At 42.4% G+C, this 280,873-nt stretch overlaps 23 protein-coding genes and 1 long non-coding RNA gene across 44 annotated transcripts in view; 9 read left to right on the top strand and 15 right to left on the bottom strand.

The window, feature by feature from the left end:
• mettl25b (methyltransferase like 25B) overlaps positions 1-2,089 on the bottom strand; it is a 3,305-nt gene extending 1,216 nt beyond the window's left edge. Inside the window, exons 1-6 of the mRNA XM_047031734.1 lie at positions 1,831-2,089; positions 1,561-1,685; positions 1,236-1,452; positions 1,051-1,113; positions 790-924; positions 1-655 (exon numbers count right to left, since the gene is read on the bottom strand). The exon at positions 1-655 is cut by the window's left edge and continues 274 nt beyond it. Of these exons, the coding sequence (XP_046887690.1) occupies positions 1-655; positions 790-924; positions 1,051-1,113; positions 1,236-1,452; positions 1,561-1,685; positions 1,831-1,932 (1,297 nt within the window). The 5' untranslated portion in view covers positions 1,933-2,089. The remainder of the gene's footprint in view (positions 656-789; positions 925-1,050; positions 1,114-1,235; positions 1,453-1,560; positions 1,686-1,830) is intronic.
• Positions 2,090-2,507: 418 nt separating this feature from the next.
• On the top strand, positions 2,508-5,308 carry isg20l2 (interferon stimulated exonuclease gene 20-like 2). Its single transcript, XM_047034241.1, has 4 exons — positions 2,508-2,595; positions 3,206-4,049; positions 4,336-4,536; positions 4,840-5,308. The coding sequence occupies exons 2-4, from the start codon at positions 3,363-3,365 to the stop codon at positions 4,942-4,944; spliced, it is 993 nt and encodes a 330-aa protein (XP_046890197.1). The 5' UTR covers positions 2,508-2,595; positions 3,206-3,362; the 3' UTR covers positions 4,945-5,308.
• A 5,693-nt stretch (positions 5,309-11,001) lies between these two features.
• On the top strand, positions 11,002-19,822 carry bcan (brevican). Its single transcript, XM_047033794.1, has 14 exons — positions 11,002-11,077; positions 11,489-11,881; positions 12,251-12,425; positions 12,599-12,726; positions 12,882-13,175; positions 13,318-14,229; positions 14,457-15,611; positions 16,145-16,192; positions 16,298-16,405; positions 16,530-16,688; positions 17,454-17,536; positions 17,816-17,960; positions 18,062-18,244; positions 18,415-19,822. Exons 1-14 carry the CDS (start codon positions 11,002-11,004, stop codon positions 18,534-18,536), a joined length of 3,981 nt encoding a protein of 1,326 aa, XP_046889750.1. The 3' UTR covers positions 18,537-19,822.
• Positions 19,823-20,092: 270 nt separating this feature from the next.
• Positions 20,093-27,787, bottom strand: hapln2 (hyaluronan and proteoglycan link protein 2). 4 transcript variants are annotated; one of them, XM_047026964.1, is made up of 8 exons: positions 27,762-27,787; positions 26,800-26,874; positions 26,444-26,496; positions 22,315-22,419; positions 21,739-22,095; positions 21,498-21,614; positions 21,197-21,379; positions 20,093-20,743 (listed from the first exon to the last, which is right to left on the bottom strand). In XM_047026964.1, the coding sequence occupies exons 1-8, from the start codon at positions 27,770-27,772 to the stop codon at positions 20,466-20,468; spliced, it is 1,179 nt and encodes a 392-aa protein (XP_046882920.1). In that variant the 5' UTR covers positions 27,773-27,787; the 3' UTR covers positions 20,093-20,465. The 4 variants fall into 4 exon arrangements, with proteins under 4 accessions (XP_046882920.1, XP_046882929.1, XP_046882946.1 ...); XM_047026973.1 differs by lacking the exon at positions 27,762-27,787 and adding an exon at positions 27,640-27,672; XM_047026990.1 differs by lacking the exons at positions 26,444-26,496; positions 26,800-26,874; positions 27,762-27,787 and adding an exon at positions 22,514-22,852 and having other exon boundaries at positions 20,106-20,743.
• A 307-nt stretch (positions 27,788-28,094) lies between these two features.
• rhbg (Rh family B glycoprotein) lies at positions 28,095-36,072 on the top strand. The gene is made up of 10 exons (XM_047026952.1): positions 28,095-28,462; positions 31,060-31,246; positions 31,470-31,620; positions 31,787-31,934; positions 32,696-32,862; positions 33,642-33,779; positions 34,010-34,143; positions 34,549-34,670; positions 34,789-34,862; positions 35,194-36,072. The coding sequence occupies exons 1-10, from the start codon at positions 28,276-28,278 to the stop codon at positions 35,278-35,280; spliced, it is 1,395 nt and encodes a 464-aa protein (XP_046882908.1). The 5' UTR covers positions 28,095-28,275; the 3' UTR covers positions 35,281-36,072.
• Positions 36,073-83,856: 47,784 nt separating this feature from the next.
• mef2d (myocyte enhancer factor 2d) lies at positions 83,857-131,872 on the top strand. Of its 10 annotated transcripts, XM_047041247.1 has the most exons (14): positions 83,857-84,085; positions 84,734-84,850; positions 104,690-105,086; positions 107,790-107,993; positions 114,251-114,388; positions 117,629-117,839; positions 118,053-118,109; positions 121,396-121,574; positions 121,926-121,946; positions 122,904-123,021; positions 123,309-123,474; positions 123,842-123,910; positions 126,026-126,076; positions 127,598-131,872. In XM_047041247.1, the coding sequence occupies exons 3-14, from the start codon at positions 105,033-105,035 to the stop codon at positions 128,028-128,030; spliced, it is 1,701 nt and encodes a 566-aa protein (XP_046897203.1). In that variant the 5' UTR covers positions 83,857-84,085; positions 84,734-84,850; positions 104,690-105,032; the 3' UTR covers positions 128,031-131,872. The 10 variants fall into 10 exon arrangements, with proteins under 10 accessions (XP_046897203.1, XP_046897188.1, XP_046897251.1 ...); XM_047041232.1 differs by lacking the exon at positions 84,734-84,850 and having other exon boundaries at positions 83,858-84,085; XM_047041256.1 differs by lacking the exons at positions 84,734-84,850; positions 114,251-114,388 and adding an exon at positions 113,996-114,130 and having other exon boundaries at positions 83,859-84,085.
• Positions 131,873-134,161: 2,289 nt separating this feature from the next.
• Positions 134,162-141,554, bottom strand: nes (nestin). The gene is made up of 4 exons (XM_047043861.1): positions 140,602-141,554; positions 139,677-139,801; positions 138,216-138,286; positions 134,162-137,611 (listed from the first exon to the last, which is right to left on the bottom strand). The coding sequence occupies exons 1-4, from the start codon at positions 141,427-141,429 to the stop codon at positions 134,790-134,792; spliced, it is 3,846 nt and encodes a 1,281-aa protein (XP_046899817.1). The 5' UTR covers positions 141,430-141,554; the 3' UTR covers positions 134,162-134,789.
• A 975-nt stretch (positions 141,555-142,529) lies between these two features.
• Positions 142,530-144,808, top strand: LOC124482740 (C-type lectin domain family 12 member B). Of its 3 annotated transcripts, none has more exons than XM_047043237.1 (8): positions 142,530-142,716; positions 142,912-142,989; positions 143,157-143,264; positions 143,362-143,396; positions 143,492-143,675; positions 143,767-143,918; positions 144,159-144,283; positions 144,442-144,808. In XM_047043237.1, exons 1-8 carry the CDS (start codon positions 142,653-142,655, stop codon positions 144,593-144,595), a joined length of 900 nt encoding a protein of 299 aa, XP_046899193.1. In that variant the 5' UTR covers positions 142,530-142,652; the 3' UTR covers positions 144,596-144,808. The 3 variants fall into 3 exon arrangements, with proteins under 3 accessions (XP_046899193.1, XP_046899208.1, XP_046899199.1); XM_047043252.1 differs by lacking the exon at positions 143,767-143,918 and adding an exon at positions 143,984-144,006 and having other exon boundaries at positions 142,547-142,716; XM_047043243.1 differs by lacking the exon at positions 142,912-142,989 and having other exon boundaries at positions 142,547-142,716.
• A 328-nt stretch (positions 144,809-145,136) lies between these two features.
• On the bottom strand, positions 145,137-147,996 carry gpatch4 (G patch domain containing 4). Of its 2 annotated transcripts, none has more exons than XM_047043214.1 (7): positions 147,890-147,996; positions 147,626-147,710; positions 147,308-147,474; positions 147,115-147,228; positions 146,786-146,898; positions 146,579-146,629; positions 145,137-146,285 (listed from the first exon to the last, which is right to left on the bottom strand). In XM_047043214.1, exons 2-7 carry the CDS (start codon positions 147,702-147,704, stop codon positions 145,508-145,510), a joined length of 1,302 nt encoding a protein of 433 aa, XP_046899170.1. In that variant the 5' UTR covers positions 147,705-147,710; positions 147,890-147,996; the 3' UTR covers positions 145,137-145,507. The 2 variants fall into 2 exon arrangements, with proteins under 2 accessions (XP_046899170.1, XP_046899178.1); XM_047043222.1 differs by having other exon boundaries at positions 147,308-147,477; positions 147,630-147,710; positions 147,890-147,963.
• A 1,950-nt stretch (positions 147,997-149,946) lies between these two features.
• On the top strand, positions 149,947-174,323 carry pear1 (platelet endothelial aggregation receptor 1). Its single transcript, XM_047043963.1, has 24 exons — positions 149,947-150,027; positions 150,169-150,221; positions 163,722-163,823; positions 163,980-164,081; positions 164,183-164,283; positions 164,397-164,489; positions 167,323-167,569; positions 168,072-168,177; positions 168,266-168,402; positions 168,714-168,926; positions 169,054-169,228; positions 169,357-169,477; positions 169,675-169,838; positions 170,254-170,356; positions 170,527-170,673; positions 170,785-170,916; positions 171,105-171,233; positions 171,450-171,575; positions 171,775-171,984; positions 172,073-172,182; positions 172,353-172,479; positions 172,642-172,704; positions 172,946-173,140; positions 173,604-174,323. The coding sequence occupies exons 3-24, from the start codon at positions 163,726-163,728 to the stop codon at positions 173,744-173,746; spliced, it is 3,042 nt and encodes a 1,013-aa protein (XP_046899919.1). The 5' UTR covers positions 149,947-150,027; positions 150,169-150,221; positions 163,722-163,725; the 3' UTR covers positions 173,747-174,323.
• Positions 174,324-174,401: 78 nt separating this feature from the next.
• Positions 174,402-193,035, bottom strand: lmna (lamin A). 2 transcript variants are annotated; one of them, XM_047043976.1, is made up of 13 exons: positions 192,747-193,035; positions 191,047-191,439; positions 180,129-180,285; positions 179,467-179,592; positions 179,078-179,248; positions 178,810-178,935; positions 178,447-178,667; positions 177,948-178,245; positions 177,697-177,804; positions 177,451-177,570; positions 177,222-177,278; positions 176,923-177,120; positions 174,402-176,550 (listed from the first exon to the last, which is right to left on the bottom strand). In XM_047043976.1, exons 2-13 carry the CDS (start codon positions 191,382-191,384, stop codon positions 176,515-176,517), a joined length of 1,956 nt encoding a protein of 651 aa, XP_046899932.1. In that variant the 5' UTR covers positions 191,385-191,439; positions 192,747-193,035; the 3' UTR covers positions 174,402-176,514. The 2 variants fall into 2 exon arrangements, with proteins under 2 accessions (XP_046899932.1, XP_046899940.1); XM_047043984.1 differs by lacking the exons at positions 191,047-191,439; positions 192,747-193,035 and adding an exon at positions 189,157-189,587.
• An 884-nt stretch (positions 193,036-193,919) lies between these two features.
• Positions 193,920-214,077, top strand: mex3a (mex-3 RNA binding family member A). Its single transcript, XM_047043602.1, has 3 exons — positions 193,920-194,387; positions 199,383-200,671; positions 203,879-214,077. Exons 2-3 carry the CDS (start codon positions 200,254-200,256, stop codon positions 205,015-205,017), a joined length of 1,557 nt encoding a protein of 518 aa, XP_046899558.1. The 5' UTR covers positions 193,920-194,387; positions 199,383-200,253; the 3' UTR covers positions 205,018-214,077.
• Positions 212,557-220,750, bottom strand: rab11al (RAB11a, member RAS oncogene family, like). The gene is made up of 5 exons (XM_047043612.1): positions 220,373-220,750; positions 217,608-217,803; positions 217,011-217,204; positions 215,740-215,820; positions 212,557-214,518 (listed from the first exon to the last, which is right to left on the bottom strand). The coding sequence occupies exons 1-5, from the start codon at positions 220,410-220,412 to the stop codon at positions 214,379-214,381; spliced, it is 651 nt and encodes a 216-aa protein (XP_046899568.1). The 5' UTR covers positions 220,413-220,750; the 3' UTR covers positions 212,557-214,378.
• A 434-nt stretch (positions 220,751-221,184) lies between these two features.
• LOC124475376 (ras-related protein Rab-25-like) lies at positions 221,185-225,315 on the bottom strand. 3 transcript variants are annotated; one of them, XR_006956922.1, is made up of 6 exons: positions 224,984-225,315; positions 222,905-223,100; positions 222,453-222,646; positions 222,163-222,243; positions 221,986-222,071; positions 221,548-221,675 (listed from the first exon to the last, which is right to left on the bottom strand). XR_006956922.1 is itself a non-coding variant. In XM_047031944.1 (6 exons), exons 1-5 carry the CDS (start codon positions 225,030-225,032, stop codon positions 222,040-222,042), a joined length of 552 nt encoding a protein of 183 aa, XP_046887900.1. In that variant the 5' UTR covers positions 225,033-225,315; the 3' UTR covers positions 221,548-221,675; positions 221,994-222,039. The 3 variants fall into 3 exon arrangements, 2 of the variants coding, with proteins under 2 accessions (XP_046887886.1, XP_046887900.1); XM_047031944.1 differs by having other exon boundaries at positions 221,994-222,071; XM_047031930.1 differs by lacking the exon at positions 221,986-222,071 and having other exon boundaries at positions 221,185-221,675; positions 224,984-225,312.
• A 94-nt stretch (positions 225,316-225,409) lies between these two features.
• lamtor2 (late endosomal/lysosomal adaptor, MAPK and MTOR activator 2) lies at positions 225,410-227,259 on the bottom strand. The gene is made up of 4 exons (XM_047031958.1): positions 226,976-227,259; positions 226,527-226,689; positions 226,202-226,291; positions 225,410-225,984 (listed from the first exon to the last, which is right to left on the bottom strand). Exons 1-4 carry the CDS (start codon positions 227,041-227,043, stop codon positions 225,928-225,930), a joined length of 378 nt encoding a protein of 125 aa, XP_046887914.1. The 5' UTR covers positions 227,044-227,259; the 3' UTR covers positions 225,410-225,927.
• Positions 227,260-227,442: 183 nt separating this feature from the next.
• LOC124475369 (ubiquilin-4-like) lies at positions 227,443-232,768 on the bottom strand. Its single transcript, XM_047031916.1, has 11 exons — positions 232,577-232,768; positions 231,663-231,814; positions 231,393-231,556; positions 230,930-231,192; positions 230,634-230,792; positions 230,299-230,518; positions 230,064-230,203; positions 229,801-229,884; positions 229,573-229,688; positions 229,271-229,466; positions 227,443-229,074 (listed from the first exon to the last, which is right to left on the bottom strand). The coding sequence occupies exons 1-11, from the start codon at positions 232,721-232,723 to the stop codon at positions 228,922-228,924; spliced, it is 1,794 nt and encodes a 597-aa protein (XP_046887872.1). The 5' UTR covers positions 232,724-232,768; the 3' UTR covers positions 227,443-228,921.
• Positions 232,769-233,389: 621 nt separating this feature from the next.
• On the top strand, positions 233,390-238,102 carry LOC124482806 (1-phosphatidylinositol phosphodiesterase-like). Of its 2 annotated transcripts, none has more exons than XM_047043347.1 (10): positions 233,390-233,569; positions 233,711-233,787; positions 234,076-235,234; positions 235,340-235,460; positions 236,014-236,202; positions 236,472-236,582; positions 236,757-236,812; positions 236,898-237,110; positions 237,548-237,670; positions 237,755-238,102. In XM_047043347.1, exons 2-3 carry the CDS (start codon positions 233,732-233,734, stop codon positions 234,914-234,916), a joined length of 897 nt encoding a protein of 298 aa, XP_046899303.1. In that variant the 5' UTR covers positions 233,390-233,569; positions 233,711-233,731; the 3' UTR covers positions 234,917-235,234; positions 235,340-235,460; positions 236,014-236,202; positions 236,472-236,582; positions 236,757-236,812; positions 236,898-237,110; positions 237,548-237,670; positions 237,755-238,102. The 2 variants fall into 2 exon arrangements, with proteins under 2 accessions (XP_046899303.1, XP_046899294.1); XM_047043338.1 differs by having other exon boundaries at positions 233,525-233,569; positions 235,396-235,460.
• Positions 238,103-243,758: 5,656 nt separating this feature from the next.
• On the bottom strand, positions 243,759-248,014 carry rpz4 (rapunzel 4). Its single transcript, XM_047034348.1, has 3 exons — positions 247,909-248,014; positions 246,139-246,212; positions 243,759-245,986 (listed from the first exon to the last, which is right to left on the bottom strand). Exon 3 carries the CDS (start codon positions 245,947-245,949, stop codon positions 244,774-244,776), a length of 1,176 nt encoding a protein of 391 aa, XP_046890304.1. The 5' UTR covers positions 245,950-245,986; positions 246,139-246,212; positions 247,909-248,014; the 3' UTR covers positions 243,759-244,773.
• Positions 248,015-248,247: 233 nt separating this feature from the next.
• Positions 248,248-251,978, bottom strand: rpz5 (rapunzel 5). The gene is made up of 2 exons (XM_047034336.1): positions 251,830-251,978; positions 248,248-250,122 (listed from the first exon to the last, which is right to left on the bottom strand). The coding sequence occupies exon 2, from the start codon at positions 250,050-250,052 to the stop codon at positions 248,868-248,870; it is 1,185 nt and encodes a 394-aa protein (XP_046890292.1). The 5' UTR covers positions 250,053-250,122; positions 251,830-251,978; the 3' UTR covers positions 248,248-248,867.
• Positions 251,979-261,010: 9,032 nt separating this feature from the next.
• LOC124478522 lies at positions 261,011-264,140 on the bottom strand. Its single transcript, XM_047036781.1, has 4 exons — positions 263,929-264,140; positions 262,773-263,269; positions 261,840-262,526; positions 261,011-261,364 (listed from the first exon to the last, which is right to left on the bottom strand). The coding sequence occupies exons 2-4, from the start codon at positions 263,264-263,266 to the stop codon at positions 261,307-261,309; spliced, it is 1,239 nt and encodes a 412-aa protein (XP_046892737.1). The 5' UTR covers positions 263,267-263,269; positions 263,929-264,140; the 3' UTR covers positions 261,011-261,306.
• Positions 264,141-265,931: 1,791 nt separating this feature from the next.
• rpz2 (rapunzel 2) lies at positions 265,932-267,329 on the bottom strand. The gene is given in 3 exon segments (XM_047033783.1): positions 265,932-266,646; positions 266,649-266,756; positions 267,314-267,329. Coding segments are annotated over 3 exon segments (711 nt in total). The 3' UTR covers positions 265,932-266,059.
• Positions 267,330-268,218: 889 nt separating this feature from the next.
• Positions 268,219-275,262, bottom strand: LOC124475517 (protein rapunzel-like). Its single transcript, XM_047032209.1, has 4 exons — positions 275,150-275,262; positions 273,674-273,754; positions 271,143-271,224; positions 268,219-270,544 (listed from the first exon to the last, which is right to left on the bottom strand). The coding sequence occupies exon 4, from the start codon at positions 270,498-270,500 to the stop codon at positions 269,820-269,822; it is 681 nt and encodes a 226-aa protein (XP_046888165.1). The 5' UTR covers positions 270,501-270,544; positions 271,143-271,224; positions 273,674-273,754; positions 275,150-275,262; the 3' UTR covers positions 268,219-269,819.
• Positions 273,764-275,510, top strand: LOC124475527. Of its 2 annotated transcripts, none has more exons than XR_006956943.1 (3): positions 273,764-274,207; positions 274,359-274,435; positions 274,957-275,510. It is a non-coding gene; the product is annotated as an uncharacterized LOC124475527 (long non-coding RNA). The 2 variants fall into 2 exon arrangements; XR_006956942.1 differs by having other exon boundaries at positions 274,875-274,962.
• On the bottom strand, positions 275,205-278,706 carry LOC124475512. The gene is made up of 5 exons (XM_047032196.1): positions 278,604-278,706; positions 278,020-278,487; positions 277,430-277,822; positions 277,138-277,234; positions 275,205-277,004 (listed from the first exon to the last, which is right to left on the bottom strand). Exons 2-5 carry the CDS (start codon positions 278,387-278,389, stop codon positions 276,737-276,739), a joined length of 1,128 nt encoding a protein of 375 aa, XP_046888152.1. The 5' UTR covers positions 278,390-278,487; positions 278,604-278,706; the 3' UTR covers positions 275,205-276,736.
• Between the last annotated feature and the right edge of the window lie 2,167 nt (positions 278,707-280,873).

Genomic DNA, 280,873 nt, shown 5'->3' with positions numbered 1-280,873 from the left:
AAGAAAGGGGAGGGGCTAGGAGTCCAGGTGGGGTGGGCTTCTCTTTGGTGGTGATTTTCATGTAGCAGCATGCCACTGAGGTAATGCCACGTACGTGAGGGCAGTTGGCAAAGTGTCGCAGAAGGGTGGCACTAAGATCTCCACAGGAATGGAGACCGGTTAGGACCAAGTCTGGGTGTCTGGGCTCATTTTCTCTGGGGCAGACCACTGTTCCAGCAGGTAATTCCTCTTCATACATGGGGTGGGCATATGGGTAACCATCTGCACATAGTTCCTTTCCAGCTTCCATCTTGCAAAAACGTTTAGGAGAAAATGACGACACTGACTGGCATTCTGATTCTTGAGCATTTTTTGACATGATATTGTGGATTGCATTGCTAGTATTTAACATATCGTTGTTCTCCAGTGACAAAGCTGTCTGGTCTGAGTCTGAATAGGCTGCAGACACAGGTTGGTCTCCATGTAAATGTTTCTGTTCAGGAACAAACATGGACTCCCATTGACTTTTCTTCAAGGCTGCAGCTATGCGATCCTCAGCAACACAATCACCAAATCCAAGCTGCTTGATGAAAACCTCCCATGATTTCTTGGGGTTGATCCAGCCTGTCACATGGCGAGGTGAGGGGCCAGGAACAGAATACTGGAGAGAGCAGTTCTGGAATAGATTACGCATTTGAAAACAGGAGCAAACCACAATACATGCACTGCATCCCTGCATTAGTCAAGCAAAACAATTACATTTTCAATTAACTAAACCTATTTGGGAAACATGGCATTCAGCAAAACAACCTTTTTTTTCTCTTTTTCCAACGTGCACAGTAGCTGTCCATCAAATTTGGAAGCCATGGCAACCAGTGTAGCATCAGCCTCAATCCCAGTCACAGAAATGCCAAGGCCAAACGACAGAAAACGAGACAGATGACCCTAAAAAGAACAGAGGGAAGGGACACCTTCATTGTACAGACTACTGTATAACGATTTAGGAGAGGTGTGCTAATGTGTCATATCTTATGGATTTTCAACCCAATTGACTAATGCAGATTACATTACCTGCCCAGAACCAACATCCACAACACGCATGCATCCTGTCACGTCACAGATTTGCTTCACCAACTGCAAAGAGATCAGATAAATAATTTAACATCAAAAAGACTTGTCAAACAGATATAATGGAATTGCTAATACAGAAAGAAAGAATATGGAAAGAATAAACAATAATATCTGAAATGTCTTACCGTGCCCAGTCTGCGTATCTCATGCTGCTTCTTTGGTTTCACATGTTTCCTAAATATGTGTCCCAACAATGAGCTTTGACTCTGGTTCTCTTGAAATTCCTCTGGCTTCAAGGTGCCAACTTCTTTTGTGGTTTTCGACCGGGGCATCCTAGGAAATGCCAGAGTGTGCGCTGTGGCGCGGAACGCCATGAGCGAAAGAGGCCATACTGAAGGATAGCTAAAATAAAGCAAGAACATTTTTAACCTACCATTGCTAGCAACCAAAAACGCAATCTTTATACAGTAGACTATGAATGCTAACAGGTTTACACATCCAGCAGCCTACCTTCTATGTACATTAACGCTACTTCTGTCAAGTAAGAGGTCTGATATTTGTGGTGGTGATAAGTCGCAGAGGGCCTGCTGCCAGTTTGTAGGCAACGTTTCCCACAGCTCCTCACTGAAGAACTCCTGCAGGAAAAAAATCAGTGGTCTCTGTTATGTTGTAGCACTAACGTTTGCACAACGAAGTTCTGAAGACACACCACAAAACCTCGTTTGATAATACAGTGTGTCCACAACATTTCTTAATTTGTGTAAATCAGAGTTAACGTACGATTATGTAGGAGTCTGATATGTGCTTGTATAGCGATAGAAAAGTAATGAGGTTCCTCGACAGTTCTCTTGACTGGATTGTTGAAAGTGTCGGTGAGTTCATCCCGGCCTCGGACGTATTTTTGTCATCAACTGTGTAGCCACGGAACCTGACACTTGTTATCACAACTCATGAGTTTATTTAATCGTTTGACAAATAATTTCAAACACTCTTCCTCCACTTGTACAACCGTTTCTTCGTCTTTGGGATGTTTAACGGCGGTTGGCATCCAACGTTGTTGGTGCATTAGCGCCACCTTTTGGGTTGGAGTGTGTTGTTGCAGAGACAGAAGTGTATCTTCCACATTATATTTGAGCTCCACATTGTGTCAAGTGTGTATTCCTCCAAAGGGAACTGTTGTGGGGATTGGTTGTGTAGGATTGGTCGTGTTTATACCAGTCCAGCGACGCCCACTGATATTATTAAGTGGTATTATTAAGATTTCATTTTACTGTTAACCCTTTAGATTTGTTGTTTGCTATCAGGATGTTAAGTTTATTTAAGACATATGACAAACGGTGCTTCTCAACAACAACATTACCTTTCGTGCCTGTAAGGACACTTGGTTGTGGAGAGCTTGTAGACCGTGATTGGCCTCACACTCCAGTACAATAGGTGGCGATGTGCATTACAGTCGGATGCGTTCCGCCAACCAGAACCCAAAGAAGAAGAAGAAGGCTCACAGCGGAAAAAGATACATTTACTCGTGGTTCTCTCTGTTCACAGGCAAGTACGGTCTTAAGCGTATCTAAATAAACTTTTAACATATTTATCAAATGTAGCACTAAGATAATCAGTGTAATTATAATTTACCTCATGATGAGCTATGTGAAGCAACATGGATTGTTTCAAGCAGGGATGTGATAATATCACTGATACAGAGATGTGACATTCATTAACCGTGCCTTTTCTCAGTGAATACATACTGTCCTGGAATAAGCCAAGTTAGTCAGCTACTGTACTGTACTGTACTGTACAGTAGCATTTTTCGTTGCTCTGATAAATCATATCCACCTAACGTGGCAGCTAGCTATATTTCTAACTACAGTCAGCTGCTTTTGGTGCTTTTGTTTTTCGGTGTCGTGCCGAAATCGGTGACCCATCGAAAACTGTGATCAGGGGGTGGTTTTAACGGATTGGCATACTGTTCAGCAAATGTTAGGGTTATGGTTAGGGTTGATGTTCGGAATCGAACATTTCCAATGACAAGCCGTTAGAACAGCGCCCCCTGGTCACAGTTTTTGATAGGTCACTGATTTCGGAACGTTTGTTAACCATGGCTTAGCTAATAGAATTGTAACATTGTGCTTTATCATGTTTGTAACCTTTCCTTCAGGTTTTTTATTACTTCCATACAAACGGATGACGATATGGACTGGAGATGAGTTTACTCCTTTTTATGACCTCCACTCATCTTGTTTGTTGATTTATTTAGCATATGCTGATCTTACCTAGCCTAAATACTACATGCCTTTGTATATATACCCTCCAACATGTCAGATATAAAAGTAAACATAAACTTTGAAAGCAATGGTGGGAGCAGGGCATTAGCAGGGAAAAACAAAAACCTCAAAAGAAAGCAATACATAAAACGAAAGGATTACTTTCAGAACAAGCAAAACCAGCACCTTTATGAAAAGGGGCATAACCATCTAGGAAAGCAACCTTGTCACAATGGGGCGAAGTCTACACACAAATCTCTACCCAGTGCCAAACACAACAACAGTTCATCTCACAGGACCAGTGCGGTTCCCGCTGTCAATCCTACCCTGAAACCTGCCGCGTCCACAAGTAGCTCAGCACCTTTGACCATCACTGTGAAGAACACTACCAAACAAAAGCAATCAAGCAAATCGGTTGTCTTCACTAAAACCATCACCCCAGGCCTCTCGCCATCAGCATTGAGGAGCCATACGCACTCTGCCCATGTCTCTGGTGGCTCAGCACCGTTCGGAAACCCCCTGAAGTACGTTGCCATGGACTGTGAGATGGTGGGCACGGGACTTAAGGGTCGCAACAGTGAGCTGGCACGCTGCAGTATTGTGTCCTACGACGGAGACACGATATATGACAAGTACATCAAGCCCGGCAATCCGGTCACTGACTATCGCACCCGATGGAGTGGCATCACCTGGTCACACATGGCTAAAGCCATAACCTTCAAAGAAGCCAAGAAGGAGGTAAGTGACTGAATTTCAAATGCAGACATTTGAAATTTGGTGACACATTCATGACAAACCAACACCTGATGTATTTACTTCTTCATAATTGTTTAAGCAGATTGGAACTGTATGAAAAGGCTTCAATGTCTAGGATGTTGCCTCTAGTCAAAAATAGTGTCAGTATATCACTTGCATTGTAGAAATGGTAGGTACTATTAAGTTTGTAGCAAACAGCAACATAATAGTTATGGCAACTTACAATACCTCCTATGACAGCTTTTGCTTCTGTTTGATAACCCTGTAGATACTGAAGATCCTTGCAGGTAAGGTGGTGATAGGACATGCTATCCACAATGATTTTAAGGCGCTGAGTTATGGTCATCCAGCCCGCATGACGAGGGACACTTCCCGCATCCCCCTTCTCAACAAGAAGGCTGGTTTTCCAGAGAAAGGGTGTGCCTCTCTGAAAAGACTTACCAAGGCATTGTTCAACCGGGACATTCAGGTAAGGAAATGTTAACCGATTAAATGGGATTGTGAGAAATTAGCCTATACTCTACACAGCATGCATTCTACTGTTTAAATTTGAGTTTTCTCAACTATAGTGCATTATAAGGCCACCAATATATATTTTTTACATAAGAGTTTATATCCTGTCTCTTCAAATTAAAGATGCTGCTATAGATGTGTACCTTGCTCTTTAAACGTGCTTAGCTGAATAGGAACAGGACAGAACATGTGTTTGATTTACGTGCTGACTGTGTGCTGTGCTGTTGAATGTAAGTAGGAATGGCTCTTATTTCCTCAGACTGGGAGAAGAGGTCATTCTTCGGTGGAGGACGCCAAAGCCACGATGGAGCTGTACAAAGTTGTGGAGGTGGAGTGGGAGAGGACCTTAGCGTCCAAACCTTAGAAGATGGGAGCGTGTTTTGGCATTTTAAACTGGCTAAATATAAACAAGAAGAACGTTTCAAGTTTTCAGGAACAGTGTGTGATTGATCAGGTCTTCCATGGGTCTATCGGGCATATGTATCACATTTTCCATTGAAATACCGCTGCCTTGATTCTCAGGGATGGCAGCTGTTCTTCATGCAGTACATGTAGTCTGACTATTCCTCACAAGGTGGCAGTCATGGTGGTAGGATTGTGACTTGATGTGATGTCAGCATGTTTAAATGTTGGAACTGTTTGGAGATAATGGTTAACAATGTTTCATTATTCTACTTCTTGTTCAGTTGAACATCCATTTACAAGAGTAAAGAGTTTTTTAAACAAAAGTAAAGTGTTTTTTCTCTAAAGTAAGAGTAAACAATATATTTTCCATAGTTTAGCACCTAAGTAAGACACATATTTACTTTCCATCAATAAAATAAGACTCACTACAATACATTTTGGTGTTCTGATGTTAGTCACCAATGTGACTTATTGAGACTCCAAGAGAGGTCTTGAGTGCCTCAATGTTACCAATATAATAGTGCAGTTTTTAGGTTTTGCAAACTACTGCTATGAGAAAATAGACTAAAGTAGAAATATTTACAGAGTTTCTGTTGTTCAAGTAGTCTTGAAATTGTTCAGAGACTTTGGAACTGCACTTTTTTGTTGCTGGAGGAGATGACTGTCACAGCTTAGCCTTCACAGAGGTTCTCTCTGTTGCTGTCTGGGTTGGATACCTTTCTATTGACCAAACAGGAAACCAAAACCACTGTTTCACCAGTGATGTTGCTGAAATACCTGATGGCTAAATCCAGAAAATAACATCTACTTGCCAGAGCGCACTTGTGGTTCTGAGATGGCAGATCCTTTCTGGTTCCAACAATTATCAGGTAACATTACACAGCCTGCCACACAAACATTTCGTAAATGTCATCTGTTGGATTTACAATTTTTGTACATAATCCAATCTAGTCCGTCACATGAAAACAAAAGCATAGTAAAAAAAACTAACTTGGCTTAAATGAGTAAAAAGTGCTGTAGTAAAACCACTAGTCTTGAAGATGGGCTCATTGTCACCCCTACAGGTGGGTGGCAGCCTGCAATCATGAACAGTCTGCTCAGCACCCATGTTGACTGTCCCACCCATGCCTATATGTTAAATTCCTCCCCAGCCCGCCACTCGGCCACGGCTGTCAACTAAGCAAGGCTACGTACAAAGCCGTATTCACCCGAGGCCTCTTGCGCCGCACTCCTCCACTACACCCTGTTCTCTGTCCATTCGTTCCTGACATCAAGCCACTAAAACAGTTACAGGTGGCCAATGTCCACCCTCTGTCCACAAGCGGTCAGCATTGCAAGCATGAATCATGGCTGACGTCTTGTCACGGCCTCAAGATTTCCATATTACTGCTGTGTCATCGAGTCTCTTTTATCTCTTTCATCTCAGACCTTCAGTGGGCCCAATAGCTGACCTTTTCTTGGGTCCTATGGGACGGTTTTCCATTGTGTTTCTTTAACTCTGATGAGTCCTGGGTGTTTGCAACAAGGTTGACAAAAAAGATTCCAAGGAACCCAAGCATGTGATAAACTCCATGTGTTGAAACTACCAGATTATGTATGCCCAAGTAATCTCTTTGTTCACCACCAGTAAGTAATGAGGATAATTATATAAATCATCATGTTTGACCACGATTTTACAGCAGCCTATGTTTTAAATAGATACAAAGTGATCTATTCAGTGGCCATTTCATGTTAGACGGGAGGTTTAAATTAATCACGTGTCTGATAAACAGTTTTATTCCTTACACAAAAAAAGCTTGAAACTGCTCATTAGGCTACAGGGATTTAGGTATCTTGTTTAGTCATTTTAAGCACTTCTGCATGATTGCATCATTTAAATCCAATTATTGGAATAGGCTGGTCAATCAAAACTGGTTTCAACAACTGGAAATATGATCCAGTTAGTGACATCAAGGATTTCATCCCATTCACATAGATTACTGTAAGCCAAATACTACAAAACGATAAAAATGTACGAAACTAAGCTAGAACTGATTAATGAGTGAAATTTATGTTTCGTGGTTTCATTTAATTAAATTGTAAATCTCAATTTAACGTGTGGACTGTAACACCGTGTATAGGTTCGTTGTCGGTGTCTTAGTTCCTCTCCTCAGCAACATCTTTGTGTTACTCTCCACTGGGGATGCTGTCCAAAGTCAGTGGTAATGACTCCACCTGAATAACGTCATTTGTAGATTTTAGGTCTATGTATTGTTGTTTGTAAATATTTTTAAAGAAGTATAATTATATACTAGTTGCATTTATTTCGTGCCTTAAATTTCTTAGGTGGCTATTGATTTGCCAATGGGCTATGGCCAAGATTAAATTATCACCCAACCCACTTTCCTTCCATCATCGAAAACTGCACGTTGAAAGTGCGGGAACAAACAAGAAAGTGGGCTGTGCACTTTTTCCCCAGCGTTGCTTAATTTCTTTCCCCCCCTCCTTATTCCAATTCTTTTTTTACCTTGTCCTGTGCACTTACACTTGTGGACGGAGCTTAATTCCATCTTTCACATTCAGGACGCAGGGTATACCCACCTGACAACTCGTTTTGTCATTTGGCTCTTCTTTTCTATGAAATATTATTAAAAGAGACTGCACCTGTCAAGCGTGGACCTCTAACAAGGCAAAACAAATTGGGAACGTTTTAGGAATAAGGTGAGTGAACTGGATTAATATTATTTTGGCGCATTGCCCTTGATCACTACAGCTGTCACGTTGGTTAGCTAATTAATGCTGTACAAAAAGTTATGCTGGTTAGATCAGAATAATATATCAAGCCAAATATTTATTGTTTCCTTAGTTGCTTATTTTAAAAATATATTTTTTATAGCTTTTGAGTAGAGCAGCTATTCTTAAATTCCTGACTAGTTATAGGCTAATACAATATGCACACAATTACGATTCCATACATAAATATACAGCCTACTTTGGATACATTTGGAACATGTATCTTTTATTTGTAATAGGTGTTTATTCAAAAACAGACTTAGATACACTTATATATTAAACATTTTCCCTGAAATATCAGCAAGTATCTTAAATTAAATGAATGAAATTCAAATTATTGTATGCATCTTCTTGCTGAGTGTGCAGATAGCATCGTACATTTTAACAGTTGTCTCAGTCGGAGTGGAAGACAGATTGCACCTGCTACATATTGTGTAATGTTTCTCCCCAAACTGATTTTCTGATGTGTACTTGTGAAGACCAAGTATAACATATGGGTCATGGAATGTACAGTACTGTTCTCTTCGCTGGCTAAATGGACATCCTGTGACATGACCCACAGTATATTTCTTTAAGCAGGTATGAGGGGTAGGCTTTTCTTCAATCGTTCTCTGAAAAGAAATGCAGATCACTGAACTGAGCATTGCAACCTTAATTTCTTCTTTAAGTAGAACATACTGTCAATGGGATGACTGTTGGCAACTAACTGTGAAAATGCACATTCATGGTGCTGTAATGTGCGGGGGGAAACTATAAGACGCTCACATTAAACATATTTTAGAATTATGGTCATTAAGAAGTTGCAATGAAGTTATGCATAGATTAAACCTATATGTGGACTCATCATCATGCATTGAGAAACATGCTATGAATAGTCTTCTTGAATTTGTGAATGAACATTGTGCCACAGTAAAGTGCTTAATAAATACTAGTCGTGACTGAGCACACTGCAAGCTGACCTACCGTATCAGAGCTCCATCCATCAATCTCAGCTTGATACTTGGTCAACAAGTTGTGCACTTGTACAGGAAAAAGTGGACCTTAATTTATTCTTGGCTCAGACATTTGTATTTGCGTGTGAAAGAATCCTCCCTCTAACCTTTACACCCCCATGCTCAGTAAGGCCCCTCTAGATGTACCCATCGCTTCACCTTCAGTAGGCAAGGTGTCAGCTACAGTATGAGGATTATTTGGGGTGGGGTGACATAATGTGACATGTATAACCCCTTAAAAGAGATGCTTGCCTGGTGAGGAGGAAAAAATAGCAACATGATAAAAGTATGAATGTATAGGTGGATTATTTCACTGTAAGAGATCACTTTTATTAGCATGTTCATAGCACGTACACATATGTATGTTCACACATACATATGTGTACAACATGTAACACCAATTTTATAATATTAATTGAGTCAATTAATATGTTTACACTCTAATGTGATTTGAAAATGACAGCACATATGTTTCTGAGATATTTATGAGGTTGACTGATGCAATTAGCTTCATTGAACTGAAAAAGTGGGACTACCAGCTAGTGGCTAACTCCCGATGCTTGAGTTAGCTCCCCTCTTTCTCACACAAGTCAGACTCTGTCTAAGAACCAGCCTAGCAGTTAATGACTTAGCCATGTTCCTCACGTTCTGCTGCATCCTACCGACCGGAGGTGAACTGCTGAATCATACCAAAGCATCCCTCTGACTGACTTCTTCTCAATGCACTCTCGGTGCACTCTGAACAGTTCACGTCTCTATTCTTTCCGAATGTTCTCCTTTCCTCCTCTTTCTAGTCCCTTGCTTCCTGTCAGCTTGTGTCTGTAAGAAGGGAATGGGTTGCCCCTGGAAATGGGCAGACAGAGTCATTTGAGGTGATGCAAAGCAGGATTGGAGGGTAGATGTGGCATTGGGGGTGGTACGAGCACAAGGCAGGGGACTCGAGGACTTACTGGTAGCTTTGTTGCCAAAGCGGAAAAGGGAGACGAAAGGGGGTCAAACATTTTCTTTCAGTTTTCAGAGAGCAAATATACTTGTTTGATACACAGATACTCAGTGATGGAAAGATACTCAAGCCTGTCAAGTAATCCAATAATTTATCTCTTGAATTGCAAACACCAGTAGCCTCGAATTAACCATTTATGAAATGAAATCAGGTACATGTATTCCAAAAATGAATATTTGTTCCGACAGTCATATCACTATATCAATGGCTGTAGTTCCACCAGCCTGAAATGACTTTTCTTGGCAGGCAAACAGCCATACTTTTCCTTCCACAGCTCTGCTGCCTTTATCCTCTTTCTGCCTCTCCACATAAAAAACAAGACTTTTACTTGAAATGAATTGTATGAAATGAAGTAATCAATTGTGAGAACTCTGACTCACAGTGCATTGGGTTTGCTGCATGACGTTCCGGTTTATTCTCCGTTAACCAATAGACCTAGTGGAGGGCTCTGTTTACTGGAATACAATGGTCTGTTCACTGCTCAGCAGTAGAAATCTAGGATCCTGTCAGATCAGGCCAAAACGTGTGTCAGTATGACTGTGTTTTTTTTGTTGAAAGAACTGGTTCTGTTGTTTGATTTAAAGGATTGGAATTCACATTCAGGTAATTTAAAAGCGTGTTTTAATGGTCTATCAGTTGAGTTGCCGGATCATGCTTTTGCAGTGCCCTACATGGGGACTTTGGGGGCAATCAGAATTCTGCTCACACTTGAGAACTCCCGGCACAGCCTGACTTATGCCAGCTGGAGCAGACCAAGGACACACAAACAGTCCTTCTCAGCCACTGTAGCTGTCTGATAGATGGCCCTGTATGATGATATATGTACAGTAACTGTACTTACTTTAAGACTAAACTAAAACTTTTATCTAGTATTGGGTCTAAATATGGGAGGGGACTTCCGATGTACCTTTGTCTTTCGAAGAACTCAATTGACAAGTCTAGCTGGCCACTTTATGCTGAAAAACGATATACTGAATGTAATGAATAGCTCAGCAAGCATGAATCAATTTGAGGGATCTCATCTCCTTTGTTTAGAGAACTGCAGAACCTCGAAATGAAAACCGTGGTATGAAGCCACTACAATGTTATATCTCACCTTTTGAATGCTTCTATCCAATCTGTTTAATTTATCGGATTTGTATTTGGCAATGTTTTGCCCTTTTAAACCTAAATAGCGTGTAGTGTTCTTTTTCAATCCCTCCCCCCTTCTTTCCATTCTCGGTCGCTGTCTCTCTGCAATAGACTGGAAATGCTCCTATCTCTGCTGCTGTGCACCATCTGTCTCCTTGTCCTACCATCCTCCTCTACCCCCAGCCATGGCTCAGGTATGCACACTCACCCCTATGACCCTCCCACTGTCAGTTCTTGCTACTGACATCCATTATATTATCTATGACCTCTGACTGCGGAGGGGGCCCTTTAATCACTTTCCGTCATTCACTGATTTTGCTGACGTGCACAAATGGGGTTTAGAAGGTGTGACATTGAGAACAGAAATCAAGGTTAACTTGATGTGCTCCAAGGGTGGCCTGTGTGTCTCAACTGGAACTGTCAACAACACTTTGATGAGGGCTGATAATGCTTGTGGGTTTAGGATAATCTGCACTCACTACCATAAAACCAAACACTGTATTTTTCACATGGATGTTAATACATTAAACATCACAAAGGCAGGTCTTAGTCAAGTAAAAACTCACGTATTTATGTTAGCCTAAACCTTCTACCCTAATCTCCAGATGACTCAAGACTCCTACAGGTGACCATCCCTATCAAACCACCCATCGCCGCCATCTTGGGTGGCTCTCTCACACTGCCTTGTTTGGTGTCCCTGTCCCATCCACCCCCGTCCCCCTCAACGGTGGGTCGACACGCCGTCCTCACCTTGCCCCGGGTCAAGTGGAGCATCCTGTCACAAGGCCGAGAGACTGAGATCCTGGTGGCCCGCGGGGACAGGGTAAAGGTTAGTGAGGCCTACAAGGACCGGGCCTTCCTGTTAAATTACGCATCCTCCCCTGCCGACTTAACCATGAAGCTGGAAGGTCTGCGGTACAATGACACGGGCTTCTACAGATGTGAGGTGCAGCAAGGCCTGGAGGATGCAGATGATGTGGCTTACATCAAGGTCAAAGGTGAGGGCAGGCTAACCTTACAAGGCAGTGTTCTTATGAAAATGTGTGTATGTTGACAGTATGTGTCACATTGTGATTTCACAAGGTGAAAACCAGTCATAAGGAATTGTATACCGTATATCATTGAAGGGTTCAAGGATAAAACAACCAACAGACTACATAAAACATATTGTTCCACTCATGTGTCTGTATATTCATCATGCCATATACATTCTGTGAAAATATATGAGGTTTCCCTATGAATGCACAACCTTAATTAAATAAATATGGATCTCTTTACCAGGAACATTTGTCAGCCCTGATAAATTTGCCTTTCACACCAAATAAGCCGCCCAGATAACACCTGGAGTCCTGTGCTGTGTCAAACAGGGGTGGTGTTCCACTATAGAGAGGCTGCTAGTCGGTATGCCTTCACCTTCGAGCAGGCCAGGAAAGCCTGCAAGGAGATTGGTGCTCACATCGCCTCTCCAGAACAGCTTTTTGCAGCGTATTATAGTGGCTACGAACAGTGTGATGCAGGATGGCTTTCCGACCACTCAGTAAGGTGAGGAATATATTGTTTTTTACTTGTATCGAGAGGGTTCAAATAGGGTTAATTTGTTCAGTTAACACTGAACAAAAACTGTATTGAAATGATATCCTGAGTCTGATTATGGGATGTGAGAACTTGAAATGGTGTTTGAGATTTGCTACACTGTTCACCTCTTTTCTAAACAGGTATCCTATCCAGATGCCAAGGGAGGGCTGTTTTGGAGATATGGATGGATGGCCTGGAGTCAGGAGCTATGGACTGCTGGAGCCTGATGAGCTCTATGATGTGTATTGTTATGTGGAGGATATCGAAGGTAATAACACTGTACTGTGGATACCCTTGGGTGTTTTTACATTATCAACTGCATCCCTGAAATGGTACCGAAACTTAGATTACAGTTTCCTCTATAGAAAGGTAAAACATATTTTCCGTTGACATCATCGTGCCGTGTTTTCTCCGTATTCACAGGCAAGGTGTTCCATGGCTCCTCTCCTCACCGGTTCACCTTATGGGAAGCAAAGGCTCACTGCAGGGATCATGGGGCTGAGTTGGCAACCACAGGTCAGTTGTATGCAGCCTGGAATGATGGCCTGAACCACTGCAGCCCTGGTTGGTTGGCAGACGGAAGCGTACGCTACCCTATCGTAATTCCCAGAGAGCGCTGCGGCGGGGGCGAGCCTGGAGTCAAGACTGTCTATCGTCATAGCAACCAGACGGGCTTCCCTGAGCCACACGCTCGCCACGATGTCTACTGCTTCCAAAGTAAGACTGTAAAATTGTTGTTGAGTTTAAGGAACAAACACATGATATATAGTCTCATGCTAACACACACACTTCCGTGTTAATATCATATATTTTATTAAATATTTGGTTTACCTCAATTTCGTCCACGTTCATTTCACAGGCTACAACCACGCACACACAGACTCCCCCTATGAATACCTGGCCACCGAGCCGGAGGACATTGTGACCCTGGCCGACCCTCTGGACGAGTTCAGCCTGGTCCACATGACAGAACAAGAGGGTAGTGAAGCTCAAGGTGCTCTGACAGCCATCCCTGTCTCAGAGGAGCAATACCCTGAAGAGCACAAGGAGAAACAGGGGGCTGTGGAGGGTCAAACCCCCACTGTGGCCTATGACGAGCTCCCCTTTCCCATGGAACCCCAGAGCCCAGTCACCTCTTCATCCATACCTCGAGAGTCCAAGGCCACAAAAGACACGTTGGAGCCCGTGCACAAGGCCAGTTACCCAGAGTCACATCAGCCTGCTCCAGGTGAACACCAAGACCCAATCTACCCGGTTCCATCTCACGATTCTCACGAAGACAGCATCAGTAACACAGAGTCTTCTTTGGAAGTTGACAGGCACACCGGAAGTGTTCCACAAATTGCTTTGGAGGCATCTGTATCCAGCTCAGAGTATGAGGTAACAAGCCCAGTGAATGGGTTCACCACACCTCCAGAAGACCATTCTGAGGATGGTCACGTGGAGCAGTGGATCCACTCAGGCAACTCTCACAAAGTTTCAGGAGATCCTGAGGAAGCCCTTGCCAGGGGTGTCGTAGAGCCATCTGTAGCTGCCACTTCATCTCATGCGCATCCAGAGCTCTTCCCTATCTTCTCCACCAACCCATCCTCATCTTTTGAAAACACTACGCCTGAATATCCCCTAAACAAAGTGAATTCTGTAGAGGAGAGTTCCAATTTAATTCTTTCTGGCGAAGAGCATCCCTTGTCCTCTCATACGACGGCTACCCTTAGCCAAGTGGACATTGACCCCTATGACACCCATGAAGTGATACCTACCTCTGAGTACAGTGAGTCTACAAAAAGCCTTTTCCGTTTAATATATCTCTGAAATTCTTTTTCTTAGTACTATTTTTCATCGGAAGCTTATGTGGCTTGTGTTTTTTTATACAAACTTCAGTTGGTTTAAGTAAAAGACACAAAAGCACTTTTTACACAGCCCGAACCAACTATTAAATTTTCCACATATTCTATATGAACTACCGTTGATTGATATGTTTTCCTATTTTATCAACAGGTTATACTCCCACACAGCAACCGTCTGGCTTAACAATACCAAATTCCTCCACCCCAGTAGACCGTAAGGAGCAGGAGGCCGGTGGAACCTCTGTGGAGTCATTACCAGAAGCTTCCACTCACTCAGCAGACCTAACTTTGGTCACCACAGACAATATCATCTCAGTCACTAGTGAGCCAGGTTCCAGTGAAGAAGGCATCCACAGAGATAACTACCCTGTGACTCTTTTGACCTCACCTATACGCATGACTCTGTCTCCTCCTGTCGTGGAGGTGGAGGCCAGCTCTATAGGAGAGGTGATCACCTTCATTCCTGAAGTAAGTGTCCCCTCTGGGTTTGACCCCTTGGAAGGAAATCTGGACAAGGTGGAGCAGGAGGGAGTGGGTGAAAGCCCAGAAATGCTCATTACTAAAACTCCAGACATTGCAGACACAGCCTCAGGCCTGGGGGTTAGTGGCCTGGATGGCAGTGGCTTGGAGGCCAGTGGCTTGGAGGCCAGTGGCTTGGAGGCCAGTGGCTTGGAGGGCAGTGGCTTGGAGGCCAGTGGCTTGGAGGCCAGTGGCTTGGAGGGCAGTGGCTTGGAGGCCAGTGGCTTGGAGGGCAGTGGCTTGGAGGCCAGTGGCCTGGAGGGCAGTGGAGAGGATGCTGGGTCGGGATCAGCAGATGAGATTTCTGGATCTGCCGATACATCAGGAGAAACCTCTGGAGAAAGCTCAGGGGTCTTTGCCACAGAATTCCCCTTGACAAATGAAACTCTCAACTCCGTCAATGACACCGACAGTAGCGAAATTGAGTCCGGAACAGATACACCCTCCTCCGAGATAGAAATCACATTGCTCCCTAACCTGTCACTAACCCCCAGCTCGGAGACAGAACCAGCCCCCACCGTCCCCCAGGAGTCTCGGTCGGACCTGGAGTACAGTGGGGAGGCAACTGACACTGAAGTCGATGCTCCCGAGTCCTCTAACCTGCCACCCACTGAGGAACCAGAGGAGGAGACTCCCAGCCACTCTCCGACCACAGAGGACTATGATGAACTCACAACAATGACAGCCACTCCGTACCCTGAGGACTTTGATGAGGAGGAGTTGACTACAACCCCTGCAGCACCACCTTCTGGCAGATCATCTGTTGGAAGATTTTGGAGGATTTCAGGTAGCACAAACGTGTTCCACGTAACTTATCAGCCACCTTGCGCATAACAATTCATTGTGAAAACAATTTGTTTCTTTTACGACCTCAAACATTTTCCAAATGATTAACAATATATTTCAATATTTTTTTATAAATCACATTCATTTAGCAGCTAACTAAACATCAAAACTTAAACTCCTGTGGTTAATACTTATGACTAGTTAAACTGATCAATCCTGCTCATTATTCAGAAAATCTCATATCATATTATTTGGTGGTAAATTGACTCTAGTGGTTAAAACATGAATGCACAGTAGAGGGCGCTCAGTCTCTTTTCAGACTCCAGTAATGCTTAAAAAAATAAATATATATATAATATATATATATTAAGTGTAGGATGTCCTGTACACTCCTATTACTTATACATCTACAACAGAGATGACCAGCTCTAACCCTAGAAAGCAGCTGTTTATAGAATACAGTATGTTTGCAAGGGAGTGTGTAAACTGTAAGTTAGGTAATGGCTCTCTCTAGTGGCCAACATCTATCTTCAGAGGAGGAGCCATACTGCAATCACACCAAGATGTACACAGTGACTAATGGTGTTTTGTAGCACTTAACTCATATATTGAATCAAATGTGTTCATATAGTTTACTAGACTTTCTGCTTTTGCACATTGAATGAACCCCTTATGTCTCTTTCTCAGATGCCTGTGTGGATAACCCTTGTTTGAATGGGGGCACCTGTGTTGACGGTGGAGGATCAACACAATGTCTTTGCCTACCCTCATATGGTGGAGATATGTGCCAGACAGGTACAACAGCAAAACATTTAAAATTGTTCCAATACTGATCCACAATGTCACGTAAAAATAAAAAGTATTTTGATGAAATAAATGTTTTCATGCATCTCACGCGTTATTTTCACCCTTCCTTCAGATTTGGAGTCGTGTGAACCTGGATGGGAGAAGTTCATGGGATTCTGTTATCGTCACTTTGACAAGCAGCAAGGCTGGGAGGTAGCCGAGCAGCACTGTCGTATGTGTGGAGGGCACCTAGTGTCCATCATGACCCCCGAGGAGCAGGACTACATCAATGGTATAGTAAATCAAAGTCAGATGGCTGAGCGGTGAGGGAGTCGGGCTAGTAATCAGAAGGTTAGCGGATCGATTCCCCGCCGTGTCAAATGATGCTGTGTCCTTGGGCAAGGCACTTCACCCTACTTGTCTCGGGGGGAATGTCCCTGTACTTACTGTAAGTCGCTCCAGAGCGTCTGCTAAATGACTAAATGTAAATCTGAAAACATCCCCAAAACCCCTTGTGAAAAACCGCTCCCAATGCAAATTAGCCTCAGTAGCTACGGTAGGTGTAACATACAAATGTAAAAGAAAACTTTTGCTATTGTAGGGCGAACAATCTACTTTTTAAGTATCAAAGGTCTGAATTTACTGCGATTTAAGGATGACTTCTAAATAAACCCCACGAGGTCTGTGAGGCTTATTTTATAAAAGATTTAACTTCTCTAGCTTGTTGAAAATGAAAATAACTTGGTGTGGTCCAGAAAAGACACAACACTGGATTTCGTGTCTTGTCTGCCATATAGCCAGTTTACAAGAACAAAGAACAAAGGAAGGTTTTGAAATCTGTGTTGGTATTATGTCTGGGAATATAGAAAGGAGATGGTTATCTCGTAGAATTCCTTATGTTCTTTCAATGGTTAGTAGCCTGACACCAGCCTGACAAGTGTTTGAGGGGGCAAAGAAAGTCCACATCCTCCACACTGATAAGATACTCAATCATCTACCATGTGAGCACTTCAAATAGGCTAATGTACAATAAGTTACGCTCTGTCTCTTTCACTAGATAAGTATAGAGAGTACCAGTGGATTGGACTGAACGATAGGACCATCGAAGGAGACTTCCGTTGGTCTGATGGGAACCCTCTTGTGAGTGTCACATTGTCCTTTTTTTAAATCACATGTACATTGGGTGTTTCATTATCAGCCCAATATATGAATGTTTATAAAGCTTTGTTTTAGGTGTCTCTGGGGTCAAATAATGTTTGCACTGGGTATGGACCTCTTTCTTGTTCCTCACGATGCAACGCAAAATATCCCTTATTCTCCTCCCTACAATATCTGTTACCATTCCCAGCGTTCAGTCTTTTTCACCACATCTACCGTACTCACATTTTCTATTGTACCTTCCCCTTCTCATTCTGCAAGCTGTATGATAACTGGTACCGGGGCCAGCCTGACAGCTACTTCCTGTCGGGGGAGGACTGTGTGGTGATGGTGTGGCATGACGAAGGGCGCTGGAGTGACGTGCCCTGTAACTACCACCTTTCTTACACCTGCAAAAAAGGCACATGTGAGTGCAAAAGCCATACAGCATGGACAGGTTCCACAAGCACCTCACAGAGTTTTCCCTTAATGAGCTTTTACTTAACCTGACATTGTGTCACTTGCTAGCTTCCTGTGGCCAACCTCCTGAAGTCCCCGGTGCTAAGTTATTTGGTAAGAGGCGTCTGCATTATGAAACTAACTCCAAAGTGCGCTACTACTGTGGTGAAGAATTCCTCCAGAGGAAGAATCCTGTCATCAAATGTCTGTCAAATGGGCAATGGGAGGCACCTCAAATAACCTGTACACCAAGTAAGCATTCATAATTTACATACATTTTCTTACACATTTGTTTTTATGTAATAGGCCATGCCATTGTAGGACTATGCAGATTATGCAGTTGTATGTGGTGAACACTTGGTACAGGATGTGACAGAAACATGTTGTCCATGCCTTGTTTTCATGTGTTTGCATTTATATAGACCAGTCAGCAGAATATGAGCAGATAACTACACCGCCATACCAGAATGAGGAGGTGTTGGTTGTGGACACAGCTACAGAGAAAGCCACTCCACAGTTTTGGGACATTAAGTGGAACTTTTAAACTCTTGAATCCAAGTGTTGTGTACCCTGTTTAATCCCGTGTCACTGATGTATTTCACTCTAAGGCTGCCCAACCTTGTTCTCCAACAAGGTCGAACCTCACTTAAGAAATGTTGTCTTTGAAGCCAAGTTGTTGATGTATTCCCATCACCTAATTCTTCCAGAATAAACCCATTAGCAAAATTATAAGACTTTGATAGGACTCTAATACAGTTATGAGCTCACTTGAAGTATATCAAACATGTCAAGAAAAGGAAGCTTAGCAAAAAACGAGTGCATACTGTAGTATGTTAATGGGAAACGCCTATTACTATACGTGGTCTATCAACTAATAATGACACTGTTGGAATACTGTATTTGACTGCAATGTCTAGTTATGAAGCTCTTAGATGGGGAGGATGGATAAGCACAAATTAATTCTCAACCTCAGCTGGTCTGACATTAACTGAAGCCACTTAAATAGATAGATAAATGGGTACTTTATTAATCCCCTAGGGAAAATTGCTTTCATTCTCTCTTCCTCAGCAACAGTTGCAATTTTTCTTTGAGTCCAGTTTGTATCTGTTTTTCCTACATATTTCAGAGCTCAGATATACCTTCCCACAGGTATTACCATTAATTCAACATGTTCGCATTCCTTGGGCTTTGTTTTTCAGTTTGCTCACAGTTCCATTCATAGTATCTGCAGAACACATAATCACTAAGATACTTGCAAAAACCTCAAACATTTTGTCCCATTTATCTTTGTAATTTCTAGATATTGTATCAATGACATCCATCTATAGTTAGTCAAACTCGGTAGGCTATAACAAGAAATGTGTATGAATACATATTGGATTTAACCTTTCAGCTGATTACATCTACTAACTGTAGTGATATGTTTACTTACTGTACTTATAAATAAAGTATGTCTGTAAGGCACCGTAGTTATTGGTTTTACAATTATATTTGGACTCAATGTTAGGTTTTTTGTACTGTTAATTTCATTAATTCCAACTGAGATCTGCTGTCAGTGGTCTAAACAAAAATCACAATCAGGATACACAAAGATGCATAGATCTGATTAATACAGTTTCATTTATGATTTCATAAAATATACAGTTGATATTAAAATACATGATTATATTTAAATATATTATGATATATTTATCAAGGGGTCTTGGAATATATAGGCACTGAAAATGAAAATATGGACATTGGGTGTCTTGTTAAATGAACTGCTAGATTTTTACTACTCCCTATATTGTAGACGGTAGTTTTTTACTAACACCATTGTGTTTGATATAAGATGTATCGATTGATGTGTAGTAGGCTGAATGTTGTCACTGATTGACATTTGTGACATTGAATTGAGTGAGTTAAAACAGCATGAAGTTAGATTGATGCAATAAAAGTGCAGGTACCCAAAGTTGTGTAAACAGCTTCTGTTGGTGGTGGTATTTTTCTTAGGAGCCATTTTAAACAGTCATACAATTCTGTACACTCACACAAAGACACAATGAACACTTTATTAATCATTATGTTTTGTGATCAGACAGAAAATATCATAACAATAAATATGGTTAAAGACAAGATCATATTTACATGTATTATTGTCATTATGAAAGATAAATGGTTTTGGTGTGCTAACACCTAATATGAGTCTTGAATATTGAGTGTATTGTCTTGATGTTGTTTCTTGTTTCTCAAATTTTCCTTCAAAGAATGCTGTTCTTAAGAGTTCCAATTTGGGGTCTTGATATAGCTTTTAGCAACACTTAGATAAGAGGTATGGCAGGTTTCTTGAAAAGGTTTTTCCGTTACTAATGTAACATGGATTTGTATTTGCAAGTTTTGAGGTCATGAACCTCTTCTACTTATAGTCTACGCAGAAATTCTCCATCTTTGGATCAAGATTTTTTTTGGAAACGGGTAGCATGCATACCACAGGCTACCTGTAGCAGTAGGCTCCATAGAGTTTTAGTATCTTGTTGGGGAACCCAAAGCTTCGCACCCCAGGGTCTGGAAGGCCTCCGCAGCGCTCCCTAGGGGCGGAGATAGGGAAGCGCACACTGCCGTCCTGCAGCCAGCCACCATCGCAGCGGTCGTACTTCAGGAAACGCCAAGCAGAGTACATCTGACCAACCAGAGCTAAGTCTGCTCCTTCACCCTGACATGCCTGCCCTGCTTCCCCAAAGGTGAACGGCCCTTCAATGAAAAAGACTGAACCTGGGGAAAAGACAAACACGGGAGTGTCAGTGGCGCCGTCAAGGAAGAGCCGGGGGGGGCCGCCACATCCTGGTACAATCGCTGTCCCCACTGGTCCACCCTGCCAATTCACATATCGCCTAGATTTTATCTTTATACTTATTATAATATATATATTGTTTTTTACTCTACAAGTATTTGTCTATACACATCTGATCATTAGTGACATTAATTGTAAAATAAGAAATCAAAGTATCAGTAAGCCATTCCTCTCAGAGTCTCATATTGACATAGTTGTTTTCAACTTGCCTACTACAACAGCATACTGGAATTCCTGAAATTCAGTAATGGCTTTGAATTTTGGTGTGCCATCCCAACATTTTCATTAAAATGACAGGAATCTGTAAATGTTGATCTGTCTGAACTGAAACCACAATAACAATCAACATGAGCAATGACTGCCAGTCTGCTTACCAGCTGTAACAGATGTGAAGCAGAAGGCGTCAAAGTGATCTCGGATCCTATCTTTGGGACCGTAGCTCCGAATACCTGGCAGCAGTTCCCCTCCACAAGTGTCTCGTGGATGCAGAATTGGGTAGTGGACTGTTCCGTCCTTCAGCCATCCTGCATTACACCAATCCAGACCCTCTGTCCAAGCTTAAGAAGTAAAAATGATCAAGAGCAATTAGTGAAGGCATAATTCAGGTATACAATTACTAAAACCCTCAATAGCCTATGAATGAAATGTTTTCTCATTGAAAGGATTATTTGATACCTCTGTACAGCTGCTTGAATGTAGCCAGTATACCATCCTGTTCAGCACAAGCCTCCTTGGCATCATGATAAGAGTATTTGTAGCGACCATTCCTACTCTGGTATGGAAACACCACTCCTGAAACAATGAACATCGACCCATTTTACGGTTTTGAGTATTTGTACACACCGAATTAAATATTCTTACCCTATCTGGAAACTCAGTGAGCAGTACCACTTTACTGTCTGACCATGTACTCAACCTTCGATTCTCAGTGTGATGATGACACTCTCGTCCTCGATACCATTGACCAGCTCACAGCGGTACTTTCCGTCGTCCTCCAGTTCCAGATGACTGAGTTGCAGTGAGGCATCCATAACATGTGCCTTGCGAAGAGAGGCTCGCTGACCTAACAGGCCGTAAAGCTTGTATGCATAACCGTTTGTCATCAAGACGATGTTCTCGGTTCCACGGCGATGAGGCTCAAGTTTGGTCCATTTAACTTTAAAATGTGGCGGTTTGACCCTGAGGATGCATGGCAAAGTGATGTTTCCCCCTCGACGAGAAATGACTTCAGCGTAAACAGGTGGCTCAATAAGATATTTCAGTTTATTTTGGGCTGTGGAAATATAAATACTATTATGTTAAGCAGCTTGTGAAAGACAAACCCACAAGAGAAACTAATTTTAAAAAAAACTTTTCAGAAATACTTTTAAAAGTATTCATTTAGAGTCATGATTCAGTACTGCCATGGTCTACAATAACCCGTTTACAATGTCTTAGATTTGTTGATGTATCAAATACAAATAGTCTAACAATAGGATGTATGTCAACATACCATGATTGTTTGGGATGTACACAGCTGACATCCAGGTAACACAGCTTGCAATTATTAGAATAACAGTTGCACAGATCATAATGGATTTAGTCACCCTCGTGACCCCTGCAGTGAAAGAATAACATTGGTAAATTGTTTCAATGGAGCTTTGTGTTCTCTATCTGAGCAAATCATCAGATCAATGACACTTAACTCTTACCGCAGTGTAAAGAATAAAGATGCAGTAACTCAAACCTTATTTAGTGAATGCTTTTTTCTTGTCTTTTCAGGAAAGGGTTACCCATTAACAGTCCTTACTCCAAACATGACCTGTCAATGACCTCTCGTCCTTTGGTAAGTGGACGCTCCTCAATATTGTTTCAATGACAACCCATGATCTAAACACTGGCTCAGCTTACGAATCAAGTGGCAGTATTTAGACCATCTCCTATCTCTCCCAGCTCTAAAGCTTTAATCGGCTGTACCCTCCCTCTGTCCCTCATGATTCATTTGCTCATCCTCTTTCTTTTCTGCTTTTCTGTCTCTCTCTCTCTCTCTCTCTCTCTCTCTCTCTCTCTCTCTCTCCCTCTCCCTCTCCCTCTCCCTCTCCCTCTCCCTCTCTCTCTCCTTGTCACTCCTTTTCTCTGCTCCCCTCTCTGTCGCTCTCCCTCCCTCTCTTTCTCAATGCTCATATGTTTCGTGCAGCATGCAGTGGTGGACAGGATTGTTGATTTCGTTGCTACAGATGTTGATGAGGCTGTAACAGTCTGCCATTGTATCTGTCTGTGCCTCCCTCCTCAGCTTGTCAATATGGGAACAAACATGAATAGAAATAAAGGAAGGAAATACAGGCAAATACTGTAAGTTGTGACAGTGTGCTTGGCTTTTTACAACTAAACTAAGGACAAGGAAGAATATCTATATTAGGTATTGGGAATATTTATTGGTGTATGAGGTTAGGTACTTGACCCTCTGGCTGGTGAGAACCAGTAATAGTGGTTATTACTTTAAAAAGTATTATCCTAATGGCCTCCTAATTGAAAGTGGGACTGCATTGAGGGATTTTGTTTCCATGTTTCAGACTATGACCATATTACAACCATCTTATACAACCGTCTTTGTTTTGCCCACACAGCATTGGGGTAGGGTGGGAGGGATCTACGGAAGTCCTGGTTTTCCTCTGGTCCCAAGGCCCCATACACAAGGACTGCATTGTGAAGGCCAATGGTCTCCTTTTGCACCAAAGACTACAGACGGCGGTCGCACAAACACGAGGAGAGGGAGGGAGAAAATTAAATAATGGGATTCTTCTGCTTCCCCTGTGTCCGCTCACCATTGTGCTCTCCATCAATGGGACTCTTTCTGGTCGTACGGTACACAGCAATTAGTATTCATCTGGGCACGCTTAGGTGGCAACTGCCTCCTCAAGCCTGTCTAACACACTCCCACCCGCCCTCTCCCTATCTCACTCTTTCTCTCTCTTTCTGTCTTTCTCTCTCTCTCAGTTTCTCACCTTTGCGACTGCTCATACACTGTCCTCTAGTGGACAATAAGTCAGTGAAGGGTGTGTGTGACCTCAAGCAAACATTTGCAGAGGCTTTCTTTGAGCTTTCATCCATGTAATTTATTGTAATTCAACTACATCTGCTTCAATTCAGTATGTCCGGCTAAATGTTACAGTTATGTATGTGTTATTTTGACAAAACGTTCAGAAAATGAATCCACATGATCTTTTGTGTTTATTTCACCCTAACACATTTCCTTGACATTATCTATTCTGACATTATAGCAGCTGAAACAAGGACTTCAGGTGTTACAGTATTTGTACCAACATGTTAGCTCCAACATGCATTGGGACACTAGATTTTTTTCTTCACATTTTTGTGGCAAACCATTCGAGTACCAACATTGTAAAGACACGAAAATCATCAATATTATAGAAGTGCTCCATACAGCTCTGTAAGGTGAAATACCTATTTTCCCTTAGGGGTTTATCAACAAATCCCAGCATTTGACTGACAAACAGCTAAATAATCATTATAAGCCAGTTTTAAACTAAAGTTGTAATCTCAAATGTGAACTGAGGACTCTAGTCTTCACGCTTAAAATGAGAAGGCATAATATTACAACAGGTTTGGCATACCAGCTCTGCCGCCCTAAGGCAGTATCAGTTTGCGGGAATCAGTGGTGCATAACTGTGTTGACAAAAACTGTAAAACACACAGGGTTGTGAACGCTTTCAGATCCAAAGATATGCATCGTGTATAATATGTCAGTTTCTGTTATACATATATACACAAATAAATGCAAAATATTGCACAAAGTTTTGCAAAGGGTCAAACCCTTACTTTTAGTATGAGGTTTACTGGCATGTTTTAATGGTTGTCGGGTTGTGAATCAGGTAAATACTGACCAGTAGCCTACAGTATATAATTTTTGCATGTGCAGAGTTCATACACATTTATAGATTCCATAACTTGTTCACTGATATTCACAGGATAACTTATTTTACTGACATACTTAAATACATTAACTTAATAACAGACAACAACTAAATGTACTACTTGCTGATAGTTATACTGTATAGATTTTCAAAGTGAACCCCAACGCTCTGCTAACCAAACAGTTCCATGTTGAACAACTGCACTATTTTCTCTGTTTGACTCGTACTTTTAGAAAATCTTTCCAAATACTATTGTGAAGGAACTGATAATGGATCTACACACATTCTTAAGTGAATGGTGTTTTCCATTAGACTTTGCTGAGCCATCTTTTCAAGGTCTGCTGATGAATGTCAAGATGTGTCATGTGATTTTGTCACATGAGGCAGTGAAATGTATCTCCAAATTGAACAATGATTGTTAGTAAAAGGTTGTGTACTCTGCAGAACCAGTTTGGGTAAAACAGTTTCAACCTTATTAAAAATTACTGTCCACAAAGTATTACACAAGGGGCTGAGTTTTCCTACATTACCCCTGAACCCCTTCAAGTCCAAGTTCAAGTCCATAGATTTATTTTCCAAGTTCAAGTCCATAGATTTATTGACTCTATATCTAAAGTTTGTTTTGGGGGCCTCTGTGTTGCCTTTGTGACAGTCTAAGCGAAGGTACAGATAGAGATCTGAGGCATGGGAATGTGAACTTATCTCATGTGTGTTTTTCCCTCCAGCAACTTCCAGTTTTCAGTGATCTGGTGAAACAGATGAGTTAATGCCATAGATCTTCACAAAAAATGCATGACTAGTTATGCTAGTGCTCCGTCTGTCTTTGCAAAGCCCTCACTTTACATGGCTGAAATGCCATACCACTGCACATATTCACAAATCTCACATACCAAGAGAACCGACAGAGAACACAAGTCTTTTCACAAGTGGTCCCATGTCTACACACTCAAGAACGATGCTGTTATGACCCTATTCACTTTAAAACTCTATTCATGACATGGTTTCTGCCCCAGTATCACTTTTTCATGCATAAAAGCCTTTGTTTTACACAACAACCCACTTTACACACAGCAACGTTTGTACTTATTGTACTTATTTTGTAAAACATACTACCTGTATGTTGAGCTTTATAGTGTTACTGCTGGTTGCATAACACAGACAGGTCTTGTCTTGTGACTGCAGCGTGTGATCTGGTGCCAGAGGCCATGAACGCTCTTTTCTACTACGTCTGTCCCTCATCTGAACCTACTTCTCAACCATCTTCCCAGCCCCCCTTGCCTGCTCCTTCCCCATGTCTCACCAACCCTGATGGCCAGATTATGTTATCTATAGCGCCCAGGAGCCAGCCGACAGATATTTTGACAAGGGCACACACTCTACAATGAACTCTTGCACGCACATTTGTGGAGAAGGAATTCCACGGTTACTGGGAGGACAGAATGAGCGGGAGGGGGTGAGGGTGAGGGTGATGGTGAGGGAAGAATGGTGCTAAGGTATGTGTTCTGTAGTATTTCGAAGACTTACTTATACAGGACAATCGTTGATTTTGTATAAGTTGAGTTACATTTCAGAGTCCCAAGCACACTTGAGGTGTCATTAACTAATCCTTCGGTTACTTGTGAGATTTCTAAGATGCACAGTCGGGACATGGACTTTTGGTCAGGCCATGGATAGATATAAGAAGTTCTCCTCATCTGCAGTACTCACATTTGGTGTTGGTAGATGTATTAAACTGTGTTTCCAGATCTTTTTTGTTAACTCTGAAATATACAAAGATTTTAACATACTTAATTACTTTGTCACATTGTTTTAAGGTTGATCAATGTATCATTCTCCTCATTATTTCCATCTTCCTCCTCTAGTTCCCTTCTTGGTTATTATCTTGATCCTATTTCCCAGTCCAATCCAAACATGCAATTTATTAATCCAAGTAGTTCCTATCAGATCAAGAAATCTACACTGTAGAACTTGTGGAGACCAGGAAGTGATTTACGAAGATATTGGGGTGAACGTTAAGTGAAATGCAACCGTTAAAGCATGACTGTTTTAGCCCTGCAGCTTACCTTTCTGGAGTGTGGTGGGGTGGTATATACGTTACACAGGATTCAACATGTTCCTGAAAGTGAGCGGGAGAATACCTGGACACAAAGAGTTTTGGTTTTCCTAAATTGATAGTTTACTTTAACTTTGCAGTAATGATAATCTAACTATGACAGGGCAATGCTCTTCAAACACATTGCCTTGAGACAGAAGTGCTCACTCTCCCCTTATCCTTATTAAGTACTTCCTTTTGAAATAGCAGTTGGAAAAACAAACTACTCTGTGTTGTTGTACATTCATCTTTTAACGTTTTATTAATTGAGTGGACACTTCTCACATTGAAGCTGAACAATTCATGCAATTTTTCATAATTAGAGGTTCTATTTTCTGTTGTCAAAAATCAAATTTATTAGCCATTTGGCCATCCCCCACAGTTTACCATCCGCACTTTCAAAGACACCAAACATACAGGAAGTTGAAAAGATGGCGATGCCTCAAACTCAAAGACAGGGTTTGACGCCTGTGGTCTGAAGTGACAATAGTTAAGATTCTTTAAATCATAATAGCATTCCTGTGAGGTAGACAAGGCAATCACTGATGTAGGAGATGGGGCTTTGCTCTACCGCATCTCTCTCTGAGCAGTGAGCACACAACACTTCATCTTCAGTTTGGGGAGATGTGCAGGTCTGGATCTTTTGTTGTTTTGGAGTTAGGGTTAACTAACTCAAAGTTTTAAATAGCAAACTGCTTGTGTAGATAAACATTTGGTGAGTTTGAAAAGTGTTACTTGTCCCAGTGATCTGTAAACAAGCATACATTTACATTTAGTCATTTAGCAGACGCTCTTACCCAGAGTGACTTACAGTAAGTACAGGGACATTCCCCCCGAGGCAAGTAGGGTGAAATGCCTTGCCCACAACAACGTCATTTGGCACGGCGGGGAATCGATCCGGCAACCTTCTGATTACTAGCCCGACTCCCTCACCGCTCAGCCATCTGAACTTCTCCACAGCTTCTACATAGCCACGCAGGGTCCCGTTCTCCTGCTCTTCTCCCCCTTCGGTGGAGGGTTATGGTTTCAAACTGTCCAAACTGCAATTGCAGATGAAATGTATAATACATGTAAAACATCTTTAAAGAAAAAATTATATATTTCTTTACTGGGATCTCTACTAAAGGTTGATCAGTTTAAGGTGTCCCAGAAAACCCACACCCCCTTAACAAAGGGGAGGAGCCAAAGTTCACCCTGCAACCTCATTGGTGATAAGGTGCAAAGTAGTGGGCGTGTACCTGCAAAACCAACACATGAAAAAAACAAGACTGGTGCATCCACATGCCTCCTCGCACAGTTTTCTGCCCGTGCAGTGAAGCAACTCCTGTGTGTCCTGTGCGAGTGGGTGTGTGTGTATGTGCGTTTCACTCTCTGGAGTCTAGTTGTCCTTTTAACCCCTTAATCTATCCTCCAAGGCCAGAGAGCAGGTCCAGGACAAGCCTCAACTATGGCAGACGCAGCGACCAACTTGCGGCTGAAGTTACCACTGGTGTGCATCATCCTGGAGATCATCCTCATCATCCTGTTTGGCGTCCTGGTGGAGTACAACGTTGACACGGATGCGAAGCACTGGCATGAGGAACTCAACAATGGCTCAAGCAACTATGACAACGACTTCTACTTTCGCTACCCTAGTAAGTGACCTTTTTTTGAGAAGAAGGTTGAAGGAAATAGATGCAGAGTAGAGACCGTGCATGCAGACGGGCAGGTAAATGATGGGTCTAAAAACTCTGATTTTCTTCTGCCAAAATTGAAAATGGGGTGATTGTGAAGTTAAGTATAACCCTAACCCTGTATTTGAGAATCTTTGTGGAGTATTGCATTCTTGTTTTTTTTCTAGGGTTGCATAGGGATTGAATTATTCAATTTTTGCCTTTTCACAAGAATACGTTCTTAGTCATCAGTGATGATCAGCCTGTTGTTTTAATCGACAGGTGATCACACAGTTCCTTTTTGTGAGGTGCAAGGCATGCACAGCAAGGTGTGGCTGCTCACCGAATGATGAATTTTGGTCCACCTGCTCATGTCCTGAGAAGCATGTGTCAAGTTACAAAAGTAACAGGGTATTAAACAGTTAAATAGATTTTCTAATAGGACAAGTGTTTTATTGACAAAGGCTGCTTTCAGGCTGATAATTTTCTACTCCACTGATGCTCCAAATAGTTACCAAAACATAATCCTCATGATTGGTTTAATTATTTCAAAGGGATTGATGGTGCAGAAAATCCTTTTGGGTTATTATTTTAGTTTGACATGTGAGTTCACAAATAATGTATTATCCTGCTTTATTGGAAGATTGTACTGTCTGGGGACATAATTGTGTTTTCTCATTTCAGGCCTCACGTACAGTATCAGTCTTCAGTAATCAAATCTATTAAGATATTCACAATTATGCTTTTGCTCCTTGCTAAATTCTATTTACATACATCAGATATGTAATTACAGAAAAAGTCTCTAATGCTGTCTTATAAACTAATACAGGTTGGTCAATAAAACGATAGTAATACTATTTTTTATATTGATAATAAGAACTAAATAAATATAATCTCTAAACTTGAATACTTCAAGGTATCCATAACTGCTTGTACAAAATTGTGGTTGTGTAGTTGACAGCCCAAAAGTTATGACTGTATGAATGTTATTCACCAGAACACTCTGTCCAGCTTAAGAGATCAATCATTCTCTCTAAAAATGGAGATGGGGATGATGGTAGCAGAGTGTGTCCGGTAGCAGATGTGTCCTGATACACAGCACTGTAGAACCTGTGGATATGGGGCTGGGAGGGTGGGGCTGGGAAAGGTGGGGCGAAGGGCTCTGTACCTCTCACTACACCAACTCAGAGCTGCTGCATAACAGTGTCTCTGCGCGGCTATGCAGGTGGCTGTTGAAGCCTCAGGCAGAACAGATAGGGGAATTTGGTTTAGGAACACTCAGTTTTCACATTCAATCAATCATTGTCTGATGAGGGACAGCATGAGAAGTGGAATGAATTTTGGAATAGACAGAACGGTTGCTGAAAGAAGGGAACAGTGTCAACCTAATTTATGTGTTGTGAGTCATAGCCTGCAAAGCCAGATATGATCATTTTGTTTGATTAGAGATTTGGCTATATGACGAAACTTACTTTACTGTAAAAAAAAAAATACAGCTAACTATCTGCAGTACTTACATGCAGTTGCACTACGACCTTCATTAGCTTGTTGTGTGTCATTCCCACTAATTCAGGGTAATGTAAATAAAGGAATGGACCTTTTTATGGTTCTGGTCCGGAGTAAAGTTCAATTAAAGTTAATGGCTTTGAACAATCTTTAACATAACACTCTCACAAACATTTTTTTGTGACACATGTTCATGACTCCACCTGCAAACAAAATCATCCAAATGAACATTGATTGCGCGCATGCACACCAGGTGTAGGTGTAAGGATTTCACCAGGTTTGCATTCACACCTGGGACGCTTTTCAACTTGTGCAATAAAATGTTAACGTGCTAGGATACAGAAAAATCTTTAGAGTTTTGAGACATTGTCATGAGATAAGAAAATGTTATGTCAGCAAGTCATGAGCGTATGTTCAACACCTTGCACACATTCCACGTGCCACTCAGGTGTTTGTCGGACGAGGGTGGGGGGAATAGGGGGTGGGGTGATTGTCGGAATGACTGACATAGACAGCAAGGGGTACTCTTGAGTCTTTTCACAGCCTGTTCAGTGGGTGTACAACTGCAGGGGATGGCACAGGGCTATCTGGGCCACAGCGCCAACCGGGACCTCTGTCTTGCAACAGCGTTCCATGCCAATGACCTGTCGCCATGGTGACTGCACAGAACAATATTGTCTGTGGTTCGGTCAGGGCAGGGGAGAGGATGAATGCTTGGCAAAGGGGAAGCATTTGGGCGTAGGAGGGCTGAATTAGCGAGGCCCAACGGGAGGCTGAGAGGAGCCACAGGTTGTCCAACTGTATCTAGGCCCATTGAAGCTCATTGAGGTCCCCTGAGTGCCCTCTCATGGACAGAACTGTGCTTGTTTATACTTGGGAGCGCATCAAGTCATTTGAATGACAAAATACTCAGGCACTTTTTTCTGGCAATTGGTGGATAGGGGAGGGAGGTTGGTCTTTATTGCAACAGATTCTTGGTTTGAAATCACGTCTGGACTCTCTTGTTATTTTTTTTAATATTTTTTTTTTTTACCAAAAATAAAAATGATTTCATGGTCTCTGTCTGTGCCCAGGTTTCCAGGATGTGCATGTGATGATCTTCATTGGCTTCGGTTTTCTCATGACCTTCCTGCAACGTTATGGCTTCAGCAGTGTGGGCTTCAACTTCCTCATTGCGGCCTTCGCCCTGCAGTGGGCCACTCTCATGCAGGGCTTCTTCCATGGCATGCACGGGAGCAAGATCCACATTGGAGTGGAGAGGTGGCTGCTTCAGTACACACCCTCACACACACTCACTGCCAGCCCTCCCTCCACTGAAACAAGTCTACCGCGCAAACAGATGAATGGATTCATCAGATTGCAGGCAGTCATAAACCACCATGTGTTCACCGCACCACTCCACATATGGCGTTACATGGCGGATTAGTCTTTGTCAGTGGTTGAAATCCTGACAGTTGTTGCCTGTAACCTCTTCTCTCTCCAGTATGATCAATGCTGACTTCTGTACCGGATCGGTGCTCATCTCGTTCGGGGCGGTGCTGGGCAAGACCAGCCCAGTCCAGCTGCTGGTCATGGCTATGTTTGAAGTCACCCTGTTTTCTGTCAATGAGTTCATCCTGCTCTCTGTCCTTGGAGTAAGTGTGTGTTTTATACTATGCCAAACTTTCTTGACTACTTGATCTTCACCCTAATTGACATTCCGTGTATTCTGAATATGCTGATTTTGTAAAACAATGTATTTAGGTAGCACCCCCAGTACAGAGCCCTAAGTAGTAGTGTTCCTGTTTGTTTCCGTCATAGGCCAAGGATGCCGGTGGCTCAATGACCATCCATACTTTTGGAGCGTACTTCGGCCTGGTGGTAGCTCGTGTCCTTTACCGTCCCAACCTGTCAAAGAGCCAGCACAAGAATGGCTCTGTCTACCACTCTGACCTCTTTGCCATGATCGGTGAGAACCTCTATAACCGTTAATACTGCAAACAACAAACAGTACCTGGAAATCAGTTTGCGAGCTCTTGACCTGGGAATCTGCTACTTTCTTTAACCCGGGAAACCATTGACTCGTGTTCGACCTTGAATTACAAGCTAAAGCCCCACCTGTGTTTAGACTGTACATACATAATCAAGGGGAATATGTGTTGCCCGACACCATTTCAGTTGCCATGCGTGACACTGTGATACCTTTCTCTCATTGCACTTTTCTCCTCTTCATTTCTCCACTTTTTTTTCAAGTCAGTTTCAAGTCAAAAAAAGAAGGGACAGTATAGGGAATGGGTGTCACCAAAACAAATCTGTTAGCATTAATTTATTCCTGGAAAGCCTTCCCCATAACAGGTTTCACTTGTTTAATAACTTGTACTGCTAAGCCATAATGAAGTATGACTACATAGTAGTTTCCACACAACTAAAATGTTTTACTATTGCTATGTAGTTACATGCTAATAAATGCAAACTTACTGTAAAGCAGGGTTCTCCAATCCTGGTCCTCGAGGGCCGCTGTCCTGCATGTTGTAGATGTTTCCCTGCTCCAGCACACCTGATTCAAATGAACGGGTCGTTATCCAGCTCTGTGGAAGCCTGGTAATGACCATTCACTTGAATCAGGTTCACATTCCTCATAGTATCAACTTGATGGTACCTTTAAATGGTAGAGCTTTTTCCTCTGGCTTAGTTGACCTTGCCAATGCTTTACCCTGTATTCCTACCCAGGCACCATCTATCTGTGGATGTTCTGGCCCAGTTTCAATTCTGCCGTCACGGCCCATGGTGATGACCAGCACCGCACAGCCATGAACACCTACTACTCCCTGGCGTCCTGCACCCTGGCCACCTATGGCTTCTCTGCACTGGTCAGCCACGAGGGCAAGCTCGACATGGTGAGGCAATAGGACAGCTTCACTAGGACTCTGGAAGGAAAATGTAGGATCCATATGATGACACTAAAGGGTATTTAATTAAATGAATTCATTCAAATATAGACATTCAATATTTCTAGCCCAACTAATACTACAACTTTCATGCCTATACTTGCATGTTCAGCATTGTTTTCAACCTGAAAAAGATATTGTTACAGTAAAATAAATCTTAATTGGAAATATTTCTGAACGTGTGAACGCATGTCTCTTGAAGTCACACCCTCTTCTACGGTATCTGTTTCCAGAGAAATTACACGTTTCGGTGGACTTGCCAGTTGCTTTATCACATGGGGAACTCAGAGTCTGTGATAAAATCAAAGAGATGCATTCCTGTTGTGGGGAATCAAGTTGAAGTTGACTTTTTCAGTGAATGAAGCAGAGGAAAATAGTTGCATGACCTGGCAGCAGTTTCTAACCACCATTGGCTATCTGATGCTATCCAATGGCAGATGCTATCCAATGGCAGCATGTCACTGTGTCACAGTATCTGTGAATCTGATACAGGCTCACTTAGTCATCATGCTCTGTTCATAGACGAAAGAAGAGACCATTGTTTTACAAAGGCGTACATGAATGTTTTGACAGAATGGCAGTTTAGATGTTCTCACATTTACCAAATAGCTGCCCACTGACTGTGTGCACTTTATAAAAAGCCTTGATTCCAAATACATGACAGATCCACCCGTGTCTAAACTGACAGTTGGCCATTTCGTTAGTTAATGCTGCTTCTGCTGCTTTAGGTGCACATCCAAAATGCTGCTCTGGCTGGAGGAGTTGCTGTGGGAACGGCCGGTGAGATGATGCTCACTCCATTCGGCTCCATGATCGTTGGCTTCCTGGCAGGAACCATCTCTGTCCTGGGTTTCAAGTACCTCTCGGTAAGGGCAAACTGCCATTGTTTATATGGGGTTGTGTACGGTAATCATAACAAGTGTATCTGAATGGTGCCAACAAATACTTTGACTTATTTGACACTTGGTGGAGTGTGCACTAGGTCAGAAGCCTGCTTAAGGGGGTATACACAAACACGCACAGATACACCCCAGAAACAGTGCTGTCAATGTCTGCAAAGATGTGTACATCCTCTCGCCATTCCTCTCCCGTTCAGCCCCTCCTGGAGTCGAAGCTGAAGATTCAGGACACTTGTGGCGTCCACAACCTGCATGGGATGCCTGGTGTCCTGGGGGCCATCGTTGGAGCCATCACTGCCGCTGTCGCCACCAAGGACGTCTACGGAGACGGGTGAGTGATTCTTGTTGATGGAGGAAACTACTCTTATGTGGCTGAATCGTTCCACCTAGCTTTGAAAACCTTGTTGTGCAACTCTTTTCTATTTACCTGGAAATGAAATGAGCAGGATACTAGGAAAATGGGATTAGACTCACTGTATTTGTGCTGGCACACCACTTTTTTTATACTGTGGGTTTTGAAAGCTACACACCTGCTGTGCTTGGATACATGACATACATAGAAACACATTTATGCTGAGTAAGACACTGCAACAGGAAGTTGAGGAAGTCAGGCCTTAGGATTGCAGCATTAGAGCATTCGTCCATCATACAAACATGGTTTCAGTGCTTAATCCCTACAGTTTCGCCAACCCAACATACACATTTGGCTGACTACATTCCCTTAACTATGTTGCAGTATGGAGGACGTGTTCCCTGACATCCACTCTGGTGAAGTGACGGCTGCATTCCAGGGCATAAAGCAGGCCATCTCTCTGGCCGTCACACTGGGAATGGCCCTCATTGGTGGACTTGTTGTCGGTAAGTAGAGTAATAGGACTTGCTGTTCTTTCTGATATCCTTTAAATAATGTGATAGTTTTGCTGTAGCAAGGTATACATTCAAACTAAACTTTGACACTTTCCTCTCTGCTACTAAGGTTTCATTCTGAAGCTCCCCATCTACGGAGCTCCTCCAGACACTATATGCTTCGAGGATGGCATCTACTGGGAGGTGAGATTAAAGATAACTACTTCAACTTTCTTATGTCTGGATTTGTTTCCCTTTAGAGTTAGTTGTAGCTAGCTTTGGCAAGTCATGACAAGTGATATGCCTGGCCTCAACAGTCTACTGTGTGGCGTACCATGTTGTGACCACAAGGTGGCACACTTGCATAGGTAACTAAACCCTTCTGACTGTGTATTCATCAGTCAGTGCAGTCATGGTACACCAACAGGTGGTGCACGTTCCACACTGGTAATGATTTTGAAATAGCGGGGCATTTCTTGAAATGAGCCGCTCATTCTTTTAAAGTAAGTACACTGTTTTGTTTTTTTCGTCTTAGCTTCCTGGAGAGGAAGGTGCTCACGAGGAGATGACCGACGTGCGAACGGAAGCAGCGGATCCAGAAACGCACAAACTCAACAATTAAATACACACACATACAAACCTCAGTGTCAATATTCCGTCACTTGAACTCAAAACGCCATACATGATACAATCAGGGAAATGGGAAACACAGGATGCCTGTAAATGTTTTTCCTATTGATGTCAACAATACTCTTGAGTCAGCTTGTTGTGAGTCACTGAAGCTTGTAGAGTTTATTTGTAAGTAAAAGTAACCAGACTAAGATTTTCACCGTTTCTGTTAAGCAGCATGTTTAATGCGTCATCTAGACTGCTCTAGAATGCTCTTTCTTACTACTGAGGGTTCCTTGCAACCTCTTCTAAGTTGCCATGATGCTGGGAAGCTATAATGCTATGCTGTGGCTTTTTGGAATTGAGTGTGGATTTTTATTTTCTTATTCCTATCCCTTTCCCCAAATTGCCTTCGGGCCATGTTACTTTATAACCAAAGAATTGTCCTTAGTAGCCATCAACTTGTAGGCCTTTGTGATAAGTAAACATAAATAAAACTTCCAATAATAGTTGACATTTTTTGACGTAGAGGTATAATATTTTATGATTAAGTGAACCATGAGACATATACATTTGATGTTTGAGTATTACCTCTTCATGCTGGGTTTGGGAATGGGATTCAAAAGTGTTTTCCTTGTAGGTCTTTGTATTTCTGTAGAGTATATGCTACCTATTTTGATGTACCTCACTTATGTACAGTTATGTGAATTGTACAGAAATGCTTAGGCATGACATGGGATTCCATAGAGAAATAAAAAACACGTCATTTATTACTTTAAATAATAAAAGTCACGCTTGAAAACGGCATGCGTATTCATATTGGTTTACTTAGTGGTGCATGTATCTCCAATGCTCATTTCGGGCAGAATTAAAGTGTGTAGCCTATTTGAATGTGTGAGCCAATAGAATAGCTTTTAGGCTGTAGCCTATTTGAAGAGGGAGTGTCTCCGTTGACTGGATGAATCTCATGCCTACGTTTACGATTCAAGTCTGTATCCTTCTCCACAAGACACTGCTTAATGAAATACTGTTGGGCCTACAGGCTGCTCTTAACAACGTCTCAGTTTATTGAATAGTGTAAAGCATTGCAATCACTTTTGAAGTCAAAAGTAGATTATTCCTCCTAACACAGTTTCACTTTATGGTATCCTTCAGCTTAAGGAGCGTGTCCTCATTAGATATTAGACTTTAGATGCGCTTGAGCCATCTCTTGTTTGTGTCCGTGGGATGCCTTAATTCTCTTAGTGTCTTCCAAGTAATGCGACGATACCTCAAAGGGAACAAGCACCATGGTACGTTCCCAGGAGCGAGAAACAGGTGTACAGCAGTGTGCTGAATAGACGCTCACACTGAAGAACTTAATTGAGCTTCAAACGACCAATTCGGCACGAAATATTTTCTGTGATTACGATAATTAAAATTGTCTTAGGTGTTAAATAAAGTGTGAGCAAACCTGATATGTCAAATTGTTTAGGTCAGGATAAAACTAAACGTAAAAATGTACTTGAGCCCAGTAATTTATATTGACTTTAACCCAATTTTTCATGCTAAATATGAACAAGTTATGTTATTATTAAAATATATAGATTAGATTACATTAGCGTGTGAGGGTATACTGGCTTATAAACGGGACAAAGGTTGACATGGGAAAGATGTTAGAGTCTTGAACCATTTCAGGGTAGGAGTCCTAACCAGCTGTGGCCTCCCATGGTTGTCCCTCTACTCATGTCTGATAACTACTCATGTCTGATAACTACTCATGTCTGATAACTACTCATGTCTGATAACTACTCATGTCTGATAACTACTCTTGAGCTGAACATAATGGGTTAATGGATTCCCGTAGGACACCATTTCCCTGTGGGACCCAGATTACACGTTAACGTGAAGTAGGTCTTACTTTAGTTCTGAGAGTGAGGCTTTGTGTACATATTATTATTAATATTATGAAGTAGGAAATTTGTGATCCACATGCATCGATTTGTTACAATTTCAAATGCAAGGACTCCTTCAGAAACACATTTTTGAAATGAACATAGCTTGATAATCATGTTTTAAACCATTGCAATACTTTCATAACCCACAAGTTCTGACATAAGTGTAACATAGAAAGAGACACATGGTTGGAGCTGATGGTTTTGGTGGTGGTGGTATTGGTGCTGCTGCTGTTAATGATGGTGGGGGTTTGCTAAACGCAGGAAGTTGTTGAGATAGAGAGGAATGGCCACTTGACTGGGAGGGAAATTGCCTTGGTGCTCCACAAGGACTTTGAGTGTTTCACTTGAATTTCCTCCTGGAAAAAGCCTATAGGAGTGTGGATAAGGAAACAACAAAAGGAGCAGTTTTCTTTTCTGTCCTACAAGTCGGCCCCAGTAATCTGCTGCCTGTCGCCGGAGAGTCTGTATGAATGTGTTAAAATCAAGTGCTCTGAAACACCTGCTTCCTCCAACCTATAGTATTTTAGCATGTATGGAGAGGATGAGAGGGTGTACCGTGCCATCTATCTATCCATCTATCTATCTATCTATCTATCTATCTATCTATCTATCTATCTATCTATCTATCTATCTATCTATCGGTCAACCAAGATTCTTAACCACCCTTTGCTTTGATCACAGCTTTGCAGGCTATTAGCATTCTCTCAAATCAGCTTTATGTGGTAATTACCTCGATTTATTTTGAAATAGTCTTGAAGGAGATCCTACATGTACCGAGCACTTGTTGGCTGCTTGTTCTTCACTCAGGGGTTCAACTCATCCCGATCAATCTCAATAAGGTTGAGGTGGGGTGATTGTGGAGGCCAGGACATCTGGTGCAGCCCTCCATCACTCTCCCATATATATATATAACTCATTAATAAATTCAAATTCTATTCCATGTCTTTCCCAAATGAGTTGTCATTCAACATTTTACTCTGGATGTGTAAGTTTAGGTGGCATGGTAATGCAGATTTCTAGAACTAGCAAGTCATCTTTGATATAGATGAAAGAAAGAGAAGTCTTTCAAAATAAGAGAATCTGAAGACAAAACACATTCAGGCAGCAGCCCATATTCACCAAGGGGATCACGTTTAGCAGAAATAGCTTCCCAATCCAAAACGTCCTAAGAGGTCTTTTGGCTTAGCACCCCATGCACTAACAAGGCCTCCCACTGCTACCATCACAAGTGGAAAAACCAACAAAGCCATTTATTACACTCCGCTTGTGAAAGGGCGGGGAGTGAGCTGGACATGACAGGAACAAAAGCGCTGACCACTCCCTTCCCCTCCTTTGCCGTATACTTGTGCACGCCGTGGAGCTGGCTGCATTGTGGAGGTGTGTGACCCCGGGTGTCATCGGAGGTCAAGAGAAGTTGGGGCTTCGTGGCCTGTTAATTGAGAGGCTCCATTCAGAAAGCATAAGGCTCAGCAGGCCCCTGTCAGGGGAGGGGAGGTCCTGCTGATGTAGGCCAAGTGATTAGAAAGTCACGTTAGGAGCGTCCACTCTGTCAAGTCAGCCTTGTCCAGCTACGTTTGCTTCCCACACACACAGGAAGGAATGTTTTCATTGAGACATACATGCAGTTATGCACACACCCACACACACGGACACATTCTGTGTTGTTTTTGATGTTGGGAGAAAGCTTGTGATCATGCAAAGTCTACAAATGTCCGATGCAAAACATGAAACAGAGTTTGTGCTTGTTGAAAATGTTAGGTGAGAGCCTATATATTTGAGGGAACTTCTCAAGTGCGATAGCAGGAAATTGAACACTTCTGTTGATTCAGTAGTTCATCTAATATTTGCTGTATCCCACTACATGTATGATGATTATTCAGTCACATTCGAGGGTTGTGAATTGCAATAGAGAATCAATGTAACTCTAAAGAATGTTATTCAAAAAGGCATTGCTCTATGTCGAACAATAGCACACAGATTGGAGGAGTAAGTTTGTCTTGTGTTTTTTTTATACAAATGATTTATAAGGTGTGCATAATTCATTATGTGAAAGCACTATTGGTGTGGAATCATGTGGAGACATGTTGTTTAGAATTTACCACTGTTCTAAGATGGAGTGCACTCCACACAGTGTTATGTGGGGTAGACAGGATAAGTAAATTGCCAATCATTCCATTAGTACACTCATATTCAAGCATTCCTAATCTTTTAGCAAAATATCCTGTGGGAGAAACCAGAAGATGATGATCCCTTTTTGCCTGTTTCATAGACCCCATTACCTCATCCTCATCCGCAGAAAAAATAAAAAGGATCAAAGAAGGAAAAAGACCCAGAAGCTGATACAATCGAGAGAAGAAAACGAGGGGGAACGAGAGGAAAGATGGGGAGGCATGCCTTAATTAACGAGGGACTAATCTCAACCAAATTAATAACCGGGTCATGGGTTTGAGGAAGAGGGGGATAAAATGTGTGTGAGAAAAAAAAGCTGAAAAAGGCTTGAATGCAGCGCGATGGCACCATGTTCCCCCGATGGGAATTTTGTTAATGTCTTTTCCCCATAACCCCTCCCAACCTCTCCCATTCTCCTTGGTACTCCGATCACAAACACTCTTTGTGACTCCCAAAACCTTTATCGAGTGCCAATTTGCATGAAGGCAACAAGCAACAACACTTTTTTTTCATGCAGAAGGACAGCAGCTGCTCCCTCCTCACCAGCAAAACTGCAATTCTTGTTGTCCAACCCCTGGAATAGAGACCAAAAAACCACACCAACAGTACAAAACACTAACACCGTACATACACAGATAGTAAATCATCTTTTCTCATCGTTTTCTAAAATCCACCTACATAGTTGTACATGTGCAGATGCAGGGATATCACACACCTCTACGCCACCACTTACACATGACCATCTCTCATTTATTCACAAATGGCGTTGGAACACACACAGCTACACACACAGCCACACACACAACCACACATTCTCTTTCTCTCTCCCCTCTCTCATTTTTGAGCATAATTAAAACAGGAGGCACCAACACAATACTCTTTTGTCTTAGGGGGAAGCAGAAGGAGGCGGGGCCAGGACCACTGCATATTAATTAGAACACAGTAGTGTGAAAACGAACCAGGCGTATTAAACAGATGACATACTGGGAAAAATATGGCTCTACTTTCTCTCTGCTCTCCCACCATGGCGCAAGGATACAACATGCGCAGTGCGACTTCCGACCATGGCAGGCTGCCAGGAGTTGGAAATTAGCAGCAGGCGCTGTGAGAATGAATTAGTGATAGAACAATGCATGGATGGTGCTGTGTTCAAGCATCTCTGCAGGCAGAAAACAGCACAGTGTTTACCCAACACGCAACCACTAGGTGGCATTATTGAGTCAAACGAGGTTAGAATCTGTGTCCATCTTGAATATCTATCACCAATGTTGGTAGTGTAATTGTACTGTAATTCATATAGCAATATACAATTAAATTAAAGACTTGCATTCGTTTAATGGAGTTTTTTAGTATATTTTCAGTCAGTACAATTGCTAGTCATTCAATGTATCAATGTTTTTTCGTTTCCAGGTATCTTAGAGAGCACTAAGAGCTCACCAAAATCCGTTGACTGCAAACAACACCATGAACCAATCTCCACCATGTACATTGATGAATTACATAACCACCGACTTGCTTAAATGTTGCCTATATGTTTCCTTGACAGCGAAAACCGTTACTTTGAAAACAGATTTTCATGCCAGAATGGTCACATCTGTCTGGCTAACTGTAGCACAGAGACTATTCTAAGTCACTGTCCTCCTCTATTCATACCCCTTTGAAATCACAACAATTCAGGTGTTATAAATCACTGGAGGACTGGCCAGTAAGTGGTTGACAGGCTGTACACTGGAGGGGGAGACCTTCACTGTCCTGGACTTTTATCCCCAAGGGCCACCCAACTTAAATGATGTGTTTTGGGGAGGGCGATAGTTTCCACTACTTTCTCTTGGCACTCTCGTTTGTTCTGCCTATCTGTTAACTTACATTGTGTTTGTCTGCGGCACACCATTCTTTCCCCCTGTCCTTTTTCATTGTCATCAGTTTTGACTCGTTGGATCTTTCTGTTTCAATTTGACAATGTCTCCTTTTTTTTCCTCAGTCTTTCCATCTCACCTCCTTTCCTCCACTGTAATCCCCATTTCCATTTTCTTGTTGCCATTTCCCCTACTATTCAAATGTGTTATTTTCCCTCCCTTTCCCTCGCTCCAGCTCTCATTCTCACCATCCCTCTCTGCCATTTCCCTGGCAGGGGCATTTTGCTGCCACTGTCTTTCGATCTCCGCTTCTGGCACCCAGTTCTGAGGGGCCCGGCCCTGCGTGTGTGGAGGGAAACTGTGTGTGAGCAAACGGGTGCCCACTCTTGCCCCCAGCGCCACAAAGGAGTCTTTCTTTGCCCCTCAATGGGTTCCATTAACGCCGGGCCCTTTGCCTCTGGAAGGGATGTCAGGCTTCCCGAGATGGCACACAGAGACGGCCATTAGAGGCAGGAAGCCGGGGCAGGGGCATGGGAGAGGTGCCAGGGCGATGGGGGCAAAGTAGGCATTTGTTTTTTCGGTACACACACACACAGCCGAAAAAGACACATTTATCCAGTCACACAAGAGGACCACGCACACACACACACACACACATATCTTCTGTATATAGAAGAGGAAAAAGGGGGAAAACGCAGATGGACACACTAACACATAGATAAATTCGTACCTATACATTACAATAACATGCACATACACATATCCTTACGCACTTGCACACTCACACATGCACACAGAACCCTATATTACTGCAAGCCTCTTTGAGGCACTCTCTGTTTTGCATGCCCATCATGCATATTGTCCGTTCGATGGACATCAGATGCCAGGAATCAGGCACAAAGAAGCAGTAACACACAGAGGGGGTATTAGTGATGGGATGGTGTTGCCCCTGAATAACGGTCGGTTCTGTATTCTTCCTTGTGATAATCAAAGGTAGGATTGGAATATGACATGTCGATACCAGCTCCATGCAAACCGCATACTGGCGGTTTGACCCTCAAGCCAGATCTCAGTACTGATGAGGCCTGGGTGTGAAAGGAATCAGGTCAGGCTTCTCAAGACATTCTGAGGAGACGCCACAGGAGCGAGGGGAGGTTCCACACCGCAGGGGTGTGTCTTGAGAGCAGGTGGGGTGTGTGTGTGTGTGTGCATGTGTGTGCACAAGGCTTGCATCGGTCAATTGTGTGTATAGATCAGAGGCGTGTGGGGATGGTCAGTATCCAGTGATCTAATGAAGGCCCAACTTCTAAGCAATGTCGAACAGAGCGGCTTCCTTTGCATAGAGCCAATTAACTCCAAGGGTGGGTACAGTTGATGGACAAGTCTATTATTAGCATCTCGGGAGCACTGCGGTGACTCAAAGAAAAGCGAAAAAGAAAAGTCTTGAAGGAAATGGCAACTGGAAACTGAATACGTGTGATATGGTTCATTGGTCCAATTGTGCTTGAGTTGCATGCTTCTCCTTTCCCCCAACGTGCAAAGAAATACAACACAACTCCACAAATTATGTCATTAGTGGCTACACTAAGTGACTAGGGTCCTCTGGCATGGTCAATTACGGGTCTCTAGAAAAAAACAGTCCTTCATTCAGAGAAATAAATCAAAGCATTTTCATCAATTACCTCAAATGGTTCAAATGAGCGTAATAGTTCTTAGTTCTCTGCCAACCCCCGTTAGTCCCACCTTTCTTTGTCTTCCAGAAAGACTGCTAACACACTGATTGGGCTCTATTTCAAACACATTCGAGTCTTAAGGACATCAAGGAAGTATACATCATTATGAAGACTTGGCATTCTGGCATCCAGTTTCACTGTTGCTGAATACAATTCATTACCATTTTCTTGTGGTGTCTTGGACTTTAAGAAAACTGATTTCCATACAAACAAAAGCTTCATTGATATGATTTGAGCAAAGGCTTTTTTTCCTTTTATGACAGCTGTATATTCAGATATTGGAATACGTTAAAAATGGTAGCAACAGGTAAAGACATAAATATAACTTATAATAATTAACACATTTCCAACTTACAGATTTCTATCAGATATAAGAGTTAAATAACTCAAGACGCAAAAGACAACCAATAATCTTAACTCTACGAAGAGGTTTTATGAAATTATTGTAAAGTTAATACGTTTTTAAATTATGGCTCAAATAAAATTTAAAACCCAAACTTTATTCTGTATCTGAATGAGCCAGTCCATGGATCAGTAACTTCAAAAGAATGCATTGCTGTCAGCCGAGCACCCTGAGGATCTGTGATATTACATAGGCCTATCAGAGGCCAATGCAAGGATTTTGAAAAACAGAAAAACTCTGTTGAATATGTTGAATGGTGTGATAGATTCAAAACCAAAAGCCTTTCAAAACTTTGACACAATACAAATTCCGAAGACCAACATTAGCTCAGTTAGAAATTGAGTTTTATTTTTTATATTTTGGCTAATTGATATATATATTATTATGAAAGGTACATGAAGGGAAGGTTGCTAAATTAAACTTATAAGGCAGTTTTGTCATAAAGTCAGGTAAAGTAGCAAAACTATTTAATTATTAAAAGTATCCATAAGATATGTAAAAAAAAACAAATGAAATGTGGTTTATCTTAAAACTTCAGTTTTTAGCACTATCCATCCCTTGGCACAATGTAAACTGTTCATTAAGGCAATCACTAACTATTTAACTCTTAATTACATTTGCACAATATAAAACAATACTACAGTTTGCTGACTTCAATTAAACCCGAAACAGTCTTCTTCAGTTAACAACAGACAATTTTAAAGTCTTCCAGCATCTGTAATAAAAGTTAACATTAAAAAATATTGGTAGGCCATAGAGTAATATATGGGCCATACGTACTGCTGTGCAAGGTTTATGGAATCAAATCTCCTTCTCTGGTGAGGCCAGCCAACTTCTTGTGGGGGACATTTCATATTCATAATTTAGGTCTGCGTCTGATATCAACCTGGTTCTGGACAGTATAAAGGCCAATTTGAACATAATTGACTAAATAACTGTTGAAGTTAATTTGATGATCTAGGTTTCAATGTTTTTAGATAGCAACGTCATTAGCAAGAGTTAGCTTTCCCTACTATTTTAAAGATTTTGAAATGTGGGATTTTTAAAAATGTTTTGAGACAAGCTTTAGGAATATTCTTTGCAGCATCACATAAAAAAATTGGTACAGGGAGGGGAATTAAACTCAGTCAACCTTGACATGCAGATACAGCAAGATGTACTAAGACTATCTCCAAAATGTGTCACATATGCCTGATTTAAGATGCATATTTCGTTGTCTATGTCAATGGAGGAAGCATTAAATGAACTAATCTCTCTGCGTGTTACAATTCAGGCTACCTTCCCTTCTTCCCGCTCTAAGCTGGCAGTGTGATGTTCCACCCATACGGCTATTCACGAGGATAGGATGAGAAACAACAAAATGAAAAAGGCAGCTGTTTGTTTACGCGTTCCCACGACTCTATGCCAATTAGCCATCGTCATTCCATCAGCCGCTTGTCTTCCCTGATTAGACACCCCTCAACAGACAAGTGGGGCCCTGATAAAAGGCGGACCCACGCATAGGCCTACTCGGCCGTGTAACTGTCTTGAAGCCACTGCCTCAATTTCTGAGCTGGATAGGTAGGCTACGACATTGATAGCTTCCAGGACCGTTTCAGTTTTAGAAGAGAGACTTTATGCTTGTTATTTTACTTATGAGTAATATACACATCTGATAAATAGTAGGCCAGTAAGGCACCACTAGTGCCTTAAAATCACGTTGTCCTCTAAAGACTAATGAATGAGCCTATGTTTCTGAAACTGAGCGCTCTTTGGTTTTGAAGATTGATTGAATGTCATTTGAAATAGAAAGTTTCAGGTTACATTTGCATAATAATGAATGAGGCCTACGAGATAAACCTATGATAACGACGACAACGACAACTGGGCCTATACGTTACCACTACCTACGCAACTACTGGCTCATAGGCTGCTATAACAATTACCCACAACTGCCAATAAGCCCCTTAGCACACAAAAAAGCGCACAAAAGTTTTTTCGTACCCACAAGTCTTTGTCATCAGCAATTCAATGACCTGGTAGGACCCACGAACGGATGCGTTAGTATATTCTGAGACTGTCACTACTTTACACGCATCCATGCAGTTCAATTGATTCAGCGGTAATGACGGTGCCATCCTAGACCTACGAATGCATGAATTATCGCGGTTGGCACATGACACGGCATTCTTGTAGCATACAGTTCCTCATTTTAATTGGTTACAAATGCAATACTGCTACGTGACGAACAAAGACGGGTCACACGCAAAAAATGCCCACGTAACATAAAAAACGACTTTCAAAGCAGCAATGAAGGGATGCATGCGGTGAGCATTGGACGTTGGCTTTACCGCCTCAGGAGGGTGACAGTGACAGCGTGGAGGGGTGGCAACATGTTTGCTTTCAAATAATGAATATATAAATGTTACCGAACTAAACCACCAATGTCGTTGCCTTCATAATTGTCAACCCATTCATACAATTATAAATCAACAATGTATTGAACCTGCAAATGGTGGTAGGCTACTTGAGATTAGAAGCCCGTTAAGACAAGGGCCAACTTGCAATAAATTCACAGATGTGCACTAAAGTCGAACCTGTTACTGTAAGAGAAACGCTTAATGTATTTCAGCTGTGGGTGTCAGTTGACCCCCCAAAGCTATCAAAGCTTACAATTCAAAACAACATAAATACATCAAGATAAAGTAAGAATTCCCACCCCCAAACATTCATTAAAACATATAATCGAAATGTAAAGCTCCTCAAATAAGATGCCAGCTGCAGTAGCAAAAGTTATTTTGTGCATACAATCATCCTTCGGTTCAGATTTAGGCTCAGCAGATGTTCCCAAGCCCAGGGCTATGTCTTGGTAAGAACACCACTAGTGGCTTATTTTGTAATTGCTCCCAAATAGGTATGTTCTGTAGGAGCTACCTATTTGATATTGCAGCCATGTTCCACTGCTCCAATTCTTAATGCTTCAAATCAGACCATGTCAGACCATGGACGACATGCAGCTGTGTGCACGGTCTGGTTTATAAGAGACCACTATGGATACAATGTTGTAAACATAGTCGATGGTTTGCTCACACACATTCAACGCTTTGTCTCTCCCAAGAATCTGAGACTGCCTTAATGGGCATTCCAGTGCCAAAGCATTATTTGTCACCTCCCTGCTGTCTGAAAAGCCTCAGAAAATGGCCCGGCGCACATCAGGCAGGCTAGACTTCCTACGCCTCATACAGCTTTCCATGTCTGAGTGTGGGGAGGGCCTCTGACATGGGCCCCATCATTGAGAGCTGAGAGTGAGGGGGTCCTGGAGGCTTGCTCCCAGGCAGGCTCCACGGCCTACTCCCACAGTCCCCTCCTGAGGGGAGGCAGGCACTCTGAGAGGTGGGCAGGCACACAGGAGGTGCGTGTGTGTTTGAGAGTGAGAGAGACAGAGAGAGAGAGAGAGAGAGAGAGAGAGAGAGAGAGAGAGAGAGAGAGAGAGAGAGAGAGAGAGAGAGAGAGAGAGAGAGAATGGACGGAGAGAGGGAAATTGTGTTTGAGAGGTTGTGTGTGGAAAAAAAGGGAGGAAGAAGGGAGTGGATGATGACTCTGTACCCCTGTCTAGTGTTGCTGTGGGATAAAGCAGGTGGGATGTAGGAGGCAGTGCTACAAAAGCAGCTGACTAGACCAGCAGGGATTTGCATGTGTCGCCCCCATGTCTGTTTCTAATCTGCACCAGTCAGACCTGGGTGGGCCTTCTTGTTGAGAATGTAGTGCCAGTGTCAATTGGAATTGCTGGGAACAGATTGAATGGAAAGTAAAAAGGCATTTAATATATTTTTTTCTGTGAACTACACTGCTAATTGTTTTTGGCTTGCAGTGCTTAAAGGCAGCCGTTTGATAGACAGTATTTGATGGCATTTATAGAGGATTGCAGGTGTACTTTGTCTTATGATTTGCTTAAGAGAGTGCATAATATTTTTTTTATTCCGTCCTCCCAACAGTATCCTGTATATTTGAACTTTGAGCGACAGCAGTTTGTAAATGGAGGTAAAGGACCATACAGTGCAATGCTGGGAAGTGTCTTCGGTGTGCCTAATAGCTGCACTCCCTAACTAGCATCTCAGGGCTTTAGGGATGAGGTGGAGCTGTTGGCAAAAACATTAGCATGAAAGAACACTGGGGCTCTCAGAACACTTATTTGACCTTTAAACCTCCTTTTGTGTCTCCCAGACAGAAAATTGCCGTGGCGGTAGTGCAGAGTCCTCAGCCCCCCTTTACTACTCCTGTTCCCTGTGCACTCTCCCACCCTTTGCTTGCCACGGTCCCACAGACCCGTGGGGTAGTTGAACCTAATACCAAAGTCAATTCCCATACACCAGCCACTCCACCCACTGAGCACACAGAAACCCACACTCACACCCTCTTCACCAGACAGGCTGGAGGACTCTGTCTCGATAGCCTTTATGTGGCTGCAACCTTCTGTCTACACCCTCTTTCGCTGTCTGTGTTTTAAGGAAGAGCCCGCTACCATTCAAACAACTTTCCTGGGACCTTGTTTACCGTCAAGCAGCAGATGTGACGTGTGTGTTTGTCTTCTTCTATGAGGGTTTTAGGGGTTATCCTCTGAAACAAACACATGCATCGTGTTACTTGAGATGATTTGAGCATTGTTTCCCCCCCGCTTCTGTTCCCCAGGAATCCAGTGTTTGAAATTTCATCAAAGCCCACAATTGTTTTTGTTTCCCGGTGTTACCATATGGCAATCAATGCCTCTGCTTTCAAGATGAAGGGAGTATTGGTAACAGACAGTACAGCATTGTTCATCGTATCATGCTATAGATACAAACCATCAATGACTCATTTTAAAGCAATACCCTAATTACCAAACAGGCATTGAGTTGCATTTATTTATTTATTGCCAAAGACTGATATTTGATCATCTATGAGGCTTTCATTTTTCAGTCTGTGAAAAATGTTTTTCTTCTGTGTCTTGATAGGTTAGTCACTCGTTATATAGTTGCACATTCAACCTCATTTCAATATTGTACTGAATGTAGCCAATGTTCTACAAAATATTGACTCAAAGTGATTTTCCTTTATGTTTTTGGATCATTGTGCATGCTTTGTACTGCATACAGTAAATGTCAACTTTTGTACTATGTTTGTCGATCTGATGATATTTAAATGAACAACTTCATTGAAAGAGTCTTGCTTACAGCAAGGGCTGCAAGGGACTGCACTCAATGTGTACAGTATTGTTTGTCCAGTGTCCTATAATATATATAATTTTCATTAACAATAATTGGAATTAGTACTGGTCCCACAATGCACTGCATTGACACAGCCATATCTGGCCTAAGTAAAAATGTTGCTGTCAACATGTTGCTGTCCTGCACTTAAGGAAAAAGCAGTCTCTAGCAATCTCTTGTCCACCCACTCATTAGTCACGCTTTCTTCATTGGGCCTTTTGAGGCTTTGACCTGTCATGTCAGCAATGTTTTAGTAGAGGAACGAAGCTCACTTGATATTCCATGACTTGGCAGGATGATAAAAGATCAGTTTGTTTATTGTCTTTTCCTAAACAACGTGTAATAGTTTGGCGATTTTCAAGAAAATTATTGATATGTAATCTTCAATGAGCTACTGTTCCCTTACCTTTTTAAAGCTTTACATAGCAGAGACACCGTTTGGATCTGCTTAATTCTTGGTTCACACCAGAGGTGACTTCACTGCATGAGGTGCCACATTGTTCCTGTCAATGTGAACCTGTGAGCTGGTACCTTAGATAGGTGTGTCATCTGCAGCATCTTCTTATATCACACACACGGTGCATTCTTCCTAAAGATTTTGAGTTATATCATACAACTTTCAAGATATTAAAATAATGTTCTTAGCCTCTCTATGATCCCATACGTAGTGAAACTAAAATAGCAGAAAATGCTGACCTCAGTGAGAGAGCAGCTATTGCTTTTAAACAGGTAAGGAAAAATGAGATGGAGAAAGGGAGGAATATTTGGAGGTGTATGCAGGTAGACCCCCTCCCCCCCAGTACTTCATGACCTCTCACCTCGAGTGGCACACATCCACACATTCTCCTCTCTCGTTATTTCTATCTCCCTCTGGGGTGGTCGTGAACGGACTCAGCAGGGTGTCGTCCCGTCACCCCCCCATCACTGGAGCGAGAGCCCGTATGGAGGGACCCGAATGGGCAAGGTAGGGCCAAGGGTGTGTTTGCATTAAAACCCAAAATACAAGTTACCTAAGGGGATCAAAACTACTCAACTACCCCCACCCATACGCACACACACACACAGTGCTTATAGAGTGGTGGAGAGTGCACACTTATGTAATGCCATACACACTGTGGTTTTGCATGCACACATAGCATGTATCATGTACACACACACCCACACACACTGGCAGTTGCTTGTAGGACTGGTGCCATGCTCCACCTCTCCTAACAGCTTTCATGCTAGCTCCTGGTTGCCTTGGCAACTGGCTCGGTGCACATGTGTGCGAGATGGTACAGCATCGGGCAGGACACACAGAGAGAGAGGTTGCAGTACAATGCGGATACACACACAAATATGTGCACATGCACACATTCACTAAATTAATTTGCGGGGAGATGTGAGAACTGCCGGATTACTGTTATGGGTGAAGCAGCAATACACATCCACTCCATCGGCTTGCAGAACAGACCACAAGCTACTCTATCAAAAGGCACACAAGAGGCATAGGAAGATGTAATTGCGGCCAAAGACCTTAACTGCATACACTGTGTGACAGATTTGTGTTCATGCGCATGTAAATAAAATAGATCCAATGTTCACTGACTGACAGGGAATTAGTGTCTTCAGAGGAAAAAATAAAGCGTAACGGACTGTGTCTGTCAGTCATTCCTTCATGCACACAGTGGATTCCTCTCTGTCCTTTGCATGTGTATGTGTTTGTTTGTGTAAATGTGTGTGTGTTTTCTGACATCCATGGAGGCCAAAATAAAAATGTGTGAAAATGTGCGGGTGTGTGTAAGAGTATGTGTGTGCGTGTGTGTTTACCCACTTTCAGCTTTTTTTATTAAATGTTTCACTGGCAACCTATAATAAGAGTGGGGTCATAAATACGCTGTGTCCACTAACCACTCATGTGTAGTATGACACATTACACATGATTTTAGAAAAAACATTTTTGTGGCAACACTTTACATTAAGATTGTGTTAACTACCACGTACAGTAACTACTTCACAATACCAACATTGTACATTGCAATACACAAGATTGTAGCTACAAAGGAACTGCTATGTAGTCACACTTTATAACGGTTTAGTTATCACACAAGTGAAACTTGGTATGAGGGAGGTATGGTTTACCAGGGGTAAGTGAATGTTAACATGGCTATTGTTTTGGTAACACCGCATTCAACTGGCCCTTTACAAAATCCACGCAACATTAACACCACCCCTCAATACCGTGTCTTCTTACACTTTTGTTATGATCTATATGGCAAGCACATAACACCATTTAAATACATAGCACCTACAACGTTACATGTCTGAGCATTGTGTGTTGTTGGCAGCTCATATTGTCACATTATCTCCAAATTCACCCCAGTTATTTTGTTTCCTTGAGACCGATCAGAACTCATCAATGATGCAGGGGCAACTGGGTCATATCCAGCAAGCAGTGATTGGTTACTATGTGGCCAGTGAGTCAGGGCGTTAGCTTGCGGACACCTTGCGGCTTGAATAGGCCGTTTAGGGCGCACAAAGAAGAGGGCAAGAAGAGTTCCACTCCTTTGACCTTCCTTTGTGGTGTGGTTGGAGAGGTGGCGAGAGGGACAGTGATGATGTTCTGTTTTTATGAAGTAGTGAAGGGGTAACAAGCCCCCTAACCTCTGTCTGGTCACCAGCAAACAAACATATGCCCTTCTTCAATGGAAGTGACCCTGTATGAAAGCACTTGTAGGGTCACGGTCCATTCAATGGACTTGAACCTCCACACGGTGGTCAACAGTCAGTCAGTATTGATATAACGTCAAACCGCGTTCATTTATCCTCCTCGAGGGCCATTAGAAATACTCCTGTCTCTTGAGGTACAACGAAGCTTATATAGATGTTGCAGGAGCCAAATGTCACAGATGGTTATTTTTGTTTAGAAAAAATAAAAAACTAAAGTCTGTAAATATCAGTAAATATGCTCTCTAGTGATAAACTTACAAATATTTAGTTTCCTGGTTCTACCTGAGTTGGTGTTTCGATTTTTACATCAGCCTCATACAGTTGTACTGTGTATATATTGACAATTCAATTTTATGAACTCATAAAAAGTAGCATACAATGTGTTGATTGAGTCACTGATACTTGTTTCCATAACCTTTTCAAAAGTACATTTTCTGGCTAAAATTATATTGTTTGCCAGCAAGACCAGGTTATGCATCATACCATAAGGTATGACAGAATTGTATTCAAAAATGTGTATATTGCATTACATTGACATTCTAGCCAATTGATAACCCATCACAATTACTCGAGTCATATTATAACCAAAGTTCCATTTTCCCAGGGAAGAGACAACAAATTCCAAATCTCACCCATTTTTTTCTAAGTATCAGCCACATGAATCTCAAACCACTCAATTATTTCACCTTTGGGTTTATTTTGCCAATGGAGCAGAAGTAACACAACGGAAAGTTTGTTTTTTCACAGACTTAATGTTGGGAACAGTAAGAATGGAGTGGGGGGTTTGCATATGGAAATACAGGCTCTGAAAGGGTGTGGTGCGGTTGTTAAAATAGAGACAGTGACTGTCGCCTTGAACTTGAACCCCCTAAGGTCCCCTTGACCTTAGCTCTTTTCCCGTGCTCCTCCGTGCCCCGATGAGGGTGGCAGCCTTTGTTGAGCTGTCGGCATTAACTCTTCGCGCCCCTCTCTCACACACCCCCACCTCTTCACCAAGCCTCTCGCTCCTCCGTCCTTGTCTCCCCATGAGTGAGACCGGCTTTAGCCGTTCCCCTCCTCTTCTGATTTCAGGGTGCACCCGTCTGGTCCCAGACGAAACACCCCTGTAGGGAATTTTGTTTTCCCAGAATGCTAATCTGACCTAGCGGTTCCATTCCCACACACTGGACCCCAGATTTATTTCTTTGTTACGTTATAGAAGAGACTCCAATAGCTTTCTGCCTTCTCTAGATAAGCGACACCAGACACACTTCTCAAAGGTCCAGAGTCTATCTAAAGGTTCTAATATGCTTCCGGCATTGTGATCTATTTGGATTTATATAAAGTAAAAATCCGAATGCATTTGTGTGGAATGCATGCAGAATTTTACTTGCATTCTTGTTTTTGATTTTTGATGGGGGATCAAATGGGGGTGACTGTTAACTAAATAGTATGGGGAAACGACACACAATGAGAGGTAATGATATATCACTATCAATCATTAAGGCAAAAGAAACCTGGATCTCACCAGCAGTAATCTCTTTTATTAGGCAAACCTTGTTTGACACTTGAATCTTGCGTCAACTGCATCATTAAATTGGGTTCTTTAAACATGCCTGGAAGGCTTCTCTTTTACAAGGTGGTTCAATCACATTTAACATCACCACGGTCATGTTGTTTGTTTGTCTAATGTGTTTTGCCCCATAACGCATCTCACACTGTGTCAGCTGTCTGTCCTGAGAAGAAGTGAACTGATGTGGGAGTTGATGTGATAACATTTTGTCAATGTTTAAGCTTTCGTCTTTGTTATTGAATCACATCTGTTAATGCTGAAAGGATGTGACCAAGCAAGTTGTTGTTTTGCCACAGAAGTTAATGGAGAAGAAGCAGGGACGTTGAGTCAGGAGTTTAGAAAAAGGATAGGCAGTGGATGATTTAACCGGGTAAGTCTTTTGGATGGTGACAGGCAAGTGTAATGGTCCTTTAAGTGATGGAATCAACCACTTGAGTAACATATGCATGCGCACATATACTCACCCACGCGTACACACACGCCCACACACACAAACACAGACATACTCACTCATTCACCAAATGAAAGCATGCCTCGTTTGCATATTAATGACATCACCATAAAGTTTGTGGGGACGTTTTGGCGGTTGAGGAGGATGCAGGGGTGGGGTATGAAAAGGAAGACGTTACTCACATTGCTTAGTACTTCAGTCAATTGCCAAGGCCAGACTGCTTAACATTCCATGATAGTATGCAGGAAGATACAGAAAAAGCATTATTGATTAATTATTCCAGCGCAGAGTACTTCTAAAATTGGGTTACTTTAGCCTCTATTACATTTCAAGAACTACAATGTGTTACAGAAACTCTAAGGATCAGGTACCAGCACGGATGTATCACAACAATATTACACATTCAAGAGCTGAAAAAGTTTCTGTTGAAGACATTTTATTTTATCTACCATTTTATGGTTTTAGCAAAGTTAAAGTGGTATTTGTTGTTGAAGTGGTATACTTCACCTTTAAGATTTTATAAGCATTTCTTGATGCTATCTGTGGCAGAGATGTGGTGAAGTGTAAAGTCTCAAAACATCTTAACTTTCACTTACCTTCCGCTTAGGGCAGCATAGCTTACCGTAGCATGTTTTTCTGTCCCTCCATTTAGGAATTTTATATTCCTCCACATTACTTGGTTTAAGTCTTTGTTTTACAAAAACGAAAGGGTATGTCAAAGCATATGCAGCCATTTTCTATGCAGCCATTTTCTTTTTGCCTTGTGCATGGCATAGCAACGTTGTGAGCGATTGCAACTGACACAAGAATAGTAAACAAAGGTGTGTGATTTGAACAAAAAGCTTGTTATTCTTGGCGTTGGTCACAGTTAGAACTAAAGACACACATCCTCTGTCCTAGCAACTGGCCGAGAACGTGTTTCGCTCCAAAATCATACATAATGGACTCCTAGGGGCACATTCCTGCATGCTAATGATGATGCCGAGGAACCTGTGAAAGGAGCAGCAACTGAGTTCTTGGCCCTTGGACAACCACCAAAACCCGCCATTTTCCATTGGACCCAGACCTCCCGGCCACTAACACATGTGCCCTTGTCTATCGAACGCCTCAAAATGTGTACCGTCGATTGTAAGCACTGCATGTTGTTCGAATTGTGGTGCCATCTTGTTTGATATAAATTTATATTGTTCAACCTCACACTTATTAGATCGATTACTGTGTGCTTATTTCAAAGATGTCCCCTGCCTATAAATGTCTGAGAACAACCCCTTATCCGAAATGGCATCACGGAAGTAGTCACGTATGCATTTTGCGTCATTCCTCTCCCAAGTTCAAAGACAAAGCAATCTTTAGGGCTGCCAGGAAAGTGGCTTATTCCTGAAGAATCTTATTTTAGAATGAAAGGACACCTCAAACACCAACAATCCCTTGACTCCATGCTACAACCTCAAACTGTAGCCCAAAATGTCTTTGACAAGAGAAGCCCTGTAGAGCATGGCTCCAATGTGCCTCACATCAACGCTCAGTCCATTATGCCGTGGCGCTAAGCTAATACCACTTGTCTCCTGGCAGCATGACAAAAACTGTGAATCAGATTATGAGGACCATAATGTGGCCAAGAAACTGGGAGAACGAGGGGCAATGTCACAAAAGACTAGCAAGTGCACTCTGAATGTTAACACTCTGAACATAATGTCATTACAACCTGGCTCAGTTAATAAGGCCACCATAATATTAGCATGAAGCGGGTGTTTATTTGAACCACAGCAATTTTGCGCGGGCCTCAGCTATAAACAACAATCGAGCAGCTTGTAAATCGCTAACACTATGCAGCCTGGTGATCAAAAGCCTCGTATTTGTGCTCTTGAAGCACGTTACTTCTACGTTGATGTGACCAATCCATACTATAAGGGTTACATTTAATTTGCTTTACAGTGGGGTTTTCCTTTTTTACATGACAATGCAAGTGAATTGTGAAGGCCCATATGGTGCTGGTGTTGGCACGTTTGTCATATGTGGTCTCAGACATCACATCACACAGAGGAACTGTCCTCCACAACACTCTGAACATTGAATATTTTACAGAGATAATATTAATCCATTATGGAAATGCTTTTGTGCACTTTGTTGTGAGTTTTAATACAGTACTAATGTGTATGTTCTGCATGTGTGGCAAGTGGGTGGGGAGGTCATCTTCTTTGGTTCCTGGGTGTGCGATCAACTAATTTGGTAAAATGTCCCCCAAGAAACAATAGGTCGCAAAGAAAGTGCTCATGGATATGAAAAACTGGGCTTTTGTCCTTTATACTATTTGAATAGACTGTTTGCTATGTGGATAAAAGGTATTGCCCTATGCTTTCCAGTCTCTGTTGTTCAACCACACAGTTGACTGTTTTCTATCATATGTTATCTGAGTAATTGAACAGAAATGGATAAAACTATGTTTCTCATTGTTTTCAATGTAAACCTTTATTAATAATCCATGGCAGGAAGCAGTTTTTTATACGAAGGCACAAGTGGTGAACATTTATACAGTGCAATCTACCATTATATAAACATATGATTGTATAACACAAGACAACACAAGTTGATTAAACAAAAACAAACAACAAACAGAGCAAACTCAATAAAACAATTATTACAATACAATTAGTGCAACCATTCTTAAGAGTCCCATTTTTAGGAGACCACAAGTTGTGATTTTAATGCCACTTGACTAATTTCTACTTCCTCAGAAAATTGACTTTTTATTAGAGATTAAAACACACAATTTCAAGTTTATCCAGGCAAATAGGTAATTCAGTAGAACACAAGGATGTGCATGATTATCAAAAGAATACATTTTCAAAATTGGTTGAGATCTCATTTCAATCAATTGCACAAGCTCTATATAAGACTATTCAAAATAATATGTAAGAGATTTGCATAGATTATCAATTGTAATAAAAAATTGCTACTTCCCAAAATTAATATAGAATGAATTAGGCTCTGATAGTGTTTGCGTTATTACATTTACGTGTGTGTGTGTGTGTGTGTGTGTGGGATGGGAAATTAAAGAGTCTGAATTTCCTGTATTTATCATGTCTTACTCTTAAGTATCTGGTATTATGTTGGCTAGTGAGCCCAGGCTTCTCTGTTCAAAGCCTTCATGGGAGGTTTTACTGGTACAGGGTGCTTTATCTATGAAGTCCTGGACTAAGCTTAGTCCCAACCCTCAGCCAATTAGGCACATTTCTAACATACAAAATACTGGATGTTAAATTCCTACCACCATGATTGGACTGGTTTTCAAGCAAAAATACTAAACTGAGTAAAATCTAAGTGCAATTCAAGCAGAAGTCTCTCTCTCTCACACACACACACGCACACACACACACACACATGCGCACACACATCCTATACAGTAGTTTCAGAGGTGAGTTTGGCAAACATATGTCAAGTCATCATACCCATAAAAGTAATGTGTTGACCAAAAACAGATGGGGGGAGCCAAACTGAGTAAACAAACCATCATTATAAAAATGAAACAGTAGCCTAAAACATCAACCAAGGAAGGGTTAAACCAAAACAATCATTCTGCAGGCCAAAAAGAGTTGCATAGAGTATAAAGACGACAGCTCACTCCTTCACCAGTGTGTCAGCGGACACACAGAGCCATCCAATCACAGTGCAGTATTCTTCACTGCTGCCGTGGGTCTCACATTCAAAGTCTATTGGTCCTAGCAACTACGAAGGTATCAAAAAAAGGTAAACAAGCAAAACACAAATCTGAGATGCACAGCTTACAGTAGCTCATTATTGCATGTCTATGTTGACCTATGTTATTTGAGATACTTTAATAGCTGTTTGGACAACTGGATTCTAATAAAAATATGTATGAACTGTACATTTGACATATTTACAATAATGATTTTGTTAACGAAGTAGTGCTTCTTATAAGAATCGTTCAAGACAGAGCAATATAAAATTGGTCCACAAGACTGATGGTTGATTGGCACAGAGCACATACTTCTTGTTATTTCTTTCTCTTTTTGAAGATATTTCTGCTGTTTCAATGCTGGAAATCTTCATTCCAATATCAGAAAGCCCCACCAAGATGGGTCCAGACTGGCCCTCGGCGAAATGCCATGACCCGGGTCAAAGATCATACCACACACCAGAGGTTAAGGATTAAACATGAACAGTCTGATGCTCAGTTGCGGTTCTTCTCCATGGTAACAGTACACAAGTTTGTGGTGTGAGGACCTCTCCGCTCTCAGAGCATCAGTGTCCTCTCCCTTGTTGTAAGTTCTTCTTCTGATGTTTAGCACTATCACTTGCCTGAAGGGGAAACAAGGAAGAAACATTCTTTTAGAATACACTTGCAAATGTTCAGATATTTTTGCCATAGAAGGTCCGGTTGCAGTATAGTATATATATAAAAAATATAGTGCTGTCAAACGATTAAAATATTTAATCGCGATTAATCGCATTAATGTCATAGTTAACTCGCGATTAATCACAATTAATCGCACATTTCTATTTCTATCTATTCTAAATGTCCCTTGATTTCTTTTTGTCCCATTCTTTTTTCAAATTTTAATGCTCTTATCAACATGGAAAAGTGGTTCGGATTGCTTCGTGCAAATATTTTTTGTTATTGAAAACAACATCGCAATCGCCTGGCTTTGACGAGGGGGCGGAGAATTTGCATCATCTGTGTGCTTGGCCATCAAGTGGTATTTCAGACTGGACGTGCTGCAATGATAGCTCATTTTACAACGACAAAACACACAGATCACTTGGTCTTGTCAATGGAACCATTTGGCAACTTTTTAAAAGTAAACTTTCCATTCAGAATCTTATTGGCATCCATTTCGGCGTCTCGCGCTCGCCATCCACTCAAAACGTAAAGTTAACCTACTACCAGAGAATGTCTCATATCCGTAAACGGGCTCTGCTACTACACTTTAGCCGGATCGCAAGCCAAACAAGTGTGTGGCGTGCCTGTTGTTTTGTTTCCGGTCTAGCTAGATCCGGTGTGGTGTTGTAGTTTTTCTAACTTCGGTAGTTGTTGCAACAGCATGTGAAAAAAAACTACAAAGTTTGCTAGGCCAAAAAGAGCGTTAATCGCGCGATAAAAAAATTGACGCCGTTAATTTGGGTTTGCGTTAACGCCGTTAATAACGCGTTAAACTGACATCACAAAAAAAATACAATACAAATGTAGTAGCCAAGACAAATAAACTGTTCAGCCTTAAAGGCCTAGGCTTCAGGTGCGTCTGATCAGGGTATAGCAGAGGTGAGCCTAGGCCCGATGTGGTGGGCTCAAGGTGCCAGCCAAGGGGATTGGGGGGCTTAGTTGAAAGGCCCAACCAAGAGCCTGGTACGCCACAGCTCCTAATGCAAAGAGGAAGCATGTGACACGCCCTAAGCTGGGGGAGCTGAGAGCCACATCAGAGAGCTAGGGAAGCTTTTTTCTTTTCCATCAGCTCAGACAAGCAACTTAAAATATTACCTCGGGTCATGGAGTACACAGTGAACCAAGCCCTGATGTTGTACCGCTGTCTGGGTTTCTAACTTCACGCTAACCTGCCTGGCTAAAATAATGTGATGTGCTCGCATCAATGGCAAAATGGCTAACAATAACAGTGCCGCAAGACTGTGGGTGGTGGTTAACTAAAGTATAATGAGACGGAAGTTGTGGCACAAAAGTGGTTGACAGCGTTTATGTTGATTTGAGTTATTGGGCATCACAGCCTTGTTTTTTGTTAAGTGGCTAACAGTGAATGAGCTTGTAAATGGTGAATTTACAGCCTCAGCATGTGGCGTAATAAAACTAGGATCCAAAGCATGATGAGAGTGATTGTGAGGTGTGTGTGCGCGTGGTGTGTGTGCGTGCAGTGTGTGTGTAGTGTGGATGAGGGTGAAAGAGGAAGAGAAGATTGAGAGAGAGGAGTGGAGCATGCTGGTAATTAAGAGTCTAAGAGTGTGAGAGGGGGCACACTGCTCAGAGCAAACTTTGTCCCTGGATTACTCAACTTTTATTTATGCACCCCTCTTCACCCCCACCACCACAGACACACACACCTACACACACACCTCTTTAGCATTGCCTCATTCTGTCTCTCTCTGTCCCTCCCTCTCTTCACTTGTCTCTTGCTCTGAATGAATAGTCATCCCAGTGCTATGGTGTCCTGAACCAACACCCCCTCCTCTCTAAAACTCCCCCTCTCCAGCTCTGCTCTGAATAGGGAGCCGAACTGAGCAAACAGTCAGCCTGTCAGCTCAATAGGCGGTCTGGCCGTGAACTTGAAGTTCTTCCCAGGCCCTCAGCATCACATTGGGGAGGGAGGGGGTGGAGCTGGTGTGTGTGGAGAGACAGAAGGGAGGGGTGGGATGTTGAAGGGGGTAGCCACAGACACAGTCAGACTTTAAGGGGGGCCCTACGTGCCAGTGTTTGTGGGGACCCCTGCCATAGAGGTTCCCAAGACTGGTCCTCTCACCAGAGCTATGGGGGAGGGGGCCCCAGCTGCCTCCCCATCCCACCCAGTCTAGGCAGGGGGGGGGGGGGGGGGGGGCAGGGCTGTACAGACGGGACAGTGTCTGCCCCCTCCCTTCTCCTGCCCAAGCCCTAGACCCCCACACACAGACACACACATGCACACACACCCAGACACAAGCTGTTGGCTGTGCCCTACCTCCCACCCCCTTGCCTGGGCTGGAGCCTCGACTGGCTCCCAGGCCTCCTAGGCACCTCATCATCTCATTACCCAACGCCAGCCACTCCACTGTCTACTGTTTGTATTGTTTTGGGCTCTGCATAATTAACACAGTAAATTGAGAACGGCCCCTGCCTCAGTCTACCACCTGTTTACAGAGGCTGGCCGTGATTAGTGGGTTTCGCGTTTGACACTGTTGCCACGGTAATTCTAATGAGAGGAAATTATCCTTTTTGAATGTGAAGGCTGTGTCTTAAGATTGCAACTCTGCAAATGTGATCCATTTAACTTAACTTAAAAATGGTTAGATCCATAGGTGTTAACACTTAATTGTTACAATACTATCAATAAATGATGATGGTTGTGGCCCAACTGGTAGTTTTGTCTCATTTAGTCGCCACAGTTTATTTTTACTTCCCATTTTATGGTCATGTGACCTTGTGACCTCATGTGGCAATGTACCTTGCTTTTCTTGGTAGTAAGACTGACGCACTCCAGTCTTCTTCTGGCTTAATTGAGGGGGGGGGAACTCACTAGCCTACCCATTAGCCACGCACTGGCACCCTGCAGTTAGTTAGCAGAAGCATTGTCTTCGACCCCCAGTATGTAGACACAAACAAAGGGAGGGCTCTCCGTGTGGAGAGGACAATAGCACGCATTGTTTACCGGCTGCCTAAGTTAATCGGGCCCAGCCGATACTAATTGGTGTTTTGGTTAAGCGCTTTTCAAACTTGGAGCTCCCTGGTTGGAATAATGGAGCACTACAACAAGCTTGCTTAGAGAGAACAATCCTCGACCTGTCCCGGCACCGGCTCTCTCAAAAACTCACCCACAAGAAAAAACTAAACAAAGAGTCCTCTCTCACTATTGAAACCTTGCTAAGATCATACTCTTCATTGGTTTCTCTGTTTCTCCCTTGCCACCTCTCTCTCTCTCTCTCTCTCTCTCTCGCTCTCCCCAGTCCATACCCCTTGAAGCATTTTGAGTTGTGTTCAACATGTCAGGGAGTACAGTAAAGTATAGTAAACAAATACAGTAAAACAAAATTTGAATAAATCAATTTAAAAGGTGTACTAACATATTGATAGTGATATGATTGCTATTCTAAAAGGATTTAACATCATTTAACAATGTGTCTGGCTTTAATGAAATGTACTGTCCGATACAATATTTCCCTAAACGTGGAAATATGGAGTGTGTAGCTTCCCCAAAATGGCCGCCGCCGCCATGTCAGGCCATGTGTGTGAGGATGGCACAGGAATTCCCAAAGGGGAAGGAGCTTCGGAGCGCAGATGCCCACTGAATGCCTCCTGAGAGCGGCATTGAGAACGGGGAGTGATTTAATGCAAGCACATACACACACACACACACTCAAACAAAACACCTCCCCCATCCCCCCGCCTCCCTATCAGTGTGTCTCGTGATTTCCGCAATTAACAAACACATCTGAGGTGATTAAATGTGGGGCTAGGCTAGCAGAGAGTGTGTGTGGGGGGGCTAGTGAGGGGGGATGGAGGATGAGTTGGTGTTGGTGGTGTTATTGAGGCACAACGTGGCAGTGTTTTTGTTACCTGCTTTTGGTCTCTACTTCCATTTCATGCCAGCATAGTTTTCTAAGATGGTGGCGCGGGCTGCATCCCACAATACAGGAGTAGGGGGCAGGCAGCTGAGGATGGAGCAGGGGGAGGAAAGGAAGGGAGGAGGAGGGGAGAGGCGATGCAGAGGAGGGCGAAGAGAGGGAGGGCAGAATCAACAGCCACCCCTCCTCCTCTCTGTTTTTCAGTCCCGTTTTGCGCTGTCTTTCTTAGTTGTGTGTTGGTGGTAGGCTTTGTAGAAAATAAGAGTGGGGGGAAATAAAGGACGCATTTTAGTTAATGTTTTAACCAGTTTATGCACACAGTTCATACAAGGATGTGTGCACTGATATACAAAAGCTCAGCCCCCCCCCCACCACACACACACAAACACACACATTTTCATGTCTGTTCTCATGGTACAGTCTGCCCCTGAGCATGCAAATGACTTTCATTATGCAAATGCATGCAAATCAGATCCAACCATCTGAGAATCAAGGCTGGGAAAAAAAACTCGACACAGAGATTGAATGAAGAATGAAAGAGAAAAAGGACGAGGGAGAAATCCTTTTGAGTGGCAGGAGGCAGTAAGTAAGGTAAACGTTGTGTGGAGCAACAACCATGGCCCTGATTGAACAAACACGATAACCTTTTTATTATTTTGTAATCTTATTTTTTGACCATTTTTGCAGCATCCTTAATTTTTGTCGTTTCAAATGGATCTGACGTACAGTCAATGTATCATAAACAACCATATACAGTTAAGTGTGTGTTTAGAGTATTCAAATATTTTTCACTGGGAGGAACTATGCTATCGGCATAGCATTATGCTATTTTCATGTTTTCCTCTTTTTGCTATCCGTTGAAAGGAAAAGTTGGAATTGCTTATGACCAGAAGGAAAAATAATCTTGACCAAAAAAGGCCAATCTTAATGTTAAATGTCTCTCACACTTCTCAGCACAGACAAACAGCCTAACGGGGAGCTTTAAAGTTGAAGGAGCTGCTAAATGTAGCTAGTCTTGATGCTAACTACAGGGTGAACTACCAGATGTCCTTAGCCTGTATCTCTTAGACATATTCAGTAGAACAATTACTGAACACTGCTATTCAAAGAACCAAACCAACAAAGAAAGCTGACCAAAGGGGGAATGAGGCCATGCAGTCTGATTTCGCTAATACTCTGACCAGAAGAACAGATCCACCATTAGGCGGCAGAAGAGCGAGACAGCTTTTGTCTCAGGGTGCCAGAAGTGGAAGGCCTATTTTGGAGTCTGGAATATGGGAGAAAGAACAGGGGTGAAGGCAAGAGGTCTTGGAGTGTGAGAGAGTTGGGTATGAGGAAGGCAGGGGCAGGACTAGGCGGAATGGGGTGCCTCTGTTGAATAGTGGGCTTGCCTCTCCTACCTCTCCTAATTGGCACTTGACATTTTTTTGGCCATTGGCACTAAACTGGGAAGGCTTTCAAGCCCTCTCTAGGTCCTTGTTGGAAAAGTGCCTTATGCAAATATAGTGAAAGGGGTACATCGTAAAGCCTCTGATATTAACAGTACAGCCAACAATGAAATTGTGTGCTTACTGTGGACTAGTAGGTGTGTGCGAGAGAGGAACATCAGGACTGACGGACCAGTTTCAGTCTGGACAACCCTCACTTGATCCTCTGCCAAGTCATTTCACCCAAATGGGCTTTTCTTTGGTGTTTAAAAGTTTACCACAAGAACAAGAGTGCTAAATACTTCCGCAACATTTGCAAATGTTTCCGTTTTTATTTTGCCGCTTGACTGATTTCCTAACCATTGAGGGTATTAAAGCATGTTGGCAAGACTTCACTTCAAGCAATGGGCCAACAAATGTTTAAATAACATTCTAATGCTGCAATGATTTTTATGTGGCATTATTTTATGTCTGTATGGTTTATAGTTCCCTTGGGTGAGTATAGAAGGACATCTCTACAGACACCCTTTGGAGTTAACATACAGATGCCATAAAAGTGCGTTAAAAGTGTGTTAAAAATAATAATCTGGAAATCTAGTAGAAACTATTAGTCCAATCTAGTCCCCCACTCCAAACTCCTGGAAGAATACCTAAAGTTTTCTCTACTTGCAAACAGATTCCTTCTTTATTACAACATAACCCTTAAACTGCCAGTGAAGGAGGCATGGTAGTGCATCCAGTACCAGCGACCAGGGACGTGGTCTGAACAAAATCAAAGTACGCCTGTTACTGCAAAGTCACCCAACTTAATTTATTCCTTTCTGGGTGTGGGCCCATTGACTTCTGCATCTGACTGAATTCTACATTCATGGCTTTGAGAGGTAAGGGAACACAGGACATGTTCCTCTGTCTCAGCCTAACAGGGACTGAGCTCTTTTGGTGTGTTCCATCAAGAGAAAGGGGGGGGAAAGAATCACTGTGCCTTTTTTTTCAAAAAGCCGTCTGGCTGCGGTGGTATTGAAAGGGTGGTAAAGGAACCCATTGTCCCTTTCTGACAAGTGGACTAGCTCTATTGACTGTAAAGTCTACTGGTTTGGGAGGGGTCTGCTTTTCTACTTGACACTTGGATTCTAAATCGGTTTGCCTAATGCATGAAAGTCAAGAAAAACCCACCCCTTCATCCCTTCCTTCCTTTCCAGTGGCATCCTTAAACTCTTCTCTTTTCTCCATCGCCCTCCTGCCTTCCAGCTGTCTCTCTCAATTCAAGATGAAACTAAGGGTGAAGGGAGAGAGGCAGAGGTGGTGTGGAACTACACTTTCTGTGCCATTTTCAGTCTTTTTCCCAGGGTTGCCAGTGTGGGTTGTTAGTGATATAACTACGCCACACACAGACACACACAGAGTGTCAGAAAAAAAACTGTTGCATCATCATCATTGGCTCCCTGGGTGCTGCTCAGAATATAAGCACCATCTGTCCTGGCCTTCATTTAGACTTTACTTTACTCATTAAAGCTAATTTCTCACCTTTACATTTCAAATGTGAAAAAAAGATGACACCCTGTTTAACATTCATTGTCCTCCTCTAAAAGTGTCCATCTCCTTTCCATAGTTCTTTCTTTCTGTACTAGTACAGGCCACCCCAGACAAAATCACCTTAACAGTGGCAATTGCCGCAGGACAAGCAATGAACACAGACAAAAGAGTGCCAGTGTGCCACAGGAGGAGGTGACATCTTCACTTGCCTCTTCCTTTCAAGGCCCTCACTTCTCTCAGTCGCTTGCGAGCCCCCAAGCACAAATGTCACATTCAGCACCTGCAATGCAGCACATAGGGGCAAGAGCAGGACTCACTGGGGCTGCCACTGTGAGCAGAGGCTGGCTAACACACATTTTGGTTCAGTCCTGTAGCCATGACGTGTCCAGAGTAATATTTTCCACATCAAAGTCAGATTGACATTTTTAAGAAGTTTGATCAGGTATGGCCTTGGAATTGAAGCCTCAATCCTATGCCCACTGTTTTAAATTCAGCAGTGTAGTGGTAGCTTCTGGTCTTATATTTCCACTTCACATGGTGAAGCAGAGCCCATGTGTTTTTCCTAAGACAGAAATATCCACAGAAGCCTTACTCCACACGATTCTCCTCCTTGCATTCACAGAAGGAGAAAAGAAATCACCATCATGACCACTGATGACTGATTGGAGGTGTGAAGATATGATTGACCAATTATTCCACACTATGGGCTCAGGGCCTTTACCCCCAGAGATTGTTCCCTTACTCTCTCTCATGCCTCTTGTCAACGGGGGCAGTTTTTGGTTGATTGCCCTCAGACCACTCCCCCACAGAGTCGCACACAGTGGCATTGAGCGAGATCCCATCAGGACTTTCCACATGGTAGCACCTCAAGCAATGGAGGCTTCACCATGGCCCATTCACCGCCAAACCCAAACTGTCAAGTCAAATCAAACACTGCCCTCCAAAAAACTGAATCAAAGACCTCCCCAAGCAACAGAGCGAGGGGCAATAAATCAAACACGGCTAACTTAACAAAACTGGCCTTAAACAAATCTTGTCCCTTCGCTTAGGTGCCAGCAGGGAAGTTGAGGCCTGGGATTATCTTGGAAAGTGCATTGTTAATTTCCCAATCCCATCCAAGTCTGAACATATGTATAATTCATTGCGCCATATGTAGCTTTGATGATGGAACGGTCATACATTCCGTTTGTGGTGCATACTTCCCTAGATTCCTAGGACGCTTAGCCTAAGCTTGAATTAAGCTGAACACTATTGTGGGATGTGTACAACACCCGCTAACTTGTTAGCGACCGACAAGCTAACTTTCGGAACAACTTGCAGGCCTTCTTTAGGTACGCCCACAGCTCCGGGTCATATGAGGCTAAGCCCCTGCATGCAGCCCCTCACAGTAGGATCAGTGGCTTAGTAGATTAGAAGTGATGCTGTTGGACCAACCCAACTGCTATGGACCAACACCACTGGCGATGCAGGTATGAGGAATGTAACTCTTATTTTTTCTGTGTATTTAAACCATGCACAATCCTTTGGAGAGAAAAAAAACTATGGTGTTGCAATACAGAGTGACTGTGCAGAGACATTCCAGGCCGATGAAAAGTATGGTGTCTTTGGAGCGTACACACAGACACACACACAGACACACACAATCAGATGAGGTTGTAATGACTTACCTTACTCTATCCTTCTCATGTCCTATTGGTGATTCTGCCATTCTCTGGCGTGGCTGTGAATTGTAGGATATAGTGGGGGTGGGGGTGAGGTGTGTCTGGGGGTCTTCATGCCTTTCAGGAGTGTAATGGGATTCTTGTTACTTTCGGTTATCTAGCTTTATGAAGAATGTACATCACTCATACAGCTAGATAACCAAAGATAACAACCAACCCCTAAGGCTACCCGTCCTCTCAAGTTGCAGGTGACACATTCTGGTGAGATTATGACCTAATAATCAAAGAGAACTTTGTTTAAACGTAGGAAAACACCATTTTGCTTTCTTCATCTGTTGTTATGGTTCCTAGAGTGCTTTTATGGTGTTTAACATGCATAGGAGTTCACATTTAACAGTTACTGTGAAGATCAGGTTTTATCAATGCCATGAATTGTTTGTCTAATACTGAACGTGCTAATCAATAACATACTGTGTTTCGTCCACTTTATGTGTTGCTCAAATAAAATTTAGTTTTAGTCTAGAAACAGTACTGTTAGCAATTATCTCCCGACTTATCATTTCACAAGCAATCTTTTGTTGCTGTCCATCTATAAAGAGCTTTGATTAGGCACCTAGCCAGTAATGTGTTAAACCAAAGCCTTGATTCCTCAAAGTCAAATAATCAGCATGAGGCTTGATCAAAACACAGAAGCTGGTTCCAAACTGGTTACAACAAGAATGACCTTCCCAGACCACCCCTCTTTGGCTCTGCTCCTGCCCCTATGGTGAGCCCGTCTCCTGTGAGGACTTGCCCCATAGGAGGGTGATGGCTTCAAACACCGACCCCCTGCTATGGCCAAAATGTATTTTCAAATTAAAGACCCTGACTGTTCTACTATGTCACTACAAAATGGGAATTTGTCTTCGATTATGTTTTCCTATCTTATGTCAGACCAGAGGTTCTAAGGTAAAGTAATATGGTCCATGTTGTGGGCAGAGTACGGCACAGTTTTGCACACACACACACACACACGCACACACACACACTATAGACTAACAAATACTGTATATGTACAGACAAAGACACTCACGTATATGCATTCACACACTTACAGCACAAAATGTTACATGGCACATGGAATAACTAAAAGCCTTTTTGTGTGCCCAGCATGAAAATGCTCAGACCCTAGTGTTTTATTTCCCCTCTAGGATATTGAGAGAGAAGGGGGGAGAACATCCCCACCCTTCACCACGTGCCCTCTCATTTTTAGTGTGGTCTTACACAAATGCTTGAATTAGCAAGAACGGCTGCATCTGTTAGAATACACAAAATCCCAATAAAAAGGCATTGTTATAACTCCTGATGTGTCAGAATGGATATGTACATTTTGACTAGCTTTGGCTCTCAGTAAATGTATTTGTATAGACCTGATAATTATCTTTCTTTTCACGTTCTTACTGACCACTTTATTTCTTACCACTGTACAAAGACAAAGGCCAGGGCCCTTCAGAGGCATGCCCAAACACTCACTCACTCCTTTACTCACTCACACACCATAAGAATGACAGAATGCCATAGAAGCAATTAGCTTATATTTTGAGAAAAACACTAAAATATGTGAAAAAGGAATATAAATATGCCCGGATATGTATACATGTTTCGATTTTGTACCATTTATTTCTATTGATACTGCTTTCAGTACTATTTCAGAGAATCCAGCAATTAATTGCATGCTTAATCACTTGTGGGATTTTATCATTTGAATTATTCTCATTTAAGATTCCCTCTTTTTTATTTTATAGAAATGGTGTGATTAAATACAGTTTGCAGTTTGCAGACACCATTACTTTGATTTCAATACTTCAGCTTCAATTTATTACACATTTGAATCAAACTGCATTTAATAATATTCTATTATATATTTGTGAATGTATGAAATGTTAATTCATGTATTATTTGTGTGTCTGAGACACACATAAATATTTTAAACGTATCGGATCATTATTTGTATTATTTCTATGGAAACTGATTTGTGGCTATAATTTTGATATACAACACCCAGCTTTTGATTATTTAAAAACAAGAATAGAAAACAAAAGTCCATGTTCAATTGGTAAGCCTTATTGTAAGAAATATAATACAGTAAACCACATGTATTCACTTTTGATTTCATATTTAGCTTATTAAAACAAAAAACAAAACTGATTGTTTAGTTTAAAAATAAATCTGAATCATGCATGTTAGCTGTCAACAAATAACTATCAACTTTTAAGTTATCAGCTGCTTGAGGAATACCTTAAATGGTTGCAACATTACGTACAACGTAAAGGTTCCCATACCAGGCTAAATGCAGACGCAGCAACAAAGTGTTGCAGCAACAATGACAGACCTCATTCAATTACGATCTTTTCTGCATCCTGCCGGCCAAGTAATCATAGGGTATACCTAAAAAAGGCCTTCCTGCACTCAAACAAGGCTAATCATGGTTTTGGATGAGACATAGATGACGTCCTTAAAATTGGCGCCTCTGATTGGTAATAATTGCGGAACAAGGGAAATAAAATATCGGCCGATTGATAGAGCCTATTTGGCCAATATGTTACGTTTATAGTTTTTGAGTCGTTGTGAGGAGATTGGATGAGAGTTTGCATCCACTCGTCTGTTGGTGCCTTTGGAATATAAGGTAGAACCCCTTTGTCAGGCTTGCACGGATTAACGCACCAGAAACGATATGAACAAATTATCTCTTATATTGTACTTCTATATTGACCAAATGTAATTGGCGAAGCTGCTGTTAATATTGTATGTGACTGGTCGTAATGGGTTCACTGCATTACTCATTATAGGCTACACACTGGTAAACGGGCACCTGCAATAACCATTAGGCTAGACCACTGTGGAGATTAGCCCTATGGATCGATTGATATTGAAGTATTTAATCGATAACATAACTAATCTTTAAATGTTCCACTCTGAATAACAAAACAGATTTCCAAACGTCCATTGACATATCTTAGGCTATCAAAGTGTATGAACTGTTGTACAGCTATTCCCAAACTGACCAAAAGAATATTCTGTCCAAAGCTGACATGTTTTCTAATTCGTTTATGACTTTCAGTTTGTATCACTCGAAATATTTTAAATAGCCTAGGGATAGCATTGAAATTCACATTACCTATGCCAAGTCTGATTCTTCTGAATGTCTCTGGGGAATGCTGAAAAAGACAACAACATTTGTTTTTCAAACATGGATCATTTGCTGCACATTGGCAAACAGTCAGTCTTTGTTAAGTGGACAGTTTTTGTTATCTAAACTCTATAGTTTTGTCTGTATACCTATGTAGAATATTGCATGAGCAGTAGTGCACGCTAAAAAACCTGCACCTGCCCTTCCATGATGACATGCCACACAACATGATTCAATACCATTTAGCCAGTGCCTCATTCTCTCTAAAACTGGACAGTTTAAAGTCCAGTCCTCTGTAGAATGCAATTATAGGTTACAATATTACATTATTTCATTGGAGTATACCTCAATAATTACTAGAGACCCCCTAGAAAAATAATGGCAAAGCAGTTTACTGTGGCACAGAGGCAGAGCCTAACTTGTCATTACTTGAATGGCATAGATTCTCTAATATTCTACATATTTATGATAATACCCATCAATAAATTGTGGCAATACTGTGTTTTCCTTTCCAGGAATGTGTGTATGTGTGTGTCTGTGTGTGTAGCAATTATTTTCCACCAAAAACCGACTTTAAATGGCTTTGTACAAAATATCGTTAATCTACATGATTGTCATTAACAAAGCAACATCCTGACCATATTTCAGTTTCAGACGTCAAAATACAAAACAATGTTACATTTCATAATGGTAAATATTCGGGTAGTATAAAACACATGTTATAAAGACTTCTAACCCCTTTTGTTTGTCGCAACATCTTTCAAGCTTTCGGTGAAATTCAAACAGATACGTTACTCGTCTTTATGAAAGATGCTGCATTGACATTGTAACGTTACTTACATTTTTTGTAAGTAAATTGTCAACATTAATGTTTGAATCATCTATGCCACAAGGAGACGTAAGTTTAAAACAGTGTATATAAAATGCGCGCACGTGTGCTTGAAGGCCTCTGTTATGTGCACGTGCAGAGCGGGTATTTGGCCTTCTTTATTTCATAACACAATGTATATTTTTCAACTGTTGCAGTCTACTTACGTTATTACGTGTGCGTTTAACTCATATCTCATGTGGATCTTGGCTATGTAGGCTACAATAGGCCCTACGTGGCTACTTTTGGCCTCAATTGTGCTTTAGTAGCCTAATAGGCCATGTATCTGAAATACAGTGAAACTGTCTCTTAGGTTACTGTAAACATACTCTGCTAGTTTGTAATTCATTTAAAGATGAATATTCGTATGAACCTATGTTTGACAGGTATAGACTACAACTGTGGGTATCTGTGAGTGACGCATAAGTGCAACATTCCCAGGTGACGGACATGGTACTAATCTTAGTCCACTTCACGATGCACCATGGAGGTTAAACAACCATAATTCAGATTAAATTAAATCTCAATCTCAGTTTATGTTTACACAACATCAAGTTTAAGTCGATTAGGCCATAAGAGCACAATTTTGTGAAAGAAAGCAAGATGGAATATGGTCCTTGATTTAATGTCTGACCTTCCAGTAATGTTATTGCCTCTTGTACGTATTATAGTCTGTGAAATGTGAAAAAATAGTTCATTGACATATACGCTACTCAAGAATGGTAGGCTAATGATTTGACAGTGAGTCCTTGGTTCTACTTTGGACACCACGAATACTCAGTTAACCAGCATGCCTGTTAGTTATCGTGCCTGGCTTTACATGAGGCATACTCATTGCCAAACCTAGGGTAACATTCGCAAGCGTATTCTATTGTATTCTATTTTGTAAGAAATTGCCTCGGCATCCATCACAAATACGGTTATACATCACATCATTACGCAACAAGCCAATACATTTTCATATGTTTGCATACTCACCCCGTTGACTGCAAGCCACGGTGGTGTACGCTCTCCACAAGAATCAACCGAAGGAATCAAGAGACGTAAAACAACTGAGCGCTTGTAGCTTGGCTCGCGCTTAGTCTTGAGCTTCATGGCTGCGGCTCATCGTGACGTCGGACTGGCCACATCCATTCAGATTTTCGCGGCCGGGTTCCCCTGTTGTTTGTCATTGCGATTATTTCCCATAGAGTTGGCGTTCGCCTCCCCCCGCGGAGAGCAAAGTGAGCTGCTCGCCGCCCCCTGCACTTGCTGTTCCCTGTAGCTACAAGATGCGTATGGATTTAAACGTGCCTGCCAAAAACATATAGGCTCCCATCACTAAGACCCTCCCCTTATGACATAATGCAGTTTTACTTTGTCCCCACCCTCTGAAATTAGGAAAAGGGACATCGATAAATTATCCCAAACCTTTACCATGTTCTGTTTGTTCAAGCATGACATCCGTGTTCATTTACTTTCTTATATTGATTATCAAAATGACTTGAACAAATAAGGCATCACCGTTCCCTTTGGCATACATCCTACATGTATTTGTATTCATTTTATATAATACATCAAAAATATAATATTCCACAGTCTAACACAGGAAGCTGTTGTTTGCAAATGTAACTGCCTGTTCCAAACTGGAACTCGTACCTGTGGTATTATACGAATTTTGTGTAATCTCGTCAAATGACCAGTATTTGTTTGACATGAAGGCCTCTTTATATGTGGGCTAACTGTACGACTGAATCAAGGGCTTGCATTCACTTTTTCTTTTGTCTGGTCCTTTTCTACACAGGAGTCGTGGAATGTGACCACTAGATCGCAGGGTGAGACCGTGCAAATCAGCTTTTACTGTCACCACCGAGTCCAGACCCCTAGACAAGAGCTAAGAAAGGGGTCTAGGTCGCTTGATTATCATAATAATCAGATCGTGGGGATAAAATTCTCCTTTGAATAAATTACGCGTTCAATAGGAGGCACGACAGCCAGAGAGACAACTTTGTCAGCCCTAGAAGTTGTTGGTTTCTCTCTGGCAATGTTCAGGGGTCCCCCTTTCTTTCTCTACAAATTGTGTACGCTTTCCAAGAGATCAAACTAAAGTATAAATACAGCAACTGTTTCTTTCCCGGGCTTAACTTGGTATGCTCTATCTCTCTCTCCAGGGCACAACTATGCCTGGTTACCAAGGGCAGGCCTCAAACCGTTCTTTGGAAGCAGACGTGGTCGCGCCTAATGGGCTAAGGGCTCGACACAATGAGTTCGCCCCCCTTCCAATATCGTCCGCATGGGAATCCGGACACCGAGGTGGACATGGGACTGTTTAGTATTGTGATGGTATGTTTAAGTTCACTACCATGGATTAGGCAACTATAGCATGTCTCCCAGCCTCATGTGGCAGGAATCTTAAACCACCACGTCACCATTAAACCATTTAAAATCAGAGTTGTGTAGTTGCAGATCTTTAGCGCCTCGCCAAATTTCTTAGATATTATCTTGTCCAAATCGTTGACCCCCCCCCCCCCCCCCCCCCACGTCCTCACTTACAACCGTATTTTAAAACGAATCATATCATTTTAAAAACGTTATACAGATTTAACGCTAAACCCCAAACCAACGACATTTTGCATTTTCTAACAAGTCTGGCTATATGTGACCGTGTTGGTACGTGTGTGTGTGTGTGTGTGTGTGTGTGTGTGTGTGTGTGTGTGTGTGTGCGTGTGTCTGGTTGTGTGTGTGTGTGTGGGAGAGAGACAGATAGAGAGAGCATGCGTGCGTGCGTGCGTGCGTGCGTGCGTGCGCACCACATCCCTTGTCGGACAACAGGTACCTTGTAAAGTGCGCTTTACAGGTAACATTTCTCGATTTTACATTTACATATTATTATTGGATTATTAGGCATACTATTTTATGTATACAGGGAAACGTTCCACGTACAATGTTTAACGTAAAATACATAGGGAAGGGAGAGTAATTGTAAGTTATTGTCTAAATGTGCATCAGGTCAAACATTGTTTTATGTTCCCTGACAGCTTTATAGTAAGTAATGTTACGTACTGTTACACGTTACAGTAATGTCGAAATATGTATGAGCCCTTTTTTAAATGTACGTAAGCAAGTATGTCGGCAGGAGATGACACACACAGGTCCATCTGAAGTATTGCCAAAATCTTAGTGAAACAAGTTTTAAAACAAGTTGGTTAAAATAATTAGCCTTGATGTAGATGAGATAGATAGTGTGTGTGTGTGTGTGTGTGTGTGTTTGTGTGTGTGTGTGTGTGTGTGTGTGTGTGTGTGTGTGTGTGTGTGTGTGTGCGTCCGTGATGATCTTGATTTTCTGACTAGCTGCCTGGAAATAAAAATCCCATTTATGATGTACTTTCGAACATTACTCTATGCTGTATAATCATAATTTGTCTGTACTGTAAGCTCTTACCAAAACATTAACGTTGTTCTAACCGTTTACAGCTCTCTCTCCAAACCGCCTTCAATAAATTGCCACCCTTGCCTTGGCAGCATAGTGTGCGACGTGATCTGCAACTCAAAGCTCACGATCTTTTGTCTCCCTAAATCTACCCATATTTTCAAGACTCTATGGGAGCGCGTTGCTGGCACACACCCTTCTCGAGCAACACAAGGCAATCCCTTCCCCCTATCCTCTATCAACCAAGAAGAAGTTCTAAGGACCAGGGTAGAGTAAGAATAAGTAGCCTATAGTAAGAATCCCCTTTCGACAAAACAGAATACAAAATATGGAAAACACATTTTTCATCCTCAATAAAAAAAAAAACCTTATTTGGAGAATAACTGTTGAGATAGACATGCAGTCAAAGGACAGCTTGAAAAGTAATTGTATATTTTACTTACCTTAGCACCTCAACACATCATCTTAACCTTACAATGATGTAAAATTTGAAAAAGTGGGCAATGGCGTACAAGTTAAATTGTGTGTCTATAATATTTTGTAACGAAACTTGCGTTGGTCTATTAGTTCACTTAATGTTCCTTTAGCTAACAATATTTTTTGTGTGAGGTGTCGGAATATCTTACTGATTAAAATGATCCAAGGTTGTTTATTCAGAATGTATCCTATACACCAGAAAAAAATGGCGCGTGCAGAAATCTCCTTCGCATGGAGTCATTACGCTTGCAATTAAAAGCGCATTTGCATATATGCTAATTAGATAAAATTGTCACGTTGGAGAGATGCAGACGTTGTGGACTAAAAGCAAAACAGCAGTCTGTCAAGATGAGCTTAAAAAATCATCAAGTACATGCAGTGATATTTAAGTTAATATTTAACAGTTAACCATAGTGTTGTTCATAAAGTTGTGTTCCTGCGAGGAGCAAATACATTTGAGAATTTTCAGAGTACTGCAGGGTTTGGAAAGGGTACGATAATTAATTTCAGTCCCAACATGCAGGCACACACACCTCTCATGTGCTCAATCTGAAACCAAAAACCGGCACATCAGTTTATCAACCTGGGGGAGACCATTATTTGTTATTTTAATCCATACCAAAAGTGAAAGCACATGTCGGCCTACCAGCGCGTCAGGTATATACTGACACTAACTTTTGTATAACCCAGTGCTTCACTATAAGACTCGGTGTAAAGTTAGTTGGTCAACTGATGATGACATGCAGTGTTTGTTGCCACCGGTGGTGGAAGCTACGATGGCCTGTAGATCAGGGAATGTGGGACTGTTGGGTTTTCTCTCATCAAAGTACAAGTGGAAATGATGAAGTGATGCGTAATGCCAAATTAATTGCGTAATGAATGCATTCATAAATGTGAACGCAAAGAGGCCAAATTGGCGACATGTGTGTACTGGCTTTACGTAACATGGTTCCATAATGGTAACATTCAATCAGTACAGTAAAGAAAGTTTCGTTATGAATTGGAAACGTCTGCATGCCATGGCAGGCGGATGATATTGATGATGAGAAAGGATGTGTGTGTGTGTGTGTGTTTGCATGAGAGAGAGAGAGAGAGAGAGAGAGAGAGAGAGAGAGAGAGAGAGAGAGAGAGACAGAGAGAGAGAGAGAGAGAGAGAGAGAGAGAGAGAGAGAGAGAGAGAGAGAGAGAGAGAGAGAGAGAGAGTGGGCTGTGTGTGAGTATATGTGTGAGTGAGAGTGGCCTGGTGTTGTATATTGTCATAATTAAATTGTAATTCGTTTTAGAACAGTTCCTCAACCTGCATGTCCTAGTGTTTCATCAAGCCTCCAACACACTGTATGGAATTTGTTGAAAACACTGACCTTTTCAAATTAAAATATTCGATAAAATATTTCTCTTATAGTTATAGGTCGATTACAAATAATTGTATTACATCGAAACGAATAATCAACAAATTTGTAGCTTCAGGAACACTGGTACCTGGTTCAAGGTTCACCGAATTGTGATGTCCCCCCTTGTGATTGGTCATAGCTTAGGAATGGATTTCTAATGTTTATGTTCAAGCAACAATTAAAGCTTTATCTCTTTCATATTACTTAATCATATTCTATATTCGGTCTACTAAAAGTATTGCAAGAAACCAAATTGTTTAACTTGACTGTCTGTCCAATGAAGTAAACTACATTTAATGTAGAAAATGAATTGTTTGTGAATGAATTTTTCATTGAAAAATTATTTTCTGGTTCTGGATCGATTGAATATAGGCTTATTATGTAAATATTTGCGGAGAAACAGCTTTAACATGCACTGTGCCACTGTTAATGCATGTATTTTATTCAACTCTGCATGCAGAAAGACTAGTGATGATTATCCATATTTCCAATCGTTTGGTCTTTGAATCATGATGGACCTACACTCGACAAAAGCATTATTTTCCTTCCTTGGTCAAATTATTTCTAGTATTACAAATACTAGGACTATACATGCTAGTTTGGATTGTTTTCTGGTTCATTGCTAAGACCACGTGCTGGAGATGTTTCAAGTACAGAATTAAGCCTGTCTCCATGCAACATAGGTGAAAGGATAAGTGACTTACTGTAGGCTAAGCAAACTATTGTTCATTTAGAGTAACATGTTAAAGTCCACCGCCAATTCATGGTTAAATCCAAGAGACTGAAGATGAGTGGGCATGTGAAATGAAAGTATTTGATTAATGTATACCTTTCCGATATGAACAATTGTTTTTGTATGTATAGCTGTGTATTGTCTTTCACATTAAATGGCTTCACCATCTTTTTGTTTGCAACCTGAGTGGCATACTTTTATTTACCAATCATGCTAAGGTTGAATCACTCATACCCGTTTTTAGCTTATATCCTTATTGTTTATCTGCCCCAAATTCTCCAGGTGTTTGTGCAGTAATATGAACACATTCTTGGTGATATTCAAATAATACGACTCAATAAAATGAATCTAGGCTGCGAGATATGGGCAGAGAGGTAAGAAGTGGCACAATGGTCAGCCGGTCTACTAAACACATGGTTTAGGTACCAAAAGCAGGAGGCCAATGTGATTCATAAATAAAATAAAAACTGGGTCAAGAAAGTGAGCTCCTTCAGGTGGATGTGATTTACGTTATTTAATGAAAATTAGTTCTTGGGATCCTCTGTTGAATAAATAATGTCCAACTCAGGCTATGCATCCCTTATATCTAGGATTTTGGATAGAGTTTCTGCCAACCTTTCACAAATTATTTATTTAACTCCTAAAATTATGTGATGAATGGTCTAGCTGGCATCACATTTAGAATATAACCGTTTCTATAGGCTGCTTGTTGATTAGGCTAGTGTCATTTTAATTTAATGTGAGTGCTTTACGAAAGCCATTGTCGACATTCTTAATAACCACAATGAGCCAATATAGGCCTAAATGAATTATCTAACTCATGAGAACTTACGGCTATAGTGTTGCAAACACAGTAACCAAAAATAAATTACATGTTGAGTAGGCATATGAATTGTTTCTTGAAGGTTTGCAACTCGTGTGCCGTTTTTTACTAAATGGATCGATCCTAAGTAAAGAGCATATGCTTACAATAAGCCCATCCTGTCAACATACAGTTTTTATATTCTTCATGCCTGAATACCTTGTATTGTGTCATGTATACATCTGCCGCCTATCCCAGAAGGCGCTGTCCACTCTTACAGGTGCTGAAGTGGATCTCGATCTTCAGCTCTAAATTTTGAGTTGGCCGGTAGTTCTCCTATTTTCATATCTGAGGGTATGGTATGACGATGTAGATAAATAGTTGGATGATCAACATATTCGTTTGAACAACAAACTGTTCAAATGATAGGCCTATTATAATAATGTGTTGGGACTTGGCAAACTGGCCGTGGCAATTTTCTGTGAAAAACATGTAAAAGAGCAAAGTTACATTGAGTTTTCTACAACTACAAAACGGCTTGCGGGAACCTGTTTTTGCTATACATTGCTACGATAAGTTATACCTTGTAAAAAAAATACGAATAAAATAAAAATAAAAAACACTGTTTTCCCACACTCGACCCCAGACAGATGCAAATTAGGGGTTAGCTGACAAAATTGATATGACCGTATTGTTTTAGAAAAAACATCAATCAGACCTGCAAACATTGTATATGGCTATTGTATCCTCATGTGAAAGACGTTCCACATAACGTTCTCAAGTAGCTATACAAACAGTTTGCACACATGAATCAGGCAAACACGAATGCTTTGATTTGAGAAATTTAGTTTAGATCATCTGATTAATATGGTGTGCATCTATCATCTGCCACCCCTCTAATCAAAGGTGAATTGATCTGGTCCCTCCTATGGGAATCAAACTTCACATGTATCTTCGAAATATCACTCTCAGGTTTTAATCAAATCTGCTGAAAAGTGTATTATGGCCCAAGCGGTACATGCATATTTATATGAACTTTAGGGTTATGCAGTTTTATAAATAATGTTATCCTTGATTTTCATTTAGGTTTAGCCCATGGCCATTTGTGATAAAACATTACAAATGTCAGAAATGTAAACAACGTTAAGGATGATAAAAAGTTCACATTTCAACAAGGGTTAAAGAATACATGGGCAGATTCATACACTTCTGGGTCCTGCTTTGTGTTTCATCCAAGGCATGTATAAACTATTCATCTCTGTCGTTTCTAATTTTGAGTCTGACAGTCAATATAGGCTTATCTAACCAACAAACTTAGAAAGGAAATGAAGAATATTCTAACATCACGTCTTCAAAGACAGGACTACCTATTTTTTTTACAGTGATGATCTGAAAATAATTTAGCTAAAATATACTGATGCCGTTTATGTTAATCGACAGCGAACGTGGGTTTGGTCATATGTTTCATCGTAATGTGCATGTGGGTTTTCATTTTCATTTTTTTTGGCGTCTGTGCTGGATAAGGCCTAAGAGGGGAAAAATCGTACATAAATACATACTGTGTATTTGCATGTTGTATCCCACGGTGGAAATTACAATGGCGTGCAATTAATATGCACATAAATTGAAAGTGATGGTTTTAAATTCCAAGCACAAGCGGGCATCCATAGAGTAGGAGAAAGGCCTCCGTTGGCGGAGTAACACGCTGACTGTTCACACACTAAATGCGAGGGTTGCAGAGAGTTATCACTACCCCCACATCCCAATTTACCCTTTAGAATGAATTAATATGACCACACCTGTCACCCAAAATGATAAATATTTTACGACTAAAATGTTACCTGGTCATCTAAGCATTGAAATGTGAAGTCAAGCTTATTGAACGCCATAATTGGTTGGGTATGGGATGCAGAATTCGTTGGGCTTGAATCACTTTCTGTTTGCCATCTTTTGGCAAGTCTCGAGTCCCAGCCATTCATTTGTACATATCTGCATTCTCAGGGTTTGTACACTATAGCCCAGCTTTTTAATCTTGTAAATTGTATCAATGACTAATGTTGACCTATTGTTTGTACACTATAATTTGATTGAATTAGTTAATGCAGTAGCCTAGAGTAAATTTTGAGGCCTAATTGAGTCTGAAGTAGGTCGTCAATAGGACCTTTGTAAACCCAGGCCACCAATAATGAACCATTAAGCATAAGCATACTGCTTGAAGGCCACGAACGATCAAAAAGTGTCTAACAGCGCCCCCTGTTGATAATATTCTAAAGACGCGGTCTTGTCCACTTCTTTGGTGTTGTCGCCATCATGTGTCAAAAATTCAAAATACACATAAGGTGTTGCCTCCACATCGTCCTGTAGGCTAATACAGATTGAATAGGGCCAGTATGTATACTATATTTGTTCATGATATTTTCCCAGAAAATACGAAAAAAAAGCTATCATCCTGCATAATGAATAGGAAATGCCATGCCTAAATGCCAAATAAAACCTGCAAGATAAATGCTTGTAATAATTAAATCACAAAAAAAGACTAGAAACTATAACTACATAGTAATACATAAAAACAAACCCTGTGCACTTTCATTGCTAACTATAAGTAAAATGTAGCCTATTTCGTAACTTGCATGCAATTTCACCTTAATCCATCCCTTTAAATACCCATAATTCTCAGATTAAAACTATTTGTGCTTCACTCTCACCTTTTTGTTTTACATTTAACATTTTTAGATGGGACATATTTTTTCAGCACTCAATACTTGTTGAGCTTATTGTTGAAGTTCAAGCCCTTGTGAAGTCACCATGGCATGATTCCTTGAGATAGACTCCATTCAAACTTTAATGAATGGCAAGTCTCATCTGTATGTTCATCTTTATCTTGTCATTTTCATTATGAAGATCGATGTCTGACTTTTTTCTTCAACAATGTACACCATGCAGACATGATACAATTATTATGTATACTACAATGGAATGGAATATCATGTATTTTCATGAACACATTTCCGGTTTCAGGCTAGGCTAATCCTTCTTACTGTAGGTATGCTGTATATCCACTAGAGGGCGCCCAAACCCATCTCTAATCTCGTGTTTAACTTCAGCATGAAAAAGCTTGATTAAAAGACTATTTGCATACACCTGAATCCCCATTACACTGTCAGTCAATTTACTTTCTAATAAGACATCTGACTATCTCCATAATCATGAATTCACTCACCCAATACTTTTCTCATGTCTCTATAGACCAGCCATCCATAACCTATTTACTTTGTTACTCTGTAGGTTTAGAATTTACAGAGACTGCAATCTGATTTAATACTGAGAAGTGTATAATCACCCTTAGTCTCACCTGTATATTTTCATGAAAAATCATAAAGATGGTCAAAAAATATTTAGAATCGTTTACTGTGAAGTGCTACTGTTTTTACAAGCAAATATAGTCTAGTCATCATTTTTATGCAATGTTTTGCTATGTGCCCTACATTTTATGCTTCTCGCTATAGAAAGTATGAAACCAGAACCAGTATGAAACACTTTTTTAGCCGTAAGCAATTAAATGGTCTTGGTTCCAAATGGGTACGCGCTAATCTTGACCACCAGCATTGACTGATGCTGATTACTTTAATATTGGGCTCCACCTGCTCAGTACCCCGGGATACCCTGTGCTCCTGATTGCCACACACTTAAGCCCTGATTGTGGGGGTACGGACTGACAGAAGTGGAAGCATTTTGTTGGCTCGGTTGCCATGGACACTGAGTGTTGCTAAGCAGCAGACAGGATGCTTTGGAAGCTGAGTGCGACGGAACAGCGGGTCATTGCGGAGAGAGTAGCTGCACCCACACACCTTTCACGTGGACTGACACGCTCTCAAGCTGAAAGAGAGATGAAGAGTGACGGAGAGAAGAACAGAAAAAAAATGAATAAACTAACACACAGACTGAGAGAGTAGGAGAAAGTGATAAATGGAAAGGAACAAAGATGGACACATTCAGAGTTATGGAAAATTCTAAAGGGAAGAACAGACAAAAGCAAAAGGCCGATAATGAGGATTAGTCAGTTCTCTAAAACTGTATGACATGGATATAAACAGATACAAAAAACAATCTCATTGTTTGTTTATATGGCATGAAATGGAAGGTAAAGGGTGGAAGAAAAAGTGGTCAGTTAAAAGAGTCCTGGGACACATTTCAAACCACAGTGCACTAAAAACATAACACTAGACGACAAGCATATGTACACACAAGCTTTATCAACCAAATGACAACAGAAAAGTCATGAAACAGTGAGTGCTCATCAGAGGCAGACATGTTCGCGGAAGCCTGGTGACGAGTGTGTTTTGAAGTGCACAAACACACACACACACACAAACATTTACATATGTGCATGAACATGCAGACCCGAGTGGATACACACACTAAGCTTTACAGTGGTCTTCTTCACACAAAGGCCCTGGCAAAGAGCAATCTGGTTACATCATAAACAGCCAGCCTCATTCTCTATAGAGACCACTTGTTAGTGTGAGAGTCTGATGCTTGTGGGCTGCAGAGACAAGAAAGACAGGTCAACAGGGTTAACGGATTTACGGCAGCTTGAGTACCAAACCTGCTGAGACGACAAATTGCTAGATCTGTAGACAACATCCATGCGTTTACATATGAAGGATGATCTAATTCAGATATTTATGGTGAAAACATACTATACAGCGTAGACACCGACAGCTACAGCTAAAAGATGCACAAAACATCTGATGCACAATTTACTTTAATTATTCAGTTCTAGTTAAGTCATGCCAGTCTTTGAAACAGAATCTGCAATTATGCAAAGTTAATATGACCTACCAGACTGCTAATCAAAAAAACACCTGAAACGGAACATTTGGCCAATAATTTAGAAAACCGAGTTTGATTGCACAATGCTCCCTCGATGGTACTGAATTCCATACCCTTATCAGTCAAGTACAATGAAAGGGACACTTTTCTCAGTCCAAATTGATGAATATGTGTCTTAGGGGACATATTCGGAATCAGACACGTATTGCTTGTTTGTTTCCCATCATTTCCCGTGGCGTTTCCCTGGCTCTGGGGCAGCAGGCTGACCGCTGTTCTGTCCAACTCAAGAAGAAAGAAGTGAGGGAAGGGCAACAGGGTGCCCATCTGTTTGCATTAACTCTCCCTCCACAAAACCCCACAACATAAGCTCCTTACATAAAGCATAAAACACTGTGCCATTTCTCTTTTGCTATCCTTCTCTCCTCTCTCTTCAGCTCTCATTTCCTCCGTTACAACTGTGGTTAGGCCACTTAATTGCCCCCAATTCCCTCACTCGTTATCAGTCCTTTTAATTGAAGGATCATAATTACTCCAGTGTATAATTATTTAGGGGGACAAAGATTAAGACAAGTTTCCTTCACTGTACCTTGGTTTTCATATGCTGTGCTGCATCAAATGTGACACAGTAAGATGATCTGTGTGTGTGCATGTTTGAAAGAATAAGATAAAGAGGGATACGAAGAGAAAGTTCAAAAGAATATCAACTAGACTTTAGGGTTGAAAGTATTAACAGCTATCACCGAGTTTTCATGAGTTTACAGCAGTTGAAAAAGAGAAGTACCCTATAAATACTAAGATTTATTGACGTTTTCAGATGGAAATGTCTGAAATACCCCATCGTTAATTCCTCTATAAAGTATATGAATTCAGTAACTGTAGATTAAAGCCCCACTACTCCATCCACCTACCAGCCTACCAGACAACGTCGATTACTCGTACTGTTACTTTAAATTTACCAGGGCTTATTCTGCAATGACAACATGTGACGCATGTGCTACTGCCACATTTGGAATATAGTTTTAAAACACAAAATGCGTAGATGGTTATGAAGTGTATTTTGCCGAATAAAGGGTAAACTCTGGATGTGCAAAAACGCAAATAGATAGACGTTGCGTTGCCATACGCTCTACTATATTTTTCTTACTTATGATCACCTCTTTCCTTGCTGTAAACATCATATTCTTCCGCAGGTACAAGACAAAATAGATCGCAAGAATGCTCTCTCAGCATTACGCCCTACTATTGTGCAATCTTTCTATGGATGGTTTCCCAAGTATTAATTATCACAAGTAGCTTAATAATTATTAGTCTTCCATTTGCTAATGGAGATGACCCGTAAATAAAGAATTCAACGTCTAATGTACTGTATCAAATCAGAATAACCTTCTGTATAATTATCTCTAATATCTAGGCTATAGCCTACGCCGTATTCATAGAATGGATTTCACAAACGGTACAATTTATCCGAATAAAATGCATATTTGTTGGGCCAAAATACTAAAGGCTAAAACAATCCAACGACACACAGCAGTATACCCTGCTTTTGGGACTAATACATGAGAGCAGATGAATGAGGAGGGCAGGAGGCTACAATTGCATTATGTCTGAGAAATGTCCAGGTCAGGCCTACATCACGAATAAGTAAGCCCATACAGCAAACACAACATAGCCAACTGCCTGTATCCTTGCTTTAATAGCCTAAGCAAATTCATTAATATTGGGAAAACTATGGGCTTACATAATTTACATAGCTAATGATCGAGGAAGTGAAAAGGCTACATTTTGTTGTCAGTATACTATTACTTTCGAAACATTAGAGGCGGAGGGATACAACCACACATGATCTCGCGATTAGTCCTTCCTATTTCTCCGTTCACGTTCTACCAGCTCCGCTTTGACGAGACAAAATCCTCTGATATATCCAATGATTGGTTGACGGAAAGTAATACCTCTTATCTATTGGTCCGATTTCTGTCAATCATAACCCAGTTCCAATCAAGATAGATTGGGCACCATTTACATTTTATCATTAGACATAACTAAATAGTTACCTTGTACATCTACAGGAAAGATTTGTCAATTGATACCAACGTTGGTAGACAGCAAGTCTAAACCATTTTTCCTCATCTTTATTTTATATACATAGACGAATCTTTTTCTAACCTCCAGTTCAACCAAACAGATGTGGATACTATACTACAAGGTAAGACTCTTCCTTCGCTTGCGATGTTCACAGTAGTGAGCTACCTAATAGGTTATGAACATGTTTGATCAATTAGGCAACGTTCGGCAGTTCAGTCTAACATAATATCCTAAAAACGTTTGCTGTTAAATGCCATCTAATTGCTTTAAATAGTTGACATAATGTCGTGGTAGACTACAGTAAGTGCAGCTCGAAGCTCCTTGGTTGTTTTAGTCTGTATTGTGTACAAAATGTAATGAGTGTTAGATTCTTTTTGACATTTAACAACTAACGGAAGGATAATATTTTATGCCAATTGTAAGTTTTGTTAACTACAGTTACCAGATGCAGGAATTGCGCGCTGCCGCGTCCTTTCATGTGCGCAACAGTCGTGACAGTTCATTAGGAGCTGTCACAACGATTTATGTTGTCTTACTGAGGTGTTCGTGCGATTTCTCTCTATTTAGCAAAATGGTTTTCAAATGAATTCATCCAATGACCGTGTTGTTGCAAACTTGACGCAAGCAACTAGCTAGGGTAGACTTAAAATGTGACATCTCTCCAACCGGTAAAGAAGCAGCGTGCACGGTAATCAAGTTAGCATTTCAGAGAGAGCATCTTGTACTGCTATTTTGTCATTTTTTAATTTATCCATGCACATTATTTCAGATTGCCTGACGTGCAACTACTTTTCCGATCTACATTTTGGCAATTTCAAGATCATGTATTCCATTCTCCATGTCAACACGGGACATGAACTGATGTCTCACTCAACCATGCACGCAGGTAGTGCAAGTCTTTATTCCCAGCAGGGTGTCGTGTCACATGGCAGACACAGGGTCTTCGGGGATGCATTCCAGATAACGTCGCTTACCAGCCCTGGGAAGCCTCAGTAGAGGAGGTTACGGGATGTAAGGACAATACACTGATGTTTATGAGAGTGCTGATAGGAGTGCGTAGTCAAACTGAAACTATCCTATTACAAAATACAATGTTGCATCTTAGAGCAAAGATTATGAATGAGATCTTTTAGAAACAGGTTTGTCACAGTAAGAGATGGTCAAGACCTGTTTCCGAATAAGAATAATGAACAGCCAGGACTGTCAGTGAGAAGGAATTCTCTGCTGTCTGTCTGTCTCTGACATTGTCAAGATGTCAAAGCTAATGGGAGCTTTACACTCCTCCCCCTCAGAACTCCTTCCACCTTATCTAATCTCGTCTCTGAGACACTGGCCCTCCTGAGTCTCTGATTCTGGCCTCGATTTTGACATCATTAGAGCCCACATCATCATCGTCACCATCAGCTTCACTGGTGTGAGAACAGAGGAGGCACCTGGGGGAAAAAAGTTTAAAGTGCAATTTCAAGAATTGCTGTGGAGAATTGGATGAGAATGTTTCCCACTTCTCCGTCCCTGTATCTCTCTCCCTCTTTCTCACTTACAAACATGTACTATAAATTAACTTATCGAATATAACTTGTGTACAGTAAAAAGGTTTTAGTTCCAGATAAGTTTTAGGCGCTTCAAAGTATAGTTTTTGTCAGCCCGATATGACAACAAGCAAAGAGAAGCTTGCTTCTAGTTAGTAATTGAAAACATTTTTCAGTTGTAAGTGTAATTTTTGTGTGGAATTATTGTAATTGTACATTGTTACATTTAAGAGAAGTTCATTTATGCTCAGGGTGCAGAGCACAGTTATATTGGCCATCTGAAGACAAGGTTTGGATTTGGAATGCACCACCTTTGCTACAGTCAAAACAAGACATAGATTCCCCTTGTTAACATTAGTCAGGAAGAACAATCATCCTGTCTTGCTGCAGTTTCCTTTGTAATCGCAAACACAGATCCTTGACTATTGTGTGTCCCACACAACCTATTGTGTGTAAGTTTGTATGGAATGTATGAATGTATTTTCTTTTCAAATGGCCCAAAGATTTGATCCCCATCTTATGGGTGTTGGGTATAGTACATGGTGGTCACATGTGGGGAGGGAAAGCTTAAGGACATATATAGAAGACCTAGCAAGCTATGGGTTTGTTAGACAAACGAGCCAGAGGAAGCAGCATAAGTTCTGAGATGTATCAGCAGGCCTTGCCTCCTCTAAACTGGAAAATCAAAGCCTTTAGTTTCCTCTTGAGTTTTATTTCATTTATTTTATCTTATTTTCATCAGCCTTTAATCTACAACATTGAATTGTAATCTGTAACCTTGTTGGCCTGGTCAAGACTGGCCAAAATGTAATCACTCCCTAACCTTAAAGTTGTGTGATGTTCAATGCCTAAGTTGCTTATTCACTTGCTTACTGCCCCCATCGTATTATCTTGAACTCCATCCAAATGAAAAAAACAGGGTTTTACAAACTCGCTCACATTAAACTGCAGACGAGTTGAAATCGATCGTACCAAAACACCGGGGTCAGTCAACATGGATGACATCAGTGTAGCTTTGTTCTACTTCCAAACAGACCAAAGACGCGTCTAAGTGGTGAAGGGTATAGCCCGTGCACTGCTCGTGGTTTGGTTCGTGGCTTCTTTTGTGTGCTTGTTCCAGGGCAGATTTTACCTACTGCTTTTCCCATGCTGAGAGGGGAGAACAGGAACAACTCAGCCACACAGCAGGGTCCTGCCTTCTGCTATTATGGCCATGATTCAATCATCACAGTGCCTCACTTTTGCCCAAGCGCATGGGAAAGAAATGTCACCCTCTCTGCTCGTCTAATGGAGCCTCTAGCTAAAGGTGCTTTTACTCAGGGGCAAAGACCAACACAGGCTTAATGTGGGAAGTACCATTGGCAAGCTTTGGCTCCTGATCCCCCGCTCCTTCGTCCATATGCTCCAACGTGATGCTGGAGCGAGTGATTCTCTGCCCTGGGAACGCTAAGGAGTTATCCTGCAAGGGTAGAAAAGTAGATCCGGCAAGCTCAGTGTCTTTACCTTTGTTGCCGTCCTCTAATATGGTGTCCCAAGGCTTTCTCAGCCTCAGTGGAGGATTAGGGTCCAAGTGAAGCTCGTGGCCACAGAGCAGGAAACCCTCCTCACACACTCAGGACTTATCTCTTCCCCCAGCAAGATTTTAATTGAGCCATCATCAGCAGCTGATCCAGGGGTTAAACATCAATTAAGGTAATGAGCAGAGTCACTAGAAAGGCTTTGGTCCAGAAGGCATGGGAGCTTCAAGAGGTAAGCTACGCTACAGGAGGGAGGGACCTGTTGTAGAGCATTAATAATGAGGTTAGGGTAGTTTGTGTCAAGGTTGGTTGTTATGAAGGACTAGCTTAGGTTTGAATTTACACCTTTATCAATTGTGAACAAAAAAACTAACAGGGAAAGGTATTGTATGGTTTTAAGTGACTTTTACTACTTTAGGTGTGACCCCTGGTATCATCTTATAGCAAAATTGCAGATGCTTGTCTCTTAAAATAAAATGTTTGCTTTTTTTCCCCACAAATAATGTAATAATCTAAAAGAATGACAAAACAGTCTTAGATGTCGTTCACAGCAGTACTTCTGGGTAAAGTCATTAACTTAATCCATAAATTTACAAGAGGAAAAAAAAATGAATGAGAAACATTTACACCCAGTTGTTGTAATTTTTTGTCCGCTAAGAATATTCTGCTCGGCGCACTAAATTTATCCAATCCACCGCTAAAGAAATAGCTTGAAAAACCCAGCTTTGGCGCAGAAAATGAAAGCTGTGTTGACCTAATTTTGGCTAGTAGGTAGAAACAGATAGATAAATGAAAACAGTGAAAGCACGTAACATTTATTTTGATCTGGGATTACAGAATTTGTAGGAGTATATTAAAACTCCCCTCGTATTGCGTTTCATGCTTGACGGCTGTGGCCTACACTCTTTTTTATGCTCCTCCGTTTGTTTGGCCATGTGCTTTATCCAGATTAGGTTTTGTCTTCATTTTACTTAGGACACCCTTTACGAATAGAAAGAAAGAATAGTGTGGTAAACCTAGAAAAATGACTGTTCAGCAGGTACAGAATGGGACTAGGAGTAGTCAATACAGACATTGCAACCTGGTTACATTAAAGGCAACTTATTCAAAGCTGTCCACATTTTAATTAACCCATGCAAAGGAGATAGAGCTGAGTAGCGAGTCACACATTCATGTTTTATTATACCACCAGCTATGGTTGGCTTGAGAGGACAAAATCCTGTTAAATTCACTTTGAATCCGTTTAGTTAAGCCCTTGCTACCCTTGGCTATTACACACTTTCCAGCCCGAATCTTTTCTTGAAAGACTCAAAGCCCTGAAGAAGTACCGAATGAAGTACTGCTGGGATGTTTGTTATGAGGACCAGGAAGCAGTGATGATCCTCCCTGGTGATGGTCTTATTACCTCTACAGTTGACTCTAACGCAGTTAATAATGGAACTGTTTTCATGTTCTGTGCCTAAAAGGTATGGGAAAATGACACCTTTAGGAACATAAACTGTAACTAGAGTCATATTCTCAGAAAATTGTGAGATAGACATTGAACTGTAAACTGTACCTTTGGTAGCATTGAGAAATCTGGTGTGCGAAGGTTGAAAAAGTCGAGGTTTAGAAGTATGGAGGATAAAAAAATCTGGAAATGGGGCAAATGGATTATGAGACTGGAAGAAGATAAAGAGTTTTTAGTCCCAAATCTTGCCACCATAGTCAGTGTAACCATGGCGTGAGATCAGGGTTCTGGCCATGAGTTCAGCACAGCTGAAACAGCAAGCGCCAGGGCCAGAAGCTGAAACATTACACCCTGGACTCTCACACTAACCCCCCCCCCCCTCTCTCTCTCTCCCCTTCCTTTGATCTAAGAGCCTGCCATTTCTCACTCCCCCTCATCGAACCCTTCTCTCCTAACCCCACCTCAGTCTTCTAACTCCCACACCTTGGTGCTCCCAAGGTCGGCCAGTGTTGCGGCACGGCGTAGTGTACCTTACCGTGGGCTAACAGTTGGGCTACGGCATGGCCCTCGTTTGAATGAATCGTACGTCAACTTTTTTTTTTTTTTTTCTCTCACCGGGGCGTGGTATAGCTTTATGGTTGTACAGCTGTGGTTCAGTAATGGGCCCATCTGCACAGGGCTCATTGAGTTATCCGCGCGCGCTCTCTGAGCTGTGTATTCACGTTGAGAGGGAAGATGGCTGGCTTATTCCTCTTCTTTTGTGAAGCAGCCATTACCCAGAGCTGGGAATGGTTCCAGTGAGCAAAGGGGGAAGGGAGGGTGGGAGGGAAAAATCCCCTCTCCACCCTTCCAAAGTGACACACTTCCCCGAGTGTGTACGTGAGCGCGTGCAAGCGCATGTACATCTGTGTGTGTGTGTGTGACCTCAGGCATGTGTACATGCATTTATGCTTGAGCGTGTATGTGTGTGTGAGTGAGTGACAGAGCGAGAAAGAGAGGGAGAGAGAGTGTGTGCCAACACAGGTTTTTCTCTCTGTGTGTGTGTGTGTGTGTGTGTGTGTGTGTGTGTGTGTGTAGGCCCAGGTCTGGTACTGATCCCCAGGAGGAATGTGAGTAGCGTGGACAACAACTAGGAAGGGCAGTCAGATGTCACCACAGAACAAGTGTTGAAATGGTAGACCCCTGCGCGTTCTAATGCAGCTTTTTGAACTTTGCATCCCACAGGAACACAGTCTACGTGACTACGTCAAAACCTTCACTTCAATATAAATTCACCTGAACACAGTCTTTTCTCTCCTTATTATGGTCAAGAATTTCAAAGCAACAGCATCACAGGGGGTCCATGGAGGCTTGTACAATACTTTTGAAACACATACAAGAAGTACAAAAGGCAAAAACCAAAACAAAAAAAAACGAAACAAGGACTTTTCCACCGATTCTCTCCATGTCTCATATTAGATAACATTTATTTGATGGAGCTGGCTGACTGACTTGTCCTCACCTCTCTCCCCGGCCTCTCATCCTCTTCATCCCCCACACACTCATACTGTATGTGAGAACAAATGTGTGTAGACATCCACCCACTGGTATACTCACACACACTACACACTACACATTGCACATTACACACATACTTGTGCTCACACTGCGTTACAAGTTAGTTTCCATGTGTGCTTTGGCCTCGGCAGCCTGGGTGAATCTCAACCACTCCTTCCTTCCTCGAGAGGATTCCAACTGCTGTTTATGTTATTGAAACGGCTATCACATTACAGCCCGAAACACAACAGTCTCCGTGAGCACTTCTCCCAAAACAATTGGGAACAGAGGAGGGAGAGATTTTAAAGAGAAAAGGTGGATAAAAGAGAACCGTGTATTCGTGGAGCAGGGCAAAGAAAGGGGATGAAACGTTTGAGTGTAAAATGTGTGACAAGATTGAGGAAAAGTTTTCTGCTCCGTTTCGCACATGCAGCAAGAATACCTAAATCCAAGTCTCTTTATTTTTACTCGACGGTTTTCCCCACCGATCCAAAGAAATGCTGTGTGTTCAAATCCCTTCTCTATCTGAGCTTCACCTCCTTTACAAATAGTTACTTGTCCTAAATATTAAGACAGTGCGCCTTCACAATTCGACTCAAACAATCTTCTCCTCCTGGTGACAGTTTTTGATATGGGTGCTGTTGTTTAGATGCTCGGGGGAAGCCTCTTAATCCTTGTGTAGATTTGCTTACACAGTTCATTTCAACTCCATACCAATTCGGGATTATTCCATGATCCATCATTATTGAGAGAGTAAAATATATTTATTTTTGCAGCTGTATTTGTGGAGAAGACATTAAAATGCCGAGGCATGCTAGTGGATTGTTTCGATCGCATGCTTCCATTGTGTTTTTTTCTTTTTCTTTTTCTCAATCAAATAATATTGCAGATGACACCAGCAAGGGGAGCGATTATGTTATACAGCAACGATAGCCACTCTCTAGTAGCGTCTGTTGTCGCTCGTCCTACACCATACAGGAGCCACAAGGTCTACAGACACAGCTGCTGGGTCATAAAGCCTTCGTGTAAAGGACAGGATGAGTTGAGGTTGGGCAAAGAGGGGAGATGTCCCCCGGTGTTGGATGTGGAATTACTGCTGCATTTTCCGAAGAGAACAATTCCTGCCGAGTCACAGCGAGTGCGGCCTTAGGTATGTGTCGAGGTGAATTCGAAGATGGCGACCGAGGGTGGAGGCAGGAGGGGTTATGGAGGGTCCCCTCCGCCCCACCTGTAGCCTGTCAGCTGTTGGAAGCCTGTTAAAACGTCAGCTGTTTCTGAGGAGTGAGTGTGTGTGTGTGTGTGTGTGTGTGTGTGTCAGAAGGATGAGGGGGGAGGTAAGGATGGGAGGGGGTGCCTGGGTTTGCAACTGTGGGAGCCTTGCCGCCCCACTGAACATCAAACGGCTTGTCGCCTGTAGGGATTTGTTTGTGCACAGCCCAGTGCCCTGTCTGCATTGTGCGCCATGACAGTTGGGCACGCCACACCTCCCATGCCGAACAGCTCATAAACCCCCCAGGTTTGCGTCCCACTTAGGGTCAGCTGCCTCCATCTTAAATACCAAAGTCCACGTAAACCACGGTCCTCTCCCATTTAACACAGATTCATGCCTTTTTTCGGAACTTCTTCCAGCCTGACGCCTCCAAATAACTTGCAAACGTCGCGGCCTCACCTACATTTCAAATAGGAAATGGGCCACAACGTGCTTGACAGTCTCGTCACCTTCCTGCATACACATAAATGTTGGCAACCTCCCGGGTGGTTTGCTGCTTGTATGACGACACCTGAGGCCCCATGGCCGTAGAACAGCCACGTGTGAAGATGGGGTGGGGGCTGGGGTAAGGGCTGGGGTAAAGGCTGGGGTGGGGGCTGGGGTAAAGGCTGGGGTGGGGGCTGGGGTGGGGGTCTGGGGTGGGGGGCCTTTGTGGTGGCAGCTGAGCGAGGCGCGGCTGAAGGGAACAGGTTGTGTCGTCTGTTAGAGCTTGTCTCGCTTCTCTTGACCCTTGCCCTTTATCAGTGACAGCTCCCTCGAGCAGGGAGATGCCAAATTTCTCTGGATTAGAAAGAGCAAGACTGGGGATAGCTGCAACGCAAAGAAACAAAGATGTGTGTTGTTGAGATCGTGTTTTTGAAGGGAATAGGAAATTGGGGTCATAGACTTTTTTTCCTCTGGCAGTGTAGAGATGCTCTCTATTAATCTGTTCAATCTCATTGAACCTGGTTATCATCCCTTAATGATATGATACGATATGGTCGTATTTCAATGTCTACAATATATATATATTTTTTTTTTTCCATAATGCTACTACTTTTAGTGGGTATGTTCAGGTAATGGCAGACAATATCCCATGGGTCACATTAGGGGTTACAGCGGGAGAAAATGGAGGTGTGTCTTACTTTTGAAAAGCCATGACGATATTTTTTTGCAGCTGTTGTCACCAAGGATTTCAACATTCGCTGAATGGGCAAACTGTGAATGAGCTTCTGTTGAGACTTATGTCAGAGCCAAGGTTAGAGTTTCAGGTTCTCCACATGTAGGAAGGACTGGTTGTGTAAGATGGCTGATTAGTATGACAGAGTAGATTGACTGTTGATCCACCATGACTAGCATTCGATGGCATTCTTTGGAACAGCTCGGTTTTTAGCAGTAATACTTGAACAAAGCACAATTAAGTGGTAGAGCCTTAATAATTGGTCAGGTATTAAAGCAATTGTTCTTCCAAATTGGTTAATCATGTACACAACTGCAGACAACATATCCATGATGTAGGTTGTATGCTGAAGAGAAATGTAAATGTGTTTCTTTACTCCTTGAGAGAGGAGCTGATTAGCATATATGCTGTGCTACCCTGTATATAAACGGGGTATTCATTGCCATTCAACAGTCGAAAACATATCATGTTTGTTCACTAATAGTGACATACACAGAGAGGGCATTTAATGGGGGGGTTCTTTTGAACAAACAGCATGTGAATTCTGATGTTTTGTCTGTTGGCCACCATGGAGTAGACTTCCCAATAACTCCAGAGCATCCACAGTTTTGTGCACTTTTGTATACTTGGAAAACTAGGACTCCCAGTGCCCACTGACTTGGGTATACGTGTATGTTTGTTTGCTTGAAATCCTTTTTACAGTCACCTAAACCTCCAATAAAGGGCACTTTCATCCTCTTTAATCTCTCTCACAACAAATGTGACGATAATCCCCCTCGATCTCCTATAGTCTTAATACTGCCGCATACACCCCACATCCCTTCTCCTTTTACATTTACATTTACATTTACATTTATTCATTTAGCAGACGCTTTTGTCCAAAGCGACTTCCAAGAGAGAGCTTCACAAAGTGCATAGGTCACTGATAATAACAACAAGATAGCCCCACAGCATTGCGGGTAGTCAAAAACAAGAAGTACATATTGTGGACAACCAAAAAAAAATAGTGCTAAAGGGAAGAAACCATAAGAGCATGTAGTTAAACAAGTTAAAATTACACAACATTGATCTCTAAGTGCAGGTGTACCTGTAGGAAAGCAATAAAAATAGGATTAACTAAAAAAAGAAGAATACAACAGTTTAAATCAGCTACCACTAACCAACAAGAGCAACAGTCTAAGCAAGAGTCATTGTGAACCTTGAGGAAACTAGCGTTGGATTCAGCAAACCATTCCTAAGTACCATTGTACTCCCGGAACAAGTGCGTCTTGAGCCTTCTCTTGAAGGTGGAGAGACAGTCCGTGTCTCTGATGGAGGTGGGGAGTTGATTCCACCACTGGGGTGCCAGGCAGGAGAAGAGCTTGTGCTGGGACCGGGCGGTCTTGAGAGGTGGGACCACCAGGCGGTTGTCTGAAGAAGACCGTAGGTGGCGGGTGGGGGTGTAAGGCTGCAGGAGAGACTTGATGTAGTCGGGCGCAGTTCCATTCACTGCTCGGAAGGTCAGTACCAGGGTCTTGAATCTGATGCGGGCCGTTATGGGTAGCCAGTGGAGGGAGATGAGGAGCGGGGTAACGTGGGAGCGTCTGGGTAGATTGTAGACCAGACGGGCCGCTGCGTTCTGAATTCTCTGAAGAGGGCGGGTTGCGCATGATGGGAGACCGGCGAGCAGCGAGTTGCAGTAGTCCAACTTGGAGAGGACAAGTGCTTGGACAAGCAGCTGGGTGGAGTGCTCAGACAGGTATCTCCTGATCTTCCGGATGTTGTAGAGGGTGAATCTACACGACCGGGAGACCGCAGCAATGTGGGCCGTGAGGGAGAGCTCGTTGTCCATGGTCACCCCAAGGTTCCTGGCAGAGGATGAGGGGGTCACCGTCGCAGATCCCAGGGTGATTGAGAAGTCATGGGAGATGGAGGGTTTGGCCGGGATGATGAGAAGTTCTGTTTTGGCAAGGTTCAGCTGGAGATGGTGCTCAGTCATCCAGGCGGAGATGTCTGCGAGGCAGGCCTCAATCCTAGCTGAGATCCCCGGATCGGTCGGAGGGAATGACAGGTACAGCTGCGTGTCGTCAGCGTAGCAGTGGTAGGAGAAGCCATGGGAGGTGATGATTGGTCCAAGTGAGGTGGTGTACAGAGAGAAGAGGAGGGGACCAAGGACGGAGCCCTGTGGGACACCAGTGGAGAGCTGGCGTGGGCCTGACAGTTTGCCTCCCCAGGAGACCTGGTAGGATCTTCCCGACAGGTAGGATGAGATCCACTGGAGTGCAGTGCCAGTGATGCCCATCTCAGAAAGTCTGGAGAGCAGGATCTGGTGGTTAACCGTATCAAACGCCGCAGAAAGGTCCAGCAGAATGATGACGGATGACCTGGAAGCCGCTCTGGCAGACTGGAGGGCAGTGGTGACTGAAAGGAGGGCAGTCTCTGTGGAGTGGCCGGTCTTGAAGCCCGATTGGTTGGGGTCGAGCAGTTTGTTCTGAGAAAGGAAGTTAGACAGTTGGTTAGATACAGCACGTTCAATTGTTTTAGAAAAGAAGGGCAACAATGATACCGGTCTGTAGTTCTGGAGGACGGCAGGGTTAAGGGAGGGTTTTTTGAGTAAAGGGGTAACTCTGGCCTGTTTGAAGGCAGAGGGGAAGGTGCCAGAGGTAAGAGAGGAGTTTAGAACATGGAGCAGAAAAGTTATGATAGAGGGGGAGATGGTTTGAAAGAGAGGGGAGGGGACAGGATCAAGGGGACAGGAGGTGGGGCGATGAGAGAGAATGAGGTCAGAGAGCTCTGCCTCGGACAGGGGAGAGAAGGAGTTTAGACATTTAGTTGGGTCAGAAATGGAGGGTGAGGGGGTAGGAAGGGTGGGTTTAGGGAACCGACTGCTAATGTCGGCGACTTTTTTCTCAAAGAAAGAGGAGAAGTCGTCTGCTGTCAGGGTGGAGGGAGGGGGTGGGGGAGGTGGGTTAAGAAGGGTGGAGAAGGTAGAAAAAAGTTTGTGGGGGTTTGAAGCGGAGTTAATTTTGTTAAGAAAGTAGAGGGTTTTGGCACCAGATATGTGAGAAGAGAAGGATTTGAGGAGGGAGTGATACTTATCAAGGTCCAGACCGTCTTTGGACTTGCGCCATCTCCTCTCAGCTGCTCGAAGGGTGGACCGTTCTTCACGAATAACATCCGTAAGCCACGGGCAGGGGGGAGAAGATCGTGCAGGCCTGGTAGACAGGGGACAGAGAGAGTCAAGTGCTGCAGTTAAAGTGGTTAGCAAGGTGTCGGTGGCAGTGTTAGTGGGGTGGGACGAGAACCCGTCAATAGGAGGGAGGGAGGATGTTACAATAGAGGAGAAGTGGGAGGGGGATAGCGAGCGGAGGTTGCGCCGGAAAGTTACAAGGGGAGGGGAGGTAGGAGGGGTTGGAGGGAGAGAGACAGTGAATTGGATAAAGTAGTGATCAGAGATGTGCAGTGGGGCTACAGAGGTTAAGTCGGTGATACAGTTGCGTGTCAGGACGAGGTCTAGCTGTTTGCCTGCCTTGTGGGTCGCCGGTGTGCTCAGCAGCGTCAGGTCGAAGGAGGTCAGGAGAGACAAGAAGTCGACAGCCTGCGTTCCTTGGAGGTGGATGTTGAAGTCCCCAAGGACTATCAGGGGGGTTCCATCATCCGGAAGGACGCTGAGGAGCATGTCCAGCTCCTCCACAAAGTCGGCAAGCGGTCCTGGTGGGCGATAAAGAACAATTAAGCATGCTTTAATAGGATTAGTTAGCATCACATAATGGTGTTCAAATGATTTGGCAGTAACAGAGAGTGGTGTGGATGTGTATTTAATATGAGGGGATAGAAGCAACCCTGTCCCACCACCCCGCCCGGTTGAGCGGGGTGAGTGAGTGAAGGAGTGTTTGACGGAGAGAGCAGCTGGAGTTGCAGTGTTCTCTGGGCGGATCCATGTCTCAGTCAGCGCAAGGGCATGAAGAGAAGCATGGGATGCAAACGCCGGGATGAAGTCTGCCTTGTTCACAGCAGACTGGCAGTTCCAGAGCCCTAAGGAAAGAGACAGGGCAGGTGGAGAAGAACTGGATATGAAGTGAAGGTTAGAAGTTGACCGAATATACTTTGTGACATATCTACGTCTACGGGTAGTGTAATGAACAGGAATGCTAAGGAAACACATGCTAGCTATGAATAAATTCTAGGTAGAATATAATCTAAATATGAATATAAATAGGTTGATGCTTATCAGAAGAGGTGATCCGCCTCGTTGGCCTTCCTCGGTGGACTCCGCAGGTAGACTCCTTGTCTTTGTTCGACTGAGTCTTCGTGCGACGAGGCTGGCAGACGAGGCTGCCTCTGTAATGCTAACCGCCTTAAATATGCTAATGCGCAGATACAACGCCCCCAATTACTGCCAAACAAAAGAATATCCTGAGTACCCCGAAACCGAAAATGACTCACTGGCTAGCTACTCCTTGACCAGTTTCAACTGGTTATCTAACTGCTGGCCCTTCTGCTCTGCCCAAGAGACTAACTTTTAGCTAAACTCAATAATATACTAGTCTTGATCACTCGCAGTCAATGCAGCGCTCTCGAAGTTCTCTTCAGTATGACGCTATACGCTCTTTTTCCCCGATAGCCATGCTTCGACCACATGTCACCAGCACCACACGGTCTTGGCCCTCACATTTGTTGCAGGAAGAGAAGAGGGAGCCACATAGATCCCCTTATTAGGCATTAAGCCAACACAATGTGTTGTACATGGAGACCTCCAGGCTGCCTAGCACACAGTCGACGAGTTAGGTGGTGGTGGTGGGGGAGGGGTTGGTCAGTGAGATATGGTCAAATCAGTTGTGTTTATTATGGAAGTAATTGTGTCCTTCAAATCCTGGCAACCTTCTTGTTGTGTTTAGAGGCATTTGAATATTTTTCCCATCCATGGGCAGATATCCCCTCCAATACTCAGCGCCAGACTCCTTTCCTTTTCTTTTTTTCTTCCAAACCACTCCCTTCACATTTGTCCCTATAAGTTACTGCTCCAAGGCAAGATTGCTCTTGTGTTAACCCCTGTTTTCTCTGGGAAGTACTGTGCCTTTCACCCATACAGATATTTGATGCATTTAGTGAAAATTCAGTGACATAACCGTGGAGTTGACTCCTGGCCTCTCCTTTCCCACACCCTCCCAACCCCCCTTAGAGATTTCCAAGGTCAGGAAAGGGCACAGCCTGAGGTTCCCTTCTTGGGAAGCAGCGTAGAAAAAGGGACCTAAATGACAAACACTTACAGTCAGCCCGAGCACTGTGTTTTATTTTCTCACGTTTGGATTTCTGATGTTTTCCCGATTTAGCCTTGTTGGAAGCCGGCTATGAGAACGTCAGTCTGTGTGGGTTTGACCTTGACACTTCTCCATCCAGCATTATACTTAATGTTGTTCTACGATTGAATGGGAAAAATGAAAGATTGATAGCAAAAGAGGAAGAGTTTAAGACGATAAAGAACCTGAGTTGGGACAGACCCTATAGCAGCTGATTCAGTGTGTGTGTGTGTGAGAGGGGGGGGGGGGGGAGGTAGAGAGGGGGTGAGAGAGAGAGAGGGCGAGTAGGATGCAAGGGGGCTGTATTCGTGCAAATTGTGTGTGGGTTGGCAGCTGCCACCTCCTCAACAGCTATAGCTAGCAAATCCAAAGGGAGAATGTATGGACATATGTGTACAGGGGGATAGCCCACTGGGGGTGATGAAGATCTGACTTACAGCACAAATGTGCCTAACTGACCCCCCCGCTTTACCCAACCAACAACCATCTCAGTTGCCTCTACAGACACTGATGAATAGGAACCAGTTGCTGAAGGCATAATAGGGCAAAGGGTGATCTGGGAGGGGAATGAACGGGAGGGATTGACAAGGTGGGGTGACGAGGGGTAGCAGGGGTAGGAGGGGAGGGAGGGGGGGGGTGCTGTATAGTGAAGGGTTGTCTGGGATGAGGGGCGCAATCCACAGTCGTCATTTTCCCCAGGCGGTAAACAGGCGGTACACGCTGCGCTGTTGTGACTTCTCTCTTTGGAACTACATACCTTATCTTTGACTGGAATACTCTATTCTGCGAGAGAAAGTCATTCGAGATCAGTTCATGGTTCACAGACGCTTTTTTTGCATCTTGATTCTGAAGTTGTGCCTCTGAACGTTTTCTTTTTTTTTCGTCAGCCAACCAGCAAAAGGTAAGGGAAACTGATGGGTAGTTGAAGTTTCACAACTTTCATGTTACTTTCCCGAATTCTTAGTTCCTTTTGACAGGGCTTTTGTATTGACTGAAGTGTGGCGTAGCAATGCCTTATGAAGACGAGTCAGACAACCCCTCGAGACCACCCTGAGAGGGTGCCTCTTCCACTGGCATGTCGGGGCACCTCTATAGGAACACGTCATGTTTTTATTAAGTAACGTTGCTCTTCCAGTGCATTCTCTCACAGCATGAAAAGGCAGGGTTTGATTCTTTGTGGTTGTCTAATTGGTATAGGACGTTTTCGATGGGTGGAGTAAGAGTGTGTGTGTGCGTGTGTGCGTGTTGGGAGGGTGGAGGGGGTACTTATGGCGCCTCTGAGGGCTTTACGAGGTAGATAGCAGCGAGTGTGAGGTGACTCACTGTGTGGCCTGTGCCCCACAGAGAATCCCAGTCAGATAACCCTCAACTAGAATAGAATGGAATTTGTTTGTTGTAGCCTGTAATACGTGTTGCTCTGTCGACTGCGTTTGGATGTGTTTTCATTGATTTTCCATGTTAACGTATAACTCTAAATTTAGCCCAATTCTACATGCTGTTGAAAGCCCAGATGGACCCAAACAGGTTGGTTAGTGCGGTGAAAATGTGGACATTTGCTTACAGTACCCTGGAGGCATTCCTCGATGAAGACCTCTCTTACATGTTAGCATTTTGCTTTGATGATGTAAAAGGGGCTTGTCTTCTCCCATCACCTTCACTGGCAGCCCCATGTCTTAGAACATCCTCAACTTCAGGAGTCAGGTGGCTGCGCGGTTAGGGAATCGGGCTAGTAATCTGAAGATCGCCAGTTCGATGCCAAATGACGTTGTGTCCTTGGGCAAGGTACTTCACCCTACTTGCCTCGGGGGAATGTCCCTGTACTCACTGTAAGTCGCTCTGGATAAGAGCGTCTGCCAAATGACAAAATGTAATGTAAATGTAACTTCTGGCAGCCATTTGTGAAATGAGGTATGAATATGATCCGAGTTTCAGCACAGACACATTCTTTGTACTTCAACTTTCAAATAAACAGCACACAATTCTTCCAACTGATTGATCATTGTTGCTTGGGACCCACCTGCTTTTTCGGGCCTCTGTGGCCAAACATGTTTGACTGGTGACGAGTGAGCGCAAGCCTCCAGAGCCAGGCTTCACTGTACACGCCCTGTCCCTGCAGGTCACCCCGATGCCAGCCAGGGGTTTTTCGTTGTCGTTTTTCTCTCTTTTTTTCCTCTTCCAAGGGCATTTTGCTCTCACAGATTTTGTTGTCCCTCTTCAGATCTGAGCGGATCGCCACTGTTAGGGTGAAACTAGGTATGGACAATGTCACAACTTCTGACATTAACCTTATCATTAGTAGCCTAATAAACCCCTAGGTTAACCCCCCCACTATTCGTGTTCCACCCTAGGATGTACCATTGAACCGGAACACCAGTTACTGTGATATTACTATGTGCTATTAAGTTACAGAGTCATTAATGCACTCTCACAGTATAGTGTTACCGGTCTCTATACTCAGTGTCTGTACAAAAAGGGTAAAAGTGATAAATTGAGTCTTCCAGTTACACGTGAGAACATTCGATAGGATCTGCCATAGAATACCCTCTGCCATGTTCCTTTTGTCATCCATCCAACGGCCCCAGGAAGGTTCCATGCCATTTGTATCTTCAGCCAATCATCTAGGGATGTGTGGGCAAGCCTGGGCTTATTATTGTTAGTGATGTCACCAGACAGGTTCAACCACATTGCATCATTGATGATCCATTGACTGAACAACAAACCGAAGCATTGTGGGAACTGCAGAGACATCTTGAAGGCACCTCCTCACGCTTCAGGCTTTTGAAGTGTGGTGTGGACGACTACAACATGCACGGATTAGTGTTCTATGGCGTAGTGTAGTCCTCCTGTGAGTTTCTGTTTGTGTTTCTGTGTTTGTTTGACTATATACACCTTGGGGTCGGGGCGCCCTGTGTTTGTGTGTTTGTGTGTGTGTGTGTGTGTGTGTGTGTGTGCTCGAGGCCGCCACCCAGTGCGCTCGGGTTGACTCAGACTGCAGTATTGACAGGGGCTGGCAGCGGGGGCGGGATTCACAAGCTGGGCAGCTCAGATCTTTTCTACCTCCCCGCCCCAACCCCTCTCTGCCAGCCATCTCCCACACCCCCCCACCCCACCCCACCCCCCTGCTTAGAAGTGCTGCTCTTGCACTGCATCAGCCCACACCCCCACAACACCCCCCCTCCTCCTCCCCCAAAGACCCACCCATTGGTGACGGGATGGAGAGGAGGGGATCGTATTCCTCTGCCAGAGTTGGCATCAGAGAACCAGGCACCGTCACACAGTCACAAGCCAAACAGCAGACAAAGATCTATCCCCCTACCCCCCCCCCTCCCCCCTCCCCCATCCCAGAAGAAATCCAATCGTGCAATACACTGGCCCCTGCACCTGTCACTCACACAGATTCAATCTAGCCTTGGATATTAATCGATAATAAGCCACAATTACAGTCCCTCTATTTCCCCTCGACCCTGTCTGGCTGAAGAAACAGCCGGTCAGCAGGCAGGGCAAACCTAGCGGTGAAAGGGCTGTCTGGGAACACGCAGCAACAGGCTGTAAATATCCAACAGCTGGTGCCGACACTGCCAAGGTTCGGACTGAGAAACCCGTCCCATTGCGTCGGATGAGAGAGATCAGTGTCCCACTTAGTGCCCTTGTTTGTGGGTCGGGCTTCCTTAACAAAAGGCTAACTAATCAGACCATGCCTCTCATCTCTGCTCCAGAGTCTAGACTCTAATCCTTTCTCCTTCTCTGCTGGTTGGAAGCCCCAGGTGGCGATTGTTATGTATGCAATATCCCTGGCGGGGGCACTGATTTGATTAGATTTTCGGGTGGCAATTTCGTTTGTGTGGAGCGTTTCACGCTATCGTCTGTCACCCACCATCCTACTGGCCATTTGAGGCTGCAGAGCAACCCTCCTTTATGATGCCGACGGTGACCGTGGAGACGGCGAACAGCATCGAAGTATTGATTGGCCAAGACTGCCAACCACGAGACAGATTGGTCTCTTTGATAGGCCGCTCTGTGGGTCACTCACCGGGGGGGCTGCAGTGTCGGCTTCCAGTTGCTCCCCATGAAACCTGAGGACACAGCAAAGCTCTGGGTGACTCCTAGAATATTGGCAATGTCTGCCAGGAAGGTCTGCCTTGCCAGCTCAAGAAATACAACCAACGGCTCTCAGCAAGAGATCCAAGTATAGGTACAGACATAAACAACACCTAGGCTAACACCGCAGGATTTGTTAATTAGTTAATAAATAAAGAGTGCCGAAATTCGGTGCGGTTAGTTTAGTCGATGCCTGTGCGTGTGGAGGGGTTGTGGAGTGGTTGTTGTGAGGACAGGGTTCTGGCAGACAGTGTTGCTGAATGGGAAAGGTGATGGATTTCTCAGCAGTGCTCTGGCTGAACTCCAGCTCCCAACAGCCCCCACCTCCACCCCCGCCGACTGTTATCTCTCTGCCCCAGGCTTCTCTGTCTGCTGTCACTTACACACAGGGACAACGGAGATGGACAAAGATGTATACGCACACATGCACACACACACACAGACATACTGGATGCACGCATATCCACTCAAACGTCAACTCATTTTAACAAACAACAAATAACATACACTTAGTTACATGTACCTTTAACTGATAAGATTAGATTTCCAGACACCCTCACATGCTCAAATCCCCTCTAGCATAAACACACACACACACATCGCTGTCCATATGCCCTGCAACTTCCGAATGTGAGTGTTTGAAGCACTATATGTCATGACTCAGTCATGACCTTTATGGCCCTTCACTGTAGGTTATGACACATGCCAGGTTGTGGACACGTCAATGGCAGCTCTTGCGGGTCAGTGCCCATGCACCACCTTCAACCATCCTGCCGAAGAGAAACATGGCTGTCTCAAAGGTTTGAAAGGCTAGAAATGGATGTTCAGCCTAATGGTACATCATACCTTTTTCTGTTTGGTATTTCATGGACTAACGTGTTTTGGTTTAAGCTGCTTGTTCAGGTTAATGTTTTATTTTTTTTAAATCTTGTCTTTCTTGTTTTTTGTTATATTTCTTGGAAGGGGGGCTTAAGGCTCAACACTCCCACACATGGCCCATAATGGCTCACTCTTTGGTGATTTAGACAACAATAGCTGTTATCAGCATTAATCTGCTCTCTCGTTCAACCTTCCTCTCTGTTCAGCTGGGCTGTAGACACACTCCAGGCACCTCCGACGTCCATGCCAGACAAGAGATTCTGCCTGACATCAGACATGGGAAGCATGCTCCCACAGCATGAAGGGTAAAAGGTCGCGGCTTGACCACCCCGGGCAGATAAAGCGGCCTTTTCATGTGCAGCGGGCCCACAGCCCAAAACAAATCCCACTGAGAGCAGCCTTTCAACTCCAGACCCATGCCTCCATGGCAAGACTCCTCATGCGCCAAGCTAACGAGCCCTCGTGCGATTGGATATGTGGTGGAAACCGCCAGAGTGTCCTCTCCCTTTTTAGTTCTCACCTCTCCGTATCTCTTCCGTAGTTAAGGCTAGTCTGTGTACAATTCTTTCCATGGTCAGCCCCGACTTTCCATGTAAGATGAGAGCTGGGGCTGCCTCCAGTTAGTAGCTTTTCCTTTTCTCTTTTTTTTACCAATCAATTATGGCACACATAACACCCTTTCTACACAGACCTTTCCCTTTGTGCTACCTCCGAGCTAAATACGTAAGTCACGGAGATCTCATTGCCAAAGCTAAAGCAGTTGCACCCACAGAAAGGCACGCTGTGCGGTCCTTTGCAGGCAACAGCAACAGTGGCACAGCCCAGAATCCCTGCTATTGACTTTGTGCTTTCAATAGAATGAATGTAAACAACTGGGGAGGAGTGGCGTCTTACTAGTCTCCCAGGTAGGGAGAATGCAAACAATGTGGGTGAGCGAGTGCAAAGACTGCTCTCACGGCGCTCCTGATGCACAAACGCAACGACTTGGCTCCCGCTGTTGTGTGTGTGTGTGTGTACGCAGTCTGGATGTATATATATAGCGGGCTATTTTTAAGGGCCGAACTGCAAATAGTCTTAGCGGAGCTTAAAATGGTCCTGGCCTCTGTTGCCATTGCCAGGTCATGGCCTGATCTTTCATTCATGAATTCATCTGCACGTGGGCCATTCCCCCGCCTGCTTTTTGAAATTCTCATCGTTAATAATCTGTCTCAATCTTCATCACGGTGTATTAAAACCACTGCCGAGGGGTCATTTGAATGATAAAAGCTCTCTTTTTCGCTACCTAGGCTTTGTCTTTAATCGCACCACGTGGAGCGATGCCAGCATAGCATGGTTTAGATAACCACGCGTAATGACAAGGATATTACGGGGCTGGTGACAGAGGATCCGAGAGCTTTCCAGCAGCTCCAGGGGGTTGGTGAGCGCGAGGGCCCCGCCCGCCCGCCCCCCTCGCCGCCCGGCCGCACCGGGGCCAAGCGAGGAGCCTCGACAGGGGCGGGCTCTGCCTTCGATTTGGGACTCGCATGCGGTGCGTCAGGTCGGGGCGGGCAAGCGCGTTGCCGCTGGCAACCGGCGGATCAGTGATGTGGCGGTGATGCCTCTAATGAAGCTGACACAGCACAGGCTCCCTCCTCACCGCCCCCAGGGGGAGAAGGCGGGGGGTGGGAGGGGGGGAAGGGAGAATGGGGGGGGGGGGGGGGAGGAGGGGGGGGCACTCCTGCTCGACAGTGTGCGCTGCTCTCCCTCGTACCCCCACGGGAAACGCTAACCCCATGAGAAGTGTTCCCCATCCCCGACTCCCCCTGCCACGGCTGTTCTTTGGAAGTGCATCTCTAATTTGACCGAAAGGAACCGTACATTAATTAACTCTCTTTATTTCCCCCTTGTAGTGCTGTGTAGGGACGAAGGCTACAGACTGTTGTTGATACCAACAAATGTGGGTCACAGTACAAACAATGCCTAATCTTCGAATCGCAGACTGATGAAATCCCTTTCCCCTGTTTTCCAGGAGTAACACGCCAGAAGAGGGGGGGAAAAAAAGCAGTTTCAGCAGACGAGTGGATGAGACCATGGCACAGACCATGATCTGAGGACGACAGCCACGAGAATCCTCTCTTTCTTCTTCCTCCTTTTTCTTGCGCGGGGGGTTCGAGCTCCGAGTCCAGCTGCCTTGGACAGGTGGAGAAACAAAAGAGAAGAGAGAAAGACTGTAACACAGAGAGAGAGAGAAAGGGAGAAAGTGACGACCCGACTCCTTGTCGCGAACAGCCACCTTCCCCCCTCGGGACTGCCGTGACCTCCGCCCCCTGCCCCACCACGCTCCCTGCCCCCCCCAACACCACTCCAGAACCATGGGGAGGAAAAAGATCCAGATCCAAAGGATCACGGATGAACGGAACCGACAGGTGAGACCTGTGTGTGTGTGTGTGTGTGTTGACATGTCATCAGGATGCCTCCATGTGACTCTGTGCTTGTGTCGTGCCCAGTTTTATGGGTAGACCAGTGAGCTGTAGTAGTAAGCCACCTAATCTAAACACAGATGTCACATTAGTCACCATCATTGTGGATATTCAGTATCAATACAATCGTGAACACTCTGCAGAGACACCGGTGAGTATTTCTGGGAGGACGAAAGGCTAAATGATCCATCCAAAATGAGTCAACTGGTAAATGGGCTTCACTCCATTAAGCATGTTGAGTAATGCATTTGATGCGCCTGCCATTTCTAATACAGCAAGTCACTGCTTGAGTTAGACCTGAGTGAGTTAGGCACCAGGTGACCAGAGGCTATAAAAATCATCTTGAGTGTATACTCATGAATCATGAAGGCTACCATTTACATTGAAGGGGGAAATCTGCCTTGAAGCATTCTGGGTAACTGTGTTTTCAAGACTGCGCAACCAGACATGCAATTTCTAAGATTAAACAAAACAGCTTGTGTCAGGTTGCTGCCCTATCAGGTGTGCAGTACAGCGGAAAGAACAACCTCAGTAAGTTTGGTAGATTAAGAATCCATACACTGTGCTTTATGCACTGTCTTTAATATGAATTAAACAAACATGTTGACATTCTGTGCTCATTTATCCAGTTGATAACTAGGTGTTGCCATGAAATGTTGAGGATAAAATGACTTGTTGACAGATAAATTGAGTGTTAGTTAAGTTAATATCAAGTGTCTTGGCTACGACCATGGTATTGCATGAGATTTGGAGTAAACACACATACTTTGAATCTCGATACATGTAGCTTTTGCTGTAAATACTCCAAGAAATGTCAAAGTTATACAAAAAATGAAGAGAAGTACAGGAAGTAGAAACTAAGTGCAAACTGCAGAGAGGGTTGTCAGCTGTAGAAAGCCCCAGAGAGACAACTGGGGAGTGTCGGGGTGTTGGGGGTGGGGTGTTGGGGGTTGGGGGTGGGGGGTTGGGGGTGGGGTGTTGGGGGTTGGGGGTGGGGTGTTGGGGGTTGGGGGTGGGGGGTTGGGGTGTGGGGGGTTGGGGGTGGGGGGTGGGGGGTTGGCGGTGGGGGGTTGGGGGTGGGGTGTTGGGGGTTGGGGGTGGGGTGGGGGTTGGGGGGGGGGGGGGGTGGGGGGTTGGGGGTGGGGGGTGGGGGGTGGGGGGTTGGGGGTGGGGGGTTGGGGGTGGGGGGTTGGAACTGTGGCTTGCTGCTTTCATGGTCGCTGTGCCACATCCATGCCAGGGCTACACCAGATGAAACCGCTCATCCCTCTAAACCAGGTTGTCTCGTTATGCAGCGTTGCCATTGGTAACTCGCGCTTTCTATTCTTAATGTTGGATGTGTTCTGCTTATTTATCCTGGCATTGGTGTCGAAAGGAGGATCTTGGCTTGTTAGACTCAGAAGACTTGCGGTTCACCTTGTGCATTCGGAAACAATCGTGCGCGCGAGTGCGTTGTATCATCTCTCTTCATGGTATTAAACTGTTATAATTGTTGACGAGAATGATAGGACGTTAGCATTGCATGCTAACATTTTTACAAAAAATGTTTTTCTATATAACATGTTAGCATTGCATGCTAACTTCTCACTATTCTTTCCTTGGCTCAGCTGTCTCATGTCTCCCCATAATTGGTCGTGCGCTGCTCTTCCACGTCACACTTTAGCTTTGGTCTCTGTGAGCGCGTGTGTATGTGCACGTGGGTTTGATTGTGTGAGATTGAGAGAGGTGGGGGGAGGGAAAAGGGGAGGGGGGGTGGGGGTGGGGGGGCAGGAGGAGATGAGGCTGCGAGGGTGTGATGAGGTGAGGCGGGGAAAGATAGGGGAAGGAATAAGGGTGGGTAGGCAGTTGCCCATGGATACGACCCCAATATAATTTGATTTGTGGCAGCGGGAAGCTTAGAGTGAAGGGAAAAGAGGGAGGGAGGATAGAGAGAAAGAGAGGATGGAGGCAGAGAGAAAGCGAGTGGAAAAGAAAACGAGGGCGAGAAAACGAGAGTTGGAGGAGAGATGGGAGGAGGGGGGGGGGGGGGGGGTGGAGGAGGAGGAGGAGAAGGAGAGAACGCAAGCTGGCTCGTGCCCCACTGAGAGACTTCAGTGTTACATGGCGGGCGCTCAAGTAATTAGAGAGGGAGGAAGAAACAGACAGAGAGGGGGGGGAGAGAGAGAGAGGTTTAAGAATGGCAGCGGTGCAGTTGGCCTCCGTGGTTCTATCTCCCTCCTTGTGCTTCCTCTCTGATTCCGTCTGTGCAAAAAAACAAACAAGATAAAACCCCTCAGTTCTGTAAATGCCACACTGTACCCAGGGACTTCCAATAAAAACAACCTAATACACACCCGGGAATCATTTCTGTTGACACCTTTAATTAAATGAAGCTTTCCCACAAAGCCAACAGTGTTTTGTTTGTTTGTTCGCACACGTGGATTTCGAAAAGATGTAAAAGTGTGGTCGTTTGTTTCGGGCTTTTCATTACTTCTCATGTGTCATCCTCCCTTTTCGTGCTGTTCTTCCGATTCAGTTTGCCAAAAGGTCAGAGCTTATTCAAAATGCTTTTGGTCCTCGTGTCAAACCTTGTTTTAAACCTCTTCATTCCTTATTATCTAATTTTCCTCTGGCTCACACTCTCCCCCTCCCCCCTTTCCTCCTTCCCAGGTGACGTTCACCAAAAGGAAGTTTGGCCTGATGAAGAAGGCGTACGAGCTGAGCGTGCTGTGCGACTGCGAGATCGCCCTCATCATCTTCAACCACTCCAACAAGCTGTTCCAGTACGCCAGCACCGACATGGACAAGGTGCTGCTCAAGTACACCGAGTACAACGAGCCCCACGAGAGCAGGACCAACGCTGATATCATCGAGGTATGGGGGAGGGGCTGAGGGAGGGGGGAGGTGGGGAACAAGGGATGGACGGGTAGAAGAGGGTGGGCGGGGGGGGGGGGGGGGGGAGAAAGGGGAAGCTGGCGAAAAAAGGAGGGTGAGGAAGGAGGGGGGGTGGGATCACAGTATGTCTCCCCAAAGGATAAAGTGAGAGTGGGAGGTGATTATCTGTTTTTTCCACCAGAGGGTAGTGAATAATATTGGTCTGCTTGGGGGGGATGGGGGGTGGCGGTGGATGAGACTGAGGTTGGGACACAATACCGGTGGATCAACAGTTTCTGCACTCTGCTACACTGTCTCAGAAGAAAGACGCCAAGATGGCCGCCTATGGAATAGGCAAGGCACTACAGTATTTCACTGTGGTGGGATGGCTGTGCCACTGGCTCTCATAAAGCTGATCCAGTCCTGTTTTGGTCTTTGGCTTGGCCTGGTCTGGCCTGGTGCCTGTTACCATGGAGAGAGGGCAGAGGTAGGGACAGCTGGCCCTGCTGTCACTTCCCCTCTGGCCCTAGCCTTAGCCCTGGTCCTAGCCTTAGCCTTCCATAAACCCAAAATGCCTCTACTCACAGAGCAAGGAGCCCTGTGCAGTACTGAGCTTAAAGAGTTTTGTTTGTCTTTACTTCAACATGCATGCAGCATAAATCGGAAACTTCTTTGTTGAAACAATACACTTATAGACTAGAAATCTGTCAGTCAGCAGAGGATTAACTGACATGGTAGGTGTGGTTATACTATCTCTCTCTCTCTCTCTCTCTCTCTCTGTCTTTCTCTCTCTTGCTCTTTCCATCTCTCTATCTGTCTCTCCTTCCTCATTCTCACTCAAATGTCTGTCACTTCTCTGTGTCACCCTCTTATCTCACACCAACCATTTATCACACTCTCTTCTTCCTCTTTGGTCTTTCTCTCTCTCCTCCTCCACCCGTTTTGTTTCAGCCTTTCTTTCTCTCTCACTCTGTCTTCTTTCCATCTAGCGCCGTCTCTCTCAGTCTGTGTGTGCGTGTGTGTGTGTGTGGGGGGGGGGGGGTTCAGGGGCAAGGGCAGTCTCTGGGCTGCAGCTCCAGCTGCAGATGGCTCTTAAGTGTGTATGCTAGTGTGCCGTTGCGGGGCGTTGGGCTGCTCAGGGCCACATCAGTGCAAGCTCCAGTGGCCGTGTTTCTGTGGCAGTGTGTGTGACGTGTGTATGCTTGTCTTCTGTGTGAATACGATGTGTGTGTGTCTCACTGCCCGCGTGTGCCATCCTCTCCGCTCCGCAGTGGCCCGTGAGAATGCCTCATACAATATTCAAAGCTGGGTGAGAGCCTCTGCTCTGCGGATGTGTTCCAGTCCCTTCGTACGACTCCGGGAGTATTTCCCCATCTCTTCCACAAGGCATCCAGGCCCAGATACGGCCAATAAGAGATGGTGGGATTCTCTTCAGGAAGGATGCCTCCGCAGAAGACACATTGGCCACTGGGCTTGCTGTTGTTGTCCGCCTTCTATGACAAAAACAGAGGCAGCGTTGCAGTGTTTTGTTTGGCACTAGTGGGCAAAAAAAACTCGCGCGTGAGAGAGAGAAATCGAGAGAGAGAGAGAGAGAGAGAGAGAGAGAGGGGGGGATAATCGGATAGGCACAAAATGTGTCCATTTGCCGCTCTGCCTCCCTGCGTTTCTTCAAGCAAGGGCTTTTGTGTATGAATTATGGAGTGAAGATGCAAGCATGAACGCACGCACGCACTCTCTCTGCTTTACGTTACAAATGGGTCGCACACTATTTGGTACCCGACACGTTCCAACACATACATTTTTGATCCGTATATTTAAAAACTCTTTAATCCACACCAAATTAAGGTTTGTGTTTGTGTGTGTGTGTATCTTAACATGATATTCCGTACACAGACAGACATTCCTTCACTCCAGTGTTTCGGCTGTGTGGCGATGCATATGCACACACACACAGCCTCTCTTTGAGCTGCACGTGCTGTGTGTGTGTGGGCAGCTTGCCTCTCCTGCCAGAACGTGTTAATCCGCTTGACTGCAGATCCCAATCAGGGGAGAGGAGGAAAGGGAAAGAGAGGGAGAGGGAGAGAGGGAGCGCTGAAGGAGGGAGATGAAGAGGCCGAGCGAGGAAGTGAAGAGGGGTGAGAAAGGAAGATGAAGAAGAGGGGGGATGCCCTTTTCTTAAGCGGCTCAAGGAATATCTCCCCATGCAGTTCCTCTGTAGGGGCTTAAATACTTTGTCACTGCCCCGGTTCCAGGTCCAAGCTTGGGGAGCTCTTCATGTCACGCATGACAAAACAGCACTTGACAAGATTCGCCTTGAGTAATTGATTCCAATTAAAGCCCCTAATTGGTCCAAACACTCTCAAATATGGCGGCCCTTTCGCCACCACAAACACGACCAAAGGGAGTTGTTGGAAGGGAATTGAACTGGCCTATCACAATGCAGATACTGCACTCCAGGGGGAGGAGCCCCCCCTGTTGCCCTGACGATGCTCCCTCAGGGCTAATCCTGCTTTACCACATCCAAACAAAATTCCTCTGGCGTCCTCTAAGGCCTGTCATAGCCCAATGTCCTAATCCCTACCGATCAGGATCACTGTTGGGGGACCACCCTTGAAGTCACTTTATTGGTCCCTCAAGAGTCACATGACCACTGACCACTCCCTTGGTTACCATGGAGACAGTTGGTCCAGGTACTGCGAAAGGCCGGCTGTCTTATTTGGTCAACAAGTGTCTTCAGGACGGTTTTTTGCCTTTCATTTTTATTTGACAAAATACATTACTATACTAATAATGAAGCATGAAGAACACATCATGATTTTATGCCTGATAGAAAACAGGGTTTCAAATATTACGCAACATTTGACACACTTTGTTTGTGCTATTGCCGAGACGGCATGAACGAACGGGATCGCTCTGTCTCCAGAAAGCTTAGCGAGCCTTAATGCGAGATTCATTGTGCCGCAAAGCTGAGCGTGAAACAAGCTATTATCTGACACCTCAACAGGTTCCAGGCCAACCAGAGCCAAGGAGGCTAGCGGGGGCTAGCTCTGAAACCACCCATGCTATCCCACCCTCCTGAGACCCCATTACAGGGAGGCCCCATTAACCTCATGCATAAATAACACCACCACCCCTGGTCCGGTAACAGCAGGAGACCTTCTAACGGGTGATGTATTATAGAGATGAGGAGGAACTGAGGTTCTCCTAGAGCCCTCCACCCAGGGAGACCTTTTGAATGTGGCAGCCTAGAAACGTCATTGGTCGGCTGCACAGTTGTGGAGGGGGGGGGGCCGGGGCGGTGCGATAGCTAATCTGACCATGACATGTCCCGTGCTGGGGCGATCGCTGCTACGTCGGGAGATTCTGGGATGTGCCAGCCAGTAGGCTGGTGAGCGGAGGCTGGAATCAGGGAGGGAGGGAGGCAGGGAGGGGAGAGGAGGAGGGGGGGTAGGGGGGTCTCTCAGGATGGCCCCGGGGCTTCCATGGTCCTGGATGCGGGGAGCTGCAAATGAGACGTGACAATACATTCTGCCTCTGCGGACAAGAGGGCCAGAGAGGCAGCGACAGGAGAGAGAGGGTGAGGGAGGGATGGATTGAGAGAGGGAGAGAGATGGATGGCGCATGGGGGGGGAAGCTTTGGGAATAGGTTAAGAAGATGGAACGGGGGGAAAGGAGCCTGTGGTGTGTGCAGGGGGGAGATAAAAGTGAGCGATGGAGGGCTTGGAGGCTAAGGGAAGGGCGAAGAGAGGAGAGGGGAAGGGCAGAGGTGAGCTCGCACCAGGGGGATACCGAGGGGACGCCGTGTCGCCGAGAAATGTGCGGGGGGGCGGCGGCGAGTCTTGACGAGGGAGATTTCAACTGATGAAATGATTGAATGAGGAGAAGCATGGAGAAAGGTAGAAGGGGGGGGGGGGGGGCAAGCGCTGAGGAGGAAGGAAAGGGGCGGACGAACGACGGAGAGCGATGAGGAATGTGCGAGAGAAAGGAGTGAGAGAAAGGAGCGAGAGAAAGGAGCGAGAGCGGCGGGTTGGGCGGGAGAGCCCGAGGGGGAGGGGCCGGAGAGGGAGCAGAGGCAGCCCAGCCAGTCACAGCCCAGCGTGGTCCTCTGCGGGGGAATCTTACCCTGGCAACACAATAGAGGGCCGCACTTGAAAGACTGTGTGCCAGCAGGGGAAGGGGTGCGGAGGGACAGGTGAACAGATGGAGCTGACTGAGAGACAAGCTCATCAGCTGACGTGTGTGTGTGTGTGTGTCTGCTTGTGTGTGTATCTATCTGTGTGTGTGTCTGTATGTGTGTGTCTGCGTGTGAAAGGCTTTTGCACGTTGGTGTGTTTTATAGTTGTTGGGGTTTTTTTTCCCCACCATGCAATTAGCATTTCTGTGCATGGGGGTGTTGGAGTGTGACAGAAAGTGTGAATATCACTGCCAGGTCTTTTTGTGAGGGCAATGTTTTTAGTCTGGGATTTTCTTTTTGGTGTCGACAGTTAGGGGTGTCCATGCCTCAAACACATCCCCGGCCCAGACCTCTGTCACATGTTGTCTGTGTCACTTAGGAGGTTTTTAGCTTTTTAGGTCAACACTCACTTGGAACTTGATTTCCATGAACTGTGGGAAATAAATACATCTTCCTGTGCATAACACAAGCAGCAGTGCAGATTAGTATAACATTGGATATGCCTACCATGTTGCTATGAATTGAAGCATGGCTTAACTTTTATTATCTTAAAATGCTCATGCTCAACTAATAGTTATTGTATTGAGGCAAATATGACCTTCCCTGTAAAGTCTTGATACAAATCCAATCAGAGTTAATGACATTGATCAATAACATTAGTATTTTTTTACCATACCTTATCCTCTTTTTAGGAAATAATTGGTTAGCAATTACAGCGTTTTGCCCGTATTTCTTACAACTGATTCTGAACGTGGTGTTGGATTGCACAGTATTGAGTCATCATGTCTTACCAGTGAAGGATCCCAATGGGTGTCCTAGAACATGTACTTATCTATTAATCAAACCTCCATTAGACTGAAGCAACTGGAAAGATTGCTGCACAGTTACTTTTCATCCAATTAATACAGTAGACTGGTTCATTTATTAAGAACTCAAATTATTTTTCTAACGTATTCACAATGGGCTTTTCATGTTTGCTTCTTGTGCAGTAAATGTGCATTTCCTAAACGTTATCTTTTGACTGCTAACTAATAAGAGCACAATTTATTCAGGTTAAACAGATCCTTTCTTAGTCTGCCATCAGTGCGTTTTGTTCGCGTAATGACGCCGTTCTCAAGGTTAAGATCCATTTTGCCACGGCGATCCGGTTTGCTGTTTGGTCGAGCTTCCACCAGTAAAGCTACTTAGCGTTAAATCTCGTTTGCCAGAATCCTCTCAAAATAAGAGCCTGTCTTACAGCTACCTAAAGCCTGAACTGGCCTGAGCGAAGCGCCCGGGCTGCGACTCCTCCGCGTGGCTTCTATTTCACCATTTACCCTTTACCTCGCGCAACAGTTCCTGGTGGTGTGAAGCTTTGCACCAATTTCCGGGGCTGTTGATTAGCGAATGGCAAGATGGAATGCCCGAGTGTGTTGTAACCGCGCACGGTACACGGTTTCTTCAAGCGTTTATTTATAGATTTAGTTTTCGTTTTTGTGTTAGTCAATACGTTTCTTCTCCCTACCGACACCTTTCTACTGAGAGTGCCTTTACTGAGAGTGTTAGAGTGCAGGTGCACATACTGTGTTTGAAGTAGCCAGAGATGTAGTGAATAGAACCTTTCTCTTTCTGGTAGCAGAAATCGATCAGATATAAGTGGCTCAGAATTCAGGTTACCTGGTTTGGTCACCGAGTTTGTGATGCTGTATCGTTGTACAAAAGTGAATTGTGATTTTTTCTGCTAAACGGTGAAGGTGTCATTGATTATGACAGATGTGCCTGAAAGGAAAAAAAAAAAAAAGTAAATGAAAATGTCCCTCTTCCTCCCCCCTCCTCTTAACCGCTGTAGACATTGCGAAAGAAAGGCTTTAACGGCTGCAACAGCCCCGAGCCGGACGGGGACGATTCCATCGACCAAAGCCCGCTAAACGAAGACAAATACAGGAAGAACGAGGACCTGGACATCCTCTTCAAGCGCTATGGCGTGAGTACCGTCCCCCTTTTTCATTTGATCTAACTTCCCTCTCTCTCTCTCTCTCTCTCTCTCTCTCTCTCTTTCTCTCTGTCTCTCTCTCTCCTTTTCGTCCTCCCTTGTGGAATGAAGGCTCTGAACAAGAAAGAGCACCGGGACTCTGAGAGCCCAGACCCTGAGGAGCCCTTCTCCCTCACCCCCCGCACAGAGGAGAAATACAAAAAAATTGACGAGGAGTTTGATAAAATGATGCAGAACTATAGGCTGTCAGTGAGTACCGTAACCTGTGCTATACTGCTGTACACCAGGCACCCGGACTGGACACGGGGGCCGGATGCCGGTTGCTGACAGTGACCTAAATACTCACAGAGCACCTTCCCTTTCACCCACAATCCCCCTCTCCATCTCTCACCTCACCGCTGTACCCACAATCCCCTCTGATGTTGTGTGCGTAGGCAAGGAGGGCTGGAGCGGGGAGTCAAGTCTTTTGATTGGAGGGTGGTTACGATTGAAAAAAAGACACGGATTAGTCAAACCACTTAGAATCCAATGAACATGGCTGCATTTAGGTTCACCAGTCATGTTAGCTATTCTTCATAAATGATGATAATGCTGCAAAATACCAATGAACTAACAACACGTGTTTGTATATTGTAGCTCATTAAAGCGTATTTGTACTTGTAATCCTCCACAGTGTAGAAAATTGGCCAACGTTCAGAATTTCAGTCTGAATTCAACATTGAGACAATTCTACTCCCTCTTCTCTGCCAATAAACACAAAATCGATGTATTTCCCGCTACCCAGTAACACCATTAATGTCAATTTAACAACCAGTACTCAATTGACAACCAGGCCCTCCCGTCTAATGCTGTCTGATTGCTCATTGGGGAGAAGGCATAGTTGATTCAGTTGATATTGGGCCAGTGTTTGAATGCACTAGTAGAGAGATAGAACGACCACAGGAACCTCCAGATTTGTTGCTCTGCTCAATATCAGCAGTATAAAAGAATCACTGTGCCAAAGACCTGTCAGTCTTTCTGTCAGTGTTATTGGCACACAATGCCAGTGGACTGCATCTTTTATGTAGGAAATAATTCAAAGAAAAAGGCTTAATGTCGCAATCAATTCCACTTACTGAAAATCGCTTAGCCGGTATATACTGTAAACTGTTTTATAGGTTCAGCCTTCAGTGTTATCTGTTGAGCTGAAGTGGCTTTTAAAAGCCTTTTTCGGAGGAAAAGCTAAGGTAGAAGAAGAATAACATTCAATCTACCACCCCTGGAGAGCTAGCCCTAGTCGATTGGAAGCTAGCCCCGCTGTTAGCTCTTGTTCCCCGCCTCCCAGCCAGTCTTGCTCAGCACACCTTTCACAGGGCGCTAGCAAACAGGAGCATACAGCACCAATCTCCCCCCACAGCCTCATAATCCCTGACATTACAGCTAGGGGCTGGGATAGACAAGCTTAATCCGACTCGTACTCCAATCCCCTGAGGTAGGGAGAGTGGCAAGAGAGCATGGGGAGACGGGCTAGTGGATCTGTTTATTTTCCTTTCTTTTTTATCGCATTTGGGATGTTTTGATTTGAGAGGTTTCCTGTGTCCTTTTTCACACCAAAAAAAGTTTGATAGATTTAGGATTTATGTAAACTATTCATTTATACTATCTGATTGGTCAGACAATAGCCTCCCTGTCTGAAGTTTAATTTTACATCAGCAAACACTTTATGTAGCCATGCCAACAATGCAAATGTGTTTAGCTGGATACTTTTTTTTTACACTGTACACAACAGTAAGGGCAATGTCAAGGCTTTTAAAGGTCAAATGAATTTTGCAAAAATGTTGTTGGCGATGTGTTTTGATTAACCGTTGCTAACAAATAGGATGAGACATTATGAAAGTTGAAAGGGAAACTTTCCAAGGCTTCTAGGACAAGAGGGAGGGAAGAAAGTAGGGCATGAGTTTAATTCATTCTGATACCCTCGCATCTAGGAAATACACCAATGTAAAGCTTCCCCGCAGAAAAATAGTATTTTTTCTTTCTTTGTTGTACTTTTTACAACTTCTTACTGCTGTACTTTTTTTGGAAGGGGGGGGGGGGGGGTCTGCTGTTTGAGAAAGACCTTGTCTTGAATTACCCTGCTTAGCCTGAGAAAGAGATAAAATACAATGTATCCAGCATCAATCCCTTTAAGAACCTCAACAGAGGCATGCTATTGGACACAGTAGAACAGTTTATCTTCCCACTCTTCTCAGTCAGTACGCGAGTAAGAGGGGCTGTCCCAGTGCTGTATGCTCTACAGTTTCCACACCTCCGCTCACACTAACCCCCACCCCCCGTCCCTCCATCTGTCCATCCCTCCCACCATCCTCTCTGCCTGGCCAGTGTGCAGTGCTGCTGTGCTGTAACCTGTATCTCCACATAACTGGCTACCAGTCTCTCTCTCTCCCTCTCTCTCTCTCTCTCTCTCTCTCTCTCTCTCTCTCTGTCATTCTGTTCTTTCTCTCTCCTTCTTGCTCTCTCTCTCTCATTCTGTTCTTTCTCTCTCCTTCTTGCTCTCTCTCCTTCTTGCTTTCTCTCTCTCTGCCATTCTGTTCTGCCAATCTCTCTCTCTCTCTCTCCCACTATGTATTTTCTGTCTCTCTTTCCTTCTCCTTCAATCTCTTTATTCCTTACTTTCCTCCTGGGCTCCAATTCGGAAACAAAGTTACGACATAAAATAAAGAAGAGAGGACGACCCGGTGAAGGACAGAATGGAGTGTCTTCTCCTCTCCCTAAAAGTGGGTCTCAGTCAGCACACGCAGTACCAGGTCGCGTTGCCTGGCCCATATTCTATATTTAGAGGCCCTGCTTTCTGATGGGAGAACAGGGTGAAATGGGTTACAGGCAGAATGCTGGACAACCACGGGGTCCTTCCTCTCAGCTCATTACACCTGTGTCGTGTTGCCAGTCACTGCAAAGCATTTTCAGCTGATTCAGGTCCGATTAGAAGTTCCTTTCTTTTATAGAGGATGTTTGAAAATGGACATCATTGGACAGTTCAAACGTTTCCTGTTAAAACTGGTTAAGTGAACGGAGCACTTTGGATGGAAACGTTCATGTTATTCAGATGTCAGATGATTTTTTCTCTTTTTGTTCAACTGTAAAGATGATTCAAACTATGGGGTGGGATGTAGATCAATATAAATAAAATGTACCGTTTTTAATGTCATCAATAACCAATACAATAACCATCTATGTAAATCTGCTGCAGAAATAACCAGGCATGAGATCTTGAAGCAAACACCCAGCCCCCTGTTGAGTTTCCACTATTCACTTTGCATGCTAACAAACGTTTGAGCTTGTGTGTGCAGAATCGTGTCAGATTATGTGTGCGGTGGTTGATTCATAAAAGTTGGATGTGTATGTTGGGAGTGCTTGTGCGTGTGTCGCATCTGAATGGTTCTGTGCATTTTTTGGTGCCATTGCAACCCCCCCTAAGCCCCGCCCCTCTTCCTATCCTCTTTTCTCCAGTCGGCTGTCCCACAGCCCACCTTCTCCATGCCAGTCACAGTGCCCGTGTCCAATCAGAACACACTGCAGTTCAGCAACAACCCCGGCGCCCTGGTTACCACCTCCTTCGTCACCTCCACTCTCACAGACCCACGCCTCCTGTCACCACAGCAACCAGCCCTCCAAAGGAACACTGTGTCTCCAGGGTTACCGCAGCGACCCGCAAGCGCCGGTGAGACAAACTGAATTGTGTAGTGAAGAACTTGGTGAAAGCTGCAGCCAACCTGTAATGTACTCAGCATTGCAGTGCTTCCAGAGGGGCTGACGGCAGTGCCACGACATGGTGCAGCCTAACTACCAGACAGACATGAAGGCATTATGACCTCTGTCATAAACATAGAAATAGATAGGGAATGAAAACATGTACTTTGTCTGTGTTCGACAGGTGCACTCCTGGGAGGAGACTTGGGCAACTCAAATGGAGGATGCCCAAGCCCTGTAGGTGAGTAGCGTGGCTCATTTTGACTTCTATCCACAAACGGTAAGCGTTATGTGAGCAGCTAACACGCACTGTTCAGACCGTCCAAACTGGGACACGTTAAGGGCTTGGATGCCCAAGCTTTGGCCTTTATGACTTTAATCGCTTGTGGTGGGACTAGACTGGACAAACGTTTTTGTTTTGGACCAGTAGAAGACGACAGAATACCTTCTAAATGGCAAGAGAAACAGATACTAAAACATACGCACACACACACACACCTGTTGGTTAGTAACAGCCGAGGGTCACAAGACAGCTGCTTGTAAACAATCCTGGTGGGTGGGGAGGGCGGGGGGGGGGGGGGGGGGGGGGGGCTGTTGTTGAGCAGGGGAGAGAGGCAACAAAGTACAGAGAAATAAAGATTTAAAAAGAGATTGGGAATACATGAATGTCTTGACCTCACGCCGCCATATTGTGTCCTCTAGTCTTTGTGCCTCTCGCTTTCAGTTTCTCTCTCTCTGTCTCTCTCTCTCTGTCTCTCTCTCTCTCTGTCCATCCCTCCACCTGTCCATCTCAGCTGTTCCCCCATGTCCCAATTGCCCTCCCCATTCCCCACCCCCAACTTCCCCACTCCAATTCCTCTCCAGCTTCCAACTGTCCCTTGTCTTGGCACAGGCCACTTCTCCGAGGTGACTTTGGCACTTCTCTGAAGCTGTGGCCTTTCTAATGTTTTCAGTCTTAGAAAGCCATGAATCTATGATGGGGTCTGGCATTGTATTTAATTCTATCTAAACTCTTTCAAGAGTTTCTGTTTGTGTAATTTGGGAAATAGTTGAGTACTGTCTACTGTGGTGATAGAGTACCTTTTAAAGAAAAGCATGCATCATTGAAACGGCACATTCTTGCCTCCTCAGAACAGGAGATGTTTTTTTTTTTTTTAACAGTATTTTCCACTTCTTTTCGAGATCCTTTCCTCTGACTGAAGTGGGGCTGCTGCTTCTCCAATCCCTGAAACACGAGCCCACAGCAAGCATCTGTCCCAAGATGCAGCTCAAGTGACTGCACTTGCTTGCCCTCCCTCACCTTCCACTTCTCCCTCCCTCCCTCCCTCCCTCCCTCCCTCCCTCCCTCCCTCCCTCCCTCCCTCCCTCCCTCCCTCCCTCCCTCCCTCCCTCCCTCCCTCCCTCTGTCGTTCTCAGCTGTTGTGTTCCGGACTGGGCTCCAGGCTCAGGGAATGTCACCATTGACGTCACACGGCATTCCTGACATTCCCACGCCCGGCACTGGGTAATAGGAGCCACCGCTCCGCCCAGGACAGGAGCAGAGTAATACATGTGTATAGACACACACTCCCGCATACACACATACGCATTTACACAAATAAGCACACTTTTTCTAACTGACAGAAACAAGCACGGACAGTCTTTGGTGTACACGTTGACCAGCACACAAAGAAAATATTGTCAAAGAGCAATTGTGTGAATGTACACACAAGCACAAACAGCAGACAGCAGCTAATTCCTGTACACTTAAGACCAGCTACGCATCATGGAATTGGATTTGGAGCAGGGCCAACAGCAGAAGAACACATGTGTTCTTCACTCCTTCCCTCACTCCCCCTCCTCTTACTCCTCCTCTTTCACTTATTTCTCCTCCTCCTCCTCTTTCTGTTGCTAAGGGAGATGAAGGACTATCGTGTTTTTCTTTCAGCCTGAGAGAAGGATATAGAAAACAAATTTGTGCTTGCATTTTTTTGTGCCTGGTAAGGCCCAAGTTGTGATCAAAAGCCATCCTCCTACTCTGTGTTGCCTGTTACACACACATACACACACAAAGAGCCATTCACAGAAACGAACACACACAAGCGCCGACCACCATCCAAAACCTTTGACGAATTTGCTCAATGCGCATGACACACATACACCACAACCTCTCAGTACAAAGTCGTGTAGCCTTTAGTGTTTGCCCAGCGCTCTGGATGCGTTTGTAAATGTTATGAGAGAAGTTATGAGAAGGTTTGGTTGAAATGAGACAAAGGCAATGTTATTAGTACTCAAGACACAAATTGGTCTGGGACAAACTCCAAAGGCTGTCAGACACGTTTAGGGCCTGCTGTATGTATGCATTTTGTTTTCTTTGTGTCCTTTTTCGTGTGTGGAAGTGTGTCCTTTCTGTGTGAAAAGAAGGGTGTTCGAGAGCAGATGAAACAGCGTCACATGCTTGTACTGTCTGGGCAACGTCATGGAGCACTTTTATCTGTTGCCACAGAACAGTCCCTCTCTCTGCCCAGCCCTAGGGAGCCATATGTGTGTCTGTGTGTGTCTGTGTGTGTCTGTGTGTGTCTGTGTGTGTCTGTGTGTGTCTGTGTTTTCTGTGCGCTGTCAATGCTGGGAAAGTCCCTGTTCTTTGAGCCACACAGTGGGTCTTGTCTTTGAGTCAACTGCTACATTTAACAGCAGGCAAGGCAGTTAGACCATCCCCTGACTAGGAATGTATGTACGCAGTCTCAGACAGGAGATAGTGTCACAGATAGCGAAGCTGTCAATGGAAAGAAAGCAAAAGATCGTCTGACTGAGATTAACAGTTGGGAGTCAAAACCAAACAAAAACAAAACGCTTTTTGTTTGATGTATGAAAAGTATTTGAGGTATTGTTGTGCTGTTTCTGATGTCTGATGAAACTCATGCTTTTACGTGGGAGGTTGGTATGCAATGGGTGACAGTGTTTGTTGTTTTAAGAGGTGTGAATGCATGTTTACCGTAGGGGACCTGGTGTGGTCTGTTGGTGTGTTTTTGGATCAAACTGTCCTTTAGAAACACTTGCGGTCCAAAAAGATTGAGTGTACATTGTTTCTTGCACATTGTGGTTAACGGGTAGAAAGTGAGCCAGTCTGCACCCTTGTGTACCATCAATTTATGATTAGCTATAATAAAGTTTAGATTGTAATTTTAGATCATTTTACATTGTGAGGTTTCATTGAATTGGTCCCTTCTTCAGCCGACAGTTCTCAGACTGAATGTCATCGTCTGAGCTGTATTAATTGTCTTCTATGGTGGATCAGAGAAGTGTACAGATAAACACACATGAAATAAACGTCACACACACACAAATGGAACAGGCACATCCTCATTCCCTATTACTGTAACACATCCTTCTCTCTCTCTCGCTCTCTCTCTCTCTCTCTCTCTCTCTCTCTCTCTCTCTCTCTCTCTCTCTCTCTCTCTCTCTCTCTCTCTCTCTGTCTCTCTGTCTCTCTGTCTCTCTGTCTCTCTGTCTCTCTGTCTCTCTGTCTGTCTCTCTGTCACTCTCAGGCAACGGCTACATCAGCGCCAGGGCCTCCCCCGGCCTCCTCTCCATCTCCAACGGCAACAGCCTGGGGAAAGTAGTCCCGGCCAAGTCTCCCCCTCCGCCCAGCCCTCAGATGGTGAACAGCCGCAAGCCCGACCTTCGGGTCATCACCTCCCAGGGCGGCAAGAGTCTGATGCAGCTGGTGAGCATGGGTAGAACTACCAGAGCCCCATCGGGCCCAAATTGGTCTTGCATACCTGCGGCCCTGCATAGTTCAGGCCCTGGTCATGGATATCCCTTCATATGATATTATTACGTACACTAAGTCCCCGTGTGCAGCTCAGCGCTATCCTACATTTTCCACATTTTGGTGTCGGGGACTCAGCATGTATCGTTATCTTGTAAAAAAAAAGCTGATGATCAAAGCCCATCATGAAGCTTGAGAAAAGGAACCCACCATCCCAGGTCATGCTAAGCATTGTGGGTAGGTATATACAGTGTAGAGATAATAACCCCTCCTGTTCTTTGTCCTGGTGCCCTCCCCCCCATGCAGACAGAGGAGGAGCTGGATTTGGTGAGTGAGGGGAATGGAAGCTCCTAGACTTGCCTCTAGAAGTGTGGTCTACAAGGCATGAGTGTGGTCCCCCCCCCCCCAAAGATTAATTTGCATCACAAGAACAGACAGATGCCCCACCGTGTGCTGCATACTATGCAGACGTATGGTGCAGTTTAGTGTGTGTACTTTCCCAGTACAGTATGCTACCCTTGTTTAGCATATAGATGCTGATCACGATGCAAATGAAAAGCGGGGGCATCTTGGCATGTGCATGGTTCGATCCTATGAGTCGATGATTGTTTTTGTGGTGATCGTTTCATCGTTTGTTAAAGACTAGTGTGAGGAGAGTGTATCTATAGTCAGGACGTAGGGGGGGGGGCAACACAACAGGAAGTGACACTGCCACCATGGCACGTGCACCTGCAGCCCTTGAAGTCACTATGCACCAAGTTCTTTTTTTGTTTCATCTGTAAACACATAGGCATATGCTTACACATAGACCTAGACACACACACACGTGCGCACACACACACACACACACACACATGCGCACACACACACTCACACTTTCCTCTCGGACTGTGAACTTGGTTGATGCATGCCCCTCTGTCAGCATGATTCTCCAGTGAGCTGTGCACTGCATAACACTTCCCCTGACTGGTCTTACACAAGCATGCGGCCTGGCAATAGTGTTGCCTTGCCAACGCTACCTTGAGATGAAAAATCTGTTTGTTCGTCTATGTGTCATAGAAAGCCATGAACTTCACAGACCAGTAGAATTCCCCTGTTTATTTAATCTCAAATGAACTGAGGTAACTGCTTACCATTCAGCTGTATTTTATACTGAGTGTATATAACTATTTACATAGGTATATACACTTTTTTTCAGAGTCAAGTTTCTCATGCTGAATGATAACAAGTTGTCTCGCTAAGTTTGTTTTGTTGACCATTCCTTCTCGCATCTCGTCTTTGCAGAATGCTCAACGATTAGGTGTCTCTCAAGTGTCCCAGTCTCTCACCACACCAGTGGTTTCCGTGGCAACGCCCAGTCTCCTAGCGCCCTTCTCTGCCATGCAGACAGCCTACAACACTGGTGAGCCAACAGGGCAGCAGTGCCCAAGGGCCAGGCTGGCATATTACAGGCACACGCCTTTCTACCCAATACCATCTTTGCTCTTTGGCTTTTTTCTTCTTTCCATGGAGGTCAGTGCAACTTAGATAAACATTTCTCGTAATATTTTACCAGGGGAAAGAAAACGTTACTGTTATGTGTTCAAATTGTTTGACAGTTAACCATCTTAAGTTACTTACTCACTAAACTTTAAACCCTCCCACCTCTTCCCTCTCTTCCATCTCTCACTTGATCTGCCTCCATCTCAGAGTACCAGCTGACCGCAGATCTCACAGCTCTCCAGAACTTCACACCGTCAGGGCTGCTGCCTGGCAACATGACCACCTGGCAACAGCAACCAGCAGTATCCCAGCAACAGCAGCAGCAGCAACAACAGTCGCAACAGCTCAGTTTGGCGTCCCTTAGTAACTTGGTGTAAGTACACTTCATTTGGTCTGTCGAACCTGCCCCAACATACGCAGTTCTCACTTTGAACCCGTGTTGGTGTTAAGATCTCAATGGAGGAGTTTGGACGTGCGTAGGGTCGTGTCACGTGTCATCATGTCCCAGAAAAAGAATGTATCCTATCCCTTTGCCTTGTGCCCATATACTCTGAGCTTTAAGGTCGATTGACAACACCTAGCTTCAACATTTCGAACGCACACATTGTTAGCGGAGTAAAGGCTCCTCGTACTAGCAAGCTCCGAATTGAAGTATTCTGTAATTGTTGCGGGGAGCTAGGCTAACCGTGCAGGAGCTGTGATATGTGACCGCCTGTTTGTTCTCCCCCTCTTGTCTACAGCATGTGGGGCGCAGAGAAACAGAACGGGGAGATGGCTAACTGCATCTCCAATTTTGCTGCTAACCTGAGGTGAATTCATTAGCACATAGCACTGTGTGGTTCCTCTGCTCATGTCTGTCAAGCATAGTCTATGTGACTCTCAAGTTGAGTCCATTATGAGTCCTTAACCAAAAAAAGGAGAGCATATTACTGTATGTTAGGTTGAATTTGATATGATTCAAACATTATAGACTTTTTTTGTGCTTGTCTTCTTCAATGTTTTAGAAGCTCCTGGTTGTTTTTGGTTGTTGAAGTTGTTTGATGATGTTTCTTTAGGCCCTTCACACAGATTTACGGATTGAGGAAACCCGTCTTGTTGTCGAGGTCTTGTCAAAAGGTTCTTCAAAGCTTGTGTCTGCCGCGGTCTCTGAATGCAGTGAACAAAGTGGAACATGTACAGGAATATGACAGCAGCCCCCCCTGCTGTGTGGTTTTATGTCTCAGTCTCGCAGCGCAGCCCTGAGTCATAATCACCATGCAGATACACATGCGCACAGCCTGTGTGATCGTTGCACACAGGGCTGTACACGGCGCTGCTCATGAAGCAACTGCCAACACGGAATGAGATCTTTTTATATGACTGGATGGGTTGAACAGTCAGAGGGAATAAATAACCAAAACCCAGCTTTTAATTGGTTGATTGCCGAGATTTAACTAGCACCCACCAGTTACACTAGCTATACGACAGTTAATACAGGTTTATGGGTGGGCAGTTGGGACATGTTCCTACCAATGTCAAGAGACCGTTGAGACTTCACTATCAATAGTTAGTGGTGGAGCAAGGGTAGTGTTTACATTTATGCATTTAGCAGACGCTTTTATCCAACGCGACTTCCAAGAGAAAGCTTTACAAAAGAGCATAGGTCACTGATCATAACAAAGAGGTAGCCCCAAACATTGCAAGCAGCCAAAACACGAAGCATACATTGTGAAAAAAACAAATAAGTGCCGAAGGGAAGAACCATAAGACCATGTTTAAAGTGTTGGTCCCCACCAATAATCAAACGAACCTACGGCCTTGGTTGGTGTAGCCTGTGTTCTGCTCAGCTCAAGTTACCCTCAGTCCCCACCGCCCTTGACTCCCGCCGACTGCGGCACAGCCCCACCATTCATCTTCATATCGCCGGATGACCCGGCGTCAATAGTGAGATGACACATGCATGCATCACACAGATCAGTAAACCCGCCTTCTGAAAACAAAGACCCTTGGAGGCGCTCCTCCCTCTATTTGTTCTCTTGCGCTCTCGCGTTTGATTACACAGGCTGCGTGCAGCCCACTGTTTTGTTTTTGATTTCATTGCACGGTAGCCACAGTGAGCAGACACTTCCAATCAGAGGTGATTGACGGCTTCGCTGCGAGCCTCGCGTTCACTGTCAGCCGCGGTTACCACGCTGTGGGACGCAAAGAGAAAATGATTTCTGTCTGTGTTTTTATTTATATATTTTTCGGCCTTGCTTCCTCCCTCTCTTGTGCTGCGGCCAATCATCTCCAGCTTCCTGTTAAGACTGGTTTTGACTCTCATGCACCTGTTGAGTCGAGCTCCCCCAATCTAAATGTTAATGTGGCCTGGGCTCCCCCCACAATCACCTCACAGCTTTGACTTGTTTACTTGTTTATTGAATAGCTATCCCCGGATGCCAATTGGTGCTTGCATGGAGCTTTGAAGGATGTTAGGTCTCGGCCTGATTTGGTACCCAGCTGATGTTTTTAGCGGAGAGGGCTTGAACTGAAGGGCTCGCACAGGAAATAGTGGATGACGCTTTAGAGATGCTGTCTGTCTTTGCTGTCAGTGTGTCCTTGTTTACATTTAATATGTTAAGGTCGTTTTTCTTCAAGATCAATTATCCTCACTACTTGAGGGTGTACTGTAGATTGTGTGCTATGTTGTTTATCTTTCTCTGTTTACAGTACGTTTGGTTTTCTCTTTCTTATTGACTCTTATTGTAAGAGTCTAGCATACAATACACTGTATGCATTTCTAAATTCCCTGTATTTAACTTTTTGTTTTTGTTCATAGCTATTTCACTTTCAACCTCTTTGATTGGTTGTCTGTAATGTACACTAATGGCTAGAAGTTGTCTGTATTGCCACTCCCCCCCGATTGTGGTTCTCAAACTTGCTTGTTTTTTCCCCTCCCTCTACAGCATGGCCTCTCAGTCAAACTTGCTCTTTGGCAGAGAAGAGGGCCTCTGCTGGTACTGTATATCTCCTCAGTGTATAGCTGTAGCCATACTGATCTGTGTCGCACTGTTTCTCAAACCTGATTTATCGAGACACCCACGCATGCCTGCCTGGTTCATTTTAAACCAGGTTAGACGCTCCATTCACGGAGTCCTGGGACCAGAACAGTTCAGTTGTAAGTTGTCCATTTTGAGACAGGATGGATATGAAAACTAGAATGTTCTTTCTAGACCAGGTTTGGTGAAACGCTGCTGTACTGTTCTGTAACTGTCTGCTTCTGGCTGTGCTAGCTGTGTTAGTGCTCGGGACTCGCCTGCCGAGCATGCCTTCATCACTGTCACCAGGGCGCTGAGTAGGCCCTTTTTATTCGCCATAGCAACGAGACCCTGTGACACCATAATCCATCTACCTGTACCAGTCTATAACGTGGAGGCTCAGGTTTGATAAAGTGGCATCCAGGGAGGCAGGAATTTCACTGTCGAGGGATTTTGGGGCGCGCATAGGTGTGTTGAGAGATAAAAAGAAAGATGAGAAATAAGGAAGGAAAGAAATATATGGAATAGCATATGGAACCATTTTTTTTCTCCTGAGGAAATGTAGAAGAATATGAATTGGTCATAACCCCCACATAAACTACCCTCAGAATGGACGCCAGGAAGTGGGAAAATCCGAATTCAAAACGAGTTCCCTTCTCTCATGTCGACCTGCCAAGGGTTGAGGAACGTATATGTGCATTCCAATTCAGCCTATGCAAAGTGTAGGGTGTCCTTTCAGGAAACTTTGCAGGTGTTAACAGGTTGTCTGAAGAGTAGGCTACATGACTTTGATAGCGATGGTGATGCGGGATTCAAATGTTGGCTGCATGGCTTGTCGGGCGGTGCGTTCTCCTGGTGGCCTCTCATCTGACGTGTGTCTTTGTATGTCCAACATTCACATGTTTAACTGACCTAAGATCATTTCTGTACCAGTCCATTGCTCTGTTTTTACAGTGGCTGTAAATTACATGTGGGCTGCATTGCTACTATTTTCACAAATTTACTTCAGCAAACTTACTTAGAAGTTTAATTTCTGTCGCTTAGGCTAAACTGTTAATCAAATGTTTGATTTCATATTTTTGCTGTGAGACAAGCTTAGTATGTCTAAATGTCTATGACTAAATGTAAATTCTAAGTGCCACAAAGACACATTTGATAGACAGAATGGAGAGGCTGCAAACTTAACAGAAAACATTTTTTAAAGCAGCAATCATCCCCTTAATCCACTTTACATTTGTCCTTTTCATTTCCTTATTCTCCGACCCCCCAGGTCTTGACTATGTATGTCTCACCGGCGCTTACCGTTCACCCTGTACGCTGTTGATTAGTTGAAATGTACATTGTGGTGATGTTAACAGTAATGTTGCTACCATTCACAGGGTGCATTGTAGTTTGACCCAATACCAGTAGTCACCCGCCCTATTTTTCTCTTCTTTCTGTCCCTCCCTCCCTCCCTGTCTCTTTCCCTCCCTCCTTCTCTCCCTTTCTTCCTTCCTCTAGGCCGGTGGGCCACATACCTCAGGGCGCCACACTGACCGTCAACACCAACCCTAACATCAGCATCAAGTCGGAACCCGTCTCACCCAACCGCGACCGGAGCACTCCGTCCTCCACGGCGGGCGGGGCGGGCGGAGGAGGAGGGCAGGGCCTGGCGTCCTATCCAGGCTCCCTCCGCCTGGAGCCCGGAACCCAGGGCCGCTCCCCAGTCGACAGCCTGAGCAGCAACGGGAGCTCGTACGAAGGGAGTGACCGGGACGACGGGACCCAGCAGGGGCAGGCTCAGAACCAGGCCAGGGGCCCACCACAGGACTTCCACCACCAGGCAGGTGCAGCCGCCGCTATGGGGCTCCTGAGGCCCTCGTCAACAGAGCAGCAGCAGGAGCAGGAGGGGGCCAACGTCAAGAGGATGAGGCTGGACGCCTGGGTCACATAAAGAGGCTCCGGGCGTCGCAAGTGGAGGACAGAGTCATGCTCATGGCTTGTGTACATGCCCCCCTCCTCCCTACTGTCTAGCTCTAAACACACACACACACGTCTGTCATCTACCTAGTTACCGTCCATTTAATTGAGTTAATGCTGACCTCACTCCACCTCATGCACAGACACACATACACACAAGCATGCTCACAAACACACTAGTTCTCTCACGTGTATACGTTGACACCAATTTGCACTATAAAAGAAAATGTGCATATAATTGTGCTCTATCGTACACACAACAACACCAGGAAACCTAAGGGGCGAGCCACCAAACCAGGGATTATATTAAATAGTTTGCTGGAAGGGACAATAATGGACTCGAAGTGGGATATCTGGTTATTTTTTAGTTGAATCTCATTGTACTCTACATTTTTAGAGAGTGAGTCTTGATATCTGACAGTGGTTTTTGCTGTGTCCTTCTCTCTTCACACTCCAAAACATATTAACTCACTCCTGACTGTTTTGTCAGACACTTGTTTGGCGTCTACCATAGGTCTCTTCCTAGTACAGCTGCACTGCTCTATTGTGAAACAGTATGACAACCAAAATGAATCCACTTCTTTGTACCTGCCCGACGATGGCTGTATTGTATAGATAGATCCAGCTTTTTTATGTTTTTGTAAGAGTACAAGACTTGGGTGATTTTTTTTTTCTCTCTCTCTTTGAAACTATTTTTCTCAATTTATTTTTTGTCCTTTCTGACTGTTGTTCATTAGTCATTACCTTTGGAAATTTGGATTTTTTATGTCCATTTCAAATTTAAAACATTCTTTCATGCTAGGTGAACAAGAGTCAGTTTAAAAAGACAGGGGTGGTGTAAGGTATTCTTGTTTTGTTTTTATACCAGCAATTCAATCGGAACCATGCATAAAGCAGTACATTATACAACATCCTATAGTACCTTACTGAGGTAAAAATTTATAGACATTATAAAACTTTGATCAGGGAAGGGCTGTAAGAGCTCGATAGCATATACTACAACCTATCTGCCATGTCAACTTGACAACACAGATGCTGAGTGTATTTGGTGTGTGGAGTGTTTTAAATATTTATTCGGAATGTTTGTGTGTGTTTCTACCCTCTCGACTTTGCTATTTCAGATCACATTCTATCACTAACTCATACATTGAACCCCACCTACAGACAAACAGACTGAAATTGTATTTTTGTTAAACAATGCCTCTGTTTTGGAAGGCTAACATTGGGGTGATGTAAAGAAGGGGACAGGGGGGAACCATGTATATAAGAAGTTTGTTTTCAGTTTGTAAACCCTTCTATATGGCTTTTGTATAGCCGGGACAGCATTATTGAAAGGCAAACACGTAAAACATATACAGATATATATATATTTAAACAGCTTCAGACAGTAGCGAGTAAACGTAAACCTGCATCAGACGCAGAGAAAAAGATAGACAGGGATTGTACATAGAAATATATGTTCACATATATTCGGCAGGATGTCCCTGCAGCTATTGATGTGGTGATTCTCAGTGGATCTGTCTTTCTATTTATGTGTATATAAGTGTAATATGTTACAAAGCCAAGAGAGGGTGTTGGAGAGGCAGAAAGGGAAGTCATGTTGAGTCTAACGGTTGTGTGAGTATGACTAGTACTCTGAAGGAGCGCACTTTAATCCCCCAGAAACACCTCCTTTACCCCCTTTAAAAGCCAGGGAGTCCTCGAGAAGGGGACAGTAATGTCCAGATGTCACACACAAATACACACACACTCATTTAAAGGAGCCAGCCAATAATTCCTCTGTGAGTCCCTACTCAAATGACATTTCTTTCATAGAGGAGCCTCTGTAGAACTCAAGCCATGTATTTGTATTGAATAGACTAGACTTAATAGCTCACATTTATCAAAAGTTTTATATAATCATAAGGGTATAATATGAAATGGTTTGTTGTGTGTAATGTGCATATTGTGATTGAAGATGGATGAGTAATTCTCAGAAATGGTCTGAATGTTTTGTAGTCCATAATGTAGGAATGATGTGAATTTGGAATAGCGGTAAAGTCCGTTGTAGAAGTCTCAATAAATATACACAATCCATCAGTTTCAAGTATTATGAAAATTCAATTTCACAACGGTTTGAGGTACTGACAACATATCTAGGCTTTGGTCTGTAAGTTTAAAGCCAGTCTTACATAACTTTGGCCCTCATGACCCCATACATCATCCGTCCATACTGAAAGTCTACGTTGCTACACAACATATTCTCATAAATTTCACAACGTGAAGAGGTCATTTTCTGTCGGATATCTTATTCAGTCTCCCCCTTGATCGTACTATATTTTCTATTTCAGTGCCACACAAATATACAGTACACACAAACATAATCTGTGTATTATTTTGAATGTTCTTTTTTTATTAGTGTGATTGGGCTTGCTCAGCCCAACTCTTCTACTCATGGGAATCTAGGTAGTTTGACAGAGGGACAAAGTGCATAAAAAGGTATTTCAGTGTGTATACTCACACAGGTTCAGACTATAAGACTGTTGTGTCCTGAGCTTTGAACAAAATTGTTTGAACAAAAAAAAAATGTTATAGCTAAGGTCTTGAATAGGGCTACACAAGCCACGACATTGTGTTACATTAAGTTAAATAATATGGTGGAAGAAAACTGATAGGAAATGGGGTTTGTTAGGTAGGGAGTTAGAACGTTGGCTGTTTAGTCAAGCGAGGTGTAAAAAACCCTAACGTGTCTCAGATCAGCACTAGGGGTAGCTGTAATCAAAACGGAAAGACAATCTTTATGATAATAGTAAACCTGCGCCCACATATTTCCCATGTATAACAATGTTTAGAAAGTTTCTCTCACTTTCCAGTGTTAATTTGTGCTGGTGACAGTTCTATTGTCTGTTTTTATTATAACTGTTCTGTAAAGATTGCTATTATTACTATAATTTGTATTATCATCACTATCTTGGCCATTATCAATGGTCTTTTTAATGATGATATAGAAATGGCAATTTTACTTTATGCGGTTTTTGTGTAGGTTAGACATCTGGTTTTATTTGAATTTTATTTTATTATATATAAATATTATATCAATATATTTATATTTGATTAAAAGTTTTGTTTTCTTTTTTCTTCAAAGGGTTTTACTAATATTGCACGATTTTGTGACATAAAACAAAACAACCATTGTAATGTTAGGGTGACAGAAGGAGACAGAAACAAGTTGAGTATAACAACCAGTTCAATGCTGCAATTTTTAGTTATATGTACAAACATTTGCGTACACGTGGTAAAGTGACATTTAAGTCACATTTAATTTATTTCTGACCAGACACATAGATGTCAATGCATGGGCGTAAAACAAGCAAAGAATGAATCATGTAGGAAATACATATGAAGTGTAATATCAATAAGAATATACATCACACAGACATAAAATAGAAATTGAGGAAAAATGTTTAAAATAAATTATAGCTAATATATTGTGTTCGGCTAGTCTGCTTTTTGTTGTAAAAAGTTTTTTTTGTTTTGTTTTTTTGAGAATGATATACAATTTGTGTATATTTTCATAAATAAAGTATGCACTGATATGTTATTACAAATTCTATACTGCTTTTACAAAAAAGTGTTTGTTATTGTACCAAAGTATCCATTTGTCCCTTCTTACCCAACCCCTTTTGCGTATGTTTTACCGTATTTTATATATTAAATAGACAAGTTGACCTACAAAGAGGTTTGAGTATTTGTGTGCCTATTATCAATTTCTCATCAGCTATATATGTTTTACAGCTATAAATATGTACAATGAATTGATTAAACATTGAAGTGAAATGCAGTGTTATGTTTTCACCATAAGATGTCACCATAACGGTTAAATAATGGATTGGGCTATATATCGCTAATGCCCAAATTTGTTGGATATTATTCCAATATCCTATAATATATATCCTTATCTTATTCGGACATCATCCAATATTTTTTTTTACAAAATGTTTTAACAGAGTCCTGTCAGTTTATTCGTGACAAAACCAATTTGGATGATTTTTCTAAAAGGGCATGGACTTAAGGCACTACAATATTAGTAGGCAAGCAGAAAAGAGGAGCAATTTGGCAAAAGGGAGAAAAAGATGGTGAGTTATAAATGATGTTTGTCTATTAATTGCCGAGCATATTCGTACAACGTGAACCTGGTCTTTACATTTTAGTCAGGAGATTTCCAGTGAATCCCTCTGTCAGGCTATGTTCTATATGTAGAGAAATAGAAAAAAATTTGAGTAGGGGCAACATGATTCAAGTTGGAGAAATGTGGTGTTACTCATTCTCCTCCAGGCCATTTGACCGCAGAGTCAGCTGGGTGGGTCAGCTGTTTTGTTCCTGTGCAGCCTTTGAGCTTATGTCTCAGACAGGCCCACACACTTCTGTCTCAAGTGACAAAGGCCACCTGATCAAAACTGACCAGTCTCTGACAACTGTGTCTGTCACAGGAAACTTCCTATAAAGACAAAACTGTACATACTGGCAACAGGGTGGGTGATTACTGATACTGGGTCAAACTACAACGCACCCTGAATGTCTTCATCGTTGGAAATTGATCAATCACAGTTTGAGAATTACACCAAACCACTACATATATTTATGTAGTGTGTGGAAATGTGTTCGGTATGGTGGGTGTGGGTCTCAGATGAATGGACAAAGGTGCTGCATATTTTCCCTGGCAGCATTGCTGGTGACTACTGACTACAGTTATCTCTGTTCAACTTGTGGCCATGAAACAATCTTAACAATCGTGTATGGGAGAATGAGTCATACATTCTCTCGGACAGCTGATGTGGTGGAACCACAGTCTGCTAGATCGCCTTTATACATATTTGCCTACTCTATAGCAACAGTGTTTTATTTTTATCTCAAATAATACACCAATCCTTAAATATACACTTGTCTTTGCGCTACATGGAATCATCCCTTCTTCAGTTGAGTTCTCCAGGTCCCCCATCACATATATGACAGGTGGAGTAAATCAATGAAGAAGAGATAATGGATGGCAGATGGCCGAGGAGAGCAAACCCACTAGTGCAGAGTACCGGGACAGTTGTGAATCCTCCCCATTACTTAACACAGACAAACAGAGTGCAGGGAGTGCCCCAGCTGGAACACAGCTACTTGGCAATGCCGAACAATTAAGCCTCTTGCTTCAGATTGGCCTTTTTATCATGAGACTGTGTTGGACATACAATAAGGAGTAGGTGTTCCCTGGTTTAACCTTCTGTCATGTTCTCAAGTCCATTCACTGTCTTGTGTAATACTTATACATTACTGTATATTGTTTGCATTATTTGTTAAAGTGAAACACTTAACAAAATGTTCATTTTGAAAATGTATGGAAACAAATCATTTGTGTATTACCCTTCATGCTAACACTAAAACTGCTCTATGCTACTAGTTATTGGTGGAGTTGTTTATAACATCTCTTGGCACCTCCCTACTGTCCACCCCCAAACCTATATCGATGCAATTCAATAGGTGGTTCACACCGTCAGTACCACTGAACAATCTGAAATCGTAGTCAGAGAAGGTAGAGAACAAGAGGAGACAGAAGTCGTCTTGACATTCCAGCACCCTGCTCTCCTCTAGAAGAATGGAACTGTGGTTTTACTTATTCAGTCTCTTACTGGGTGGATTTGAGGAGTGAGCGGGCAGAGGGAGCTAAAATAGCCGTCATTGTTCTGAAAACTGACTAATGAACGATAAAATGAATGGGGAGAGAGGTCCGTGAAGCGGGAAGAGAAGCAGGGGTAGATGAGGTCATCCATTGTGCCTTGTTTGGGTATTTTTCCTCTAGCCTTCCCATGGGATACTTATTTGTTGGTCAGGATGTGCTTTGTTAGCTAGCGTGCTCTGATGGCAGGGAAGCTTTGGCGAACCTGAATCCCCCTCACAGCCACAAAGCCTTCCTCACTTTATAATTTTCCTCACTTATTTGATCACTTATATATTTACTCCCTAGTAGAGATCAAACAACCACCCATAGGAAATATAGATAAATGTTATCGGGCGTATTTGATTTGAGTTATTTCAAACAAAGTTAAATAAAACCGGAATACAGATTTTCACAATGTCTTTATTAATGCAAAAACATTTTATCATAAATAACAGCCCTACATTGAAACACTCAACAAAAGAGTATGTAGTATGTAGTCCTGCTGAAATTGATTCAAAAATGTTGCTACATCAATTAAAGTCCTGGCAGATGTTCTGTTCTTGAGCTTTGACTGATTTGCACCATTTGTATAATCATGCAAAAATTGGACAACAGATTATTTAGATCATTTTACTTTTTAGCGGCCTTATACGTTCCTTCATTTGGGATCGACCAAAGAAATCTTACCCCAAGCATGCATTGAATTATTCTGAATTTCATCTTTGATCAATGCAATACAGTGGGAAAGGGAAAGGGTACACAAAGTGGTGAAAACTGAGAGCAGGCTACATTGAAACATTACCTACATTAAAATCTCACAGTTTTTTTTTTAATTGAGTAATAGGCACTCTGGGTGTGCACCAAGGCATTGTTTTGGTTTTTGAAAACAGCTGAATGACATGGCACATTTGATCCCCATCGGAAATTGACGGTCCAATACTAACATGTAACATTGTTTATTTTATTTTCAGTTCTAAATCATTCTTCTAACTACACAAATAACTAAGTGTTCCTTCTTTGCATTACCAAAGTTCCCAATTGTTTCAATTCTTATTCTTCTCCAGATGACCAAGAGTCCCCCCCCTCCTCCTCAGAGTCCTCCCCTTCAACCACATCTCTACACAGCTGCTGCTTTGCCAGGGGAAGCCTTTGTTCGTCTTCTTTATAAAAAACAGGAGCTTTTGGTTCATTGGGTTCCATGTCCGTGTTACCATTTGCTACCTTGAGGTTTTCCAGAGTTTCCCAGGCTTCGCTGTCACCAAAGGTTAGGTTCTGATTAGATTGCTCCGCTTCTCTGTCATTTAAGATATCCGGTTGATGGGTGGCCCCTGTATCCTGGGAGGAACTCCAGAGCTCATTTTGCACACTCGAACAAAAAATGCTGCGAGTACCTTCATGCTTAGTTGTAGGCTGTTCCTCCGATATCTGAACTTGGAAGATGTCACATTCATCTGTCATTTTATCAGGTGATTCAGACTGAACAACACAAATGTCCTTCACCTCTCCTCCTGCCTCACACTCTGGAATAATGTTTTTTGTATCTCGTGTATGGCTTTGAGATTGTTCTGCAAATCGATCCCTATATTGTGGATGTTTGTTTGGACTCTCGAGGAATTCCCATGCTTCTGTTTGAGGATGTCCTTGATCTGTGGTCCAGTCAGAACCTTCCATTAGATGGTCTTGCAGACCACTGAAAAGTTCCTCTGTAGGAGGCTCCAGGTGTTGGAGAGGTACTGCCACATCTACCAAGTTTTCTGGATGTGGATATTTGACCCTTACATCCGGCTGAGAGCATTGGCTAGCGTTGGATGACTCTTCATCACCATCTGAACTATTTGAGTTGTTTAGGTTGTCCTGTCTTTCAGGCAAGCTATTGAGTTTGCTGGTGATTGAATCCTCTTCAATGAGGTCCACAGAGGTTTGAATAGATAGGTTTTGTTCATCTCCATCCATTTTCCATTGCTCATTAAACACATTGCCTTGATCCGGAACTTGTGTCCCATCAGCAGAACTTTCTTGGACAGAATCGTATTCATATGACTCATTTAGATGCATGGAGTGAGTCGAAGGTGCAGTGTCTGGATCGATTTGCTCTAAACCCTCACTTTTTAACATGTCAGCAGTATGCTGTTGAAATCTGGCACTGTAAGTGGATATGGATAGGACCTCCAGTTCCTTCTCAACGATTTTGTCAATGCTTTCTTCATCAAAGTGCTCCGAAGAACGTGATGTAGACTCGCCACGTTCTGTGAGTTCCTCTGTTTCATCGTCCGATTGGTCTTCGGCATCTCTCAAGATCGGATCTGCATGCTCACCGATCCCTGGTGTGACATACTCCCCAGCTTGGCCAGAGAACATACACTCTGTCTGAGCGTTCTCCCTGTTATACTCTTCATCCAAGGTTTCCCCTACGGCCTCTTCACACAAGTCCTCCATGGTTCCAAATCGTTTGGATTGACTTTCGCCCCAGGCATCAGTCCCTGCCTCCCCGATCTTCCGGCCTTCATCATAGTCACTGGACTCGCTCTCTTCAATGTGTGAGGCCTGAGTGTTGGCATCTGTCTCGTCACTCTTGTAGCGAATCAGAGGCCGCGTGTCGGCCAGTGTGTTATCCTGTGCATAGCTGTCACATTCCAGCTCAGTCCTCCATGAACTAGAGGCATTTGGAGAGTCGTCGTCATTTGCTTTCTCAGAGTCTTTTTCCTCATCTTGATCGGTGTCCGTGAGTTTCAGGGTCATATGAGAGTCGTCGTGTATTAATGAGTCAACCACATTCTTCATTTCTCGTTCCTCCTGCTCTGCAGACACGTACGCTCCCGGAGTGATATGTTGCGTTTCCCTTTCATCATTTTCAACATCCATGTTTTCTTTCTTCCCAGGGACGTTTCTTTCCATTACTTGATCCCATGTATCCATTTCATCCCCATCCGAATAAACTTTGTCTTCCAAATGTTCCTCGTGTTTCCAAGACCCTTTACATTCTTTACTGGCCTCTGTTAGGCCCATAGGTCCTGTCTCCTCATAATGGAACTCCTCATGCAGTTCTGTTGGCTGGTTGAACATGGTTTCCTCTGTCTGACTCACAGAGGCTGGACTGCTTGTGCTGGTCTCAAGTGTTGGTTCCATCACTGCTTCAGTTTCAGATCCTGAGCTTTCATCATTCATCCATGCTGCTTCTTCGCTCTCTGTTCCAGGACCTTCGTGCCATGCATGTATGGAAGAAACTGGAAGGTCAAGTTGAGGTCCTTCTTTTTCACCAGGCACCTTGGGAGTTACCTCATTCAAAATGTCCTCTGGAAAGGAAAAAGGCCCCTTTGGCTTTGTAACAGGACACTCTGTTTCAAGGATTTCTCTGGGCTTAGTACGTTCTTCAGCATCATCACTAAAGATTGGTTTCTCAGTTAGTTGAACCAGGTGACTGATAGACTGTTTTACTGGGGACAGCCCATCACTGTTCCAGTTTTCCCCCTCCTTTCTGTCCTGTGTAAGGGGTTTGTTCCGGTCAGATCGGGCCGATTTGACATCAACCTCTATCTCTTGCTCATTGGGCGAAGACAGCGGTTCATTGTAGCTGACTTCTTTACTGACTGTTTGGGGCCTGAATTGGACAGAACCTTCTAAGACTTTTGGGTAAGCTGACCTCCCATAGGCTGGTTTGCTAACATCAACCTGCTCTTCCTTTGCCTTCAGAGAACTCTTGTGTGTTTTACTGCACGTCACACTTTTTGGATTAGAGATAGATGTTATAGAAATGATATTAGTCTTGGATCTATGGGGTGCTGCCGGAATTGATGATAAAGCCCCGTTTCTGTGACTAGATAATGTCTGAATCTGTGAGCTTTGCTTAACCCCTCGAGGACTGGGTCTAGGATCTGCAAATAATAAATACAAAACGAGTTAGTATATATGTCTTAGTAGGCTTGAATGGCAATTACACAATGTAAAAAGGTATACTTTAAAAACAAACATTGACAGTCTTTTTTACGGTGCCAGCAGACATACAACAATACATTAATTTCAGTTTACGCTGTAAATCTCATACCCAATTCAAAAAACTGTGTCTCCAAGGCAGTATTAGGACATGAGTAATGGAGAGATATTGATCATGACTTATATCTCCTGCAGTCTGGGTTACCGGAAAGCATTGCCATATGGCTCAATGACCTTTGGGGACCCTCTTAGTTGGCTTTCATTACATAGCCGGCCAAAGTGCCTAGCTCAGCCCACTACTCAGACCATCCCCCCTAGTCTTTGTGGTCTAATGTGATTCTGTCTAGTACAGTAGAAGAATGAGTGTCCTCTATTATGATAATGACTCCTTTAAGGATATACTACATATGATGAAGCAGCAAATGGGAGTACTGTCTAAAGGGGTTGTACAGTAAATCACACTTCAATACTACGGCTAGGAAGAGGATAAGAGCATTAATATGGATGTGTCTCTCTGATTTACAGCATGCAATGAATATTATTTACCCATGTTGCAAACACTCCTAGGTTGATGTTTCACAACTTCCACTTTAAGGCTTTCACTGTCCAGTAAAGCTCTGATGAGAATAGAGGGGAGACACACATAAAAAACAGGCAATACTGCCGACATTATTATCATGAAAAGATTAATACCTTGGAACACCTGCAGGTTTATGGTGACACTAAATGATCTAATTTAGCAGGAGCTATTCTGCAATGATGTAGAGCTGACTTGGTGCGAGGGGAGTGAAGAATGGCTTTTGTTGTAATTGAACAACAGAAAGCTGTAAGCTCAAATCTCTTGTTATGGAAATGAGTGACATTGTCATTGTCATACCATCTGCAGCACATGATCCTATACCATCAATACCCTCCACACACACACATACACACAGACAAACACACACACTGTCCGCACACACAACCTCTGACAACCCCAAACATTGGGGCAGGTCAAGCAGCTCAAACAGCACTATTGTAATTCATTGATGTGGACTGTGCCCATTCCAACACACATTTGAATTAGTACCTCTTATGAAACAACTCCCATCAGAAAATGCATACACAATTGTTTAATCCAAAGATGTCCTTTGTTGGTAGTTGACTTGCGTCATAGCTTCCCTTTTTGACATGTTGTCACATCCAATATTATCAATATGCAAAGAAAAAGTTTGTAAAATTGTGTGCTAAAATATGAACTTGATGAATATAGCGAAACTAATATTTTGTTTCTCATACTCATTCCTTCCCCCATTCCTGTTACTCTAGAGTCCCATAGCTCCTAAATTATTTCTTCTTGTGTGTCTTGGAGTCAATACTGTGAGGAGAGGATGAAGGGGGAGGAAGAAGGAGAGAGATTGAAATAGAGACAGTGTTTGTGTGTCTGTGTGCGTGTGTGCGTGTGTGCAGAGAGAGGGAGAGAGAGAAAAAGAAAGACAGACAGAAAGAGAGAGACAGAAAGGAGGCGCCACGATAGACATCCATATAAAGTTACCCTGCTTAAGACAGCAGCTGAGATTACCCTTTTCAAAGGGCTGACCTTTCATCCAGACTACTGCGACCACTTGGACAAGAGACCATGGACATCCCATGTTCTCACTGGGGGAGGGGCACCATGTAACGTTTGGTTTGCAAGTTAAAAGGTATGTCTGAATGGGGTCAGTTGGACATTTTAATGTGTTTTGAAATGTCAGGAATGAAAGGTTCAAAAGAATTTGCTAAAAAGTGACTCTGGACAATTTAGTTAGTCTCACTGGAAACAAAATGAAAATGTGAGCATGGACAGACATCCAAAAGATTCTTAAAGGATTAAAACCTCAAAACCTGAGAACGTAAAAAAAAACCTTGGGTATTGATGCATATATATTTTTATATGAACCTAAACCCATAGTGGCTATGGGAGGAAATCACATCTACTTGATTAAGTGATGTTGACTAGGTGACGTTAAATGACTTGATTTACTATACCTGTACGTGACCACCTCCAGCCCTAGTGACATCTTCATCTGCAGCAGGCTTCTGCTGTTCATCAGCAACTCATCGATCTGTTGTCCCAGCTCCACCTTCTCCACTTCCAACACTTCCAGATGAGCCTGCAGAACAGAAACGTAAGGAGGAAGTGAGGCAACAAAAGGAAGCTGTGCTGTTTAGTAGCACACACAACATAGGAAGTGACATATTTGAAATGGAAGCATTCGATTTTGTATTGGTGTTGACCTCTTGGACAGGAGATGTCTTCCAAACCAGGCTATAGTTTAGAAGGGTTTTTTATCTTTCTGATATCCCTGTGATCCAAAAGTAATTCCCATAGCCCTGACCTATGAATATAGAGTCCTGTATGCCTTTCCAGACTTAGGCTTTTTATTCTATTAACATTTGAAATAAGAATACCATTCACCCTGGTAAAACATCTACACGAGTACTCTTTGGTCCAGATCATTTCCACAGGGTTTTAAAACCATTTTAAAAGACAAGGCCACACATGTACACAACAGACATGTTGTGACATTTCCACCACATAAACACAAGCCTCACTCAGACAGGACATCATTGAAAGTCCTGACAGAATAGGGCTAAACATAAGGTCATGTTCATTTGAGTCATGCCCATTTACCCAAGTTACCTTTGGCTATGAGGTATTCTTTTTGGTTGGTTGTTCCCCCCCCCCTGACTCTTAAGATTAAAGCACCAGTGGCTAAATCAGTATTCTTGTTTGAGATCCTGTCATTCAAGCTGCAACCAGAAATCTTTCCCTAAGGTAAATTAAGTTACAACTTGAACAGAAGTCAGTCAGGAAGTAGCCAGAAATCCTACCTCTGACCAATGAGTTGACAAAAACAATGACACTTCAACTTTGTAACTTCAAGTAACCTGTGAGTTTTACTGTTCATACCTGGAGTTGTTGGAACTCTTGGTTCTGCTGGTGTCTTTGTTGGACCACTCTCTTCTCCAGGTATTGCTTTAAATCCTGGGATGAGGCTAGTTCTATTTCCAGGGCCTGAAGCTTCATCTGGCTGTCATTCTTCTCTTGGCCCACCTGTGCCAATCGGGTCGAAGCTTGACTCAGTGACTCCTCCAGACGTGCCACCTGAGCCTCATACGCCTCGGTCGCTTCCTCCCACGCTCTGGCAGCCGTCTGGGAGTAGCCATCCCCCAGGTCCAGGAGCCCCAGCAGCTGGGATTCCACTTGGGCTGGCATGGGCGACGGTGTGGGTCTGTCATGGGCTAGCGTCGCGTGCAAGTACGCTACGTCCTCTTCGTGGATTTGTGTCTGGGAATTGAGCTCCATCTCAAATTGTCTGACCTTCTCCTTCAGCCAAATCTGAGCCCTTCTCTCTTCCTCCATCTCTTTTTCGCTGTCCACCAGCCTCTTCCTAGCCTCCCCGTGGGCATCTGCGACCTTCTGCCTCTGCAGGCTCAGGCCTCGGAGCTCCTCGCCCAGGCTCGCTATCTCCATCTCCACTTGGACCTTCTTCCTCCAAGCCACCTCCACCTCCAGTCTCGCTCCATGCAGCTCGTCCTCCAATTCCTCCCTGCGCGAGGCGTCCCCCTTCCCGTTGTGCCTCAGGCGCTGGACCTCCTGGCGGAGGACCTCGTTCTCCTCCTCCAGCAACCGGACTCGGCCCAGGTAGGTCCCCAGGCGGCTGTTGAGGTTGAGCATCTGGTGCCTCTCCTCATCCAGTGGGGTGCGGTAGAAACAGCGGGCGGTATGACGCTCCATGTCCTAAAACAACAATACAGGTACAATAAAAGAGGAAGAGGAAGGTGCTAAGGGGTTAATTCTTCCCTCTCTCCAAGCTTGAGTCTTTGTAGATGTGTGTGTGTGCTGCTACCGTGAGAGGCTCTGTCTCCTGAGCACTAGTGAAAGGCACTCCTCATACACTGGATGTAATGCAGGGGGGGGGGGCGATAAAGGGGAGGGAAGGGGGAGGATAGGGGGAGGAGACCAAGGGAAGGCTGTGATGTCGTTTCAGGTTTAACCCTCGCACTTCTATAACGTCTTCTTCTTCTGTATATTTTGTCTGCCTTTGCGGTGTGGATTCAACACGAAATATACAATTTGTTAAAATATAGACTTTACTAATGTCCAATATCTAATAAAGGATCACAACGAACTGACTTGCTTGTACTAAGTATTTCTGTTTCAAACCTCTTGCTTTACACTGATATCAAAGATTTATATGTACAGAGAAGTTTATGTATAAATGTAAGTGGTTGGACATAATTGCAAAAAAGCAGGTACCATTCTACGGGCTTCTATGTGCTTTGATAGTGGTGCTTCACATTATAGCAACGGTTCCATTTTGAACTCACTACCTCTCTCCAGTGGCCATCTTGCATACTTGCAACAAGAGAACTTCCAGCCAAGATGTGTCTTAGAAATTAAGCCATAATAGGATTGCAAGATGTTTGGAATCCTTAGATTTTGGCATTTTCTGCAATAGTAGTGGTCAGATTGTTCATCAATCTGGGGAAAGACAACATGAAGCAAATGTTGACGCAATATGTTTCCTGTGGCAACATCATTCATGACAGATTAGACTGATTCACAAATCTATGGTGATCACAAGAGTGTGTACTGTACCTATCACACAAATCCGGGAGTAAAAGGTCAAATGAAAGTATGAAACAAGTGCCAATTTTGTTGTCAAATATACATGAATTACCGGCAACCAATACATATTAGACAAACTAACCATATTTATCTATCCTACTGTTGCATCAACTCTGAGGAGCACTTTGAACAACTGTGGTTGGTCACATGCAACTAAAAAGCAGAAGTGGAGCAGAGGTACAAATATGGGGCAAAAAACAACAGCTGGAATTATCACTTAACCATCAGCAGAGTAGGTGTGATTTTCAATCGCCTACAAGAATTTGAAAAACTTAAATTAAACTTAAGGCAAAGCCTGCTGGTATATAGGAGACAGGACTGTTTCTACAATGGACGAAGAGTTGAATTATGCCACCCTACATTTCAAATCTCCAAATATTTATATAAGAAAACGTAAGTCTTGCCTATATTTCTTGTATTCATAGCTAATTGTTTTGTTTATGAGAAATATTGGATACATTCAATAGACTAAAAACATCTACATATTTGACAAGATTTAACTATCAATTTCGCACCAATCCTACCTTACAAACTGAAGCAAGACACTGAAATACTGCTTACATTACGGTTTTGTTTGCTGTACTTTAGATGACAAAGAAAAGGAAACAATATATTCAGATATAAAGATTAAAGAAAGTGTTCTTGATCAGACAGCTACTCCAGAAGGTACGTTTTCATAGGATAACTTAGTGATAGATATCTGAGATAACCATCTAATCTATAATCATAAGTAGTTTATCAACTAAAACCATAAGTGTAGTCACAAAAAACAACAGTACTGTTCGTTGAACATGAACAGTCTGAAATCCTGTAATCATTTATATCTCCCTCAGGGAATGAGAAACCCAATTCCCGTTGTCAACTGGTCAGAATGATGGGATTGTGTCTAGGCATTCTTTGTTTTTTGTTGGTAATAGCCAATATTGCCCTCAGTGTCTACTGTAAGTATAACTCAATATGTATATATTTGATCACAATTCCACGCCCCATCCCCCCGACACCATATATAATGACATACATTATTTAATTTCTCAATAGTCAGAGCTGTCATTGCTGAGATCAACACAAAATTGGTGAGTGAACTAAAATGGCTAAAATAAGTAATACCTGTTTGTGGCCAACCAGGTCGTTTTAACCAATAACTAATTAAACTAGTTGTGTTTTGCAGAGTGATTACAGCAACATCACGTCAGAAAATTATCTTTTAAATGTAGAGATGATCAACTTAGAAAGGCAGAAACAAGAGTTGTCAAAAGACAGGGATAGGCTCAACTGGACTCTTGAGGTCATACTTCAGTTTGACAATTTTCCAGTTCATGACTACTGTCCAGAGAAACAAGGAAATGCCAAAGGTAAGTCGGCCATCTTTCAAATAATCAAGAAACAGCCTTAAACATCTATGGTTTACTTCATGAAGTCCTTTTTATGCTTTGTGTCGCACAGAGAGAGAATGCAAACCCTGTCGCGATAACTGGATTGTATTTCAGTCTAGTTGTTATCAGTTCATGAATGGGTGGAGGTCATGGTCTTGGAGTCAAGATGACTGCAAATCTAAGAATGCTGATTTGATTGTCATAGAAAGTCAGGATGAACAGGTGGGATATATACATATACCCGTGTTTGTTTTGTATCAAACTTGTTATACATTGTCATTTAACAGACACCTATCCAGAGCAACTTACAGTAAGTACAGGGACATTCCCCCCAAGGAAAGTAGGGTGAAGTGCCTTGCCCAGGGACACATCATTTTAACCTGCAACCTTCTGAGTAATAGCCAGATTCCCTAGCCGCTCAGCCATCTGACTTTATACTCAATGATTACTTCTTGACTTTAGGAATTCATCAGTAACTACACCAAATTCTATTATGATGTATACCATGGCTACTGGATTGGTTTGAGTAAAACAGAGATGCCAAATCAGAGATGGATGTGGGTTGATGGCAGCAAGCTGACAACAAGGTATGGACCTACTTTCTGACACTTGTAAAAATTAATGTACATTTGTGATTGAATATACTGCTGCATTAATACAGACCTAACCTGTCTTCATTTACCAACTTAATAAAATACACCTACTTTGCAGTAGCTTAGAAGAAGTCTGATTTATTTTTGCACAGGTACTGGACACCAAGACCCATTGGTTCTGGAGGTGACTGTGTGTTGGCTATGCCACGAAGCCTTGGGTTTCCCAATATTATGACTAACTGGAATACAGCATCTTGCCAAATGCAGAACAGATGGATCTGCAAGACTAAGGCATTAATAAAATAAGCTTTTTACTTTTTGTATTGCATCTATATTACTGAACAGTAACAGAAAAAGGCACACAGAACCACAAACCTGCACTATTGGAAAATGTTACATTTGTATGGAAATTTGTGGAGACTTACACCTATATGTACACAAGTCAATTTAACACAAGTTACAAGTTAACTGTTTGATACGTGTGTAAACCCTTCTCTTTCAATTAAAGTATCTAAAACCATCATTGGGGTGTTGTATCACTGTCGGATATTTATAGGAGTGGAATGGTCAAACATAATAAACTACTTTAGTGATCCATATCTATAACAAGTCTCGGGTGAAGGCGTATGCTGGTTTGCCATCTAATACCTTTACTGACCTGCAGCTCATTGAGACACATTTAAAATGGGAAAAATAAGTATCAACTTGGGGGACAGAGCTTCAAGTAAACTGATAATTGTCATGAATTGCAATACATTAATACTTAAATAAAAAAGAAGTCAAACAGTTTATAATGCAATGGACATTTATGATATTACTGTATAATGCATTAGAAGCTGTAAAAGTACATACACCAAACACAAAGATGTGACTAGTTCACTTGTCTCTTACAAGCTCATGTTTAAAATGTTAAAAATGTTTACAAACCTTTGCCCATCTTTGTCTGCTAACAAATACATTACAATAAATATGATGGTAAATTTATCTGTAAAAAATTAATTACATTTACAGGATACGTAATGGTATTTATTCTGCTAGTTCTTTCTTTGCTGTGACCCAATGAGTCTGCACACAAGAGGGAACCAAGTCTTTCTATGTGGTTTCAGGTCATTTCCAGGGCAAGCATGTTCATCGATAACTTCATCAATTTAGTTCCATTTTCTTTTTGTTTCTCTTTTTCTTCTTTCCTTTAAGAGGTGTTTGCGCAAACTCTGTGTCCTAAATGATTTTCTCTTCCTTGCATTTTTTCTTTTTCCTCTTAATCTCATCCTCCGTTGGTTCAGGGTTATTAGAACGATCCACTTCTATAACAGGGTCCCTCTTCCTTTTCTTTTTTGGTAAAACCTCCTCAACAGTTCTGGTTTGGGAAGCTTCCCGGTCATTACTCTCCTCAACCACTGCGATCTCCCCTGTGCCCTTGGAGGACTTTTTCTTCTTCTTCTTCTTCTTCTGTTTGGTGTTAGTCTCTGCATCCGTCTGGTGCTGGGAGAGACTGTCTTCTATTTTCTGAATAGAAGCCTCTTCTGCAGTATTGGTCACTTGAGGGGTGACAGAGGTGTCATTTCCTAATTCGTTCAAAGTGCCACTATTCCACTCCATAACCTTTCTTTTCTTTGAACGTTTCTTCTTAGTTGTCTGAGCTTCAATTTCATTTTCTACTTGAGTAGGCTTTTTTTGTCTTGATGTGCTAATGTCCATCAACCCTTCACCATCACTGTTCAAACTTTTCTTTTTGTTCTTATTCGACTTCATTTCCAGATTAGTACTTTTAGTGACAATATCATCAGTCGTTATATCTTCTTTGTCCTTCCCCTCTTTTCTTTTAGCCTTCTTACGATGGGGCTCCTTAGCTGGTTCCTCCACCACATCTGGGGTTACAGGTTCTGTAGCGGTGGGTGTCGGTTGGTTCTTCTTGCCGTATTTTAACATGAACTCTTGCTCCTGCTGTTCCAGTCTTGCTAGCTTGGCACTCATGGTTAGGCCATGTCTGGCTCCCCTGGTGGGAAACAGAGGGAGGACCAAGTTTAAAACACAGTCTTACTAGTAACCAGTAGGTGGTTCAAACACAGTCTTACTACTAACCAGTAGGTGGTTCAAACGCAGTCTTACTACTAACCAGTAGGTGGTTCAAACGCAGTCTTACTACTCACCAGTAGGTGGTTCAAACGCAGTCTTACTACTCACCAGTAGGTGGTTCGTGAAATGTAAAATAAATCAATACAAAATTCAAGTCTTTAAGTTCACCAGAAAGGAACACCAAATAGCATAGACTGCTAACAATCAACTTACTTGTGAGCGGTGAGCCCACCACAAGCCTTCAAGAGATCAGCGTCCGATAACCTTCGCAAAGAAAATACATGGGGATTAGAACATGATCACGGCACTACAATGTAGACTAAATCCAATCTTTCCATAAATGACTCATATATTGGCACACTTTGATCCAAAGTGATGTCCAGACTAATATACAGATTCAATCAGTGATGGGGGTCTTACTTGGTGGTGCTGGAGAGGTCTAGTCTCTGGTCTTCATCGTCAGAGCTGCTGCTGTCATCTGAACTGGAGGACTTTTTCTCTGAGTGTTCCTGTCCTGATAGCAGAGTGGCTGACTAACAGGGGGACACGGATAGTAAAATGGTCAATATGATAGGCCTACATTGTTAGCTTTTGGACAATGTTTGTTATTTCCTGGGCCAAAGTAAGAAGTCATGTTACATTTTCCAATTCAACTCAAATTGAGTCGTCTGCACTATGAACTGTATAAGGCTGTAGTCAAACTTTTTTTAATTACCCATTGCTATTAAAAGGGAAGTTAAGTATTGTACCTTGACAAAGCGTCCATATAATTTGGCTTTGGCCAGCGATGCTTTTCTTGGCTTTTTGTTGGAGATCAAACCTTCCTCATCTTCCTCCACAAGCTTTTTCATCTTCACGCCATTCTAAAACAGTGTTAACCATGTCTTAGTTGTGAACGCACTTAATTGGACAGATACACATTCCTGAAGAGCAGCTTCGTACCTGGTCAGACTCCACCTCCAGACTGGACGAGGCTTTGTTGAATACATGGTCCCACCAGTGGAAGGTGAACTGCTCGCTGTGGCAATGTCCCACCCCACTCTTATCACATTTCACTTTGACTTTGATTGCCTCTGAAATACCATTCTCCTCTCGCCCTAAACCTTTACCTGGAGACAGTTTTTGACATGGTTAGACTAGTACAAACATGGATAAACAACTGGCCAGGCTGGCGATACGCACGCTAACTAGCTAAGGGGCTGAATGAACACTATTCTCTGCAATAGACTGTTTTCTAACTTTAACAGCTGACAACGTTACCTTGTTCCCAGCCATGACGCAGTAGCTGTTGTTCAGCGAATTTCATTCCACGGCTTTTCTCCTGCACAGTTTCAGCCATGTTTATCTGTGAATTACAAATTCAGAATCATTTTAGATCAAAAACATTTGATGACTGACCGTAGCCTATCTACTTTGTTTTAAAGAGCTGGTTCGTTGCTTTGATTCGTTTAGTTAGAGAACATGCAAAAACGGTATATGGTGGTAGTTTTTAGGATAGTAGAATATAGTTCATTGTGATTTTACCTCGCAAAAACTAGTTGTAGAAAAGCCATGCGGTACAACTAGAAAGTTGACATGACACCGGAAGTACAACGTCGATGTCAAGATACATTCAAAGCAAGTCCGGACATCACGTGATTGGCCTTCAATTGGATATCTTAGAATCGCAATAGAAATCTAGCAATCTTAATACATTCAATATAGGCGTGTTGTACACTTACACTTCGAGGGGTGTTTGCTTGTGGCTACAATCTAGCGCAGAAAACAGAGCATTCAAACACAACACTAAACGTTGCCGCGTTGAATGTACCCCATAAGACCCTAAATTAACTCATGATTGGATTTTATTTAGCCTACTTTGGTCCATTTTACTACTAGTTATAATATCCCGTAATAAGTTTATTATTGGCAGGTTGTATACAATGCTTAGTGTTACCACAATTAGGAATGTTCTTCTTGAGGGCTACTAGAGAAGGGAATTAATTCAAATATTTCCTTTTTTTCTTTTCTTTTTTTTACACTGTCAGAGCGTTTTCGTTATCCAGCAGGGGTCATCGAGTGCACAAGAGGTCCTGTATAAAGCAATCATGGCCACTTATGAAGGGGTGTAGGTTTTGCTTAAAAGATAGGGGGCGTAAATGAGACGCTGTGTCATGGTAAGGACTGGCCCATTAGTTTGTTTGCTTTCAGACATTTTCACATTCCACGCAGCTGTTATTTGCTACCACATTATTAGCACTCAGCGTACTGTCTTAAAATGTGTCTTGTTGCTTGACTTGACTCACTAGTTAGTGAGTCACTTCAACACATAGTCTGCAAAGTGGCCTATTGGACAAAATCACACCTGAGTTAAGTGTAATTTACACTAATGGGCTTTGTGTCATGCCACCCTTCGGCCAACAGGAAACCATTTTATTTTGTCTTAAGGTTCTCGGTTTCCTTGCAGCAAGGATGTGTGCTCCATTAACTCACCATGCATAGGCTGTTTATCAGTGTGAAAACACTGTGGCAGGAAAAACAAACGTCCTGAAGCCCCAAGTTATCATGGCTAGCCAACTGTTGACCAGGAAGTCCTTCTCTTGCTACATAAAGCCCCTACAAACTAGACACCAACAGTTATCTCAGCAGTGTTGAGGTTATTACACCATTGTGAGACAGAAATACCCAGCGTCAATAAAAGTTTTTTTGTTCAGTGTCTGGTCAAATGTTAAACTTCTTATTCTCTTCTTGACCTTTTAAAGACCGGAAAATCCCAAAGGAGCAGATTGAACATGTTCTACAGAGAGAGGCAGAAGGGTGAAGTGCTTCAGACCTGGATTATAATTAAACTTGCCATATTGCAACAAGAAGATTTTCCTAATTTCTTTTATTAATCCCCATTCTTAGTTGTAGAGAATCCGAATTCTTTTTAATGGCCAGGTTTATTTACATATACAGGAAATTGTCTTGGTGATTGGTGCATGGGACATAAAACATATAACATGACAACAAAATAGCAAAAACAAGAATAAAAGACAAATGATTTACAAGATATTAAATAATAATAAATAATGTGGGCATGCGCAGAGGGCTAAGATGCAGTGAATTGGAAATGGCAAACCCAGTGTCAGTGGGATGCAGGGGGCTTGTTTGTGAGCACCACTGCCGTGGGGAAAAAACTGTTCAGGTGGCACGAGGTTTTGGTCTTTATAGCCCGGAACTTTCTGCCAGATGGGAGTCTCTGAAATAGGTGGTGACTGCGATGGGAAAGATCAGCGATGATCTTGCATGCTCTCGTGATCAGTAGTGAAGTGAAGTGAAGTCCTCTTTATTCTTTTTTTTCGAATATTGTTTGTATTTGAATTTGTCCTCTTTGTGGCCCTTTTAGTTATTTAATTGCCCACCAACCTTCTTAATTTTACTGTACACCCCACATATTCTTGACCTCATTATCTTTTCTTATCTGAATTCAAAAGGTTGTGTTCTCCTCATAAATTGTAATAGATAAAAGGTAATTTGCCTGTGAGTTAATAACAGAGTTTAAGGTATCTGGTGGTCAAACCTTTTCGACAGTCTACCACATTATTCTGTTTTATACACAGTGAGATTCTCTCTTTTGTGTGCGCGCGCGCGCCCCCAAGACATCCTCTCACTGTGACCAAAGGACCCTCCCCCGAAGGATGGTAAGATGCGACACAAACTTCAGCACGAAAGGCAAAGTGCTCCTTAAGTTACGTTGTCATTGTTTTGTTCCGTTTGAGTTTGAGAATCGTCACATTTTGGGAGAAAGATTTGTTTTTTTTATTATATATATTTGCGTTAAGGGTCGGACAATATTGGGACGAAGAGTCGACAACTGTGGATTCCGTTAAGTGAGGTGAGTGAGTCTCCAGATAAATCACACCAGCATACCTTTGGCAATTGTTATGTGTCTGAATATAAACTCTGGAGAACCTTGAGGAAATACTGTGGCAGATTTTTTAACATTTTTGCTGCATTGTCGTGACCAACTTCTTGCAAGAAAATAATTAGGTATAGGCCGAGATACAATAGGCTCTCCATATGACTTTTCCCTAAGTACAATGAACATGATGTGCTCCAGTGTGCTGCAAATAGGTTTGTTTTTCGCAGAATGTTTTGTGTACATATACACTTAGTTATTTAGCAGGCGCTCTTATCCAGAGCGTAAGTACAGGGACATTCTCCCCGAGACAAGTAGGGTGAAGCGTCTTGCCAACGTCATTTTGGCCGGGAATTGAACCGGCAACCTTCCGATTATTAGCCCGATTCCCAAACCGCTCAGCCACCTGACTCCCATTGTGTGTAGATGTCCTTAACTATCAATATGTTCCTGTGCATTGATCAAGTGGTGTTTTACACTGTCTGAACTGAACTATTGTTTAAATGGTTCATCTAGGTTTGGTTGTAGCCTCCTTGTCATCAGAAACTATCTACAAAATGAACCATGTTGAACAGAAAAGTCATTACAATAGATATTAACTAGTCAAACACCTTTTGTCCAATGTTATGTTCCACTATGTGTGACTCTGTGGTTTCAATGATCCTTTGGCTACTTTCCATATTAGACACTGGAGGAAGTATGGGAGTAGGTCCCTTGTTGTTTCCTTGCTTACATTAGGAGCCAGGATGGTTTTCCAAGAATTTAATTGTCTTTGTTGTGGCTGTGCCAGACTGACTCATACCAGTGACACATTGTGACATGTTCCTAGTCAACTTAACCTTAACCCAACATGATAATCCAGCATCCATCAGTTGTATCTCTGTATCTCGAAGGACAATACATAACTTGTCTTTCATGTCTGACGCATGGTATGATGTAAACAGCATAGCCTACTGTTTATAGTGGGGGGGGGGGGGGAGTAGTTTGTGCGATAGCCTAATGAAGGGAAACTGGCGTTTTGAAATGGAAGGGAGAAAACAGGACAGAGTAACACAGCGGATATCACTATATCACTATACTATATAAAAAAATACATATAAATAGTAGTTATAACATAGTTAAGGCGGCAGGCGTGTGTTGCTTAGGCGGCCTGATTTTATGTATACTCAGAGTGTTTCTTTAGAACAAAGATAACTGCATAATGTATGATATTGTATAAAAAAGAAATCCAGATTCCAGAAGTTGTTGTGAAGGCTTCTACTATGGATTCAAGTGAGCCTGGAACTGTTACACATTACTCAACACCTGAAGGGAGCCTAAAGGGAGAAGTCATGATTAATATCCAGTAAATCCCTCCTGCCTGATTCAGCCAGCTCCAAACCTCTTTCCTACACTATCCAGATGCTTTAGGAAAACACATTTGATGTTTCTGTAGTTTGTGGATCCCCCTATTTCAAGAAAATACCTCAAATAATGGCAGAATTTTGTATTTTGGCTGATTCAGTCTGATAATCTGCATAAGAGGACATTGACATATTCCACCTTCAAAATAGTGTCTGTCCTCCTACAGACTGTTACAGCTATCAGTGATCTATTGTGATCTATTTTCTGTCTGGTGTCACAACAAGCTCCTCTTTTATATCAAATATCTGGGGATTCTAAGTTCCTTCCTTATATGTCTGGCCTACTCACTATGTTTTTGTCCAGAAAGATATTGGGTTTGAGTTCTGACAAGCCATTGGATATGTTTATGTTGGGATGACACTGGCCAGAGACACCAGAGTAGAGGTACAAATAGACTGAAGCGATGAGGTAAGTGTAGTTATATAAAACAATGTAGATTTAATGCCAGAACTTTTCTTTTGCAGATGTTAATAGTGACGCCGCAGACAGAGCACAGTTCCTGCAGGTTTTCACTTGAAAAGCCGTTTTCATGAGATTTATGCTCCAAGGCCACACACAATTTGGGTCTTTTGGAGTTGAGATCACGATTCCTTATTGAATCAGGTATAACTGTATAGACTAATTACTTTATGCAGAGTTCTATACAGTATATCACATAGTAAGTATGTACATTATAGTGTATTGTAACTGACTTGATACATCTTTGACAGTCTGTATTCTATATATGTTTCTGTTTCTGAATTTTGAAAGCTCACTTTTATGAGCTTACATTTTTCAAGTAAATGAGAAATCCATACCATTCAATTGACCAGTGTCCAATTTTCAGAGCATTTAAAACCAATGAATCATTGACAAAAAAGCACAGCACACTCTAAACTAGGTGACAGAGACTAAATATCCCTTCCACATGCTTATATAAGCCTTTCAAGCCCATGTTTTCTGCAGCCGTGTAGATAATTTGGAGCAGATATGAGTGCAGCCATGCCACTCGTGGTTTTGGGTCGGTTTCGCCTCGGTTTCTTCTCTCCTGCTGTGGAATACGGACAGTTGCTATAGGGGTTTGGCTCCAGTAAGCCTTCATATAAAGAACAGAGGTTGGGGGGGTTTTGGAAAAAGAAACGAAGCAGAGGCTGGGAGGGGTGACGGAGCCACCACAGAGTACTTGTACTGTGGTGAGGGTCGTTTCTGGAGTTGCTTGTGTTGTTGGATGGTTTGGGTTGGTTGGTGTTTCAGAGGGGAGGGTGGGGGAGTGCTGGAGACATACTTAATTAAGTAAACGGGGGCCTGCTCTGGTGTCTCCAGTTGTGTGCGCTGTCTGAAGAAAACTGAAACCTGAGATCTGATTTGAGGAAATGTAGTATAATTATTGTGCCCTTGCTGCTGGCTATGTGAAATGATTGCCCAAGTGTCTTTTAGCAACTTATGTGAGGTCATGTATACAAAGGAAAGCTTGAGATGGAAATTCATTTGATCAACTGTTGGGCGAAATGTCCTATATGCACAGCGCATAATATGAAATCTGCATGTGCAAATGAAGTGAAACAATGTCATGCTTGGCACAATTGGCTCTCTCTGTTAAACCATTGGATGCTTTTCTTGATTTCAAACCCAGAGGTACTCTTCCAGCTGCGAAGAGCTATGACTCCATGCCCCTTCATCATGTATTTTATGAGTCCTTCCTTTAGGTTCAAGTGTTTCCATCACTCAGGTCAAGTAGTAAAAAAGATCTTTAGTCACAGAGTGTGGGGACATACAGATTGATAGACCACCCTCTCATTATTCACTGCAATGTATATTGTCAGAAAAATAATTGAAAGTAAAAATAATAGGTAGCAAATCCACAGGGTTTGCTCTCGGAAAATATTGATGCCAGAAGGGTAAAGATAGTGTTGCTCATGAGAGTTTCCTTTTGCATGATAGTATTCCCACCTCAGTCGCGTGTGCTTGTCATAGGAAGAGGGATTTGGGATGCAGACCTAGGTTTACATGCAAGATGTTTCCGCTCAGCTTCCTATTGTTTTTCCTAGCTCTGTCCCTATGGCTTTTCGTTATGACGGATGAGGCAAAGGAGAGAGCGTGGACTTGTGGGACTGTCGAGGTTTGGGAGACTGGGCTGTTTTCCTCAGAGTCAAATGCAGAAGTTGTTTTTTTCTTGCTGCACCATGGCGGACAAAGTATTTAGGTCAGCAGACAGCTCATCCCTCTGCATTTTTGGAGTTTAGCTCGAGTTAAGAGTCAGGACCAAGGGTTACTAAGCCGAGTTCCGGAATCAAAAGATAATTGTCACTTCTCCAGATGTATATGATTTGAGAGTTCTTAACTGTAGATAGTACTACTGTATGCGCTAATGATGACAAAATAATTGGTAGATGAAGCGCTTATTAGTACCTTAACCATTTAAAAATACTATATTGCATTGATATTTTACTTATCACTTGTGCTTCCTTTAAATGAAAGAGACCATACCTATACAAAACTGGATGCCCCCAACCTCCTCTCCTTCCTGTCATTCCTCCCTGTCTCCCCTGTCCCCCTTGTTTGCCCAGGATGTCCTGTTAGGTGACATACGACCTGTCTCTTTCTGACTTCCTGTTGTGTGTGGTAGGCCTGCAGGTGTCATAGCAAAAAGAAAAAGTGACAAATTGTGTTTGGCTTGGCCATTCTAATCATATACAATTCATCATTTACTGTACTTCTTATTAAGCTAATATGGCATAAAAATGCATGCTGCCACTGCAGTACCTATAGGTTTTAATCTAGGTCAGTGCAGTGCCACTGCAGTACCTATAGGTTTTAATCTAGGTCAGTGCAGTGCCACTGCAGTACCTATAGGTTTTAATCTAGGTCAGTGCAGTGCCACTGCTCTGAAAAGCATAATCAAGCTGCCAAAGTATAGGAACGTTTTCAAGGGTTCACCTACGGGGTAGAACACGTGGCCTGAAGTTTTTTCTTTAAAAAGTTCTTTAACTTCCAGATGTGGAAGATGAGGTCCATCTGGAGAGAGAGAGAGAGAGAGAGAGAGAGTAAGGGTGAGAGAGAGAGAGAGAGTAAGGGTGAGAGAGAATAACAGAGAGAGAGATTTGGGTTGTATGAAGAAAAGCTGCGATAAAATGATCACATTAATGAGGAGCAGGTTTCCTCCTGGCACTCCAGAAAGGCATCATACTGTGGGACAGAGGCAAGCCAGTAAATCAATGGGGTTTAACTGGGAGGAATTTACTGGCCCCAACTGGACTTCCTGGAAATAGAGATAGCGAGCGAGCAGGTACCTACCTCTACTTCAGCTTCCACTTGTGTTTTCTACCTCACCGAGTCCTTATTAGTCAGTGTGGTTGTCAGCAGCTGTACTTTACTTATAGCTAGACGCTAGGTCACATGGATAGCTTACTGTCTCCTGGTGCTGTATTTTGCACGATCAAGCACAAACCCTAAAGGCTTTTTTTACTTTCACATTTAGGGTCCCATGAGGTAAGTGCCCAGGTGGGGGGGGGACCATTATTACAACCCAAACAGGAACTGATGTCTGCAGAGTCATCCACAACAACAACAACAACTGTAAAATAAGACATCAACACCAACACCAAAATGGGTTGAAGATATTATCCATCTCAGTTGTTTCAAATAAACTTGCCAGCCAGTCACATTAGAAGTGTTGTCTTAATCATAACCAGATGTGGTGTGGTTGTAGTCTGTAATCATAAATTTCTCTCAGTTTCATGGAACCGTGAAGTTCAAAATCCAATGAAAGCCAGTGCATATGTGCACTGTCAATAGCATGGAATGAATCTTGTTCACTGGTTCAGTGTAAACGACAGAGCTGACTCCATGGGAGATGGATGCCCTACCACATACAGTCAGGCAAAACTGGATCTGAGTGGTCATGTTGTTAAATGGAAAGATCCGCCGAAATGAGAAAAGATCCAACTGTTTAAGTTATGGATTACCATGGCTGTATTTGATATGGAAACCATGTAAATCCATCGACGTACTGTGATATGTGTTGACACATTAAGGCCTAGCCGAGCCTGTTGGTCTGTGTTACAGTAATGTTGGTACTAGTGTTAGCCGAGAGCCCAATGGGGTCATCGTATTCCACGCCCGACCACTTGAGAGGGGATTGAGCTCCGACCAGGACCAATACTTTCAGCATGAGCCGGAGCCAAAGGAAAGATAATAGTGGCTAGGGATGGAGAAATTGGCAGTGCATGTGTGTGTGTGTGTGTGTGTGTGTGTGTTTGTACACGTGTCAAGGAAAGCGCACGCCAGATCCCCCTCAAATGAGGTCTGCATGTGCACATCTGTGTTTATTGTGATGTGTTATTTTTGATGACAAGGCAAGTTTTGCAGTCCACATCATTTCAGCATTTCTTTTTAGCATTTCCTTTTGTTAAACTACTTTTTGCTTGCCTGTTTCCCCTCAATAAGAAATAACAGGGGAAACAAATGAAGTACTGTCACTGTACATGGGACGACCAGTGATTGATAGCACGGTGATGGATAGTGTACATGGGACGACCAGTGATTGATAGCACGGTGATGGATAGTCTCCCACATTAAGGGTGAGGGTTAAACTGTAAAAACAGTACTGATATTTGTGACCTCCGCTGCAGTTACACCAGACATGCACACGGGTCTTGCAGCCATTCAATCAAGACAGGATTCATCAAAAGTGGTTGATTGCTGCAGTGAAAATGTTAGTTGAAGCAAAGGTGATGAATGTGAACACAATCTGAAGAGGTTATGTCTCCTACTGTTTGTTAGGTTGAAGACAGTTCCACATGATTTATTTTTTGTTTTCGGACTTTGAAGACCTGTGACCTCTTAGCCTGTCTTGTGTATGCTGGAAGATCCCCATGTACAAGCAAACAGGAATAAATGTTTTCTCTGGCAATGTCATGAGGGTTTCATTTGAAGACGCTATATAGCATCATATCACCATATTGAATCAAAGGTTTCTTAACCTCTTTTTTCCATTAAAAACAGGACAGTGAAGCTGAATTTAAAAGACAGAATAGCATTAAAAATTAACAAACAAAGCATTTAAAAGTGAATAAAATAGTAATGTCTAGATTAAGAAAGAACAATGAGGACTCTTGTCAGAGTTAAGAAGGTTTCAAACATTCCATCTTCCATATTGACTTGTTTTTGACTGAATATGTTAAGACTGCTTAGTCAGGCTGTTCAGTTTAATTCATTTCTCAATTTTACCGTTGAAGTGTTTTGGAATTCTGATAAATTCTCTTTATAAAGCACTTCATTTGTGTGAAAGCAGAGCATGCTTTCATATCAAACAGAAAACTGAGCTTTAGTCCCAAGATAATTGGCCAAGGAGTTGTCACGCACTGTCCTTGTTCTTTACTGTCGCTGGTACAGAAAAGGCTACGTTAGGGTTTAAGTTACATGGAAGACATTTAGCACTGGCATTACATTTTTTAAGAAAAGTATACAGTTTAATTAATTTGAATAGTTTTCAGCTTCAACTGTGCATACAACTTTACTTATAATAATAACTCACATATAATAATGTAAGGAATTGTTGGAAATATGGCACAACAAACATTTAGCTCGAAACACAAACTTCTCGCATCACGATGTGAGGGAAGAGAAAAACGAGTAATTTAACACTCAGGTTACGAAGTTCAAGGACACAATGTGATGAGTCTTCATATTCATATTCAAACTATGAAGCCTTATGAGTGTTTCTCAAACACAAAACCACTTGATTATAGGATAATTACACGTCCGGTAAATACTGTAATGTGATTGGAGACGCCTAAGCATGGGTTTGTAATAATGTTAACCATGTGGTTTTTTCAATCGTGTTCTTGCTGTGTACGTTTACAATGAAAGATTGTGTTCTGGTCATGGTTTGTGGAAAGTTTCTTTTACAACAATCCCATGTGTCTGTGCACACATTATCATCCACATAACATTACAGTACATATAATTACTGCACTTGTACGGTCATGTTCCTCCAAAACCTCAGCCAAGGCCTCCATTTTGGGTTTCATTTTGCGTAAGATTGTAAAAACAACTATACAGCGGATTAAAAGCGCCTTTGAACCTACGGAGTGGGTGTTCTGGTATACCTATGCACAGATGTATCTGCATGTACATGTCTGTCTCGTGGCCGCTGCTTGAGTGCTTCTGAGTGTCTCTGTTTGCTTGTCAGGACCGCTACACTTTCCCTGACCGATGAAGCCACAGTCATTCGGCATGTGGTTCTGGTCTGAGTGTGGAGGCAGCGTGTGCTGTGGGCCTTGCTGCGTGGTGCGACTCAAACTGGCCACAAGCCCAATTCAACAAAGGGAGAATATGTTTCCAGAGCATCAGCGCTAGACACGTTTGACCAGACTAGGACCTCAAATGTACCTTCTCAATCATATTTATGTGGTTGTAGGTACCATGTGTGATATAGATTCAGCTGAAACCACTCAGCTCATATTCCCTGTTAGTATCCTCACATGTTGGCGTCCTCACATCGCCCAAAACAACAGCATTGTCATGGTAACCTTATCACTCCTTACCTCCATTATCCACAATAGTCTCTGTTTTCTGTCACTGTAGTGACACTGGCCATGACATAAGCTCTCTACACCCGTGCCACATGACTGACATCACAGCTAGAGACTCCAATACAAACACCCCAGCTCCAGTTTATCAGGCTGTTGGCTCTGGAGGTCAACAGAGGAAAAAGTTTGACCATCCCAAAAGTGGGAAACCTTCTTGTTATGCTGCTTCTCTCTCCTATTCACTTTGATGTTCAAAGCAAACGTGACCATGAATCTGTGACCTGTAGTGTCTAGTTAGTGAGAGTCTTGGTTCCCACTGGAACCCAAACTTGGATGGCTGTAGAGTCGTGGGGAGTGGAAGGGGGGTGGGTGGGTTGAGGTATCCTGTTATTTTGAATTCTAGAGCCACAAAAGCTGACATTGGCTTGACATAGTGACTTGGATTTGACTAAGGCCCTACTGCAGGGCAGATTTGTTTTGTTCTTCGCAGCTAGAGTCTTGATTAATGGAGCAGAACAGTGATGTTCTGTGTCTCAAACCTCAGGATGGATTAGAAGACGCCAGTGAGCACATGTCGTTATATTTAAACAGACTTTGCAGCAAAGTTATCGTGAAGTGCAGAGTTGCAAAATCCCAAGGATATTCAATGGAGGGTTGGTTTTATTACAATTTGCATGAATTTATCTGTAACTTTCCATCCTTTTGCTCCTGTACCCTAATGAGGACAATCCAAAAGATCTGCGTCGAATCTACACTTAGCACAATTCAGCAAAATATCAGACAGATTTGATGATACAAAAACGTTTGAAATGTATTGGTGTTAAAGTTCAAAGAACTCAAAGTTCACTCACATTAATCTTCCAGCAGAGAGCCCAGCCTGCAGTCTCTAAGCTCACTCAGCAAAATACAGACCTCTAACACCTTCCCAGAAGAACCCGCCTCCACCTTCCCTCCTAGATCATCCTTTTGTCATGCAACTCCCACGAGAACAGTCAACAGCACATGAGCTGCCAAGAGTTTCCACTCCCAATATTCCAGAAAGGGGAATGAAGCTTGTGGTTCGGTACCAACCATACTGTTTGTCTGCCTTACTGTAAACACTCTAATAGATAAACTTGAGAAATCATCTGAATCGACAGGAGACATAATTTTTCATTGTTTTTGCAAAACTATTTGTTTTAATAGTTTTAGACTGAAGGGATTGGATTTGGCATTCTGTGATTCTGCACCCATTCTACCAGAGAGTTGTTTGAGACTGTCTGCTCCTTCCACCCTCTAACCCTTCCACCCACTCACCCACCCACCTACCCACCCACCCGCCATGTGGCATTACAGGGACCAGGGAGTGTGTGCCAGCCTAGCTGTGGTAGAGGAACCGTGGCCATTGTGTGCGCCAAGACGAAATGCCAGATGCAAAGGATTATGGGTTTTATAACCAGTTTACAGTAACTCTGTTTTAATGGGGGAGGGGGAGGGCAGGGTGGGGGGGGGTTGGTTGGTGTGTCATATGGAGCTCTCCATCTAATTCTATCCAACTGGCTGTCGCTCACAGCTTTGGAGAGGTGTTAGAGATTTGTTATTCTTACAGTTGAACTGAAAATTGATGATACAAACCTATGCCTGATGTATTGAGAACAGTAACTGCTATCAACCTGAGTCAGTCGATGTTGCATATAGCTGAATCTTCACATCCGTCCCACGAGAAAAAATGCTTGTGGATTACATATTTGCAGATGAATGGCTTGCTGTCACAGAACAAAAACGGTTCTGATGTAATCACCAAGCACTGATACAGAGCCATCCTACGACTTTGTTGAGCGATGCCGTACAATTCAGTAGGACTGGCATCATTTGCTTCTTTTTTTCAATTTTGGTTTCAGTAACATATATTTAAACCAGTTTCCCCATTGGGGATCAATAAAGTAAATCATCATCATATGTGGATTCTGGGGATTTAAAACAGTTTGAGCAAAGCATTCATACAGGAAATTCATTTGAGTTATTCTGTACGGGTATGCTGCCATTCTGCAATTCGTGGTACAATGGTAGCTTTGAGAAGTGCAGTAACAATTTTAAGACTTTCATTGTGTAGTTTGTGTCTGGCTTAGCTATTGGAGCCCCTCGAAGTAAAAAGTAGTTGTGCTTGGCATGGCACACAGCCTCTCTCACTCTCTGCCTGTCACCAGTCTACATTCAATGTGTTTTTTTGTCTTTATTTTATTTTCCTATCCTCTGTGACGCTCCTTTCCAAATGGTGACTAATATTTTCTCCCTCAATTAACATCGTAATCCTAGAGAGAGGGAGCGAGAGGGAGAGGGAGAGAGAGGGAGGGATAGAGGGGTGGTATGGGTGTGTGTGTTTGTGGGGGGAGAAAGTTACATTTTGATCAGTCCCATGTGCTGCATCTAGAATTGCACTATTTTCTGACAATATGAAAACTTGCTTGTTATCCAATATAGACAAAAAAGACTGCGCCCCTCTCTGAAATTGATGGTCTTTTTTTCCAAGGGGAAAACATTATGGATGTTTACAAATTTAATTGTTGAATGTAAGTTGTGATTTTGTTAAATCATAACAGTTGTTACATATAAATGAATGTGCAATAGCTTTTATTATTATTTATTAATTTACGTTTTTCAAATGAAGGCTTCCTGTTTAGGGTACAGATTTGTAACGTGATTAGAATGTGTCAATATAAAGACAGTCCTGTCAGAGGCAGAATTCATGTGTGAAATGAAATCATAATTACTATTGTGTTGCCATTTCATGTTACATGTTATTTCCAATCATACAACTAGGATTGGAATCAAATAGTAATGACACGTGTACAAGTGTCTTCAGAGATTAAGATGAAATCAGTGCATCTGTTTATATTTGATTCTTGTTTCCATTGAAGTCCTCATGTGGTTCTGGCAAGAGTATTGTGAGGCCCTTTAAAGCAGCAGAACAGTCTTCATTTAACACAATACACACACACACACGTGGGCCACAGTTTGGCTCCTGACACTGGACTCCAGGAAGAGCCCAATGAATTAGCAAATATCTTCACATACTATAAATAGTCTCTCTGTACTTGTTTCAAAATATGGGACTCATTTTGCATGTGGAATGGATCAAGAACATGAAAACAAACCTGTAAGTGTGTGTTTGCTTGTGCATGTGTGTGTGTGTGTGAGAAAGAGAGACAGAGAGAGAGAGAGAGAGAGAGAGAGAGAGAGAGAGAGAGAGAGAGAGAGAGAGAGAGAGAGAGAGAGAGACATGAAAAATAGCCTGCGCGTGTGTTGCTATTTCTCTATTGTTTTATTGGGCCACTTTAGAGTTCAATGAGATTGGCTGCTTTGCTCATTGAAATCAACTTAATAGCACAGCAGAGTACAGAAAGACAAAGCTCTTGCTTAAGGACCTTCACTTGGCCAGACTGGTTACTTGAATCATCTTGTGTTGTTGAGGTGTGTAAACTATTAAATATGTTGTATTTGTATTTCTGTCATTCTTGACACATGCGTACAGAATGTGAATTCTCCCACTGTTCAGTCCAAAATTGCATTAGTACCCATAATACCAACCTGGAGAAAATACAAGTAAAAAACAAAGGGTTAAAATAAGGATTGAGCATTAAGTGCAATAAGAATCTATTGGAGACACAGATGCCATAACAACAGGAATCAATAATCAGCCCACATCATGGGTGAAGCCAATGATTAAACCCAGCTCCAGACCACTACTTTACTGAATATTCTGACTCCTGAATTTGATCCATACCCCCTACAAGACGTTTACCTACCGTTTTAATTGAAGGTAATCCAGACATGAAATGTGAAAGTCTGCTTAGCTGAACTTCAAAACAAGTCTGTTTCTTTGCACTCCTAAACTCATTAAACACACACACACTATTTCTCAGCACTTAAGAATTCCCATGTGGTTTGAAGACTTCTAATGAAGCACAATTAAAATGAAAAAAAAAGGTAATGAAAAATATTTACCCCAATCCAATGAAGTGGATGGTAAAATTGATAGCTACTCTTAACAAAACCCATATGCCAGTTCTTTTAAAACTCTGTTTTTGTGGTTAAGGGTTTTGTGTCAGTGTGTTGCCAGAAAAAGGAATTAACTCCTGACAGAGACTAAAATGATCAGGAATGGTTATCTCAAGAGTAGCAGAGGAATGATTTGTGTTAATGCCACCATTTCAAAGTATGACCTTAGTACTGTAATGTAGCTGCTGTTCTGGCTAAAGTGAAACTGCTGAATTCAGTTCATGCACTGTTACCGACAGTTCTTTGTTACTGAATGGTTTGGATGGTGTCTGGAGTGTTTTTTCCAAGGGAGATCATGGTGACACTGGCAGGGAAAGTAAACCTTTCATTTTGAGGAGACAAGTGAGGAATCAAGTAGTTTGAAATGTCGTAAGTCTTCCGTTTTTGTCTTATTTTTGTCTTGTCTCATTATTTCGTCCATTCTAACATTTCTCTCCATGAGTTTTAAAAACTAGTTGACACATTTTGCTGTTTATCTTATACCGAGTTAGGACCACCACTCAAATCTATTCAAAGTACACATAAATCGGACTGCATTTGCCAAATCTACATTTATTACATATGCTTCAATATGTAGGGTACTTCAAGGTACCACTTCAAGGAGTCGAAACAAGCAATGGCATCTTTTAAACCCCTGTTGTTTCCAGTCAGTTAACTGTTAACTGTTAGTGGACCAATCCTTCCTTACTTTATGTGGAGAACTGAAAAAGCTGTGGTACACTAACTCTCAGTGGGGAAGTGTTAGGAAAACACAAGGGAATTAGGCTTGAATCTTATGTCAACATGCTGTCCCCTTGCTCCAAATACTGTCATGTTCCCACGATGCAGAGAATGGCCCCTTCAGACGACCCATGCCACTGTGTTCTCGCAGCTTCGGACGTTTCAGTAAGAGTTCTTCAGAAAAAAGGCCACTTTCTTTGGGAACGGACTCCCTGCTGCTCCCTGAGAGCCTGCGGCGGTCCCCATCCCAAGGCGTTCCCCCGGGCCTGGGATCTGATTAGATCCAGATGCTCTGTGGAAGGACTCTGCGAAGGGTTGGGGGGGGGGAGGTATGGAGTGTTCTGTTCGCTCAAGCTCTGATTGATAATAGCGTAGGATTGGAGGAGACTCGCGTTTCTAAACCCAGACCCCTCACTGTATGTCTCTCTCATTTACACACACTCACATGGGCTCTGTCTCTCCTCCCTTCTCTCCGTCGGTGTAGAGTTCCTTTGTTTTGAGTCCCACATGCAGGGCGACGGGGTGCCTTACCTCTCCCCAGTGTTTAATGAACTCACTATTCAGGGGTAATACTTACCCCTACTTCATTGGTACTACAAATACTCGGAAGTCCTGTTTCAATCACTTGACTGCTACTAAATTCATGCTCTGATAAAGGCTGTCTCGGCCAAAACATTTGCATGTTTAGTTTAATGTAAAATGTGGGAAATTGAGTCTGTGTTCTTTTTCTCGAATTCTTGCTTGATGTTAAAACAACATGAAAATTATAGGCTCTGAGTAATTCCTCCTCTTTCCTCTTTAGGACAATGCAGTCCCTGCAGAGCTGTATCATCCTCATGGTCCTCGTTGACTTGTCGAGGTCTCTGAGCCCGAGGGATCCCAATGTCTGCAGCCTATGGGAGAGGTCAGTCCCGATGAAGCTGAAACAAGTATCACCAAAGCACAAGTTGCCTTACATACATTACCGGACATGTACTGTATGTTGGTTCTCAGTGGGAAGCCCCTTGTCTTACCATATTGACAATGCCTCTCTTCTTCTGCTCACGGTTTTCCAATTCAGTTTCACAACTTCTGTGAAGGAGTCGTTCTCACACCCTTATGACCAGGTAACTGCGGAGCCCTGCTCTGACCCCCGAAGCTCCTACAGATGCACCCGCCACAGGTAGCGTTATTTTGCACTCACTTCCTGGTTTGGCTTATTTCCAGTTCCTGTTTGTTTAGAAGGATTGAGGGTAACGTGAAATTGCATTGTTTGTTGTCAAGGATTACCTATAAAACAGCATACCGGCAGGCCGTGAAGATGGACTATCGTAAGAGGTATCAATGCTGTCCTGGTTACTACGAAAGCAGTGAAAAATGTGTCCGTAAGTAATACCAAAGCTGAATACATACCGGTATTGGTAGTCTATGAAACCACATTTTAAATTGGTTTAGCCCTCTTCTCCAAGGTAAACTAAATTCAGTTTTGGTTTTCTAGCTCGTTGTACCAGAGAGTGTGTCCATGGACGTTGTGTTGCTCCAGACCGCTGCCACTGTGAGGGAGGTTGGCGAGGCAATGACTGCTCAAGTTGTGAGTTTGAAAATCGACATCTCGCAAGTCAGCACGTGCACAAACAAAGGACAAGTGACCATTCTCACACTACTCTTTCAAAGGAAACAGCCTTTGCAATGGAACTGGACCATTACCAAACACACAGCAATACGTGATTAATGAGAACCACATCCCTGGATGATTGCCTTAACATTCACTTAATCCACTCCTTCTGGCCAACTGTTTCTAAATCTGAATCTTATCTCTGAAACCACTATAACAACACTGGAGCTCAACATGCAGAATCCTATTTGGCTTGCATGGCGGCACGAGTTCAACCACATATCTTTAAAAACTGTAAAATGTTTGTTTAGCACTAAACACATCTTTACTCTTATTCAAATCCTTTAGAAGGAAATCTGTGTTGCCAAATTCAACCAACCTGTCTATCTGAACTCAACCAATTACAGTGCTTGGACTTTCACATGAACAGGCTTCACTGAAATTGGTGGTGGTTTGTTCTTGAAGAGGGAATGATGGGAAGGGGAAATGGAAAATGTTACCGAGCTCTCTCTGCTTCTCTCCTCCCCCTTCCCCTCTCTTTTCTACCTCTTTCTCTTTCTGGGCAGAAGAGCCCTAGCCTTGGCCCCAACTGTACAGACCTAGAATAGAGCCCACTGGCAGAATGAGAGTTGACACTTCCTGGATGCCTGAGTGTTGAGCTAGCTTGCTGAGGGAAATGAGAAATACATTGATGTTTCCGTGTTGAATATGCTCAACAGAGTCAGAGTAAGAGAAGGGGGAGAAAGAGGTTGAAAGAGAATGATAAAATCGAGAAAGAGAGAGTCGGGATCATAAGGTTGGTGACTATGATCATGTTCACTGTGAAAGCTAAAAGGGATGTCAATGGACATTGGCGGATACGAGATAAATGTCTTAGATTATTATTATATGTATAACATAAGCTTTGATTATGGAAAAGTAGCCAGAAGGAAAGATTAGGTAGGGTTCAGTAACTTTTCTGGGAGATGTAGGGTTTGGATACAGGCTAGGCCTCTACTACCAGTTGGACAATACACTTGGGAAAAGGCAGGAATTTTCCCACCATATCTTAATACATTCCCACTTACTGCACAATGGGGATCTGACATTTTAAAGTGCATCCCAGTGCACATCAACAAGACTTTCAGAGAAAATGCGAGATACTAAAACAACAAATAAATAAACAAACTTAAGTGTCTGTGAGAAAAAGTCTGTGACCAGTTAGGAATTCGATAGAGTGCTCTGCTCACAGATCACCCTTTTACGTACTGCAGCACTTTAATTCAAAGTCAACCATCCACACATGTACTTATCAACCCACTCACACACCCACCCACCCAGCCATCCACCCAGCCAGCCAACCACCCAGCCATCCACCCAATTACTGATCCACCAAATCCCTCCCACCCTCCCTTCCTTCCACTCCCTCCCTCACTCCCTCACCCCCTCACTCCCTCACTCACCCCCTCACTCCCTCACTCACCCCCTCACTTGCTCACTCACCTCACATGTACATGGCTGACGTCAGCTCTGGACACGTGAAATTGAGGACCTTGTGGGTCCCTCAGTAAATCTACATAGCGGTCCTGTAGAACGCCTGTGTAAACATTATTGCTGCTCCAGCTAAACTGCCCATAACTCACTCTGACACACAGTCAGGCTGAAAACCCTCAGCTCGCTCACATGCCCACACTGGAGAAACTAGTGACCACTTGATTCACTCAAACAAAATAGAAAAGTTACTGTAATAAACAAAGTGCCCCATGTTTTAGCCTCAAACCAAATTTGGCCATCACACCTGCACTTAATGTCTGTATAAGGCAAAGAAGGTTAGGAGATTATGTGCAGAACATATTCTAAGACATTATAAATTGGTGCTAAGTAAACACGGGTGCGTTCTTAAGTCTGTCACAGCCTAAAACCGAAAAGGTTTACACGGTAGGCATGCTTGAAATGATTGTGACGATAGCTTATGGCGTCAAGAGTGTGTCTAATCGTCCTGTATTGGATGTCTATTTTTCACTTAGAGAAAGCCCAGGCCCAGGCCAGTTAGTTATTGATGACAAATAAAGGAGGGGTGAGTGCATGACTGGTCCTGGTTTTCATGTCTGTAACCATCTCCCTCATGTCCTCTGGGGTGATTGAAATCCAAACTCTGCGAATCACTGTTGCTTGACAACCCCCTGAAACGTCCCACAGGACAGCTGAAAGACTCTGGATTTGAACGTCGTTCGTCTTCTTGGATCCATGCAAATTACCCTGTCAATTGCGTATCACATGCCTGTAATTTGATACTCTGGAGCTAAAGGCAGACTTGGATATAGATGGGCATGCCTGTCGGTTTGGGGGCTGTGGCTATACATGGAGAAGACACATTTTCTTGGGAGAACGATCACTAGGGTTGCCCTCTACACACATTCCTGTTTCGTTGTTGTTGGGTTGATATTAGAGTCCCATCGGTGTGAATATTACAGTCAGTTTTTTTTTTAATATGCATTTGTCATACTCTCATAAAGTACCATCACCATGTGCCATGTTGAAAGTAAACTAGTCTATGAATTAGTGTACGCTATTGTTTCTTTGTATCTTTGTTGTGGTATAATATGTATAGATATGAAATGACTGCCTGTTTAGAAATGTTTCCTCGGTGGCATCATCAGAACATTGTGTGTGTGTGTGTGTGTGTGTGTGCATGTATGTGTGTGTGTGTGTGTGGTTGTGTGTGTGTGTATGTGTGTATGTCTGGCATTCAGTTCATTGTTTCTCACACTGGGATGAAACGTTTTCTTTTTGCCTGTGTTTGATGCTTATCCTTGCCCTTGTCTTGTAGCCTGTGACAGTAATCAATGGGGTTCAGACTGCGGTCAGCTGTGCAAGTGTGAGAACGGCGGACTGTGTGATCCTGTCAGCGGTACCTGCCAGTGTCCCGCTGGATTCATAGGGCGCAGCTGCAAAGACCCCTGCCCCACAGGCACGTTCGGCAAGGGCTGTCTACAGAAGTGCCAGTGCGGAACTGGGGGGTCCTGTGATAAAATGGCCGGAGAATGCATCTGTCGCAGTGGCTTCACAGGGACACTGTGAGTAGATGCCCCAGATATATTGGGTTTTCTCATTTACTTTACGTGGATGGAGGTCTAAAGTGTGCTGTTATACTGTAACAGATAAGTACTCGACATATCATATTCACTCTCAACATGGTCTGTGGCCTTATTTCATTCTTCCAGTACACGTATATAGTGGAAAAAGACCCCATTCAAACACACTAGCTATGTGCATGCGTCATTAGTTACACCCAGTGTTTTAGATGCCCCAAAGGATGAGTAGAGAAAGAATGGACCTCACTACAAGGTAATAGTGGGAAAGTCTTTTATAGGAGGTAACTGCCAATTTAAAAATACAGAGCAGCACTCCAAGTACTAATAAAATATGTTCGGCAAATGTAACTCACAAATAAAGGCTTTTTTTTTGGTCTCTACTTTTGTGTCTAGTACTTTGTGTATTTCACATGGAGTCCTGTTAAATCCTTAGCTTCGGTTGTTGTGTGTTGTTCTTCTAAGATTTTTTCTCTCTGTTGCCTAGTTGTGAGGAGGCGTGCCCAAGGAGCAGATGCCCACTCCGATGCCCATGTCAGAATGGGGGCATCTGCCAGGGAAAGGGGGTCTGTGCCTGTCCTCATGGCTGGACGGTAAGATCCCCTCTTCAGCTTCACCTCTGGTGTCAGACATCATCCGTATATCATCCTCTGATTTTTTTCGTTCTTTCACCCTCTTTAGGGTGCGGTGTGCACTGAGCGTTGTGCAGAGGGAAGGTTTGGGCCAAACTGCGTCCATGAGTGTGTGTGTCACAACGGGGGCCACTGTGATCCTGAGACTGGCCAGTGCCAGTGTGCTGACGGCTTTACCGGAACAAGGTGTGAATGTATTTGTGTGACTGTATTAGTAAAACGTTTTTTTAAGACTTTAAGAAAAGTAGACCCAAGTTATGTAAATGTGGGAGTCATGTGGCTTAGCGGTTAGGGAATTGGGCTTGTAATCAGAAGGTTGCCGGTTCGATTCCAGGCCGTGTGTAATGACGTTGTGTCCTTGGGCAAGGCACTTCACCCCACTTGCCTCGGGGGGAATGTCCCTGTACTTACTGTAAGTCGCTCTGGATAAGAGCGTCTGCTAAATGACTAAATGTAAATGTCCGGTACATTTTCTCTGGGCATTTGTTCCACTCCAGGTGCAGTGAGGAGTGTTCGGTCGGCAGCTATGGGCAGGACTGTAAAGGCGTGTGTGACTGCGCCAACGGAGCGCGCTGCTACAACATCGACGGAGGCTGTCTGTGCGAGCCGGGCTTCAGTGGACCACACTGCAGGGAGAGGATGTGTCCTCACGGCACCTACGGCCTTTCCTGTGAACACAGCTGCCTCTGCAATGACAAGAACACGCTCAGGTATGGACCGCTCCCCACGTTCAAACGGATGGGAGTCAATGCCATACGTTCAGGCACAAATGTCCTTTTTTTTATACTTACATTTCTTGTGATGATTCTGCATTTGTTTTCTTTCTCCACTGGCCAGCTGTCACCCTATGAAAGGCGAGTGCACGTGCCAGCCAGGCTGGGCAGGACTCCACTGCAACGAAACGTGTGCTCGTGGTTTCTATGGCCACGGTTGCCTTGGGCCCTGCCTGTGTGTGAACGGAGGCATGTGTGACACCGTGAGCGGACACTGTCAGTGTGTCGCTGGGTACACGGTAAGGGGTCATGCTGTAGCGTAGAGAGACAAAGGTCGAGCGTTGCATACTGGCTTCCTCCCTACACTTGAGTCTTGCGTCTGTTTGCAGTTCAGACTGTTCTTACCTGCTTGTGGCCATTTCCCCAGGGGGATCACTGCGAGAGTCCCTGTAAGAGTGAAACGTATGGGAAGAACTGCTCACTGGAGTGCTCCTGTACCAACGCAGTGGACTGTTCGCCTATTGACGGGACGTGCTTCTGTAAAGAGGGTGAGCAAAAAGACAGACAAAAAGACAGACAGGGCAGGCCGGCAGGCAGGCAGGTGAAAAACAAAGACAAAAAAATAAAATAAGACAAAAGTGAATGCTTCATGGCCCAAGACAGGCAAAATATTCTGTATGAACACGTCACACCCACCTGTCACATTCTGTCTCTACAAAACAGCTTCTGTCTCGTGTGTCAACAGGGTGGAGAGGGCGAGACTGCTCCGTCCCCTGCTCAGAGAGCACCTGGGGCCCGGGCTGTAATGCCACCTGCCAGTGCGCCAACGGGGCGTCGTGTAACCCTGCAGATGGATCCTGCGCCTGCATGGCAGGCTGGCAGGGGGCCCTGTGTGACCAGTCATGCCCGGTTAGTGTCAGTGTGACGAAAGAACACTAACATCAGATTTCATAACGTACTGTATATCATTCAGCCTTTAAGGGTGCCAAAGTATAGCGTGATTCAATCACTTTTATCCATTGCGATATACTCATATGTCGTCTCTTCCTGGCTTCATAAAAAAAAATGCTTTGTTTTGTCTGCCCGTAACAAATAAGCGTACTTTGTACAATATGGATTGGCAGTGGTTAAACCAACCTCATTCTGTGTTGTTGAATGCAGCATGTTGGTTCCGTATCTTCATTGAGGAGTATATGCCAGCCATGTATTCACATTCACTGTGGCTCTTGCCAAAAAAGTGTTTGCTTGACTGATTATGTTGGCCAAAGGGTCCAGGGAATCCCCTGACGATGCCTTCTCCATTGGCATGTGTTTGGGTGCACAGATGGGCACGTTTGGGCCAGGCTGCCTGAAGAGGTGTGACTGTCGCCATGCCGATGGGTGCCAAGGTGCCAGCGGGCAGTGCCAGTGTCTGCCAGGGTGGACGGGTAAGTGCCGACTCTCTCCTTGTGACCGTGCCAGCTTGGATCTGGACCAAGATAATCGTTTGATTCAATTTGAGCTACAGGTTTTTCGAATCCCTCATACCATCTGACTCTCAGTATACTGTACCTGTTCAGTACCTTTTTAAACATTTTGTTCAACATATTTTTACCAGGTTCCCGCTGTACCCTTCCATGCCCAGAGGGTATGTGGGGCCGCAACTGTGAACAAACGTGTTCCTGTCAGAATAGCGCCACCTGTCTGCCTCATAGTGGCGCGTGCGTTTGCCGGCCAGGCTACTGGGGCCCTCTCTGTCAACAGAGTGAGTTGGCCGGAATCTATTCATCAATTTGAACCATCGCAATGACGACACCGTATGTACATTTCCCTCGACCTTGCTTTCTGACCCATGTTCCCCATGTCTCTCTATCAGTCTGCAGTGCGGGCAGGTATGGTGACCAGTGTGGTAACACGTGCCCGTCCTGTGTCCACTCCTCCTCATGCCACCATGTGACGGGCCAGTGTGTGTGTGCGCCCGGCTACACCGGAGTTCTCTGTGAACATGGTCAGTGGAGTTCGTGGATTAGATCTCCACCTGTATTTAGAAAATTATTCAGTCAAAATGTTAAAAATCCTGTACATATTTAAAGCCTTCCCTTAAAAAAACAAAACATAAAATGCAATCAAAAGGATGTTTTGAATTGAAGCAATTTAGGAGTTCAGAAAATTTTGTGTATTTTGTGTGATTCCCAGAATGTCCAGTGGGTCTCTATGGCAAGCAATGTACAGGAACGTGTAGATGCGCCCATAACTCAACATGTCACCACCAAGACGGTTCCTGCCACTGTCCATCTGGTTGGACCAGCCCCGACTGCTCCTCACGTGAGTCTAGTTCTACCAAATGAAAATGACGTATCAATCCCTTTAAAATAGTGGGTAGAGAAATAATATCATGATTATAATAAAATAAGAATTGGGGGAGCGATCAATGTGTACTATAACTTTTATGGTGATTTATCGTGTTTAAGAAAGGTGCATCATTTGGCAAAATTCACAATTCCATTTATCATATCGTTTTTTCTGGTTCTTTCCTTGTAGAGTGCCAACCCGGGAAGTTTGGTGCAAACTGTGCCCAGACGTGCTCTTGCCCTCCCAACTTCTTCTGTGACCCACAGACCGGAGAATGTGTCTGTGAAACAGGACCAGGCGTCGACTGCAAACAAGGTATACTGGTCAATGTAAATGGTCTCAGTCAGATTATGTTATACAAATTATAGTCAAGATTATATTGCTGTTGACCAAACAATGTTATACCAGTGTTAAAACCGCCCCTATCTGGTCTGTCCAATATAACCACACAATGCAATAAAGCTGTTAAATGACGTGAACAAACGTAAAATTCTTCTTCTCATTCCCCCTTCAGAGCGCTTTGTCAGCGTGATGGTGCCCATGTCCCCGGGTGAACGAGACTCATGGGGGGCCATTGCTGGGATCGTGGTGCTGGTCATCCTGGTGGTGCTGCTCCTGGTGCTTCTGCTGCTCTACCGCCGCAGGCAGAAGGAGAAGCAGACCAACACTCCCACCGTGTCCTTCTCCACCACACGCACCTCAAACTCTGAATACGCCGTGCCAGGTCAGAGAAGAATCCATAGTTTGATATTTAGGGATGCTACTGCTCCTTGTCAGTTTGGAAATATGATGTGTTTTTTTCTTCATTTCAGATGTTCCTCACAGTTACCACCACTATTACTCCAACCCCAGCTACCACACGCTGTCCCAGAGCAGACCTCCTCTACCACACTTCCCTAACAACCATGGCCGTGCCATCAAGGCGAGTGCAAACCCTCCAAAGCCCTTCATCTCAGATCTTCTGTGGTTATGAGTCATCAATGTCACAGACTTCCATTAACTTCCTCATATATATTTTCAATGTTTCCATTTTTGGAGAGGAGCAACTTACAGGCCAAGTCTGATTGGTCGATATTTGTGTCCTTTAAACAGAACACAAACAACCAACTGTTCTGCAGCGTGAAGAACATGGAGAGGGAAAGGCGGGGCTTGTTTGGGGCAGAGAGCAATGCAACTCTGCCTGCTGACTGGAAGCACCATGAGACCCGTAAAGACCCAGGTCTGCCCGTCTAATTGCCCCTCTCAAACTCTGCGTGCTCATTGCCAACCTTTGTTTACTGCCCTAGCTTCACCTGGTATTGATTCAGTATGTCTCCGGGACAGGCCTTTCGCTTTTATTAGTTTGTTATAAACTGTAAAAATCTGTGTTTGATATTTACAGGAGCTTTTGGAATTGATCGAAGTTACAGCTACAGCGCCAGCCTTGGGAAATATTACAACAAAGGTCTGCATGGTTTAAACCATTGTGCAATTCTTTCAGCATTTTATGCTTATATTTCCCCATCTCCCTTAAACAACCATATTTTGACTGATTATGGTCACATTTCTGGTACGTTGTTATAAACCATCCACTGCTCCTAATCCTACTGAGTGGCCACATATTACAAGCTCATGTCAAGTCAAACGTGTCTTACAATACAAAAGCCAATGTCTAGCCTTCACAAACGTTGTTCCGCTGGTCACAGAGCTGAAGGACACGGTGGCGGCGAGCAGCAGCTCTCTGAACAGTGAGAACCCGTACGCCACCATCAAAGACCTGCCGGGGCCGCCCTTCTGCTCGCATGAAAGCAGCTACATGGAGATGAAGTCAGCCATGCCTCGTGAGCGGTCCTACACTGAGATCAGTCCTCCGCCGTTCCACACGGCCACCCTGCGCAGAGGTGAGGAGGGGTCTTCTTGTTTCGGAAGTTTCTAGTAGCTGTGTAATACATACTCAAATGGCTGAGGTCAGGTCAGCCTGCAGTTTTTTTTCTTTCCCCTTGAGGATAAATAAAGCAGCTATCTATTGGTCCGTCTATCACGAGAGACACCGTTCACCAGAGAACGGTGTCTCTTTAGACCTATATCATAAGACTGCTTGGAAAAATCTGATTCAGTGTGATTAAAGATTACAAGTATGTCCTATGATGGCTATTTGTTAATGTATCTCCAAAGTCAGTACATTTTAATATTTATTTTATAATATGATATAGTCATATCATATGATACTCGAACAAAGCGCTAGCTGTTGATGAAATGAAGAGCTCTGATTTAGTATTGACCTCATTTAAGCAGAATCTGATGCATTGCCATTTTGGCAGTTATGTTTTAAGTCAAGTTGTGTGGTTAACTTTTGTTTTTCAGAACGCAGTTCCCTTGGCAACGTCCCAGAGGTGGAGCCTCAGAATCACTACGACCTGCCGGTTAACAGCCACATCCCAGGACATTACGACCTGCCACCTGTACGCAGACCACCATCGCCCACACGCAGGAGACCCCCTCAATGACACATCTTTCTCCTCGCAGCACTCACTGGACATGCAGGACAGGGAGGGGCTCCTCAGAAGCAGGACATATGGGGAGGTTTCTTGTACTAGCAAGAACATTGTGACATTGTAACACTGCCCTCCTGTGGATCAATGGTCAAACTTCAGGTTGATGACAAACTTGGGATCCAGACTGCAGAGCCAGGAAAAGTTTAAACGGATTGCCAAGATGCTGATGTGGCAGTTTGAAGAAACTCAAAACATTTGAGTTCTTACGTCAGTTTCTTTCTAATGTCATTGTCTCGTACTGCTCAAAGAATTCTAAAAACTTGAGATTTGGCACATTTCTAGGCATTGTCAGCAATTGTGTAACCTTGACGTTTTTTATATTCAAATCAGCTTCAGTCAATTCAAATGCCTTTTTAGTTCCTACTTCATAGTCCGTATTATATGTAAAAAATGTAAACAAATTGTCAATGCAGAAAAGATAAAAGCACATTTTGTACAGACGTACATAAAGTTAATCATCGTAAGAATGTTCATTATTGTAGAAAAAAACGTGTGTATATATTGTAAATAAAATATGAACTGATTTGAATTGGCATGTGTCATTTACAAAATAACGCACACAAAGTAGGATATCACCAAGTACATACACAATCATGTACAACTGTCATTGGGAGAATACATTTACTTAGCATGACCGTAAACAGAAATGACAAAATGGCACATTTGATTGATTGCAAAGCAATTCCATGTCAAACATCATTTCAAATACAATTTCTTGACCAAATCCTACTTCAAACTAATTAATTATTAATGAATTATTATTATTAATGATCTGACATAAGGCCTGCATACTGTTTATACTCAAATGTACAAACTGGCAATGTATTAAGGCAGTTACACAGGCATTGACCATCTTTACAATATTTGATGTTTTAAAATATCTGATATTGAAAAGAGGCATATTGCCATCCTTTATAAGGCACAACATTTGCATAAATCATCTTCTGCAGACAATGTGCATAACTCTTAACATGTTTTGGCAGACATAAGTACAAATATGCAAATAATCTATAAAAGTATAAATCTCATGCCTCAGAAGACAAATACAAAATGTGTTTTTTGGCATCGCGAATAATACCAGAAAAATTGCATTTCCAATATTCACTTGCATCCAAGTACATTAGAATTTTGGCCCTGCAATCAGTTAAATATAGTGATGTAGACAGGCTATTTGGTTTTAACTTGTATGAATTACAAAACAAATACAAAATAAAGTCACTGGTCTGTCAAGTATTCTCAGAAAATATTCTCAGTTTCAATATGCGTCACTTTGGAGTACAAACAATGTCAAGCTGCTAAATTGTTACCTACAGTAGTGAGCATTACAGGTAAATCTGGGGAAAATTGCAGCACTTACACAAAGTCCAAAGAAATATGTATCCCTCATAGCCCACCACCAAAACCCCCCAAAAAGTGTCAGCTAAATCAAGCAAAGCAAGTTAAAACCAAAATAAACAATTGCAATACTACAGCATGGTCCAGGATTCTTCTGTAAAATGAATAAGAATTGTACTACACAGTTCCCACCATCATTTATTTTTTTACTACTAACTACTTTGACACTGACGTGGTCTGATAGAAGATCCATACACTTTACCTAAATCTATAAAGTGAATAGAGTAAATTTGCTATAAAATAAAGCACCATCTTTTGTCAATTACAAATTAATTTCGGACTAGCCAAATACATCTTTTGGACATTTGACCAAGTACAATTTTCTTGAAAGAAAAAGCACCTATGTCATTTTTTATCATCCATAAAACTGGTGCATAAACAACGTGTCCATTCTAATTTCACCCAAATCAACAGATGTTCTATCCTTCCAGACGCTGCACAACACAGAGATGGAATCAATATATCAAGCAGCCATACTCATAAAAAAAAAACGACTGACTTGGTTTGACAGGTTTCACGTCATTGATAATGTTAGTAATATTAATCTTTAGAAATGACACTGTATAGAAACTATCATCAACTACATATGTATTTTTTGGCAAAAGCAAAAGTAAACTTGAAAGCAAGCATAACCTACAGAAAATGTAATATTGGTATCGATGTTGCAATGCAAATATGGCTTAATAATTCTTACCACAGCCCCAAAAAAGCCATTCAGGTCCATCTTTAAAAAATATATCGATTTTTTTTAAATGGCTCCATTGGCTAAAGTTGTAGAATGACCAGACGCGTCTCCCTCCCCAGCTGCATACATTATTCCCTCCCTCCCTCCCTCCCTCCCTCCCTAATTCTTCCGACACCAGGGATATGACCCCAGGTTTCAACTGGTTTGATCTTAAATCTCAACGTACGTCATGGCAGGGTTTATGTGCGTGTCATGTGTTGACAGCTTGGCCTTCAAGACTTAAAACCTTGACACGTATCCAAGTCTACCAGAGGAAGAAGAGCTGTCGATGCCTCTTTTCCTGAGCATAGACTAGGCTCCTATACACAACAAGCAACTGCCTGGCCCTCATGCAAAACAAAGCTAGAATATATATATATATATATATAAAAGTCTTATTGGATACATGCAACTCCACAAAACAAGTACGAAAGCTAAACTAACTGCAAATTGTCGCATATGATATATAGTTGATCATAGTATATATAACACAAATGCAAATTGAAAGGAAAACAAAGGTAAGAATTACAAAACAATGCTGTCTCTTCTATAAGTGGACCGAGAGGTTCTTCTTCAGGTGAGGTGCTGCTGCTGTTTGGTTCTACATTATGGAGCAGTTCTCCGGTTGGCGACCTCCCTACAGAAGACAGGAAGAGAAAAAACATGTCAGAGGAAGTGACAAGTGAGTGGACAGGAAGGGGATACAGTTGTAAGAGCTCAGGAATTAGGACAGTGTAGTGGGACACGAAAAAATGCTTTCTTAAATGAGAAAATATGTTTGTGTAATTTGAGAGTAAATAGAATGCAATGGTTATAGTAGGTAATGTAATAAAAAGCCAATAAATCCATCACGTATTAATTATGAAATTATAAATGTATAGCCTGAAGAAGCATGTTTTTATAATGACATATTTTACCAAATGTCTCAAGCAAATAGTTATTTCCAGCTTATTGGTGGTTCAGTTCATGCTGATGAGATGGCAGATTCACACATTTTCTTTCCCTGTACCTTTCTGCGTTGGTTGTTGCCAACAATAAAAGATTGTCCAATGAGGCCCTCTGGCAGACCTCCTCCACTACTGCAGATGGAGCCACTGGACACGCCCGACGAGGTACCACGATCCGACGTTTGGCCGCACGAGTCGCAGATCACCGTGCGGCTCCGCAGGTTGTACTCGCTATCCACACCGCACGTGCTGTGGGCCGCCTGCAGAGAAAGAGACAGAAGGCCATCAATTTCCGACCATCAGGACTGTCGGGAACAGGCTCTATGGAGTATACTTTTGGGGCATGTGATGTGAGACTTACCATGTCATCGTCTTCTTCCTGGAATAGGGTGCGGGTGACTTTTCTCATGGCCATCTCCTAGAAAACGCAGAAAAAAAAACTTTTGAGTGATTCAGGATCACGTCATTAAACAAAGCTCAAAAGCAGTCAGTTGTGCCTTGGTTATGGAGCTTGGCAACTCATGAGCTGAAGCTGTGGAAGTAGTATGTGTGTGTGTGTGTGTGTGTGTGTGTGTGTGTGCGCGTGTCACCTCTCCATTGGCGCTGATCAGTGTGGTCTGGAACAGGTCTCCACTGCCCCAGGTGTTCTGGGTCTTCCACACCAGGTCTGAGGGGGGGTTATGGGTCCCGCCACCTGTAGCTGACCAGATCTATACGGGAGGGGGAAAGGAGGGAGGGAGACGAAGGTGAGACGAAGGATACACAACTTTCTAAAAAAACATGTTGTTCATGCGGTTTGAGTTCGCATCGATGGCGCGGATCGCTTTGAGACTCACAGTGACGGTTTGGCCGGCCTTGAGGGTGAACTTGGGAGGGAACTTGTAGACAATGGGGCTGCTGGTGCCCACCTGTCTCTTCACCTGCCAGTGACCCAGAAGCTGGTCCTGTGTAATAGAATGTTGGGGTTCAGATTAACCAGCTACCAATGGCCTTATGAGTTTGAGTATGAACCTCCAAACTGCAAATCAAGGGGACCTCCTTCCCTCTGAAAAACAACAGTTTAGTGTGTTTTTTTTGTTTTTTTTACCTCGTCGGCCTTGTTGCTGAGGCGGATGAATTTCCCCTCCAGGTCCACCTCGTCCACTGTGACGCGGCCGCTGGCGGAGGCCTGCTGGGCGATGCGCGTGCGTGTCACGGCCCCTGCCAGGCTGGACGTTTCGCTGTCGTTGTCGTTGAGGCGGCGCTTCTTGGCACTGACGCTCCCGGAGGAGTTGCGGCTGCTGCTGGCCGCGGTGGCGGCCTTGAGCACGCGGGTGTGCGTGCCCGAGCCCGAGGTGCGGGTGACCGTGACCCGGGTGGGAGGAGGGCTGGGGGAGAGGCGCAGCCTGGAGCAGGCGGAGAACGAACGGGGGGGGGGGGGAAGAGTGGGCATGACGACAGACTACATCACAGTCGATCATCTCGAAACCTTACTTCCTACCGTCGAGAGCCTGGGTTTATCCGTCTCCCTCTCAATTGCATGCAAATATGAGTGTGTGTGCGTGTGTGTGTGAGTTTCGGATGTTAGGTCCTTGTTCCTTCCTCACCTCTCCTCCTCTCCTTCCAGCAGCTTCCTGTAGGCGCTGATCTCCATGTCCAGAGCCAGCTTGATGTCCAGCAGCTCCTGGTACTCGTCCAGCTGCTGCTGCATCCTCATGCGCATGTCGGCCATCTCCCGGTCTTTGTCCTCCAGGCGCCGGCGCATGCTGTCCCGCTCCCGCATCAGCGACTCCTCCAGCTCGCGTACCTTGGCCTCCCGTGCCGCCAGCTGGTGAACGTGGAGAAGGCACGTGAGCAAGCGGAAAGGGCAAAAACTATTCAAGAGAAGCGCAAGACCGTGACAAGGCGGTCCAGAACGAAATTGAACGAACGTAGGAAAATCTAGTTTTGCTTTTGTGCGTTTTTCGTACCTGCTTCTGCAACTGGCTGAGCTGGGACGACATGCCCTCCATTCGCACACGGAACTGTTGCATCTCCTCGTGGGCGGCGCCCACCATGCTGCTGTTCCGGTCCGCAGACTGGCGAGCATTCTCCAGCTGGCAGAAACAGGGGAGGGGAGAGACACAGACCCTTACCAATAAAACCACGATTTATTCATTGGGCAACACGTGAACTTCCCCCATGTGGTGGGCCGTCTTACAGGTGTAAGTGTGTGTGTTTGTGGGGCTGCTCCCGTACCTTGGAGTTGTAGGTCTTCTCGATCTCTTGCTTGTAGATGCTGACCTGCTCCTCGTGCTGTGCTCTCAGTTCAGTCAGGGCCTCAGACAGCTTCATGTCAAACTCTTGTTGGCGCCCGCTGTCTATTTCCATCAGGCGAGACTCGTGCCTACGCCGCATCTCACGCTGACCCTTAAATGGAGAGAGGGGGAGGAGACGGGCGGTGAGGACATGGTGAGCCATTTTGGGCGAAGATAGAGAAGCGTGCGATGACCGGGATGAGTGAGAGGTACGTAGAGGGGTGGGGAGAGACGACACGAAGGTAGACGAGACACAAGAGAGAAGCAAAGACGAACGGAGCCAAACGTGCATTAAAAAAAAGGGGGGGGGAAAGCCGACGTTTGTCTCACCTCGTTGGAAATGTTCTTCTGGAACTCCAGTTCCTCCTTGAGGGTCTGCATGCGGTTCTCCGCGTCCACCCTCCTGAGCATCTCATCCTGCAGCTGCTTCTTGGCATCGGTCAGGCTGCTTTCCAACTTCACAGCGAGAGTGGGTGAGAAAGAGAGAGAAGTTAAAAAAGCAGAGAAATTGCAAGGGGGGTTAGATGGCTGAGCGGTTAGGGAATCAGTCTATTAATCAGAAGGTTGCCAGTTTGAATTCCTGGCTGTGCCAAATGACGTTGTGTCCTTGGGCAAGGCAATTCACCCTACTTGCCTCTGGGGGGGGGAAACATCCCTGTACTTACTGTAAGTCGCTCTGGATAAGAGTGTCTGCTAAATGACTAAACGGATTAAATGAAATTGTGAGGTCATAGAATAATTGGCTGCAAAGATGTACTTCCCTCCTGTGAACAGTAGGTGGCACAGGAAAGCCATTCAGTCAACATTCACCACATGGCAAGTTTCATTGAGAAAACGAGGCCTACAACTGTGGCTTGGGCTAGGACAATAGCCTATTGTGGCAGTGAACCATTGTGTGCAGATATAAAGCCCTCGTAGGAAACTATGTGAAAATGTGTGTGTATGTACTGCGTGTGTATGTGCGTGTGTATAAAAGTCTGACGGTATGTTACCTTGGCCAGCTGGGCCTTCAGGTCCCTCACTTCGACTTCTAGAGAGCGCTTTTCCCCCAGGGCAGTAGACAGAGAAGCGTCTTTGGAGTTCAGCAGAGCCTCCAGGTCCCTCAGTCGGGCCAGAGCTGCTTCCAGCTCAGACTCCTTCTTACCATTCCTGAGGAGAACGATGAAGTAGATATACATGGAGTTAAAGTGGTAAAATACCGTAACAAAGAACATCTGTTTGTTTCCATTATCGAGCAATAACTTGGAGGCTTAATAATGTCAGGTAGCATATTAACCCAAGTTGGTTACATAACCTGAGCCTATTTATTCTTCCCCGCCAGGTTGAGTGATTGTGAAAAATGAGTCCCTTTCACAATCCTATAATGAGCATATGATAACAATCCTTCCTAGGACAACAATAACTACTCATCACAAATTAATTTGAGGACCTCTGTTTGACTCATCTCTATCAGCAGCAGTACTGTGGTGATGCAGATATTTGAAAGGGCCATTAAGGAATGAAATGCCCCGTCCTAAAAAGGACAAAAACCCATTTGCTTGTGGGCTTCCAACAGAAGTGAAACATGCAATGCTCTCCGGGAAATCTTCGTTAAATTAAAAACACTCAGGCTTGTCTGCATGTGCGTGCGTTCTGTTAAACATCCCGTAAATGCTCCCAAGGAATAAAATCAGCATTGTGGGTACAGAGAGGAAAAAAACAACCAAACTACTTGGAAGAGTACAAGGAAAAACCGCTGTACGGCCAAGCACAGAAGATAAAGAAAAAGTTTGGTGGTCCAGGAAGGAAACCAAGCCCCCCCCCCCCCCCCCCCCCACCCGTTATTACATTTGGAGTGTTCATTGTCACTAATGATGGCCATCTGCTAGGGAGATGACTTCCAGACCACTCACCCAGGCGGGCCTCATGGTTCCACTCACCCAGGCGGGCCTCATGGTTCCACTCACCCAGGCGGGCCTCATGGTTCCACTCACCCAGGCGGGCCTCATGGTTCCCCGTACGCTGCCAACCAAGAGTGGATCCCATTTCAAATGAAAAGGCCCATACTTCCAATAAGACTCAACTACGTTTAACATGTGTGCGTGCGTGGTGACATACTCTACATGAACATGAATACAATGTGTTGTCATACATTTGCTCTCGCTTATCGTCCTGAAGATCAGTCTGTTCTTCTGTCATTTCAGAAGAGGCTGTGTAGGCCCTGGTGTACAACAGGGGTTGTGGGTTTTACAAATCTGGAGGTAGCATCCAGCACTATTAACTGGAGCATTTCTAATCACCCACACATCCATTCATGTGACTCTTGAAAACGTCCCTTTTTTTTCTTTTTTTTTATCATTGCAGATTGAGAAAACTGTCCGCCCATAGACAGGCTTCCCTTGCTTATCCATAAAATGCAGATCCTTGTGGACACCTACACACCCCGTAAAGTATCCAGCAAAGCAACTCACCCTCTTGATGCTACAATAGTGTCAGTACATGGACCAGCATTCAGAGATGCTCATGCTTGCTTAGAGTACACACACACACACAGAACATACATGGCAGCTTTAACTGCCTATCAACTCACAAAACCCTACTGCAAATTACAGCACAACTACCTAGATGGTGAACTAGGGGGAATTGAAACAGCCCGCTTAAATAGAAATTGGACTAATTGTAAAGTTCAACCATATTGCCCAGAGTACATTGGGCTCGGATGGGTTCCCTCTGGTTAACAACTTGGGTCCCAATAAATTGTTTACTCTTGCAGACGCTAGATATTTTTTTGTTATGGTGGAAATTTTTTATTGTTGCCATAAAATGGGTAATTAACATTATAGCGCTTAGGGAACATGGAGGAAACCTAAGAGAAGGTTGTTACTTATTGGTTGTTATGAGGTGTGAATGTGTTGTTTGTGTGCATTCCTAAACATAAAGAAATGAGTATGTGCACTCAATTGTAGGCCTATTGTCCCAAACTGGCTGAAGGTGCATGGGTGTGTGACCTTATGTCATAAAAATGACAAATTATTGTAAAAAAAATATATATATATGTAATTAAACATAAAAATGTATTTAGCATTGTATTTAAATGCATTCATCTCCAGGATTGTTCCAGAATAACCTCACAACTACAACAATAGGGGAAGGGTGTGAGAAAATCAACAAATGTACTATGCACTTATGTGTTTGAATGCTGTGTGTATGAATACATGTGTGTGTGCGTGCGCAAGTATGTGTTTGTTGTTTCATGAGTGACTGTGTTTGTCCATTTGAATTATCCCATTCGACTTTTGCATGAATTGACCGCACTGACTTCTATTTTAAATAAAGCTCAACCTTGTTTCCATTAAATCTTGGAACAGTCAGATGTTCATGCATTTATGTTTAATTTTGTTCATCAAACAGTTGCCAGTTATGAATGATCTGTAGTTTATACTATACTGTACCACAGGAATTCAAGCCAGTCTAAACACCGCTTATTTACAGAATTAGAATCATCTGTATACATATGTGCTGCTTTACTAATGGCATTAAGACCACCTTTCCATCTTTAAATCAAATATTTACAGAACATGTTGAAAGTGTATACTGAGAGTGCATGTATAGTACGCCGTTTCATCTTGATGAAATAATTCTGCTCTCTGACACAAAGGACATACATTTTGGCCCAGTTTATGGTGTGTTGGTTAAGCCTTTACACAAATACTCACAAACACCATTCCTCTATAATATGCTGTTCTTTGTTTTATATTAGGTCAAAAGAATTTGTGTTTTTAAACAGGAATGGCAAAAAACATTTGACCGGAATATAGAGTATAGCAAAGGAGACACTGGAACGAAGAAGAAATTGAGAAAACGTTTGTATTAGGGAAAGAAACGAGCTAGTAAAAGGGAAACATGGCTAAAGATGAGAGTGTGGATGCTTGTGTTTGTGAGAGAGAGAGTAAGAGAGGAGAAATAATAAAAGGAGGAATGTGTCGGCTCAGCCCCCAGCCTTTGGGTGACTCACTGCTATCTTTGTCCACCTCAATGACGAGCATAGAGAGCGCCTTACACGCCCCGCACCAAAAAAATAAAAAAAGAAGAAACCCACAGTCCTCCCTGTTTTGCTGTGTCGTTACTATGACAACCAGGGCCTAGTTGTCAGGCCTTCAGTATGGCATTTCCCCTCCACGTTTTGGGGGATTGGAAAGAAAGGAAAAAGGAGGTGGACCTTTCATTGTGAATGTTTATTTTCAGGATATTCCAGACCTGAACAGTGTGGAAAAGCCTTGTAAGCCTACATTGGAAAGTCTAGCCTATAATTTCTATGACACGGCCAATGCATCATTATAAAAAGGGTACAGTAATTCAAAAGTAATACCTAAATACAGGGTAGGAATGCACTGAACAGTGCCTAAATGTCTACATTTGAGGATGGAAACTTCTCCTGTCATTGAGATGAAACAGATAATGTTGCTCTAAATCATTGAAATAGCAAAGAGGTTTTGAGAAAATATGAATTGCTAATTAGATACTTTGCAGTTTCAGCCACATTCAAAATGACTAAATGGCACCACATACTTTATGATTACAAATGTATACATTTTCAGCAACACCTTTTGCATTCACCAAATTGTTTGTCGTGTTTGGCAGAACATTTACTGTGGATGTGTTTAAGTATGCAATTTAGGGTCATTTAAGATTGCAAACCTTGGACTCTTACTGGGTTAAAGGTCGGAGTAACCAACTCCATCATGTTTCTCTCTACCTGGAAACCACAACCCTTACCCATCAGCAGCGTAGCACCAATGTTACATTTCTGTAGAGTTGCCCACAGTCAGAGGGTGCAAAAAGCTTCATGTCCCCTCAGTGAGGCCACGGGGGCTGAGAAGCACTTCACCGCCTTGTTCGCTTCCTGTGCTACTACAAACGGAATTCCTCTGTGGGGAGTTGGAAGTGCTGATTGATCTGCACGGTGTGCTACTATGGCACTGTGTTTATTCACGGGCCGTCTGGTCGACATGTGTAAACTGGAAAGGGGTGGGGTCGCACGATGAGTCATTCTTTCAACATTTAGGGAATACACCAGGGTTCCCCTACTTTTTCCCGCCAGAAATCTTACAAAAGGTTCCCACCTCCAATTTTTTTTTTCTGCCAGGACGTTAAACGGTACCTACACATGCAGTGGAGCGATTCTAGGAAAGATTGAGGCTATATGAACAAGAAGTGAGTAAGGAAGCCAAAAGCAGATGAATAACACTATTTAAGTAAAGAGTCCAGAAATAGCAATAGTACTTTCCACAAACAACAGCCCTATACAATGTGTCACTGGAGATACAAATGCATGTTTTACGTGCAACTATAGCAACCATAACATTTGAGATTGGCGCAAAGGACCTCAAGGCCTATGACATGGCATGAGGTGGAGGTGGGTTGTGCAACAAGCGAGCAAGATATACAAAATATCGACATCCAATAACACCACCAAAGAGCAGTTACTGTTGCTCAAACATTATACACTCACAGTCAGCAAACACAATGTAAACACTGACATCCACAGAAAGCAGGACAAAAGGAGTCATGACAACTGAATGTACCTTCATAAATCCATCCCACTCTGTCCCCCATATCAAACACATAGTTGTCCACATGGAAAGGAAAGTCTGTCAATCACTGATAAAGCCTTTTATGCAGGTCTGACTGCGTGTGGGCTATTCATAATTATTTTACGGCTAGTCAAACACCTGGTGCCTGTCTTGACACGGTGTCCGGTGGGTGTAAAAGGCTAGCCATCACCTTTGTTTAATCAGAGTATCTTTCCAAGATAAGGAAATGTTTCCAGTGTATAGGTAACCTTTCTCTGTCGTCCTTCAATAGTGCCCTTTCAACACAGAAAATACTCTAGACTATTAACATTGAAAAAAAAAAAATCTTTGCATCTGACATTCTGAGAGCATTTAATCCACCATAGTTACTATACTGGAGATAAAATAACATGGGCTGAAACTAATTGTTCCCATGCAGCCAACTATGGTAAACCCTGAACAGTATACATTAACAACAAACTGTGGTGTGGCTAGCTCTGCCGTTGAATAAACAGTCAGATATGTCTTCAACTCAGTGCTCTCCAGAGAGACCTTGGTTGCTGCTCCACCCAGCTGCATTTGGTTACTGCAAAGTCTTTCTGAGCTGGGGCCATGTAGGTGGAGTAGAGGGTGTGGCGCTGACATTAGCATGGAGCTAACAGCAACAAAAAGTGTGCCGTGTGTAGTTAGTTTAGCATCGGTGTTAGCACTGGGAAAGCTAACAAACTGTAACAGCTAAACTAACAGCTGTGAGGTAACGTGGGACACAATCAAACACAGTATCCGGAGAGAGAGAAACACATCAAATGAAGTTGACATTTAGTGGACATAGTCGTCACAAATAGTAAGAAAGAAGAACTGGGTTACTAACAGAGTATTGGGCCTGGATACAATTTTTACATGCTGTATCCTAACATGGAGGACAGTTAACATTTTCCCAGCTAAATAATTTTCAAAAGGACGCAAAATAATGTTGAAGAAAAATCCATTTAGAAGGTTGATGATAAACCATTTAAAATCAAGTTAAGATTTCATAAGCTGAACCAAACAAAGGAAGTTCTGAGTGACACTAAATGCAAAGCATCTGGAGGCATCGCCCCATATTCAAACATCATGCCTAGTCAAATTATATGGAAAAGTTGGTCACAAATGTACATTAGAGTAAAGAATCACTGACAGGACTTGTAAGGAATTGAAGTTAAGCAAGTTAGTGTTGGCACACCCAACTCACCTACTAGCAAACGGGAACTCCCCAATCAGTAGAATGTATGTGTGTGTGGTCCTGTGCGAGTGTGTTTGTGTGTTTCAGCATCTTAAAGTGATTTAGCCCGTCAGCCATCAAGTGACTCATGCAGCTTGGCAGGATCCTGCGGAGAACAGAGTACCATGGAAACTCTTATCCATAAACTCCACTCTCTCCACACTCACACAGTCTTTCCAAACCACCATTGCCCTTCTCAGAACCCAGTCCTGGGTCCAGTGAAGCATAAACTCTACTCTTTCATTATCTAAACAGAACTCAACTCAACGCCATCCAACACATATACAGAGTTTTTTTTTCGCGAGTTTTCCGCTGCAGTGTACTGTGCAAGTAGGGCAAGAAGCCACGAGACTGTACTGTAAAATACTTTCTCTTACACAGACTGACAGTTCCATAGGGATACTGCATTTCTAATAGCTACCACTTAGCATCAAAAAGTCCTACTGAAGTCCTGGCACCATCATTAAAAAACTGAAGAAAAAAAGAAAAAGGGTTCCCCCATTTGGCCCACATCCAAACCCAGAGAGCCTTGAGTCTAGATGGCCCTTTGCACCACACAACACGGGAAGGGTAGGTCTCACGTCACATGATACAGGCTGAGATCATTGTGGAAGAGCATGGGGCTGCCCTGGGGGAAGACATTACAGGGAGCAGAGACGGGCGTCTCATGAGTGTCACTGAATTCTATGCCTCCTGGGAGAAGACATAGAACAATCAGTTGTCATAGTAGACATTTAATTTTCCTGAGGATGCAAAACATATCGCTTTCTTGACTGTTCATTCTGTTGTATGAAGAGCTGACAGTTGGCTAAAGTAAACCCTGAATCCCCTTTGCTGAACACGTTTCACTCAAAACGTAATTTTCAATGCAAAGGTGCTGATGAAAAGCTTTGTTTTCCATCTTCTCTAAATCCACAAGAATGCAGACAAGGGTGTGACGCCAACATATCTCCTCACATTCTTGACCTTTTGCAAGACGTTCATACCCTGCAGTATTGAGGGCCTACAGCATGCATTCAATGGAGGGTTTGGGTGTAAAAAACACATAGCATTTAAACAGCTTTCACAGCTGCATCATCATTGACTGAGTGCATGTGTGCTCTTCTCCATTAAAGGACAAAGCAGCTTAAAATGTCCAGCTCAAAAATATCTTGTGATAACAGATCGACAAAGAGATTGAATGGATTCCTCCTGTCGTACAGTGAAATGTAAGCCTGGCTTGCTGTGTGATCAAAGGAAGGTAGGGGAGCATTACATCAGTGACTGCAATAGAATGACATCAGAACTTCCTTGGGCTATAAATAATTGTTCACTCATTAAAACGATGGTTTTCACAAATATTAGGACTAACAATAGACTAGCCTCCCTCTGTGACAGGAACCTTAACCTCTGAAAGTCTGTCTTTATTCCCTCCTCTTTTAACATATGATCCAGGATAAGAATGTGAGTCTTGAGGCATCTTTATGGATGATCAGAGGGAGGGAAGGAGTTTGCCCATTCCAAGAAGTCAAACAAAGTCAGAAACTGGCTAAACGATCTACTTTCCCTCTGTCAACTCTGAGTAAGTGGACTGTATAATATTTTTGGTGACATGTGTACGCTACAGAGTTCATATGACTATTGCTGTGTGGGCTCGATAGGACTGGGAGAAGTACTGAGAGGAAACTGAAATGAAATAAATTCACACTCAAGGAAATGGGTTTACGCTGTTTGATACATACATTTCCTGGTGTGCTCTCTGATAGGCCCTGACACTAGATGCTTGAGAGACATTCACACTTCTTCTATACCAAAAATATATACAGCTCCAAAGCATGAACATTTTAAAAGTAACATTGACTTGATCACCTAGGAACCACATGTGATTGTTAGTGTCTACATATCCAGGTGTGCACAAAAGGCAGGGTTGGATCAATGCTTTGGGGGGAAATCCACATTAATTGGATTCATACATTACTGTGCAATTACTCAGCAGCAATTGCCTGCATTAAGATGTTTCAATGTCGTACTTGATATATGATAATGTTGCTTATGTTGTTAGCACTGGCCCATCTGTGTAATTATGCAATATTGTAAATTGTAATAGAGGTATGCTCTTATTTCACGGTCTTGTAAAATACAGCTAACCACTGGAATACTTCTACAACTGTGCCCTTCCAGTCCTTGGTTTTCTGCTGCACTTACTATATGCAGTTTTTGTATGTTTTTCAGATATACGTCTGCTGATCAAATACATTTAAAAAACGAAATGTCAATGGATACAGACAGGAAAGTGTTACAGGAACCATTTCTACACAAAGGCTAATGTGTTTTAGGAGCGCGGTTTCAGGGGGGCTTCCCCACACATGTTCATATTTCACAGTCATTGGCACAGCTCAGGTGCTTGGCGGGCACGAGACCCAAACTTGCAGCCTCTTCTACAGTGCACAAGATGAGTATGCTGACTGGATGACTAAACTAAACAAATGTGGCCACATAGGGCTATGGTCTGTAGCTCTTTGTTTTAGCTTAACGTCATGTAGCGCCTTGTGTCTGAACCTTTCATTATCAGCTTTCTGCTTCCATCAAAAGACATCTGCTTTTGCCCATCAGGCTCTCGGTTAGTGTCTTGCATTCCACAAGCACCTGTTATTTGTAAAATATTACTTTATAATTGTGAATCGTTTACAGGGCAATGCATGTTTTAGTACAAAGTAGTTAGCATTCTAGGCCAGTACCCTGAAGGGGAAATGTGTGACACAAACACAAAAACGCCTGTAGAGGGCCCACAAAAATGTCTGAACAGGTGTGACCAAATACTAGCCATGATAAGTGACACCTTTGACTGTTGCACTACACAGTGTAGAGTCAATCTAAAGGCCAAGGGAATGAGCAGCAGTTTGGTACAGTTAGAGTTTCACATTTGAATAACACTAAGAAACAGCTGAAAGGAAGACAAAACAACTCTTTGTATTTCCATCAGCCGTGCAGCAAAACAGTTGCATTTCAAAATGAGAATAGATGTTCCGTTTGTTTGTCGAGTTCGCCATGTCTTTCTAACCCAATAGGGGAGCCAGTATCAATCTGTTAGTATTAATAAACATATGACTCACTACTCTAGTGTGGAAGTCTACATATAACCCGCTTCCTGGACTGAGGGTTCCAGTCAGCCCATTCCCAGAGTCTCTGGGGCCCTGAGAAGAAGAGAGAAAAAAAAGGAAAAAATACCTCTGAGTCACCACCCTGTCGCACGCCCATGCCAGGACTCCCGGGGCCCATGGCAACCAAACACTGGCAAACAGGTTGGCTTCTGCGTAGAGCATGAGTCAGAACGACTGAGACATTTCCACCGCCTATGCATCAAAAGAACCTAATGATATGACAATGTGAATAGTTTGATTGTGAGGCTGAATGGGTCCTTTACCACCAACCCACCTCACTTTTATGTTTCAATGCCCCAATAGACCCTTGCTCATCTACCTTACCACACACATCACTAACAATGATTTCCAAATGCTCCAATTCACTTATGTCAACAGTAGGAATCCACACCCTCATAAAGGCCGACGCCCCAAAAATACAAGTAAAGACAAAGGCTTTTCCTGGTCAGGCCCCACCCAAACCTGGGTACATTTGCAGCACTATACAAGGATTCACTACATTCTTTAAAAAGCTACAGTGCTCAGTAGCTCTTGCCCACCATGCATTTTCATGTTCAGACAACATCATTTCTACATTTCTAATGAACATTAACAACAAGTAAAGGAATGTTCAGTTGAGTAAGCTTCCACTGGTTTGGCAATATTTTCCCTGTTCGGTTTCCCGAGAGAAAAACCTGCTGCATAAAAGATAAAGCCTTTTGTATGGGTAGGATCCACGCAAAGGCCAGGTCTTATTTATTGGTCGATTTCATTCTCTCAGACACACTAACCCCAGTTTGACTTCACCAAGACTGCAACACATTCTTGGGAAGTTATTAGCAGGAATCAGCATGTTACAGGGAGAGAGTGCAGGGGCATTTTACTGTGGTGAGAATGAGCCTGGAGTTACCCAAACCCAAACTCGACATCAAATAGTGTCGCTTGGAATGGGATGCATGGTGAACATTAGAATAATGATTTGGATACCTCAGTGGATTTGCCTAGAATATCAGAGAGGTTGAAGGTATAAACTGGTAAACCTGGTCTCTGGGATTGATTGAATAGCATCTTTGGGGATGGATAATGATCCTCTCGAGCATGCCTGGGATGCTTGGGTTGTTGAATGACTCAGACTTGTTATTCAAAGGAAACGGAGCAATGTGTTTGTCAGAGGTGCGGGCCTGGCTGTGCCCACAAGGTTCAGGTCCTAATGGGCCTGAAGCCAGAAAGCTGTATTTCACAACTAGCTTGAGGGCCTATTCAATCACCTGGAATGTGGTCTCCAGGTCCTTAAGTTTTGTTGGTCTTCATACCCCTTTCTTAACCAATACCCCTGTATGTATAGCCTTGAGTTATGGGATTTATGAAATATGGTAAAAGTGGAGGTGTAGCATTATCCAGGTTGTTTTTACTCACTGTGACATATAGGAAACATTAATAGATGTAATTTTGATCTGTCACTCATATCAATATGCTCTGCAGAAAATGGCCAGCTAACTGTTGAGTCAGCGCCATGTTGAAATGGAAGGGGAGTGGAACATTTTGCAACATTGGAATACCTGAACGTGTACTTCGAATAGCAGGTTACTGTACGAGGCCAGCCCTCCTCAGTTTACAGAAGTGCCACGCTTCACCACATATGTTCCTTGTTTTCACCATTATCTCTTTGTTCCCCACAGCTTCACATCAATGATATGCGGCTGTAAACAAGCATTACGATAAATAGACGTAAATCTAAGGAATCATACTGAAAAGTTATTTTCTATTGACCAATAAACATGCGGTAGAGTAACTAGTAGTGGCTGGTAGACATGATCTTTGGACAGGAACAAATCGTGCCACATCTCACCACCTACTCCCGTTCAGCATACTCCATCTAAATAATGTGATCTTGGTAAGTTACAATGAAATCAATAGCATGGATTCTTGAGGTAAAGAGACCTTAAGTACAGCCCCTGGTATCCATGTGTGGTCCTACCTGGCTTTGAGCTCCTTGTACTCCTCTCTGACTTTGCTCAACTCCAGCTGCAGGCGCGCCCGCTCCTTGGCCACCGAGTCCAGGGTCTTGCGGGCGTCAGCCAGTTCGGTCTCATAGACCGTCTTGACGCCCGTGAGCTCACGGCTGATCTCTGTCTCAGACTCGGTGATGCGTAGCCGCAGCCCGGCGTTCTCCGTCTCCAGCGAGCGCACCTTGTCGATGTAGATGGCCAGCCGGTCGTTGAGGTTGCACAGGTCCTCCTTCTCCTGCAGCCGTGAGATGCGGGCAGGGGAGGCGGCCCCGGGACGGCCGCTACGCTTCTGACCTGGGGTTTCCATGGTAGCTCTGGAGGCTCAAAGAGAGGCTTAGGAAGAGGGGGGGGGGGGGGGCTAGCTGAAGAGGGTCAAGAGGGGGAAAGAGGAAAAGAGCTGGCGGTCAGATGTTGGATAAGGAATGATGCTTCCCATCTCCTAATGCTTTGTCTTAATTGTCTGTCGCAGACATGGGTAACTTCTGATAGCGTGTATAATGTGTTCTCTGCAAGTGGAGGGTCATATGAGTTGTAAGCGTCATGTGCAAGTTTGCTCACAATATCCCGTCACAATTGTGTTGGAGTAGGGGCGGATCTAGAGATTTTCATTCGCGGTGGCAATGGGATGGCAGACGGAAGTTGTTGGGTGGCCTCCTGGAGGCGAATCAAACCCAAAGTAGGGGGAGTACAGTACTCCCTATGGTAAATGATTAGGCTAGAACATTGTAGTTTAAATTAAACAGTTACATTAATATTATTTATTGAAATGTTCTGTAATGTATAAATAATATTTTTCCATGGGAAGATTGGGGTTGCGGTATTTTTTATTGGGGTGGCAGCTGCCACTCCTTACCACCCCATAGATCCGCCACTGTGTTGGAGACACTTATTTCTCCTATCAGACAGTTTAACACCACACCTTGGACTCACTTAAGTAGGATTCAATAGTATTACAATCTTCATAACTGGACCCAGGAAACTACAAAAGCACAATGCTGTTAACTTAAGGCCCTAAAGGCACATTTGAACATAGTCCCCTTCAGCCATAAACTACTTGCTGGAGAAGTATAAAGGTCATAAACGTGGATATATTTGGTCTTTGGTTGCCTCCACCCCCACACGCTTGTTCAAAGCCTCTTCATGACACCACAGTCTTGACTAGACTTTGCCATTAAAACAAACCCAGCCGCATGACCAGATTAGGACATCCACTTTCCCTTTCGTCTAGATAAGAGAATTACCACATGGGAGTATATGGCAGGACCGTTCTGCAATAAAGTCTCGAAAAGAGGTCATCCTTACCCATCTCAAAATGAAACGGAGTGCTTATCTTATTCATTCATGTCATATCACAATGAAGATACACACTGTACTCCAAGGTCATGACTGAAAACTGAACAGACATGCTTTAAAGTAGGGCTAACTAGCTTTACTTGCCCACTCCAAACCTGTTTCCAAACCAGCCTTCTTTGCATATTCAAGAGTCAAGTATTGCAATATCATAGCACTCCACTTTTCTTCAAAAGTGACACGAGTCACTGCAAGTCACTGCAAGTCAAATAAAGTACAAATATCTTTCTGTTAAGTATGTCTGAAAGAGCTCTACCACCACACAGCACACACCTTCTTTAGCACTTATGACAACATTCAGTGCAAATACAGGCCTTACCTCAGCGTGGAGAGGGAAGTTGTTAGTTAAATCCTTCTGGAAAAGTGGGTGTGTGCGATTGAGTCTGAGAGTGAAACAAACACAGCTATCTAGAAGTTTCTGGTGGTGTACGTGAGAGCTGTAGGTAGGGTATATGGTCCTCTCTAGCGGTGAGCGTGGTGAAGGAGATCGGTTTAGCGCTGCCTGGCTGCTCAGTCGTCTGTGTGTGCCTTTGGATCGTGCCTGAGACTGGTTGCCTTGCTGTCTCTCCCCGCACATGTACTGCTGAAGGGGGCGGGGGAGAATGAGGGACAGAGCAGGGAGGGGTAACAGGGTGTGCGAACGGGAAGAGGTGGGGCTGGGAGAAGCTGGGGCTGGACATGTTCACAGGCGCAGCAGTTGTTGGATCTCCCTCTGCACCATTTGTCTCCCCTTTCCTTAGCTCTTTTCTTCTGACAGTTGCTTTGCTGAGTTTCCAGCAGCTTGCACATTGGTGTATCAGTGAAAGCTTCCACATTAAGTGCAAGGTCGTAACAACAAGAAGCAAAGTAAAAGTCTGCCTTGATTCACACTTTTACTGAACGGCCGTGATTAGGAGAGATGTGACAGTCTAGAGTTAAGATTATAAACATCTATAATCACCAAAAACATGTCAATGTCAGGGAAATAATTCCCAAAGAAACAAAATTGTATCTGAAGAACAACAGTCTGAGTCAGTATAGGGACAGTTCCACAAAAACTGTAAATCCAATAGCATGGCAGGACACAGCCAGTCCCGTGGGCCATCCTCAAAAATCTCAAGCAGCATGAAGATGGATCTGCATGTATTTATCGCCTCGGGGTGGAGTTAATGAAGTCCAAAGTTGGTTAAAGACAGTTCTTGTGTGTGTGTGTGGTGGTGGTGGGGGGGGGGGGGGGGGGGGGGGGGGGGGCGTGGTTGCACACATTTGGGCATTGTTGCCCTAAAGCCCAGAGGAAGTAGTTATGGGAGTACTCTGGCGAGGACCAAGAAGTGGAAAGGAACATTCAATCTGTGGCTTTTTCTCTTTATGATTCATACGTCCCAGTACTAAAAGCTCTCTTGTTGTAGCTTTCCTCTCTCCCTCAGTCTCCCTTCCTCTCTGTTTCTATAAACTCTAGCTAACAAAAAATATGTTTTGCCCTGGCAACCAAAATATAAAGTATATGTGCAACAAACTATTGTCCAAGTATTCCAAACTAACCATTTATCGCTACCTCCGCATGCCTTAACCATTACTCGAGACAGAGACATGTACAAGAAAGAACCCCCAGTGAGGGTTATTGAAATGTCCCACATGACAGGTGCATGACTGCTTGTGAAGCAACAAACAAGACAGATATCAGGTTAGTCGGGCAGATTATTTACTGCCTGACACTACTGTAACATTCCACAAAGGCAGCAAAAAAAGTTGAGCGGACTACATGCTTTCTTTTTAGTACTGACAGTCAAAGTGTCAGGTAAGAATTTAGTCGAACCTTGACCTGAGACTCTTCAAGGACTTTGTCACACACGTCACAGAAGAAATTCTGGAAATACATCAAAACATTGTTCAAACATCTTCTAGGATATAACAAAACCCTTGTTCCGGCTTTCGTAATGTTTCACTAATGTTAACAAAAAACACCAGCTCACAACTGGCCGTAAGTGTTAAATTCTTATCAAATATCTGTAACTGCATACTCGATGTTCCTGGTTTCTTTGCATCGTCTTCTCTGTATTTCATAATCACATTTCATGATCTATATCCTAGGTGTTTCCAACTTGACTAAAGTACAGACACAAACAGAAGTTGACAGACAGTTGAGCAGGTTTCTTTTGAGAGGTATTTGCTTTGGTCTCACACCTCATACCATTGTGAGTAAATGGGTGCTCAGTAACAGGTATTCCTGCACAGGAAAGGCAAATGAAGCATATCAAGCTTTAGAACAGAATCACAACCATTCCTCACAATCTTCAACACGGGGTGAAAACATCAAATACCAATTAACCAATAACACTATTAATACAAGTAATGCTGTAACTATAACAACTATGTAGCTGCAACATTAAGCATTATTTGAACTCTACACTACTCATCTTAAATAGTTTAGGACTCATTATTCAGGATGTGTAACAAAAGTAGGCTTTTTATGGTCTAACATTTCCTGATACTCACTTACAGAACAGTACGGCTGTAGTGATGAGAACTGTGTGTCAGTATATACAAACTTTGTTTAGTATACATTCTCCCTTTGGGTGGGTCCAAACTGTTTAGAACCACAAGGGATAAAAGATCAGGGATTTCCTACATAAAACAATTAGGGACACTGTGAGATTACTAATTATCAGAGGAAAAAAGCCAAATGTTTCTACTAGTACTAAACACTGTATATTTTTGTATTTTGAAAGGTTGATAAGGCTTCATTTGTACGATTAAATATCAATAAACATATCAATGTTTTCTCAAATCCTTCCATATTCTAAAAAGCTCAGCTACAAATTAATTTTATGTCACTCTTGCTGCCACTGCGATGTTGGAGGACGGCTAGACTCCTTCCAAGCCCCTCTCTGCTCCTTCAGTAAATGAGAAGCTGAAACAAAGGTAGAGGCCTATACGCCACCCCCTGGCCAATAACGGCGTAGATCTTCACCGAATATTTTAAAGAATGTAAGCGAAATCATTATAGTTTGAAACGATCAAAGTAAATAAAGTATACCTAGTGAATGCACATAATATCTAACCTAATTAAACTTTAAACAATCATTTTAATGAAATAAACAACTCATGACAGTGCCAGAATTTTAACTGTTGGTTTGCTTATTGTTAAACTTACCGGAATTGGCTTCGATTTTAGAAATCGCAAGTGAACAACAGTTAGAGCTATCAAACCTCACGCATGCCTCATCCTCATTTCGTAATGTTTTTTGTTTATGACTTGCGAAAGTAACTTGTCGTTTTTGTTAGTTGCAACCACCTGAAATTAACATGCCTGATTACACTGTGGCGGACGCCACCTGTCGATCATAATATAAAACGCTTGGCTGCTTAGATCAGATGTAGGCCATTTTTTCTGTCCAAAACAAGCAATCACCAGTACGAATTATTTTCAGTCATCAAAAAGGATATTACTTATCCTACATTAACTTCGTTGATGACGAGTGTTATTGCTTTTCATAAACCTCTGACTTTCACGGTCATGTTGTAAGTGGAGATCTAAGAAAATGGCGTTGTGCAGAATTGGATTGTCAATTGTCAGTGTGGTATCCTGAATATTTGTCAAATGTGATGCCCATTAAATATTTTATAATATATTTGACAGAATGAGCTAATACAATACTAGCATATTGTAGCCATAATCCATCAGACATTTTTGGGAGGTATAATGTAGCCAAATATGAAAACACCTTAAAATTAATCAGGGATGATCAATCTTATTCTGAAGCTTTTTCAACAGTAGGTGTGAGATCATTGTAGACTGGGGAAACATGAGGTGAGGATAACCTTACTCATCACTAGGTGTGTCCCTACTCACTAAGCATCAACGTAAAAGGTGGATCACAGTGGGATAGAGACAAAAGAGATAGAGAAACAGAGAGAGAAAGAGAAAGAGAGAGAGATGACCTAATACCCGAGAAAAGCGATGAAGTCATAACCACCTGACTCATATTCCCAGTTGAGATCAGATCCCCCAATCACAATACCCCTGTGTGTGTGTCTGTGTGTGTGTGAATGAGAGTGAGAAAAAAGAGAAAGGACAGGGGGTAAGAGGAAGTGTGTTTGCTAAGGAAATTGTACGTCGTATTTTTCCTTGACAATGGAGAAGAATGTTAAATCAAGAGGTGGACAATTCTCAGCCACACACGAATTTACATAATACGCCAAAATTAAGTAATGCATTAAATATCCATTACTGGTTTAACTCAATGAGGAATGTTATGTGTCTGTATTTGTAGATTGCTTTTCTTTCAGAAAATCATAGCATCCCATTGACAATTTGTTGAGTTAAACAAGCATTGACACAGAGCAAACCTAATACACAAAGTAATACAAAACTTGTTTACTGGTCAAATTTCCCTTGTGAAATATGTTGATAATTGTCATTGCTGTGCGAGTCAAATGATCTGATTATGGGTTATCTGAAATAATCTGCAATTACTGATCCTCTTACTGAGGGATTGTGTTGTCCTCTTGCCTATGCTACTGCAACCTACATCATTAGAGTAAGGTATTAGTGTAGGATTTAACATCATACGCATGACATCATACACATGAATTCTTACATCATCCACAAGTCCAGGTTGACGGTGACACCAGAATCTGGCACTCAGCCAACATGTGCTCATATCTGCCTTCACTTGACAGCAAGGCCCCCAAAATGTCATGAAAAGGACATCTGGCCATGCACGTCAAAGGGATGCTCTTTCAGGGTTGTTTTATTTTTTTTACAGGCTATTACGTCCTTTTTCTTAGACAGACAGTCCTTTTTCTGAGTCAGATACTGTCTATATAGGTGCATGTGGTGTTTGCATGGCTTGCTGGACAAAGAGATGGGTTTTGTCTAAGTGGCACAGTAAACCAAAGCATGTCACTAGAGATCCAGCCACCCATTCAGAATGTGCAGGAGGCAGACGGAACGAGCAGTCAAGCAACCAGATGGTGAAGATCACTGAGTTTTTTCTGATGTGCAAGTAACATGACCTCAGCACTCTACATTTTACAAGTGTCCTGAAGTGTGTCTCTTTCTCTGTCACACAACCCTCCCCCCACCTTTACACACACACACACACATACACCCTTCTATCTCTCTGGAATATACACAAAGAGCTTACTTTTTTTTAAGGTAAAAGCTAGCGTACAGTATGGCATCACAATCAGTGAGTCAGATGGACTGGAAGCAGGGGCGTAGCCAAAATAATCTTATTGGGTAGGCCTAGAAAAATAGGGATAGGCATCTTTTCAGTTTTTTTAACTTATGTACTTTGCAATTTTCACAAATGTTTGCATTTATATTAGATATTTTCGTTGTTGGGTAGGCCTTGAACAAATTGGGTAGGCCTGTCCTACCCAGGCCTACCCGGGCTACGCCTCTGACTGGGAGTGAAACTTGTACCAAAGTAGATTTAGAGGTTATAAAGGTTATGTTCAGGAGAGAGAAAAAAGTTACTAATACGGTATCATCACAAACAAGCCTACAACAACCCAACTCACCCAGACAGACTAGGGTGTGTGGGAGAAACATAATCCCTGATCCATCCTCTTTATTGATTGGGGCCTTGGGCTCCAAGCATACACCCCATTAATGGAAGCAGATGACCTCTTGGACACACTGCCTCTGTGTGTCAATGAGAAGCTGGCCCCTCTCCAGCATCTCCCCCGGAGCCCCACAGTCTCCCCAGTCCCCAGTCCCGTCCGCTGACTAGCAAGGAACGGATAGACTCCAGCCCGCCCCGCCCCACCCCCAACTGGGAGCAGATCCCCCCCCACCCCCCATAAACACACACAACCCCGCCCCCCACAACAACCATTAGATTGTTGTTGATGCCTTTATGTTTGGATGAAACAACAACTTTTTCAATCATGGTCTCCTTCTGGCCACCATAAATTTGCCCTTTGTGGGATTTAAGGGCATACAACACACCAACTATAACCATGTACCAAGCACCTGTACCAAAAGCACATTACAGCACCTATGATAGTGTACATCCCCATGGTTTCTCAAATGCAATTCTGTTAACTGACACACATACTTTATCTGTTGTAGTTATTGTTGCTATTATGAGTACAACCCAATTATGCTGCCTGATATGGACACATGTACAACTAATCAGAATTTGCTCAGCAACGCTCAAGTCCTCTAATCTGCCTAAACAGCAAGCTCAAACATATCTTTTGAAAACATGCAAAATAGGTTACTTACAAATGATCTGAGGAAAATAATAACAAAGATGAAACTGTATCCAGTGCAAAGTCCGCCAATAGATGATATAACTACATATTAATTCATTTGAAGAATTATCGATCATGTCTGAAATAAATATAAAGTAAGAAAGGATGTGGCATCCGGAAACATGTAGAAGTGGCTGTTACAAACAGTTACCGCTTAAATGAGGTGTTTCATCTATGAGCAGGGTGATATTCACATGCTTGACAGACCAATGCGCCTCATGCCACCCACATAGGTTACAGTAGGGATAAGAAACTGTACTGTTGTGGCATAAAAATTTGTCTAGATGCTGACATACAAAAATAATGATATCACAATTATTTTCGCGATTATTAATAAATAAGAATGTTCTATAGTATTGAGAACTTTTGTTTTGTTTACGATGCTTGATTATTATTATTATTCTACATATTTTGTGTATAGTCGTTATATTTGCATTGTCATTATTATCATCGTTAATGTTTTCATTATTATTATTTTTACCATGCACATGTCTTTGTGTTATTATACAACCATGCCGCCAGGCGTGGCTTCTCTCGAGGACATTTTGACAAGTCTGTTGTACAGAACACATGGCGCGGTTCTTTGTTCACGGTTAGGAGCAGCAGCCTTGCTCACGGGAAATAAAATGTGAGGGATTTTATGAAGATCCCCGCTGCATAGTGTCTGCAACGCCTGTCTGACAACTCCCTTTCTCTTCTCCTCTTATAGACCCCCTCCTACATAACAACCCCTGCGCAACGACGCCCGAGACAACAACGCGATGACCTGCCGCAACCCACGGCAAGAGGGGTGGGCGGACCCCCAAAATATGTCGCTATTAACTCCTTCGTCCTCAGATGAGAGAATTAACCCAAATGTGCACTTATTAGTATTTGCGCAGAGACTACCTCATATATATATATATATATATAACAAACTACGATTCTATTCCAGAGTCGATTTGTTTTTACTTTTCTTTATATAATCCTTCCATTGGATATTTGAAGTTGGCAAGTGGCCAGCACTGTTAACCAAATTCACTTTGCTAACAAGGTCTGATTTTGAGTTTTGAAAATGTGCTCCTGCTGTCTGTAAAAATCGATTGATGATTATAATCTTCCCAGAATGGTATGTAAGTAGCCTATTTAAGAATGCTGCGGTCTTTTGAAAAACAGAATGAGTCGTATTGATCAAAACGCATGGGGGATAGAGACAAAGGAAAAGGTGGAGGAAATGTTTCCCTTCTTTCCAAAGGTGAAAGAAATCGCTTGGGTAAGATTCTGAGATGCCACAGGCTTGGGAATGTGAGATGGAATGGTAAACGGGAAGGCAGTTCGTTCAGCCAAGGAGGGGACTGCAAGACCAGACGGGGTGGAGCATATAGTCTCTCCGTGCAGACGGCCTTGTGTCCCGTTTGCCTTGAGCTGGGAGAGGACTGTATTGAAAGTATAGGCTAGCGGACAGGAGAGAGGGGGCTGGTCTATGGGAGGGACTAGCGCAAAGGGGGAATTGGAAGGAGGAGGAGGGGGCGGGGAGGCGGCACGGGTGCTGTTTCTCCAGTCTCTTTCCCCAGTCTTTGTCTCACACTCTTTTGTTAGCCATGCCTAGCCTGCTGGTTCTAGCAGGGATCATGGAGAAAAATGGGGGCTACGGCGGGGATCTAGCCGGCTCCGGATTCGGAAGCGAAGGTCTCCTTGTGCCACCCGATGAGGAAGAAGACGACTCCCGTGCCCTCAGGGTCGCGTTGGGCCAGTTGTCTCTGTTGGGGCTCGGGGAAGGCGAGGACGGCAGCGGGGCTCCTACAACGGGAGTACAGGACAGGAGTAACAATAACAATAACCATCATAACCACACTAATAACGTTGGAGGGGGAGACTCGGTACTTTTGCAAGGAAAAAGCAAGTTATGTGCCCTGTATGAAGGCTCTTCAGCTGAGACGAAGGGACGAGGCTGCAACATAACAGAATGCGTCCCCGTGCCCAGTTCTGAACATGTGGCCGAAATAGTCGGGAGACAAGGTAAAGACTACGACCAAAATGTTTCAGTCAGAAGTTATGAATTTGATACTAAATTTGTCTCACTGTGGCTCCCATGTTGTTTTTGTAATGTCCTATAACTGTTACCTGGTGTTATTGTCAAAGAAAAGGGAGTGGTGTTCTTTTTTTGTTGTATTCCACCGAGACACCATGCAGACTCCCTCACTGGCCTTTGTAACAAATGTTAAGTTTCCATACTGTAACAAGAACTCTAACAATGTTGCCATCGGGTTCTCTCTTATTGTCTATTAAGCGAATTTTGAACATGGGGAGACACAAAGCCTGAGAGTAACCGTTACCTCATGGGCGCATTATTATACATCCACGCCATCAATGTCAGCTCACAGACGCACACTTCAGGCAGGGATAGCACTTGCTTCCTTTGTCGTCTGAAACGCGCGAGACAGTTCAAAAACGCAACGTGCTAGTCTACGAGTAAGGGAATGTTGTTCTTCCCGAAATGTTTTGAAATATGCTATTGCAAAATGTGTATAGCATAGATATAATGTAAAAAAAAAAGCATTTTCTATTTTCTTTCTTTGCATGCCGTATTTGTTCATTTTTATTGCGAACTGACCCAGTTAATTGGACAATGCCAATATGGCCTAAATTATTCTCATTTAATTCTCAAATTCAAAAGTTGTATCAAAAATTCCTGTCAGTTGTTGCTGTGTAATTTGAGTGACTTTTGTAGACCTGGACTTGAATGACAGCAGTTATCAAACAAAGGTGTGAAAGTGGTGGGGTAGGTGGGTATGGGGTACCTTATTGGGCAGTGTTACCAGTTGCCATACGGGATGATCCAAGGAATTGAGGCGTGACTCAGCGAGAAGTTGGACCAACATATCCAGTTCTTTGTTGGTTTTTCTTTTGTTCTTTGTTTCAAGGTGTAAGTGCTTCTCCTCAGCCATGCACTTTAATACTCTTACAGTTATGATCAACTAATCAATTTTCTTCACACAGTCAATTTAAGTGACCATCCCACAACGGGGAAAATACGTTTACAGCTTCTCAAAAGAACATTAGCATACTCTGTATCTGAATAGTGGTTGGACTGCACCCATTGTTGACAGGCTGTTGTGATGAGTCTGAAAAGAAGAGGGGGCAATGAGCAGGGATGGATAGAAGCACAGGCAAGGAATTGTAGTCACAACAAGGGCTCCCCCTGAAACCCATTGCACTTCTACTACATTACATTGTTGTCCAAATTGTGAAAGGTGAATTATGTAGATGAGCAGGAGACCTTACTGCTGCCCATCCACACCCTTCAGTCCACAGTAAACCTTTTTTATTGTTTGTGGGTAATCACAGATGAACATGCCCCCACTGTCTCAAGTTGGTCAAAAGCAATCAACCTCCCAGATGTGGATTTTGTTATGCCACTAAGTGCCCCTCCCCTCCCTGTGTGGCTCATGTTTGTCACTCGGAATTTAAGCTTTGAATTGTAATAGGGTAACTGAATGCAGCCGCAGGGTGGACTCAGTGAGCACAAGTGCAGCAAAGGGCTTTTGCCATGACTGAGAATAAATGCGGATTTGGATGGATTTGAGATGATCTTCTTTTGATTCAGGGCCTCGTTAGTTAGCTCATGTTGAACACCTCCCATTCATAGGGTTGACTTCTGCCTACCTGGTAAATCTGGCTAATGGAGCATCCCATTGTGGAGTGGCAAAATGAGCGTTTTTCTCCTCTATCAAAGTCATTGTAATTGATTACGGATGTAGTGCTTGTGTCCGGAGATACAACGTTACTACTCCAGTGTATGTCCTTTTTTACAGTTCAAGACATGCACCACTGCATGCTCTTCAAACGACAGACATGGTATAACATTGAGGAAGAATCTAGAAGTGTTTTAGATTTTTTGTATATAGTGGCAGTAGATGTGGGTTCAAGTGAATTTCTTTGAACAATTCTCCTCAACCACTTGTCTCACTTAATTAATAAATCAAGACTTTCATCTTTATTTTTATTATATTTGTTTAAGTTGAAAGAATGTGCGATAAATTATTGTATGCAATGCTCTTAAATATCCTGAAAGATTATATTCACATATTTGCAGCAAATAATCAAATCTAGCTTTACAGGGGATATCTTACATTTGAACAGATTCTGCTTTAGAGCGTTCTGTTCCCTGGTCAGTGCTATCCATGTTTGTGAAGTTGGTAGTAAGTGTGGCTTTTTAGGAGCATTAGGACACATGATATAGGTCACATGATATTCAGTTAAAGGCTAGCTGACTGGTGTTTTATCCATTACTCCACACTGCTCACATATTTTATTTTTCTTATGTAATGATGCTTTGTGACCGGTTGTAGTATAGCGGTGTTGTTAAGTGAGATCATCATATTGAATTAATGGTTGGTGATTGCTAAGAGGCCAGATATAGAGCCTGTCCATGTGGTAAAGGCAGGATCTGCTTTCTAACAAAGGTGTTTGTTTTGTGAGGTAATATAAACATGAAATTCTGAATTAAAAGGCTCCACACTCCAGATCTGTTGATGACACAAGCTCTTTAGTGGAGTGTGTTGTATGTTTTAACTATTGGGTGTAATGTACACACAGCATGCCTGGATCCTTACCTCCTGGATAGTCCTCTCCAAAATGACTCACTTATGTTGTCTTCTATGATTTATACTTATGCCAACCTCAGTGTTTCTGCTTAAGGTAATTTGACATGAAATATAATTATCCTGCACTCTTTCCCACAATGCTCTCCCACAAAGAAGAACTGACTTATAGTATGCCTTTACACCATCATCAATAGGCACAAACGGATGTAAACAGTAATTGTATATTGATAGATCAGTGCTGGATATTAGACTTGTAAATCCTAAAAGCGTTAATTTATAGTTGATTTATGTATAATCTAAGCTATAGAAAGAATTCAATCTTGCGCCAAACAATTATCTCTCAGATGACCATTGCAAACCGGTCCAAAACTACATGTATTTATGAAAATATGGTTTGTTCTTTGACTTGCTTGTAAACTAGTGCATTGGTGTCGATTGCACTCCCTAAATGCTTGCTCTGTATTTATTGCCATAAAAAATGTTTTAACACAAACATATGTATGTGTTACGTATGTATGTGTGAGTAGTCTTCCTCTTACTTGGTATGCTGTTATAAGAAATATAACAAAATATATATTTTTATTAGACTTCATTCAAACTAACGCCGCTGTGTTTTCAGGTTGCAAGATCAAAGCTTTGCGGGCCAAAACCAATACCTACATCAAAACTCCTGTTAGGGGTGAGGAGCCTGTGTTCCTGATCACGGGCCGGAAGGAGGACGTGGCTCTGGCACGGCGCGAGATCATATCTGCCGCCGAGCACTTCTCCATGCTACGGGCATCCCGCAACAAGCTGGGTGTATCCTTCAGTGGCTCGCCGCCCACACCTCTCCCAGGGCAGACCACCATTCAAGTAAGAGTGCCATATCGAGTTGTGGGTCTGGTTGTTGGACCGAAAGGTTCCACCATTAAACGCATCCAGCAGCAGACATGCACCTACATCGTGACCCCTAGCCGAGACCGTGACCCCGTCTTTGAGATCACAGGGTCACCGGGAAACGCTGAAAGGGCCCGCGAGGAGATCGAGGCGCACATCGCTTTCCGAACGGGAGGCCTGCACGACCACAACAACGAGAACGACTGCCTAGGGCCGGATGGCAGCAGTGGGCCAGCAGGCTCCGGGGGTCTGGAGAGCCGCCTGCAGCAGGTGTGGGGGCTGCAGGGGGGCCAGCGCAAGCCGCTCACCAGCAGCTACCGCCAGAACTTCTCAGACGCCATGGTCGGAGGGGGAGGGGAAGTAGGGGGAATCTACAGTAAGGGCAACTTCTCCAGCTCTGGAGAGAAGCCATGCTCTTACTTTGGTTCGGAGGGCACCCAGAGCTGGGGTGACCCGGACTACCCCAAACAGGTGGCTTTCTATGCCCAGCAGCGGTCCAAGAGCTTCGGCGGTCTTCCCCTTCCCCTGACCAGACTCTCCCCTGGCCTGCCCGAGCCCTGTGGTGGAGGAAGCACAGCCAACTCTTCAGTTACCAGCATCGCCGCTGTTGCCGGCTCGCCCCACGCCCAGGCCCGGCGTGCCCACAGCGAGCCCACCTCGGCCAGTGTTGGCTTCCCTGGGCGCCTCCCTGTGCCGGACTCTCCACCGGCCATCATGCGGGACTGCATGACCTGCTTTGAAAGTAAAGTAACGGCTGCCCTGGTGCCCTGTGGCCACAACCTCTTCTGCATGGAGTGTGCCATCCGCATTTGTGAGCTCAACCACCCGGAGTGCCCTGTTTGCCACACCTTGGTTACGCAGGCCATCCGAATATTCTCTTAAGGAGAAAACATCAGTTTTTATCATTCGTTTTGTCACAGTGTTCAATAATTATTTACTGTTATTAATATGATTATTATTATTATTATTCTATGTACTTTTTTCTCAAAAAATCTAAAAACAACAAGCAGATATTTTAGAAGGCACTGCTTGCTTTACTAAAAACTATAAGAAATATTTTTAATTTTTTCTTTTATATATATATATGCATATATATTTTATAAAAGTTTTGTTTATAAGAGAAGTATAGTACCTAGCATTTTCCAGTTTTGTTTTTTACTGCTGCAGTTAATTTTTTCATTCTTTTCATGTATGAATTACAGTGGTCAGACGTAAATAGTAATGTGAACATTTTATTCAAACATTTATTTTACCATTAAGTGGTTCTGCTAGGTTCAAATTTGCTTCCTAGAACTCAATATGTGCCAGAAGGATCTGGGATGTCAAAACAGAAGAAGGAAAATATTAATTCCTTCATCGCACCTTACACATGTCTTAGATTCAGATGATTGTCAGTAATCTACAAAAAATTTGGTTGCTAAAGAAAAGGTTATTTCGCCCTATTCTTTTCATGGAAAATATGGCATGAAACTAATTGAACAAACTGTTATTTTATTGAACAAAAGTCTTTATTGGTTACAATACTGCATCTTTGACAACCATATTCCTACTAACTGTCACCTCCAATATGTTAATAATACATGGCGACAGTTAGTATGTGATTTATTTTTCATTGCAGTTATATTTTGAAGTTCATATCTGGAGTTTGATGAAAAGTTTCTGTAACTTTGCTCTGTGTAACACTTGGGCAAGCATGTGATTCCTAGTTAGTGTAAAGCACTGATTTAATTTTTGATGCCAAAAGTTATGGAAATCATCCAGTTGGATAGTACAGGAGATCTGTCTACCTGAGAAACCACTTAACCCACACTAATTAAGTTGGATATTGTCACTGAAGGATACATAATGCAACATTTGACTGGCATTCATTTTGTATTCAGGGTAAACAAGAAAAAATTAGGTATTAATATGTAGACAGAAGCTGAAGAAAACCTTTGGTATAGTATGAAAAGGATCAATCAATAGCGTACCCCTAATACAAAAGTATGGTGTCTATGAACTCAGAACGGGCTGTTACACTCCAATTAATTACCAGAGGAGCAGGTGTTTAATAGTGCACTGGGGATGTGACTTGAAGTTGAACATCATTTTGGGATCTTTCTCTTTCGGTCTTTCCATGGGAGTGGCCTTTTTTCCCCTCCTCTGCTTACTGTTCAATCGCGAGCTGTTGAGGGTGGTAATGACCGCAGCCGACCCACAATGCATTGCCTCCCAGAGTGGGCCGTATTGTCTGGACCCAGCAGTGGTGTAGGCCCCAGAGTGCTCGGACACGGCCTGGAGCGACACATTCGTAATTAGGCAAATGGGCTGGTCCAGGTGCGGACTGTGTGGGGACCCTGGTGCAGTGTGTGGGGGTGCAGGGACAGGCTGCTGACCGCCCCACCCCACTGCTTCAAGCAAAGAAGGGGCTAGTTTGGGTGCAGCTGAGCGAAGGGGACCCCTCCTTATTGGATCCCTCCCTCCGCCCTGCCCACCCTCCCTCTTTCCTTTCCATCTCTGCTTCTCTAAGCTACCCCTACTGGGTAGAGGGGCCTCCTTTGTCCTACCACAAAAAAAGCTGCATCTTAAAGAGACCAACTGAACAGGTTGCCAGCTTACTGGAGCAAGTGGACTTAAGACCAAGAAATATCATCAGCCATATCAGTAAATATAGTAATTGCCCCCTGTCAAAAATGAGTCTTTTACCACAAATTTTTAAAATGCCTGTTTAAGTAGCTGAAACAGTTTGATTAGCATTATCCAAGCACCAAATCAAATACTTCTGCGGGAAAACCTGTTTGTGTGACAGAGTGCCAGGGAAGATCAAAGTTTCCAAAGACCCTTGCTCTTCTTCAACCCCCTTCCCCCACCCCCTTTCTCGCTCTACCCTACTGTATGGGACATCCTGCAGCTGCCCCCTCACGTCTGACATGGGGCACAGCCAATGATGGGCCAGCTCCAGGCCTTCAGATTGAAATCAGATGATCGTAATTGACAGGAAAGCAGAGGAAACGCCCAATTTAGGCACCACTCATGCTGAATCAAATTACACACCCTCTGTCTCTGCCTTAGCCCCAACTCTGGGATTTTAGAGGGTGGGGGGGGGGGATTAAAGCTGTTGAGGGATAAGAGAGGGCTTTTTGGACGGCAGGGGAGGAGGGCCATTTCGACAAAAAGAGAAGTCGCATTGCGGTCATTTATTAGATTTTTGGAGAACTGCTTCTAAACATGCTAGTGGTAACAAAACACATGTTGAAGGTGTGGCCGGTCTGCCTAGAAGTCCACCAGATTGATCCATTGCTTTTTTGGATACTTTTTGCTAAGCTTCTGTCCATCTAAATAGTTACAGTAGATGATTGCTTCTAATGCAAGATGGCAAGAGAACCCTCCAAACCCCTAACAGATTGGTCTGTGGACTGTGATGAAATAGCACTGTACTCCCAAGAAAAGTACCTACATTGTATTACGTTATGTTTAGTGATGAATCAAAGTTCACTATTTATAAATAGGAACATTGCACAGCATTTTGGCCTAAACTTTTCATGACAGTTTTAAGGCAGAGTAACGCTATTCTTTGAATACATGTTTTTGTTTTGTGTTGAGACTTATATAAATGATGCCTACACTTTCGCTAAAAATGTAGCAACAAAGGCCTTTAATAGTATTGCCCCTTAAAAACAAACATTAGAGAAAGTTTTTGTTCAGAGAAAGAATGTGAATAAACCAGTTCAGTGTGAGTGACTAGGATTAAAAGGTTATGACAAATTAGGAGTTGTAACACTTTACTTATTATAAAGTAAAGCACCTTAATACAAAAAAAACAATACCAAACCGACCACTGATGGGTAATTTTTGTCCATAGAGTTTGACAGACATGCACATAAGGTTTCCCTATTACGACATTATTGATTATTGCTATTCCTAGTAGTGGTGATGTATGGGAGATGTCTCATCCATAAAGTCAATTCTGACAATGTGTTTGAGTTTGCACTGGTTACAGTAAAAGACGGCTTTGAGTGTCTCCCTGCGTTGGAGGCTGGTAGAAGAATGAAGAATGAAGCATTGTACTTTATGAGATAGGATTCTGAGCATCTATGTATATACGTATATCAATACATCCAGTTTAATACCTACTGTAAGTGGGGTCTTTTTTTACAAGGTAATGTCCTTTTGACTATCTTATGGTATAGAATTCGAAAAAAGAAAAAAAAAAGATTTTAGGAGCAAGGATTTATATAAATCTTCATCATCCTTTAAAGATGTATATTAGCTTGAGCCATACATAAGATTGTAAGTAAATTAATTAACTTAAGTATTTCATCAAGTCAAAATTCAAAAAGGAAATGACCTACACAATAATATATACTGTAATTATACAGTTGTGTCTTGCATATGTGAATCTATCTATATATGAATCCCTCCCCTTAATTATGCAGGGACTGATGGTCTGAGTTCTAAATTGTTCCGATTTTTTTATCAATCAGGTTTTATGTTTATTAGGAAAATAAATAATACTACTAAAAAGCAATAATACTACTACAGTACAGAAACCATTTTCACAAAATACAATAAAGTAATTTCAAACTATTTTATGCCATCCAGAACAAGACATTGATTCACTAGGATGTTAGCCAATTTCTGTCTCATATCTCTTAACATTTTAATGTTTGTAAAGGATAAGAAAATAACTTCTTACTTTCAGTCATTTCTTACAGCTTTTCTCCCTTTCAACTTAACATATGTCTTGAATTAAATAATTGGTATACAAGCTGTGCAAAAACAAACTTCAGTTCAAGGAAGCAAAATTTGTTTGAATACAATATCTATTATTTAGAAGAAACCCAGTGCACTGTGTAAGTAAGCATTTCAATCTTAACGTGCAGTGCTTTTCAAAAGCATAATATGAACTCTTGAGGCATTTCCTTTTTGAAAAAAAGGCAGTTGGTAACCCCTGTTGTGACGGTTTGTGAGGTAAAGACATGGTTGAACTGCGTCCATAGGTGGACTGTATCCAACAACGTTTTTCATACTGTAATGATTTTGGTGCTCATGAACAATGCACATTATTTCCTTTTTTTTAAGTAGCATTTATCTAATATTATTACTTTGTATGTACTTTAAGTTTAGGGAGAAACATCTATACTTAACATAAGCATATCATGAAAATATATTTTAGTGTTTAAGTTGTTGATAAATGTATAGTGGCTGACTTGATGGCACAACCCAATCATTTTGAAGTACTCATCATAAACATGTTAGCAACTTAAAGAGAAAGTTCTAAGTTCCAAAATAGCCAAAGAACAGACTTATAGGTTCATAACTATTCTTACGCTTAAAATAGAACATGTAAACAAACTCTCCTTGTAATAGAGTGAATATGTTTAGTTCAGCATAGTCCAGTCCAACAAAATAATATTCCTATTTACTTAAATCATAGTAGGTCAAAGTCTCACGAGCTTCAGTCAATCAATAGCTGTGATATAAGCATATCATATTTGTTCTCATTAATATTTATTTTACAGTATTAGAGGCATCAGTAGCAAATGAATCAATCACTATCCAAAAAACAACAATCATTGCATTTAAACCTATCGGGTGTAATTACTCAATCTCAGTTGGTTTTATTGCCAAGAAAGAATAAATGTGTCCACCATGGAACTTTTATAATCCCAGTACTTAATGTGAAAAATTAACTGTCTAAGGAAATGTTATATTCCTTTAATACAAGCAGCCAAGGTAACAGATGTTTGATAGTCCGACATTTAATTTCCATTCATGTACTTGCCTGATTTCAAAGATGCCACTGTAAACAGTATCTAATATGTGTGATAAGTTGCCAGTGTGTAATAAAAGCCCTATCCTTGCTAAGTTTAATGAACGTAAAACCATTGGTTTCATATATTATCAACATTATAGTTTCTGGAGGAAATGTGTTCACCGTGTTGAGTTTCAGTGCATGGTATTAGTGTAGAACAGTACATAAGATGTAACAAGTAATATTGATTTGATACGAATATTGCATCAACATTGAACAAGGTGTATAAAAAGCTTTAAATACTGAACATTGATTACAACTACCTTGTTGTGTAACAGACTGATTTAAAATCATGGCTTGTGATGCATATTTTCACCAACTCCACCAATATAGTGTACTCTTTCATTCAGTAAGTAAATAAAGAAATAGTATGACTCTTAAAGTGATACCTACTTCAAAACTAAGTTCTTAAAGTATTCACATAGTTATGCGAAATATTTTTTAAGCCTATTATATTAACTATAGAAACCCATATCACCTTCCGTCTATAAAAACAAACTATAAAAATCCTTATCCATTCATGTAAAACAAAAACAAAAAAAATGTTGTGCCCCTTTTTAAGTGGTGATAGGAAATCCTTACTTAAATCAATGCACTTAAGCAATTCTTCCAACCTATCAAATTCACAAGATGAGTGAGTAATGCATTTGAATGTATATGATGACCACTAAACTAATGCACTCCTTTTGCCTATTGTGTTTTATCAGTTTCAAAGTGAGCTTTAAGTTTTAGTTTGTTTTGGCAAGAGCTTGGCAAGAGTTTCACAACTATATTTAAGTTCTTCCACATTTATAGAAAGTAACTTAAAACGAAAAAAAAAATCGTATTACAGTTTCTTGAAAATCTATTTTGCTAACATGGGTTATTATTTCATAGAGAAAGGAGGAAAAGTCAGTATCTGGATGTTATTTATGAAAATTGTAAAATGAAACAACATATTTATGAGTAACCTCAATACATTTTGTTTTGTTTTTTAATTAAAAGTACAAGAACTTAATATATTTCTAAACACAAGTCAGTTTCTACTAAGAATAAAAAAAATTAAGGAGTTATGAAGTTTTATTTATAAAAGGTATGGAAAAAAATCACCACCATATATTTCAGTGTAAATGAAATTAAAGGTGATGCAAATTCCCCATAATTTATATTTTAACTTCAGATATGCACAATTTCAAACAGCAGTGCATTTACCAGCAGGATTATGACAAAGTAATATAATATTTTTCAGATTGGAGGTATTTTACTCATAGCGTCAATTTTGTGCCTCAACTTCTGTTTTGAGTTGGCACTGTCATGTGCTTATAGCTAACCATTGCCCTTAAACTAAACCCATTTAACTGACTGAACCCATTACATGTTTCCTCTTAACTTGCTTCCATCAATCTCAAGATTTTTTTCTGCTATTACTGCATTTGTTATGATTGCTACATGAAGAATGAATGGGCAGTTATTTTCCTTAACAGAGGGCAACATGTAACACATTCATAGCATAGAGTCACATGTAAACAACTTCGGAGCCTTTGTGATGAGTAGGAACAGACAAATTAGATCGGAGAAGAATCAAAGCCTTAATGAATGAATGGAATAAGACATCAACAGTTGGGCACATAGGCATACTGCATAGTTGATCTATGGTTAATGGTCACGTACACACACACCAGCACACTCCGACACATTCATATCCGTAATAGTTTGCATGTATTGTGTATGGTCACATACAGTAGATTGGCTGAGCAGCACAGATCTTTTGTGTTATGGATTTAACATAAGAGTTCATGGACTGTTTTCCCCATGTAGATTTTCATAGTTGAAGCCCCTTTGCAATCAGAAATGACGATAGGGATTTGAGTTAAAGCAAAGAGAACATTTCAGTCCCCGGACATTCCCTTGTATTTTTTGGGCTTGTCAGGTTCTTCAAGATGAAGAAGACCTGGCTGTCTATTACACTCATTGATAACACTAACTACAATTCTCAAAGCAACAATTAAAACCATGTCAATTGATTCATATTTATGTTAAATTGGCTGATTTACTGTTCTCTGTAATAGAGAAGGGGGCTGAAATGACCTTTGAGGTCAAACTCTGACGTCATCCAAAGGGGCCAATACAGTCATGTCAAAACAATTTGTCTTTGATAGTGTTTCAGATTCTTCCAGCACAGTAGATTTTTCATACCGGTCTTATAGTGGTCTTAGTGCATTAGTTTTGGGCCAGCATCCCCTGGCTTTAGTTTCTGGTTTCTCTGTGATCAGTAAAAAGAGGGTTTGCCATAAGGCCATCTATGGCTGGCCGTCACTTTGAAGAAAAAAGAAAAAAAAAAAGTCTTCTTTGAACTCTGTTACAGTGCACTATGCCCACACGTGGCATGTGATACCACAGGTTTATTTCTTAGAACATGACTTTTGTGAATTACATTTTTTAAATATTTTATTAGTGTATATGCGCCATATCCGTTTTTTTCTTTGATATTTTTTTTTTTCAAAATTCAAGATGTATTGTAAATGTTTCTAATAAAACAAAATGAAATCATCTTAAACTGACATTATTTTTGTATTTGTATGGTGACAAAATACAAAGGAAGCTTGGACACTCATTTCAATAACTAATTTTTACAATCAGAAAACATCCAGACTTCATAAATGTAATTTATTTATACCATTGTGATCCAAATATACAGATATAAGAATTGCTATTTAAAAACATACCTTCAAACCATTCAATTCAGCATTGAGGAAGGGACCAGAAAACACAACATTGTGGAAAACCTAAGCAGAATGTCAGTCTACACGTTTGTCCTTTACTGTGAAAAACCCATCTCGAATGCCTAGCCCTTCTCCAAACCATGCAGACCTATAGATACTACCCACTGCCATACCCATCCAAACCTATAGCCACTAACAAAACTACACTGGCCCAGAAAAAAAGAACCACATATAAAAAGACCTGGACCATTGATGAGAGATGATCCCAAAAGGCATGATCCTGTTCCAGTTACATACAATAGATAGGGCAGGTGGCCAGTGGATGATTTCATAGGAAGGAGGCCCTAGGACCATCAGAGACTACTGGACTGAGTGGCCCTACGACCTGTTACCTCTGTAACATGATTGGCCCATCCGTCTTGCCAAGCGGGCGGGCAGCGCAACAGGCTCCATTCAGAAACTATGGTATGGGCTACTGCCACCCACGCTAACCCATAAACCTTCATGTCTTCCTAGCCACAAGAGGGGGGGGGGGCTGTTGAAATGGCTAGATGCAATTGAAATCTAGATGCCCCATCGGACTACATTGAAAAATAAGAAACAATAAAATGGTAAAGGCAATTCCGGTCTGGACCGGACGGATGGGTTTGAAACACAAGCACAGGTTTTCCTTTCTCAGTTGTGAGCAGAGTTGTGTGAAAGAAAAATGTATCTGATTGCAAACCTGACAAGATTGTCCTGTAAATTTAATTGGACTAACATATTTTACCAGGTACAGAGGATAACATGGCTTTATTCTGCCCCTAGCCAAGGGTAGTTACATCTAATAACTTGATCTTAAAATGATTGAATTTCCAGTGAACACAAGAGAACCAAAAAGACAGAAAAACACCCTTCATATTGAGTAAGCAGCATCTGATTAGAGCAAGACAGTGTTGCACTTTTGCACAAACCCTCAGATCAAACATAGTGTTAAATAAATATCATTGGTACATTGACCCTAATACATTCAAGAAGAGGAGACTGATTATGGAAAAAGGGCGGTCGCAATTCAGTGAAGTTGGTCCTTTCTTGTACTGCTGAATGTTAATGCTTTCGTCTGTGCAGTGGGACTGCACTTATTAAATTATACCTTAATAAGAGATCAGTTGACTATGCCTTAAGCACACAAATGTGGAAAAATTGCTCTTAGGGGGATGATTCTTATAATATGCAAACTTTCTTATTTTATTCTATTCAGTTCATGTCCTTCAGCTTTAAAGCTGATCAAAGGGCACCCCAATGTAGAGCGCTTTCCATCGGCCCGGGTTCGATTCCGTCTCGGGTCAATTGTGTTCGCCTCTCTCGCCAATAAAGATACCTTAAACTTCATCCCTTTTTATTTTATTTTTTCATTTTTTTACGCTGATTAAGTAAAAGGCAGAGCCATAGAGGCTAAAAATAAAAATTCTATGGTCAGACTCCTCATTAAAACAATACAACTAGAAGTCGGGGACTCTTGGTATCCCATGTCTGAGTCGGCCGTCTTTTATAGCCTCTATGTCTATCTGTCTGTGCCTTCCAGGTCAACTCCTCTGCCTGCTTTCTTTGTCTCTGGTTCTTTTGGGAGGGTAAATACAACATCCATACCAGTTTCAATGTTCTATCTTCTCCCTCCTCCTCTACCTTACTGCTCGCCCTGTCTACCTCTTTGTCCCTAGCCTGTGTTGTCCGTGTGGTCTTTGTGGTGGCACAGGGTGGCAGGGCCTCAGTTGTTCTGGCAGCACGCACCCTGCTTCGTGGCGTTCTGTGTGGGTTGCACAGTGATGGGCACCACGTTGGAGCTGGGTGAGAAATCTGCATCGCTGCGCCCTGACATCTGCCTCTGGGACACAATGTTGTAGATGGCTGTGGAGGAGAGAGGGAGAGATGTGATAAGGAGTTCTGGCAAAGCTCCAGTCTGGAAGAACCTGCACTGTCTACCTGTATGTTGATGGAACTGTAATGCCGCCAGTCCCACAAGTCCTCTTTCTGTTTATACATTTACAAATAAACATGAACACAGGGAAATGAGTTGTATTGTGAATGGGTATGCGGTTTGAAAATGGGACAATGGACCGACTCATGCAGGTTGCTGACTATACTCACTCCCTCCTCCTGATCCCAAATTAGAAATACATGGCGAGCTTACCTGTGGTCCTTCAAAATAACAACACCAGAACTGACCTTGGGTCATCCACTGGGACCATTGTCTGCACTCACCATGTCTAGCGGGTCAAAGGGTCTCCAACACAATTCCTAAAGGTCTGAGCGCCTGCTCTGTTCTATTCCCTTAATTAGATAATTTGCAGTGTTGTTGATTAAGTGTGCCCGGCTGGTTTGACGTTTTACTGAATTTAAAATTAACGCCAAAAACAAGGCATGGGCTTATTAGATAATTGTACAAGTGATAGTTTAGGATATTTGGCCGAGCACATAACTAAGTTCAATGAGATACGGAGACTGACAGGCAACTTCTATGAATTGAAAAGGTAGTCTACGGTCTGGAAGAAGACTCTATTTAACAACTCTTAAGGAAATGTCCGTCCAATGCATGTTGCCTTCTTAGATAATGAGCTATAGGCTACTAAGTTATTCTTATGTAATTTACACCAGTTCAGATTAACTATTCAGAGCACATTCTTGAGTGCATGGAAAAGCAAATGCCAACACTACATGCCCACAACTTAATGGAAGCTCTGATCATGCCTGATTGACCAGTCATTAGGTTTCGTTCTTTTTTTTAATTGAACAGTAATTATAGCTTCTGGTTGATAAAATGGATTTTGCCGCCATCTACTGGTGGTTGAGGGATTACTGGTGTTCAAAGGAACAGACAAAGCGTCCTCTGTGGGAGCATCGACTAAGCCTGGTCCTAACCAGACTCTCGTACATTTCATTTGTACATAGAAGCAAAATCTAAATTGAGTGGAAGTACATAGGACGGCAGAGCCAGGCTAGCATTGACTCTCTTTTAAATTGAAATCATGAAATAACACGAAATAAACACCAACATGCAGTTTTTTGGTTTGGTTTGTGCATTGCAACAAAAGTGTTGTGGCATAGTTGTACTGAGGGTGCACACTATACCTGTGAGGATGGTCTGAAAAGCCAGTTCCACATTAGAAGAGTCTAGCGCTGAGGTTTCTAGGAACGACAGCCCATGTTTCTCTGTGAAATGCACAAAAGTGTTAGAATATGTCCGATTATTTTGCCGTATTATGACTGTTGTGTGTCATTTCTAACCACTTCATAACAAATCGCTCTCTTGACACATGGAACTACAAGTCATAGGTGACTACAGTATACTTGTGTAACTTACTCTGGAGGCTGTTGCACGCCACAATGTCATTGTCTCCTCCTGACTGTAACTAATCACTGTGATTTATTTGTAAGATAATGCCTGTTTACATAGAGTGCACTGTACACTGTACCACAGTTTGCTGCCTTGATATATGGGACAACATTCATGTCTCAGCAGGACGTTTACTCAACCAATTACTACGATCAGAAAAACAAGGGTCATGTGGGGCTCAACATCAAAGGCAAACGCATTGAGCAAAGCTCTTGCCAGTATGTAAAAATGAGCCGAGACACTTTTCAATGCTGGAACACACAAGCATCGGCCCTTTTACAATGAACCGTCTCACTCAAATTTACTTCATTCCAAACTATCAACAAGAACAGTTGCAACTGTTACAAGAGTTTTAACTCACTAACACGGAGTAAGATTTTAGGACTGATGTGAAGTCTGCACACTGATCCCATCCGAACTGATAAGCCAATGTTGTGGCTATGATGACTGCAGCAGTTGAGGCAGCTGATCTACAGTGGTTTCTAGGGGGTTGCTATGGCTGTCACAACCACGTCATGTCAGTCAGTGACTGAGATAGAAACTATGTTGTCCCTATATCAAAGACGCCCTACAAGGTTATAACAAAGTATATACACATGTTGCTTGGTTCACTGCAGAAAACAAGGATCTAGTGAGTCTTACATCCTCAGGACAAGATTATCTCTGAAACACAGGAGTCACGAGAAAAATAAATAAATAATGATTATGATTATGCTCTATGGGTGTTTAGGTCCAACTTGTCTTCAAGCTAAGTCTACACTACACTTCCAAGTTTGCTACTAAGAATAAGCATATTCTAAATGCAAAACAACTAGGCTATGGTTTAGGCATAATGGTCTGGCACGGTGAGAAAAGGAACGGAAAAGATCAGTGTAAAACATATTCCAAGAACTTCTTATTTAATGAATTTGATCAATTTATGGTTTAAAAACCACAAACATCGTCCGCCAAAGGGCTGGGTCTTCGACAGAACACAAAAGCCACAGAGTGCTCCAGTAGCGCATACCTGCAAATGCCTTGGCCTCATCCGTCGGTACGGCCCGAAGGTGACGGAGGTCGCTCTTGTTCCCAACCAGCATGATGACGATGTTGCTGTCTGCGTGGTCCTGCAGCTCCTTCAGCCAGCGCTCAGCATTTTCGTACGTCAGGTGCTTGGCGATGTCATAGACCAGAAGAGCTCCGACAGCACCGCGGTAGTATCTACATGACAAAAAGAATCAACACGGAGGAGGAAGTACGGACATGAGAGAGTATCCTGTGCGGACGGGTGGCTTCAACCTCCAGTCAGGTCATTGAAGGTTGTTTTGGATGTTAAAATCCAGCTTCTATAACCCCCGTTGTCGGTTGTTGGGTTTAACCCCTTGTGTTATCTTCGGGTCGTTCTGACCCATCAGTCATTGTGACCCACCGTCGTATTGCGACAACTTTACCGCATACAAAAACAAAGTGAAGCATTTTCTTTTAACCGTTGGGCAGTCTCAAACCCCCCACATTGTTTTTGTATCGGGTAAAATTGGGTAAACACAACGATGGTTTCGTTATGAACCTTTGGGTCATGTGACCCGAAGGTAGCACAAGGGTTAATCTATGCGAGTGTGCTCACGCGGAGGTGATGGCTCTGTAGCGCTCCTGGCCGGCCGTGTCCCAGATCTGGGCCTTGACGGTCTTGCTCTCCACCTGGATGCTGCGCGTGGCAAACTCCACCCCGATGGTGCTCTTGCTCTCCAGGTTGAACTCGTTCCGGGTGAATCGGGACAGCAGGTTACTCTTTCCTACACCTGAGTCACCAATGAGCACCACTGGAAAACAGAGAGACACAAAGTAAGTATCAATAGAAAAATCGACAAAATAACAAGACCTATAAGGAAAGAGAATCCAGTCACAAAGAAAAAGATCAGATTCTAGGCAACAATAATAGTGGAAGTATATTCAAAATGTTGGTCCCAACATTTCAGATTTACTTTATGGGCTTTGATATATTTAGTCTATCCACTTCTTCATTGTACACCACCGCTAAAAAAAACCTGAGCCTGGGGCATAGGAATACATTCCACATACTTTTTATTTAGAAAGTCATTGACGGCCGCATCCTCGGTTATAAAAAAAGCTTAAGCCCCAGCTCACAACCACACAATTTGAGGAAATAAGAGTTGGTTGTTAATTGTTGAGGGTTGTTGACTAATCATCCACTCTACTTGAACAGTGTTTATCCAGTGACACACCAACATGAAGGAATACACTTGTGCAAGACAGTCAGGTAGAAACTTGTCAGGTTGATGTCAATGTCAACCAAATGACTGGGCTGACTCAACAAGAGAGAATCTGTAGAAGGTAGTATTAGAAACTAGCACTAGAGAGAGAGAGAGAGAGAGACATTTTTGGAAGTGGAAAAACAAAAAGTAAACCAGGAACCTAATTTCCAACGGATTGGATCTTATAACAAATGATAACAGAGAAGTTCTTCATTTCCCTACTTGTTTACTGGGGAATAATACCATTACAAAAACAACACCAGATGCATTTAATCAACATAATGATAAACATGATAACCACTGATTACACACCCAATGCTCAAGGTCTTATTTAGGCTGCAAGACAAACTACAATCCATGTACAAATCAAGTCCAGTTAAAAGACATGGATGTGTCAAGATAAAATCATACTTGTAGCTGACACATCAAGAGCAGGCTAAGTTCCAGAGCAGTTTGGGGAACATGAATGGGATGGGTAGGACTTCAATGAGGAACTTGGTCAACTGGCCATGCAACACCTACCCTAGCAGTCTGTTAGGGAGCAGTCTATAGTGATTCAACCACTCACCTGACTGACTCATGCTAACCGTGAGGGGTGCAGTAAATAAGCAATTAAAACGATTCACAGAACAAGATCGGTCTGCTAACGCTGGACCTGGTTGTCGACCGGAAACCAGTCTCCATGACGGCCAACAGAGAGTCTCCCGGTCCTGTCCTACACCTATAAAGTTCAACAATGGATTTTGGTGTTTCAAAACCCATTGACACTGTATGACTATGTTTAGCCTGTGTTCTGCTCCTCTCTCCCACCAACCGTCTCTGGAGGAGGGGATCCCTCTCTGAATTGCTCCTCCCAAGGTTTCTTCCATTTTTTCTCCTGTTGGGAGTTTTTCTGGGAGTTTTTCCTTGTCTTCCTTGAGGGTTTAGGTTGGTTGAGGGGCAGTTATATGGGCGTATGTGAAGCCCTCTGTGACATGCTTGCGTGTAAAAAGGGCTATACAGATAAATTTGATTTGAAGAAAACAGTAAGTCAGAGACTCCAGATGTCTCTGGTAACGTGGCAGATAAACAGTATTGCTCTTAATTTTTGTCCCCTTGGCCGAGAATGTTCTTGCCGTGCTGCACTAATTTCAGATCAACTTTTGCTATTACGCCCAAGCCATGGCATTTTATCTCAATGTGACACGTTAAATCTTTTCTCTGCATTTGGTGACCGACACGTCACAGTCTGTCTCTTCATGCAGGTCTTTCCAGTTTGGCGACACATGCTTGTTTAGTGTGCCATTTCTGAACAAAAGACCCTGTGCACATCGTTTACCATTGTTCAGGACAGAACACAAGGGAAGAGACAGACAGGATGATTTCTCTCAAATTTTATTTTACGGTTACTTGTCTCCTAAATGTGGGGCACCATGACATAGTGTCAGAGTTCCTATGTTTGATGGAGGCCTAAACCATTTCCTCAAAAAACACAAGGTTTCAAAATGGGTACTGGTTTTCTTATCCAACAGTAAAAGTTCAGGTTACTACTAGGCTATAAGTGAGTGACGACACAGAGGGGATTGTATTTTGGTTCATTATCTAACAAGTAGCCTCTGTGATGAAGCAACTTGAGTATTTTGATGTGTCATTATCCTTGTAGTAGTATATGACACTTTGTTGGCCAATAGTCCAACTGTCTCCCTTGATGATTGCATCATTGGCCTGTAGGATGATGCCTGCACAACAGATGCCACTTAATGCCATATGTCGTGTACTTGGATGTTAGAACTGTCGCAACCTACAAATCTGAAGGCCTATAGTAGGCTGTAATAATTTAGATCACTATCATCCGCACAAATGAATGCTGCCCATCGTCCAATTAAACTTATACAAGGTATATGCCGTCAAATATTTGTCGGATGTCGTTAATGGGTAACACGGTCAGTAGCGAAAATAAATTACTTCGTTGAACAACACTAAGCGTTTGCGACATTCTCGTCGTAAAACTGTTCAACCGACTTTGAGCTGTCCAGTACGTAGCAACAACACGAAATGAAGTCGACATAGTAAGGTCAACACGATTACATGGTCAAAAATGGTAATGCTATGTTAGTTCATAGTCTACATAGCTTACCTTTGAAAAGATAGTCATATTCGTCTTCTCTGTTCGTCATCTTTTCAATTTGTTTCTATCAACGCAAATGTTCAAATTCCTCCCGATCTCGTTTCTCTGTTCAACAACCAACTTCTTGGTCATTTATCTTGCGACAGATCGCTGCTTCCCTGAAACGAACAACCAATTAGGCTCCAACTTAGAAGCAGGAAGACTATTATATTCGGCAACTGATGTGACAATCCAGCTTAAATCAAATATATTTCTAACATCAGTGCTTATTTTTTAATCATAATTTATCAAGGAAAACTAAACTATCTTCCGAAAAGTTTCGTCTCTTTCTGACAACGTTCTGGCATTTGCCATTTCCGAACGACGTTACGTCGAGTGCCTAGGAACGCCTCTTGCTCTGCTTAGACTGGTCAATGGACGCAAGACACCTGTCACTAACTCATGTGTGATTCGTCTACTTTGCTGTCAGTCATGATTTCCTTCCATCCAGCCTGTTCATCGCTTCTTGGTGACGTCGTTAGTCTCTTTGCAGCAGGTAGTTTGTTGAGCCTCAGGTTTACTGAATCCATGGCACAGTAAAATGACCTTATCGAAGCAGGTGCGGCGCAGCAACATAATGTAGGCCTAATGGCTTCGTTTCTTTTCGCTGTGGACAGGCTTTGTGTTTGACAAAAAGAAGAGATGCCTTCAAACGAAGGTTACATTGTGTTTTAAATGAGTCTCATAAAATAGCCTATTTTACACTCATTTCGGTAGGCCTAGAATGTGACTGTATCCAGGTGTTGTTACAGTCTCACGATTGATAACACTCAGAAAACAAATTAATACTCATGGGAAAATTGTATTTATTTAACAGGTGACATTCACAATCATTTCAAGTTTGCCAATGATATATCACTTGACCCACCAACTTTACCGTATAACACATAAAAGTTTATTACATAACACAACCAGTGTTACCCAAAAGTATGGACATCCATCCAGGATTCCAGGTAGATAAATGTTTTATTTCTTTATTTCTCAAATACCAACCATCTTTTAAGAGCACATAATACATCAATCATCAGAGTGATAATAACAGTCAAATACAGTGTTAGCACTGTAGAACAGGGTGACTATGTGTCCTGTAATCAAATGAGAAGAGAACTGAACTGTTCAGCTATAACTGGCCCCCTTATTGGGTGTTAAATCTGTTAGATGTTTTTACAGCATGGTTTATTCTCTTCTGGGTTGGAAGGAACATGGCCGGCCAAAGACACAGCACTGATGGACCCCTGAATGACCTTTTTACTGCTCACTTTCCTGTGGATATCTAAGGGAAAGGTAAGGGAAAGATAAACTGATTAGTGATTACTATACAAACTTCTCAGACATGTTTCAAAATGGTTTCAGCACAACAAGCTACTGACACATCTGAACTATTGACACAACCAGTGTTTGGCAATGTAAATTCATGTCAAAACATGATTCTTCTCATTTCAGCTTGCAGGTTATTGCTAAATGTTACTGTCAACTTCCATGATATTGGGCAACATGTATTTATTGTTGGTACATTTAAATGAATTTATAATTGTTGTGCTTGTACACCACGGAAAGCAGTTACCATACTTCCTAGGACGTACCTTCTTACCTCTGCACATTTGCTCCATCATCCAGGACCATAATTATTTTACTCATCATGCAATAAGAACCCCTTGGGATAGGTATACTGTAATTGGCATGTTACTTGTTAGTACTACTAAAAGTATGCTATTTTGAAGCATTTGAAAAGAGGTTGGTGAATATGTAAAAAACATTACCTGAAAGAACGTCATTGAAAGCAGCCTCAACATTTGTAGACTCCAAGGCTGAAGTCTCGAGGAACAGCAGGCCTTTCTTCTCTATAGAGTTAGAAAAGTGTTAATACTAGTTCCAATACATACGATACGATGCTTGGTCTCCCATTAGTTGTTTATCCAAAATTAAATGTGAAAGCCACTGGAAAATCAATTTCAATAGAAAATAATCTTTAAATCATTAATCTATGATTGGTGTGTTTTGTTTACTGCAGTGACATCCATTGTTTATCATATGACATGATGATTAGTACCTGCAAAGTCCTTGGCTTCCTCTGTTGGCACTGAACGCTCTGACGCCAGGTCAGACTTGTTGCCAACTAGCATGACTACAATGTGGGGGTCCGCGTGGTCGTACAGTTCCTTTAGCCAGCGCTCCGCGGTCTCATAGGTCAGGTGCTTGGTAACGTCATAGACCAAAAGTGCCCCAACTGCACCTCTGTAATAGCTGATAGGAAAAGCGTGGGAGAGGAAGCTTATTTTTAGTATTTAGTCCAGTATTTAAATAATTCACTGCATAATGAAAACAAATGGGTAAGAATAAGGCTCTACTATTTTCAATAATCATGTTAGCAATAAAAAAAAATGTATCTATTGTAGAGCAGAGCTCCCTTGTACTTAAAGTGTGATCCTATCTTATTGTGGTTTAAAAAAAATCAAAAAATAAACTTAAGGAACTTCGTAAGCCAAGGGTTGATCTACTCACGCAGAAGTGATGGCTCTGTAACGCTCCAGGCCTGCTGTATCCCATATCTGGGCCTTGATGGTGAGACCATTCAGCTGGACTGTACGTGTACTGAACTCTACCCCAATTGTTGTACGACTGTCATGGTTAAACTCGTTCTTGGCGAAGCGGGAAAGCAGGTTGCTCTTGCCTACGCCAGACTCTCCAATCAGAACCACTTGAGAGGATAGATAGGAAGGAGAAAACATGAGTACCTCAAAAAACGTAACTGCCATAACATGCATCACTGTCATTGTTTAACTGTAGGTAATAACCTTGTATGATGATAATTTTTCACACACTCATTCCTTTAAGTGTGATTTATAAAAACTCTGTTTCCAAGGTGTGGTTCATCCAAAATATATATATTTTTTTATAATCAGCTAGAATGTAATAGTTCAATAATTATATTACGGTACATTTCAGAATACATGTAAATTACAATAAATCTATTGAAACTTGTACCTACTATTGACATTACCATGTACTTAACATTACAATTACACACCCTTGTCTTGCTATGGACAAAGCAACTTCTAAGATTTGTCACACCCTGAATGTCTCCCCACCTTGAGCATTGTTTAGTATTAGTATTGCCTAAACTTAGTCTAGGTGTGTCCTTAGACGCCCACTCTATTTCACCAACCTTCAGATAAACCTTTTAGTCTGAGTGGTCTGTTGCTGTGGCTCATTATTTCAATTACCACTATAAGATGTCCCCGACAATGGGGTTCTGTATTTAGACACCACCACATCCAAATAAATGGTTTTAGAATATGTTCAAATAATGGAGAACAATTTAAGTTTTGAGAGATATCCTTTAATACTCGTGCAATTCATTACAATGATGTAAGTTTACAAAGTAATACAAACCAGTCTTGTCCAACTTCATACTGTTAACTTTGACAAGTAAACTTATGTGCCCTTCTGTAATCAGTTACATTCTCCCAAAAGAGGAAGGCCTTATAAATCAGGTGGTGCAGGTTATGCAATTACTTCCTGTTATCTTTGATTAACCAGTGTACCTTTCAAACAGGAGTACAAAAGAGTCCAAATAATTTATAATAGACTGTATTTACTGAACATGCTATTGTCTCAATGAAGATCATGTCCCAATGGCGTTAAAGACCAGACATACTGACTACAAGATATGGGGCATTTGAGCCCTACATTTGCACAATGGTAATCTTTCAACTATTGCATGTTAAAGCACAAGGTTACATTCCTGAGGCAGCAACTGGCAGTTGAAAGTTAAGTTGTCAAGCTGTTCAGCTGGTTTGTTTAGGGTAATTGTTTACTCCACTGGCAGATCATTGTTCTGCTGTTTAGTTTGACCAGATTGGCTAAAGGAATCCTTATTTTTCCTCTTTTCCTTTACTCAGTAAATTCTTATTCAAACATTTCCCTTGGTTTCCATGACAAAGGGGAGAGGAAACCTCCAGCACTCCTGTGGCCTGCTCAGTAAACTGAGAGAAGTTACCTCCATTTTTTCTTTCTTTGTGACCTTAAGCAGAGTGCTTACGGCTACTGGGGTTCTCCTCTCTATCAGCCAATCATAGCTAATGGGATTGACTGTATGTTATTTGTGTGATACACTAAACAGCTTATGCATTCTAATGCACATCTGGTTGCAGGTGGTACCTGGAAACACTAAATGGAAAACCCTTCATTAGGTCATCTGTCATTTAAACTCCCTTCATCAAATTCCTTTACCATCATTCCTTTTGGAGCTCTAGCTGAGCCTGTAGTGTGTCAGTGGTGTAGTGTAATATTCCACATGCCTCTCCAGTTATAGAATGAATGAGTAATATAATCAAGTATAAAGTTTATGTGTGTGGATAAATACATATAAGCCTTTCAAGGTACTTGCAAACCATTAGTAGCCTATGGTGTTGGGTGGCACTATTGACACTAGGAGCAAACATTCACAAGTTGCGCATACGCTACTTAAACTTCCCAATGAAACTATCTAGGATCAATTAGAATACAATGCAACACTGAAATATTATTTACAGAGGTATTTTTGTAGTATGATATTGGAATTAAAAACAAAAAGCTTACCTTTAAATACAAAGTTGTAAGCCTCGTTTGACTGCATTCTGTGGCCCATCAATGGTGCTACCACACAATGTTGAGTCTTGTGTCCAACTCAAGCATTCAAAGTTTAGGGAGGGGAACAGGATGCACGACAAAAGTGGCGCACACCTAACCCAAACATTTAGGTTTAAAGTAAATAAATGTGACAAAAAATAATTTCACACGCCAGTGCCAGTTACTAGGATGTCACTCTCCCCTGCTCCCTTAGATAGAAAGTTAGCTTATTTGAACAAGGAACTGAGCTTGCTCTGTGAAGCAAGATAGTTCATATTGGGGTTGGGTTTGGGCAGGTGGGGGCAGGTTAAACAGGTAATTTTATGGCAGGTGTAGCCCAGTGAGAGAGTGCCATCTACTGGAAAAATGAAATCACTGCAGACAGTACCACAACTCTACACTTGTTTTTGTTTTTACTCAACAGCAAAACCAAAATGCATATAATATTCATGATATAATTTGATAGTTGAGGAAATTTAAATAGACAATCCTTTATCACAACTAATCATTACCAATACTGTAACCCTCTTTCAATAGGACATGCAGTAGGGATAATGGACACCAACATTACGATTTTAGCTAGCATACAAAGTTAAGATATATCTACCAAAGTTAATGTGTCAACAGTAGAGCAGTGTTTTCTGGCACACAACCATGCTTATGAAAGCAGTCACAGCCAAAAATTTCACATGTGTACGAAGCATGCATTTAGGCCTATTGGAGCATTGAGTCATACATACAATATTCAGCATATAAACACAGTTCACCAACACATATTCACACTGATGGTTCAAGGAGAACAGGCAAAGTGAACAAATATTATGCAACAATAGCTCCAAAGTAGTCTTAGCTGGATCAACCCGCTTTTTTCAAGCAAAAGAAATCTACGGGTAGTGTCCCGAACAAATTCTCCCCTAGGATGCTGCGACTTGGGTTAATGGTTCCTCCAGGTAAAGCACAAGGGCCTCAGCCTAAAAACATACACAAAATAAAATCTGCGTAAAGACGTCAGTATGCTTGTTTGGTATATTTGCATTGTCCCACTCAAACTAAAAAGTGGGCACATTCTTTTTTTTCATCAGTCTGAGACTCATGTCACCAGTGGGTCAACAGATGACAAGATGGTTGCTTTTAAAAAGGCTGCCAAGGACAAGTGTCTAGTTTTCCAAACTATAAGATTTATTTTACCTTGGCTTTCAGCATGCCGAAACCCACAGTCTCTTTGGCATACATGCAGAGCAGCAAGTTGGCTACTCGAGTTATGGCCACCCTTCCTTCCTAGAAAGATGAAACATTACAAGTCAGCATAGATTTATTTGAAATATGGCATTTTTATAGATTGTGGTTAATTCATATAATGCCGTCATGTCTAAACTGTAGAACCAGCCCAGATAGACAAAGATTTTCAGTTTATACGGAAGATAATACAGTTAATACAAAATTAATGCATACACAATTAATGCATTTCATCATGTGAGATAGTAATCCCATTGTGTTTACAAAGTCATCTAACCATACAATCCATCAGAATAAATTTGAGTTTGTCTTCATTGAAGGCTTGATGTCCATTCTTGTCATAGGCTGCCCATATGCTGTTTGCAATGGCGGCTGTCACTCGAGCGTCTGTGTCCCCATAACCGGAGTAAGCCAGCAGGGACCCCTCATTATTTAGTAATCTGGGGGAGTCAACAGCAAGATTAGTCGAGAGAGGCCTTAAAGTCACCACAAAACACTGTGGCCATGTTATAGGTGTGCATCTGTAGGCTACTTTAAAATGCAGGTACATTTAAGAGATTTATTTGGTTACATGAAACAGAACTATGGCTACGTACGTACGTTAGTGCTGCGAGCATTGTAATCATATTGTGAACACTTGCGACACGACAAAATTTGCTTAGACAAACTTTAGCTTTAGATTTGTTATTGTCTGTTTCTCCATGTTGAAAATACTACTTTACTTACAGAGTGCTTTGTACTCCGCCCGTGTTCGCCTGGCTGAGAACTTGTGTTAACGCTTTTGGTCTCAACATAACTGCTTTATCTAAAAATTGGGTAGGAAATCTAACTGTTGTAGTATATTAAGGGTATTTTCAACAAACATCCACCTTCTCCAAATCCACGTTCAAAATCAGCTGATTCTTTGGGACTTCCTTATAAACGCCGCAATGTATCCTGGGAAAAACCTACCGTAAGCCGGAAGTAGTCAAATACCACAGTACCGAGCCTAGTGGTGTGAAGCATATGTCTACGGTGTGAAGGCTCTGTAGAATCCAGACAAATATTTTTAAATACCTAGGTTTTGTGGATACAAATGGCACGTTTGTCCTACTTAATTTACAGTCACGCAATGAATGATGGTTGGATGAACACGTGAGACCACAAGTCAGTGGGGGTGGGAAGTTTAGCGATGGAACCTTGTCGAGTTTACATTTAGCATTAATATTTTTTATTTTTTTTAACTCATACATGCAACCTCCTCCAATAGAGTATACTTCTATCCTCTGTCAAACAAATCCACATGATCAGTTTCATATCATGTAAATGTATAACGACTGTATAAGCAAATCCACCTCTATCAACCTGTGTAGACCTGTCAACTCCACCTGTAGGGTCCAACTAGTCATATTTAAATAAACCACTGAAACAAACTTGATAAAGTTTATCGAAATGTATTATTAGAAGATTGCAGATTGGATGGAGTCCAGGAGAAAGGCAGAGCTGAACAGATTTTCATTTAACTTTAGATACTACAAATAATTCATGGGTTGAACAAAGACAATTAATGTCATTAGTACACTTATCATTGCTATATATTTCACAAGTTTTTTTTATATATATATATATATATTGCTGAACCCAATACATAAGTTATTTCTTAGGCACTACACCACTGCTTGTATGAAAATACACAATATGGTTAATGTAAAAGGTGTCTGCTTATCATTTATGAGCTTTAAAACATTTTATGACATCTCATAACCCATAATCAGAGCTTAAACAATAGGAACATTTAGACTAAACTCAATATAACATCAATTTGATATAGAATTGCCATCAGTAGACTGGATATTGTTGTATTCTGAAACCCATCCTTTATCAAAAACAAGCTGAATATGTAAGCAAATATCTGAGTTTTCAGTATGGTGTTCAGGTTCCAGCAGCCTTGTGCACGCTCAGTTAGGTTTTTGAAAACAACATCAACAGTGGAAAATTGAGTTGATGGAGAGCGGCAAGGGAAGGAGAGTAATTTCTACAGGTCTTGCAATAAATAGTAGTTGATCAGGCATAATTAAGGATAGAGAGAAATGAAGTCAAAACAAGCAGGGTCTTATGACAGAACAAAGAATAGTGATTGGTCGTAAGACCTACAAGCTCCCACACTTCCAAGTCCCACATTACCAACTACACACAATCCATTAAGGGCTATTTGGGTAACCTCATGCATGTCCAGTGAATGTCATTTCAGAAAGAATCTCCGGGTATATCAGTAATGGAAGTGGCAGCGGTTGTGGTGTTAGTTGTGGCGTCTTTTCACTGAGCTGTCATCATTCCACAGGCGCTTGGGGTGGGGACATTTTCACTAGCAACTGAAACCTGCACTCACTCTACAATATGACACCCCCACACACACAACCCACCCCCCACAACCCACCCCCAGCTCACATCCAATTCATCTTTCTTATGATTCACAGATCAGCCAGAGATGAATAGCAATTTGAACTCCATTGTCTGAAGTGCTTGGGGCAAACAGTGTGATGAAGGACTGGGTTCATTTGGAATCTCCTTTTCCAGCCCTCAACCCCTACCAGCCTCTGCTCCCCTCCCCCCCCCCCCCCCCCCCCCCTCCCCAACTCGCCCAAATGACTTGGTCTGCCACCCACTGGGTTTGCTCAGGGGGGCTAGGGGAGTTAGGAGGGCTGAGAACCCAGGAGTCTCTCAATGGCAGCATTGATGTCTCCCCCTGTTGCGATGAGGGCTTGGAGATTGGCCTCTCGGTTGATAAACCCCATTGCACTGAGTTGGTCCAGCTGCTGCTGAAACCGTACCTCTGGGCTCTGGGTCTGAAAGAGGTGAACCAGGATTAGCATTACATTAGCCTATAGGTAGGGGGAAAGAACAGTAGTAGCAGCAAGTAAAGCTAATAATACATTTCTCATCGGCAATACATTGGGTTGAGTTCTTGAGTGTGAGAATACCTAAAGAACATGTGGACACACTCGCTAAGAGTTTAACTAGCCAATAAACATTTACACATACCGCTGTGCCTCCGCCAGCAAACATTTGTAACATCTGCTGCATGAGTTGCTGCTGTTGTTGGTTGGGGTTGGTGGCAGCAGTGGGGTTTGGGGCTGGTACTGGGGCAGGGGCAGGTGCTGGGGCAGGAGGGGGGTTCTCTGGGGCCATACTACTTCCCGAAGTTGGAGGAATGACTGGGATCCCTCCAGGAATTATGCTAAAACAAATTAAAAACACACACACACAAAAACCAACATAAAAAAAATTAAACATTCAAAATGGACAGAATTTAGAATTTTACAGAATCTAGTTGAGACACAGACCTGGGCATGAGTCCGGGTGCTTCCGTCTGTAGGGTCTGTAAGCCTTGCTGGATCTGCATGAGAGCTTGCATGGCTCGAGGATTGGTCATAACTGACATTGCCTCAGGATTCTGCATCTGTGTGATAGTCAACAACAGCATATTATGTCAAGCGCCTACACCCAACTTAAGGTATCAGACACATACGTTCAGACACAGTGTTTGTAAAACCATAAAACAGCAATCTGACCTGCTGGAGAAACACAGGCAGCTGATGTCTCATCTGCTCCTGTAACTGGGGATTTCCAGCAAATAGAGGGTTGTTCATCAGTGCCTGGGGAAATACACAAACATTGTCTATATATTAATTTTGTTCAGGTTCATTTGAAATGACAGCTGTTAACACCAAGGTATCATATTCCGAATGTAATAATCAACACGTTAAAATACTTAACCAATTGAAGAACATTTTAAAAAGCCTTGTCTTGACCCCTCTCTAACTCGTATACAGACCTGTGACGCGAGGTCCGGGTTCTGGGCCAGTGACTGCATCATACTGCGCATGTAGGGTGCAGAGAGCATGTTCTGCATCAGCTGGGGGTTCTCAGAGATCTGCTGCATCACACTCTGCATACCAGGGCTACTAAACACACCTGGGAAAAAACACATGGATAAATAGAGTGCAGACTGTGAATTTGGTCGTAATGCTGTGCAATCCTTTATGTTGTTGATGGACAGGAGCTCATACCGTTGCCCAGGCCTGCAGCATTGATGCCCAGGGGGTTGGAGACGCTGGGAGCAGTACCCCCAGTGGAGGTGGTGGAAGTTCCTGTCCCCCCTCTCTCAGATGAGCCTGTTCCAGGGGGGCCCCAGGGGTTAGGTAAAGGCTCCCTATTTTCTGTTCTGGAAGGCTGCACCCCTGAGTTTTCCAAGTTACCCCCCAAAGCCGAGAAGGGATTGTTTCCAAACTATGTAAAAGACACAAGCACAGCCCCCCCAAAAAAACATTACTTTAATATCTTTATATAGATATACGCATATATATTTAACATACATTAACATCCAGCCAATAGTAATAGCTACCTGCTCCCTAGCAGCACTGAACATGGGCTCCTGGATGTCTGTGTACATCCTCCGGAGGGCGTTGTAACCTCCTGGGATGCTTTCTAGGTTGCTAAGCGCCCTGTCTTGGTTACGCATCATTTCTTGCATCATGGCCGGGTTCCTTGCCAACTCCATGGTCTGTCGGGAGAGGGGGGATTTCGATTATAGAGACAAGATTATCAACTCAAGGTGGTGGCACACCCTTTTCTCAAGCAACAAAGTATATTCTTTCTTTCTCCCACAACACCTCTACAACTGGACCTTTCCGGTCTCACCTGTCTCATGAGCTCTGGGTTGTTGAGCATGTGGGAGATCTCTGGATTGCGTTCCATCAGCTGCTGCATCTGGGGGTTGGTGACAATCATTTGCCTCATCAGGTCAGGGTTGGACATCATGTTCTGTACCAGAGGGTTCTCCATGATCTGGGACAGCATTTCCGGGTTCGACATCAGTTGTGTCTGCATCTGCTGCTGTAGCTCCATGAAATTGGCTGAACCCATGCCCAGGCCTCCAAGATTGGACAGGTCACCAAACCCACCTCAAGGGACACATTAAAAGGGGGGGAAGAGTTATTGGCAGGTTAAAACTAATAACGGGAACTGTTTGACGAGTTAATACATATCCAGTGTGTAAGCAATGTAAATACATCACAAATAGTCAAATGTACACACAAGAACAGATTTCATCAATGTTCTTCATTGTGAGATTAGTTTGTAAGGAACTGTGGTTGCTGCTTACTGAGCAAATTGGCAGGCTGTGCTGGGGCTGGGGCAGGTCCAGTGCCTGTCGTCGTACTGGCATTGGATGTTGGTCCAGGATTGGGGAGGGAGGCATTGCTGTTGTTTGTCTGAGGAGTCCCAGAGCTGGAACCAGAGGGTTGGGAGGCGCCACCACCTGTGGACCTGCAGGGACATGGGGGTCGTCATCATCAAGAAAACACCACAGATGGAACGTTTTATTGAAAGGAAAATCTGTTAAGCAAATGACACTGGGGAAACCATGTCTTACTTTGGAGGGGTTTTGATGACCAGATGAACAGTGAGTCCATCTTTGATGCCATGTTGGTTCAATGTATCTCCATCCTTAAGGATTTTGCCAGCAAATATCAGCACTAGTTGGTCCTGCTTGGCCTTAAACCTCTTTGATATTTCTTCTTTGAACTAGATGAATGAGACAGAGTGAGTGTTTAAACTGGGATTGATGACAGTCCAATCATTGCAATGGCCTTGAAGATGCCATTTATGAATCTTAATACAGAGACCTATACTAAAGATAGACAAGAATGAAACTACTACTTTACTATAAGTACCTTGCCCAGTCCCTATACCATCACCATCGTGTAGTTTGGCCATTTGTTTAATCGCCAACTATAATACACTCATGGTACTTCATCCTTTCTAGTACCTAATGTGGCTGAGTTGTGAAGGGGACAGCAAATGTCCAAACGTAGCTAAGATGGATAGACCAGTTGGTTTGATGTCGTTTGACGATGGAGAGCCAAAGGTTGGTTGGCTACTTGGCTGACTATTCTCAATATTTTCAGTGTAGTAGCCTAGCTAGCTGGCTATTTAGATCTGTCTATAATGTTACTGTAACTGCTGACAGTTCAAAACAAAATCAATTAGCAATTAGACAACTCAGTGACTAATACTAGCTATAAGTCAGCTAGTAGTAAACTCACGTGCTACGGTGTCCAGGTTATTTAAGATGGCTTGCGAGCTACCGTTGCACAGTTAACTCAAAACGTTAGCCAGCTAGCTAGCTGGATTAACCGAGTTAGCACAGTGTGGTCGCGTTGCAACTCATACCATGACAACTGGATGGTGCCAGTTTAGCTAGCAGTTAGCTATTAAGTGGTAGCTAACATTGCTAGCTATAGCCACAGAGCATGACTTGCATAACTGTACAATTAATGTGTGTACCTGTGCGACAGAAGAATCCTCCGAGATTGCTATTTCCTCTTTATCTTTAGGGGTTTTTACCGTGACCACAATCATGGTCCCTTCAGTGGTATCATTTTTATCAACGTTAGAATCCACCGTGGGGTCTGTGCCGCTATTCTCCGCCATCTTTACTCCTCCTCAACATCCCCAACTGACAACATTCTCAAGCGTGAGATAAGAAACATTACCTGAATACAGCTGTGACGACGATACCTAGTGGTGTGGGGGTCATACTACATTTAGGCCCAATATTAAAATGGGTTTCAAGAGAGAAATAGTTGAAAGCACGTATGGTTAATCAAGAATTACATTGGGCTTTAACCTTTCCTGTCTCACACCACAATCTCAAATGTGATAACATTCCTTAAGAACAAAGTACAAATCAAAGGTAAATATGCAGGCCACACCTGACATTTTCTTTGGTGTGGCAGGCTGCCAAATTAGCTGAGGTCAGACGACTGTTTTGCACACAATTTTGAAAAACTGCCAATGGTATCCTTCTCAACTTTTTAAGTAACAAAGGCATTAACAGAGGCATTTTGGTAGCCTAAATTAGTTCCCTGTATTTTATGTTTTTTTTGTGCCCAGTGGACGCTGACCTGAGTGAGAATGAATTTGAGGACCTGAACAGTCTTGTTCAATTGGCCTACCCTACAGAGTATAGCCTACTGTACAATCTTTTCATTAGATTACTGGTATCCGTGACCAATACCCCTGAAAAAGTGTGCTTTGCCGTTTTTATACATTGCTAGCCTACTTTTAATGTCTACAGGCTAAGTATTGCAACATCTTACTCCATTGCATTGAACTCCACAATCTCAAATGTGAATGTGACCTTTCTTAAGAACAAAGGACAAACTAAGGTACCATAGCCTAAATATTATCAGACCACACCTATTTTAAACAGTGGCAGGCTATATTAACTTCCAATTTAGCTGAAGTCAGACCATATGAATGTGAAAACTGAGCAACGTAAGTATTTTTCAGAACTTTAGAGAGCCATTTTGGTAGCCTAATTTCATTGTTACGTCAAGATTTTTACCCAGTTTCTCACTGGGCGCTGACCTGTTAATTAATTTGATTATCTGAACACTATGTATACAATCTTTTCAGTAGGTTGCTGTGTCCGTGACCATGCAGACCACTGCAAAAAGTGTGCTTTATCGTGTCTATGCATTGCTACTTTTCATGTAAGTATGGCAACATATTCTCAGATGCGTTGAATTAAGTTATATTGTTGTGTCCCACTCTGTATTCTCAATATATAGGCTACCAAAGTGGTTGTAATTTTGATGTTCGAACATCCTTCAATAATGGATAGCCCAAATTATTAATGTAGATACAATTACCATTCAAAAAAAATATTTTGAAAGAATAACAAGATGACAGTCCAGTCACACTGAAAGAGTGCAGCACATAATTTCCACATCCACATGCAATCATTGCTTCTCCTTTACAGCTTTATGGTTTACTTGCAGGGCTTTTAGCCATGGAAAGGATCTCTTCAACGATAACGGTAATTTACAACTCCCAGACTCCTATAACATAGGCTGGATGGAGGCCATCAAGGATGATAAATTCCTATCCGACATCACCATCCCTGGTACCCATGATACCATGGCTCTCTATGGTGGTCCGTTGGCTGAGTGTCAGGCATGGAATCTGAATGACCAGCTGAGAGCCGGCATACGCTACCTGGACCTCCGCATTTTTGCACTAGAAAACAAGCTCTATATTATGCATGGCGTTGTCTACCAGCACACTTCTTTCATTGATGTCCTTGACACAATCAGAGCATTTCTGTCAGAGTTCCCCAGTGAGATGGTTCTCGTTAGAGTGAAGCCTGATTTGTTTGATAAAGACAATGTTGAGAAGATGGTAGAAAAAATTGTTAGTAATGACAAAAATGTTTGGGTGAAGTCTGTAATGCCAACCATGGGTAAGGCTCGAGGAAAGATAGTCTTTGTGCAGAAGTCCAGCTTTAAACTGGGTGTTCCTCTCCTGGAAACTGACACAAAGGGTGATTATGAAGTCACTCATATTGCAGACAAAGAAAATACAATTGATAAGTGTTTGACCCAAGCAGCTGAAGACACAGGACGGGATAAGATTGTTCTCAGCTACTCCAGTGGCACTGGCGTTGGTACATTCTGGGGCATGTTTCTGACTCCCAAAAAAGTGTCTGAAAAGATCGACCCCTGGTTGGATCAGTACCTGAGGAGGTTCTTTAACGACCACCCAGGGTCATGTTTAGGTGTTATTGCAATGGACTTCCCTGGTATAGACCTCATTCAAGAAGTCATACAATTTAATAAGTGATGGAACCTAGTCTGATTTCTCTGATTGCTTCAAGTAATATTTCTTAGCTTTAAGTGCAATACAGAGTATGGCTACAGCATAATCATAAAAATAAAGGAAATTACCTATTCTATGACTGATTATTTTACAATCATCCAAGGGATTGCAGAAGAAACACGTACTAATGTACAGTAAATACTTTGAGAAACAAAAAGTCAACGTCATCAGACAATACCTGTTATTCCCTCCGAGTGGCAGGTTGCAGCACATTTATCATGTTATACCACACGGTTGTTTGACGTGTAACACAAAGGTGACTGATTATCAACATTGAACCAAGTAAGTATCACCATGTTATCTACAAAGACAGCAAAACAATAGAAACTTTTCCAGAAACTGAATATTTATCACCCGTTGAATTGATGAACTGCCATTTTATGTAAGCAGTGGGAGGTACTGCAGGGAAATAAATACCGAGCCCTTCCCAATAATCTTTTCAGGACACTTCCTTGTCCCAACATTGAGACTACTACACGATTTCAAGAAGTTCCTGTCGAATAGTCAGGTGAGACCAAAACAATAATCTGTCCTTTACTTAATGTATCAGCAGACGTTTTATCAAAAGTCACTTAGGTACAGGGGATAATTTTAAACTGAGCTGTTGCGTCCTGGAAAGCAAAAAGCTTGGTCGAACTCGAACATGTCAAGAAAAACTATTTTAGGCCTATATTTCTGAATTAGAATTAATATGATTATATGATTAATAATCGTGTGATTACTTAATTACGATTATAAGCCTAAGTCAATATCGCCTACAACAACCGCATTGATCAACAATTAGATGCCTACACGGTTTGTAGAGGTTTTTGTTGACATTTTCTCAAGGATTTGTTACCTATTTCTTCTGCGTCTTTTCCTTTTGTAGCCTACTTTATGACATATGACCAAGCCTGTTGTTCTCAAATAGGGTTAAGAATGGACGTTTACCTACATAATCAAAATGGTGTGCAGCGAGGATATCACAATTGGGATATCCAGTCATTGTCATCGATTTACACAAACCGACTGTCATTTAATTATTAATATTTTGTTGCTATAATGTTTCCCTTTACTTTCAGTTTCGAGTTGTCAAGATGTCAGTGACCATAACCAAGGGTGAGGGGGTGACCGTGTTCACCGTGGCCTCTAACCCCAAAAGCGATTGGCCAATGGTGTTCCAGATATTCGGGACCCTGTGCTGCAGTCCAATATGCGCATTGTCTCAAAGACTGAGAAAGCTCCAAGGCAGTTCTCTGTCAGTTCTGGGGGTATGTTTATTCAGAAAATGCACCTGCTTATTTGTTGAAATTATCAACAAAATCGAAATAATTGAAAATTATCAGAACAGCTGATAATAGAAAAGTCAAGCCAAATCCGAATGGATGCATACATTCTGTTATTTCGAAGACAGCTAACATTTAAGAGTTTTGGAATAACAATGTGTGTGGCTTTCACATTTCTTTGAAGAGACAAAATCATTATACATTTGGGTATTAGTATATAAGATGTCATGTTCCCTTACATTTGTATTTCACAGGCTATACAAATCCTGGTAGGGATTCTCAACCTAGGCCTTGGACCAATCCTGTTAAACTCAACTGTTGGGACACTGTTGTATTTGGGAGTTCCTTATTGGCTTGGCGGTGTGGTAAGTCAAAAATTTCTATTGAAATCGTGTTTGCATGGCACAATTGTTGCATGGCACACTTATGTATTATTCTAAAGCACAATTAGGCCTGTATTACAACTGCGTAATTTTTCTATCTTAATCTAATATCATGTTAACACCCTTGTGTTTTATGATGATTTCTCCTTGTTCCAGTTCATTGCTGTTGGCGTAATGTGTGTTCTAGCTGAAAAGTTTCGAGTCCCTGTTTGGTGAGATACTACTTATAAATAAAACACATTATTAAATGTTTATGAAAGTTGTTGAATCTGTAATCTAACTGCTCATGTATTATAGGTGGGCATCAATGTTATGATAAATCTGGGTGGTGCTGCACTTGCTATTACTGGCATTGTGTTGTACGCCATAGACCTGGGAAATGGTAAACTGTACTGGATGTGCAACTCGGACAATGACTACTGGTATGGCGGCTTTAACACCCCGCGTCCAACCAGTGAGACAAATAATCAATACTTGGAGAGATGCTTGGATGCCAAACATATTGCAGTGGTGAGAATACTTTCAAGTACAATTTACTTTGAATTATAAATCAATAAAGGCAGTTGCATCTAACCCTTATTTACTACCTGTTTGCTACTTCTTTCAAACCCAGTCATTTTGTAGATACATATGCCTATCCATCAGAAAAACATATATGTATCAACAAATGTATTAAAAACAGTAATACTGCATATGATTACGTATCATCTCATGTTTCTATCATTTGCATTTATATTTAAGATGTAGCAGATGCTATTATCCAAAGTGACGTACAAAGGTGCATAGAAGTGCAGCAAGAAATCTAGGATTAGAACTGTATAACAGTGTTACAGTGTGAGAAACACCCAAAAAAACTGTCTGTTGAAAGAGTTATTGACTACAAGTCTTTTTTCCTGACATCACCAATGTTTTAACATCCTCCATGTGATTTTCCTTTCTGACATTAGGTGCTTATGAATTCCTTGGAAATCGTGATGATCGTCCTTGCTGTCCTTCAGTTATGTGTCACCATCAGCTCTGCAGTGCTGGGTATGAAGGCCTTGCACAAGAACATAAAGGAGCAGCACAAGGTAACGTTAAAGTGGTTGCGAGGGTTTTGCTCACCTTTCCCCACTTTTACAGTCATTTTGAACTTTTAAACTTCCTTTTTCTAGAGCAAGACCGAAGACCCAGAGAAGTACAGTCCACTGCTGGAGGATGTGACTGCCTAAACAAAGCCTTCAGTTTGACAGTAATTGCTTATCCTAACCAAATCTTATGCAATACCTGATTGTAGACACATAGATTTAAATGTTTTACTTCTATTACTGTTTTTTTCCCCTTGTGTAGCACAGGGGTCTTTATGGTTGAATGTGAGTTGGTTGCAAAACAACACTTTTTAGGCCATTTAAAAAGTATGTATCTGCAAAACAGGTTGTGAATGTGCTGCTTTAATACACTGAGAACTGCTTTTCTACTTCACATTTCCAGTTTACATGATTAAAGAAAACACCTTTAATTTATCCGTCTATTGTATATGTATCTACATTTACATTTATGCATTTAGCAGGCGCTTTTATCCAAAGCGACTTCCAAGAGAGAGCTTTACAACAGAGCATAGGTCACTGATCATAACAACGAGGCAGTCCCAAACATTGCAAGCAGCCAAAACATGAAGTATACATTGTGAAAAAACTAAACAAGTAACAAAGGGAAGACCCATAAGAGCATGCAGTTATACAAGTTGCAAATTAAAACAACATGAACCACAAAAAGTGCAGGACTGTACCTGTAGAAGAACAATCAACAGTAAAATATTTCACAGCGAGTACAAGACTTAACTTCGTTATAACTAACCTACAAGAGCAACAAGTCACTCAATAAGAGTCATTGTGATCCTGGAGGAAACTAACATCAGGTCCAGCCAAGTATTCCTAAGAGCCGTTGTACTCCCGGAACAAGTTCGTCTTGAGCCTTTTCTTGAAGGTGGGGAAACAGTCAGTATCCCTGATGGAGGTGGGGAGCTGGTTCCACCATTGGGGGGCCAGGCAGGAGAAGAGCTTGTGTTGGGACCGGGCAGTCTTGAGCGGTGGGACCACCAGGCGGTTGTCTGAAGAAGACCGTAGGTGACAGGTGGGGGTGTAAGGTTGCAGGAGAGACTTGATGTAGTCGGGTGCAGTTCCGTTCACTGCTCGGAAGGTCAGTACCAGGGTCTTGAATCTGATACGGGCGTTGATGGGTAGCCAGTGGAGAGAGATGAGGAGCGGGGTAACATGGGAGCGTCTGGGTAGGTTGTAGACCAGGCGGGCCGCTGCGTTCTGAATCCTCTGAAGAGGGCGGGTTGCACATGCTGGGAGACCAGCGAGCAGCGAGTTGCAGTAGTCCAACTTGGAGAAAGACTGGACCAGTGCTTGGACTAGCAGCTGGGTGGAGTGCTCAGATAGGTATCTCCTGATCTTCCGGATGTTGTAGAGGGTGAATCTACAAGACCGGGAGACTGCAGCAATGTGGGCCGTGAGGGAGAGCTCGTCATCCATGGTAACCCCAAGGTTCCTGGCAGAGGATGTAGGGTTCACCGTCGCAGATCCCAAGGTGATTGACAGATCGTGGGAGATGGAGGGTTTTGTCTTTTGTCATTAACTAGTGATAAACTGATAAATAAATAAAAGGTTGTGGAATGAGAATTAGGCTACAGGACAGAACAGTTCATTTGTTTTTGTTTTATTTTACACAACACCTATAGTGCACCAAGCATATTATAATTAGTAATAAATCACATATAAATCACAAAGGAAGGTTGAAAAGGCAAGAGGAGTCAGAGTGTTCTTCATTTTCTTAACCAATTATGTCCCCCAAAAGTGTCTTTCTTAAGATCTGGCTTTTGGTTATAGCTTTGATTAAATGAAGCAGGGATGTATTCCCTTCTGATCATCCTGATCCCAGTAGTCTTTACTAAAGCCCACGCAGTAGTGGTGTCCAGAGGAAGCAGTCATCAGATCCTCCATAATTTCATGCAGTCCCAGATGATGGAGTCCATACCCTCAGACATGTTGGTGACACAAACTAACACACAATCAAGGGAGATGAGAACCAGACAACACTTAACACCATTTGGATTACAAATATGACAGACAATTCCTTTTTAATACAGTATGCTGTTCTATAAAATTTCTGTTCGTAATTCAAGCAAGTCTGAGGTTTAGTTGCCTATAGTTTTTTATGTTTCATTTAGGTCGCCATCTTTGTAAAATCTTGCCATCAGGTGGCAGTCAAGCACATGTGAACTCAGATCAGGGACTTTTAGATATCTTATCATTTGACAAACCTCCAAATCACCCGTTATCTGTTGCACTTCGCGCAGCACCGGTGCAACAGGTGAGGAACAGGAGAGAACATTGGTAACCTATCGAAAACTCTGACCAGAGGCTATTGTGCTAATGGCTTGCCATACTGGTCAGCAAATGTTCGAGCCCTAACCCTTACTATACCCAGTGTTGAACAGAAATCTATGAGGGAGGGGCCGTTAAGGAAATAATTCAGACTGTCCTTACAAAAAACACATTTGAAACACATTAATATATAAAACGTTCACACACATTCATACTACTGAAAAATCAAATCCACATAATTGAAATGCTCGCATCGACATATTTGAAATTCAGTATATCTGGAAGTCAGTTCAGTAGTTTAGCAATTTTACAGAAACAGGAGAAAAATATTTAGAAATCTTTTTAATTATATGATTTTTTTACCTGATGAATGCTCTTTTTCCGTTTTTTTTGGAAAGGAAAGGAAAGCTGCTTTGTTTGTCAGATGAAGTAGCGTAGAATTTACTCAAGATATGCACCCTACTTGCATACCAACTTTTAAAGAACTAGGCCTACAGTCGAGCCTACAAGACCCAACATGTTGATTTCCCCAAAATGTTATCTGACTGCACATCAAAGAAATCCCCACTAAAGAAATATGGCATGTTTAAAGCTTACTAGCAACACATACTGTTTTTGTCAAGGTAAACATACGTGTACAAGACTATTTATTTTCCCATACCCTAGCTTTGAACAACATGTGTAGCATAACAGAAATGTTATAGAGACAACTGTTTTACAGTGTCTGATGAAGGTAATCCCTGCACTTGCAGGTAACAAGTATATACTTGTTTCAAGACAGATGATGACTAGCCATTCATTGGGAAATCTAATGGAAACATAGACATACCTGTGGCTGTATCTAAATTGACATTCCAATGGTTAGGCGTTTGTTGGTGTTAGATTTTAATTTTTAAGGTGTAAATAATGGTTTCCATGTAAGACGGGGAGAGAACAACGTTCGATTGCAACAATAAACCTGTCAAAGAAGTCGACCAAGATTGTAGCCACTTATTCTTCTGCGTTCTTGTGTAACGGAGTGAAATTGTGTAAGATTCCGTCAGCCTACGAGTCATGTAGGCTATGAGGGAATTCTCTAACCCTAACCCTAACCCAACAAGAGAGCTATACGGGAAGTAGGTTTTAATTAAAATGACTACAACATCATTTTCATGAATGTTTTATGTTCAAAGGACAGTGGGGGAGTAGTGGTACACACTTGTTAGCTGTAATGCTCTTTGAAGCTTCTCCAATATTGGGTTATCAGGATCTCCTAACAGTAATGGATTCTGTCATGTTCCCCATAGTGGAAACTCAATATATTCAATATATAGTTTAACCCTTGCCACTTTCTGTGTCTTCGGTACATGATACATGAAAACAAAAAAACATACAACCCTATTGCATTTTAGCACTGACTCTGTGTGGTCTTGTGATGCTGCCAGAGAATGTCTTGGGTCCACCATCTGATCAACATTCATGGGTAATTTTTTAAGGACAATTTATTTCCATTGAGATAGAATTAAGAAAGAGACAGGGTTACGTTGAGGCGATAACTGGTAAGACATTGTAACCCTCCATGTCGGATGCATCTTTTCGTGGCCTCGTGATGTTTTTCCTGCGTTCCTGAGGTCACCTGATGGGCCGGGCCTCAATGCAGGACTGTGTGGCCAAATCATATTTATGGAAGACTAAGTTTGGTCTGATTAAAAGCATCTCTTCACCTATTCACTAGTCCTGCATGGCCAGCTCCCTCAGACAGTGTCAGCCCCATATGGCTTCCATTGGAGCAACCAAGCCAAACAAATGAAGGACACTTTGTTGAGTGAGAGAATTTGCCACTATCATGTGGAATTCATTTGAACATCTTTAAAGTAAGATTATTTGTAAGGTGATTTATCTATTGTATGTAGCATGCATTGTTATTAGTCAATTGAGGAAAGTAAATCCACGTGTTGTATTGACCAGATGAAGTCAGTTAATTTCTCATCGAGAAATGAGATTTTTGAGAGAGAGTTGAGATTGAGATTTTATGAGAGTTATGAAATCTGTGAAAATAAAATGGAAAAATTGATCTGGACAAAATTAATGATATTTTCATGATTCCTATTATTCCATTCCTGTGAAAGCTACTTGGTCACATCCATATTGGATGACTCAGATAGTATATTCAAATGATAGTGACCACACTTCTATACTAAAAATTTAATTGTACTTTGGAGACTGTTGAATTTGTGCTAGTTCCCCATTGATGACAGGGCAGATCTAGAGCTCAGGAATACAGCAATAAGAATCTGGCAGGGATGTCATGACCTTCATTGGCCTCTAGGAGGCGGACAATGTAAGAGGGGGTTTGAAATAGTTAAAATTATTCCATAACAATCATTGTGTAAATATTTAACTTTGAAGGATGTCTGACCTTGGCTAGAAGGTAAAATATATTGGAGCAATGTGATGCTTTTCAGTCCAGACAACATAAGGTTGGAATGTCTTGAATGACCCTCGTGTTATCTACTTTCTCTTCTGGGAAACACATGTTTATCACAAATGTTACCCTTTCATTAACTACCTTTTTTTGTCATTCATTGAGATGAAAAACAAATATTTTAAGGGCTGACTTTAGTGTTGGGCAACACATTTTTACATGTGTACTGTATACAAAACCTGAGTCATCTGTCAAGAAAATAGAGGGACGAAATGCTTCAGTTAATTTAGTAAACATGATCCTGCCCACATTTACCCTTGATAGAGACCTGAAGACTTTGAGTTATTATTGAACTTTAGCTAATGGGATTCAAGTATATTATAGTACAAGAGGAGGTAGGAGGGAGTTTATTCGATTGACAGTATTTGCACTATATGTACATCATTCTAGATTACGCCACTAATCTGAAGAAATATCTGCGGAGTCACTACTCATAAGTAATGTTAAACCTAGGGTCAAAGGTGTTGATGTCTAAATCAAGTGTTAAATAATTTTCACCAAAATACTGACCACCGAAATGCTGAACTCTTCTGATCCTTGGTCTGATGAACTTTCTACATGCATATTTGGTACATTGGTACATTTGGTACAAAAATTCAAAATGTACGTGTAAACAGAGTGCTAATTATACATGACAATCGGGGGGGGGGGGGGGGGGGGGGGGGGTTGTTTTTACCTCTTCAGGGGGGTCCAAGTCTTAATTAGGGGGGTTCAAACCCCCCCAAGCCCCCCTTGTAATTCGCACCCTGCATGTAAATAAAGTAAATTATTGTCGGCCAAGTAAATTCTGAAGTCATCTAAGATTTAAGTCTTTGTTGATTCTTGATTCTGTTGTTACCAAAGAAAATCTGTGGAACTTTTAAGACAAATATAGAAAATCTACAGCCACAAAATTACAGACCACAGTCGGTGTTTCCGGGTGCTGGCTTTGAGCTATGTTAGGACCATAAGTGAGATTTATGCAAGACGATGGGGTTGAGAGATGTGCTCCACACATCAGCAGGTTATTTATACAGGCACATTTTTAGTACAGTTGTTTAGATTATATGTACCGGTAGCAAAATTATTAACTTTTGTATGGCTAACATGTTAGCAATTGGGTGGAAAAAGTATTCTTCTTTTTCTAATTCTGTCTTTGCCAGGATTCAAATTCCTTAAAAAAAAATTATCATTAGTAATTCTCCTGGTTACATATACAAAAAAAGAAAACATAATTTATCAACTGATAAAGCCTTTTGTGACAAAGATTCCCATCCACATGTTTTATAAATGTACTTTTTACTTTACTATTAAACAAAGACAAAATGATAGCCAATGTGCTGCAACTGAGTTTCAAAATGTTTTTATTCAAACAATGCTCATTAATTTATTCATTTGAAATCAAACAACCAAGATATTTTGTTATAAAATCTACTGATCACAGGTTACAGCACCTATGAGACACCTTGAATATTTGTAGAAAGAAATCCCCAAAGAGATGGTGTATAAAAGGTTACACTAAATGTTGATTTTATGTAACAAATACATCAAAGTAAGATGATGAGCAAAGTTGGCACCAATATTAGTATAACATGAGCTGGTATGAACTTTTTTTCAACGTTATCCTTGGTTTGTATCCTTGAGCTATGCAATATTGCAAAGACATAATATCCATTGTTCATTATTAAAGACACCGTTAAAAGACACCTTATAACAATAGTATTGACATTATAAAATTCTTCTTTGTAAAAAGAAGTGGTGATATATCCGACATTTTGTATCAATTTCTACAGACAAGATGTGACAGGGTAGTGTCTATGTAAGGAGTTCAAAAGTAAACAAGCCCTTCTGCTACCCTGACACTGTGCATGTGTCTAAACTTGCCTATGTGGTCGATAGATGACAAGTTGTAGGACAGGCGCAGGTTCAGAGCTAGAATTGGACAAAATGACAAGGAAAAAACTATTTGCATGTCACTTTAAATAGAAGTGTCTCCTTAATGAATAAAATAGAAAATGGAAATAACCAGGCGCTGCCTGGTTTTTATTATATTAATTCTGATATTTTCTTACCTAGGGTACTGCTTTCTGAAACACTGTTCTTCTATCATGGGAATAGCAGGTAAATTATTTTGGGTAGTGAGTTGGTGATGACAAACCTTTTTGATTCAACCTATAATACAATCATTTTCATTAATTTAGGTTTCCATTGTACATTGTCAAATCATCCACAATAACATCTGATAAATCATTAAAACTACCAACCATCAAGTTACATATTGAAGAATAGAACTCCAAAAAAGAGGAAATTGTTGGCATGTCTACTGAGAATAACCTTGGCTATTGGTTATGTTTTGAGAAGCTCAAGCTGAGTGAGCACACACATAAAAGTTTTTGAGTTCCTCCCAGTAGTGCAGCTCCTCATCAAAGCTCCAAGCATAGGCCAAGTCTTTTGAGGTCTTTACAGTGTGGACGACACACTGACCTGGCAACTGCTCAAACAGGAGCTCTGCTATACCCACAACAGTGGGTTTCTTCTGACTCTGGATCAGCTTTTGAATGCAGGCTTTGTCCAGAGGCTCTGGGGAAGCACTGTAGGACACCATGACGATAAGCTTCTCGTCCGACGTAGGCACTTGAAAACGGCTCTTCCCTGTTGGGCAATGGAAATCCTTCTTGTTTACGAACAGACCTGTGGGGGTGTTGAATATGCGAACTGACCAGTGCACCCAGTCATACTTTGTCTTTAGCATGTCCACAATGGCATCTGCCAGTTGCTGGTTGGTTAGGTCAGATTTGTCCCTAACCAGCCGGCGGGAATCAATTTCAGCCTGCTTCGGGTAACTGACGATGCAATCCTCAATGACAGAGTTCATTTTCGTCTGAACTGTCTTCATCTTCTCGCCCCAGTCAAGAAGAAGTTCCTGCTCATCATCGACTCCCTTGAGAGCTGTGTAGCCCATTAGAGCAATAAGGCCAATACAGAAGAGCTCTTTCAGCCGGGCACAGAAGTCTTCCATTGCTCTTCGACTTTTGTTCTCATAGTTCAGAGTGATTTCCAGCACTGACTCCCCAGAAAAGTTGTCACCGGTAACAGCACTGTAAAGCGTATGCAAGTTTTTGTCACCTCCTGTCTTGACGAAATGCTCCAGGAAAAGCTTCTTTTTCACCTCGCGAAACTTGGGTTTGGCATTAAGGATGTCCATGTACTTACGGAACTGGTTGGAGATGTTCTCCTCTACTGAGAAGTAGGCAGCATCTGCGCCACTTTTCTTGATCTCCTCGTTGATTCGCTGGATATCCTCAGAGATCACCTCCAGACTTTCACGAACTTTCTGGAACTGCTGTTTCATGAACTCAGCCTCTTTGCTCTCCACATTGTCCAGGGCCAACTTCACAAGTGGTGCTGCGATGGCAAAAACAGGGAAGAGGTCACCTGCTATGCTGGCTACGACCTCAGCACCGTGTTCAAACACCTCCATCACCGTCTCAACCACATTCTTCTTATCTGCTACAAGCTTCTGCAACTGCTCAGCCATCTTTGCTGGTGTCTCTCACACAATTTAGGTAAAAGATCTGAGAAGACATGATTGAGAGAGTATTAGAGCAGCCTGATTAATTACAGAGATATTCAAATTCAATGGTCAGAAAAAACAACAGTAATTACAGTTAGACCCATATGGCTGACTAGCTTATTTCATGTCATACAGTAGGAGCTTTAAAATGACCTTTTGTTGTTTCCGATCGGTTGAACTTCGGCCTGCTGGTTGGATTGTGAGGGTTGCTCTGTTTACACCGTGACCTGATAGAGAAAGACAGACTGGGTGAGTTTCAGCTAACAAGCATTACATACTCTACAGCTGGACACACCATTGAGCAATGAGGCAACAATGCAAAGGGAATTCACCAGTGAGGGAAGACAAGAATTCCACAGAGGAGTTTCAAACCTGTACTCAAGTAAAAATGTTGCACTGAGAAGTATGAGAAGAATTTTGGTATTACATTTATTTCAAAATCAGCATTAGAGATCAAGGCATACATTAGGCTTTTATTTTATAATGCAATATTCATAGATTTCCGGTCAACTCTAGCCTACTTCAGTTGTACAACTGCACCAGTTAATGCCACTGCAGGCGTGGAGAGTGATTAACTGTCGGAGGTTAAACTTGCTGGGCAAGGGTGCATTTTCCATTGCAACTCAGCACGTAACCTAGGCAACGAGACAAAAGGAAACTATTCTGTCAGCTCCTTCTCACTGCCCAGCTCTTTCCCAGGAGGATTCAAACTGCTGAAGATCGGAAAGATAGCCTTCATTGCTCAACTTGATACATCCCTTACTTCTACAGAGAAGGCAGACGCCAGAGACTACAAACACAGAAGAAACCACTGCTGCATTTTATCCGATTTGTCAACAACAACATATTCATGTGCAACATGCCCAGACATGTCTCACTAAGTCTGAAACGCGCCAGGAGCATGTAAAAGGAAAGGCGCACGTTCTTGTAGAAAAGCATTCATCTAATTTCATTTACTAATGCTAAAAATGAAGGATTTCAGCTCTCTCCTGTATTCCTATCCTTCCAGGGCGGCCTGGTGTAGTCAGGAATATAAGGCTGACTATAATGAAACCCAGAGATACTATTACGACAAATCCACTTTACACTGATCTCTCATTTCAGGACACAAAGGATCAAGACTCGAGTTAGGCTTTGCAGATGATTGCATATCAAGAATAGGCTTACATTTAGATGAAGACAGTAAAGACCATCTAACACTGAATTATTTCACATGTAAAAAAACAACATTGACTTTGGTATGAGTTGTGTCATAGTATCAACAACTTCATAAGACTGTGGGGATACAGTATTACTCTGAAGAAGGTGACCTGTGACTGACAACCAATAACGCGTTTGACAAAACTCCTGCTTGTAACTGCGTCATGTCAAAGCACTGTGCAGATAATGTGGCCTCTAAATGGAACATTTATTGATTAGTTAGTTCAACAAGGGCTCTAATTGCATCATTTCAGCATCTCATTGATTCCCCACAATAACGTGTCGAGAGTTAACATGATCGTATCTGGTTACACTTTGAGAAGTTCTAATGTAGGCCTACGAAAGAGCTTCGGCACGTCTCATCAGAGTACGAATAATACTATTGCGTGCACTTCCTGGAGTAAAGGGTCTGCTGCGTTGTTAACCAACGCCCATCCAACACAGTTTCAAATAAGTCCCCACAAGGTGAGCGGATCGCCATAAAAATGTAGGCCTACCACATTATTGAACATAAGAAAGATCATTGTTCAATATAGGTACATACATGTAGCAGTAAGTTGTGGGAACTAGCCTACATAAAGAACACACACAATAAATGCAACGTAACCTGTTGACTGAAGTAGCCTAGCCTAAGAGGCAAATATGCGAATCGTAATTGTCAAGTAACACTTTGGTACATTATAAATTATAAGGCTTACATTACATTTAGAACAGTTAACTCACCTTTTAATAGGCAAAAATTGACGGAAGAAAAGTACTGTCGTCTGTTTTTCCCTTCCTATTGGTCATATGGTTCTCAAATTACAGAAGACACACCCATTACAGACAACTCAACTAGGGTGGTAGTTCGACAACTTGAGAAAATGATAGGCTTATCTTGAACAAAATGAAAACTAACGCCCCTTACATAGATAACTAGGCTATTATGTGTCAGAATATAAGTCTTTGGAGAAGGTATACCAACTGCTTTCTCAACTTGAGTGCTACTTTTCAGCGGACAAAATACAGTTTCTACAGAAAGTTAGATTCTCAAACTGTTTAAGTATGACCAAGAAAGACAAATTCCTTTATTTTGTGATTTATTTTGAACAAAGACAACATATCCAAGAAATAAAATAAAATATTGATGGCCTAGCTTTAGTATGAAAATAATTTCGACAATTTCAATGTACACCTTTATAATAGTCTGTATTATTTTTGATACTTTGGTGAGCTAAACAATTGCAATGGATTTCTAGAGTAGCCCTACACCTTGTCATTACCCCATGTTATTTTCTCAAAACTGAAGCGAACACATCAGTGCAATGTGTCAAATATATTGCCTAGTGCTAAACAGTTTACTGCTGTCTGACATTTATGGCTAGATTTGTGAAAAGAGGATCAAGGTGAAAAAAGGTAATTTTACCAATCACTGCTGAAAGGAAGTAGCCAAGTCTCATAGTTGAGTGCTGTTGTGCAGTATATTATCAACAATGAAAAGTCACAAAATACAGATAGCCAGTAAAGAAATGATTGGTAGGCCAAGTCACAATAAAAGCACACATTTCTGACATTCGCTCCGTAGTTATATAAGATATAGATTTAGACATGTCTCAAACTTGCAGATCTATGTATGATTGCATTTGAAATGTATTTTCTCCACTAACTTCCCTCTTATCTTTATCATACCGTGTCACATTAATCTACTCAGAATGAATGCATAGGTAGGCCCCTTTGTGTTTTCCATAGTAATAACAATCCTCATGGAAATTCTTGGTCTCCACCACTTCCTTGTAGTGGCTGACAGCATGCACCAGGCAGTTGGGGAAGCTTTTGCTGAGGCACTGTGCCACATTCATCATACTCCCCTTTAGATTTTGGGTCTCAATCAGCTCCTGAATCTGACCCTTGTTAATGGGCTTGGGATCAACACTAAAAGAAACCATGACTTTGATTTTGTTATTGGTCAGAATGTCAAAGTAGTTGGCAGCGCCTCCACTGCCATGGTACTGCTTTCCAGCCAGCCAATTGAAGAAGAAAATGCGCTCTTTGTCATTACACACTCTTATGGACCATCGGACCCAGTCATATTTCTTGACAAGGGACTCTAAAAGAGATTTGGTGAAGTCAAAGTCAACACTGGCAGGTGTGTCCTTAACCTGGTGCTCCATGTCTAGTTTGGCTTGGTCTGCAAAGTTTTCAGTGCAGTCGTCCACGGCAGCTTTCATGCGTTTCTCCACATCTTCCATTCGGTCTTGCCACTTCTTAACCATGTCATTTCCCACTCCCCCTTCCTTCAGGGCAGCATAACCCATGACGGCAATAATGCCCACGACAAAGAGCTTCTTCAGCCTGGCACAGAAATCCTCCACAGCTCTCCTGCTTCTCTGCTCTGTTGCGACCACCGTCTCCAGCATTAGATCACCTGCGGTGTTCTCTCCAGTCACAGCGTTGTAGAGGGCATCCAGGTTTAGGTCCGCGTCCGTGTTCTCAAACTGGATCAGGAACTTCTCCATTTTCTTCTCCTTGAACTTAGGCTTGGCATTGACAAAGTCTTGGAACTTCTCGTACTGGCTGATCATCTGGGCCTCACGATCAAAATTTCGCTTGTTCATTGAGGTTCTCTGGAGCTCAAGGGCGATTTTATCAATGTCATCCTGAATGCCCTCCAATTTCTGGTTGACCAAGTCAAACTGCTCGGTTAAGTAACGTGCCTCTTTACCATCTGGGTTGCTGAGGATCTCAGCAGAGGCCACAAACACGGCCTCCAGGATTGGGTGGATCTGGCCCACAGTGGCTGCTAGAACCTCAGAGGCTTTCCCCATGATCGCCACACCTTTTTCGATCTTGTCCCGGTTCTGCCAGATCCATTCTGCCACACTGGTCATCGTTGGAGGTTCTGTCACAGACTAACAGGTCCAAAGTGAGTCTTACCCGTGCCAGAGACTATGCTGATGTCTGAAACAGGGGAAGAAACATAATAACCTTGTAAATCATTTTGAAAGATTTATTGTACAAATGTCTGTTTTGTTTTCTTTGTATTTTTCTGATGAGGTGTTTGCTGGATGACTTTGAAGATTTTTCCTTTTTTGAAGAACATTCCCAAAAGAGATGTACAAACAGTATTCAACATGAATTACACAGGACTGATCTTGTAAAATGGAAGCGAAATGCCATAAGACAAAGTGCAGGTCGTGTCTGAACATGCAGGAGTCTAGTTTCAAACCACACCCTGGGAATCTTGATTGTGTGACAGGACTCTGTCCAGGACTCTTTGGCATCGACACGCGTCAAACCATGGATGAAAATAAATATACTAAACAATTACAGAAAAGTAAACATCAAACAAAGTGTGTGCTTTTGCATTGTGACGTGGACGTTTGCGCAACATTATGTGTTGGTCTTTAGGGATGTAATTTGCTGCTCTAACATTAGCCAAGACCTAAAGCAAACACAGATGTTAACAACCTGGGAAAAGTTTTATTTTTTTCTTGTTTTTTTCATTAACACATTATGGTTTTCTATGAAAACTACACAAGGGAGATGAGCTCACACACATATCTCATTCCCTTCTCCCCATATCCACTACATAAAAAGGCACACCCAGGTCTGAGAAAAGCAATCGTCACCACTGCACTTGTTCTGCACTGGAAAACACTTTTTTTCACCTCTGACTGAAATGGCTCTGAGTGAGAGCCAGCTGGGCCTGCACGTTACAATAAATACATTTTGTTTTTGTATGTTTATGAATCAAGCATTATTATAGCATATTATATACACACACATAGACCATGTGCTTACCAGTAATTGCTGCAGTGTTAAGATCAATGGTGTCATTTTACATGTTTTCCGAAGGACTACTTTTACTAATTAGGTTAGTTAGCTCTGTTAAATCCTGTTAACATAACCAGTGAAATGCTTCATACATTTTTGCAGCAAAATGTATGTCAGGAGATGCTGTTGGCTGTGATTAAAGTAAAATGTACTGGAATTTGTCATTCTTCTGTAGATTTAATTTGCAGTTCATCAAAGAAGACAATACAATACTATAAAATAAAATGTCCTGGTTTATATTTAGATATGTAAAATCTTGCCTTGGCTCACTGAAAAAGGTTGCCTATTAAATTTGCTCTCCAAAGTTACATTTGGGAGGGTATAAAGCAGAGCATCAAACATGCTGCAAATCCCATCAAGAGGAAAAATCTGTCTCTTTAGTGTATATCAACTTCATGTTTTTAACATACTCTACATCTAAGATAAAACATATTGCCACCCATTTTTTTAGATTCCACAAAAACAGTCTCATAGAGCTCTTTTAGAGACCACATCCTTGATTCTTACGACATCAACAAGACCACATCCGTTAAAATAACAGAAAAGCACCTGAAACCTCAAATAACGTTTGATTTTCACCAGTTCTTTACTCTCAAGTGCTCCAACATGTAAAGATCAGATAGGGATCTAATTTAAAACTCATTCCTCAGTTTTCCAAAGCCTCTCAAGTGTATGTTTAGAATTTTTTTTTCTAAGAAGTCCCTTTTTTTATTATCTCAAGGTACATTAACAGAAGAAAATGTGACACGTTTGAAACAGCCAAAAGTTATTAAATTTAAGTATAAGTACTCAAAACCAAATAAGTAGAAGGAACCAAAGGAGTAAACGTACCTCTAATGTACAAAAGTATAGAGTGTAGGGTGTAGTCCAGTTACCCACTAGTCCAGCTGTGTCTGTGAGCACCAGGCTCCCAGGGTTGAGATGTATATAGACTCTCTCTCTCTCTCTCTCTCTCTTTGTGTCTCTCTCCCTCTCTCTGCCCCTCTCTCTCTCTCTGTCTATCTGTCTGTCTGTCTGTCTGTCTGTCTGTCTGTCTGTCTGTCTGTCTGTCTGTCTGTCTCTCTCTCTCTCTCTCTCTCTCTCTCTCTCTCTCTCTCTCTCTCTCTCTCTCTCTCTCTCTCTCTCTCTCTCTCTCTCTCTCTCTCTCTCTCTCTCTCTCTCCTTGTCTGTCTTGTCACTCCCCCTTTGGAACTCCTCCATCCCCTCTGTGCATTCCACGGAACCCACTCGGAGGGATGAGGGGCAGGCGCTGGGACAGATAACATCCTGTCAACACCCCATGCAAGGACACCCTGACAGAAAAAAAGAGAGAAAGATACACAGTTAGAGAAAGGGAGAGAGGGAGAGAGAGATACAAAGTGAAAGAAACAGAGAGAAGGAGGGAGAGAGATAGATGCAGACAGGGAGAAAGGAAGGGAGGTTAAACGAAAGGCAGACACAGTTGGTGAAGACAAGCAGTCCTTCACCACTGCACAAAACCCTGCTTGTTGTGTCTCCAATAGCGTTGCTATGGCCACTGGGACTTGATTTGTCTAGCAGTGTGGGCTTGAAAAGATAATGCATCTTTCAATTTGCCCTCCGTAGTTCAGTCTCCAAAATTTGCATCATTTATAACAGATACCACCTCCTTAATATTTCCAACATAAGCCATTTTTAATCTGAGTACTTTGACTCATGGGCATAGACATTGACTCACAGACATTGACTCATGAGCTACTATGTAGCTTATAAACTGCTTAAATCTAGACCCTATCCAATGGATACTGGACATCAAGCATAGTAAAAAGGGATGAAATCAGCCCTTTGGGCTTCTGTGCTTTCAGAGCCACTCATTCACAGTGCTGAGGAGAGAAGTGAAAGGAACCCTGTGTCTCTGATTACATCCACGCCATGGCAGACAGCACACCCCCCCTGCCCCAGTGTTTCAGCTGTGACTGTGGCACACACGGCCTGATATGACGAATCAACCCTGCATCACGGAGACCACACAGAGGAGGAGAAACAGAAAGAGGAAGGGTACGCTTGCAGGAAATTCCTGATGGTCAGCTGGTCTGAGGAGAGGAGTTGGCGAGCACACGCCTCATCCCTCCCTGGTGTGTGCAAGGTCATCCTGTATCGTCCCGCTGTCAGATCTTGCACTATGCTAACTCATTAGCATCAGAAAGAGGCGAATACATATCGCAGGGAGTCAACAGTATGTGGCGTGATGGGGTGGTGGGATTGGCAGCAGCTGGTAAACACACTGATCGAGATGGTGGTGGAGCTGAGCTGCAACAGCCCTGCTTCCTGTCAGCGAGAGCACTGTTTGAATGTGAATTTCACTTTCCTTTCTATCAATGTCATGTTTTGCCTTCTCATTGCCACCATCCAAAGGCCTGTATGCTTTTGTTGTTTGGTAAGGGTTGGGTGAAAGCACAGACAGTTCCATGCAATCGACTTCAAAGAAATCTGAGATAATGGCATCCATGAAAAGGAATTCTCCATTGTAAAAATAAGTCTTTGTTGTGTGGTGCTTTCAACTACTCAGTGGAACAAAAAGGTATGTTATTTAGCTAATTATTCCCAGGTGAGCAAGGTCTGCCATACACATCAGTATGTTCCATAAACCCAACAAATATTTTCCGCTCCACCTTGTGCCAGCAAGTGCAAAACACATAGTTTCTGTATATTTACATTTAGTCATTTAGCAGACACTCTTATCCAGAGCAACTTACAGTAAGTACAGGGACATTCTCCCCGAGGCAAGTAGGGTGAAGTGCCTTGCCCAAGGACACAACGTCATTTGGCACGGCCGGGAATCGAACTAACAACCTTTTAATTCATAGCCCAACTCCTTAACCGCTCAGCCATCTGACCCAATCTGATATATAACTGCATAATGTTTGCGCAGACATTTTTACCTGACTAACATCCAGGAAGATGTGTAGTTTGCGAGGTGGTATCCATCTGTATCTCTTGGATGGATTAATGCATTAAAATCATATGCCATTAACTCATAGTATGTCTCACACATTCATTTGACATTGTCTTCCTTGGACCATTTAATTGATGATCCTGAATGGTGCACAGACAAAGACATGCTTTGTATTCTACATGCGTAGCAAGTGGGCCAATGTGAGACATTGTAATTCATGACTGGTTACATCATGAAATTAAAGGTTATCAGAAAAAGCCTTGTCTCGTGTTTGTGTGTTCCCTAGGACTGTTGAAAGGATAAATCACTTCACTGTCCAGCCAAGCTATTGACCATGTTGGATCTTTGTGACCTTGGCCTCAGGTTATTGTGTTTCCTTTTTGCCACAAGATGTCACTTTAGTTCACAAGAAAGGCCCCCAGTGTCTCATTCCAGGCAGAACATACCACTCTTTCTAAAGGGGTGTTCAGTTGATATGGGCCTATACTTGGTGAGGTATACTTAATGGAGAAAAGCATAACCCCCTATATTGACTGTGGGAAAGTCTCAAAGTGAATGACTGGGGATTTTTAGAACCTGTGGGAGAATTATGTGAGTAATCCATTTTCCCATTTGTAACATTGTCGATGAATGATTTTCCACATATCTATGGCTTTCTTATTTCTTACTTATTAAGGATCCCCATTACTCTACACCATGGTGTAGACTGTTCTTCCTGGGGTCCAGGCAAAAAAAATATTACAATACAATATAAATACATAAAATGCAGCACAGCATGATCAATTATCACAAAAACACAGACTTAGAAAACAACATTTACATTAAAAGTAAAATAATACCTAAAATCCCTTAAACACCTAAAATAATAATCTAATCTACTATAATTTCCTTTCTAATTATAGCTGCCTTAAGTTTCCTTTTGAAATCACATTTATTTTGTGTTAGAGTCACATATGAGGGGAGCACATTCCAGTATGAAATGGCTCTGTACATTACTGTTTTTTTAAGAGCATTGGTTCTGGGTAGAGGAAAATTAAAGTGACCACTTATTGCCTGTCTAGTGTTATAACCATGTCTCTCATTTGCAGGTGTAACTGTAAATACAAACTGACAAGTTTCACTGTGGGTAAGCAGGATACAGATAAGTCGGTAAACAGATGGTTCAAAGTCGGAACTTCAACGGAAATCTTTCCTTGAACAAATACGTGATAATCCTAAAACAGTCATGAGTGACAACTACCTGTACAGTTGTCGTGTGCAAACAATGTTCAGTTTTCACAGGAAAACGACCTCTAGTTTGCATTACCACAGTTGCACATTGAGTCACTTGGAGTGAGGGATTGCTACACAAATATAAAGTAGTTACTTGTTACTTGTAAAGGGAAGACATAGCCCCCTTCGGCCTGGATTTACTCCCAACTCCCATGAGATAATAATGTGGATCGGAACCACAGTTATTTGTAAAGGGGGCTGAGCCGCAGAAATTAAATTGTCAGAAATAATAGGTGCTATGAGACCTGGGATACTGCTTAAGGCTCTCAACAGCAGGCAAAGACTTGAGTCAGAGCCAGATCATGTGTATCCCTCCACTATAAATTAGGGAGTGCCACACTACTAACATGAAACCGTCACAACTTTGCAAGATAGCTGTTTCTTGCCATGAAAAAGTTTATAGAGAAATTTTGCGACGTCACAAAGAAGGGGGTTGAGGGTTTGGGTAGGTTTATGTGAAGCCCTCTGTGACATTACATGTAAAAAGGACTGTACGAATAACATTTGATTTGATTCATGCACATCACTTGATCTGGTTGGAAAGCCGATTGATTCCATTTCCAGGTCATGTAAGTGTCTAGGCTGGAAGTAAAAATAAATGGCACTTTAGTAACATGGGACAGACTTCCTTTCCCTCTGCAGATGTTTCCAGGCTACAGTCAACGTGACAAATAGGTCAGACGACAGTTCTGGAGATTTAACACCACTATGTTGATTTAAGACATTTGAGGCGGATAAACCAAAATACGGACCACTAACTAACAAACCGAATGACTTCCTATGGTGAAGAAGGGAGGTCCCACAGGAAAATAAAGTTGAGTGACAACATTCCTGTCTTTTTTCCTCTACTGTTTATCATACCACATGAGCAGGAGGGAAAGGGGAGGTTCATTTGAATTGTTTCCCTGGCAATCCACAATGCATTTGCTTATCAGAGTAAATATTTGATTATCTTCCTCTTTCAGTACCATCTGCCCCAGTGTTCAAATGATGTTGCTATGTACTGTTCAGTTGTCTGCTAATTTCGAGAAACCAAACTTACATGTTGACCTGTCTGAGTCACATGGCCCTGGTCTCTATGCACAACAGTCTCTTTGGTAATGAGAGACGCTGCAGATACAAGCCCAGATACAGACCCATCCGTCACTCTAACAGATCAATACAAACTCTGGCTAGATCAGAGGAAACAGATAAAGGTTCAGAGGCTGGAATAGGTCATCTTATTGATTGCAGAAACATTCCTGTCAGACTCCAACTTTGCCCTTGTGAAATCAAGCCAACAACCTTTCAGATTTCATGCAAATTGCAAATGAAATTACTCTGTCTGTCGTGTATTTTCTTTAATGTTATTCTGCCCTACAAAAGCAAAAGACCGTAACTCGCCGAAGTGTAGAACGGAGAAAAACGACTTAAAAGTTTTTGCACTTTCAAAGTAGTTGTCCTGCCAATTATATTTTAGGTAGGATACTGAAAATCTATCAGTTTGATGTTTTAGTGATTACACATGATCTAAATTAGACATTTTTGAAAACGTCGATCTTAAATTGCACTTTTGACCCCTATTTTGAAGTTACGGTAGTATAGTCTATATCAGGGGTGTCGAGCTCCGGTCCTCGAGGGCCGCTGTCCTGCATGTTTTAGATGTTTCCCTGATCCAGCTCACCTGATTCGAATGAATGGTCGTTATAACAACCCTTTTAATTGAATCAGGTGTGTTGGAGCAGGGAAACATCTAAAACATGCAGGACAGCGGCCCTCGAGGACCGGAGTTCGACACCCCTGGTCTATATAGTAGCTAAGTGGTCATGCCAAGGCAAAATACAATAACTTCCGTTTCTTCGCTCACTTAGTTGCTTATCACGATATAAACTCTGTATATTATAAGCCAATGTAACATACACGTGGTTACCTGTCACAAGACTCACAAGACACGAGTGTTTTTGATTTAACTGCTAGGCAAGGATACTTGCAAACGACTCATGTTTGGGATGTTTTGTGTTGAACGCCAGCGAGTAGGCTAGGCTAATGCTAGATTTGTTTGTTGTTGCTAGGTTACGTATTAGTTCAAGTGAAACCGTAACTCCATTTGAACGTTTTTGAGTGCCGCAAAACAAAGGCAAAGAACCGTAACTGATGTTACGGCATTCTGCTTTGGCTTTCTAAAGTAGACAAAATCGTTGTGATTTGTTTGCGGTTAGGCTATACATCTGCATTTATATTTCAATTAGTTACATATTTGAGTTAGCATCATACAGCCCTTGTTCTTCCAATAAATCACAGTGTTCTGAGATCACTGAGATCAGCACAACCAAGTCGATGCTGCATGTTTAGGGAAGTGTGTGTGGCTTGCTCTGTGTCATGTGACTACTTCAGTCTTTATTGTTCTCGCCATGATCCCCTATTGTGGACCCCATCTCCCACGTAGATGCCCACTCCAGTCTGGCCCAACAACCCTGCCTTTCACTAAGAGTGTAGGTCCACAGTGCAAACAGGAACAATGGCATACAGGACTGACAACTTAACTTTTTAGTTGAAACTTATTACATTTCTATGCCCACTGTAGGCTATGTCATCTTAGAAGAAAGACTTCTCTTATAGTAAACTATACGCTCAGAATCCAAAGACATGGGTAAGTCATTAAAATAATCAGTCATAAATCGCAGATTTTGTATTTTGCCATTGTGTACGTCTGTGGGAATGGTGAGTATTTGTGTATTTGTTGGAAAGAGAAGGCAGTAAGGGGGATGGGGAAAGGAGGGAGGGGACACAGCACATGTTTTACAGGACGAGCCAGAGCTGAGATCAATATGCCGATTACAACTTTGATTCGCTAATGGTTTTGTGGACAGACAAATAAGAGCAAGCCCTGGGGGACTATTTATAGTCTTACAAAAGAAACCCTCAGACTGTATTGAGAAATGAAGCTTAAGGTTGCCACTGCATACATTAAAATGTTCTGCCAAATGAGAAAGCCACAGTGCTAGTTATGACAGGACTGTTTACTTGGAGATATCCTGTTCTCATGCTTAAATGTGCTATCCCTTGAGACGAGGCCCCTGTAGTACCCTGATTCAAATTACGGCTCTCACCCCCTCCCTCCTACCCCCTGATGGGAGAAGGGAGGTAGGTAAATTTAGGGGATCAGAGAACATATGGTTTCTGGCTCAAAACAGATTGAGGTCAAAGAAAGAGAGATGGTGCAGCAAGCAATGACACTGATAAATGTACTGAAATTCCTGGGTGCTGACGTAGTCTTTGTATGACCTGCTGTTATGGGGAGAGAAAAAAGAGAGAGGGAGAGGGAGAATCTGAAGGGAGGAAAAGACACAAACCATGACTTCATGGGGCCATGAGGGGGAGGGCACCAGGAGCAACAGAGGAGACAAGCAGTGTTGGGAAACACAAGGGCAAGTTTTAAGGCACCACAGATGGCAAAACCGTTCTCTGGTGTCAGTAAACACTGTTATTCCCTGGCTACCACGCAAACGCACTTCTGCACACATCCCCGAACACCACTAACCATCCCGGGGTGAGCTACTAACTTAAACAAATGACCAAAGTCCCCCCTTAAACGGCAAAATCCTGCAACCAGTCGGGAATCTTTCTTAAGTGTGGATCCTGACTTCAGGGCTAGACCTACCTCTCTGTGTCACAGAACAAATGTTTTAATGCTTTTTATTGGATTAGCCCACTTAAAGAGCAGAGGGCTGGTCGATGGTCCACTCTGACTGATGGGTAATAGCATTATCCTGGGCTGGGATTGGCAAAGCCTGGCGGACAGAGAGATGCTCCCATTGATCGACGCTCTCCAGAGGCACTCTGATGCTCCCCTCCATCAAATCTCTCATTTGTTTATGAAATATTGATATTGGCTGCTGCATCTCTTCCTGGAGATAGGGAGATTGGTTTGAAGGGGAGTAATACACGTCTTTGTCTTAACTTCAAGATGGATGGGAATAGTTTTAAATTATTTAGAGGGTAAACAATCCCAAATGGTCCCTGTTTTCATGCATGTTTTTTATATAATTCCCATCTTACAATCTATGGCAAAATACTGCTCTGTCTCCCCTTTTATAATAGGTGTGATGGTGTAGACTAGGAATAGAGACAATCAATACTCTGACATTAGGATGTTAAGATGGGCCCCCGCTTTTGCACTTAATGCAAGTGGCAGTTGGTTTCTGAAAATGTTGTCAATAAGAAAGTGAATTATAAAGTAAAAAAGGATATGTAGCACTGAAATATAAAAAGTCTTAATGAATGTCTTATAATACGCAACATAGATAAACGTATATCACAAATAGTGAAATAGCTACACAAATGCTCTAAAATATGATGTTGTACACAGCCGGAGATGGAATTTTGAAAATGGCCATGTCAGATACGTCATTGTGAGGGAGTCCCAAGAAAAACTGTGCCGTGACTCTTCTTCTGTTTGTTGATAGCGCCCCCTGTCTGCTAAGTAGCTTCAGCTCTGTGTCATCTGAAAAATAAATCCCCGTAATATCTTTCACCACAGAAATGGTCACCTAAACCACGATTTCAATGCTCTAGGTGGATCCTGACCAGCTAGAAACCAGATGCTTCAGTACTTCCACAGAGACTGTTGATTGATGCATTACCACAGGCAAAGCCTTTTAAACAGGGGAAGAGCTTGCTGGATCAATAGACGTTACCAAGGCAAAGCCCACAGAACCACTAATGAATTCAAGAGTTCCCCCTAGTTTACTACAGGGCAGGCCATTGTTACAGGAACTAAGCATCCCACAGTAGAGCCAAATTAGTGACAATCTAATATTGCATATTATGGTAATTATAAATGATATACTCTTACATTGAGTGTTATATATAATACAATATAACATATAACAGTACAAACTCATTTACTGCTTGACAAAGGTTAGAGTTAAATTACTTTTGATTGGACTAAATCATCTTTGTTTAAGCGCCACCTATTGGGCTAATTATTTGTCCTCAGAAAATCTCAAGTATTAGATTTCTGGTTTTCAGAATTGTTTTGCTTGTGTGTCACAACATCACAGTGGTCTGTGGGACAGGTTCAGAGGTGTGACAAGATTATCTTTTTCTTTTCTACAGTTTGACACACCCAAGCCTGTGTACCTGCATTCTGCATTGTTAAATGGGAAGACACATACCCTTCAACTACACATGCAGGTCTGTCTGTAGAAATTGAGAAAATTGGTTAGCTTGTGGTTACTTTTTTGAAAGTAAAAATATACAATAATTATTTAAAACTAGTTTTCAACGCTTATGTTTACGAAACCATATTTTTCTAATATGATTTGTAACTTAATTATTCCTAATATACGAATAGGTAAACACAGAGGATATCAACACTTCATGATCCTATTCTCCAAAACAAATAATATAAAATCCCCACCTCCTTACTGTATACATTCATACCTTACACATATTTCCAGTAGAAGACAGGAAAGACAATGGAATAACTCAGTCAATTTCCCCCTGTGCTGTGGATCAGGGATGCCTCACAAGTAACTTTGACAGGCTTGATTCACGATAGTGTAGCACCGAGGCTGAAGCCCTGACTGTGCTCAAACGCTGCTCTAGCCCACCCAGAAATGATGGCTATCTCCGATGCTCTCCAATTCCAGTGTAGTAATGAGTGATTCCATAATGCTGAGCCAAGCACTGCGGAGCTCGTCCTGAGGATATTAGTGTTATTCATAGTCTATCAGACTAAAGCAACGGTCAGGAAGTGCTGACTTATGTGCAAATTTCAATTCACTTAGCAGGAGCCCTGGTGAGTACATGTGCACAAGCTTGTTTTAATGGCAACATACATCAACGCCGCAGGAACACATCATTAAATTGGTTAAACCATCCAATAACACACAAGGTGGTTGTTAATTGTTGCGTAACGTGCAAGTGTCAAATATTGTGGTTTTAATATTTCATGATTTTACATTCACTGTCTGAATATAGCTGTATTACTATGAATCTGCTCTGATGGCTTCACATCACTTTTCAGTAAAGCTGTACATTTTTTATGTTCATAAGTTTGCAAATGACTTGTTTTTGGTTCAATGGCAAGGGTTTGCGTTAGAATACAAAGCACTATGTTGTTTGCCAAGTTCCAAGTTCTACTTTATGGTTGAAAAAGCAGCGTCCATGGCCTCTTTCATCATTATGTAGGTCAGCCTGTGTTGGGGAGACAAAATGGGCGCACAGCTCAGCAGTAGCGTCGTCAGCAACATTATCTCTTTAGAACCTTGGGTAGCAAGGTTACTGCACTGAGACGGCTATTCTTTGGCAATGAGGAGCAGGCTATAGTAGTATACACAGTGGTTAGGGTTAGGGTTAGACTATACACAGTTTCTGCACATCTGTTTTTAATCTAGCTGTAGCTACCTATTCATGTTAAAAGTGTTTTCTACATTTAGCATAGTACTAAGCATAGCATCATGATTCAATATCTTATGTCTTTCTTTTGTATTGTACATATATATGTTCATAAGGGTGTATAACAGTAAAGTTAATGCATACTACAGTATCAGGATAACCTGTACAGTCCTCCCTCACAACTCAGTTTAAAATGTGCAAAAAAAAACAGTGGTATAGTATTTGGTTTTAAACAGTGCAAAACTTTCATTCTTTTTTACGGCCATTAGCCTACCCAGAGTGCACACACAGTGCCACATTTTTGTGCCTCTTCCAGTAGTGGCAGTCTTCTGGAAAGTTCCACGCTGCCGCACACTCCTTATGGCGACTAACGGCGTGCACCACAAAGCCATCCAACTGCTCCTTCAGGACCTCTACCACAAACTGAGCATTGCCCTTCTTCCCTAGGCCTTCAAGCAGCTGCTGAATGCTATCGCAGGGCACGGGCTGAGGTCTGGAGCTGTACGAAACAACTAGGTCAGTGTCATTCACCTGTGGAACCTCAAAGTAGCTCTGACCAGTCACATGCTGGAAGTGCTCTCCTGCACGCCAGTTTCGGTAGTTGCTTCCTGAGTGCTTCACCACTCGGACGGACCATCTCACCCAGTCATACTTCTTGGCCAGGAATTGCAGTAGTTCCTGGGCTGTATCTTGGAGATTATGGTCTCCCTTCTCTTGAAGCAGACGTTTAACATCTTGATGGGCTTGATCCGCAAAAGATGCTACGCAGGCCTGAATGGTGGCCTTCATCCTGGACTCCACTTCTTCTATTTTTGCACTCCAGACTTGGATTTGTTCCTGTTCCTCATCAGTGTCTTGGTTTAGGGCACAGTGGCCCAGCAGGGCAATAAGACCGAGGCAGAAGAGCTCTTTCATCCGCACACAATAATCCTCCAAAAGGCGTCGGTTCTTTGCTTCACACCTGCAACACAGCAAACGTTCCACTCAAAACACACTTTCCCTGCAAGCTATGGCACTACATTGTAACACTGAGATGCTATGTTTTAACCCTGTTGCTATGTGCTTTAAAGTAGCTGGGGTCAAATTGACCCCAAGGACGAAAGATGTTAGTAAATTTGAGGATAACAGGAGGGTTAAGCTGAAACGCAAACATCCTAGTTTTCTTCTCTAAGTTGAAACTAAAAAATGCAACTTAACAATACGTTACCTTTCTACAACCTCCAAGATGGACTCCCCAAAGTTGTTTGTCCCCATTACAGCGTCATACAGGACAAAAATATTTTTGTCTCCCCCCGTCTTTGCAAAGTGCTCCTGAAACAGTTTAATTTTCACGTCTTGAAACTGTGGCTTGGCCTCTAAAACATTCATGTACTTCCGGAACTGATTCCTTATGTTCTCCTCAACAGCGAAGTACCGAATGTCTACTTGCCCCTTCTTTATCTCACAGTCGATGTCTTCGAGTTGGGAAGACACAAGGTCCAGCTTGTTCTTTACTGTCAAGAACTGCTCTTTGACATAGTAGACCTCTTTGCTCTGGACATTGTTTAGGGCTAGTCGCAAGACGGGTGCAGCAACCTCACAGAGAGGAAAGAGTTCTCCCACAGCGCTGGCCAACACCTCTGCCCCCTTCTCGAACATCTCCATCACATTCTCGATGACCTCTTTCTTCTGGGCCACCACCTTCTCCAGAGCATTGGCCATGTTCTGAGGGAGACCAGGCACAGATTTCTATTTGGACAAACTGTTTATATGTTTATACATTATTAATTCATTTTCTATTGTTACATTTGATCCTATCTCTATCTCTTACTTAAAGCAAAAGGGGATGCCTGTGTATAGAGTACATACTATGTTTCATAAGAAATGCTGAGAAAAAAGATTTCCTAACACATTTCTGAAAGAAATAAAACGTCTGTCACTTGTGAAGAATAAGTGGCCTAAATTATTCAAGATCAGAACACAGAACGGGAATACGTTTACAAATCCCTTTCTATCTAAAGTCTGTCTAAACCTGCCACAAATCCTCACTGGCGAGATGTTGCGTGTGGAGGACACTGCGTCATCTCTAATGTGCGCTACCGACTAATGGACCATATAAACGAATTTCAGTTTATCATCCATGTATTTTCAGCCAGGAGAATGCAGACTACAAAGGCTTTAGAGACCATTTATAATGTTTTTCTTATCAAATGTAGTTGCTAACGATTGTTCATTGGGACAGGGGCCGCTTGGCGGCTACATTTACGCACGCACACTCTCTAATTCCTTCAGTGGCACTGGACACACCTTGCTGCCATATACCCGTCTTGATTGTTCGTAAATGTATTTCCCGAATTTCTACAATAATAACTAGTTTATGTTACCTGTATGCAGTGCTAGACGTGTCCTTCACGCCGATTCAGCTCCAACAGCTGCAGGAAAGATTTCCCCAATTCCCACGGTTCTCCTTTCACAGTAGTGCTGAAGAGTCCAGATTGGTCTCACTGATGGATAGGAGATACGCACTCAGTATTTGCTATGTGGGCATGGAAAAAGGGCACAGAACAACGAGAGAGAGAAACATAGAGACAGAGAGAGAGAGAGAGAGAGAGAGAGAGAGTGAGAGTGAGAGTGAGAGTGAGAGTGAGAGTGAGAGTGAGAGTGAGAGTGAGAGATAGAGATAGAGATAGAGATAGAGAGAGAGAGAGAGAGAGAGAGAGAGAGAGAGAGAGAGAGAGAGAGAGAGAGAGAGAGAGAGAGAGAAAGAGCGCACTGTATGCGGTGGACCAGTTTTTTTCCTTCTTCCTTCGACATTCATTGAAAAGATTCACACTCTTTTCGGAAAGAAATACTTACTTACAGTTGGTCGACTTTTGTTTGTAGTGTTACATATTATTATCTGATTATTTTAAAGGACATATTGTGACTAAATGCCAAAACGTTGCCTCCTGGTATGCGCTTGCATCGCGGACTTAAATATCTACAAAATGTTGGAAGGTGAGTCATCATATATTTAAGATTTATATTCATGGAGCGCATGTATGAAAAGCTTCGTGTAAATGACTCCATAATCTTTTCAAAATAGATCAAGGTGGCTTAGGTCGTTCAGCCTAAACGCGTAATTCTGAGGATCACCTGGATTTGTTATTCAAATTATTTATGTAGGCTACGCTTTGCTTTTTATGATTTTCAGTCGTGACCTAAAAAAAACCCATCCTCTGCGAACCCTAGGCTAATAATTTAATATTTTCTGAGTGTTACCAAATTAATTGTGTTTCCTGAACTCCAAATCCCCTTCCATACTAATAACCCACAATTTCACCTTCTCACATATATCATTTGTGAATGTATGTGTGTGTGTGTGTGTTTGTGTGCCTGCCTATTAGTTTGTCTGTTGAGTGGCTGTCTGTCTCTGTCCATTTCTCACCCTCTGCGTGCGCAAGGCATGTCTCATCGTCATTGCGCCAAAAGGATCTGAAAAATGTATCTAGAACAGCCATACCCTGACAACTTACATATTATATGAGTAGGCCTATTACAATTGTTATTATTGTCTCTGATTCAGCTGAGTGCCATGAACTGCCATCCTGTATCAACATTGATGTTACCATGGCTGGGCTTCCGAAAAAAAGAACCAGACAACAAAAAACCTGGTATGACGCACCTATTAACATATTTTGTGTACTGAAGTTTCAAGCAACATTATTTGAAGTTTTGGTCCACTCGTAGAAGACTTGGTTTAAAACCCGTTTTTCTTGATCTTGTGGGGGCATACCACAGAGGCTTGTGTCTAACGTTTGTCTTCTTTGACTGCATTTGAAGTTTAATCCTACAGTCTCATGGAATAGTTTTCTTCTGATCTTTTGATTTAGGTTCACAAACGTTGTCTAATGTTGCATGAAGTTGTAGTGTGATTAGCCTAGTCATTCACATCATGTGACAGTGACATGTCAGTAGGCCTACAGAAAACGGTAGCCGACTTTGTGGAATCATAAAAATAAATTAACCCCACAAATAGGAACACACATCCTAGAACTCCTTTTCGTAAGAAAATTATTTAAGTTAAGACATTCTTATTTTTGATCCAGAAAGGATTTGATATGGATGGAAGCAATTGTTACAGTGGCATTTTTTCCATCGAGTTAGTGGTAAATCATTCGGAACGTGATTTTCCTGGTTTGTGTGTTTGATGTAGGACAATTGCGCCCCTTTGTGGTCATACGAAGAGTAATAATGACGTCTCCTCAGTTGGCCACTGAATTCCCAGTCTTGGAGCAATACAATAAGGGCCAGGGAATTTTCATAAGGTTTACCTCCAGAGAGACATGATGCATTAAGAGTTTTCATTGATTATTTAATTAAAGTTAAATAAGCAACAGAACGTGGCAACAATTTAGAGGCTTAGAAACTATACTAATAACAATTTTGAATTGTGACAATTTACCTCAAAATGTTTGCTTTATTAAAGGCTTTAAAACCCTGCATTCACAAAGATTTGGTGGTGCAAGGTAATAATCAGTTCCCTTCACATCGTTCCAGAACTTCCTCTATCTTGGCCTGGATCTCTGCTACTCTAGGCAACCATCTCTCCATAACATGATCCTCATCATCCTCGGTTATGATTGTGTATGCCATCAGAGTTATCATTCCAGTATGAAAGAGATTGGCCAGGAAGAAGCATTTTGATTTCATGATGCTTCGGTTTCCATTGCAGTGCTCAAAGTAAACCTCGAGCAGTGGCCTTGAAGCAAAAGTGGTTTTCCCTACAACACCAGAGTAGAAGACGTTCAGACTCATTTCACTCTTGTCCCCCTCGTAGAGTATTTGGAAATCCTTCATGTAGTCCTGGGAACATTCCGAATCCTTCTTTACCTGTTCCATCATAGAGTTGAGAGCGTTGTATTGGTGGTTTATGTGTTCGGCATACTTGCTGCAGGTCTCATTGACTTCGTCAAGGTGTATTTGCTTCAGGGTCTGCTGATTGACCAGGTAAATGCTGTTCAGCTTGGTTTGGATCGCACACAAGTCTTTGTCCAGCTTTTCAGCATCCTCAGTGATTAAGCACTTTTTTGCCACCTTCAACATGGAGGTGATGATGTTGGTGGGTTGATGGTGGAGGCAAAATATGTCACTTTAACAATTGCCCTGAGCAGACTGACTGCTGTCTCTTTCAGATGGTCCTTGTCTTCAATGGTTGTTGCTACAATTTGACCTCAGTTGATTAATACTCCTGAAAAAAGTATGTAAAAGTTGATTTATTGTAATGTCTCAATAAGATATCTGAAACTCTTAATCTTAGCTTGGCTTTGGTGTTGGCAGATCTTAATGTTTCTGTTTTGTATCTTACAATATGATTTAACAAAGTGGATATACAGACAACTGAGTGTTTTAATGACTTTTGAGAGTAAATGCCATCTAAAATGATATACAAATTTAGTTTGCACATTTACCACCTGTCATAAAGCTGAGGGATTTATAGTTGAACATGTCATTTGTTTTTTAGAACATTGTTAAAGATCACAAATCCTTTGGTTCATAGAAAGAAAAATACAAGTTCAGATGTGACAAAGTCCATGAGATACAGTAAGTCTCTGTTTCTGGCACAATGATACTCTCCAAATAGAACTTGTTTTATCCAGTAGAACCATGGCCAAATTGTTTTTATAACAAAATATGTCATGTCTTACCTGAGTGAAGTCACTAGTTGGTTCCCTTCTTCTGGTGCAGTTGTCTCAAAACTGAACAGAACTTCCCATCTGGACCTCTGACCAGTTTTCTGTGCCATATTAGGCCAGGGCACTGGTGTGAGTCATGCATAACAATTCTGATTGGCTTAGAGGTGGTATCCTTTTCTTTTTTTTACACACTTTTAATATACAACCTTTTAACATATGGGTATAATCCGATTAATATATTGATGGAAAAAAATATTAAATGAATGTTATCTGCTAGGTTGTTGTCAACAGTCATAAAATAGGTTGAAGAAATTGTCTATAAAGTGACAATGTGAAGCCAAATGAGAGATATACAAAGAGCCACTATGCACTGAGTTTCTTGGGTTGCTGTTTTCAGACAGCCGGTAACAACAGTCTCACAGCTGTCCTGCCACAGACACGCCTGTCACTGGGGTATTTCTCTTTTCAAAAGCTGAGGATTGGTATAGCATTTAATGTGTTCAAATCAGCAAATCATACCCTGTCTTGTTTTTTTAACCTCAGTGAATGCTATTTTATCATGACGGACATCACCTCCATAAGCATGTTTTAAAAAGCATGTTGTGAGCATATGTACGAGAAAATAATGTTATTCCATGCAGTTGGCCACTTTGAACACTCATATGTCTTGTTTTGACTTTACAAATGATAAAATGCCGACATCATATTCATCTGTTACATCTTTATTGATCGAGCTGTATAGTACAATCAAGCAGCAGAACGCCTACAGTCAACCATAGACCATCTAGTTCCAGGTCGTCCTGTATAAACCACCTCTATACAATAAGAGATGAAGACTGAGACCAGAGAAGCCCCATTGCGTTTGTTCTAGTTATATATTATCAATGGATAGTAGGTCTTTTCATGACATATATGACGTTTGTGATGCTGAGGTTGATGAGCAATATAGACCAGGTTTACAGACAGTTATGATTTGGAAACAATCAAATGAACAAGTTAAAAGATGTAATGTAATTTTATTTGATCGAAGCACAAAACATGGGGCACCGTACTGTATAGGGAGAGGCACTGTTGGTTAGATGACACACAGCTGGATGCACTGAAAACTGTCTTTACATCTTGGGCTCTTCAACAAATATGAGGCGTAAACAAATATAAGAATAATGCTAATAAAAAACAAGAGCACTATCAGTTAGATTTGTGCATATAACCCATGGCTTGACCTCTTCACTTGACTTTTGATTGTGATAATTTTATCTTGCAAATACAGATACAAAATATGGTGACTTCATCCAGATAGTCGTACAATTTCATACTAAACAAATTGTCATATCGATTAATTCAAATGAATGCACAAGAGGAAACTGACTGACTGCAATGGTAGACTTTGACCTTCTGTATTGTTTACATATGCTCAAGCTTTATGTCCTGTAGTGTGTGCTATGTGTGCAGTGGTTGCAGTACTAAGGTATAACATGGCTTTGTGTTACATCAACATTACTGAACATCAAATAATGCATGACTTTTAATCAAACTGACTCAACATACAAAGTATGAATGCATAGAGTAACGTAGTGTTTTTATAAGTTTAGTGTTTTCAAACTGTCAGGGAGTAGACAGGTTTGTCTAACTATTTTGATGATATATGTTTTTTGTTAGTCTCGGGCGTCACAAACACACATCATATTTCACCCTAATTGGGTCAAATGGTTTCTGTGGAGCAATATTATTAGCGGTAAATATTATAAGCTCAGTAAATGTATCTTATAAAGCTATGAAAGTAGTACAGTGTGGTCCTGTACAGTGATGATGGAGGTGTAGTGTGTAGCATCAGCTATGGATTTCATGCCTACATTAGGCCTACATTCAAGTTTCTATTAGCCTTCTTTTTGCTTACAGTAGATTATTTATCATTAGTGTAATTACGACTGCTTACTGTATCAGTGACGTACACAGTATTTGAGTCAAATTAATCCACTGTAAATTGGTAGTATCCTTGCCATGTCTGACAGGAAAATATGGAGTCATCAGTCACTTTTCTGAAACCTGAAATCTACACAAAAGTAGAAATGTCAAAAGGAGAGATTATACCCTCACAATGTCTAGTGGTGGTTTACATTTCCAGCCTGTTATCACTTCCATACACTCCAGCAGAATAATACAAATAAAACATAAGATTATAGGCCATTCTTTGTAATGCAATAATGCACTCCCTAAACTGAACCATGTGACATCCTTGGAGACATTCATCAAAAGTGCTCATTCCAAAGACAACTTTATAATTTTACAATAGCGTGCAAGTATGCCTCAATTCAACCCAATTGTCTCACCTAGTGTTGGTCCTCATGAACTATTGTTTATACAGAGCTCCATACAAAGTTAAATCACTGATTTAACATAATCAATCCTAAACATTCCAAACATCACCTTAAGGAAATAAATGTTGCAGGTTTTTGGCTTTTAGAATTCACCGACTGGAGAATAACAGAAACGTGAAAGGAAGTAGGGGAGAATCAGAGGTTGTAGAGGGAATGTGGACTGAGTCCTATATATGGAGGGCTAAAACCCAGAGGGATTGTCCTCTGCACCTCCTTTTCCATTCACTTGCACTTGAGCAGCGCCTCTTGCATCTTCCCCTGCACGTGCTCCATCTTCTCACTCCACTCCTCGGTCAGGCCCTCCTCGTCGTCGCCGATGATGGCAGAATAGCCCATCAGGGCGATGAGGCCGATGCAGAAGAGGTACGTGAGGCGCGTGCACAGACGCTCCATGGTGCGCCGGTCACCCTGCGAGTGCTTCAGGTACACCTCCAGAATGGGGCGGCTGAAGAGCTTGGGCTTGCCCACCACGCCTTCATAGAGCGTGTGCAGGTTCTGGTCGCCCATGTCGTTGGAGTAGCTCTCCTCGAAGTCTTCCTTCTTGCGTTCGGAATTCCTCGGTTGTGCCTCCACCATTTCCATGAACTTGCGGAACTGGTGGCGCAGGTTCTCCTCGATGCGGCAGTACTGGCCGTCCAGGGTCTCCTTCTTGATCTGCATCAGAGTGTTGCGGTTCTGCTGAGACAGCTCGTCCAGGGAGCGATTGACAGAGCCGAACTCTCGCTTCAGCCTGCTGATGTCCTCATCGTCCACGTGGTGCAGCACCACGCGGATGAGCGAGCCGGCCACGCCAAAGATAGGGTTCACCACGGCTGCCGCAGACGAGATGGTGGCCACGCACTCCAGTACCTTTATCAGACCCTGCTTCAGCTTGGCCCGGTCCTCGACTATCTCCTCGGACATGATGGCAGTCAGGGGCGAAAGTGCAGGCGTCACAACCTAATGGTCTTTGAGAAACAGAGAGAGATGTTTTATTGTCCTAGGAAGATGTTTTCTCTAAAACTACATTGGGACTTTTGGAATGACTACAAGGGACAGCTGTGGCACTGTTGTTTCTGGCTGCAACCACGAAAACGGTCAGGCTGGTTAAATGGGATTTGATGCAATCGGAGGGCAGAGGTTATGATCTGGCAAACCAAAGGATGGCAAAAGATCTTTGACAACAGAATGATTCTGTTCATCACAACTAAACCATGCTTTTACTTCCTGTTTAAAGTGATGCAATGCCAAACTTGATCTCTGCCAAGAACTAAGTGATGCAAAGAATAAAAGGTTAACCAAACTATAAAATGTATAAGATTAAACTATAAGATGTATGAACACAACTGCCTGGAAGGCTTCAAATTTGCAACGCTAGATGGAATAAAAAATATATATTTTACATAAAACTTATAGGGGTGTGCCTGCACTGTAATATACTGTATGTAGACGTTTTGTCTGTCTACAATGGTCTTCATTAGGTGTAAAATTGTTAATACATTATTCAGTGGCTCTACAAGGAGCCCTTGAGCTGTCTTCATACTGGTGACTATTTGAATGACTTACATTGACTTCTCTTGATAGATGGCCCAGGTGCCTGAGGCTTTTCAATGTTGACAAGCTCTTGGATTGTAGTTCTGGTTCTGTTCTGTCAGAAAAGATAAAGATTTAAAAAAATATAAATACATATGAGCATGTTATTCCTGAAACTGAAATCAGATGGAAGTTTGTCTAGGGTGCTGTCTGAGGAGAATCATAGGATGTGAGCAGACGTTTGTGCAGCTGACTTGCTGGAACAATCAGGACTGAATGAGTTAACGTTAAGTCTGTCGCTGCCTCCACAGACACATTCATTCAGCACTTCAGCACCAGGCTAGTTTGAAGGTGATTCAAAGAGGGGAACTGATTGAGCTTGACTGGTGGTGCTGATAATAACTGGCTTGGTTTTAGAGTATGACCTCTGAGTGAAACTCACTAGAATGGATGTTTTTACACAGAATTTGTGTTCTGAGCTTGATCTAGTGTTAGCATGAATGACTACAGTTTTAGTTCAGTTGTTTTTCCAAATGCAGAAGCTTAAATGATCAGAAAAGCAGAACTTGACAGACAATAGACTGAGGGCAATCAGAGTGCATAGAGGATGTGAAGTATAACTGCTTCTAATCTCTTACGGTGCCTCTTCATGTCTCACACACCTCAGTGACTGCTAATATCAGAACAGACAAGCCTGTCTGGGATCACAGTCACTAAGAACACCAACAGCTCTGGGGTTGTGAGAATTCAAACAGCTGTAGCCTCGATAGGAGATGACCCACATCAGCCAAGGTTTCTCAGAGGTTAGATGCTAACACTCAGTGTGTGGAACACCCGGGTTGCGTTCAGTCTGCGTTCAGTCTATGATCCCCAAGTCTACCAGAGGGGGCAGTAAATATGCCAGCAGTAATGAAATGACTGATGATTTCAGCACCACAACATGGACTGAGCTATTGTCGCTCATAGACACTGGTTTAACCCTTTAATTTCAGGTTAATATTAGTGGGTTTAGGTGCTGGTTATTTACAGTGTAAATAACATCCACAGACATAACACTTTTCATGTTTCTCTCCTGAGACAGAGGACTGTATAAATACCGTTTTTGATTATTATATGGATTTATATCTCCAAGTCTACATGTACATTAGTAAGTTATTCACATAACACATGTACTATTGTAACTTCTGGAATGTTCTATGAAGGGTTTTGCTCATTTGCGTTCTTGATAACCAGCAGGATTGATACTTGTTTGATGATATTTAATAAGTTTCCTCTTTTATATGTTCACCTTCTCACAGATCTCACTGAAATCGAAACTTCCAACACTTGCCACTGTGGTTCTGGAATGCAGCGTTTAAGAGCAGGTAATGAAAGGGTTAATAACTATTTTCCACTTTATGAAAATGTTATTTCATAACATGACAAAGACTGGAATGATGGAAGTACAATGACAAATCAAAAGTATATTTCCCAATTAAACACACGTCAACACACCTTCCACCCTAATAGGTACAGAAGCTAGAGGCAACTGTACTTTACCCTTCTCTACATACACATTCTGATATTAACAGTTATGTTGAATTAATACAACTAATTTCAGTCTACCAATCCCATATAAAATAGGTTCAAATAAATGTCCAGTGGCAGCAAAAAAACTTAAATAAATAATGGCATGCAACTATTAATGGTATTCAATTGTCATTAGGGAGGAATCAGGCCCAGACTGTTATTAAACCAACGTCTACCCTGTAAGTTAACTGGCTAGCACTGTGTTAGCTGGGCCACAGCTGGGTCATGATACCCACTGCTACACATTATATCACTTAGTCTAGGCCCTTGTCATGACACCCTACTGTACATTCTACGATAATGATATGTATTTTTTGCTTCATTTATATCATTGACATTCTGTACATGGCTAGGACTGTAAACAAAACAGCTGCGACAGCTTCAATCAGGAAGTAGGCAGTTGCTTTCACTGCTCTGCTTGTAGTGGAGCGGCCATCTTAAAAGTTCTACTGTGCTCATAGCATTGGAAAAGCTTTATCAAATTCCATACAAAAGTAATTAAAATATCCACTCAGTAAATGGTTTGCATGTTTACTTGTCATTTGAATGGTTGTGTGTTTCCTTTCTGTGTACAATGACAATTTCCTCTCTTTCTTTACAGTTTCATTGACAGTTTGGGCACTTCCTTTACAGCACAGCTTTGAGACAAATATAGGACAAAACTAACAAATCAACGCAAACGCACAACAATGCATTCTCTTCCGGAGGTTTACTTTGTGTGGGAGTACCATATTAAGACCTCTTCCCCTCTCCAATAGTACAGAGCCAGCAATCTCTATTCTCTACCCAGCTATGGCTCCCCCTAGCCGTCTCCATATTTCCTTGTTCATGCACAGTATAATGTCCTGTCCCTCCCTTCTCTATCAGACTACACAGAAACCACCTAGATACTGGAAACTTATATTTATCAGACTAATCTTAACATTTAGAGTCCCTATGTACCCCCTATCCATTCTTGGACAACATTGGCCATAAAGTAATAGAGATTTTCTTACCTTTACAGAGGTCTTTTTCCTCTATCTCCCTCTCCAAAGTTCCAATCTCGATTGCCTCCTTCTTCTTCCCAGCAATCCCTGCTAAAGGACACTTCCATGTAATTTGAATGTGTAGGGGTGCTCATATTGGACTAAACCATTACTTTCTAGCAGTAAGACCACCAGACTCTCCAAATGAGCCTATTTGACCATATACGCAGACAAGCTCCAACATGCTCTTTTCAAATGGCATGTCAGTGGCCATAGACACTAAACCCCCTCTTCAAAAACATACTGGACACCCCCAAGGCTTTCAACATATTATAGTCCACCCAGTAGTCATACTGCCTATACTGAAGAGCAATTGTCGCTCATTGCGCAGCTGAGCACTCAAAAGAGTTTCCACAGGGTTATGTGCAAGCCCTGGAGCCTATTGGAGAGGTCCACAAATGATTGAATATGCATTGTGGACACACAGAGACTCTTTTGGATTGGAATAGACCACTGAAACTTGGAGGAAAATTATATATTTGTAATATGACAGGAACAGACACAGTAGGTGCAACGTCTCCAAGTGTCCTCTCCAAAAGTGCTCATGTGTATCCATTTAAACCAAAGCAATCCAGTATTACCAGGACTGGGTAAAAAGGCTTCTAGATGTTTATAAATGTATCTCTAACTATGTTTGTCTTTGTATTTTATTCAGACAACTATCACTTTAAATTTGGCTGAAAATGTGCTGACTTAGGCTCAAGGGTGCCGAGACATACTGCAGTGCTTTGGGTAAGTCAATTGCTTTGTTCAATGTCTGTGTTTTTTAAGAATAATTCTTTAAATGTACATTTTATATATGTTTTCATTTATATTTAAAATGTTAAACTAAACATATGCACATTGACTTTAGACTAACCTACAGTATTTAGCTCCCAATATCAGTTTACTTATCTTGCATACCATTCAAATAGTTGAGCACCACACTGTGGTCCTGAAGTTGAAACTAACACGATAGCTTCTTTAAAAAAATTCAAATAATCCATGTTAAATATATTTGTCGTTGACATAAGTGATAAGTGACTCATGTAACTAATATAAGTGATAAGTAACTAGTGATAAGTGACTAAGTCGACCAAGCAATTTGAATGCAACCAAATGTCAGCACGCCGAACAGGCCATTTCTAGCTCCTGACATTTTTCAAAGCATCACTGTCTATTTTGCCCATAGAAGAGTCCAGTGTTTTCACACAGCGCACGCCCAGAAAAAAGGACACAAAAATGTAGTATTTTACTTTGTTTGGATGGTATAGGCTACTCAAGAAGAGATCAAGTGTTTGCTCTTCTGCGTGTCCAGACTTGAACCATCCATGGCTGTGCCTGGGGCTGTGGCAAGACCCTGAATCCGTCCACTCGACGACCAGCTCCCAGTAACAGCCATGTCAACAACAATGTACAACAAGGATGTTAAAAAGGCATCATACATAGTAAACCCTAACAACAAACCAGAAACCGACGGCGTCCAGCGCATTAGGTTGTCACACCTTCTTCTATGTCGCCACGGGGTGGTCAGTTGGTCATCACAAACAAAACATCCTCCTTGAGTCCTTAAAATATTTTTTATAACATAATGATAAAGGCAAACGGTTTCAAGGACTGAGAAATGGCATGAACTGCAACGCACAGCACTTGCGTGGAGATGGCAGCTGCTGGCGAGCGCCTGCTGCAGTCGCTATTGTTCAAACGACGTCAGCTGTCACACATATCACATTTCAAACTGGAATCAGATCCAAATAAATGAAATTGTTACTTGTGGCAATAAGCGTCCACAGCAGACTAAATATATATATTCTTATCGTTTCAATTGCGGGTAGTAAGTTGTATTGCCCATTTGTTTAGACGCCCTCAATAAAAATCAACATTTTAAAATGTTGCTGCGTGTTTAGGCTACACACTGCATGCGGGCTCAAGCTAAAATGCAAATGAAGCTTGAGACGCAATACTACCCAACTGCTTTTCAATGATTTCCTATTGTAGAATACCCAGACAGAAGTAGCGCCTATACATTTTCAGAACAGTGTATTGCATTATGCGCATAAATGTGCGCATAGGCCTACTGTAAATACCACCCCACACAGCACAATTTGATTTATGTTCAATCAACTCGGTGCATCCACTGTCAAATAAGATGTCATAAATTATTTCTGTAAAATGTAATTATTGTTTAATAAATTAATGTAAAATATGTTTTTGTAGCACACGATTGATTGTTCCTATGTAAAAATGAATTGCATAATATGTACTGTACTGTAGTGCTTGTCTTTGTTGTAGGTCTAGATATTGAGGTAAATTAATAGTTTTGCTAACACAAGACAAACTATTGTTGAAATGCCCCAATTGAGTAAGTCACATTGGTTCAGAGATGATCTGTTATGCCCCAGGCCAAAACCATCTTCACTGCAAGTGAGTTCAAGTAAAGCTTTTCTATAGCACTGTGAATGGGTTAATTCTCATTGCATACACACATCATCATTGTTTGTTTTGAACACAAGGAGTTAACTCATGTTGGTGAAACTGAAACACAGATTTGGTGTGACAAACCATGTACTTTAGAGTATAGAAAATGCTTTATCGGTAACAGCAATCCTTAAATAATACGTCACAAACTATATTATATCACAATACTTAATGTTATGGTACAGTATGTTTCAGGATATGGTAGAATATGGTGTGTGCATCTGGCAATAGGTTTTCCATGAGCTTCAGTACATATACACTTTCATAAACATTATTTAATCATTATGGAAGGCTCTAGATGAGACTTTAGAACAGTTGGATGTGCAGGAAAATCAAATAAGGTATTTACACTATTATTTCAACATTAAAAACATGCAATATGTACTTCATTGCTTAATGGTACTACTGTATTATCTGCTTCCAGTGTGTACTGAAGTTGCTGAGGTTAAAAGTAACAACTATTCGTTTCAACACTCATACATGTCCCCGATTAGTCATTCGTTGGCAGAGATTGTTTACACAGCTTGACAAACAACAAGCATTCACAGGTCAATATGTACAGTACATAACACACGGTCAACTGCAGTGTGTTTCATGATCTTGCAAATGATCTACATACGCCGTCCTCCACTGCTCACCCGGCGGCCCCGCCCTGCCGCCTCCCCAGGTCCCCTCAGGGGGCTCTGTATTCTGAGGGAGGTTGCAAGGATGAGTGGGGTCTGTCTGGAAACCATGAGATGTCTTCCGGGCACGGTAGCGGGAAGCAGCCGCCCTCCAAGCCTCCCTCCTCAGTCTCTGAGTCTCCTCAGGTAAATCCGCTATCAGCTTCTTGCGCTGATGATACCTGAGAACAACAGCAAAGTTCAACTGACAGTTTATTATTTATTATAAAAAAGGCAAGTTTGGGATAATGGATGTCAAGGTTAGTATCAGAAATTCAAACAGTAGGTGACAACCCCCAGTGCAGTGATCTGTACCTGCGTCTCTCTCGCTCCCTGTAGGCCTGCAGTCTCTCGGGGTCTGTGTAGATTTTCTCTTTCATCCTTTTACTATACTGTTGTCGTACCTTTTTCTCTACAACAAGGACACATTTGAGACATCATATTTAGCTAATACGGTACTGTAAGAACAGTGGTTTGGACCCGTCATCATTCGTAACACAACACAATGGTCACCATTCGTTACACTTATACAATGATATAAATATAAAATACCAATGCTAATTTACAGAATCCAGACCTCCTTGTGGATTGTAAAGGAGACACTTACTTCTCTGATCCATAATCTGTTTTTTGATCGCAGGAGACATCTCATCCTGTATCTGCCGTGTAGAAGAGTTCCAGTAGTATCTCCTAGGGTTCCCCATGTCCACAGACGCCACACTGAGCTGTGATAAAGAGCCATTCTCCTTGCTGAGGCCACACTCTCCTTCAAGAGAGTCCTCAATTAGGGCTAGGTCCTCATGTTGGCTCTCAAGACTCTGCTCACTCATCTCCCATTTGATGTAAACGGCATCCATGTCAGACGGCTCCTCTTTTACCACCACGGTAGGGAGAGGGACAGATGATGGGGACAGGGAACCTCGGACACTCTTTGAAAAGCCGGGGGCCTCTGTGACATCGGTGGAAGGGTTCTGGTAATCGCTGGAACCTCCCTGGAGCTCTGTTATTGATGCAATGGCTGTCATGTCTGGGTTTATGTTGAGACAATAGATTCTAATCCTGATGTACAACAGTCTTATCCTGTATAAATGTGCACTGAATGTGTCTCAAGTACTTAGCTGATGTCATTTTGATTTAGTGATGGCGGTAAATATATGCAATATTGTTTAAAAAGTAGTAATCAAGCTTGTCACTCACCGTTAAACCCATGCGATTGCCAGTTAGCCATGCTGGTTGACTCATTGCCATCGACTACAAGCCTCTGAGGAGAGCTTGTACTTCTCGAACTTCCACTGGGGTTTTGATTGTCATAAGGACGATCAGAATGTCTAAATAAGTCTTCTAGATTCTTGGCATGTCTTCGTATTATTTCCAACTCCTTTTCCGCTACTTTGACCTCATTTCGCAGTTTTTGGTTTTCTTTGTGCTTCTCTGTCATATGTTTGTGATATTCTTGCATTTTTTCACTGTTCACTCTATATAGCACATTCACTACCATTTCAATGGCACTTCTGACAGCTGATTCAATTGCATGAGAGTCCTTCTGGTTTAAGGCCAGAGAAGTCATAGTTTTATTTTAAATGTGTTGAACTAGGCTAACTGACTAGTTAAAGACCAGCAGGTGATGTGAGCTGTTTAGCATTAGCAGCGTTGTAAGTGTAAAACCTGAGAAAAAAACACATATTATTTATATTCAACGGGCATTCACTCTTAATATACAATATTTAACAAACTGCATGGTAAATATTTTAGAAATGTAACTCGTAAAGATGTTAACTCACTGTATAATGGCTGGGATGCTAACAAATTCTCCCTTTAGTTGTTTTCCTTCGTCTTCTTTATGCTTGAGTTTCATTTCCTGTTCCTCGAATATCATTTTTCTGGTTTTCATCAGTACATCACCGCCTACTGGTGTGGAATGTGTTTTCACATGCTACATGTGGTGTATGTCATATATTACACACACTCAAGTCTTTTTTCTCAGGTCCAGGGTTTGATACCATTGATAAAGTTTTGGTAGGTTGAGGTTGTTGTCAGTGCTACGTATAACAATTTGTAAGCTAAGGCAGTAGTGCCGTTGATTTCAAATGAGCTACGATTTTATTGTTGATCTTCCACTACATTTCAGATAGGTAAACATGAAAAATACATTATTTCGTAGGACACTAGTTTCCCCTTTAACGTCGTGACCTCAATGTTTCTACTGTTTCAAAAGTACATTTGAGAAACAGTAACAAAGCCCATCGGTGAAGATGAAGAAACGCATCACTAGAGGGCAGTATACAGTTAAAAAGATGAAAAGTTGAGTTGCCCTGCTTGTCAAGTGTTCCCCTTAAAACGGTTATACATGTTTTTAATGTAAAAAGGATGAACATTTTTGAATAAATATGCTAATTTCCTAGGCCATATGTACGGAATCAAGTAGAGTATAATTCAATGTAATTGCTTTGAACATATTGCATGTCCACTGCAAGAAAGAAATAGACAGAGAAGAGAGAGACAGAGAAAGAGAGAGAGATAGAGAGAGAGAAAGAGAGAGAGAGAGACACAGAGAGAGAGAGTTATGTGAGTTTGTGATACCAAAAACGGCATAGTACACGGAGATTGCATGTAAGTTTGTAAGTCTGTCTGTCTGAACTACGGAGGAAACAAATGAGTCATCACACGAGCAAACACTGTCTCAGCACGTTCAATTTTGACCCTTGGTGACTGGCTTCACATTTTGGGGTGTTATGAGGGATGTGTATTTGTCATTAGATTGTGGGTGAAATATCTCTCTGGTCTACAGGGGTTTTGATCACTTGAGGGCTGCTTCACTGAGTTGCCCTGTCAAGTGACCCGGATACTAAAGCAAAGTGGTGGAGGTGTCTTACCACGGTGGGGGTAATGTGAAGGGGAGAGGGTGGCTTGTATGTTGAGAGGAGGTGATGGTGTTGTTGGAGGGGTGGGAATTGAGGGGTATGTAGTAATGCAGCTGTGCGTGTGCTTGTGTGTCTGTGTGTGTGAATAAGGAGGGCAGAAAAGGTTCAGAAGTGTTGGAGCGGAAAATCGCTCTCCCTACCTTCCCCCTCCTCTTTTCTCTCACTCCCTTTCTCTTTCCCTCCCTCTGTCACTGGGCCAGACGTAAAGCAACAGCAATTTGTGCGATTTCACAGCTCACTGGGTCCCAAAAACTCTGACAGCGTTGCACTGAGAGAGGGAGAAGAGGTGGGAGGAAGGAGGGTATGAACAGCGATGGTGAACATGAAGGTGAGTGGTAAATGAAAAAGCCTTGAAAATAAGTGAAATAGATGAGTGTTAATATATATATATATATAATATATATATAAAGATAATTTATGTTGTTACCCACAGTCTACCTACACTTTTCCCATTCAAACAACTTAGAGAGCTATCTCTCTAAACTAGCAGCACATATCCTACCCAGAGATATGCAAATGTTATATTTGGTCCTCTCCAGTATTAGCAAGAAGTGATAGCCTTTTGACATAAAAGCAGATAAGTCCTGATTGTGACCTGGAGTGAGTTAATCCGTCCATCTCTCCATGCCCTCTTAGCCTTCAATAAGGTTCTGTTTGGGTGGCCAAAATCCTGCCCAGTCTTGTGTTCCTTAGAACAGTTTGACCCCCTTATCTCTCATAATGACCACCATAGACTTCTAAAGACTCCTCACGTATGGTGGTCCGAATCCAAGGATGCATTCCTGAACAGAACATAAAAACAGAAGTATTGTATATCCTTTTCAAAAATGCATACAGTACAAGACCAGGGTTAAGGGAGAAGATTGTATTTGTTCAACATAAACCATGATTTGATTGAAGTTCAGTTTTTCTAGGCAGGAAATTTCAATGGTTACCCACACTTGTTTAAAACTGCACTTTTGGTCAATGTCTTTGTCAATGGCTCTTGACCTTGGGAGTGCTATTTAAAAAAACGTAGATACCTAAGCGCAATGGAGGATTGAGACTGGGAGACTCATTTCCATCCTGCAGTCATTCCGAGTGTCTTCCGAGTAAAACCAGGGGATATCTGATACTCTGAGGGCAACCTA

The sequence above is a fragment of the Hypomesus transpacificus genome, chromosome 2, assembly GCF_021917145.1.
Source record: "Hypomesus transpacificus isolate Combined female chromosome 2, fHypTra1, whole genome shotgun sequence".
Classification (NCBI taxonomy): Eukaryota; Metazoa; Chordata; class Actinopteri; order Osmeriformes; family Osmeridae; genus Hypomesus; species Hypomesus transpacificus.
Note: the sequence above shows the minus strand (reverse complement) of the source record. Positions and strands in the feature narration are given on the sequence as shown.

Excerpts from the sequence above, each read along its gene's own strand:
- rab11al (XM_047043612.1), bottom strand. The coding sequence starts at position 220,412 with ATGACGAACAGAGAAGACGAATATGACTATCTTTTCAAAG. Across the intron at positions 215,821-217,010 it reads TGAGGCCAAGGCATTTGCAG|AGAAACATGGGCTGTCGTTC; the intron begins GTATGCGCTACT and ends TGCATTTCACAG. Across the intron at positions 214,519-215,739 it reads TTTTCAGACCATCCTCACAG|CCATCTACAACATTGTGTCC; the intron begins GTATAGTGTGCA and ends TCTCCTCCACAG.
- lamtor2 (XM_047031958.1), bottom strand. The coding sequence starts at position 227,043 with ATGTTGAGACCAAAAGCGTTAACACAAGTTCTCAGCCAGGCGAACACG. Across the intron at positions 226,292-226,526 it reads TTATTCTGATGGATTGTATG|GAAGGAAGGGTGGCCATAAC; the intron begins GTTAGATGACTT and ends TCATCTTTCTAG. Across the intron at positions 225,985-226,201 it reads TCGGCATGCTGAAAGCCAAG|GCTGAGGCCCTTGTGCTTTA; the intron begins GTAAAATAAATC and ends GTATGTTTTTAG.
- lmna (XM_047043976.1), bottom strand. The coding sequence starts at position 191,384 with ATGGAAACCCCAGGTCAGAAGCGTAGCGGCCGTCCCGGGGCCGCCTCC. Across the intron at positions 179,593-180,128 it reads TGAAGGCCCAGCTGGCCAAG|TTGGAAAGCAGCCTGACCGA; the intron begins GTAACATACCGT and ends CTCGCTGTGAAG. Across the intron at positions 178,668-178,809 it reads TCAGCCAGTTGCAGAAGCAG|CTGGCGGCACGGGAGGCCAA; the intron begins GTACGAAAAACG and ends CACGTTCACCAG.
- gpatch4 (XM_047043214.1), bottom strand. The coding sequence starts at position 147,704 with ATGGCTGAAACTGTGCAGGAGAAAAGCCGTGGAATGAAATTCGCTGAA. Across the intron at positions 147,229-147,307 it reads TGGAGGTGGAGTCTGACCAG|AATGGCGTGAAGATGAAAAA; the intron begins GTACGAAGCTGC and ends ACACTGTTTTAG. Across the intron at positions 146,899-147,114 it reads TATATGGACGCTTTGTCAAG|TCAGCCACTCTGCTATCAGG; the intron begins GTACAATACTTA and ends TCCCCCTGTTAG.
- hapln2 (XM_047026973.1), bottom strand. Across the intron at positions 22,420-26,443 it reads TACATCTACCAACACCAAAT|GGGTCACGAGGGTGACTAAA; the intron begins GTGAGTACTGCA and ends CTTTCACTGCAG. Across the intron at positions 21,380-21,497 it reads ATTCAAGCAGCTGTACAGAG|CTTGGACAGAGGGTCTGGAT; the intron begins GTATCAAATAAT and ends TTACTTCTTAAG.
- mex3a (XM_047043602.1), top strand. The coding sequence starts at position 200,254 with ATGCCTAGCCTGCTGGTTCTAGCAGGGATCATGGAGAAAAATGGGGGC. Across the intron at positions 200,672-203,878 it reads CGAAATAGTCGGGAGACAAG|GTTGCAAGATCAAAGCTTTG; the intron begins GTAAAGACTACG and ends CTGTGTTTTCAG.
- LOC124475376 (XM_047031930.1), bottom strand. The coding sequence starts at position 225,032 with ATGGGCCACAGAATGCAGTCAAACGAGGCTTACAACTTTGTATTTAAA. Across the intron at positions 223,101-224,983 it reads TTACAACTTTGTATTTAAAG|TGGTTCTGATTGGAGAGTCT; the intron begins GTAAGCTTTTTG and ends TATCCTCTCAAG. Across the intron at positions 222,647-222,904 it reads TACAGAGCCATCACTTCTGC|CTATTACAGAGGTGCAGTTG; the intron begins GTGAGTAGATCA and ends TTTTCCTATCAG.
- LOC124475369 (XM_047031916.1), bottom strand. The coding sequence starts at position 232,723 with ATGGCGGAGAATAGCGGCACAGACCCCACGGTGGATTCTAACGTTGAT. Across the intron at positions 231,193-231,392 it reads ACAGCCTGCCAATTTGCTCA|GTGGGTTTGGTGACCTGTCC; the intron begins GTAAGCAGCAAC and ends GTGTCCCTTGAG. Across the intron at positions 229,467-229,572 it reads GCACCCGGACTCATGCCCAG|CATAATTCCTGGAGGGATCC; the intron begins GTCTGTGTCTCA and ends AATTTGTTTTAG.
- bcan (XM_047033794.1), top strand. The coding sequence starts at position 11,002 with ATGCTCCTATCTCTGCTGCTGTGCACCATCTGTCTCCTTGTCCTACCA. Across the intron at positions 11,078-11,488 it reads TACCCCCAGCCATGGCTCAG|ATGACTCAAGACTCCTACAG; the intron begins GTATGCACACTC and ends CCTAATCTCCAG. Across the intron at positions 15,612-16,144 it reads AAGATTTTGGAGGATTTCAG|AGGAGGAGCCATACTGCAAT; the intron begins GTAGCACAAACG and ends ATCTATCTTCAG.
- nes (XM_047043861.1), bottom strand. The coding sequence starts at position 141,429 with ATGGAGCGTCATACCGCCCGCTGTTTCTACCGCACCCCACTGGATGAG. Across the intron at positions 138,287-139,676 it reads CTGGAGGTGGTCACGTACAG|AGCTTTACTGGACAGTGAAA; the intron begins GTATAGTAAATC and ends TATTCTCATCAG. Across the intron at positions 137,612-138,215 it reads TAGGAGTGTTTGCAACATGG|ATCCTAGACCCAGTCCTCGA; the intron begins GTAAATAATATT and ends TATTATTTGCAG.
- mef2d (XM_047041247.1), top strand. The coding sequence starts at position 105,033 with ATGGGGAGGAAAAAGATCCAGATCCAAAGGATCACGGATGAACGGAAC. Across the intron at positions 117,840-118,052 it reads GCAGCGACCCGCAAGCGCCG|GTGCACTCCTGGGAGGAGAC; the intron begins GTGAGACAAACT and ends TGTGTTCGACAG. Across the intron at positions 121,575-121,925 it reads GCAAGAGTCTGATGCAGCTG|ACAGAGGAGGAGCTGGATTT; the intron begins GTGAGCATGGGT and ends CCCCCCATGCAG.
- LOC124478522 (XM_047036781.1), bottom strand. The coding sequence starts at position 263,266 with ATGGCCAATGCTCTGGAGAAGGTGGTGGCCCAGAAGAAAGAGGTCATC. Across the intron at positions 262,527-262,772 it reads ATCTTGGAGGTTGTAGAAAG|GTGTGAAGCAAAGAACCGAC; the intron begins GTAACGTATTGT and ends GCTGTGTTGCAG. Across the intron at positions 261,365-261,839 it reads GCACTGTGTGTGCACTCTGG|GCTGACCTACATAATGATGA; the intron begins GTAGGCTAATGG and ends TCCCCAACACAG.
- isg20l2 (XM_047034241.1), top strand. The coding sequence starts at position 3,363 with ATGTCAGATATAAAAGTAAACATAAACTTTGAAAGCAATGGTGGGAGC. Across the intron at positions 4,050-4,335 it reads TCAAAGAAGCCAAGAAGGAG|ATACTGAAGATCCTTGCAGG; the intron begins GTAAGTGACTGA and ends ATAACCCTGTAG. Across the intron at positions 4,537-4,839 it reads TGTTCAACCGGGACATTCAG|ACTGGGAGAAGAGGTCATTC; the intron begins GTAAGGAAATGT and ends TTATTTCCTCAG.
- LOC124482806 (XM_047043347.1), top strand. The coding sequence starts at position 233,732 with ATGCAGACCACTGCAAAAAGTGTGCTTTATCGTGTCTATGCATTGCTA. Across the intron at positions 233,788-234,075 it reads TATGCATTGCTACTTTTCAT|GGCTTTTAGCCATGGAAAGG; the intron begins GTAAGTATGGCA and ends GTTTACTTGCAG.
- pear1 (XM_047043963.1), top strand. The coding sequence starts at position 163,726 with ATGCAGTCCCTGCAGAGCTGTATCATCCTCATGGTCCTCGTTGACTTG. Across the intron at positions 169,478-169,674 it reads GACGTGCTTCTGTAAAGAGG|GGTGGAGAGGGCGAGACTGC; the intron begins GTGAGCAAAAAG and ends GTGTGTCAACAG. Across the intron at positions 171,985-172,072 it reads CTCTGAATACGCCGTGCCAG|ATGTTCCTCACAGTTACCAC; the intron begins GTCAGAGAAGAA and ends TCTTCATTTCAG.
- LOC124475517 (XM_047032209.1), bottom strand. The coding sequence starts at position 270,500 with ATGTCCGAGGAGATAGTCGAGGACCGGGCCAAGCTGAAGCAGGGTCTG.
- rpz5 (XM_047034336.1), bottom strand. The coding sequence starts at position 250,052 with ATGACCAGTGTGGCAGAATGGATCTGGCAGAACCGGGACAAGATCGAA.
- rpz4 (XM_047034348.1), bottom strand. The coding sequence starts at position 245,949 with ATGGCTGAGCAGTTGCAGAAGCTTGTAGCAGATAAGAAGAATGTGGTT.
- rhbg (XM_047026952.1), top strand. The coding sequence starts at position 28,276 with ATGGCAGACGCAGCGACCAACTTGCGGCTGAAGTTACCACTGGTGTGC. Across the intron at positions 31,247-31,469 it reads ATCCACATTGGAGTGGAGAG|TATGATCAATGCTGACTTCT; the intron begins GTGGCTGCTTCA and ends TTCTCTCTCCAG. Across the intron at positions 34,671-34,788 it reads CATTGGTGGACTTGTTGTCG|GTTTCATTCTGAAGCTCCCC; the intron begins GTAAGTAGAGTA and ends TCTGCTACTAAG.
- LOC124475512 (XM_047032196.1), bottom strand. The coding sequence starts at position 278,389 with ATGACTTCTCTGGCCTTAAACCAGAAGGACTCTCATGCAATTGAATCA. Across the intron at positions 277,823-278,019 it reads GCAATCGCATGGGTTTAACG|AGCTCCAGGGAGGTTCCAGC; the intron begins GTGAGTGACAAG and ends CATCAATAACAG. Across the intron at positions 277,005-277,137 it reads AGGGAGCGAGAGAGACGCAG|GTATCATCAGCGCAAGAAGC; the intron begins GTACAGATCACT and ends TGTTGTTCTCAG.
- LOC124482740 (XM_047043237.1), top strand. The coding sequence starts at position 142,653 with ATGGACGAAGAGTTGAATTATGCCACCCTACATTTCAAATCTCCAAAT. Across the intron at positions 143,265-143,361 it reads TATTGCCCTCAGTGTCTACT|TCAGAGCTGTCATTGCTGAG; the intron begins GTAAGTATAACT and ends ATTTCTCAATAG. Across the intron at positions 144,284-144,441 it reads GGCAGCAAGCTGACAACAAG|GTACTGGACACCAAGACCCA; the intron begins GTATGGACCTAC and ends ATTTTTGCACAG.